General features: G+C 48.3%; 3 protein-coding genes and 1 non-coding gene across 7 annotated transcripts; all 4 read right to left on the bottom strand.

The window, feature by feature from the left end:
- Positions 1-17190: 17190 nt before the first annotated feature.
- Positions 17191-28403, bottom strand: SEC11C (SEC11 homolog C, signal peptidase complex subunit). Its single transcript, NM_001075175.2, is given in 6 exon segments — positions 17191-17387; positions 18042-18099; positions 20245-20364; positions 22281-22430; positions 25239-25348; positions 28240-28403. Coding segments are annotated over 6 exon segments (579 nt in total). The 5' UTR covers positions 28327-28403; the 3' UTR covers positions 17191-17333.
- Positions 28404-58082: 29679 nt separating this feature from the next.
- OACYL (O-acyltransferase like) lies at positions 58083-126193 on the bottom strand. Its single transcript, XM_010819015.4, has 15 exons — positions 126110-126193; positions 108431-108570; positions 107157-107241; positions 99128-99269; positions 97602-97825; positions 90622-90801; positions 89764-89866; positions 83373-83474; positions 78018-78183; positions 75929-76008; positions 71036-71149; positions 69201-69333; positions 64731-64917; positions 59101-59243; positions 58083-58793 (listed from the first exon to the last, which is right to left on the bottom strand). Exons 1-15 carry the CDS (start codon positions 126174-126176, stop codon positions 58638-58640), a joined length of 2022 nt encoding a protein of 673 aa, XP_010817317.3. The 5' UTR covers positions 126177-126193; the 3' UTR covers positions 58083-58637.
- TRNAE-UUC (transfer RNA glutamic acid (anticodon UUC)) lies at positions 83914-83986 on the bottom strand. The gene has a single exon. It is a non-coding gene; the product is annotated as a tRNA-Glu (tRNA).
- An 8465-nt stretch (positions 126194-134658) lies between the features above and the next one.
- ZNF532 (zinc finger protein 532) lies at positions 134659-247535 on the bottom strand. 4 transcript variants are annotated; one of them, XM_024984572.2, is made up of 11 exons: positions 245253-245584; positions 244849-244930; positions 244655-244764; positions 193229-195591; positions 181509-181690; positions 176259-176435; positions 169861-170023; positions 166274-166555; positions 141186-141298; positions 138626-138773; positions 134659-136731 (listed from the first exon to the last, which is right to left on the bottom strand). In XM_024984572.2, exons 4-11 carry the CDS (start codon positions 195572-195574, stop codon positions 136237-136239), a joined length of 3906 nt encoding a protein of 1301 aa, XP_024840340.1. In that variant the 5' UTR covers positions 195575-195591; positions 244655-244764; positions 244849-244930; positions 245253-245584; the 3' UTR covers positions 134659-136236. The 4 variants fall into 4 exon arrangements, with proteins under 4 accessions (XP_024840340.1, XP_024840338.2, XP_059737085.1 ...); XM_024984570.2 differs by lacking the exons at positions 244655-244764; positions 244849-244930; positions 245253-245584 and adding an exon at positions 247253-247530 and having other exon boundaries at positions 181509-181687; XM_059881102.1 differs by lacking the exons at positions 244655-244764; positions 244849-244930; positions 245253-245584 and adding an exon at positions 247253-247528.
- Positions 247536-288358: the final 40823 nt, after the last annotated feature.

Below are 288358 nucleotides of genomic sequence, written 5' to 3'. Positions count from 1 at the left end.
GCTCGAATGCCTTTCTGGCACATACAAAGGGTAGGTGAGAGGCACAGATAAGCTAAAATATTCGAAAGGCTCTATTACAAGTCATGACACCGTGTCCTCAGTAGCACATCCCAGGATGCCTGCCTGAGTGGAAGGCAGGGTGGGCTGCAGGGTCCCCCGAGGACCACACATCTCACAGATAGCCTAGAGAAACATCCCATGGGCTTAGGCAAATTTGCCTAGCTTCGCTGACTTATTAATCTTAGGGTTTCAGGCTGCGTTACTTTAATTCCCTGAGCCTCAGTTTCCCTGTCTGCAATGTGAACGATCACAGGGAATTTGAAGATTATCCCGCCTTTCATCTAAAGCACTTGGCATATGCAATAGATATTCAAGAATTGCTGGGAGCTTCCCTTTCTGAAGGCACCGGGGATGTGTTACAAAGAGGAGAGAATTCTGAAGAGGCACTAGACTGCTGTTTTCCAACATCTGGAGGGCTGTCATGAGGAAGTGAGTAAACTTTTGATGTGTTGCTTGCAAAACTAGAAGCAGTGGGGAGTCCCAGGGACTTCTGTTCCATAGGAGGTGAGCCATTTCGGTGTTGTTCCACAGAACACACTGCTCCATGACGTTAGAAAAGAGCTCCCTGATGTGGGAGACAGAATGGACTGGAGTTCCCTTTCCACTCCAGAATGCTGTGATCTGTAACATATGTTCCTTTAATTCCCTAATGTCTGTTTTCACGCAGAGATAAGATGTGTGAAGGCGATCCCATAGACGCTTATGACAGCTACTCCAGTGTACATAAGTCTTCAGCAAATAAACTCTCTCAGCTCTACTTCAGGAGCAGTCATTTAGGAAATTCTTCTGCCACCTTGTCTGTAGCGCAACCTTGATGTCTTTGCTGAAAAGCTAAAGCCCAGGCAAGTCAGGTTAAAGATGGTCAAAATCCGACTCTGCCCCTGGGCATTTGGAGGAAGCTAAGCTTGGCACATTGCTATCTAGGCAAATTCCAACCTGCTCATCCCCTGTATTGTCATTTATTTTTTCAATTATATAGAAAAGCGCAGAATAATGTATACCCAATGTATACACCAGGCAGGTTTAAGAACTCTTCACTGTGTCTTGTTTGCTTTAGGTCTCTAAAAAAGCTTCTCTACTGTTTCTTTGCTTTTCTATTTTATTAATTTTTCTCCTGAGTTTATGATTTTCTTCTCTGTTCTTTTTGGTTTTCTCTGCTGTCCTTTAAGAATCTTCCATCTTAAAATTCCTTTCTTTTTACATCTTTAAAAAAAAAAAAAACTTTATTCTTTTTTAAAATTTTATTTATTGACATGTACACACTGTTACCTCAGTGGCTCACATGGTAAAGAATCTGCTTGCAATGTGGGAGACCTGGGTTTGATCGTTGGGTCAGGAAGATCCCCTGGAGAAGGGCATGGCAACCCACTCCAGTCTTCTTGCCTGGAGAATCCCATGGACAGAGGAGCCTGGCGGGCTGCAGTCCATGGGGTCGCAGAGAGTCGGACCCAACTGAGCGACTGACACTGTGCGCTCCCCACCGCTGCGTTTACTCACGCGTGTGTTTATTTCTGGCACTGCTGCGCTTACTTACGCCTGTTTATTCTGGCCGCTCCGGGTCTTCGCGGCTGCAGGCGGGCTCTCTCCAGGCTCCGAGAGCTGGACCTGCTCTCCACCGGGGTGCGCGCGCGGGCTTCTCATTGCGGTGGCTCCTCTTGCTGCAGAGCACAGGCTCCGGGAGCACGGACTTCAGTAGTTGCAGCTCTCAGGCTGAGCCGTTTCAACTTGCTGGCTTCAGTAGTTGTATCCTACGGGCACAGTTGCTCCGAGACATGTGGAATCTTCCTGGACCGGGGATCGAACCCGAGTCTCCTGCATTAGCAAGTAGATTCCCATCCACTGCGCCACCAGGGAAGTCCTATCTTTATTTTCTTAATGTGACTATAAGGCTATAGATTCACTTCAGCTATCACAATGTGTGGTTCTATTATTTAGATCTAACTATTGTGTCACTTCCATTGTGGTATTATCTTTAACCCATGCGTTCTTTAGGAGTGCCTGTTTTAATGTCCGAGTACGTTAAAATTTTCAACTGATTTTTCATTTAGTTGTTTTAATAATAGAAGCATAGATGGGGAAACAGTGGCTGACCTTATTTTTCTGGGCTCCAAAATCACTGCAAATGGTGATTGCAGCCATGAAATTAAAAGACACTTACTCCTTGGAAGGAAAATTATGACCAACCTAGACAGCATATTAAAAAGCAGAGACATTACTTTGTCAACAAAGGTCTGTCTAGTCAAGGCTATGGTTTTTCAGTGGTCATGTATGGATGTGAGAGTTGAACTATAAAGAAAGCTGAGCGCTGAATAATTAATGCTTTTGAACTGTGGTGTTGGAGAAGACCCTTGAGAGTCCCTTTGACTGCAAGGAGATCCAACCAGTCCATCCTAAAGGAAATCAGTCCTGAATATTCATTGGAAGGACTGATGTTGAGGCTGAACCGGATGTGAAAAGCTGACTCATTGGAAAAGACCCTGATGCTGGGAAAGATTGAGGGCAGGAGAGAAGGGGACCACAGAGGATAAGATAGTTGGATGGCATCACCGACTCAATGGACATGGGTTTGGGTGGACTCTGGGAGTTGGTGATGGACAGGGAGGCCTGGCATGCTGCGGTTCATGGGGTCGCAAAGAGTCAGACATGACTGATCGACTGAGCTGAACTGAATAATAGCAGCTTTTGAAAATCATGTCTTTATATGTGATCCTTTTCTTAATTCTTCATGTGTCCTTTTTTAAAAACTTTATTTATTTTTAACTTCATGTGTTCTTTAAAGGATGCTGCTGTGCTGCGTAGTCACTTCAGTCACGTCTGACTCTCTGCGACCCCATGGACTATAGCCCACCATGCTCCTCTGTGCCTGGAATTCTTCAGGCAAGAGTACTGGAGTGGGTTGCCATGCCCTCATCCAGAGGATCTGCCCAACCCAGGGATTGAACCCAGGTGTCCAACATTGCAGGCAGTTTCTTTACTACTGAAGCACCAGGGATCCTCTTTAAAGGATACGTGCTATCTATTTTTACTGGAAGCAGACCTCTGCATCTGTGTTTCTTAAATTAAAAAAAATTTTTTTTATCATGTCGAACAAATCTTCGGTAGATTATCTGATCATCGCTTACTTGACCTGGCCCTTTCTAATAAAGATGTGTTAAAAACCTTCCTCACTGTGTTTTAGATACTTTCTGATTCTTTGAGCTTTTATTTTGTGTAGTTCAGGGTTTTATGTTAAGTGTATAAAAGATTATGGTTACTGTACCTTGTGGATTATGTTTTAGCATGATGCAATACCTTTCTTTATCCTGACTAACTTAAAAAAAATCCTATTTGTCATTAATACTATAAAGCTTCATTTGATTAATATATGCCTTGACTATCATTTCCTAGACTTTTCTTTTTAACCTTTCAATGTTCTAGAAAAATTTCTGGATTTGATTTGTTGTTCATGCAGTTTAATCCAATTGGATGGTCTCTGTCCTTTAATAGGCAGGTTGATTCAATTTCTATTTATTGTGATGACTGCTATTACATTTAAAACTCATTTCCACTTTCTGGTTCCTCTTTATCAGCTTTTACTTTTCCTCTCTCTCTTCTTCTCTGCCTTCTGCTGAGCTAACACAGTTTTCTACGTTCTCTTTATCTCCTCCTTTTCTTTCTGATTCTCTTGAGTTTTCTACGTTCTCTTTATCTCCTCCTTTTCTTTCTGATTCTCTTGATGGCGTTTCTTTTCTGTACGTAAACTTTTATTTATTTTTGGCCGTGCTGGATCTTTGTTGCTGTGGAGGGTTTTTTCCTAGTTGTGGCAAGAGGGGGCTGCCCTGTGGTTGTGGAGCACAGGCTTCTCACTGTAGTGACTTCTCGTTGCGGAGCCTGGTCCCAGGGTGTGGGGGCTCAGCAGCTGTGCCAGGGGCCTTCAGAGGTTGCAGCTCCTCTAGAACGCAGGCTCAGGGGTTGTGTTGCCTGGGCGTAGTTGCTCTGGGGCATGTGGGATCTTCCTGGACCAGGGATCGAAGAGCCCACGTCTCCTGCAGTGGCAGGCAGATTCTTGACCCTGAGCCACCAGGGAAGCCCCTCTTGATGGTATTTCTGTTCTTTTAGCCTTCATGTTATTTTTCAGGGCTAAAGATTTTGTTTATCTTTGATGTTCCTCAGTTTCGCAAAGATATGTCTATGTGTGGATTGAATTTTATTTTTCTCGGTACATAGAGAATATCTTTAATATGCAGTGAAAGTCGCTTAGTCATGTCCAACTCTTTGCGACCTTAGTCATGTCCGACTCTTTGCATGGACTATACAGTCCATGGAATTCTCCAGGCCAGAATACTGGAGTGGGTAGCCTTTCCCTTCTCCAGGGGATCTTCCCAACCCAGGGATCAAACCCAGGTCTCCTGTATTGCAGACAGATTCTTTGCCAGCTGAGCCACAGGGAAGCCCAAAGATACTGGAGTAGATAGGCTATCCCTTCTCCAGAGCATCTTCCCAACCCAGGAATCAAGCTAGGGTCTCCTGCATTGCAGGAGGATTCTTTGCCAGCTAAGCTCTCAGGGAAGCCCAAGACTGTGGCTTTATTCAGTTCTGGAGTTTCTCGTGGGTTTCTCCTCTCTCGTACTGTCTCGGGTCTCTACCGGTGCGTGTGAGAGTCTCTCCATCACTTCTGTCTGCTTCTGTCTCAGTCTCTATTTCTCTGTCCTTCTTTATGGTATTACCTTCACTTACTCTTTGCCTGTTTCTTCTTTTTCTGCTGTGCCGGGTCTTAGCTGTGGCATGTGGGATCTAGTTCCCCAGTCAGGAGTCACACTTGGGCCCCTGCCCTAGAAGCGTGGAGTCTGAGCCACTGGACCACCAGGGAAGTCCCTCTTTGCCTGTTTCTAGTCTAGACTTTATCCTATTCATCGAGTCTTTAATTTTAATCACCATATATTTTTTATTTTTCAGATTTCCAACTGCTTATTTTTCATATACTCCTGTTCTTTATTCACTGATGCTTGGTTATTGTTTTATCATATTGTTAATGCCCATGAATGATTTTCTTCATTGGCCTTTAAGGAGCCTAAGCATAATGAGTTTAAAAATCCTTTTTATTTAGTTATATTGTTTTAATTTCTAATTGAATGAATGAATGAAATTGATCTTCCTGATATTGATTTTTCCACTTAGAGTTCAAGTTCCTAATTTTGTTTCCTAGGCTCCTGTTTTGTGGGCAGTTTCTCTCTCCCTCTGGTAGTTCTGCTACTGTCTCCTTTCTCCCACCCTCCGCATCCCCATAGCAAGCAATGCAGAGCCAGATCCAACAGAAACCCCGAGGCCATCTCAGAATCAGGCAGCAGCTGCGCTCAGGTCCTCTTCAAAGGGTGCGTCTGGGTCTCCCACCTTCCTCTCTGGATGTCAGCTATGAAAAAACAGAAACCTTGTCAACTGTTGCGGCAGCTCTTCCCAAGGGGAAGCCCCACTCGAGCTCTGCCTTTAGGTGGAGATCCCATTTCTGTTTCCCTACCATATTTGTTGTTGTTCAGTCGCTAAGTCATGTTAAACTCTTTGCAACCCTGTGGACTGTAGCATGCCAGGCTTCTCTGTCCTTCACCGTCCCCTGGAGTTTGCTCAAACTCAGGTCCATGACGTCAGTGATGCCATCCAACCATCTCGTCCTCTGTCGCCCCCTTTCCCTCCTGCCCTCAGTCTTTGCCAGCATCAGGGTCTTTTCCAGTGAATTGGCTCTTCGCATCAGTTGGCCAAAGTACTGGAGCTTCAGTTTCAGCATCAGTTCTTTGTACTTGACACTAATTTAAAATACTAATATTTAGATTCCACATGTAAATGATATCATACAGCCTTGGTCTTTCTTTCTCTGACTTAGTTCACACAGCTTAATGCCCTCCAAGTCCGTCCACGTTGCTGCAGATGGAAATTTCATTCTTCTTTATGGCTGAGTAGTATTCCCTGATATATACCACATCTTCTTCTCAGTTCATCTGTGGATAGACACTTAGGGTGCTACCATATTTTGACAACTGCAGGTAATGTTGCTATGAACATCGAGGTGTGTGTATCTTTTTTAATACAACAAACCAGCGAATATGATGAAAAAGAAACTGAGTCACAGAGAACAGACTAGAGTTTGCCAGTGGGGAGAAAGAGGAGAGGAGAGGAAATATAGGGGTAGGGGTCTCAGAAGTACAAACTATTTGGTATAAAATGAACTACAGAGATATATTGTACAACTTGGGGGATATAGCCAATACTTTATAATAACTGTAAATGGAATTTATAACTTTTAAAGATTGTTCATCAGTAATCAAATCAGTCAATCCTAACTGAAATCAATCCTGAATATTCATTGGAAAGACTGATGCTGAAACTGAAGCTCCAAAACTTTGTCCACCTGATGTGAAAAGCTGACTCATTAGAAAAGACCCTGATGCTGAGAAAGATTGAAGACAGGAGGAGAAGGGAATGACAGAGGATGAGATGGTTGGATGGCATCACCAACTCAGTGGACATGAGTTTGAGCTAACTTGGAGAAGATGGTGAAGGACAGGGAAGCCTGGCACGCTGAAGTCCGAGGAATCAGAAAGAGTCGGACACAACTGACTGACTGAACAAGAACAAATATGTATAACTGGTTTACTTTGGGACTGATTTACTCTGAAAGTATCACGACATTGTAAATCAACTATACTCCACTAAAAATTTTCTAAAAAATAAAAAAATTAAAATTGTGAATCACTATATTGTATACCTTTAACTTAAATAATATTGTATAGCAATTCCAACTTCAATAAAAGTGCAAACAAACCCATAGTATTTATTACTGTTGTGCTCTGTGACGTCTTCAGCTATAACATATTCACATCAAGTTTGCATGTCACAGACGTCACCCGATCACGGGTGCAGGAGAAGGCTTGTCCACCATGCATAACCTGGACGCCTTGAGCTGGCGAGCATCAGGCAGGAACATCAGTGTTCTTTGCCACCCACATTTTTCCCACCAGAACTTTTAATAAATACAAAATACATTGACTTGCATTTCATCTCCCTTCATTTTTCTTCATTTGCATATTTCAACCAGAAGCAGGCAGCAGGAAAATTGAAATGTTTGGGCCATTTAGAGACTGGATAATCAGTTCTTAAATGTGCAACCTACTTGCTTTTCACAGAATTTTTAAGTGGTGATGGAGCTGGTGTTTCCGAGGGAAAATAATATAAGGAAATTAGAAGTGTAATATATTGATCTATTATAGTCAAAGAATTCTGAACCAGCCAATTGGAACCTAGAGCACTTTGGCAAATTCCAAGGGACAAAGGCAAACAGCTTTCATGTGGACTTTCAATAGGGTTTTGCAATCTACAATGTATTGCTGTGCTCTGGCTTTTAATACTTTTTTTTATTAATGTTCCATTTTTCTCCTGGTACAGGAGCTTCACTCATCATTCTTAATGTTTCTGCATTGCTTGGAACTGTCAGAAGTCATTTCCTTGTGGTTAGAGGCACAAATAGCTTCAGCCTTCCTCAGGGGGTCGCCAGGTCCTACCTCAGCCCTCTGCCGGGGAAAGGGCCAAGTGAAGAACCACTGGGGAGATGGCGAGAGGCTGAGCGCCCAGCAGCAGCTAAGAATGGCAGCGTTTGGGGAAGAAACGAGCTCAAAGCCATCCAAGTGGTAGCTATCACTGAGATGTTTGCAGCCTGGGCCCTGGCTGACTGTTTCTGGTTAAATGACTCCACTGCCTTCAGATGCTGCTGCTTTGGAAATATTGAGCAGAATATTCAAGCAATTTATTTTTATTCACATTTACCCAACAAATGTATTTATTGAGCACCCACTCTCGGCTGGAGACTTTTATGTTCACGACTTCCTATGATCTCTCCTGGAGACTGTAAGGAAACGGGCAGGGTCGGAACTGGCACGTGGAGAGACAGGGTGAGGAGCAGGGGCCGACGGGATGAGAGCGGATGAGGCCTGTAAAGTCAGCCTGAGCGCGGGCAGCGCCTTGAACGGGCAGTCACAGAGCGCATGCGTGGTTGGGGGGCGTATCCTGCGTTACCTTGAGGTCAAGGCTGATTTTCGGTGGATGAGGTCACAGCTCTGTCAGCTGTCCAGGAGAAGACACAGCTCACACAGGCTCTAGAGGAGCCTCAGGCCCGCAAATCTGAGCCAAATCATTCTTGTCTCATCCTCCCCAGAAGGATCCCAGGCACCCCCCTCATTCCTATTCTCCAAACCTATGAAACCGCCTAATCCAGCTGGTCCAAATTTAAACCCCTAAACTTCAAGCAAGGGATGGAGGGGAGCAGCGGCCTACGGCCAAGCGGGCCCAGCGCCTGGCAGCGAAAGCAGCTCCGAGGAGCTTGTTCGAGAGAATGTCAGCACCCACCGCGGGGCTTCTGCATCAGAATCTGCATTCTAACAAACTCCCCAGTGAGTCCTGTGCACAGTCAAGGATTCAGAAGCGCTGACTTGGGGCACCTCTGTGAATGGGGAGGGCTTCCCCGCTGGCTCAGCAGGAAAGAATCTGGCTGCCACGCAGGAGATGCAGCTTCAGTCTCTGGGTCAGGCAGATCCCATGGAGGAGGAAATGGCAACCACTCCAGTATTCATGCCTGGAGATTCCCCATGGACAGAGGAGCCTGGTGGGCTACAGTCCATGGGGCCGCAAAGAATCAGACACGACTGAAGTGATTGCACAGGCACGCATGTGGGTGGGGAACAAAGTGCCCATCTTCCCCCCAGCTCCACCCTACCCCGCCCCAGGCTTCTCCGCACACCTCCCCAAGCACTCTTCCCTAATACAGACTGCCATAGGCAAGGAGGGATGTTGCGGAATCGCTCCAAGGAGGAGGTGGGTGAAGAAGGCCCTTCTCCAGGAAAGGCGTTTGGCCCACGTTAAAGCCCAGGTGGGAAGGTCGGGTTCTTGGCATTCTGGCAGCTGAGAGGGCTGGGGTGAAGGGATCTTTTGCCCGAGAAATATCCCTCCTAAGAGGAATTCCTGACCTACCTCATGGACACCCTTTGTCCCGAAGGAGGCAGCCATTCTTAAGTCACCGAGGCCCGGCTGCCCACTGGGGTCACCTGGGCGCTTTCAAAGTGCACCATCAAGTCCCACCTGCAAGGGCTCGCTTTCAAATGGTGGGGGACGGGACCCGTGTTATTAACGGAAACCCTGAGTATTCAAAGTGCCCATATTGTCCTCATGGGTGGCTAGGGCTGAAACCCACTGGGGAAGGCAAACTTAGAAAGTTAAATATAGAAACTGAAGTTAGGAATGCAGGGGCTTTCCTGGGGGTCCAGTAGCTGAGACTCCACGCTCGCCACACAGGGGCCTGGGTTCGATGCTTGGTCAGGGAGCCAATCCCACACACGACAGTGAAGGTCCCAAGTGCCGCCACTGAGACCCAGCGCAGCCAAGTAAATAAATACTTAAAAAGCAAAGTTAGAAACGCAAAACCCTAACTGCTCTAACTGCTTCCCACCACTGCGGGCCTCTCCCTCCTCCTCCCCTAACTCCCCATTTGGCCAAAGCTGGAGACAGTGATGGAGGGGCAGAGAGGGAGGCGCCAAACGTGACGGAGGCTCCCAGGGTTCAGGTCCTGCGGGCAGATATCCTGTCACACCTGCCGTGGCCGGAGAGCTGGGTGCAAGTGGCAGGCCTTTGTGATGGAAAACCAACCGGCCTGGAGGGAACCCGGTGTGGCTCACCCAGCCCCCGGCCCAGGGCGCCCCACTCGGAGAGAGCCAGGGAGAGCTCCGCAGCTGTGTGGCACCCCACGCCCATGGCTCTTTTTAATCTTCGGCTATTTGTTTTTCAAATTTCCTCTTAAACCCCTTAATCTCCCTTCTACATCTTAGCTGTCAAGAGTCTCCTCTGGGATTCTCATTTTCCAAGTTATCATCCCCTGCCTGAATGATACAAATTTGTTTTTTTGACTTTTTTTTTTTTTAACCGATTTCACACTGAAATTTTGAACTAGCTAAGACCATCCCCATGGAAAAGAAATGCAAAAAAGCAAAATGGCTGTCTGGGGAGGCCTTACAAATAGCTGTGAAAAGAAGAGCCACAAAAAGCAAAGGAGAAAAGGAAAGATATAAGCATCTGAATGCAGAGTTCCAAAGAATAGCAAGGAGAGATAAGAAAGCCTTCCTCAGTGATCAATGCAAAGAAATAGAGGAAAACAACAGAATGGGAAAGACTAGAGATCTCTTCAAGAAAATTAGAGATTCCAAGGGAACATTTCATGCAAAGATGGGCTCGATAAAGGACAGAAATGGTATGGAGCTAACAGAAACAGAAGATATTAAGAAGAGATGGCAAGAATACACAGAAGAGCTTCACGACCAAAATAATCATGATGGGGTGATCACTCACCCAGAGCCAGACATCCTGGAATGTGAAGTCAAGTGGGCCTTAGAAAGCATCACTACGAACAAAGCTAGTGGAGGTGATGGAATTCCAGTTGAGCTATTTCAAATCCTGAAAGATGATGCTGTGAAAGTGCTGCACTCGATATGCCAGCAAATTTGGAAAACTCAGCAGTGGCCACAGGACTGGAAAAGGTCAGTTTTCATTCCAGTCCCAAAGAAAGGCAATGCCAAAGAATGTTCAAACTACCACACGATTGCCCTCATCTCACATGCTAGTAAAGTCATGCTCAAAATTCTCCAACCCAGGCTTCAGCAGTACGTGAACCATGAAATTCCAGATGTTCAAGCTGGTTTTAGAAAAGGCAGAGGAACCAGAGATCAAATTGCCAACATCTGCTGGATCATGGAAAAAGCAAGAGAGTTCCAGAGAAACATCTATTTCTGCTTTCTTGACTATGCCAAAGCCTTTGACTGTGTGGATCACAATAAACTGTGGAAAATTCTTCAAGAGATGGGAATACCAGACCACCTGACCTGCCTCTTGAGAAACCTATATACAGGTCAGGAAGCAACAGTTAGAACTGGACATGGAACAACAGACTGGTTCCAAATAGGAAAAGGAGTACGTCAAGGCTGTATATTGTCACCCTGCTTATTTAACTTCTATGCAGAGTACATCATGAGAACTGCTGGGCTGGAAGAAGCACAAGCTGGAATCAAGATTGCCGGTAGAAATATCAATAACCTCGGATATGCAGATGACACCCCTTTATGGCAGAAAGTGAAGAGGAACTAAAAAGCCTCTTGATGAAAGTGAAAGTGGAGAGTGAAAAAGTCGGCTTAAAGCTCAACATTCAGAAAACGAAGATCATGGCATCCGGTCCCACCACTTCATGGGAAATAGATGGGGAAACAGTGGAAACAGTGGTTGACTTTATTTTTTGGGCTCCAAAATCACTGCAGATGGTGATTGCAGCCATGAAATTAAAAGACGCTTACTCCTTGAAAGGAAAGTTATGACCAACCTAGATAGCATATTGAAAAGCAGAGACATTACTTTGTCAACAAAGGTCTGGCTAGTCAAGGCTATGGTTTTTCCAGTGGTCATGTATGGGTGGGAGAGTTGGACTGTGAAGAAAGCTGAGTGCCGAAGAATTGATGCTTTTGAACTGTGGTGTTGGAGAAGGCTCTTGAGAGTCCCTTGCACTGCAATGGAGACCCAGTCCATCCTAAGGGAGATCAGTCCTGGGTGTTCATTGGAAGGACTGATGCTAAAGCTGAAACTCCAATACTTTGGCCACTTCATGCGAATAATTGACTCATTGGAAAAGACTCTGATGCTGGGAGGGATTGGGGGCAGGAGGAGAAGGGGAAGACAGAGGATGAGATGCCTGAATGACATCACCGACTCGATAGATGTGAGTCTGAGTGAACTCCGGGAGTTAATGATGGACAGGGATGCCTGGCGTGCTGTGATTCATGGGGTCGCAAAGAGTCAGACACGACTGAGCGACTGAACTGAACTGAACTGAATCCATCAGAAACCACTTACCTGGACACACATGGGTGTGTGCGTGGCAATAGGGTGGGTGGCTGGCGTCCTGAATACGTTTGTTTTCCAGTGGGCTGTGGGAAGAGGCTGTGGGCATGCCCAGCTGTGCCAGGCCCTGAGTCAGCCCAGACTGATTCCTGCCGTGTAACCAAAGCAGATGTGGGAACCCAAACTGCTGATTCTTCAACCTCAGCTATCAGGGCATCTGGAATGTCCCCAGTTGTAAGGCCTTGAGCTTTTCTACAAATTCACCTATCTACAAAGTGTAAATACCCCTGAGAAAAGAGCTGGTAAGCCCCTGAGAGTTACTGGGTTTGCATATTTGCCTACGAGCTATGTCCTCAAGGCAGGAGACCCCAGAAAGACCACCTGGGCCCCAGGAAACCTGGGAGACCGTCCACGTAAGAGCACTGAGGAGTGGCAGAGAGGGTGCCCAGAGCGTTTTCTTTTTGTTTTGTTTTGTTCGCTCGTTTCACATTCTGTAAAATGCAGAACGTCCTAGACAGGACCAAGATCGATTGTTGCTAGAGGAAGGGGAAGTGATGGATAAATAGGGAGAGGATTTTTAGAGCAGTAAAACTATTCTGTATGATACTACCATGGTCAATACACGTCATTACACATTTATCAAAACTCATACGTACAACGCCGAGTGAACCCTGCTGTAAACGTGGACTTCGGGCGATAACTTTGCGTAATGTAGATTCATAAACTGTGACAGTTATACAGCTATGTGGGCTTCCCTGGTGGCTCAGATGGTAAAGAATCTGCCTGCAATTCAGGAGATCTGGGTTTGATCCCTGGATTGGAAAGATCCCCTGGATGGCAACCCACTCCAGCATTCCTTCCTGGAGAATCCCCATGGACAGAGGAGCCTGGTGGGCTGCAGTCCATGGGGTCACAAAGAGTCGGACACGACTGAGTGACTAAGCAGACCTCACAACATACGACTCTGCAGGAGATGCGGGTGGTGCAGGGGTCAAGAATCCACCTGCCAATGCAGGAGACATGGGTTTGATCCCTGGTTTGGAAAGATCCTCTGGAGAAGGAAGTGGCAAAACACTCCAGTATTCTTGCCAGAGTAATTCCACGGGTAGAGGGGCCTGTTGTGCTAAGTCCATGGGGTCGAGTCGGACAGAACTCAGTGACTAAACAACAACAAAATGCTGCTATGCTCAGGGAGGCGGGGGCTTTGATAACAGGGGAGGTTGTGTGTTTGTGAGGGCAGGGAGAAATGTCCAGCACTCTCTGCTCGATCTCGCTGTGAAGCGAAAACCAGCTTCAGTTTGGTGTGGCCAATGGAGGGGAGAGGGGGCACATCGATAGGGTGCATTTCTGGTGTGTTTGCCCCCCCCACCACCACCACCATGCAATGAGTAAATGACTTCATGAAGATGAAATGGAAGATGTGAACATCGAGCATCCTAATCGCATTTCCGCCCGACTAATCCATGCGTGTGTTTCTCAGTGGTCCTCCACTCTGGCCACAGGAGCTTTCAACAGCACAGCTGCCTGGGCTTGCTGCCGTTTATTTAGAGATTCTTCTACCCGACTTACTTAAAATGGTCAGACTTCCTCCACTTCGCAAGACAGCTTCATCTGCCCAGCCTTGCTTGCTGGAGACAGTGGCAGGTTTAAAATTTTTAGAGTTTAGAGCCCAGTCTGGTTGTTGGGGTGTGTGTGTTTCTAGCGTCTGCATAGAAGTGACACATTCATTGTCAAAGGGGAAAAGGCAAGACCTGTGGGTTGGGAAATCAGAGGTTCTACTGTTTTACCTTTTTAAAAACTTGAAGCTTACCTCCATAGTAGAAAATTTCCAGTTTTTGACGGAAACCTAAATCAAACTTAAAACATAGTATTGCAAACACCATTTAGCTTCTGTATAAGTGTCCCTGTGTATCACTGGGACATGGGCTGTCTGTCCCTCCACTGGGTGGCGTCTTGAAATCCTTCCACTGTTGTTATACTCAGTCTTCTCCCCTCATGGGGCTTAACTGGTGGTTCAGTTGGTAAAGAATCTGGCTGCGATGCAGGAGACCCAGGTTTGATCCCTGGATTGGGAAGATCCCCTGGAGAAGGGAATGGCAACCCACTCCAGTGTTCTTGCCCAGAGAATTCCATGGACAGAGGAGCCTGGAGGGCTACAGTCCATGGGGAGGTGGGGACAGTTGGACATGACTGAGCAACTCACACACGCTCCGCTCTTAGTAGGTATGGCTTGCTTGGCCAGTACCCACCAGACACCTTCACCTTGAGCCTTCCAGGCTGACATCAAGTGTGAAAGCAGTTGCCCAACCACTTGAGAAATGTGTGTCCCCGAAGCATACGGAAGCTCCCAGCACGGGGTTCTACCCGGCGAACCCACTGCCGGGTTGCAGAGCTGGTTTGTCTCTCCAGGTACAGGCCTGGCTCTCATTCTAGACACTGGGGCTGCAGCTGAGGCCATCCAGAATGAACCCCCATCACTTCTATTTGATAAAGACCAATAACCTCTAAGGGGCTTCCTAGGTGGCGCTAGTGGTCAAGAATCCGCCTGCCAGTGCAGGACACCCAAGAGACACAGATTCGATCCCTGGGTCAGGAAGATCCCCTGGAGAAGAAAATGACAACCGACTCCAGTATTCTTGCCTGGAGAATCCCACGGACAGAGGAACCCGGTGGGCTACATTCCATGGGGCTGCCAAGAGTCAGACACGACTGAGCGACTGAACACACACAACACAATAGCCTCAAAAAGGCCAAACAAGATTAGGCTTTCTAATGAGCCACAGCAGTGCTTTTAGCACTGGCTGAGCCACATTTGAGTCTTAGATGTCTTGGCGAAGTTTATTTCAGAATATCACCATGTTCAAAGGACTGCCAAAAATCTTAGCCACATTAAGAGCTTTTTATTTTTAAAAATATTTATTTGGCTGCCCCGAGTCTTACTTGCAGCATGTGGGATCTAATTCCCTGACCAGGGACTGAACCTGGCCCCCTGCCCTGGGAGCGTGCGGTCTTAGCTACGGGCCCACCAGGGAAGTCCCTGAAGAGCTTCTTAAAGTTTGTATTAACCAACTATAGAACCTCTGGAAGACGCTAAAATAATAAAGTTCTGACCTAACATTTAAAAATTCTTTTAGTTCGGGGTGGGGGGGGGGAATCTATTTTTCTTTAAAAACAGTTTACTAAAGGGCACAAGAGAAAATTTTTCTTAGGAAGTATCCTGTAAATTTTTTTCTATCACTTTGCTGATTTCAACAGGAGGAGTCCATCACTGTCTCAATAACCGATTTTAGTGAAGATGAAAGGCTAAAGTGCAGGCTGCCCCGCCCCCACAGACCGCTCCCGCTGGTCGTCACCAACTCGGAGCTCAGTCACGGCACGGTTACAGCACAGAGGAAGACATGGGTGACCGCGGGTGCCGTTTAGAGTGCAAGCGGATACTCGGGCAGCATCAGGCTGAGGAGTCATCTGCCGATTTCTGGGACACACGGGGTGCTGAGGGCTGTTCGCATCCTCCGCTGGAGGCTGAGGGAGGGTGCGCGCAAGCCCCCGGTGCTTACGTGACCCGGTGCGGGTGGGGGTTAGTGCCGTCGTGTCCGACTCTTGCAGCCCCGAGGACTGTCACCTGCCAGGCTCCTCTGTCCATGCAACGTCCAGGCGAGAATACTGAAGCGGGTTGCCATTTCCATCTCCATAAGTGACCTGTAGGGATTCCAAATCCTTAGATCCGAGCTGGACAAACCTGCAAGAATGAGGCAGATTTGTAAGTTCTGACTGAGTAGGATGTCAACATCGTATCATTCGGCAAAAAGGGAACATTTTGGCAAAACTGAAGAGTACCTGGAACCCCCACTAGCATCCTTGTCCTTTCCAGTCCCTTGACGCTTGGCTGTGGTCCAGGCACCAGCAACACCCGTGTCCCTGGGAGTGCTGTCTCAGTGCCCCTTCCCCGGACCTCCCAAATCAGAGTCCTCGTCTACCGGGGCCAGGCTCTTCCCCAGGACGTCCGTGCCTCAGTGCCTCGCCTTTCTTTAAAGTCTGCTCACCGTGCCCCCCTCGGAGGTCTTCCCTGACCATGTGGAAATCACCGTCTACCCACACCCCTGCTTCACCTTCTCACAGAAGCTGCCCCTCCCAAAGTCAATTTATCACCTGTTCCTCCCACTGGACTGTAACCTTCTTCCAGGCCGGCTCTGAGCAGCCCCAGGACCTAAGGCAGCGGCCGGGATATTGGGTCTGATCAATACTTTAATGAAGGACTATTGTATACGCAGGACTAAACTATAACCCTGGGAAACGGAAAAGGGAGGCTGAAGGGAAGAGGAACACGGCCCTTCTACACATCTGTGCTTTCTGGCCCTTCTACACATCTGTGCTTTCTGCAGTTTATCAGAGGAGTACACATTGTTGCAAACTCTTATTAAATAATTTATCCAACGATCTCAAGATACACCAAACCACAAGAACAAAGCAGATTACATCTTTCCTTCCAAAGAGATTTTATAGGCTTTATTCATTTATCAGACTACACTTCTATAAATAAGAAATTATTTCCTTTTAAGGGCCTGTTTTCTCCAGAAAAAGTAAGTGAAGAATTTTATTAAAAAAAAATTTTTTTTAATGATTTTTATTGCAGTATAATTGCTTTACAATGTTGTGTTAGCTTCTAGTGTAAACAAAATGAATCAGCTATACACACACATGCATCCCCTCCCTTTTGGGTTTCTCTCCCATTAGGACACTACACGGAGAAGGCAATGGCACCCCACTCCAGTACTCTTGCCTGGAAAATCCCATGGACGGAGGAGCCTAGTGGGCTGCAGTCCATGGGGTCGCTAAGAGTCAGACACAACTGAGCGACTTCCCTTTCACTTTTCACTTTCATGCATTGGAGAAGGAAATGGCAACCCACTCCAGTGTTCTTGCCTGGAGAATCCCAGGGATGGCGGAGCCTGGTGGGCTGCCGTCTATGGGGTCGCACAGAGTCGGACATGACTGAAGCGATTTAGCAGCAGCAGGAGCAGGACGCTACAGTAAAGGAGAATTGTCTTTTTAAAACCCAGATGTGACCACTGTACCGCGTTTGGACTATGCTCTGTCCTCCCAGCCAGCCAGGCCCAGAGACGGCCTGCCCGGTTCCTGAAGCGCTGCAGACCCTCAAGCTCGGTTCAGCCCGATTATCGTGAGTGGCAGAGAGGTTGAACACACGTGAATCAGAGTCCACAAAAGAAAGCAATCTTTACTGATGAATCATTTATTTGAACAAGACAAGACGTCTCCACGCCGTTTCCTTTTATACAGAAAGTGGAACATTTCAAATATATTAACTTTTCTCTTCAACAAAATTTCTTTCAGTCTGGTCCCAGGAACTGCCTTTCACTTCAGGATTCACGTTTCAGTAACACATATGCACCCATTACAGCCAAAAGAGCATACTGTAGGGAAAACACAGTGGAAAATGTGTGAACACAGGTCTACAAATGAACCTGGTCTGTGAGTGTGTTCAGATCCAGTCTGGTCAGTGCTGGGCCAGGCAGAGCCAAAGGATGGCCTCTTCCCTGAGCTTGGTCTCCTAGTGCGCTGCCGGCAACACACGGCAATGCACACCCCAGCACACTGACAGCCCAAGGACCACACGCCCAGCAAACACCGCAATGCGCTACCCATTCCTGCATAGGCTTCCACACGCCCAAAACACAGCAATGCGCTGCCCATTCCTGCATGGGCTTCCTACTGTGTTTCAAGAGATTAAAAAAACCAAATATGGATACTATTCTTGTTGAAGTTGGGAAATAAGCATTACTAGGCTTATTGTACTACTTTTTCCCTATGTTTAAAGATGTGCATAATAAAAAGCAAAAAATATATAGCTGCCATTTTAGAAAACACTATACAAACATAAAAGGTAGAAGTAGCCGCTTTCAATAATTTAAAATTTACAATTTAAATGATTACTTGTAGTTAACAGCACATACTCTGCAGACGAATTAGCCAGCAAAACATTTTAAACAGACCGCATCTCTACAGTTGCACATGTAAAAGCGCCAATATTTTTTTTTAAAAATACAGACATACAAATAAATTCCTACCTTAAATTTGGGATAGTCGTTCATTATTATGGTGACCATACCGACATATGGTAAAAACCTAAATTGTGGGATAAACAGCCAGAAATGTAAACAGTGTTTGTAATATGATAGTAATACTTAAAGACACTATGAATCAGCATTAGGGCAAAGCCTTCCTTGGGAACACCACTGACTGGGGCCATAAAAGCAACATGCACCGCTGTCTCAAAAGGCTTTATTAGTAAAAAGCAGCAGAGCTAACAGCCAGGACGATTTTTTAAGAAGGCAAGTCAGCAGGAGGAGATGCTACGTGTCTTGTCTTGCTGCACTCCGCTGTAACAGCATGAAAATAGGTGAGCCCCTTGTACAACAGAACTGGCAACTTTCACAAAGCAAGTTCTTGATTTTTCTTAGTAGAGAAGTGGGCAAACTCCAGGAGTTGGTGATGGACAGGGAGGCCTGGTGTGCTACAGTCCATGGGGTCGCAAAGAGTCGGACACGACTGAGCGACTGGACTGAACTGAAGATTCAGACAACCTATATGTAAACTGCTGAGAGAGAGACCTTTGACAGCACAAGAATAAGTGGTTTGTAACTGAAGGAATCCTCATCATTTTCATTGTGCTTATTTGCTCAGTCGTGTCCGACTGTGCGACCCCATGGACTGTAGCCCGCCAGGCTCCTTTGTCCTCGGGGATTCTCCAGGCCAGAATACTGGAGTGGGTAGCCTTTCTCTTCTCCAAGGGATCTTCCCAACCCAGGGATTGGACCCAGCTCTCCCACACTGCAGGCGGTTTCTTTACCACCTGAGCCAGCAGGGAAGCCCCATCATTTTCATTGCACAGCACTTTTCAGATGCAACAAACAAGCTGGTTGGGCAGTGAATGCAAATGTGGATTACATCATTTATACCCAAACATGACTATGATCCCAGAGATAATAAGCCAGCAGAAACCAGCCAATGAATGACATCGCTGACAAAATCCAGAGGAGGCAATGGCACCCCACTCCAGTACTCTTGCCTGGAGAATCCCAGGGACGGGGGAACCTGGTGGGCTGCTGTCTATGGGGTCGCACAGAGTCGAACACGACTGAAGTGACTTAGCAGCAGCTGACAAAATCAATGTCAATACAGAATCAGTTTGACCCAAGACTCCATCATGTCACTGATGATAAACATAACACCTCCTGGTACCCTCCAGCCTGCTTAATGCAACAGCTCCAACCTCTCACTTCTACAGTCTCTCACCGGAGTGTCTAAAAACACAGGGCTGGCCAGCCGCAGGCCCCCCTCACCTTCCTGCACATGTTCAGGAGGAAACGCGGCAGAGTGAAAGCGATTAGAACGTGAGCAGAGGGGGAGAAGGGGCTGGAGGAGGCCTCCAACCATACGCTGATGAGTGAAGCTGCATCTTAGAAAACGGTCACCCGTGTTCTCCAGCCTTACACAGCAGGCGGGGTTTTGATGAAAGGGGTATTTCTAGCAAGGGTTAATCAGAAAAAGGGCCACCGAGAGAGGGGAAGAATCACCTTTTTGGGTATTTAATAAGAGGAGAGGCTCTGCTGTGTCAATCAGAAGCAGAACTCATGGCTAGAACAATGATGCAAAGATGGGTATGAAAAAAAAATATGATCACAGAACTTTTCTTAGTAGTGAAAACTCAGGGGAACAATCTAAATATCCATCAGAAGAGGACTAGTGAGACAAGTTACAATTCTCAGAGGAACAGCATGCAGCTGTTTAAAAGGACATAGGGATAGATTTGGCACAGAAAGTGATTTCCAACTTCCTGCTGGGTGAAAAAATAAAACTCCTTACGTAAAATTATATATTATGTATGCACACACACATCTATATAGGTACAAGGAATACCTAGAACATTCGCCACAGTGTTAAACAGTGGTTATTTCTGAAAGGATTACTTCTAATTACTTAAAATGTATAAGTAACTAATCTCCAGGTGAGGATTTATTTCCAAAATAGAATTGAATCCATGATATAGATAGAATACTGGCATTCAGCTTTAGATTTCAGGTCCTCGGGCAGTTCTGAGCTTCGTTTACTCCTCACAAGATAAAGTAGAACTGCTTACAACTCTCCTGACATATCATCTTTGGAATGAACGATTCCATTTACCTCTACATTTGACTTCTTTGTTTCTAAATATTTTTCTGGTTTCTGCATATTCTATGGAACTTAAAAGAAAAGTTAATCCTCACTCACCCTCGGGCTCGCCCTACCACATCCTTCTTTTCGAGCCAGTTCTGGCCTTCTTTGTACAAGCCTCTATCATCAACTTCATTATTATCTCCTTTAGTCAGAAATTTGATGTCTCCATTGTCTCTGGAAAGCAAAACAAGGTCCTTTCAAAGATTATTTTCAGTGCAGTATCATCAGAACAATGTCAGTTTGGCCTACCCTTTACAGGCAAGGGTGGGCATGGAGAAAAGCAGTCAAACATGACTTGGTCTTTTTCGCCTTAAGATGCCTGCTGGCAGACAACCATTCAACTCAAGCACAGATCTAATGACAATTTTGTAGACTTAAATTCAAAAACACTGAAGTTCCCCTGTTGACCAAAATGCATGGCATAGCACAGGGTGCCAGGAAGGCCCTGATTAGCTCCGGAGTCTATTTCCATCCATTCTTTGTCCTCAGGGACCAACAGGTTAACATGGATTATATTCCTCTTGACTCTAGATGTGAATAGAGTACTAGATTACACAGATCTGAACATAAGGGAATTCAAACACAAGTGTTCTCTTAGCTCTTCTCAAACTTTCTTTTCCTTACCAAACGTGGGATGTGTGAATGCCTTATTTCCTTCACCACTGAGCAGAGTGGCATACAATCCAGTTTGCAAACAAACAGGAATTATGAACGGCACAAAACTGCTGTGTTAGAGACAGGTGGGAATTGTTTTAAACATTGTAAACTGGGGCTTACATAGCCCTGACACCAGAAACACAATATTACAGCCTTATAGAACTATTTTTCAATAAGACAAATGACAAAATGTGTTAAGTAATTTGATAAAATACTAAAAGCCTACAAAGATTTGAAACCATGCCAAAGGGAGCTAGCTTATTTGCAGCCATGGTTATACAAGAAATTAAGAGGGGAAAAAAATCTGGGCTGTTGCTCACAATTCATGTAAATTATAGAAAAATATCATTATTTCTCAGTTTTGAGCAACTTCTCATCTTTGGATATTGTTTTAAAATTAGGTGCAAGTTCTGTCACAATCATGACAGAGCCTATTTCTCCACCTGTAAGTTATCAAGTACTATGAACAAGGTAATGCTAGTTGTAGTCCCAGTGTATTAACACAAACTGAAACAGGGTCATGCTAACGTTTAGAGTCAAATGAAGTGGATATCTTAAGTATCAAATATCTCTGGGGAACACCTGGAACTACTGAATGGAATGAGAATCTCTTATCAGAAACAGACTCACACACACACACACACACACAATAACGGAGCAATGCTCCATTGTTTAAAATATACTAATACACATACCTAATTTTAATTCTACAATGCATGCAAGTAAAAGGCTGCACTAAGATGCATAAAGGTAAATGAATAACCAAATAAATAAAATGTAACATTTCCACTAATCACCTGACTGTACTCTTTCAGGGAAACAATACATTTGAGCTAGAAACAATTGCTTCTGGTCCCCAAGAAGTGTCCCATTAAGTCATCACTGACGTCTGAGGGAAAGGCACAGCTGTCCTGAGGGGAGGGGTGGAGTTAACGCAGAATATGCAGTAATCAAATCATGGGGCCGGCTGGGGAAAGGAATTTGTATTCATCCAAGGCTAATATTACTGCTGAGAACGCCAGTTAGTCCATAGTGACAAAGAGAAACAGGTAGCTTTCTGCATTTCAGGAGATAATTCTCTTATCAAAATGATCCTCAGTGACCATGAGATTTGATTTTGTTTTGAGATTCCTTCAAATAAGTAATATTATGCAAGAATACATTCCACCTTACCTTGTACAGCAAGTTCGTCAAGTGCTTTAGTAAATATCAGTTCGTTTCACTCTCACACTCGCCCTGGGGGTTACTGTGGGTAAAATACTGACATTCACATCTCACCGCCTGAGTTAAGTCACAGGTCCAAAGTCACCCCAATCACTAAATGGCAAAACTAGGAATGTAATCCAGTGGTTTTGCTACTTTCTAATCAACCACTAAAGCTGTCCACAGTCTTGTCTACAAAATAAAATCAAAGAGAAGTAAAGGCTCTTTACTTTTCGTGAACTTTGATTACTCTGTGAACTATTGGGATGTCACGTCCTTCGACTTTGAAAACAACGATTTCTCCAGCTCTAATGGGGTCTTCCCGGAAATTCGTTAGGAACAGAAGGTCGCCCCTGTGAAAGGCTGGCTCCATGCTGCCGCTGGAAAGAAACACAAAGTCACGTCAGAAGTGCCCTGGGCTCACCAGCCAAACGTTTCAAATCACAAAGGATATTAACAAACATACTACTTGGAATGTCAACTTTTACCAACCGTCAAGCAGAATCTATGAGCAATAAAACAAGCTTCAGAGATTCCCATCTGACTGCTCAAGGTGACAGCGGTGGAAAAGGGAGCGATTTCTTCTCGGATTTGAGCATGAAAAGGGCATTAGTGGCCCCTCGATGATTTGTTTAGGTGGAAAAAGAACTAAGAATAAGCTGGACCCCTTGAAGTAAATAATCCATTTTTAGCCTTATAAGGGTTTTACATCTATCAATACAAATACTATGGTTAATACTCTAGGGTCATTCTTGCATTCTGTCGTGTGTATGTAATTTAGTGGAAGCTGAAATCATCGAAACAGAACTCATTTCACATGTGCTTCTGCTTTGTTTTAATGCATGAGAAAATAAATAATACCTAAATACAGGGGTCTGACAGCCAATGATGAGTTAGTTTGCTGAGGGCAGGAAGGGGGAGAAAGAACCAGCCTAATGAAGAGATGGGGAGCTTTACAGGAAGACGTGGGTTCACAACAGGAGCCATTCCAGATGCTGGTCCTCCTGTCCCACCAGGGCTGCTGACCTCCCACTTGTCAGCACCCGAGGCAGGTAGCCAGGGGCAGGCAGCCGAGCCTGGCCTGCAGCTACTAAGAGGTGTATGTTACTGCCTTGCCATGAGGCCTGCAGGACCTTAGTTTCCCGGTCAGGGACTGAACCCGCACCCCTGGCAATGAAAGCTTGCAGTCCCAACCACTGAACCACCAGGGGACTGCCAAGAGGTTTATTTTTAAGTGAAACCATTGCCACTAGGTCTGGTAATAGAGTCAGCAATCAAAAATAGAAAACGTGAATTAAAAAGGTACAAACAGCTAGAAATAGAAAAGACTAAGAGGAAAAGAAAAAGCAGATATCTAAGTAAAAACAATTTTTTTCTTCCCCCAACATAGACCACTGGATGGACATGAGTTTGAGCAAGCTCCGGGAGTTGGTGCTGGGGAGGCCTGGAGTGCTGCGGTCCATGGCGTCGCAGAGAGTCAGACACAACTGAGCGACTGACTAATGGCCTGACTGACAACAAAGAAAGTTATTTGTCCCCCCAACACAGAAATTCATCTCGTCATCTTCTGAAAATACTACATAATTGCTTCAGGGTTTCATTTTCTTTTAAAGAATGACAGTTAAAATGTTAGGATAATTTCTTAATCTACTGCTTAATCTTTACTTCATCAAAATCCCTGAAGACACGCAGTGGGAAGAGAACCATCTCCGTCTGTGATAACAAGGACCTCGTTGTTTTGTTTGTTTAAAAAACAACTCCCCGAACAAGTCTGAGAGGTAGGAAGTGTGCACTGCAGTTTGGCATAGAGTCATTATGGTGCCCCGTTAGGACCGCAGTTCTTTGAAATGTTTAAATTACATTTAAACGACTAGTAACTACTTACACTTGCTTTCCTTAAGGGCCCAGGGAGTTCCCCAAGGTCACACATCCCTTGTGATGTCAACAGCTTATGCTGACCAACCAAACTGCTTTAGAGTTTATAAAGGATGTTTTAAAAGAAGAAGAAGTCCCCACAAGCTGCGATTTCACAACAATCTCTGCATGCACGTCTGCGGACTGAAGAAGAGCCAGAGCACCTCGGACAGAGCCCTGGCTCTGCAGAAGTAACTGTGAGATGGAAGCAGCATGCCACACTGGACCTCAGCTACCTTACTTGTGGAATGACAGGGCCATCTGAATTTGAGGGGTTTAATTTCTTCTTTTTTTTCCCAAAAGCCTTAAAATCCTTCTTTCAAATGAAATCTTACCAGGTAAAGTATAATCACATAAAATGCATAGAAGTGGAGCTGTCACAACTGAAGCAAGGCTAAGGGGGCCCAAGAGCTTGGTCCCCTTCTCTCTCCTAACGCATCCACCTGGCCCTTCGGCAGTCCTGGAGCACGGTGTGAACACCAGTGAGTTAGAGCCCGCCTCAGCTCTGTGTGTGAGTTATGCCATCCTCAGGCTCCTAAGTTTATGAAATGCTGTATCTCTAGAAGTGGGTCCCTTGGCCAGTCACAGAAGGGCGGCCCAGTGAAGCCAGGGCCGGGGCTGTCCCCATCACGTGGCTGCAGGACCCAGAGGAGGGACAGGAAGCCAGGGGCCCTGCTGCTTCTCCTGCCCTGGTCGGCTCTGACCTTGCCCACAGCACTGCCACAGCCTGCCTCTCCCCTAGAGAGCAAAGGGGCTCCATGCCCACCTCAGGGAGACTCAACTATCTCAGGCATATTAGCATCTTCAGGCACTTGAAAGTGAAGCTGATAGCCGCTCAGTCACATCTGACTCTTCACAAGTCCACGGGCTGTAGTCCGCCAGGCTCCTCTGTCCATGGAATTCTCCAGGCAAGAATACTGGAGTGGGTTTGCCATTCCCCTCTCCTAGGGGTCTTCCCGACCCAGAGATCCAACTTGGGTCTCCACATTGCAGGCAGGTTCTTTACCCTCTGAGCCACCAGGGAAGCACAAAACATTAAAAGATAGAAGTAAACCATATTACTCTGGAGCATGAGGTCAACATGATGAAATGCCTCAATGTCTATTGATAAAGAAGAGTTTTCAACAAAAGCCAGAAAAAAAAAAAAAAGAAACCTTTTCAAAACAAGTACCAATAAAGAACACTCTAAAGCTTATCCAACTAAGACACTGAGCTTGGGTTGTCCATGCTGCTCCTGGGTCGCCGACAGCAGCTGGACGGCCAGCGGGACCCACCTCAGCACCACCACGATGGGGCTCTCACTGCCGGTGAGGACAATCAGGCCTTTCCAGATCATGAGCGCAGAGGACACGATCATGGCGAAGTTTAAGACCTGGTAGTAGAGCTGGAAGAAAACAGGGCAAACCAGAAGTGAGGACCACGGCAGAACACCCACTTGCCCTAAGTCGGAGAGGTGCTCGTTTAAATCAAAACAAAAAAAGCTTTAGGACTTTTTTTTTTTCCCCTAAAGTGACTTTAGGAATTGAAACGCATTCACACAAACTACAAGATTAGGAAGAATTTCAATTTTTGACCATGGAAAGTGAAAGTGTGTACTTTGAGGTGACTGTGAAGGTTACAAAAGTGGGGACAAAGGTGAATTAAAATAACTAAGGCATTCTGATGTAGTCAGTGAAAACAGGAGAACAAAATTAAAGGTACATACCATTTTTTAAAGCTCTTTGGCAAAAGTGTCAATAGCACATCATGAAACTAAATTCCCAGGTGACCAAAAAAGGAAACTGGAGTGCTGAATGGATATTAAGTGTTGGGCTATAAGATATTAAACCATTGCTTCTAAAGTAAAATCAACTTTTTGAGTCACGTCAGTCTAAAGCAGAAGTTATTCACTGGAGCTCACATTCAAAAACTTGGCCACCTGCTCCACGTGACTTACTGGATTTAATAAACAACCATTGTTTCATTATGAATTGCCACTCTGATTAGGAAAGGCCCAAGTCATGGTTTTCTACAGAGATCTCCAATTTTATACAGTTTTTCAGACTACTGAGCTCCACTCTAACAAAACAAATTATACAATCTTGCCACTTACCTAATAAAGACTATGTACTAAGAATGTATTTTCCAGTATGACTGTCTATGCTTGAAAAATTCATTGAGGGAAAGTAAAACCAATTCCTCAAAAAAAAAAAAAATTTCCTTTGAGCAAAACATCTCTTTGCTAAAAATAGTCAATTATATAGAAGTCTAACAAACTAATTAATCTAATCAAGTTAGCTTCAAAACCACAGATCACCTTTCTAACAACCTACCTTTAAGTGATCTACTATCTAAGCCTAGAATTGAAATCCTGGCGTCTAGAAACAAGTCATTTCGATGGAACTACTGACAAGCTGATTGGAAATACACACCCCACATTACACTGGCGCCTTTTCTTGTTCATCTTTGCCTACCAACTCTGTATGCTTGGCACTTAATCCCCCCAGCAGAGTTTAGAAGCAAGCCCAGCCCACACTCAGTCTTTGGCAAGCAAGGATGAAATAACCAACGTCTCAGCGTTTTAAACAAACATTTCAGACCAGATATTGTGACTGGCGGGGCAGCAGAAATGCCAATGGCTGTTTTTCTTCCTCTCTTCCTCACTGCAGAAACAAAGAGTCCTTGTTTTTGCATGTGGCTCTTTCCTTAATTAACAGTAAGCAAGGGCAGCAGAAAAAGGAGGTCCCGCCTCCAAGACTGGTGGAGCGAGCATGCCTGAAAGAGTGTCATAGGATGCTATTTTGGAGGGAAAAAGAAAAAAGACAAAACTTAAAAAAAAAGTACAAGGAGGCATCAGATTTGAGCTTTTGAATCTTAATTAGAACACTAGCAAAATGTAGGCAATTGCAAACTAATGGGGCTTATCACTGAGAGTGGGAACACACAGAACTTTTCAAAGGCAAACCGACTTAGGGTTTGACACACTCCTCAGAAGACCTTCACTGACAGTGTGCAGTTGATAATTGGTACCAGTTTTAGAGACATTTAAAAGGCCTACCCAATTAAATTTAGATTCTTAATTAAGTCTCTGCTTGGGGTTGGGCGTTGGGGGGGAGGTGAGCTGGCTTCCCTGGTGGCTCAGGGGTAAAGAATCCACCTGCCAGTGCAGGGGATGCAGGTTCGATCCCTGGGTCGGGAAGATTCCCTGGAGAAGAAACTGGCAACCCACTGCAGTATTCTTGCTGGGGCAGTTCCATGGAACCTGGCGGGTGGCAGCCCATGGGGTACCAAAGAGTCGGACCAGACTGAGCGACTCAACAACAACTGCTTCCTGGAGGATTTTCTTGTAACAGCATCAACGCTCAGGGCATTAGCTGTTGGCTTTTCAAGCTAGTGATAATCTCTTGCAGCAACCCATCTTCATCACAAAAGCTCCCAGGAATTCATCTGACACGCACCCCTAGAGACAACCAGGTTTCTCAGCCCCGTTCACAGGATGCAAGTCCCCGAACCCCGCAACACTACTGCGCTCGTCTGAAATTCTACTTGGAAGAAAGAGAGAGAGAGGGAGACGGAGGCTGGCTAAGGGGAGGGCAAGCAGGAAGTCTTCCTCGGAGGTCCTCTCAGGAGGGGTGAGAGATGAAGCCCAGGTGCCCGAAGACCCCGTAGCGGGCCGTCTCCGAGATTCAAGGCGCTGCCAGAGCAGGGAGTCTGAAGGAGACTAGGGAGGACCCCTGGAAGCCCTTCCGGAACACGGGTTCGGTCCACAGTGACGGAGAAGGACCGGCGCGCTCTCCCGCACGAGGCGCCTCATTTGGTCCTGAGTCCCCGGGAAGGGGAGACGCTGTGCTGGGGTGGGGAGGAATCAGGGGACGGCTCCCCTCTCTCGGAAGCGCTCCCCCCGAGCCTGCCGCTCCCACCCGCGGGCAGCCTACCCCACGCCCGGCCTCGAGAGCCCCGCAGAGACGCCCGGCCCCGGGCCCACCGGGCGGCCCCTCGGGGTCCCTCGCGGGACAGCCCGCTCCCCCAGCCCCGCTTCCTCAACCACATCTGACGTCCACAGGTCAGGGCTCCCCTTCCCTCCCCTCCCGCCCCCCGCTCCGCTAACCGCGCCACCGTCAGGGCGAGAGCGCGCACTCGGGGTCCCCTTCGCTCCCCTCCCGGCCACCCCCGCTCCGCTAACCGCGCCCTCCTCGGGGCGAGAGCGCGCCGGCTCGCGGCTCTGTGAGGAGGTCCTCCTCCCGGGCCTCCGGGACCCCGGCTCCGCGGCGCGACCCCCACGCGGGCCGTCCTCACCTGGCGCTTGTTCATCTTCCTCAGGTCCCCGAAGATGTCCAAGCCGGACGCGGGGAGATGCGCCCCCACGGTGCTGGCGCGCACCATGCTGGGGTCTCCGGTGGGGTCGGGGAGGCACACCGAGGCAGCAGGCGGGCTCCGGGAGTCGCTGACAGCTGCGGAGCGCCGGCCCGGCCCCGCCCACCGGCCTCGCCGGCCGCCCGAGCGGAGGCGCCCTTGGGCGTCTGGGAGTTGTAGTCCGGCGAGTCTCGGCCGCCTATACAGCCAGAGGGAGCCAGCAGGACGAGAACTACCACTCCCAGAGTCCCGCGCGGCGAGCGCCGCGTCCGGGGTCGACCCGGGACTCCGCGGGCGGGGGGCGAGCGGGCTCAGAGGCCTCGTCTGCCCCTTGCGAGGAAACTGCGGGGGGAGCTTGCGTGTCGCTCGGGCAGCTCGGGGACGGGACTCCTTAAGAGCAACCGAGTTCCCCAAGACTCTGGTCAGGCGCCAGGCGGACACCTAAAGCCTGGGCATTCACCGAGCCGTGTATCTAGGCCATTGGATGACTGCTACCACGGAAGGCGGGGCTTTTACCCCGCGGCTGGCAGGGAAGGGGTGGGGCCTGGTGGTGGGCGGGGCCTGGGAGAGGCGGGTCTTTTGAAGCTCTCAGTCCCGCGCTCTGCGTGACTTGTTCAGTTGAGTTCAGTAGCTCAGTTGTGTCCGACTCTTTGGGACCCTATGGACTGCAGCACACCAGGCCTCCCTGTCCATCACCAACTTCTGGAGTTTACCCAAACTCATGTCCATCAAGTCGATGATGCTATCCAACCATTTCATCCTCTGTCATCCCCTTCTCCCACCTTCAATCTTGCCCAGCATCAGGGTCTTTTCAAATGAGTCAGTTCTTTGCATCAGGTGGCCAAAGTATTGGAGCTTCAGCATCCGTACTTGCAATGAATATTCAGGACTAATTTCCTTTAGGTTGGACTGGTTGGATCTCCTTGCAGTCCAGGGGACTCTCAAGAGTCTTCTCCAACACTACAGTTCAAAAGCATCAGTTCTTTGGCGCTCAGCTTTCTTTGTAGTCCAACTCTCATGGATTAATGTAAACTAAATCAAGTGGTGACTCCAACTGTAGCTGCTATTCCAGGTCTTTACCTGAGCAAATCAACAGAGCCCCTGGCACTTGGCACGTAGCTATTGACCGAATAAGTCTTTTTTCCGTACCAATTTGTAAGGACCACCAGAAGCAATTTGCTTTTACCTGGAAAAGCCATCAGTATACCCTCACAGTCTTGCCTTGGAATTATGTCAGTTTGGGGGCTTCCCTGGTGGCTCACATGGTAAAGAATCTGCCTGCAATGCAGGAGACCTGGATTCAGTCCCTGGGTTGGGAAGATCCCCTGGAGAAGGGCATGGCAACCCACTCCAGTATTCTTGCCTGGAGAATCCCATGGGCAGAAGAGCCTGGCAGGCTACAGTCCACGGGGTCAAGAAGAGTCAGACAGACTGAGTGACTCACTCGTACACACATCCTACAGTCTGCCATAATGTTGTTTCCAGAGATCTTGATCGTTAGGACACTCTGAAAAAATATCACGTTGTTAAAATTATACTGGCTGGAGCTGATGAATATGGAGAAGTAAATACTTTTTTTTTTTTTGGCTGCACCACACAGCTTATGGGAACACCATTCCCTGACCAGGGATTGAACCTGGGCCCCAGGTCACTGCAGTGAAAGCCCAGAATCTTAACCCCTAGGCCACCAGGGAACTCCCGGGAAGTAGTAAGTAGTTTTGATGCTTCAGTCAGAAATGTACAAACTAGAGGGAGTGAGAAAAAAGCAAAAATTTCACTGTTGCCATCTTAGTCGTGTTTCTGAAAGTTCAGTAGTCTGGACCATGTGGAGCGATTCCTTTCCAGGTGAAAGACCACTTGTGGCACCTCTAAACAACCACCTTGAATAAAGAGAACAACACTTGAGTACTTTCAGAATTTGGAGGCCACTTTGAGTGTGTTACACCAACCCACCTACGAAGTGACAGTAAGCCTGCCAGTTTTAAAGGGAACCATAACAAGGGAAGATTCCGCAGCCAATCCAGATCCAGTGTAAGCTGCCCTACCACTTAGATTGTGTGAGCCAACAGATACAATAATAACGTGGAATAATACAACTTCAGAGTGTTGACGGCGAATAAGAATGTTTTTGCAAACTCTAGCAAGCACCAAAAGAGCATCACCGGGCAGGCCTTTAGGATTTCGGAGTTAATGTGTACCCTCCTCGGCAGACACCTACTCTCCTTGTTTTTTTTTTTTTTTGCCATGACATGTGGCGTGCATGTTCTCCAACCAGGGCTTGAAGCCATGCCTGCACGGTAAAAGTGCCAAGTCCTAACTGATGGACTGCCAGGGATCTCCCATGGATACCTACTCTCCTTTTGAGAAACAACTTCTGTACTGGTCCTCAGAAAATCCTTAAATCACAACTGTGGTACATTAGTCAACCATGCAGCCCAAATTTTCCATCAGGTAACAGGCATTTTAGGACCCATCTGGCTATGAGGACAGGTACATGCAGGCACAACAGATCCTCCAGTGGAATGGAAACTAACAAGACCAGAGACCTTTTCCAACCCGGAGCTTGGTGTGAGGCCTTCCCCCAGTCTCTTCTCTCTTGCTAATTTGTTTCCAATGTATGCTGCAATGAGTGTGTGTGTATGTGTGTGTCTTGGTAGTTCTATAAGATAAAATGCCAAGAAATTGAATTATTGAGCCAAAGAAGCATGAACCCTTAAACTTTTAAATTCACAGACACTGTTGTCACAGTTCTACCTTTCAAACACAATACTCTGTGTGCTTCAGGTCTGGGTGATTTCAGAGCCTGAATCACCCGCTATTGACCAGTTGCTCCATTTAGAATCACAATCTCTAATACTTGAAAGGGACTGAGAATCCATCTGGGTCAACTTTCAACCCCCAGCAGGCAGCCCCTCTGAAACGCTGGACAACCATCGAGCCTCTAGTGAAGCATTGTGCTCAGTCCCTCAGTCGTGTCTGGCTCTCTGCGACCTCATAGACTGTAGCCCACCAGGCTCATTTGTCTGTGGAATTCTCCCGGCAAGGATCCTGGAGCAGGTTGCCATTTCCTCCTCTAGTGGATCTTCCCGACCCAGGGACTGAACGCTTGTCTCCTGCCTCTCCTGCACTGCAGGTGGATTCGCTACCACTGAGCCACCTGGGAAGCCCCCTATATACTCTTAAGTTTTCCAAATCCAAGCACATGCCCTGGGTGGTGCAGCCTCTCCTCTGCTCTTGTCTGTCCTCTGAAACCGCTCGCCCCCAACCTGGGACTGCAGGAGCAGACATGGTTCCAGGTGGGAGTTCAACTCTCAGTTTCTAAGTTCAAGTTGCCTCCTACAGACTGATGGTGTTGCAAACCAACATCATCCCTGCTTCACCTGGGCTTCGTGGAGAGAGAGAGGACTGATGCTTAAATGAGCGCAAACAGGAAGCCTTGGAATCTGCTCAGCCCTGGCAGGAACGCTGGAGGCTGGCCGGATAGGAATGAGTCCCGCCGTCTCAGACCTGGGTTAGGGTTGGGGTTAGGGTTAGGGTTAGTGCAGTTAGGTCAGCTGCACCGAGCGCATGTACCAGACATCAGCTTTCTGAGTCGCTCCCTGCCTTCTCTGGCTTCTTCATCTGTGGAAGGATGTGTCTCAGAAGGACTGCACTGTGGTCCAGGGGTGTTATCATCAGAAGGTGGAAGTTTGGGCTGCCTCTCTGTCCTCCTCAGTCTCTCTCCCACTCTGATGCCCAAGCGCGCTTGTCACAACAAGCCACTTCTCAAACTGCCATGCTCTTCTCTCCGAGCTCACTCTTCTGAGTGCCTCCCTGTGCCTTCCAATTGTTACAACGAGCCGTGAGGAATGTGTGCTAAGAAATGTGTCAGGAATAGTAAGGGGAGGAGGGTGGGGAGGAGGAGAGAGAGAAAGAGAGGAACGAGAAAGGAAGGAGGCAGGCGGGGAGGAAAATGACATTCATTAACCAAAGGTGCTGTTTCAATTTGTGTCCCCTGTCATTTGACTGTTGTGAGAAAGTGCAATTTGGCTTCTAAGTTTAAGTGTGTATGTATGCGTGCTCAGTCGCTTCAGTCGTGTCAGACTCTTTGCAACTCTGTGGACTGTAGCCCACCAGGCTCCTCTGTCCATGGGGCTCTCCAGGCAGGAATACTGGAGTGGGTTGCCATGCCCTCTTCCAGGGGATCTTCCCGACTCAGGGATCAAACCTGTGCCTTCTGCCTCTCCTGCACTGCAGGTAGATTCTTTATCCACTGACCCACTGAGGAAGCCCAAGTTGACCTGTATACTCTACTTTATTAAAAAAGCTGTGAAGCTCAATACGTTCTGTGAGAGTTCGATAGACGTGGGAAGCAAGCCGCTGTGATGCTGGGGACCCTGGAACAAGACTTGGGACTTCTGGGCTGCCCTCCGGCTGTGCCCGCACTTAGCAGTGTCACCATGAACCACCTATCTTTCTCCTTGGGATGCAGTATCCTCATCTATACAAACATCGTTGTGACCTCTGAGGTCCTATGGCAAGTATAAGCCTCACAGTCATGGCCACCAGGGAACAAACGCAAAAATCTACTTTCCCATAACTTAGAAAAGTTTTACTAAAGCCCCTTCCTGCCTGCTTTGCAGAAACTGAATGTAATGACTTTCGGTTTTAAAACTGGGTCAACTTTTGAGATTTTTGAGAAACTCTCGCACCCCTCCCTTTCCTCTCCAGATGGCAGCTGAGGTTTGGGCGGTGCACCCTGAGTCTCAGGGGCTGCTGTCTGCCTCTGCCTCTCTCTCCTGATCTCTCACGCCTGTTCTAGCATCTTCGGGAACACCCTCTGTCTCATCGCATCCTTAGACACGGCCTCTTCCACTGCTGAGTCGTCGGTTTCTGTCTTCCCCGCCCCGACTGAAGCGCCCGAGGTCCCGTCACGGCCTCCGGCCTTCAGATGCAGCGTGGATCACCTCAGGCCCCAGACGTTGGGGCTTTGGGTCCACCAGCCCTCTGTCTTTTGGTCTTTCTTGACCAACTTCCCAAGTGCTTCTGACTCCCACGTGGGTTTTGGTGGTGTTGTTACTCAGTGTCGTCTGGCCCTAAAGCCCCACCTCGTCTCTGTGTCATTATCCCTACACCACGGTGGCCTGGGGACGCCAGCACGCCCTCAGAGGTCCAGGCAACGCACTTCTGCTGTGGAACTCTCCATCTTAGAAGAGCCTGCCTCTCACCTTGCTCCGCCTTCAGGACTCGCCTGGAAGGGACACGAAGAGGGCCCTTGGTAATCCCTCCTGATTCCCCTCTGCACTTTCCTCCCGTTCCCTCCCGCAGGACTCTGAAGAGGAGGCAAGGAAAGAAATGAGTCCTGCACAACTTTTTGGTTTCATACCTGAATGGTAACTTTGATCTTAGGAGTCAAGAATTCACCACCTGAATCTTACGTTTTGAAATGACCTCTAATCCCTCAAAGTGGGAACTCAATCTTGACCATCTATGATGCAACAAGTAACCTTGGAGAACAAAGGAGGAGATGAAAAAGCAGGACATGGAGAGGAGAGCAAAGCTATTCACAGTACCTAGGACAGTTCTGTGACTTGACTTTCTAAGGATGATGTATCGGTTTAAATTTAAGGATTTGTCGTTCTTAAAGAAACTCGTTAAAATGCATATATTTAGTGAATACTTACCACTTGAGTTGTTCTGGAACTTGGGAATTCAACAGTGCCTGAAGCAGATATGGTTCTTGCTTGCATGGCATTTTTGCCTAGTGGAGAGAGAGAACGAGCAAGTAAAAAAAAAATGAAGAATTAAGATAATTTAGATTTTAATTTTTAAAATGTATTTTACTAAAGTATGGTTGAATTACAATGTTGTGTTAATTTCTGCTATACAGAGAAGTAATTCAGTCATACTTTCATATTCTTTTCCATTATGTTTATAACAGGATATTGAATATAGCTCCCTGTGCTATAGCATAGGAGCTTGTTGTTAGGATAATTTTAGACTTTTATAATGTCATGGGTGATGAGGAGCCAGCCGTGCCATCTAAATCTTGGGAACGTTTGGAATCTGAGTTCATGGCGACCCTTCGGGGCAGGAGAGCCCTGGGGTCTTCAGAGCTCGCAGCAGGACCTGGGAGACAGGACCGGGCAGTGTCCACATGGCCCCCGCATGGCGGGAGAGACCGCTGTCACACGTCAGCCCTCAGGCCGGGGACATGCAGGACCGGGGATGGACCAGGTAGGAGAGCGGAGCAGAGCCAGGCCCGGCCGGCTGGCCACCTGCAGGGGCAGCCTGTGTTCCAGCGGGACCCTGACCGCAGCTCCAGGGCCCGGTGCAGCTGCCACCGACAGTGGCCGCCCCCATGACCACCCACCCCGGGCTAGGGGTGGACCCCGACAGAGCCCCCGCAGTGAGTTTCTGCCTGCACTTCCGGCTTTGGGCGTCCTTCCCTCAATGCCTGCAGTGGCGTGCAGCCATGTCTCTTCCCTGAGCCAGTAAAGAAGAGACCTTGTGTTTCTAGAAAGAGGGAAGGAGAGCCTGGGGTGATGTGCAGGGCAGACAGAGATGAGGGACGGAGTGGGAGCCCTCACCCCATTTGAGCTCCGTCTTCCAGAAGTTCCAGGCATGGCTCGTTTCTGTCCTGGGTTCCCTGAGACCCCTGGTATCTTTATAATAAAGTCCCCTTTGGGGTTATTTTCGGTTTCAACTGGATAAAACTTCCTAGGTGGTGACTCCATGGTTCAAAAAAAAGCAAAAACCTGCCTGCCAATGCCAGAGACTCTGGTTCAATCCTTGAATCAGGAAGATTCCCCTGGAGAAGGAAATGGCAACCCACTCCAGTATTCTTGCCTGGGAAATCCCATGGGCAGAGGAGCCTGGTGGGCTACAGTCCACGGGGTCCCAAAGAGTTAGACACGACTGAGTGCACAGGGAAAGGATAAAACTAGGTTTCCTTCACTGGCTTAATCAATTGTAAAGTCTTAACCAATAGACAACTTGTCAAATTATACAGGTGGACTTGGACGGAAGACCATGCTGGAAAGGAGGGGCTGGCTTCGGCGATCCAGCCCTGGTGGATCCAGGGAATTCGAAGGGGGGATGGCTTCGGCGATCAGGATACGATAGCTTTAATTAAATATTAATTAGAGGTATAAAGAGTAATAGAATGAGGACAGCTCAGTAGGAAAATTCAGTGGAGAAAAGAGGCTGAATAACTTGGTTTACGTGGAAAGCTAATAAAATTCCAGGGCAAGGAATTTGCGTCACCTACGTAGGCCGCAGGCGTCCTCCTGTTCTCCTGAAGGAGAGGAGACACTAAGGCCTCCCCGGTCAGATCTTAGAAGCCCAGGCATAATTAGTAGGCTTGACCAGCCTCCACGTTCCAGATGGGGATTCAGCCAGAAGGTGAGAGAAAGAACGACATGGGGAGATCAGTCTTTCGAGGAACTGATCCCATTTTTTATTTGTCCAGGGTCTGTTTTTATACACTGAGATGTTATACAAAAGTCACGTGGGGTCAGCAGTCCTGACTTTTATTAAAGTCAGGTGCTTCATACAAATGTATACAGAGGTCTTAGGGGTGTTACATCATCTTCTGGCCAGGGGGGCCTGCTGACAATTTATGACCCTCTCCTTGTGACAGCGGTCAGTCAACCAGAACACTTATTTCTCCAGGGCTGATTATTCTTAAAACAGACGCCACCTTCCGAAGGTACCAGATAAAGTTACATTCCTATAGGGTGGGGATGTAGTGGGTTTTAATTAAGGAAAGAATTTACTTAGCCTAAGGTCTAACGTGATTAATATCAAAGGTTAATACTTATTTCTTCTATATATTCATTAACGTGTGTAAGGGCAGGGGATGTGGAGACTTAGCAGTAAACATTGGCTCAACAAATGAAAAACCCTTCACCAATACAATTTCTAATCAGCCCACTATACTTATACTAATAGTGTTTTAACTTCTCTAAAGAACCTGTTTTTAGAAGGTTTAAAGCATCTCATGCCTCTCACGGTTGGGAGGCTGTAAGCAATCACATGTGGCCGGACAGGCCTGTCAGGCAGGCTAGAGAACCTTCAGAGGAGTTTGTAAATTTGGAACACTCCTGTCACGCCCAGGAATTATTATTAACTGGAGCTCTAAGTTAACTCCTTCTCCGAAAGAGGTGGTGGGGGACAGCCCCCTGTAAAGTCAGAGGTGTAGGTGAGAGCACAAAGTAGTAAAGTAGGCAGGCTCTGGTTATGGGGGTAGATGCTCGAGGATTTCCAGGGGGACTCCTGAGGCTCGATCCCGCCTTTGCGTATGTCGAGCCTCCTTCCTCATGACCTTTGCCTTGGGCAGAGCACCTCACGCTGGCCCCCAGCAGGGAACATTCTTCCTTTCCTATCTACAGACCCCTCCTCCCCCAGGGTCTCTCTGCAGCCCCTCTAAGGAGAAGCACCGCAGTCTGCTGCCTGAGGATATGCCCAGGAGCCGATCTACGCACAAGCTGCTACACTGGTCAGGGAACAGATGGTACGTGGGGAGTTACTTGATTTCATTAGCGATTTTGCATTTGCCAAAATATGTTTTTGCCAGAAGTGCCCACATCAGCGTTGCTTGTTTGTTAAAACTGAATGAGATCCCAGGGAGCTCTGGAGCGGGTTGCAGCCATCCGGCAGATGGTCCCCCAGTCCCTGCAGCAGGAAGGGAACACGGGGGCCCCACAAAGCCAGGGCTCCCTGCCCACCCCACCCCACACTGGGTTGGCCATCCCGCAGGCTCAGTCAGCCTCCCCAACACCCCACTTTCAGACCCCATGCAGCCCCCTCGCACCCCTCCTGGGGGGAAGGCAGAGGCACACTTTTATTTGCTTTTATTCAGTTCTCTGATGATCCTGTCTTTCTTTCTTCACGACACTTTCAATGGTACTTTGGCCACCACTCTCTCCCCTTAAACATGTGGCAGAAACTAATACTCATTCCATGAGGTTTGAGTTAACTTCTAAGGGCTCTTTGAAGGAATTTCACTTCTTCAGGAAACATTGTTGTATATAATAATGGGTTTAAATTTGCCAAAAGGAACCTCTCAGTGATGCAGAAAATGCATTTGAGGCAGAACTCCATCTCCATCGTCAGCTTCACTCACCAAGAGGAGCTGCATCCTGAGTTCAGGGCGGGGTCCTCCAGCCAGGGCCTGGCACGGTCAGGCAGCCGTTTTCTTGCCGATGCGGTTTTTTATCCATGAACAGATTCAGCCACACTGAAGTTCCAAGTGTCACTCTGGGGAGGTGGAGCCCGTTCCAAGGTCACAGGTGTAAAGCCTTGTACCAAGGCCACAGATAACGGAGTCCTATACCACGATCATCTCTGGAACCGACTGAGCTCGTTAGCAACTGTTGCTATGAGCCTCCCCGACTTAAACGGGCCAGCTTCCTGACTCCGAATTAGGTGCAATACCCACCCTACAGCACCCTAACCAATCACCTAATGCCACCCTTCCCACAGGAATTTTCTGTCTTGAGGCTATGTAAATTGGCTACAAGCCCATGAAAAGGGTGGGCTCTCCTTGAGCCTTCCTGCTGTTCTAACAGCATCTCCCACTCTAATAAACTCTATTCTCCTCTCATCCTGCCTTGTGTCTGGAAATTCTTTTCCAGCCTGCACACCGACCGCCACAGGGCAGACCTTGATGTGGGTATGAAGACCCTGCCTCCTGCGGCTCCTCCCTCCTTCCTTGGTGTCCGCCCCCACTGGCAAGCTAGAATTCAGCCACTGGGCTGCCCTGTGGCTGCCCAAACTCGCCTCCTCCCTGCCCCAGCCCCACTCCCATCCACTGGGGCCCTAGGTAAACTATCAGCATGGATGATGGAAACGCACAGAGGTGCTTTCCTCCAACAGGAAGGCCCAGCTGGCAAAAATATAGTGAGCATCTCAGTGCTTAAAAAGTCAATTGGATGGACTTCCATTTTGATCAAGATGACAGACTAGAGATTCAGAGAGACCTCTTTCTACACAGCACACTGAACTTTTTTTTTTTTTTTTTGAGATTTAATGCACAGCTGAACTGTCAGGAAAGTAAAGGAACCCCTCAGAGAGCAGAAACGATAATAAAGCTTGAACTCAGAGGAGCACCAACACTGTTGCTGATGATTTTGGTCCCTGGTGGCCGAGGGTTTGGATGTTAGGGGATCGCGGTCCCTGGTGGCCGAGGGTTTGGATGTTAGGGGATCGCGGTCCCTGGTGGCCGAGGGCTTGGATGTTAGGGGATCGCGGTCCCTGGCGGCCGAGGGCTTGGGTGTTAGGGGGTCGCGTGCACTGAAGACAGGAATGTCCAAGTATACGTTCCAAAATGTTTAAAAAATACAGTCTCATTCAAATACATAGTAAGTGCATGTCAAAGTTTCTGTAACTCGTTAATGACAGAACCAGCCGACTGACAGAGCCACTTTAAGAGAAGATACAAGAAATTTGGGTAAGTAAACGGATAGATAGGTAATAGAAAGAATGTTGGGTTGTGATTGCTAATTTGTATATATTTTTAAACATTTATTTATGGCCACGTGGGGTGCCATGCCAGACCTCCGCTTTGCTGGGGCATGAGGGATTTTTTGCTGCGGGCAGGCTTCTCTCTGCTTGTGGCACAAGGGCTTAGCTGCCTGTAGGATCTTAGCCCCCTGACCAGGGATCGAACCCAGGTCGCCTGCGTTCATTGGAAGGCAGATTCTTAACCACTGGACCACCAGGGAAGTCCCTAAGTTATATTTTTTAAATGTCTTAATATCCTATAGGACACAAAAAACTCATAACTTTTGGATTTATGTCCTTTACCAACAAAAATCATTTGCATCTCATCAGCAATTATTTTCTACAGACTACCATCTAACTTTCCTCTCTTCATTTTTAAAATCAGAGTATAAGTGTTTTACAATGTTGTGCTGGTTTCTGCTGTACGACAGCACGAATCAGCTGTGAGTGCACATATAATCCCTCCCTCTTGAGCCTCCCAACATCTAACTTTACAGATTGAAGGTTCTGGGCCCTGATCAATGGAAAATAGTAATAGGGACAAAGTTGCATTCTCCTATCTAGAGCATCAGACAATCTTTGGGAAGCTTGTAAGACAGTTCCCCAAAATGACAATGAAATTAGGCCTTTCACTGTTGGGCTTGTGAAAAGAGATTGATTCTCAAATATGACATTCCTCTGCTAAGTTGCTTCGGTCCTTTCTGACTCTTTGCAATGCTATGGACTGTAAGCCACCAGGCTCGTCTGTCCATGGGATTTTCCAGGTAAGAATTTTGGACAAGGTTGCCATTTCCTGCTCCAAGGTGATCTTCCCAACCCAGGGATTGAACCCCTGTCTCTTAACGTCTTGTGCATTGGCAGGCGATTCTTCACCACTAGCGCCACCTGGGAAGCATCTTAGGTTGTGCATCCTCCCAATGACAGAGATGGGGCAGAAGTCGTTAGGAAACTCTTTCCTTCTCTTCGAACACAGTAACCTGGCCTGAGATTCTCCCTGCATCTTCTGACTGTCTTAGGGCGTCTTCCTCTGAATGATTAAAGATGATCTGCCCTTGGAATGGGCTTCCCAGGTGGCGCTAGTGGTAAAGAACCCACCTGCCAACACAGGAGACATCAGAGATGCGGGTTTGATCCCTGGGTCAGGAAGATCCCCTGGAGGAGGGCATGGCAACCCACTCCAGTACTCTTGCCTGGAGAATCCCCATGGACAGAGGAGCCTGGCGGGCTACAGTCCATAGGGTCACACAGAGTCAGACACGACTGAAGCAACTTAGTGCACACTCGGAATAAGCATCTCTACACACACATGCTCCCAGTATTTGGTGAGCAGACCTTCCTCAGCTCCTCCAATCAGTTGAACTGACTTTCAATTTGCAAAACAATGTATTTCCCATCACTTTGTTTGCCTTGCTGGTTAGAGGCCTTTGTACTAATACAGGATTCCGGTTATTCAGCTGGCGGAGAAAGCAACAATATTCTAAGGTTGTTAGTCTCCACGAAGTCAGCTGAAGTGCTATTAGCCTGAAGCGTGTTCCTGAATTGAAGCATGGCGGTTAAGAAAGACCAACCTCTGCAAACGGCAAACAAGGTGCAGGCGGTGAAAATCAGGGACGAAGCTGTGTTGCGATCACCTGTTTGTCTGGAGACCAGGTGGCTGTGTCTGGGGAGCCCTTTACCCTCCCCTAAGCCTGCTGCACTTGGCACGGATCACCGAGCTTGGCAGCAGCTGGTCTTCACCCTGCCTCTTCTCATCCCCTGTGCCAGGAACGCAGAAGGTGCAGAAAACAGAGTCTTGGGGTCAGTTCGCCCACTGCCACCTCCGCGTTCCCAGCGGGTCTTCTGTTGAAGAACAGGATTGTTTAACGTGTCGTTCCGGACTCGTTCTTTCCCGCCCAGCCGGCTGCCTTGGCCTCACAGTCTGCAGCAGGGACACCAGAGTCTGGTGTGGATTTGCTGCCCTTGCTCTGTCCCAGGACAGGTGTATTCATTCTAGGGCTGGCGCACCAAGGGCTTCCCAGGGGGTGCTAGGGGTAGGGAACCCGCCTGCCAACACAGGAGATTGAAGAGCTGAGGGTTCCATCCCTGGGTCGGGAAGCTCCCCTGGAGGAGGGCATGGCAACCCACTCCAGTACTCTTGCCTGGAGAATCCCACGGACAGAGGAGCCTGGTGGGCTACGGTCCATAGGGCTGGAAAGAGTTGGACATGACTGAAGCGATTTAGCATGCAGTGAGGACCAAAGTGAGTCAGGACCTGCGAGAGCCTTGGGAGAAAGAAGCTGAGGCAGATCAGTCTTCAGGTGCTCGCTGAATGGTCTGGAATGAGGCGCTTGTTTGTACCAGAGGTCAGCAGGCTGACCAGAAGCCTTTTCTTTGGCTATTCCGCGTCTTAGTTGCAACACAAGGCATCTTTAATCTTCGTTGAGAACTCTCAATTGCGACATCAGGGGTCTCGTTCCCTTAGGAACGAGATGATACCACATTAGGCCTTCCGAATCCACCCAACTTCAGCAGCTGTCCCTCCTCATTTTATCCAGATTCAACACACGTGCTTTCTCACTTGCATCCACACCAGCCCCAGCTGGCTCCTGGCTGGGGTTTTTCTCAGGCTGAGGATTTTGCTCGTTTTTTTTAGCACAGGTTTTTTGCACTGACTCTTGACATTTCCTTCCGAACCAAGGACCTTCCACACCCAAGCTTGACTCTCTCCTTCAACCACTCTATACGTCTGACCCCAGCAAGGGTGCCAGTCCCTGGTTTGATACCCCTGTTCAGTCTACAGATTCTAGAAAGACTCTTTAATGAGCAATGGGATGCTAGAAATCAGACTAACACCCAGGAATCCATGAGAAAGAAGGGGGTTGAGGCAAGCAAGGCAGAAAGTTAAGACAGAGCCTGAGAAGAACAGGGGCTTTGGGGAGGAAGGCAGGACAGTCAGGGGCTGAAAGACAAGAGGAATCCTGGCCAAGCTGGGGGTCTGGGAGAGGCAAGTCAGGAACCCAGGGACAAGCCTGGCTACTGTCCCAGCACCATATTGGGGGCGCTGCTGTGGAACAGACAAAAGTCCCCGGAAGTGAAAAACAAGAAGGCCGTGATCCTAAGGAAACATTTAGCCCATCAGAGGAACTTCTCAAGAACTCTTCTTGCGGACTTCCCTGATGGCCTAGTGGTTAAGAATCCAACTTGCCATGCAGGGGCTGTGGGTTTGATCCCCGGTCAGGGAACCAAGATACCACATGCCTTGGAACATCTAAGCCTGCGAGCTGTAACTAGATAGAAAGTCCTTGAGCCACACCAAAGATCCCTGTGCTGCAGCTAAGACCCAACACAGCGAAAAAGATGAAGAACCCTTTCTCAAGGAAGGGCCAAGGCTATGGAGAGGGGAGGTGGGCAAAGGCACCTGCCTGGGCGTGGAGAAAGGGCAGAGTCTGGGATGAAGGCAGCGCATGGGCACCAGTCTCCCCTTGGTTCCCTCCCCGCCTTAGCCCTCAGCCAGGCCACGCAGGGGTGTTGGGAGCAGTCCCGTGTGCCCGAGTGAGCCACCAGCCTTATTCCAAATCAGGCCCCAGTCCCGGTGAGGGGGTGTCCCTGTGGCCAAGGGGCAGGAATTAGGGGGAACGTGGCTTTCTAATGGGCCACAGCCTCCATCTGCATATGACCAGCTTTGTTCTCAGGGCCTGAAATCTACCGGGCTAAGGACTGCCTTCTATACTTTGTTTGAATTCAGATTAGGAGCAAAGGCCCCAGGAATCAGCTAACCCTGGTTCAAACCTGTCTCTGTCAGTTACTAGCTGTGTAATCTGGAGCAAGTTACTTCTGCTCTCTGAGTCTCAGTTTCTTCATCGGAATTATGGAAATTATAGCAGTGATTCTGGGTTGAGTTTTAAATCAAAGAGTCCATCTTAAAAGGATTAGCATGTCTTCAGGTGGACAGCGGGCCTTCCATCCTTGTGACCACCTTGATGGGCTCACCTCCACGCCTGATAAAGATATCACCCTCCTCCGCTCCCCTCTGGAAAGCAGCCCTCATCTTGCCTACCAAGCCCACTCTCTTGCTCCCAGCAACCAGTGAAAGTTCTATCCCTGTGGCGGTGGAGCAATGCAGACCCCATTAGACACTGGTTGTGAGATGCTGGTGAGACTCATTTCTGTGGGTGGATGAAAGGAGACCGCATTGCCCCCTCCCCTGATCTCAGGTACCTCAGCAGCTCCCTGCCCATCCACGGGCCAGAGAATTAAGCAGCTTGTTCTGTGTCCTTTTATGGTTTAATAGGACACGGCATAGAACCACTGTAATGCAAGTAAGCTGGTTGACCAAAGAAACACTGGGAATTGCATCCTCTCAGAGCTGATCTGCCTCTGAATTCAAGAGGAGCAGGTAACCACGAGCAGATGAAATGGCTACTCACAACACCAGCCGCCAGGCAGACTCTGCCTGGATTACATGGAGCAAACATGTCTGTCTCTAACTGTTGAGTCAGGAAGTGCTAAGTACTTGTATTGGCACGTGTGTTAAAGAAATAGATATGGTTTCTGGTAAGCTACATTAAAGGATTTTTTAAAATTATTTTATTGAAATATAGTTGATTTACAATGTGCTAATATCTGTTGTACAGCAAAGTGATTCAGTTGTACATATATACATTCTTCTTCATATTCTTTTCCATTATGGTTTATCACCAGATATTGAATATAGTTCGCTGTGGTACCAGGCAGAGAAGGCAATGGCACCCCACTCCAGTACTCTTGCCTGGAAAATCCCATGGATGGAGGAGCCTGGTGGGCTATAGTCCATGGGGTCGCTGAGAGTCGGACACGACTGAGCGACTTCACTTTCACTTTTCACCAGGAGGACCTGCTGTTTATCTATTCCCTATATAACAGTTTGCATCTGCTTCCCTCAAAACTGATGCTTATCGCTTTATTTTTGGCTGGGTGCGGTCTTCGTTGCTGTGCGGTCTTTCCTCTTTGGCGAGCGGGGGCTACTCTCTGGTTGCGGTGTGTGGCTTCTCACTGCAGTGCCCTCTAAGTTCTAGGGCACGTGGGCTTCACATGCCCCGTGGGCTCACTAGCTGTGGCTCCGGGCTCTAGCGCACAGGCTCAACAGTCGTGGGGCACGGGCTTAGCTGCTCTGCAGCATGTGGGATCTTCCCAGATCGGGGATCGAACCTGTGTTTCTGGCATTGACAGGCAGGTTCTTTACCACTGAGCCACCAGGGAAGCCCCTGGAGAAGACTCTTGAGAGTCCCTTGGATTACAAGGAGATCCAACCACTCCATCCTAAAGGAAATCAACCCTGAATATTCATTAGAAAGATTGATGCTGAAGCTGAAACTCCAATACTTTGGCCACCTGATGCAAAGAGCTGACTCATTGGAAAAAAACCCTGATGCTGGGAAAGATTGAAGGCAGGAGGAGAAGGGGACGACAGAGGATGAGATGGTTGGATGGCATCACCAACTCAGTGGACATGAGTTTGAGCAAGCTGCAGGAGACAGTGATGGACAGGGAGACCTGGTGCCTGGTGTACTGCGGTTCACGGGGTCCCAGAGAGTCGAACACGACTGAGCGACTGAACACCAACAACCCTCCCAATCCATCCCTTCCCCACCACCTCCTCCTGGTTGGCAGTTACAAGTCTGTTAAAGAACTTTTTAAGATAACAACTTTACTTTTCTTATATGCCTGCTATTATTGAGGGGTTTTTCCTCTTTGGTGGAGCCACAGACACTTTCTTTTAAATACCAAAGAGTTTTCCTGCCACGCGCTGTCAGAGCTAGCGTTCGTTTTGCAGCATCAAGATCAACGACTAAAACGTGAGTATAGGACACGCAGTGATGAAACTGCTCTGGAAGCAACTTTAAACACATTTAAATTTGTTTAGGGGGGAAATGAATATCTATATAGAAAAAAGTCCTAGAAGTACACACACCAAAATGTTAAAGTCATCTCTCCACCACTTTGGGGAATAAAATTGTGAGTGACTTTATTTCCTTTGGTTTCATCAATCTTTCCAAGTTTTCTAAATTGAGAATGCATGTTCCTTCTTCTTAAGGACTCTGGGAGGAGTTTTAGATTCACAGCAATCTTAAGCCAAGATACATGGATTCCCCGTATATTCTCTGCCCCCAACACAAGCATAGCCTCCCCCATTACTAACATCCCCACCTTGATATTAAGTATCTGCTATTATGCGTCTGTTATTATGAACGAAAGAGAACAAGGATGTTGGTGGATGAATAGCAGGCTTTCTCACAAAGAGGGAAAAGGTGAGCAGAGGGAGGCGGGAATTAGAGAGAAAGACAAGAAGAGGGCAGAAGAGGGAGTTTCGAGTGGAAGTAAAAGAGCCCCCCTTTCTGAGGGGAGCCTGGGGCTGTCCCCCAGTCCCTGCAGCCTCGCAGCTGGCTCTGCTGTTTTTCAGGGTGCAGGGGCCGGGTGGTCTGGGACTGCAGCGGGGAAGGAGGGCCTCTTTCATCGCTCTGTCCGTACCTGCCTGCACGCAGGTTCGTCTGGCAGCTTCTGAGTCTGAGCTTCAGCCTCTAAACATGGCCTCCTCTTGACCCCTCTGATCTGACCGGACCACTCCGAGAGGAGCAGTACCGGGACAGGGGTGGAGAAGGGCGGGGCGGGGGTGGAGAAGGGTGGGGCAGGGGTCTGGCTGGCTGGGAGAGGTCCAGCGCACTTCCCTCCCTTCAGCTGGGGCTTTAACTTCAAGTTTCCTACACCTGCTGTTTCATCTCCTTCTTGCAGCTTGACTTCAAGTACCAAGAGCGGGGGTGTCGAGGGCGTAGCCCCTGGGGGCAGCGGAGTGGCCCAAATCCCAGCTCCGCCACTGACCAGCTATGTGATCTTGGGGAACTCACGCAACTCCTCTGAACTTCACTTCCCTCCATATACACTGGGGATGTTAACAGCATCCACTTTGAATGTTGCTCAGTACCTATTTGGAAAGATTAGAAGAGGTGGTCCCATCTGGTACATGGTAACTTTACCAATGGTGGGTCACTCCACAACCAAGCTCTTCCAGCTTCCCATTCTACTCATTCTCACCGCCGACTTTCTCTGGGGCTCAAACAAGACAGGGAAGTGTCTCTCTGGATGAAATGAAAATTAAGATTACACAACAGCACTGAATGTGTGGATCTGAGAGAGAAATTCGAGGCGCAGACAGCGCTGTTGAACACGAAAGAGCCAGCAGAGTAATGAGAGGAGAAGAGGAATAGAAATGAACAGGAGGGCACAGCGAGTGTCCGAGGTACGCACGCCCTTCAGTTACCCCTTTCCAGAAAGCCAAACTGAGGCCCGAGACGGCCACACGCCGCTCCGGCCGCGAGAGCTCCGGACACCCAGAAGCGGCGATCACCCGTCGCCCTGGGAACGCTCTCGTTTCCAGGGGAGCCGCTGATCAGCCGTCCGCGTCAGCTGCAGCCTCCCGGGCTCCGGGCGACATTTTCGGGAAGGACTTCAGAATCGTCCCCTGGGCTCCGCAGCGGCGGTCAGCCAGGCGTAGCCAGCGGACGGAGGAAAGCACACGGCACGCACCAGTGTGTTCGCCTCGCTTTCGCTGTGTTTTAATTCCTCTGCGAACAGGAAACAGATAACCTTTCCATAATCTGAAATCCCAATAAAGAGAAACTCACTTGGAAAAGTACACAGTGTTGGGGAAGGCTTTGGTGTTTGGTAGACTTTAAAGATTTTCATCCGTTCTCCAATTTCTCTACGTGCTTTGGAGGCCTTGAGAGGAGTGATATTAGCTGAACAAAATGTCACTACCCCAGGAGCTGTTTTTCGCCAAATAAATTTGCCACGCATGCGTGCTAAGTCACTTCAGTCGTCCGATTCTTTGCAACCCTTTGACTGTGGCCCTCTGTCCCTGGGATTCTCCAGGCAAGAACACCGGAGTGGGTTGCCATGGCCTGCTCCAGGGGATCTTCCCAGCCTGGGGATCGAACACGTGTCTCTTCTGTCTCCTCCGTTGGCAGGCGGGTTCTTTACCACCCGAGCCACCTGGGAAGCCCGAATGGGCCCTCAGTTGTCTAATACTCTAGAGCAGGTGCAGTTTACCGTTTCTCACACTCCCCGGCCGAGAGGGGAGGCTCTATGCTTGCTTGACTTTTTTTCTCCTCTCTGTTTTTACTCTCTGTTTTTATATCCTCACTCTCATTTTCCCTGTCATTTTCTTCCAGCCTCATCTGGCTTTGCAACCACAAACATTCCCACGTAAATATCCCTTTGCTAGGTCTTAAACTTGAGCGTGCGTGAGAATTATGCGGAGGGCCTGTGCAAACACTGATTGCTGGGCTCCAGCCCCAGAGTTTCTGAAGCAGCTGGTCTGGATGGAAACTGAGAATTTACATTTCTGACACGTTCCTGGGTGGAGGCACTGCTTCAGGGACCAGGCTGGAGAGACGGACCTGCTCAGACAGGCTCTGCCTTAGCCAGTGCCCCAGGTCACGCTGCAGTTTTGTCTCCCTGTGGTACCAAGGACAGCTTCATCGTCAAGGTTGCAGGACTCCATTCGAGACCCAAAGAGGCACCAGCGAAGCTTTCAAGAGAGACTGTGGAAGTCAGTCTGAGGGCTGGTCCGTGCCCGAGGGCACCAAGTCTTGAGCGTCTGATCCCAAATGGTCCCAGAGACACTTGAACCTTTTCTCCCTCCCCTAGGTGGGTGCGGGTCTCATGTTTCCCTGGCTCTGTGATATCCCTGGGCTGGTCCCCACAGTCAGCTTTGATCAGAGGTCCTAGAGCTCCCAGATGAGCCTGGATCTGAGTGGTTCCCCTAGCCATCCTCAAACCGGGAACACCAGCGCCCTCCACGAGGTCTCCATCACCAAGGATGGAGGTCCAGCCTCTTCCCTCAGCTTGAGTGAGGGGGGAAGCAGGGAGGAGGGCACATCCAGGCAGTTTCTGATGCAATTAGTATTAAAAGATGCAAGGACAGTGAGGTCAAACTTGACAGGCAGTGCTCATATCAATGCCCGAAAAAAAGTGAAACATTAGCTTCATTTCAACTTTCTCAGGAAGAAGGCAGTGGAGATCAGTTGTTTACAGTTGAAAAATATGAGCTATATTAGATTAGTAATAATAGATACATCTCCAAAAGGATTAAGTGGAAACCTTAATTTGGTCCTCTGCTACTGCTGCTAAGTCGCTTCAGTCGTGTCCGACTCTGTGTGACCCCAGAGACGGCAGCCCACCAGGCTCCCCTGTCCCTGGGATTCTCCAGGCAAGAACCCATCATGCAAAGATGGGCTCGATAAAGGACAGAAATGGTATGGACCTAACAGAAGCAGAAGATATTAAGAAGAGGTGACAAGAATACACAGAAGAATTGTACAAAAAAGATCTTCACGTCCAAGATAATCACGATGGTGTGATCACTCACCTAGAGGCTGACATCCTGGAATGTGAAGTCAAGTAGGCCTTAGAAAGCATCACTATGAACAGAGCTAATGGAGGTGATGGAATTCCAGTTGAACTATTTCAAATCCTGGAAGATGATGCTGTGAAAGTGCTGCACTCAATATGCCAGCAAATTTGGAAAACTTAGCAGTGGCCACAGGACTGGAAAAGGTCAGTTTTCATTCCAGTCCCAAAGAAAGGCAATGCCAAAGAATGTTCAAACTACCGCACAATTGCACTCATCTCACATGCTAGTAAAGTAATGCTCAAAATTCTCCAAGCCAGGCTTCAGCAATATGTGAACCATGAACTTCCAGATGTTCAAGCTGGGTTTAGAAAAGGCAGAGGAACCAGAGATCAAATTGCCAACATCCGCTGGATCATGTAAAAAGGAAGACAGTTCCAGAGAAACATCTACTTCTGCTTTATTGACTATGCCAAAGCCTTTGACTGTGTGGATCACAATCAACTCTGGAAAATTCTTCAAGAGATGGGAATACCAGACCACCTGACCTGCCTCTTGAGAAACCTGTATGCAGGTCAGGAAGCAACAGTTAGAACTGGACATGGAACAGACTGGTTCCAAATAGGAAAAGGAGTACGTCAAGGCTGTATATTGTCACCCTACTTATTTAACTTCTATGCAGAGTACATCATGAGAAATGCTGGGCTGGAAGAAGCACAAGCTGGAATCAAGATTGCTGGGAGAAATATCAATCACCTCAGATATGCAGATGACACCACCCTTATGGCAGAAAGTGAAGAGGAACTCAAAAGCCTCTTGATGAAAGTGAAAGAGGAGAGTGAAAAAGTTGGCTTAAAGCTCAACATTCAGAAAATGAAGATCATGGCATTTGGTCCCATCACTTCATGGGAAATAGATGGGGAAACAGTGGAAACAGTGTCAGACTCTATTTTTCGGGGCTCCAAAACCACTGCAGATGGTGATTGCAGCCATGAAATTAAAAGATGCTTACTCCTTGGAAGGAAAGTTATGACCAACCTAGACAGCATATTAAAAAGCAGAGATATAACTTTGCCAACAAAGGTCCATCTAGTCAAGGCTATGGTTTTTCCAGTGGTCATGTATGGGTGGGAGAGTTGGACTGTGAAGAAAGCTGAGTGCTGAAAAATTGATGCTTTTGAACTGTGGTGTTGGAAAAGACTCTAGAGCCCCTTGGACTGCAAGGAGATCCAACCAGTCCATTCTAAAGGAGATCAGCCCTGGGTGTTCATTGGAAGGACTGATGCTAAAGCTGAAACTCCAGTACTTTGGCCACCTCACGCGAAGAGTTGACTCATTGGAAAAGACTGATGCTGGGAGGGATTGGGGGCAGGAGGAGAAGGGGACGACAGAGGATGAGATGGCTGGATGGCATCAACGTCTGGATGGACATGAGTTTGAGTGAACTCCGGGAGTCAGTGATGGACAGGGAGGCCTGGCGTGCTGCAGTTCTTGGGGTTGCAGAGTCGGACACGACTGAGCAGGTACGTATGGGATCTGGAGAGATGGTACTGATGAGCCTATTCGCAGGGCAGCCGTGGGGACACAGACATGGGACAGACTTGTGGACACGGGAAGCAGAGGGTGGGACCGCCTGAGAGAGAAGCAGTGAGACATATACATCACTTATGTAAACCAGCCCGTGGGAGTTTGGTGTATGGGACCCATAGAGCTCAAACCAGTGTCCTTGACATCCTGGAGGAGTGGGATGGGGTGGGAGGTGGGAGGGAGGTTCCAGAAGGAGGGGGACATATATTTACTTATTCTGATTCATGCTCGTGTATGGCAGAAACCAAGGCAATATTGTAAAGTAATTATCCCCCAATTAAAAACAAATTGTGCCACAGAAAGTTAAAAATAAAACGCAAGGGGGCCCTGCCCTGGTCTCAGGTGCTGCCCTCTTGTGGCCACTTGAATACTTGCAACTAAAACTTGCTCTGAATTCTGCACAACTATTTATTTAAATCAAAGGAAGCAGACAGAGCCCAGGAATGGACTTCTCCCCCAAAACGGTGGAAAGATGATGAAAGTCTGCCATGACATGGGTGCACAGGGATGACGCTGCCGCTGTGGTGGTTGTTTCATAATGTTTTGTGAACAGAGGAAGTAAGAGAAAGCATCAAAGCAGGTAACAGTGATCTTTCTGGACTTAAGAGAAAATTTGGAAAGAAAGAAAACATGTTTCATATATGAATATATATGTCTGTTGTGTCATGTATATACATATATATGATTGCATATGTATACTGCTGTATGTATATGATTATATACACGTGTCTTACCATGTCCTTCATTTTTGCAAATTATAAATTCCTGCTCGGTAGGTGTTGTGTTAGGCTTTATCACAGAGATCCTCTGTTAAGCAGGATATATTTGTCTCAGACAGTAAAGAATCCCCCTTCTATGTAGGAGACCTGGGTTCAATCTCTGGGTTGGGAAGATCCCCTGGAGGAGGGCATGGCAACCCACTCCAGTATTCTTGCCTGGAGAATCCCATGGACAGAGGAGCCTGGCGGGCTACAGTCCATGGGGTTGCAGAGAGTAGGATATGACTGAGTGAGTAAGCACATTTATGACCAGTCATTTATGGCTTTAATTTGCATATTATTTTGGAGCAGTATTTCTCAAAATATGACCTTGGTGCCCACCTGTCCCCCCACAACCTGGAGTCCCTAACAGCCTTCCAGGGGATCCACAAGATCAAAACTTTTTGCATAATAACACTAGGATATTATTTCCTTTTTTATCACCCCATTCCCTCATGAGTATACACTGGAATTTTCCAGAATCTACACTATGTGTGATATTGCAACTGAAAGCAGTAGAAGCAGATGTGTCTTCTGTTAAACTGGAAATTACAGAGATTTGTAAAACTGACACAGTGGCATTCTCATTAATTCTGGTCTTGAAAATACAGGTACCTTTTCATAAAAACATGTTAGCATGTAATAAATTTTTCGTTGTATTTAAATCAATACTATTTCTTTTTCAGTTTCAGCCTCTAAAGCAATAATATCAGTACGTGTAGCCCTCATCATAAACAAAGACTCTATGGGTCCCAGATAATTTTGAAGGTGTTAAGAGATCATGAGACCAGAAGTTTAAGGATCACTGACATGGAGGCGCCATGGGAGTACAGGGTTATTCTCGAAGCTCGGTGTAGACACGTGTCCTGGGCACGGATTTGATATTCGAGGAGAGATTTGGAAGGCAGAGGTGAGGTAAACACAAAAATTCTGCTGGGAGACTTCCCTGGGGGTCGGGGGCTGGGACTCTGCACTCCCAGCGCAGGTGGCCTGGGTTCAGGCCCTGGTCGGGGAACTGGGTCCCACAGCAAAGACTGAAGATCCCACGTGCCGCCACCAAGACCCAGCACGCCAAATAAATACATATCTTTTAAAAATTCCGCTGCTCCTCTTGTATTTGCCGGAAAAATCCCTTGGACCTGCTTGGTTCTCCATGGCAGCTTCGCAACCATGGCTGTTCACAGGTGCTGCCCTGGGACCAGAGGACTAAGAAGGACAGGATGATCCTGAAAGCAGGCAGAGGACCGATACGGTACGATGGCCCCACGCAGGACGCAGAGGACTGATAGGTGCGATGGCCCCACGAAGGACAGAGAAATCCTTGCAGTGAGCGGAACTGTGCGTTCCTGAAAGGAGAGATCCTCAGGGACTGGGTTCTTCGGTAATCCCTACGCAGCAACTAACCATTTGGCTGGATGATTGACCACTCGGAAGGAGCGAGAGTGCCGGAAGAGTTGACGCGGTCTGGGGCAAGGTTACCGGTAAAATACTCTGGAAGGGAGCCCCAAGCGCGACAATGACTGTACCCCCTGTGACTGTCACCGAAGACCACCACTGTGTACGAGGCCCTTACCAACCAGGTGAGCAAGATGGCTGGTACTCTGCATGTCAGCCGGTCTCCCCCTCTGCAGCCAACGGGTCACCTTGTTGATGACCTTGCTATGCGCGTGCACTGAGTTTCTGGAGAAAGAAGTGGAAGCAAGGCAGGCCTCTAGCTTTGGCTCCTGTTGCTATGGTAACGGGCACCGTTGGCAGAGGCACCGTGGGTGGCAGCCTCCTCCTCACCCCTCTCCCTGTGGTGAGCATTCCTCTAACGTCCTGGACTCCTGGTAGCGTTTTTTGGAACATCCTCCTGCTCCGTGTCAATATCAGTGTTTCTTCAAGTGCGGTCATCGGAATCACCTGCTTCTGTTGTGAACAAGCAGGAATCAGGAACCTGACTTTTATCAAAACGGCCAGGTAACTCTTACCTTCACTAAACTTTGTGACAATACAGCCTTGAGCAAGGGAGAGTATTCGAGGTCTCTCTCAACTATACGCTCACCTCTTGGTTCGATTCTCCAGTCTTCGGACTTCCTCTTCCCTAGTACCTGGCCCCAAGGATAACCTCTTCTGAGGAGCAGAAGCCCTCCAGCAACAAGGTAGAGCTTTACACTTCAGGAGACCCATCTGCCAGGTTAGCACAGCCCCAACGTTCCAGTGGGCAAAAATCCCATCCAAGAACAGCGTGGGTTGAGCCCTAAGGCACCCTCTTTGCCATCCCGGGAGACAGCATCATGACAGAGGACGAGAGGGTTGCATGGTCTCACCCACTCAATGGACACAAGTCTGAGCAAACTCAGGGAGGTGGTGAAGGACAGGAAGCCTGGCGCTCGGCAGTCCATGGGGTCGCAGAGGCTCGGACAGTACTGAGCCACTGGACGACAAGAGTTGATTTACAAGGTTGTGTTAGTTTCTGCTGTACAGCAAAGTGATTCAGTTATATATTTATATACATCCTTTTAAAATTATTTTCCTTTATGGTTTATTGCAGAATGTTGAATATGGTTCCTTATGCTACACAGTAGGACCTTGTTCTTTAACCATCACATATATAAGTACAATAGTTCGCATCTGCTAATCCCAAACTCCCAATCCACCCCTCCCCCAGCCCCCTGCTTGGCAGCATCCCATGCCTTCTGCCCACTAAAAAACAACAAAAATGTCTGCAGACGTTACCAAATCTTTTCCTGGAGAGGCAAAATCACCCCCTCCCCTGCTCTAACCTTACAAATGCAGCTTACAAAGAACTCAAAGGATTCACAGCATGAGGTTAGAAACTTACATGGGAGCTTTTCTCCCCCCATGGAGACAATGCAAAAGAACGTTGCTATGGATTTTATGAACAAGAGGCAAAAAGGGCAACCCAAAAGGAAAGGACTGATAATGTTGTCTGTGTTAAAAGTAAAGCATTCACATCATAGATGAAGTTTCCACAGCCTGGAGCAGGACACAGAAACCCACACCAGTGTTCTTGTCTGGAGAACCCCACGGACAGAGGAGCCTGGAGGGCCACGGTCCATAGGGTTGCAAAGAGTTGGATGCAACTGAAGCGACGTAGCACGGGAGAACATATTTGCAACACAGTTGAAAAGGATTAGTCTTCAGATTACATAAAGGACACCTTAGAAGCAATAATAAAAAGACACACATCCCATAGAAGAATGAGCAGATGACAGGCAATCAGCCCAGAAAAGAGAAACTCTCAATGGCCAAAGCACACGCTGAGAATACTCACCCCCCTTGGTACACAGGGATACGCAAAGTGAATTGATGAGATGCTACCGTACTCTCGTCCAGGATTTAACAGTCAATGATTAATAGCAAGTCAATAGTGCCAAGGGGAGGATCTGGAATAATAGTATCTATCCCCTGTTACCCCTAGTGGAGGTGTATATTTGGAAAATCACTTTAGGAAATTGTGTTTCATTATCAAGAAAGGTTGAATATTAAAGTGAAAGTGTTACTTGCTCAGTCATGTCTGATTCTTTGCAACCCCACAGACTGTAGCCCGCCAGGCTCCTCTGTCCATGGAGATTCTCCAGGCCAGACTACTAGAGTGGGTTGCCATTCCCTTCTGCAGGGGATCTTCCCAACCCAGAGACTGAACCCGTGTCTCCTGCGTTGCAGGTGGATTCTTTGCCATGTGAGCCACCAGGGAAGCTCAGGTTGAATATACATACACCCTGTAACCCTGCGACGCCTCTCCTGACTATACACTCTGGAGACGGCACGCATTCCCGTGAGGAAGCACGCACAAGGAGTTGGTTACAGCCATGTGTGCCACAAGGGAAAGCGGAAAACAAGCCAAATACCTGCCCACCAGCTGGCGGGGAGAGACGTTCGAGGCGCAGATGCACACGGCAGAGCAGCGCTAGCCGAAAGGAACGAGCTGGCCGGGGGACGACGTCTAAAGCGTGAAGTCCGTCCAGAACCTTTGGACCAACCATCAGCACACAGTGGATGAAACCGTCTTATACACGTCTTTCCCTCTGTCCGGGCACATTGATACCGGAAAAACTCAGAGTTTGTTTAGCAAAAGAGGAAGGGACACAAGTGTTGGGTGGTTTCTCAAAAGTGGGTGCTTCTCAGCCTATATCGGCACAGGGTTGATTTAAATTCCCCTTGGGGGTGAGGGATTAAAGTTCTAAAGGCTTCTGGACCCTTCAGATGCCCTGGGGCTTCTCAACTTTGAGCTTCACTGGAAGGGGTCTGGTTCGGTCATTTGAGGGGAGGATTCTTAGAAAATTCAACATATCTGAAACCTAGCTGACAAAGAAAGCCTGGCTCTCTGTACCAGAAGCCTCCTGAGAAACAGAACACAACCTCACCTAAACGAGAAAGGGTTGATTCCATCCGTGTATTAACTGATATTTATTTACCACCAACTGTGTGGCGGTCACGGTGGTGAGGAGGGACGCACCAGTGAACAAGACAGATGGGGAGAGGAAGCGATGCCACGCAGGGCGCCCCGCACCAGCACCCCTGCACTCAGGGCATCCACGGGAGACAGACTTCTCTTAGAAAGAGGAAAACCCACAAGAGAGGTTTCCATGAACGCACGACGAGCGCCCGGCGTTGACGGCTGAGGGAGAAAGCACGGGTGGCCCGAGTAGGGGTGAGGGGGTCAGGGGGCACCGTTCGTGCTCGGAATGGACCCAGCAGCCAGAGCCCTGAGCCCGCCCTGCGCGCACGCTGTGCAGATGAGCCACAGGGAAGGCGGGCTGCTGGGGGCGGAGGCGTGGGCATCGGCGGGCACGGGAGGCCAGGCCCTGGCGAGCTGCCCTCAGGAGCACTGACCACGGTGGGTGGCGGGGGCACAGGAGAGCCACCTCGTTAGCAAAGGCACCTGGAGCCCCAGCTTTCTCCAGACGCTCCTGGACTGAAGCCGGCCGGGAGGCACTTAGGGCAGAATTCCTATAGAGTCATTGGCGGGGACCCTAGATTGCTGATGTGACCTATTTTTTTAAAGATGAGTACTGTTGTGATTTTACTAAGCATTCCTATTCCTCACCTAAATGGCTTTCTCCTTGGCTGCATACAACTTAGAGATTATCAACGATACAGCACAGCAGGTGTAAGGGGAAACGGAAATATAACCCACAGGCATTTTCAGGAGTAGAAATGTTTTGACTGTGGCATCTTCAGGAATAATGTGGGAGTTTTTTTTTTTTTTTAACAAAATTGTATTATATTGGTGTACAGCTGATTAATCAACCCTGAATATTCATTGGAAGGACTGATGGTGAAGCTAAAGCTCCAGTACTTTGGCCACCTGATGCGAAGAGCTGACTCATTGGAAAAGACCCTGATGCTGGGAAAGACCAAAGGCTAAAGAAGGGGGCGACAGGCAGGTATGTGGGGATGAAACGCGGATTCCAGGAACTAGAGGAGATGCCTATCAATCGACACTTTACTGATCCTTCTGCCTCTGTAAATGTGTTTGTTATTACACACACTTCAGACATACACAAAAATAGTATAATGAGGTCCCACATACCTGTCACCAGCTTCAAAAACTGTTACTAAATGGCCAATCTTGTTTCATCTTTCCCGCTTCCTCATGATATTATTTTGAGATAAATACTACCTTTATATCATTTTGTCCATAAATATTTCAGTTCGCTCCAACAGATAAGAACTCTAAAAATGCATAACCACTATACCATTATCAGATTAAAATATTAATAAGTCCTTGTTATCGTCAAATACCCAGACAGGGCTCGAGTTTCCGATGGTCTCATAAACGTTATATGCTTTTCTACAATTTATTTTGTTGTTGTTGTTCAGTCGCCCTCCCAAGGACATAAAGGACAGAATCCAAATAATGTCCACGCATTCCATAAATCGTAAAATTCTAGGGAATTGTGGGTTGGAACAATAGCCAGAACAGAATTGGACTTCTTTATCCCTACTTTATGTTGCGTGAAATTGCGATTGTAGGGAGAGTAATTTTTTCTTATTTAAAAAAAAAAATTCGAAGTCTCTGTTGGTAATTGAAAAGCTGTTTCCAAGGGCCTCTGGTTTTCGGCCTCATAAAGAAGCACTTGGCGATCAGACTGCCAAACAGTCGTCCCCACTGGGGTCCGCGGGGGGACGGCCGTGTTCCTTCCGTCTTTACGGCCGCCCCTCGCAGGATCTCCCGCGAGGCCCAATTAAGTCAGGGCGCAGGTGCCGAGCCGGCCACCAGGGGGCACCCGAGGAACCCGATGAACTTTGCAGACAGCCAGGAAGCCACCTGGGGGCCTGTTTCAGGCCAGACCGAACAGACCCGGGTGGGTCAGGCTCCTCTCTCGGGTCAGACCCTGCCAGCAGAGCAGACCTCCGGAGCCGGGGCTGGGAGGGCCTCCTGGGGACGAACAAGGCCAGCCGTCGGTTGTCACAGGACGCCGGGTTTGCAGCCCGCCCCACGCCGCGGTGCTCTTCCTTGCAGACCTGCTTGAAGGACAGGTAAGGGCATGCTGTGCCAAGAAGCTCCTGGTCACCCCGTGGGTGTTAATGAATCCTTCAATTGTTAAGTACACAGAAGGCGCTGTTACAAGTAATGTTAGACACATGTAAGTAGGGATGAAAGTGAAAAAAGCGTCAGTCCCTCGGTCTGTCCGACTCTGTGCCACCCTCGGTCTGTCCGACTCTGTGCCGCCCTGTGGACTGCAGCCCGCTAGGCTCCTCTGTCCACGGGCTTTGTGGCAGCTCGTGACTCTCAGTTACAGGAGCCCTAGCCAACAGACACCGTCCCCCAACACAACGTCTAACATAGAAGGAGGAGACCCCGCATGTGGCTTCTATCCCCACCCCCTCGGTTCAGAACGACAGGCATCATCCCATTGTCCTGGAGGCGGGACGTCCGGAGTCAAGGTGTGGGCAGGGCCCTGCTCCCTCTGAGGCGCCAGGGAGAGGCCTTCCTGCCTCGCCCAGTCTCTGCGTTGCCGGCAGCCCCTGGTGTTCCTGGGCTTGCCGTCGGCCATCGCCCCCTTGTGTCTTCACATCGTCTGTCTCTGTGACCAGACTTCCCCTTTGCATAAGGACTCCAGTCACACTGGGTGAAGGCCAGCCACTCCCCGACCCCCGTGATCTCAGTTTTTACAATGATGTATTTAAGGTGCCTGTGTGCCTGCTAAGTCGCTTCAGTCGTGTCCAGTTCTTTGCAAACCTATGGACTGTAGCCCGCCAGGCTCCACTGTAAAGGGGATTCTCCAGGCATGAATACTAGGATGGGTTGCCATGCCCTCCTCCAGGGGATCTTCCCGACCTAGGGATCAAACCCGTGTCTCCTGCATTGGCAGGTGGATTAACACTGGAGCCACCTGGGAAGTGTCACCTGGGAAGTCTCATACTTAAGGTAGTTAATTTTATTTTATTATTATTATTTTTAAAATTTTGGCCATACCCTGCAGCATGTGGGACCGTTGTTCCCAAGCAGGGCTGGAACCTGCACCCCCTGCATTGGAAGGTGGGGTCTTACCCACTGGACCACCGGGGAAGTCCCTCTCATGATCTCACTTTAACTCGATTACCGGATCCGCAAATAAGGTCACTTGCTAAGGCACGGGGGTATTGGGACTTCCTTTATCTTTTCCAGGGGCCACAATTCAACTCATAGCATATGCCCTCTTATAAAATGAATCAGGCTTCAAACGCCTATAATGACAAACCCATGAATTGTGTACACAGTGGATCATAGCATCCAGAATAAACTTACGAGTCTATGAAGGCATCATAGTAACACAAAAACAATTATGATGTGCAGAGGACGAACTGTGATTTTACCAAGAAAAGCAAGCATTTTAACCTAAAGGTATATTCAATTCACTACATTTGATGCTTTTTAATGATCAGTGATAAAGAAAATACATGTAGACCCAAAAAAAACAAAAAAAAAATCTAGATTTTTTTTTTTTTTTTTTTGCTAAAAAGTTGCATTGGGGCCAGTTATCATGCTATAAATACTAAACAGATTATCACAGAACACTTTTATATAATAAATACAGAGAACTTGTCTACCATAGATATTCACAAAATCTGATTCACATCCTGTTTAAGAAACACAAGCGTTTGTGACGTAAACGGAGTCACCCTTGGCTTTGCTCGTTGCCTCCCACAAAGGGTCATCCAGTCTCCAGGGTTGCTCCGGAAGCTCTTGGCCCTGCGGGCACTGCTCTCAGCAGGCACCACTTCAGGTTCTGACACGGCTTCTCAACGCACAGCGTCAGGACCAGCCCGGCGATGAAGGTCAGCAAGCAGTGTCCCGAGAAGAGATAGAACTAGAGAGAGAGAGGGACGGGGTGGACACAGTCTTACTACGAGATTCCGGTTGTGTTTGGACCCTAAAGGGCCCCATCCTGGCTGTATGAAATAGATCTGTAAGACAAACAGCCGCAAACATTAAAAATAAAGAGAAGGAAAGAACGATACTACCCTGTACTGAAGTCCCCCCTCCAATAAAACAGAGGACAATAGGCTTTTGAGAAATAAACAGAGCAGAAGCTTCTAGTGAAGCCAATAGTCTGCACTGTTCCAGGAGAGAACAGAGGGTGACGCGGCGTCCAGCTGGGGGCGGGGCAGCCTCACCATGTTGACGTCCGTGTAGTGAATCAGCGTCTCCTGAAGCCCGTTGTAGAGGATGATGAGGGTGGGATGTACCAGGTAGCAAGCGTAGCTGATGCTGGCCAGGCGAGTCCAGACGCCGCAGGAGAGCAGCCGGTTCACCAGACCTGGGGGGGGACAGACACCAATCCTGGAGCGGTGAGCCCCTCCTGCGCCTGGGAATGCGGGGGGTCACTGCAACTCCCTCTGGGTCCCGCCCCTGAGTCTGTGAACCTTCTTCTAAGAAGGTCTTTATTCATTATATATTTTCTGGGTTTTTTTTTTTTTTTGGCTGTGCCATGCAGCCTATAGGATCTTAGTTCCTTGACGATGTATCAGACTCTCACCACCTGCATTGGAAGGGCTGAGTCTTAACCCTCAGACCACCAAGGAAGTCCATATTCTTTTTTTTTTTTTTTCATATTCTTTTTAAGTGTGTGCTAATGGCACCCCGCTCCAGTACTCTTGCCTGGAAAATCCCATGGATGCAGGAGCCTGGTAGGCTACAGTCCATGGGGTCGCTAAGAGTTGGGCACGACTGAGCGACTTCACTTTCACTTTTCACTTTCATGCATTGGAGAAGGAAATGGCAACCCACTCCAGTGTTCTTGCCTGGAGAATCCCAGGGACAGAGGAGCCTAGTGGGCTGCCGTCTATGGGGTCACACAGAGTCGGACACGACTGAAGTGACTTAGCAGTAACAATAATTTGCCTCATTCATGTCTGACTCTTTGAGACCCCATGGGCTGTAGCCCACCAGGCTCCTCTGTCCATGGAATTCTCCAGGCAAGAACACTGGAGTGGGTTGCCATTTCCTTCTCCAGGGGATCTTCCCGACCCAGGGATTGAACTCTTGCATCTCCTGCATGGGCAGGGAGTTTCTTTACCACTATGGCCACCTGGAGAATGTACTAAAACAGATAAACCAAAGCCAAAAACAAAACGAACTTCAACTCCCCATTGTAGACATATAATAAGAGACGCTCAATATTGAGTGCACAGCCAGCTCATTTCCTTAGTGTGGTTTCAACCTCTGAGCACGAAACCTTCCACGTATAGAGCAAGGTGCAGAGTCCCTTGGCTGGCCTGGGTTCTGATTCAAGGCGCGCACACGCTGCTGGACTGTAGGACAAGGGCGGTAACACCGTGTGGCCCAGAGCCTTCACCTTCTGCAACCTGGTGTATCCTCTACAACTGGACCGTCCCATATGATAGTTATGACCCCTTGTGGCTACTGAATTTAAAGGAATTAAAATAGAAACAAAGAGAAATTCCCTCGCTGAATAAGACCAATGGCTCTCTGCAGTGGGGTAAATGGTGATGTTCCCCCCAAAGCTGTGTCCACCTGGAACCTCAGAATTGGGAATTGGGCTTCCTTGGTGGCTCAAACGGTAAAGAATCTGCCTGCAATGCAGGAGACCTGGGTTTGATCCCTGGGTTGGGAAGATGCCCTGGAGAAGGAAATGATGTAATTAAGGTAAGGAATGAGAGGCGAGGTCATCTTAGATCAGGGTGGGCCCTGCATCCAGACTGTCCTTGAAACAGAAAAGGAGGCACAGATACAGAGGAGACGCGGGGAGACGACCACGTGAAGATGGGACAGCGATGCGCCGAGGCTGTCGAGGACCCAGGAGAGGATGGGACGGGTTCCCCTCAGAGCTCCCGGAAGGACCTTGCCCACGCCTTGCTCTTGAATTTCTAGCCTCCAGAACTGAGTGCTCAAGCTCAGCCGCTCGTCGAGTCCGACTTTGTGACCCCATGACCTGCAGCCCGCAAGGCTCCTATGTCCATGGGATTCTCCAGACAAGAATACTGAAGTGGATTGCCCTGCCCTCCTCCAGGGGATCTTCCCAACCCAGGATAGAACCCGAGTCTCCTGTGTCTCATGTATCGCAGGCAGATTTTTCACTTACTGAGCCATCTCCAAAACCAGAAAATCAATTTCTGTTGTTTCAAGCCACACACACACACACACACAGAAAAGAAAACATCTAGACTAATCTGTTAAAATCACAAACCAGATCATGTCACGTGGCATTTAGAATAAAATCCAAGTTCTTCCCGAGGCCCTGATGGTCCGGCATGACCCGAGCCCTGCCTGCTTCTCTGTCCTCACTCCTGTCTCTCTCCTGCCTGGATCCTTGACCCCTGACTCACTGGTCTTCTTGCTGTTCTCCTCACCCACTCAGCATGTTCCAGACTGGAGAACTCTGCCTTAGGGTTCCATCTGCCTGGAGTGCTTTGGTTCCACGTATTTGCAAACGCACCCCTAATCCAGTTACCCTCCCGCCCCTGGTTTTGTTTTTTTAATTTTTGGTCTTGATGCAAGGCTTGCAGGATCTTAGTTCCCTGAGCAGGGATTAAACCCGTATCCTTGGCAGTGAAAGCATGGAGTCCTAACTGGGCGGCCAGGGAACTCCCCTGGCTTGTGTTTACTCACCATATTTATCTGCATCTGAAATAAACTACGAGTATATTTGCTTCATGTGGCTCTGGGCTCATTTCCTATGGCTGCTGTAACACCCTACACCAACATGGTGGCTTAAAACAACAGAAGTTTGTTCTCCCATCATTCTGGGGACCAGAGGCCCAAAATCAACATCACCGGCCAAGATCAGGGTGTTGATAGGATCACATTCCCTTGGAGGCTCTGCAGGAGAATCCATGCCTTGTCTCTTCCAGCTCTGGTGCCTGGACATTCCGTGGCTTCCGGTCACAGCACTCCGATCAACACCAGCGTTTTCAAGTCTCTCTCTGCCAGATCTTCATGTCACCAGCTCCTCTGTGTGTGCGTGAAACCTCCCTCTGCTCCCTCTATAGGGAAACGTGTGATTGCTTTCAGGACCCACCCAAATAATCCAAAATAATCTCCCCTTCTCAAGATCCTTGACCACAGCTGCAAGTTGCCAAGGAATTCGGACCTAATGATGGAGACCATTATTCAGGCTGCTAGAGTCTCCTGGTCTCTCGCTTCCCCTACCCCATAGCAATCTCCTACAGAGAGGGGGTTTTCTTATTTATTGTGATATCCTCAGCGTCTAGAGCAGTGGTTGGCATAAAGTGAGCTTTCAATTAAGTATTTTATGCAATCAAGTGAATAAGTAGAAACCATAGTCAAAAGGGGCATTTGCCCCCACGTGAGTCCCAAATGATGAACCAAGCTATTCCTGTGAACAAACAAAATAGTTATAGAATTAAGTCAGTAAAAAAAAAAAAATCCATGCCAAGATATGAAAGTAATGTCAGTGCCTATCAACAGATAAATGGAGGGAATTCCCTGGCGGTCCCAGTGGTTAGGACTCTGTGCCAAAGGTGTAGGTTTGATTCCTGGGCAGGGAACTAAGATCTCACAAGCAAACAAACAAAAATAGATGAATGGATAAGAAGATGTAGCTTCTATATACACACACACACACACACACACACACACATATATATACAACAAAACACTTGTTATTTAGTCGCTAAGTAGTTCCCAACTCTTAGCGACCCCTTGCACTGTAGCCCGCCAGGCTCCTCCGTCCATGGGGTGACCCGGGCAAGAACACTGGAGTGAATTTCCTTCTCCCAGGGATTTTCCTGACCCAGGCACTGAACCTGCGTCTCTTACATCCTCTGCATTGGCAGGTGGATTCTTCTTTACCAGCAAGCCACCTGAGAAATCTAGCCAATTATTCTTGACCCACAGGGCTGTCACATTAGACAGGAATCCTGGATGTTTTCCAGCACATCAGAGCTGGCCTGGGCCAGGCCAAGGGGAGTAGCTGTTTATCTTCTGAAACTCTGCCAACAGTTCATTGTCGACAGGTCATTGTCATCAATAGAGGTCATGCGATCCAAACCCGTAAATGCAAATACATCAGTCAGAACACAGCCTGATTCCCCTGTAACATCGTTCTCCATAGAAGGGAAAGCTTTTAACACTGAAATATTAAAGGACAGATGTCTCGGCATTCTGCATGCATGAAAGTGCAGGAACAATTTGAACAAACACCTTGGGTGGGGAGAGGGGCTGGCATGCAGAAATGAAGAGGGGGCTTCTGGCTGCGTGCTGGGCCCAGACTCGCTTTCCAGCTGTGTGACCTCCACAGCCGGCTTCATCTCCAGGTTCCATTTTCCTCACTGAGACAGGGCTGTTTATAGCCCTACCTGTAGCCGTGTGGCCAGTGCCGCCCGGGGCCACGGGTGAACTTCTCCGCAAAGCCTGACACAAGCTTGCCTTCAGTAAGCAGGACTCATGTTCACTTCATCAGGTTGTTCCAACCACATTGGAGGCTAACGGGTTTGGGTTCACGGGCCAAATTTTAAACTCATCCTGATATTTCCCAGGGGGCCCAGATGTGTGGTGTCTCCACGTGGCTCTAATTCCATCATCTCAGGGTGTCCAGGCAGCTGGGGAGCTCAGAGCCTCGGCTGGGGGATCCCTGCCAGCCTTTCTTGGTCATTTGCTGACACCTCAAGCACCTTGTGGGCTTCCCTGGAGGCTCACAGTAAAGAATCTGCCTGCAATGCCAGAGATCCGGGTTTGATCCCAGGGTCGGGAAGATCCCCCGGAGAGGGGAACAGAAACCCACTCCAGTCTTCTGGCCTAGAGAATTCCAGGGACAGAGGAGCCTAGCGGGCCACAGTCCATGGGGTCGCAGAGTCGGACACGGCTGAGCGACTAACAGTAGCTCACTAGCAAGTACCTTGTGCCCAACAGAAAGGAAAGGAGGAAAAAGTCAGGTGACCTGAACAGACATTTCTAATCTAGAGAAGATCCTTTCTTTCCATTTAAGCTCTCTTTCTGTTCTACGCTGAAAGGCTGGCTCAACAGAAAGAGTGTCCCCGTTATCAAAGGGCTGAGGGGGTGTTGGTAACTCTTTAGTTCACATGATCAGAAAAGAGACGAGGGTTGGGGTAGCCAGTACTCTCGTCCCAGCACTGGGATTTTCTTCCTCATGACATTACCTTACCTGCTCACTTTCAATTTCTTTCTTCTTCTTTTTTTTTTTTTTAAACAAAGCATTTTCTTTTTTAAAAAAAATGTATTTATTTAATTTTCTGCACTAAGTCTTACTTGCAGCACTCAGGATCTTTCAGTTGTGGCATATGAGCTCACAGTTTCAGCACGTGGGATCTAGTTCCCCAACCAGGGGTCGAATCCCCGAACTGTGAGTGTGGAGTCTTATCCACAGGACCACCGGGAAGTCCCTGTTTTAATTTCTAAACTAGCTTCATGGGAGAGGCTGCCGATTTTTCTTCTAGAACCTGCATGTAATGTACAAACCGGTATAAACATCTTAAACAGAAAATACGGGTAAGTAAGTAAGTGTTAGTCGCTCAGTCGTGTCCGACTCTTTGCAACCCCACGGACTACAGCCCACCAGGCTCCTCCTGGGATTTGAGGATGGAAAATCGTCCATGGGGTTTTCTAGGCAAGAATACTGGAACGGGTTGCCACCTCCCTCTCCAGAATATACAGGTGGGTTTCCCCAGATATGTAGACAAATGGCGTTTCTGAGTCCCTGTCAGTCACTCATCGGTCAGCACTCGTCCGTGTACACATGTTCTCACACCGTCGCCCTTAACAGACCAGCGTGCGAGCCCCGTGCAAGCACCACGCCACATCCTACCTCCGTAGCCTTCATGGCACGCGAACAGGACCCAGCCCACGGCCGCCGCCCACAGGGTCCGGTGGAGGCCTTGGTAGACGGCCGCGGCGCCGGATGAAGTCGGGGAGACGTCATCCACCATGTAGGCCAGGGCGACCACTAGCAGGAGGGTCAACAGGGCGCACCCCCAGCCCAGCAGAGCCTGCCCCTGGGGGAGAGGAGAGGCACGGCTCACAGCCCACCCTGGCCCCGCTGCGTGTCGTCCCTGCTACCCTGACATTCTGTGTCATCAGTCACTTCCAGGCTCTATTGGTAAACCTCCATCAGGGCCCAGACTGGCCTGAACAGAAAGTTCAGCTCAGTGGCTACGAAGGGTTAGGGTGGGGACAGGGTGGGGGCCAGTGGGGTGCGTGACCACGTACACGAGGGTGACCTTTGTGGTGGCAGGGAGCTCTGCGCCTTGATGGTGGTGGTGGTGGTTACACAAACCTACAGACATGATAACTGGTGGGTCTGCAGCTGATGGATTGTATCAGCATCAGTGTCTTAGTTGGGATCATACTGACAGAGAAACAAGGGTTGAGGATTCACAAGGTCTCTACTACTTTTGCAACTTATAGTGAATTTTGAATCATTTTTACAGTTAAAAAGAAAAGGTAATGTTCTAGTTGCGCCCCCCACCACTCCGAACTTCCCACTCTGTTCCTCAACCAAATAGGGCTCCTCGATTGGTTCTGCCCCCATAAATGTGAGAGCCCCCCACACACAGCCCATCCCTGGGCCACGCCCATCCCTGGGGACACAGCATGGCGGAAGGAATGGGAGAATTCCAGCTCACAGAACAGCCCTGTGAGTTAAATTCTATCAGTATTACTGGGCTCAGTTCAAGACCTTTGATTTCACCTTACCTGACCTTTTCAGGGGTTTAAGACTCTTGATAGTCCCTTGGACAGAAAGGAGATCCAACCAGTCCATCCTAAAGGAAATCAGTCCTGAATATTCATTGGAAGGACTGATGCTGAAGCTGAAACTCCAATACTTTGGCCACCTGATGTGAAGAACTGACTCATTGGAAAAGACCCTGATGCTGGGAAAGGTTGAAGGCAGGAGGAGAAGGAGACGTCAGAGGATGAGATGGTTGGATGGCATCACCGAGTGGATGGATATGAGTTTGAGTGAGCTGTGGGAGTTGGTGATGGACAGGGAGGCCTCGTGTGCTGCCGTCCACGGGGTCGCAGAGAGTTGGACACGACTGAGAGACTGAACTGAACTGATCTTTTTAGACTCAGACCTGTCTTCCAAGGGTCTCTCTTGCTTCTCTGTTCCCGTTCTCTAGGTGCTATGGTGACATCTACATCGACCTGAGCCAGCTTCTTATTACTTTACTGTTTTGTCTCTAAAGAGAAGCTCTCCCTCGGGTCTCAGGCTCCTGCCCTAGGTTCTGGCGACAGGAAACGAAGTAACTTCCTCGAGAGCTCTCCTCGAGCCTCTTCTTTGAGCCTAGGGTCCCTTTCACTCTTGGAATGCACACTGCCTTACCTCACCCCTACTACATGGAACACGCCTCAGCAGCCTCGGGCGGGGACTCTGTGTTCTTTTCTGGCTGACAGTTTGCCCTTGACCTACTCATTCTTCTAAGCCACTCCTCCAGCTGAGCCTGACTTGTGCTCCAATGCTATACTCCCTGGTCCTGACCTGGTCCTTGCAGCGGCTCCCAAATGCCCGTCTCATCGTAGGGTTTCCCTTCTGTCCACACCCATTTCCTCCTTGGGCGTATGAACCTGGACTACACTAAGGCACCTTGTGGGTGTGTGTCTGTGTGTGTGCACGCACACGCACGTGTGTTGGATCTTCATTCTTGCACGAGGGCTTTCTCTGGTTGCGTTGAGCAGGAGCTGCTCCTGTGTGTGGGCTTCTCCTTGCGGGGACTTCTCCTGTGGAGCCCATGCTCAAGGCACAGCGGCTTCGGTAGTCTTGGTGCCTGGGCTTAGTTGCTCTGAGACACGTGGAATCTTCCCGCAAGGGATCGAACCCATGTCCCCTGCATCACAAGGTGGATGCTGGACCACCGGACCACAGAGAAGTCCCAAAGCACCCCTGATGGCCTTCTCTTAGAATGTACAACCTGATCGTGCATTTTCAAGGGAGCGTCGTAACTCCAGCCTATAGGAAAAGTCACGTAGCCCCTGTGGATCCATTGCTTCCCATGATGCCCTAGCTCCTGTTACTGCTATGAGTAACACACGGCGTTCCAAGGCCCAGGGCCTCATCTCTAGAACATTTAGATGAGGCATCCACAAGACCTCCACAAACCAAAGGAGGGCCTAGCAGAGGGGATCTGGGGTCAGCACGGCCCCCAAATAGTGCAAGGGAATTCTTGACCCTTCTTTCACTGAGAAGCAAATAATCCTCCATTCATTTATTGAGTGACTGCAGAACCAGATGCTAGAAATTCAGAGGTGCATAGGAACATGTTCTGCCCTCAAGGTCTTGTGGATCAACAAAAATCATACCAATAGGTTTTTCACGAGGCAATGCCAAAGAATGCTCAAACTACTGCACAATTGCACTCATCTCACACACTAGTAAAGTAATGCTCAAAATTCTCCAAGCTAGGCTTCAGAAATACATGAACCATGAACTTCCAGATGTTCAAGCTGGGTTTAGAAAAGGCAGAGGAACCAGAGATCAAATTGCAAACATCCGTTGGATCATCGAAAAAGCAATAGAGTTCTAGAAAAACATCTACTTCTGCTTTATTGACTATGCCAAAGCCTTTGACTGTGTGGATCACCACAAACTGTGGAAAATTCTGAAAGAGACGGGAATACCAGACTACCTGACCTGCCTCTTGAGAAACATGTATGCAGGTCAGGAAGCAACAGTTAGAACTGGACATGGAACAACAGACTGGTTCCAAATAGGAAAAGGACTACACCAAGGCTGTATATTGTCACCCTGCTTATTTAACTTCTATGCAGAGTACATCATGAGAAATGCTGAGCTGGATGAAGCACAAGCTGGAATCAAGATTGCTGGGAGAAATATGAAGAACTTCAGATATGCAGATGACACCACCCTTATGCAGAAAGTGAAGAAGAACTAAAGAGCCTCTTGATGAAAGTGAAAGAGGAGAGTGAAAAAGTTGGCTTAAAGCTCAACATTCAGAAAACTAAGATCATGGCATCCAGCCCCATCACTTTATGGCAAATAGATAGGGAAACAGTGGAAACAGTGTCAGACTTTATTTTGGGGGGCTCCAAAATCACTGCAGATGGTGACTGCAGCCATGAAATTACTTACTTACTCCTTGGAAGAAAAGTTATGACCAACCTAGATAGCATATTAAAAAGCAGAGACATCACTTTGCCAACAAAGGTCCATCTAGTCAAAGCTATGGTTTTTCCAGTAGTCATGTACGGATGTGAGAGCTGGATTATAAAGAAAGCTGAGTGCCGAAGAATTGATGCTTTTGAACTGTGGTGTTGGAGAAGATTCTTGAGAGTCCCTTGGACTGTAAGGAAATACAACCAGTTCATCCTAAAGGAAATCAGTCCTGAATATTCATTGGAAGGACTGATGTTGAAGCTGAAACTCCAATACTTTGGCCACCTGATGTGAAGAACTGACTCATGTGAAAAGACCCTGATGCTGGGAAAGGTTGAAGGCAGGAGGAGAAGGGGACGACAGAGGATGAGATGGTTGGATGGCATCACTGACTCGATGGACATGAGTTTAGGTAAACTCTGAGAGTTGGTGATGGACAGGGAGGCCTGGCGTTCTGCGGTATATGGGGTCATAAAGAGTCAGACACGACTGAGTGGCTGAACTGAACTGAGGCTAAGGTAGTACTTTAGATAGATTGCCCTGAGGGTGGATTTGAGATCAGACTGAGGCAAGAAAACTAGTGAAGAAGTCCAGCTAAGAGATGAGACGGGCTTGAACAAGGTGAGGGGCAAAGGCCACGAGAGGACAGTAGGAGAAACAGCCCCGGGGTGGGTGATCGGCCGGGGAGGGCAGGTGGCAGGCAGGAGGCATCCAAGAGGAACCAGGTTTCTGGCTTGACCTCTGACCTTTGATGGTGAACCAGAATGATTACCCACAGGGAAGTAACCCCATCTGGAAGGTAAAGCAACAGCTTTCTAAGTACCGCACAACCTGATTTGCAGACGGAACCATCAAATCTGACCAAGAATCTTATTTCTAGAAGCCAAAGAGCTTTTGCTATTAAAGAAAATCCAGCCTACGTCACCATGACCTTCCAGAAGAGGGGCTTGCCATTGCCACGTCACCGGGTGTGTTTTCCCACGTCAGAGGCTTCTCTGGGCCTGTACCAAGGCTCCAAGGGGTGGCACCCGGCTGAGTGCTGGGTCGGAGCTTTCTGAGGGGAGCTCAGTGAGGAAAGCGGAGAATCAGGGAAGAAGACAAGGCTCTTCCTATTCTCTGGCATCAAGAGCCGTTCCTGCAGCGCAGCGCGGGGAAGCCACGTACCTTGGTTCTGAGAACGTTTGCCTGGTGGTTTGGGTGCAGGAAAACGCTCAATAAGAGGCCCACGAGGAACGGCCCATATCGGCAGTAGGGCTTCGTGTAGTACTCCAGGAAATACAGTCCGGCTGCCTCTTCACTGAAAAACACAAGGACATGAGGCCAAAGGTTACATTTGATCTGGACATGGATAAAGGAATCTCTCAGACGTTCACTGGGGCAATCAGCAAAGCCAAAAACACCGGGAGTACAGGAGTTCACTTCTTCGGTGATGGTCCGCAGAGAGTACCCTCACGATCCTGCCTTGGGCCACGGCTGGTTTCTGAAATTCCAAACTCCCTTGGGCCCCTCCAACCTGGGACCCAAGGAAATGTGATGACAGCGTTCTTTTAAAATAGCTGTTTCCAGTGGCTGGCATGTCAGGATAGCTCTAAAAACGTGGTTCCCAGAAGTGAACCTCTTCTGAAAGACGTGAACCTCTTCACAGAAGCTCTCACAAAATTGGGTGGCTTGGGCCCCAGCCCTGGAGATTCGCATTCAGTTGGCCCAGGGCGGTGCTTGCTGGAAGCATTGGTGAGATGTCAATGCCCACCCCCACCCCACCGCCCCCAACCCACAGGTGACTCTCATTTGTGTCTGGGGTTGAGAACCACAGGCAAAGCAGGAGCCAGCCTCCTTCTCGGCCACCCGGCTGTGCGCACAGAAGCTGATCGGAAGGGCGTGGCGCCTCTCTGGTCTAAATGCCTGGGGTGTGCTCAGTCACTCATCCACTCATCTGTTCCACTAACAATGTATTTTGGGCACTTTTTTTTTTTTCTTTTTGGCCATGCTGTGTGGCACGTGGGCTCTGAGTTCCCCGACCAGGGATCGAACCCTTGTCCCCTGCAATGGAAGCATGGAGTCCCAACCACTGGACTGCCAGGGAAGTCAGTCCCTTGAGCACTTCTGTGCCATGCACAGTTCTGGGCTAGTTCACCCTGGGAGGTCAGTGAAGGCTGCTCTGAGAAGGTGACATATGTACTGACACCTGTAGGGAGTGAAGGAGCTCGCCTTGCCCAGATCTGGATTCTAGAGGAACAGCGTTTTCGTGTGAGGGAACAGTAAGGGCTCGGGTCCTGAGGAGGGAGCCTGTTGGGTGTGTGGAGGGAAGGAGGCTGCTGAGACCTGTCCAGAGTCAGCGGGTGGGGGAGAGACAGATGACGCCAGGCAGGGATTCTGCCCTGAGAACAATGGAAGGGTTGAGTGGATGACTGCCAGCATCCGGTTTCCATCTGCATCCGCCTGACTGCTGCACGGAGAACAAATGAGCAGGAAATCTCACTGGTTTTTCCTGCAGAACACTCAACTGGTACCGAGAAAGAACTGCTACACATACTCCATTGGAAAGGCAAACTCGCGCAGTGGGTAAGGTCCTAGGTTCAGCTCACACCTGTGCCACTCACTAGGCGTGTGACCTTGAAGGGGCAACCCCAACTTCGTTAAAATTCTGTCTCTCCATCCCACAATAGAGCTTCCAAGCAGCAGTTCGCCACTGGAGGAGAAACGCCATACAGCCACGTGGGGGCACCCCTTTCCTCCCAGAAGCGTTTCAGTGGGCGAGAGAGAGCTCCCTGTGTTCAGAGCAGATCCCCAGTGCCAGCTCAAAGAGTCAGAGGTTTGGAAACAAACACGCAATGAACTTTCCTATCCAGGCCGAACAGTTCCCGCCCACATTTCCGCAGGAGCCAACGTGCACAGGGCTAAGAGCCTGGCATCTGTTCAGCAGCCCTGCCTGGGAGGTCCTGGCCATCCTGAGGGGAGGCGAGGGACAGAGCCAGCGGGCTGGGAAGTGCGGCGGTTACCTGGCTTCTGACGGAGCTACCACGGGAAGGTTGTAAGCCAGTGTGAGCAGAGCAGAGGCGGTGCAAGATGCCAGGAGCAGCATGGCCCCGAGCAGGACAAGGGCACGCTGACTTCTGCAAAGAAGAGAGCACGTTCATGTTCCTTCTCACTCTGGGGCTACTGAGGGCTGGCAGACTTGGCAACCAGAGGTGCTTCCTGCCAGCCTGCCTTTGAGAGAGGCTGGCTTGGGGCCAAGTGTGTCCAGAGCTGGGCTGGAGTTAAAAAACATGAGTTAGACTTCAGTCTTGAGCACTTATTAGCAGCCCAATACTGGGCAGTGAAATCCTTGCCTTAGAATAGCTTCATCTTCCTGCTGAAATTTACTGTGACGAGACCGTGCTTGGGAAAGTCCCTTGCCACCCATGAAGCACTAAAGGGACTGAAGAGGAGGGACTTCCCTGGGGGTCCACTGGTTAAGACTCCATGCTTCCACTGCAGCGGGCACAGGTTCCATCCCTGGTCGGGGAAGTAAGATCCCACATGCCGCTAGGTGCGACAAAAAGAAAACTAAAAAATAATAATAATAATAAAAATTAAGAAGTGGTGATTGATTCAGGAGCGAGATGATTGGCATGCACAGGTGAGACACAGCAGAGGGGGACAGAGTAACAGGGGGACCCGGGGATCCTCCCCCCAACCCAAATGCAAATCTGACCAGTGTCAGGGTTCAGGTGGTTCATGCGGAGGCAAGAATGAGGGCAGGGGTGGAACAGGGGAACAAGGAAGGCCAATGCAAGGCACTATCACGGTGGTCAATGCTCAGTTCTTCCAGAACATTCTGTGGAGCCTTCTGAAATGCACCTCAAAACTGTCCTAAGGGGTGAAAGAAAGAAGCATTTTCCTACCGTCTTCTAGCCCCCTTGGGTCAAAGGTGGCCCCACAAAAATTAATTCCTCCAAAATTTGGGAGTCTGTATGTAGGCCGAGAGGGTTCGGTTCTGAGGCAGGAAATGAGGTGTAGGGACAGAGGCTCAGAGTGAGACAGTATCTGGTTTCATCTACTGGGAATCAGGAGGGTTAGGACCAGGAGGGTCTGCAGTGGAAGAAATGCTCAACACGGATGCCAGACCACCCGGGCACAACCCTGCCTTTGCAGTCCTAGTCCAGTGCTGAAGTTGCCATGGTTCTTCATGAGGAAGAGAGGAGATGCCACTGGCTTCACACCATAGTGATTTAGGGAGTAAATCATCGTTTAGAGTGCCAGTTCTAGTTCAGTTTGTGCTCAGGAGTAGAAGAGGCATCTTAGCTCAGTGGTGCAGTAATTGACTAGTAATGCCTGCCATGCATGGGTCAGGGCAGTGCAGGTATGGTAACCAGGCTATATATTTACCACGTCTTATCTTTTTTGCTGAACCATGGCTCGGTGGTAAAGAACCCGTCTGCCAATGCAGGAGATGTGAGTTTGATCTCTGAGAGGGAAGATCCCCTGGAGAAGGAAATGGCAACCCACACCAGTACTCTTGCCTGGGAAATCCCATGGACAGAGGAGCCTGGTGGGGCTACAGTCTATGGGGTCACCAAAGGACACGACTTTGCGACTAAACAACCACCACCACCCCCAGGAAGCATGCGGGATCTCAGTTCCCTGACTGGGGATCGAACCCACACTACCTGCAGTGAACGGGCAGGTTCTTAACCACTGGCCACCAGGAAGTCCCAATTCATTGTGCCTTTTGCAGACCCTCCAGTTCCATCCTCCTTGAATTACTAGAATTCTACACGAGTGTGTTCCCCAAGGGGAAAAAGCCCTACCTTTTATACCTCCTTCCATTTAGAGGCTAAACGAAGTAGCACAGTCACAGGCTTGGGCGCCGCCGGTTTCCAGGTGAGGAACTGAGACCCTCCTCCCGTGACGGCCCCTCAGAAAGATGCTGACCCTGGGGCAAGGCTGTCTCGGTCACAGGGACACTCAAGCAGGTTCCCAGCAGGCCTAGAGGGCAGAGGTGCTGAGAACTCATCGTCTTCGGTGGGTGGGCGGCTGGCAAACCATCCGGTCAGGCCATCCAATAAAAACCCACATGCACTCGAGTAAATATTGTCTCACTCCCTGGGGAACTGGAGCCCAAGCCGTGCCGCCTCTACTCAGGAGTCAGACACATCCCCGCTGGCCATCACAGCTGCAAAGACTACTAAAAGCTTCCTAGGACAGACTGCTGTGGGCTGGATCGTGTCCCCCAGCCCTGCCAATTCTAACCTCCACGACCTCAGAGTGTGGCTCCGTTTGGAGATGGAGTCATTAGAGAGATAATTAAGGTGAAATGAGGTCAGTCATTGGGGTGCATCTTAATCCAGTGGGACTCGTGTCTTTATAAGAAGAAGAGATTAGGACACAGAGAGCCCAGAGGGAAGACCACGTGAGGAGGCACGGCCGTCTATAAGCCAAGGAGAGAGGCCTTGGAAGAAACCAGCGCTTCCTTCACTAAACACCCTAAATGCCAGCAGTCAGGGCATCCTACTGCCAGGGCGCCTCCGAGGGAGCCGGTAGAGGCTTGCCGGTCCTCCTTGGCCAAGGCTCCAGGGCTGGCGAGCTGCCCACCTGCCCTCCAGGTGCCTGCAGCAGCCCTTCAAGGAGGGCAGGTGCTGGTTCCCATGGGTACGATCTCGCTGTCTCTTCCAACCCTGAGGTGAAGTGTGTCATCTCCATCTCACAGATGTGAAAAATGACGAGAGTCCAGCGACTTACGCTGAGTCCCCCAGCTTTGAACCCACATCTTCTGACTCAAACTCTATACCAGCAATCCACCTCTGTGCCTAGCGGAAGGGTGGGACATATTTTTAAAAGTAGTCAGCCAAAATCTCTTACATTTGCAGTTAGAAAACTTAATGTGCTTCAGATATGCATGTAAAAAAATAGATCTGCCTTTAAAAAAATTTTTCCATTCTTAGATTAAATTAAAATTAGGATGCATTTTCCTTGCCTAAGATGCTTGACTGTTTGCATAGCACTGGAGTAGGCAACACCACAGGTCAGCCTGTGATTTACATGTCCCCTTGCAAAGAGCATTAACAGGTAACCACAAAACAGAGCTGCTGCTGCTGCTGCTGCTAAGTCGCTTCAGTCGTGTCCAACTCTGTGCTGTCCCATAGATAGCAGCCCACCAGGCCGCCCCTGGGATTCTCCAGGCAAGAACACTGGAGTGGATTGCCATTTCCTCCTCCAATGCATGAAAGTGAAAAGTGAAAGTGAAGTCGCTCAGTCATGTCTGACTCTTAGCAGAGCTAGTCAACACATATTTGGAGTTCAGCTCCATGCCCAGTAATCAAAGACTTACAAATTAGATGTGAAAAATCAATGTTTTCTTATATATCTTAAAATAATAATTTTTAAAAAGCAAGATATAGATCTCGTTAACAGTCCATATTGGCAATAGTATAATTAGATGACTAGAGGACTGAATACTGCTACAACCTTTAAGGCAAGCCTTCTGTCATTATACTTCAAGATCTCCAAAGACACTCATGCCCTTTGACTCTGAAACTCTTCTTAAGAACCTGCATTCTAGAAATATCAGAGTTGGAGACAAATGGTAACTACAAAGATGTTCCTGAGACTGTTATTGATAAAAGCACAAAATTGGAAATAATCTATTTAACACTAGAGGAAGGTATAGGTAAACTACAGTTCATTCACAAATATGAAATATTATACAGACATTGAAAGTCTGTTTACTTAAGGGACTTCCCTGGTGATCCAGGGGTTAAGAATCCGCCTGCCAATGCAGGGGCATGGATTCGATCCTTGGTCCAAGAAGATCCCACATGCCTCGGGACAGCTAAGTCTGCCAGCCACAGCTGCTTGGCCTGTGTGGGCAACTACTGACGTTTGTGCCTAGAGCCCTTGCTCTGAGACAAGAGAAGTCACCAAAATGAGAAGCCTGAGCTCTGCAACTAGAGAAAGCGCAGGAAGCAACAAATACCCAGAACAGCCAAAAATAAACAAAAATAATTTTTTTAAAGTATATTCACTTGAAAAATAAAATAATATAGGAAAATGATTATGTCATTAAACTATTAGAACAAATGTCTAAAGTATATATGCAGAATTCTTTCATGTATAAAAACACTGTGCACAATAAAAGAAGCGAAGAATAAACATCAAAATACGGACAGTGAAATCACTCTCCTTAAGTGAGGAAACAGGCCTAAGGTGATTGTTTTTTTTTCCCCTTTCTTTAGCATAATGTTTTTCAGTGTTTCTTAAATAGAACATGTATTTGAGCAAAAAAGAATAAAAAATCTTTTAAAATAGGCGTGGATAATCCACAACTTTTAAGGTTTCCTGCGAATTATTGAGGCCTTAGAGCTTTTCCAAAACTAACAAAACTAAGGTGATAAGCACCCAAGGTGGAGAAGCAGGCACACTGATGTCTTACTTGGGACGCTGTAAACTATCTCACTCTTTCTGAAGAGTCATTTCACGATATGTAACAAGCACTGCAAAATTGTTCGTAGCCTTTGACATAATAATTCCACCAGGAAACAGGTCCCCAAGGAAATAAATACAGAAGAGGAAAAAGGGGCGTGTTCCAAGACATGTGCTGAGGAGCCATTTATAATCATGAAACACTGGAAGCAATCTAAGCGCCCACCACAGAAGACGGCATATAGATCCTAAACCTGACAAGCAGCAGGCCACACCCTCAGGAGGAAATGTGTATGAGAACAGTGAAGTGAAAAAAAACAAAGACTGGAGAAGAACGTGGAAGAAGTAAACAGCGGTGGAGTCAGGGTCCACACGATTCTGAAAAGTGAGTATCTCAGTCCTAAATTGTAAGAGCTGCTTTGACCAGAACTGGGGGCTCCCTAAGAGTTTTAAGAAAGGTGAGGAGAAACACTTGTTTCAGTTAGACTCACTTTCCGTGGATGAAGACGATCACCGGGGTGGTGAGATGGAATTGAAAGTCATTGGCAAGATACCACGTCCAGCCGTTGCACTGGAAAGAGACGGCAAAGGTCACTCCCCTCCTCCATGTGGCCAGCGGCTCGCCTCCCCGGACCAAGAGGAGGAACTCGGGGCGGGTAAGGCGATTTCCACAGGAAGAGAAAGGACTTGAGTTAAAGATATTTCACAAACCTCATCTCAGCTCTGGAGAAGGAAATGGCAACCCACTCCAGTATTCTTGCCTAGAGAATCCTGTGGACAGAGGAGCCTGGTGGGCTGCTGTCCGTAGGGTCGCACAGAGCCAGACACGACTGAAGCGACTTAGCATGCATGCATGCATTGGAGAAGGAAATGGCAACCCACTCCAGTATTCTTGCCTGGAGAATCCCAGGGACAGAGGAGTCCACTGGGCTGCCGTCTATGGGGTCGCACAGAGTTGGACACGACTGAAGCGACTTAGCAGCCGCAGCAGCGTCTCAACTCACCCCCCTAACAATCCCAGGGGAGTAGGTATTCTTATTGCCATTTTACACCCTGGAAATTCAGACACGCTTTCTCTCTTGTTTAAGACAACAATCACAGCTAATCTCCAGGGCAGCGGTGGGGACTGAATTCCACCACCGTGTCACGGGTGTGAGGAGTAATCACCCTCACAGCGGGTTGGGGTCGGAGGGCCCCTGTTGTCTCTTCCTTGCCCTCCCCCCAACTCCAGGTGGAGAGAATGTGTTCATTTATTTTATTCTGTTTTTGATTTGATAGACCGTGCTCATTGAGAACGGAGGTCTGGCTGCAGACGAGCATTAGCGGGAAACCCCGGAGTTCCCACGCGTGACTGAAGTGAGAGCAGCTGGCCAGAGCGACCTCATCCCGGGCTGTCTGTGCCTGTGGGGCACGAGGTGGCCCCTGTGTCTCTAATTAAGGGTGAGACGACTTCTGGGGGCAAGTCTCCCAAGGGCTTCAGAGATGAGAGGTGCCTCGGTCTCCCCTCCCACCCCGTCACTCCTGAGGGGACCAGGCTAATCAGAAGTGACAGCTTCGCTCATCCCACCTGTGACCCCAGCCAGTCTGCCCCCAGGAAGGTGGCCGGGCCTCTGCTCCAGGGCCCCCTGTCACGGAGGGTGATGGAGGGGTCCGTCTGAAGACAGTTAAGACAGTGACGGAAGCCCTGTCGAAGCTGCCGGGCCCTTGTGAACCAAAGGCAGCCATCTGGTTGGTCAGCGGTCCTGCAGTCACAGTTTCGTGATTCTCCTTTCAGCAGTGCTTTCTGCTGCTGCTGCTAAGTTGCTTCAGTCGTGTCTGACTCTGTGCGAACCCATAGACGGCAGCCCACCAGGCTCTGCCGTCCCTGGGATTCTCCAGGCAAGAATACTGGAGTCGGTTGTCATTTCCTTCTCCAACGGATGCATGCATGCTAAGCCGCTTCAGTTGTCTCCGACTCTGTGTGACGCTATGGACAGCAGCCCACCAGGCTCCTCTGTCCACGGGATTCTCTAGGCAAGAATGCTGGAGTGGGTTGCCATTTCCTTCTCCGCAGTGCTTTCGAGGCAGGTGCAAAATCATTGACGCGGTTTAATTACAACTAGTTCACTTCCATTTGCTCCAAGCTTATCAGGAGGAAGCTAGGGCTTCGGAAAGGAAGCATGACCCATATACACAGACGTTGTGAGATCTGGCTGGACATGGGGTAGAATTCATTACGGGGAGGGTGTGGTGACTCCTTCCGTCCCAATCCCGGTTCTCTGGGTGGAGGTGAAGAAGGCGTCCTTCCTGCTGGGGTGGCGTGGCCCCAGACTGCACAGTGATGGGGCGGGGGCAGCTGCGTCCAGGACAGGCAGCGCGCTGGCCCGGCCCCGGGCCCCCACCCCGTTCCGTCTCTGCTTTCCCAGCGCCCACCCCGCCAGAGCTGGTGCAGCAACCCCCGCCTCACACCCGAGGCGAGCCTCCCTCCCACAGCCCACCTTCCTACAGCATCGCCAGAAGAAACGGGATCAGACTCGGGCTGGCCCGGGAACGCGCGCCGAATCGCGCCCCTCCGCCCCTTCGCGGAAGACTTGAACGCACCGCATCCTGGACCGACAGGAAGTTATTTAGCAACAGCAAGTTCGTCCACCAGGCACGCCGGCAGTTCTCCAGGTGAAGCTTGGACACCTCCCAGACGGGCCCCCAGGGCGCAAGTGAGAACAATCCAACCAGCAAGCACACGGAGTACAGGTGAAGAGGCTGCAACCTAGCGGGAGAGAGCCCGGAGCGAATGATTCTCCATGGGGGTTCCATTCGGTCCCCTGGGGTGGGGGTCACATAGTGATGGTGGATAAGATGCTCAAAAATAGACTGTCCTGGGGGAGGGACCACGTCCTCACTCACCCCTCAAACCTTCCATTCATTCGTGGGTTCAAAGCGGCCTAGGAGCTACTGATGCAAAAATACTGTTCTTCATGGAGTAAGTCCTATGTGTAAGCCACTCTGCTAGAACTTTCTAAACCTGTCCAGTAACTATGATGTCAATTTTACTGATGAGCAAATTAGAGCTCAGAGACGTTTGAGTCCCTTACCCAAGATGGTCCAACCATATGTCAGTACTGAGATCTGTCACTGTTACCTGTTCCTTTCAGGGGCCTCCCTAGATGAACATAGCTCTCCATACCCCCTCTTATCCTCCCTTCCTGCCTCACTTCATTTCCTCCTTCCTTCCCTCACACACCACCTCCTTCCAAGCAGGGTCTGCGGCAGCTACAAGCTGATGAAGAGGACACTTGGTGTCTAGACTGGGGCTGTTCAATAAAATGTAATAATTCCAGCCACATCAGCTGTTCCGTTAGCACATTTCAGCGGCCGCATTTTAAAAAGTCAACAGTACAATTAGTTTTAATAGTATACTTCATTTGGTCAATACATTCAAAATATTGTCATTTCAACAGATAGCCAATATGAAAAACTATTGAGCTATTTTGCACTCTTTTCTTTCAGAAGCCTGTGTATTGGAGATTTGCAGCCTGTCTCACTGGTCTGCCCGTCTCTGGGGCGGGGCGGGGGATGGCTTATGGACAACACGGAAGGCACATGCAATGCGGGCGTGGCTTCTGGGTGGCCCCCAGCAGAGCCCTCTTTTTTTAAAGAATATATTTGAAAATCCAGGTCAGTACAAGGGCAGAGAGCCTATGGCCCAGAAGCATCTCTAAACATCTCGGAGGGGGCTTCAGGGCCTGCGGTGTGGGGTGACAGATGGGGGAGGGCAGGGCAGCTAGAGGAGCAGCCCCAGCAGAGGTGTGGGTCAGCACCCTGCCTCTGGTCTGCATCCCACAAAGATGACCTCCTTCCTAGAGAGCATCAGGAGGGCAGGAGGGTGGTGGGTATCTGGGAGCAGGCCTGAGGTTGCTGATCAGAGTCTGAGGGCATGGGCGCCAACTCTGCCAGGATGCACCTTCCTGGACCAGCTCAGGCTGCAGCCGCAGAGCCCTGGCCAGGTCCTGGGTCCTGCCCAGTCAGCCGTCTGACCGCGCTGCTGTGCGGATGTGGGACCGTGCTGCTGTGTGGATGCTCCCTCGGGCTTGGGCTCGCACCCCTGCCCGGCCTCCCCCCACCATCTGTCACCTCCATCTCCCTGGGAGAACCAGTCAGCCCCAGCTCCCCTCTGAACCGGAGTCCGGGTCAGACACCCTCCAGAGGGACTTGGGTAGAGGTGGCATTCCGCCTCAGGCAGGCTCGTGGCCGGGCCGGCAGGGGGAGCGGAGGCCACTGGGGGGCCACGCCTGAGGGGTTACAGGGGAAAGAACACAGAGACGTGAGTTCTAGTTTTGTCTAAATTTTTCACACTGAGAAAATCGGGTCACTCCTTCCTTTCCTCTCCTGCGGAAAAGGGGGCTGACAGTTCCTTAGCTTCCTCTAAGGAGAAGGAGGACTCCCGCCTCCTCAGATTTTCTGAGAATCAAGAGATCACTAAGAAAACTGGAGTCGGAGAATGGAGTTATGGTTGCCGGGGGGAAGGGAGAGTAAGGGAGTTTGAGAAGGACAGGTACACAAGGCTATATTTAAAATGGATAACCAGCACTTCTCTGGTGACCCAGAGGTAAGGAATCCACCTTGCAGTGCAGGGGATGTGGGCTCGATCCCTGGTCTGGGAAGATTCCACGTGCCTCAGGACAACTAAGCCCGCGGACCTCACTGTGGGATTAAGACTTGATGCAGCCAAATAAATAAATATATAAAAAAAAATCTTAAAGTGGATCACCAACAAGGACCCCCTGCAGAGCACAGGGAACTCCGCTCACTGTTACGTGGCAGCCTGGATGGGGGAGTCGGGGAGAGTGGACACATGGACATGCATGGCTGAGTCCCTGTGCTGTCCACTGGAAACTGTCCCAGCACTGTTAATCAGCCATACCCCAATACAAAATAAAAAGTTAAAAAAAAAAAAAAACTGTTTGAAACGTGGGGCGTGTCATATAAATATACATGCCCTTCAAGTGTCTGTCCAAACTTGAAGATTCAGTCAAAGTGGGTTTGCAAAGATTAAAACCTGTGACACTAGCCACTGCCGAGGGGTGTGAGAAGCGGCCTCCTCATAGCTGGCTGGGTGGGAAGGTCAATTGGAAAACGTCCATCAGCACATTCAAGGCACCAAATGTGGAATTTTGGTGGAATTTACCTCGTAGGAATTTACCCTGCAAACGTGCCCAGACAGCTGCACAAAAATGTACAGACTTCGTGTCACTGTCTAAAAAGACTGCAAAAAACTTGGAAATCACCTTCATGCCCATTCATGGAGAGCAGTTAAATACATGATGATGGTCCACCCACACGGCGCCATCCCAGCAACCTTAAAATCAGTGAGGTGAGTCCTTCCAAAAGGAAGTTAGAGAAAGATGCCAAATCATTATGTTTAAAAAGCTATGTGCAAAATAATGCAGTATTAAGTATAGGTCTATTCGTGGGTGGGGAAAAGAATATATAAATACATGGAAAGTCCCTGCAAGAATTAATTCATAAGAAGCTGTTACCAAAGCCGTCCTGTGGGAGATGAGACTGGAAGGGGTGCCTTTATTTTTAGTATATAACCTTCTGCTACAGTTAGACATTAGTATCAATAATTTTTTTTAACTTAAACCAATGGGTGGGGGCTTCCCAGGTGGTGCAGAGGTAAAGAATCCACTTGCCAATGCAGGAGATGCAGGAGACTTGGGTTCAATCCCTGGTTGGGAAGATCCCCTGGAGGAGGAAATGGCAACCCATTCCAGTGTTCTTGCCTGGAAGTCGATGGACAGAGGAGCTTGGTGGGCTACAGTCCATGGGGTTGCAAAGAGCTGGACATGACAGAGTGCACACATCCATGAACTAATTTTTTTTTTAATTTCTTTTGTTTACTTTTTTTAAATTTTATTTAATTTTTGAACTTTACATAATTGTATTAGTTTTGCCAAATATCAAAATAAATCCACCACAAGCCCCAAGGCTTGTAGGGTCTTAGTTCCTCGACCAAGGGTCGAACCCGGGCCCCCTGTATTTGGAAGGCGGATTCTTAACCACTGGACCAACGGGGAAGTCCTACTAGTAAGCTAATTTTTAACTAGTGGCTCCAACTTGGAACAATCCCACAGTTTTAGGGGTCTGGAGCCTCTTCTCTCCTTGTTTCCTGTGAGATACCTGTAAGGTTTCACCCCTAGAAGCTGGGCTTTCACATTTTCTGAAACTTGCAGAAGGCCCCACTTGGTCTGCCTCTCCTGCCCTTGCCCCCATACCACAGCGAAGTTCTGTCCCAGCTTGGACTCATTTGTTCTCTTCCTGGCTCCCAGCTGGCACTCTCCCAGAGCTCCCCATCTCAAGAATGTCCTCCTCATCCTCCACGTCACTTGAGCTGGAAAGTCTGCCTGTCCACGGTTGGCACCCTCTCCATATCCTCACTGCCCATGGCCAGGGCACATCCCACAACACGTCACCCCTGGGACCCTCGCCAGCATCTTGCCCCATGAGGCTTCACCACTGCACATTCCTCCACTCTGGGCTCTCGGCCCCAACGACTGCTTTATCTGTCCAGGAAAACACGTCTGAGTCTTCACCCCCCAGCTCTGGGGCTGTTCTTCTGAAGGGTTTCCCAGGCAGCACCCACCAGGCCACTGGATCCCACACCCCAACCCCTAACAACCCGCCTGAGCACTTATCACTGAGAACGCTGGGCCTGAATGCCAGGCCCTTTCCTCCAGAAGAACACAGGGCAAGACTGGCTGCTTCACCCAGTGCTCGTCCCCAAAAGATATTGCAAGAAAAAGTATTCTGTCAAGCCTTCAGGGCGAGGACTAGATTTAATGGAGCTTGGAAGAAACCACAAAGGCAATAAAGTTCTATTTCTTAGCTTAGACTCATTCTTAAACTATTAACCACAGAAGTTAAAAAGTAAAAATAACAACAGTAATAATGATAGCTTATATTTACTGAGGGCATACTACCTGTCACATTGTTCTAAATTCTTTGCCTGCGTTATCTGTTTTGATTCTCTCAAGAGTCCAACAAAGTGAGAGCCATGATTCTGCTCATTTTTAAGATGAATAAACTCAAGCACAGAAACACTGAGACGCTTACTCAAGGCCACACAGCTATAAATGACTGAATCAGAAGGCACGCCCAGGCAGACTGGAGTCAGATCTTACGCAGTCCGTTTGACGGGCCCAGAAGATTGTTTCAACACTCCCCTGCTATTTTGTGATGGTGCAGTGTAACAACAGAGCCATGGACCCTAAGTAACGGGAACTGGGCTCCAGCTTAGCCACAAACCATGATTTTAAAAGTGTATACATTTTTAAATGGTGGGTTACATAGGTAGACGTTTCTTTTTCTCCCTACACGTCTACTGTCTCATTACATCACTGCCACTCTGCTATCGCACTGGCTCCATATTCTGTCCCAGTATTGTATTCCATTCTGATCCAACCAACCAGGCATTCATAAAGAATACTACCATCCTTTCTGCCTTCTTATCAGAACAACCATCATCCCAAGCTTCCACCAGCCCCTTTCCTGATTGTATCTTATTCTTTGTTTATTATTACCATTAATCCTTATTACAGGCTCCAATTACTACTAATTTACAGGAGCCATACAAATTCTGTTGAACATAGATTTCATGGGACTCTGACTGTATATGCATTGAAACCTGCTGTCCATTAGCTTTAGAAATGAGGTTTTTGTTGGTTTAATACAGTTCAAGTTTTATTAGGAAAAATACCATGAGTACTGATATCTTCCACTGTCAAAGCCATTAAACCAGAAAGAGCAACCACATTTAAACATGGTTTAAATGAAAGAAAACTATTTTTCTTTCAGTTTATTTTTTCTTTGAAAATTCTTTCAAAGGAGGGTTAAAGACTAAAAATAATAAGTGATTACACAGCAATACAGAATTGAAAGATTATATGAATAACCTACCTTATAAGGCGACTGAAAAAGTATCTGAGTATGACGCTAGGGGTTATTCCTTTGTCTGAATTCTGACGCATCTTTAAAAATGATCTTGCACTTAACCAGCCACTGAGAGGAAGAGAAGAGTAGATCACAGGAATGACTGATCAGTGATGCAGTTCACAGGTTGATCAATTTGGTTGTCTCTATCAGGACAGACTAAGTGATGCTGCAGTAACAAAACATCTTTAAGACTAAAAACAGTAATAGCTTTCTCCTTGCTCGTGGTATGTGTCCACGGCCAGGCACCTTGAGCTCAGCATCTTCCTCACTACGGGAGCCAGGCCGACGGAGCAGCCTGTGACAAGAACTCTTAGGATTTACTCTCTTAAGCACTTTCTTACCTAACAAACATCAGCGTTATATTTATCATGTGGTACATTCCATTCCTAGTACATACTGGTTTTATAACTGGAAGTTTGTACCTTTTGAGTTTCCCATGCTTTTGACGCTTATTCTATTTTTTTTTTTCTTTTCTTTTTTTTTTCAGGTGTGCATGCAATCTGAGTTCCCAGGCCAGGGATTGAACCCAGGCTCTCAGCAGTGAAAGTGCAGAGTCCTAACCACTGAACCACCAGGGAATTTCTGCCTTTTAACATTTATAGCGATGAGCCTCTAGGTTTCCTTTAGGATGGACTATTGATCTCTATGCAGTCCAAGGAACTCTCAGGAGTCTTCTCCAACACCAAGAAAATCAACCCTGAATATTCTTTGGAAGGACTGATGCTGAAGCTGAAGCTGCAATACTTTGGCGAAGAGCCAACTCATTGGAAAATACCCTGATCCTGGGAAAGATGGACAGCAAAAGGAGAAGGGGACGAGAGAGGATGAGATGATTGGATGGCATCACTGACTCAATGGACGTGAATTTGAGCAAGCTCTGGGAGATGGTGAAAGACAGGGAAGCCTGGTGTGCTGTAGTCCATGGGATCGCAAAGAGTTGGACATGACTTAGTAACAACATGTGCATCATAGTTGCTCAGTCATGCTTGACTCTTTGCAACCCCATGGACTGTAGCCCACCAGGTTCCTCTGTCCATGGAATTCTCCAGGCAAGAATACTGGAGTGGGCTGCCATTTCCTTCTCCAGGGGATCTTCCTGACCCAGGGATCCTGTATTGCAGGAGAGTCTTTACCATCTGAACCACCAGGGAAGCCTACTATTAAGAGACATTTCTAAGTATAAAGACAGGTCAACTTAAAAAGTATCAGCAGATACATGTTTTATCTTATAATCTATAGACAATACATTAGAATATGTAATGAATCCATACACCTTTTCCAAAGGAATACCTAAGACAGATTGCAGCCATGAAATTAAAAGATGCTTACTCCTTGGAAGGAAAGTTATGACCAACCTAGATAACATATTCAAAAGCAGAGACATTACTTTGCCAACAAAAGTCCACCTAGTCAAGGCTATGGTTTTTCCAGTAGTCAGGTATGGATGTGAGAATTGGACTGTGAAGAAAGCTGAGTGCCGAAGAATTGATGCTTTTGAACTGTGGTGTTGGAGAAGACTCTTGAGAGTCCCTTGGACTGCAAGGAGATCCAACCAGTCCATCCTAAAGGAGATCAGTCCTGGGTGTTCATTGGAAGGACTGATGCTGAAACTCCAATACTTCAGCCACCTCATGTGAAGAGGTGACTCATTGGAAAAGACTCTGATGCTGGGAGGGATTGAGGGCAGGAGGAGAAGGGGATGACAGAGGATGAGATGGCTGGATGGTATCACCGAATTGATGGACATGAGTTTGGGTAAACTCTGGGAGCTGGTAATGGACAGGGAGGCCTGGCGTGCTGCGATTCATGGCGTCGCAAAGAGTCGGACACAACTGAGCATCTGAACTGAACTGAACTGAACCCAAGACAGAAGTAGCAGTAAAGTTATAAATGACAGTCATCAATTAGATGAAATAATTTAGATAAAGCTTTTCTCTGTCAAAGAGATGGGGACTGGGCAAGTGGTCAGGAAGGAAATACAATGTGCTTTTAATTTTGCGTGAAAAATAATGTTCAGTTCCACGTTGCTGAACATAGCTCTGTTTTTGCCAAATAAATCCTCTACTTCAAATTACTGTCCAAAAGCTTTATTAAAACTCTGCTTCTGGCCTTTGTTTTGGAATCTGTTACTTTTGCTGCCGCCTCCTGACTGCTGTCCTCTGAAGCTCCTACTTCTTTCCCACTGTCCCCTGACACCTCGGTTGCCCTCGTGCTGTCCTGAGGCCTCAACTGTCTTCCCGCTGTCCTCGGAAGTTGCGATATCCTTCCCATGGACGTTCTCGCTCTGGTTGCTCCATGGCCACAGAATGCAGCCCGTGCCGCGCATCACGCCTCTCTTCTGTACCGCTGCCACTGACGCAGTAGGGATGTCCAAGCAAACACCCGACCTTCCTTCGAGAAAGACCATTCCCTTCACTTTGGAATCAATATCCTCACCCAGCTGCTCTTTAGGTTCTTTCCAAGCATAGCTAATGTTTGGCATTTCAATCGAGCACTGCAAGATCATGGTCACAAAGCCTGCTTCCGAACTGATCAAGAAGCGCTAGTCTACCGACGTGGCACCGGAAATGTAACAACATATAACAACCTACAACTTAGTAGCAGCAATAGCTCATGACCCTTGTCAGTGTTTCTCTAAAGAACAAGTGTGTTTCCTATTGCAAAAGAAGGCTGTGTGTGTGTGTGTGTGTGTATTGGGCAGGACTTGGAAGGGATCAGTGAGGGTTAGAGACTGTCTACTCTCTGCCAGCAAGAGTTTCTTTTGAAATGCAGCAAGCTGGATTCACTATAATAGGGACAAAATTTATAGAGACAAGTGAAAGAGAGCACTGAGTTGAGGAAGTAGCATGGCCAATTCTGGTTCCGGCTGCCTCTTAGTTTCCAGAAAGAATGAATCAGGGTCTCCCTCTGTGTGTGGGCAAGCACCGTCTCAAGTTCACAAAGACAGGAAAAGAGAAAGGCTGGCAGGAAAACAGGCTCCGAGCAAGACAAGAGGTTCCAAGAGGCTAAGAAGACCCAGGAAACCCAAACAGACTGGGAAAGAATAAAATCCTGCAGGAGAGATATATGAAATCAGCCCAATCTGAGAGATAGAAGAAGGATTCCAAAACCGTCACCAGTGACAGAAGTCTTAGGTCCTACTATGTAATATATTGCTTCCCAGGTGGCTCAGTGGTCAAGAATCTGCCTGCTGATGTGGGAGCCACAGGCAGATTCAATCCCTGGGTCAGGAAGAGCCCCTGGAGAAGGCGACGGCAACCCACTCCAGTATTCTTGCCTGGAGAATTCCATGGACAGAGGAGCCTGGCAGGCTATAGTCCATGGGGGTCTCAAGAGTCAGAGATGAGTGAGCGACTGAGCACACACTCACACATGTTAAATATATTAGTGACACAGCTGTTAAGACATGGTTTTGGCATAAAGCATACATTATATTTCAGTTCTGATTGTACTGAAATGTACTCTAGCTGAGGAGGGGTTGGGGGGCTTAGATTATTTTATCTCCAACATCAACTTTCTCAGCTATAAAAATGGGCCTGATAGAGGTTGATCATCAGAACTGTATGGGATCAAAGTGTTTCTTAGCACAGCGGCAATGACATGTTTTCACTATTAGTAATATTTCCGATGTTGGAAAGAAAATGAACAGACCACGTGCACTTCCTAAAGTGATAAAATGAAAACTGGGAGAGAAAACGACAACAGGCACTGAGACAGGCCAGGAGAAACAGAAGCAAACAGGAGTAAAGAAAAAAGAAACACACGTCTTGGTCTCTTGATTGTGACGGGACCTGCTGGGTCTCACTCTGCCGTCCTCACCCTGCAAGCTGGGGCTGGCACAGGGGTTCTCAGATGGGAGCTGAGGGCAGCATCGCCTGGAGGGCTTGTTACAGTCAGAGCGCCTGGTCAGGGGGCCTGAGTGGGGCCTGGGAATCTGCATTTCTCCCAAGCTTCCGGACGATGCTGAGACTCTATTCTGAGAAGCACTGGGGAAGGCCCAGCACTCCCCGGGCCCCAGACCAAGCCCAGTCAGGTATGCTGTCTTCACCGTAAGGGCAAGTGTCAGTTGCCCCGCCACCTCCGACTATTTGCTGCCCCATGGACTGTAGCCCGCCAGGCTCCTCTGTCCATGGGATCCTCCAGGCAAGAAGACTGGAGTGTGTAACCATTCCCTTCTCCAGGAGGAATATTCCCAGCCCAGAGATCGAACCCGGGTCTCCTGTACTGCAGGCGGATTCTTTACCGTCTGAGCCACCAGGGAAGTTTTCGGGGCCATCTGGAATCTCAGGAGCGTTGGCCTGTGCTGTGGGCCTCTCGGGACTAACCCAATGGCTCTGGGCTGTCTCTTGATTCCCACTGATGGCCCGGGATGACCAGCGGCCTTTCTTGCCCTTCATGCTTCCCTCCTGGTGGCAGGTCTCCAGCTTGAGTTTGCTTTGGTTCCAGCCGTCCTGATCTGTCCTTGCCAGCTCCCCTCCCGGGCTTGGAGCCCTGCCGACCAGCCCCAGCCAGCATATGGCATCTTTTGTTGCCGTGTTCTTACTAGCTTCCTTGCAGGAAACAGAGCTCTGGTGTTTGAACTGCTATCCCCTGGGCGGACCTCCCCGCCCTGCAGAGGCTCCCACTCTGTTCTTGGATTTTGACTGCCTGGTTAGACCCAGGTAAGCTCTCTCGGAACGTCTGGTGCCCAGTAGCCCGGATATCATAGTCTTGTTCGCTGCAGATGGTGGACTCTATCCCTCGCCTGTCTGGGCTGCTCTCTATTGGATAGAGCATGGTTGGACAGATGAACGTGCGTGCATGCTCAGTCACTAAGTCCTGTGCGACTCTTTTGCGACCCTATGGACTGTAGCCCACCAGGCTCCTCTGTCTGTGGGATTTCCCAGACAAGAATACTGGAGTGGATTGCCATTTCCTCCTCCAGGGGATCTTCCCAACCTAGGGACCAAACGCACGTCTCCTTCATCTCTTGTATTGGCTGGTGGATTCTTTACCTGCCGAGCCATCAGGAAGCCCCCGGATGGATTAATGCTTAGCAGTTAATGATGCCATCTACCATCACCATCTCCCTCTAAAGGAAGGGATACATAACTCCAAACAGGCAGAGACAGGCCAGCACAGAGGCTGGAGCTCGGACTCTGGGACCAGGCTGCCAGGACCACGCCCTTCACGCTCAGCTCCCTTATCTTTAAAGCGGCGATTTCGGTGGTCTGCCATACAAGGGACAATATTCAGCCATAAAAAGAAATGAAGTACTGATAAGTGCTTCAACATAGATGAACTTCATAAACGTCATGCTAGCTGAGAGAAGTCGGGCACAAAAGCACTCTGTGTGAGCCGCTTGTATGAAGTATCTAGAGCAGGTAAATCCACACTGGAGAAAGCAGGTTTCTAAGAACTGGAGGTAGGAGGGGCTGGGGAAAACTACTTAATGGGTGTGAGGTTTCCCTGAGGGCGATGAAAACGTTTTGGAACCGGATAGAAGGGGGAGCTGTGCCACAAAGCGAATGCACCAAGTGCCACTGCATCATTCGCTGCTGCTGAGTCGCTTCAGTCGTGTCCGACTCTGTGTGACCCCATAGACTGCAGCCCACCAGGCTCCCCCGTCCCTGGGAGTCTCCAGGCAAGAACACTGGAGTGGGTTGCCATTTCCTTCTCCAATGCATGACAGTGAAAAGTGAAAGTGAAGTTGCTCAGTCGTGTCCGACCCTCAGCGACCCCATGGAGCCTCCAGGCTCCTCCGTCCATGGGATTTTCCAGGCAAGAGTACTGGAGTGGGCTGCCACTGCCTTCTCCGAATCATTCATGGGAGTGGTTAATTTTATGTGATGCAAATTTCACCCCAACCCCCAAAGAACAGAACAAAAAAACTGAGGATTTTAACAGTTGTCCCTACTGTATAGGAACACCATGAGGATTGCATGATATAATGCTGCAAAGGACTTTACGCAGAGGCTGACACTGATCAAACATCTAAGAAAATTTGCCTCTTGTTAGTTAATTTAAGTAAACACCACTTTATATAACCTCACACCATTTTCTTATTTTTTCCCACATTTCACTGTGGTGAGAACTGGCAACTTGATCATGGATTTGCACCATACCAGGAGCCAGAATTTGAGAAGTGCTGAAATAAACAAGTTTGATCAATAAAATCACCTTTTATAAAAGGTCTTTTTAGAGAGCCATCCAGAATCATTTAAAGAGAGGAACTGGCGGCCTTGGTACCGTCCAGGGACGCCCAGAGGCAGAGGCCAGGGAGAGTCAGTGTGAGCCCTTCGGTGTTTCAACAGGCACATCCACACTTCCCCAAAGAGCCACGAGCACAACTCCAGCCACGAGAGCACCACATTACCTGATCAGGAAAAACGTGTCCACTCCGAGATAGAAGGGGCCACTCCGAGAATAAAGGTACAGTGGGTTTCTAGGCACCCTGGCCTTCCATTCAAGCACATTATCTGTAAAAAGGTAGGACACAGTGTCTTTTTATTGAACGGAAGAAAATCTTGTGATTTATCTTTTCAAAAACACACCTTTAGCTTTCAGCTGTACTGAGAGGGTTTTGTGCATCCGTGCGATTCACTTAAGAGGAGAACGTGGAATGGAAGTAAGAGAGGGTGGCTCGGTAGCTGCCTGCAGCCTGGGTTCTCGCCTGGGGCCCTCTGCGGGGCCCGAGGCCCCCCTGGAGCTACAGCAGCATCGCCTGTTCAGATCCCCTGGGGGTCCGCAAACCGCCCTGGGCTGGCCCCGCCCTCAATTCTGACATGTGTTTGTAGGTCCCACTTGGAGAGTTCCACTCTGTCGATGGGAGCTCTTCTGGAGTGTACCAACAGAAAGAAGATCCACAAATACTGATTTTATACTAGTGCACAGTGTTTATCTATATTCGCCTATTTTTCCAGGAGAGGGGAAAAAGAAGTTTCTGGATTCATTAATCATGACAAGAGGGAACCCAGCTCTTTGAAAGGTAAAAATAAAATACTCAGCTATCCCTGTTCACCAGGGAATCGCGTGTCTGGTTTACACCTAAGGGAAGGTAAAGCAACCACGGGACACTGGCCCAGAACACTCATTTATGGAGGCCACAGCCACGTCTCGAGAAGGAAGGCCACTCGAGAAGGCTGCAGGCTCCCCTCCTAGGGCCTGACGTGACCTTCTACACGAAAGGCCCTCCCTTCCTTGACTACTCCAGAGATCCCTCAGTCTTCCGCACCCAGAGACAGCCATGCAGTCATCTGACTGGTGTGCCCGGACACGATCCAGAGGAGGCTCAACACTCGGAGGCCGTTCAAGGCGGGGCACGTGCTTCCCAGCGTCTTTGTGGTCCAGAGGGCTGGCACATTCTTCTGCCAAGAAAAGCATTTCAGAGCACGGTCCACGGCTCCTAGGAAACCTGGGCAGGAGCAAAGGCATTACTGCCCACACTGAAAGCCAGAGCAGGCCACACGCTGCCCCCCAAACAAGAGGCAAACCTGCAAGCCAGTGATCCTGGCCGCCCCCCAGATGCTGCCTCCCTTTGACCGTGGAAAGCTCAGCCCAGTTCTCCTTGTCCCCTCTTGAGCTATCTGTGGCTCTCTGGACTTGGTCTCCCTCCTCTAGGAGCCTCGACTTTCCCTAACAGTCTTGATCTGAGATTGGTGCCCACACCATCTCATAACAGAATAGGCTTCCCGTCTCAGGCCCCAGGAATGCCAAGGCCTGCCCGCCTCCATCATGTTTCACAGAGGGTTAGGCGAAGGGAAACTTAGACATCATTGAGAAGTCACACACTCCCTAAAGCCAGCGTGGGGCTTGAAATGGCATCCCTGGGGCTCGCCCAAGAACGAATCGCTTGCAACAACATCCCTAAGAACGCAGAGCAGCAGAGGCAGCAGCAGCGAAGGGTGCCGGCCTTAGAGTTAGTCGGACACTCCTGGCTCTGAATCTGCCACGTATTAGCTCTGGGACCTCTGTCAAGTGAATTAACTTCTCTGTGCCCAAATCTCCACAACTGCAGAATGGGAATCAAGGTCGATCTTAGAATCGTGGGCTGATCACAGGAATCAAATGAGACAGAGTCACAGCTGCTACCACTCACCAGTTTAAACTCCATTTCTTAAAGAACGGTGAATGCCTTCTACTTAATTTATTCCCTTTCGTTTAAAACAAATTTAATTTGGCTCATCCCGAGAGCCCACGAAGTGTCTGGAATTGCCAAACAGGAGCCTCTGAAACTCAAGCTGGCTCCGGGAGATTCATTGTTTTCTCCAGGACACCGCTGGGTGCCTCAAACGTGAGCACAAGAATTCCTCGCAGAACTGAAACTCATTCACAATCAAGATCAGGCTTATAAACAAGCTCTGGAAATTTAAGTCAATTTCTTAAATGGAAGAACGTAATTAGCATTGTGAGGTTCCAGGGGTTAGGGGGAGTTTTTCCCCTGGGGTCGCTCTCAGAGGTGTCTGCCTGGACGGGAAGCTCACCCTCCTGCTTAGAGGGATTTTCGCTCAGCAGGAGCGGGCATGGGCCTACTCCTCTGGGTTCCCCAGCTCTAAAGGGGAGTCATGAGAGCTGGGCTTTGTCCAGCTCTGCCAGTTCCTTTACCTCTGAACCTGTTTCCTCACTTTTTTTTTCCTAATCAGAATTTTTTTAATTTTATATTTTCTGGCTGGCTGGGTCTGCGGTGCATCGCGGGCTTTTCTCTAGCTGCAGTGGGTGGGGCTCCTCTCCGCTGTGCTGCTCCGGCTTCTCAGGGCAGGAGCCTCTGTTGTTGCCGAGGGAGGGCTTTGGGGCTCCCGGCTTCAGCAGCTGCAGCTCATGAGCTCGGGAGTCTTGGCCTCGGACTCTAGAGCACAGGCCCAGTATAATTGTGGCACACAGGCCCGCTTGCTAGTCGACATGTGGGATCTTCCCAGACCAGGGACTGAAACTGTGTCTCACATCGGCAGGCAGATTCTTTACCACTGAGCCATCAGGGAAACCCTTTCTTCACTTTCAAACTGAGCACACTTTTTGGCAGGGCTGTTGTGAGGTTTCAAGAGCAATATTTGTCAAATATCTGGCCCCAGGCCTAATTTGGCAAGCAAGCACAGAATACATTTGGCTATCATTATTTTTTTTCCCATCTAAATTCCACTTGCGAGTGAACTTAACTAACAGTAGCTACCAGACTGTCTGAAAATAACTGGTCCAGAGAGAAGGCAGACTCTGAGCCCCGTTTCGCTCATTTGTAAATGAAAAGTATCTTAAACCACAGGAGCAGAGGGAGGATCGGGTTAAACAATGCATGCGGTTACCTAAGTGGGATCCCTGGACCAGTAGCTTCAGCATCACCTGGGAACCATCAGAAAGGCGCAGTCCAGCTCCACCCTAGACCGGCGGAATCAGAATCCTAGACAGCTGCGCCCAGGGATCCGACTGTGACAAGCCCTCAGTGATTCTGCTGCTCACCGGGTGTGACAGTGCTTTGAATTTCTGGATCTTCCCAGTGATTATTACTATGAGCCCACTCTCAGTAACTGAGAGCCCAGTATTACTACAAGCCAACTACCAGGACCTACCTGGCAGCTCAGACAGTAAAGAAAATCCGCCTATATAATGCAGGAGACCTAGGTTCGATTCTTGGGTCGGGAAAATCTCCTGGAGAAGGGAATGGCTACCCACTCCAGTATTCTTGCCTGGAGAAGTCCATGGACAGAGGAGCCTGACTGGCTACAGTCCATGGGGTCCCAAAGAGTCAGACACGACTGAGCGACTAACTCTTTCTTTCTACTTTTAGTAACAGACCGTAGAAGAAGAGCCCCCGGGCTGAAGTCCATAGCCATTAACTTCAAGAAAATGTCCTCAAATATTTGTTCCTATCCTTCTCATCTAAATAGTGAAGAACAGGGACTTCCCTGGCAGTCCAGTGGCTAAGGCTCGGCACTCCCAATGTGGGGGCCTGTGTTTAATCCCTGGTTAGGGAACTAGATCCCACACACCCAAGAGTCTGCATCCCACACCTGAAAGATCACACTGCTGCAAGGAAAGTCAAAGACACAGAGTGTTATGCTGATTTAACTTCCTAGAGAGTGTAAAAATAGAGAAAAATGTTGAACCTAAGGGTCTCTCCATCTCGATTATTTCCAAACATTCAGGAATGTGACATTTCACTCTGATAGTCAGTCAGTCAGTTCAGTCCCTCAGTCGTGTCCAACTCTTTGAGACCCCATGAATCGCAGCACGCCAGGCCTCCCTGTCCATCACCAACTCCTGGAGTTCACCCAAACTCACGTCCATTGAGTCAGTGATGCCATCCAGCCATCTCATCCTCTGTCGTCCCCTTCTCCTCCTGCCCCCAATCCCTCCCAGCATCAGAGTCTTTTCCAGTGAGTCAACTCTTCGCATGAGGTGGCCAAAGTACTGGAGTTTCAGCTTTAGCATCATTCCTTCCAAAGAACACCCAGGGCTGATCTCCTTTAGAATGGACTGGTTGGATCTCCTTGCAGTCCAAGGGACTCTCAAGAGTCTTCTCCAACACCACAGTTCAAAAGCATCAATTCTTCAGCGCTCAGCCTTCTTCACAGTCCAACTCTCACATCCATACATGACCAGTGGAAAAACCATAGCCTTGACTAGATGGACCTTTGTAGGCAATGTAATGTCTCTGCTTTTCAATATGCTATCTAGGTTGGTCATAACTTTCCTTCCAAGGAGTAAGCGTCTTTTAATTTCATGGCTGCAGTCACCATCTGTAGTGATTTTGGAGCCCCCCAAAATAAAGTCTGACATTGTTTCCACTGTTTCCCCATCTATTTCCCATGAAGTGATGGGACCAGATGCCATGATCTTCATTTTCTGAATGTTGAGCTTTAAGCCAACTTTTTCACTTTCCTCTTTTACTTTCATCAAGAGGCTTTTTAGTTCTTCACTTTCTGCCATAAAGGTGGTGTCATCTGCATATCTGAGGTGATTGATATTTCTCCCGGCAATCTTGATTCCAGTTTGTGCTTCTTCCAGCCCAGCATTTCTCATGATGTACTCTGCATAGAAGTTAAATAAGCAGGCTGACAGTATACAGCCTTGACGTACTCCTTTTCCTATTTGGAACCAGTCTGTTGTTCCATGTTCAGTTCTAACTGTTGCTTCCTGACCTGCATACATGTTTCTCAAGAGGCAGGTCAGGTGGTCTGGTATTCCCATCTCTTGAAGAATTTTCCACAGTTTATGGTAATCCACACAGTCAAAGGCTTTGGCATAGTCAAGAAATCAGAAATAGATGTTTTTCTGGAACTCTCTTGCTTTTTCCATGATCCAGCAGATGTTGGCAATTTGATCTCTGGTTCCTCTGCCTTTTCTAAAACCAGCTTGAACATCTGGAAGTTCACGGTTCACGTATTGCTGAAGCCTGGCTTGGAGAATTTTGAGCATTACTTTACTAGTGTGTGAGATGAGTGCAATTGTGCAGTAGTTTGAGCATTCTTTGGCATTGCCTTTCTTTGGGATTGGAATGAAAACTGACCTTAAATATAAAAAAAAAATTGCTCCAGCCACAGAACACAGAAATGTCCCATTCTGTGACCACAGGTAAAGGTAGCGGCTGAGAAAGCCAAGGTAACCTTAGTGTCCCCATCAGAGAGGGTCTTACTTTGGGTGAAGAACCTAAAGCTTCAGGGGTGATTCCTGGTACCATCCCTGGTGTGTCTGCCTATGGTCTGGCCTTAAACACAGGCTTGTGGGTTAGCCCTTTTTAAAAATAATTTTACTCATCTATGTATTCACTTTTGGCTGCGCTGGGTCCTCATTGCTGTGTGGGTCTTCTCCAGTTGCGGTGAGTGGTGGAGGGGAGGGTGGCTACTCTCCAGCTGTGGTGCGAGGGCTTCTCGTTGCGTCGGCTCCTCTTGATGCACAGCACAGGCTCCAGGGTGCTTGGGCTCAGTAGTTGCAGCCCCAGACTCGAGAGCACAGGCTGAGCACTACTTGGGCTTCGTTGCTCCGAGGCATGCGTGCTCTACCTGGACGGGGGTTCCAACCCACGCCTTTCTCATTGGCAGGTGGATTCTTTACCACTGAGCCACCAGGGAAGCCCCTGTGCGGCAGCCTCTCAAGCGATGACAAGCAACGATGAGTTCTGATGACTGACTGTAAACTCGCCCTCAAGCTCACACCCTGCACGTAGCAGGCCCCTGGGGCCCAGCTGACCTCCGCGAGGCCCGTGCAGCAAGAGGTCTTGGCCAGTTAAAGCCCCTACCCTTCCCTCCTGCTTCTGGTCTCACTGAGAGAACAAGGGAAAGAACAGCGAGTTAGGAGGAGGGGAGGACACATTATCTCACTGAATTCCTTCAACAAACCCCGTTTTATGTCCCCATTTTACACACGTGGAGACTGAGGCTCCTAGAAGTCGAACAACCTGACCAAGGGCAGAGTCAGAAACTAAAGCAGGTTTGAGAAGAGACTGCTAAGCATGTGTCTTCCTGCCACGTCCACCCTGGAATCTTCTACACTGGCAGCCGGGGAGCAGAGAGAGTTCTTGCATCGTGTCAGGTGAGAAATAACAGAGGGGTCTGAGGCTGAGAAAGATGAAGGCAGGAGGAGAAGGGGACGACAGAGGATGAGATGCTTGGATGGCATCAGCGACTCCATGGACTTGAGTTTGAGCAAGCTCCGGGAGTTGGTGATGGACAGGGAGACCTGGCGTGCTGCAGTCCATGGGGTCGCAAAGAATCGGACACAACTGAGTGACTGAACTGAACTGAGGCTCAAGGCGAGGCCATCAAAACTGTCCTCAACATGTGATGGGGTCATAAGAGAAACGAGAGTAAGCAGATTTATTTTCTGAGGCCTCAGAGGACAAACCAGGGCCCAGAAATGGAAAGAACAGGGCAGCAGGGCTTGATGCTGTGCGGAAGGCTGGCAGTGAACATTTCCGAGGCCTCCCGATTTGGGGAGGAAGTCATACAGCGACTGCTAGGTCTTCTCAGCACTTACATCACCCTGGTACAAACATGCTTTTCCCGTTTTTCTCATTGTTGGGGTATTTTTGCTGGTGCTGCTGCTGTGCTTGTTTTAGCCTGAGGATCCGAGCAGGATCTGATAAAGTCATCACTATGCTTCCACACGGGCCATGTTCCCTGCACCTACTTGAGCACGTGTTCCTATTCTTCTGGTCCGGTCACTGTGATGTTGTTTTGTTTTTTTCCCCTCTCATTGGAGTGAAGGAAGGACAATTATGTGGACCTAAGGGGCTCTGCCAAAAATTATTCCACATCTTCTACTTGGGAAAGCGTTAGCTGCTCTCAGTCATGTCCGACTCTTTGCGACCCCATGGACTATAGTCCGCCAGGCTCCTCTGCCCTTGGAATTCTCCAGGCAGGAATACTGGAGAGGGTAGCTTTTCCCTTCTCCAGGGGAATCTTCCCAACCCAGGGATCAAACCCAGGTCTCCCGCATTGTAGGCAGATTCTTTACCAGCTGAGCCACCAGGGAAGCCCAAGAATACTGGAGTGGGTAGCCTATGCCTTCTCCGGTGGATCTTCCCGACCCAGGAATTGAACCAGGGTCTCCCAGGGTCTCCCGCACTGCAGGTAGATTCTTTACCAACTGAGCTATCAGGGAAACCCAAAAGTAGCGTTGTTTCCACTCTACTTGTGAGGCTATTCTTATTTCAAAATGTGTGTGTGTGTGCATTTGCCCTGCCATATGGGCAGGTGGACAGGAAGGTAAACTCTTGATTTTTAACTAGAACACAACCCCCTGTGAGTTGTGCCCACCCAGCCTCTCGCTGCTCTGCACTGGGCGGTCTGTTCTGCTCCTGGCCCCTCAGGTTGCACACTCACGGCCCCGGTGCCAGCTTGTATGTAAACCGCTTCCATCGGTGCTGCCGGGAAGGTCCTGTGAGTCACCTGCGTAGCTGTGACACTGAAAATGGACGCTGTGCTCACGGGAAGGTCCCTGGAGAAGGACTACAGCGAAACCCAATCGCTGTTCTGACCTAGACTTTCCGTCGTGCAAAGACACACTTGGTAACTGTACCCAAGAAAGAAAGTGGCATTTTCAGCGACCTCGCCTGCGAACACACGGATAGGAGACAAACACCGAACGGTGGAGAGCAGAGACCCACCCTCCCAGCCGGCTTTCGGATGCTGGCAGGCATCACCAGACCCTAGCCCTGCAGGGACTGTTTCCTAACAGCGCCGTCCTCTAAGTCACCTCTCGTGAGTTTGTTAACAGGCCTACTTTTTCCTCCGCTCGGGGTTCCTGATGGTGAGACGGGCGCACAGCCCACCGGCTGGTCTCTGCTTCCTGGCCTGCTCCCCACCGGCGCTCTCAGAGGCAGGCTCCCGTAGGCGGCCGGAGGCTCCTCGGGTTCCGGTGACACCTGGCGGTCTGACCCCCACCCGGTGGCAGCCACGTAGACGGTTCCCGCCAGAGGGAGGGCGAGTCCCAGGAAGCTGAGGACCCTGCAGGAAGATGACACAGGTGTGACTGCGCCTGGAGCACGCCGGCACCGCGGTGAGATGCGGAGAAAGCAGCGCAGGAGAAAACCCGCTCCCACCACTCCTAAACGTGGGCAAGCGGAGACACTTCTAAGGGTTAGGAGTGGCTTCCTAAGAAAAAATAATGAAAGACATTACAAAGTCAAAGATGAACGGATTTCACTAAACTCCTTATGATAACTGTAAATTTTAAAAAACAAAACACCATAACAAACAAAAAGCAATCAAGACACTGAGGAAGATATTTGCAGGTGATACGACTAAGGAGTCATATCCTTCATCCATAGAATGAACTTTAAAAATCAGTTAAGAACCCAGCTCACACAGACATAGAAAGGGGATGAAGAGAATGAATAGCAGCGAACCTGAGAAAGGAAAGCCCTTATCACCAACTTTTTAGTGTAAATTAGGTCCATGTATGTATCTATCAGATTGGCACTGGTTATTATAAAGGGAGCTTGGGTGGCTGGGTGATGATACAGACACGGGCGTCTCTCACTGGAGCAGCAGAATGAGGTTTGCAGGAAAGCTCTTTACCAGAAGACCTGAGCGCTGGGCCAGCAAGTCTGCTGCCCTTAGTATGTCCTAAGGAACCACGTCAGGTGCAACTAAGACTTCACAGGCAAGTCTGCCGAGGTGTCTGGGTGAGAAGCAATGCCTCAAATAAAAGAAATTCAGGGGCTTCTCTGGTGGCTCAGTGGTAATGAACCTACCTGCCAATGGAGGAGACACGGCTTCAATCCCTGATCCAGGAGGATCCCACCTGCCGGGGAGCAGCCAAACCCGTGCACCTCAGTACCGAGCCTGTGCTCTAGAGTCCAGGAGCCACAGCTACCGGCCCGAGCACCCCAGAGCGTGTTTCTGCACCAAGATGAGTCACGGCCACAAGAAGCCTGAGCTCTGCAACCAGAGAGTAGCCCCCACTTGCTGAAACTAGAGGAAAGCCCTCGCAGGAACAAAGACACAGCACAGCCAGATATATACATATACACACATATAAGAAATTCATCGTCAGGGTCACGCGATAGAAACAGAAGTAACTCGGGACAGGACACTTTTCTCAGTGATCCCCAAAGCCCATCACACTTGGGTGTGGCCAGCTTCCTCTGGAACACATTCGAATTTTCTTGTTAAGGTAACAGAGAGCACTGGACAGACGTCACTCAATGAACGACAGTGAAACGGCCGAGTGCAGCTGGTGAGCAGCGGTTGATGAAACAGCCCAGCACACACATCGCAGCCCGGGACTGGGCAGTCTGTACTCACAGACACAGAGCCACAAACGTGTCCAGGGGGAACAGTCCAGTGGCACACCTGGCCACACCCCCGCCAGCCGAGGAGGAAGAGTTCACTGCAAAGAGAGCGAGGGAAGGAGCCCAGAACGAAGACTTTCTGAATCTTAAAATATCTACCAAGAGAAAGGAGAAAAAAAAATAAGATTGCGTTAGTAATACTTTGCTTGGCAATAAAAACATGACACTTTTCCAAGAGCTTTCATATTTATAATTTCAAAATCAAATCTTGACATTACAAAGGGCATCTGGCTTTAATATATCTGATTTACAGGTGGGAAAATTAGAGCTCAAAGATGCTGAAACTCAGAGACCTGGGTACCATAGGCCCAGATGGAGGTGGACTGTGGGTCCTCTGTGTCCTCAGCCTGCCCAGGCTCTGCATCTTTTCCCAGCCCCTGGACAGGGAAAGACAGTCCATGGAAACCCCGTTGCTGCCTCAAATCTTGCTGTGAGCAGGTCCCCACAAGAGAGAAAACTGCAACACGAGGTGTAAAAATAGGGTGCTACGAGCTAGGGGAAGGTGCTGTCTGAGTCTGAACATAAGAGGCACCAGCCGAGGACACAGCTAATCGATCACCGATGGCTCAGGGTGCAGCAGACTCGGGGTTGATCCCTGGCTCGGGAAGATCCCCTGGAGAAGGGAATGGCAACCCACTGCAGTCTTCTTGCCTGGAGAATCCCGGGGACAGAGGAGCCTGGTGGGCTGCAGTCCATGGGGTCGCAGACAGTTGGACACCGAGTGACTGTGCATGAGCATGAATTAGTCGCCACGAGAAATAGTTTGTAAAAATATTACTGGCAACACTGGGGAACAGAGGCCTCAAATGTTAGCGTGCCTCAGAATTACCTGGAGGGCCCAGGAAATAGACTGCTCCCTGCCTCCCCTCACTGCCTAAGAATTTACATTTCTAACATTCCCAGGAGCTCCTGCTGCTAACTGGAATGCATACTTTCAGAATCCCGGTTGGGAAGATCCCCTGGAGGAGGAGGACATGGCAACCCACTCCTGTATTCTTACCTGAAAAATCCCATGGACAGGGGAGCCTGGCGGGCTAATGCCCATGGGTCGCAAAGATTCGGATATGACTGAGTGACTAAGCACAGCAGTTTGAGAACACCAGACCAGGGGACTTGCAAAATCTCAGCAAAGGATGGAGGACACAGTGTGGTCTAATAAAGAACAACACTAAGGACTTCTCTGGTGGTCCAGCGGTTAAGCATCTGCCTTGCCGTGCAGGGCACGCAGGTTCAATCCCTGGTCAGGGAACTAAGATCCCACGTGATGCAGAGTGACTAAGCCCCCACGCCACAAAGAGAGGTCTCACGTGATGCAACGAACATCCTGCATGCCACAACTAAGACCCAAGGCAGCCAACCAAATAACATTTTTAAATAAACATAATAAAATAGCAACACTGTTATAAACAAGAAAAAAACCACTGCCATCAAGTGCCCACTCGCTCTGAGACATGCCTTGGTCATTGTTTTTAATCTGTCAACATCCCTAGAAAGAGCCGTCGTTCACCTTCTTTTACAGACAAGGAAGGTTCTCCATAAATAACTTCATGAGCCCGAGCGCAGCAGTTAAGAACACAGGGTCTGCAGTGTGGGAGTCCACATCCACCCTTGACTATGACCTTGGGCGAGTTAGCCGAATCTCTCTGTGTCTCGGTTTCCCTCTTGGTGAAATGGAGGTAATAGCACCGACTTCACACGGTTGTTGTGAAGATTACATGTAGCCCCAATTCTAAAGCACTTAGTGCCCGCCATTGAGTCAGAGCTCGTCTTTATGACGATTGCCGCCGAGCGGCAGGGCCAGAACTCACCCCAGGTCTGTGGGAACTTGAAGGATGTGGTCTTTTCGTTCCCTCAGACCACCCCAGCTCGCCACACTACCAGACTTGTGTTCAGAAGTGTGGGGTTCGCGCCACCTTGCTGTGTGACTCTGGGCGAGTCCCTTCACTTCTCTGGCTCTCACTCTCTCACATGTGTAACGAGAAAGCGTGGGTCGAACAAAATGTACTCTCGTGCGCCTGCCACCTCCCGGATCCACTGTTCCCATGAGAGTGACCAGAGGCTTTCTGGAATGTTCAAACAGGCCACTTAGATTAATAACGTGTGAGTCCTTGTGAGTCTTCCCGTCACCTGTTAGAGGTGGAGATGGGAAGCAAGAGCTGCCCGTGGATGCTCAGCACCGGCCAAGCACGGGGGGGCTCAGTCAGAGGTCCCCAAGGGCCAGGGCAGCAGATTCCTCATCGTCCAAGTCCAGGTGCTCCCAAGCTACGTCCTGGTGGTACTTTAATTTCCCCAATAAACCCTGACACTGAAAAGAGTGTTCTGACCCGCCGATGCAGCTATTCCCCTCGGAAGTTCTACTCTAACTTCAGTATTTATCTTTGGCTGTGCTGGGTCTTCATTGCTGCTCTGGCTTTGCCTCCTGCGTCTAAATCATGGAGAAGGTGCAACAGACGTCACCTCCCCGGCGCCAGGGGAACCCCTAACCACAGGGTCAGCAGTCTGTCTGTGGATGAAATCTGACACGTTGGGCAGCAGAGTCCAAATTCTGAAGGACATGGGAGACCTAGGTCCTCACTGCTGAGCGGTCAGACCTACAAGATGATAACCTCTTTGTCCACAAGGTGACCACTGTCCCCCCCAGACCCAAACACATTCCAGGCCTTGGCTACTACTGACTATGACGCTCCTAGATCAGCTCTGCGCCATCACCACACCACTCCGTAGTTCGGCAGGGAGTTTTTGACCTCTAAAAAGCTCTGTGTGTGTGTCAGTCACTCAGTCATGTCCGACTTTTTGGGACCTCATGGACTATAGCCCACCAGGCTCCTCTCTCCATGGGATTCTCCAGGCCAGAATACTGGAGTGGGTTGCCATTCCCTTCTCCAGAGGATCTTCCTGACCCAGGGATTGAACCCAAGTCTCCTGCATTGCGGGCAGATCCTTTACCGTCTGGGCCACCAGGGAAGACTTAAATAGCTCTGGCCCAACCCCCAAACCCAAAGAGTGTTGGAAATGTGCGTGTGTGTGCGTGCGTGTGCATGCTGGGGGAGATCTCAGCAAGGCCTGAGCTTGGTCACATTGGAGGTGTCATCAGCTCAGGCCACCAGACTCCAGCCCACCCCTTCTGTGTGGGGCCTGAGTTAAGAGCACACAGGGGCTTCTGCAGGACCCCAGCCCCCCGGCTTCAGCCCCACCCCTTTTCCTCTCCCATGCTCTGTTCCTGGCCCACCAACTGCCTTACGGGCAGATTAGCAAGCTAAATGGGGAACTAGGTATCAGGTAGTGTTCTGGATTAAATTGCGTCCACTCCAGAAAGGTTCAAACCCTAATACCTCTCCCTCTCCCCCAGGAACTGTTGAGTTTGGTAACACTGTGAACATGACCTTATTTGGAAACAGAGTCTTTGCAGAGGAAATCACCTTAAGATGAGGCCACACTAGGCTGGGCTTCCCAGGCGGTGCTAGCGGTGAAGAACCCACCTGCCCAGGCAGGAGACAGACACAGGTTCGATCCCTGGGTCAGAAAGATCCCCTGGAGGAGAGCAACCCACTCCAGGATTCTTACCTGAAGAATCCCATGGGTAGAGGAGCCTGGCAAGCTACAGTCCATGGGGTTTGAAAAGAGTTGGACACGACTGAAGCGACTTAGCATGCATGCATGCATACTAGGTTAGAGTAAGTTCCAAACCCAGTGTCTCTGGTGTGTTTATACAAAGGAGGAAACTCAGACACAGAGAGGTACAGGGAACAGCACTCCACGGTGACGGAGGCAGGGATGCAGGCGACGCCTCGTAAGCCTCCCAGCTGGTGGTGCTTTGCTACCTGTGCCCGTGGAAACGGAACACAGTAAGTGGTACCGAGACACACAGAAGTGAACAGTTAGGGAACTAGCCTAAATCTAGGTTTGTGATGATCACACCTGGATTTCATCTACACTTTCTGGTGCTCCACATTTTCATTCTCAGGAACTCACATGAAGTCTGTTGGTTAAAATTTTATAACATCTTGAGAGTTCCCTGGACAGCAAGGAGGTCAAACCAGTTAATCCTAAAGGAAATCAACCCTGAATATTCATTAGAAGGACTGATGCTGACGCTGAAGCTCCAATACTTTGACCACCTGATTCGAAGAACGGACTCATTGCGGAAGACAATGAGGCTGGGAAAGATTGAGGGCAGGAGAAAGGGGCAACAGAAGAAGAGACCGTTGGATGGCATCACTGACTCAATAGACATGAGTTTGGGCAAACTCCGGGACACAGTGAAGGACAGAGAGCCTGGCGTGCTGCAGTTGCAAAGAGCTGGACATGACTTAGTGACTAAGAATCAACAAATGGCAGCCACACTATGCAGATTTTTGCCCCAAAACGATACATTCTGATCTGCCCAGGATATTTTCCCCTTGCTCTGTTGTGCTACAGACTCATTTCGTCTTGGTTTGCCTGCCAGGGTCTTCCCTTGGGTTGCCTCCCTGCCCTCCTGCTCTACATGAATAAAGAGCCAGCCACTGCTGAGCTGCTTTCCTCCACGTCTGTAGCGGAAATATTGGCAACTCCATCAAAAAGCTTTAAGGAATAGCTGGTAAATCCTTTCCAGATGGGGACCTTTTCCCCTGGGCCCAGGTGCCCCCATTTATACCTGCTGCCTCTGCTCAGAAGCCAGATAAACAGCCTGGCAGAGAGTTCCACTAACACGTTCACCAAGCCAGCAGTGCTCATCCTAAGCAGGGCCCTTCCTTTCTCCAGGTCTTCAAAGAGAATCATCAAGACGTCTTCGTATTGATAACAATTTCTAACCTTCCATTCTATTTTTATATCATCTCTGGCTAAAAAGCTTAACATTAGGCAGAAAAACTAGACTAATCGATGAATTTCTGAATAATAATGACCATTAACTCATTAGAGAGTATTCACTAGATATGCTAATAACAATCTTGAAAATCTATCTTGGCCTCTAGGATATTTACGGCTTATCCAACAAGAATTGAAATTTAAGTTTGATATATAACAACTAGTTTTCTTAAAAAAAAAAAAGTAAATAATGCTTTAAAATCTCTTTTTGCAGATAACATGACCTTGTACATAACAAATCTTAAGGAATACACTAAAAAAACCCTAGAAATAATAAATGAATTCAGCAAGGTTATGGACATGGGACCAAAATACAAAAATCACTTGTATTTCTATACACTAGCAGTGATCAAATCAAAAACAAACCTAAGAAAATGATCCCAGCAGATGCAAACTGTTACATACAGAATGGATAAGCAACAAGGTCCTACTGAATAGCACAAGGACCCATACAGTGATCATGGTTTTCTTTTTAACTCCACCTGAAATATTTGGTTTAGATAGAGAGGTAACATACCTGAAGTTGTTGGGATAATCACAAATTCAGAGGACAGTTTAAAATTATCAAAAGCTGACTGCAATATCAACACTTAAAAGAGGGCCTTTAGGAACTTCCCGGTGGCACAGTGGATAAGAACCCACCTGCCAATGCAGGGACTCAGGTTCAGGCCCTGGTCTGGGAAGATTCCACATGCCTTGGAGCAGCTAAGCCCGTGGGTCGCAGCTACTCAGCCCGAGCGTCACAATTACGGAAGCCCGCGAGTCTAGAGCCTGAGCTCCGCAAGAGAAGCCGCTGCGCTGCGAAAAGGGGTGGCCCCTGCTCGCCACAGCTAGAGAAAGCCCGTGCAAAGTAACGGAGACTCAGAGCAACCGAAAATACAGATGAACTCATTATTTTTTAAAAAGAGGGTTTGCGGGACTTCTCCCGGCTCCAGTGGCTAAGACTCCGAGCTCCCAGTGCAGGGGGCTCGGGTCCAATCCCTGGTCAGGGAGCCGGATCCCACGTGCTGCAGCTGAGCCCTCAAACGGTGCAAGCATCGATGCTCCTGCGCGCCTCCACCAAGAACCGGCACAGCCGAATAAACACTTTTCTAAAAGAGGCTTTTAATAATGTGTGTGACACTGTAATACGATAAGAGAGATATATGCAGTCTTCATCCCCTGTTCCTGCTACGGAGCTCCTGAAGCCCGTGGAACTTCCTGAGTGGTGGGCAGGAAGAGCATCTGTTGTTATTCATTATCAGCCCCTTTGAACCACACTTGAGTTCAGGCTACTACAGTGACTGTGGCAGGAGAGGAGCCGGCTGTCAGAAACCAACCATGCGCTAGGCTTGGGGTTCCAGCCCTGTCCCCATCCTCCAGGAAGCAAAGAGGGGGCTGGGGGCTGAGTCATCGCCAATGGCCAGTGATGGAATCGATCACGCCTACATGATGGACCGTCCGCACAAACTCTAAACAAAGGGGGTCAGAGAGCTTCCAGGCTGCTGAACTCCCCGAGGGCCTGGGAGGGCGGGCACCCTGAGAGGGTGCATACTGTCTGCGCCCCTTCCCCTGTGCCCTGCCCTCTGCATCTCTCCCATTCAGCTCTTCCTGGGTTTTGTCCGTTATAACAGCAGTCCCCAACCTTTCTGTCACCAGAAACTGGTTTCCTGAAGGACAACTTTTCCTTGGAGTGCGGGGGGGACAGGTTCAGGTGGGGAGCGATGGGACAAGGCAGGTAAGGCTTCACCCCCTCGCTCTCTGCTCCCCTCCTGCTGTGTGGCCTGGTTCCTAATGGGGAACAGGGTCCTGCACTTTATAATAAGTCGGTAATAACAAGTCATGTGTTCCCCTGAGTTCTGTGAGCCGTTAGAGCAAATGATCAAATGTGGGGAGGGTTTGACCAGGGGAACCAATCAGAGGAACCACCCAGAGAGGAAGTGTGCATGCTAAGCCTGCTTCGGTCGTGTCTAACTCTTTGTGACCCTAAGGACCGTAGCCCACCAGACTTCTCTGTCCATGGGATTCTCCAGGCAAGAACACTGGAGAGGGTTGCCATGCCCTCCTCCAGGGGATCTTCCCCACCCAGGGGTCGCACCTGCATCTCTCATGTCTTCTGCATTGCAGGTGGGTTTTTTACTACTAGCACCGCCTGGGAAGCCCTGGAGAGGATGTAGGGAACAAATCGGAGCCCTGGGATCCCCTGATTTGCAGGCAAGTTGCGCAGAAGTAATGGGGGGCCTTAGGACCCACTCCTTACAACTGGCATCTGAAGCGGGTGGCCGCCTTGCAGAACTGAGCCCTTAATCTGTGGGGTCAGCACCACCTTCAGATACTCAGCGTCACACCGCATAGTGTGATGAGGAAGCCCACACATTTGGTGGTGGAAGTTTCTGGGTGTAGAGAAAGAGTGTTCTCCTTTTAAAGTGTCACATTAGTTCTTATTCAGATAACCACCTTAAGTACAAAAGACACTAGTAGAAAAAAAATAAATTGTAGGTTTTAAAGCTCTTCCTTTGAAAAATTTGAAAGAGTTCAAGGAAGCCAAGTCGGTTTCCACATGGACTAAAATATTTTCATTCTGGTGGCTAAGGGCAGAGAGTCAGGGCCAGACTCAACGCCAGGATCCACCCCTCTCTGCACAGAGGAAGAGACTGGAGCCGGGGCAGATTAAGTGATTTGCCCAGGATCACACAGCTGGGAGGTGACAACCAGGACCAAATGCCGGCCTCTTAACGCTAATCCATCACAACACATTGGCTTCTCACAGTCCCAGTCCAGAATGGCCTGCTGGCCTTGGCACCTGACCTACTTCTGCAGGTGGGCCACAGCAAAGAGCACACACAATATGGAAACCAGACACCACCCAGTGCCTTTCTTCAGACCTAGCCTGGCAGCTGAGGGTGAGGGAAGAGTAGGCTTAAAATGTTATTATTAATACATAAAGATTCAGCTCCTACCTTCTCTTTAATGTCTTTTTCCTTCTTATCCACTCCCTTCCTATCCTCCACCAGCACTCCCAAAGTCCCTAAACTCCATTAGTCTCGGTTTATTGAATTTATTAGGATGAAAGCTTGGTTCAATCCCAAGAGAATGGCCAGGCGGCTCCAAGAGGCTGGGGGTCTTCAGATCTGACGCGTGTCCCTGGCACTTACCCATCCGAGACATGGCGGTCACGTCCTCTTCACTGCAGGAGTCGGGCACACACACCCCCACGCTGTAGTCAGCTCCATCTTGCCTCTAAGGGTCAATGCAGCCGATTATTAAAAAAGCAGCCACCAGTGTGGGATAGTCTGCCCCAGTGCCGCTCTCTCCTGTATGACAGGTCATTGAGTTAATTCATACAATTTCCGACAAACTTGCCAACTTGCCATTTCTTCGCAGCAGGACATCGTGTTATCAAGTAAAGATTGTGTTAATACATCAAGCCAATAATTAGAATGCCGGTCCCAATAAAGGAAAGATCAAATTATAAATAAAAATTGCTGGGATGCTTCTTCTAAGCATGCATCTTACAGGATTGTATAGGTCTGACCTTTTGTTCTGATATCAAAGCCATTAATCTGCTTTGAAAATAGGGTATGACTTTTGTACTCCCTGATTAAACCCTCAAGCCATCATTGTCAAATCCTCAGCGCAACCAGTAGAGCTGGGTGCTACTCTGCATGTCTCCAAAGGTTAACCGTTGTGAGACCATTTTACAGCATTAACATCAGAGAGCTTGGATTTCGTGTCATTATTTTATATTGTTGTCATTAGCCAAACAGTAATGCATTTTCTTTCAGTGTTGTATGCATACATGAAGTATATCTTTGTATTTAATAAGAGGTTGTGCTGTTCCTAGTTTTTTCTCCCCCCAGAAGTCAAAGAATTAACGTGCTTCGAAGACGGTCGGCCCTGTGACCCTACTCCGTGATGCATTCATAAAGGGCTTGGGCATTTGCTGAGACAGCTTCAGATTCCTGTCTCGGAGCTCAGTTTCTGGGAAAGGGCTATGGGTAATGGGGAGCCCACTTCCTTTCGGTATTCCAAACACTGCCGGTGAGTAAGGAGTTAACGCTCGGGAACACTGGCTGAGACTGGACCTTGGGTTCCCCACAAAGATCATCCAGGGGTCTTGTCCCTGCAGTGTGGTGGGAGGAGCATATGAAGCCCTGTTTGGCCTGCGGACAACTATCTCCTATACCTCCACACTCAGGACGTGCAAGAAAGTTTCTGCCAACTGTTTAAAATTTAAACTTTTTGCAAAACACCTTAATAGCTTTTTTTTTTTTTTTTGAATGAAGATAAGCAATCAGTCCATGGGGTCGGAAAGAGTCGGACACGGACTGAGCAAACACGGACACACACACACAGGCATGTACCGGGTTTCCATCACGAGCTCGGGTCCGCGCGTCCTTGAAGCGCGCACGCGCAGACGCCCGCTCACCTGCGCCACGTGGAGCTTGCAGTAGCGGCCCCGGAAGCGCCCGGCGGGCGCGCGGCTGGAGAGACACTCGCTGTAAGAGCCCAGCCTGTCCACGTTTCCGTCCAGAACGTTGCTGCCCAGCTTCCCGACCGAGTCATACACTGCGTTTCAAACAGAAGAAGTGGGCAGCGTTAGCGTCCTTGCTTCAGATGAATTCATCAGCACTCAGCTCCCCCTTCCAAACCTCTAAAACTTAAAGGAACCGAGAAAGAACAGAGTATTTCGGTAACACTCTCGAGCCTGCGTTCTTCGTCCGGAGCCCCTCTCTTCACCGCAGAGAACCACGATGTATGTTGTCGCGCGCGATTTGTTGCTAAAAAAGATGAAGACTCTGCATTCACGCTCTGGGGAGTAAGAAAGACGTAAGTAAAATTGGTGGCTTTCCTCTCTCCTCTATACACCCAGGAGAAAATACTCTTAAAATTTTTTTTATATACAATTTCGTAGGACCTTATTTTGGAGAGAGGTTTTTGTATGTTTGTTCGTTCGGTTTTTAATCTTGGGAGCAAAAAAGTGCAGTAATCAAGTCCCATAGTTCATGGCTCTCTTAGCCGTGGTCCTATAAAATTCTTAGTTGGTTTGTTTGTGCTCGTATATTTCCTTTCCCCCTTCATTTTAAATAATTCATTTCCTTTCCTCTTTCTTCAACTTTCCCTTTCTCTTTTCCCTCCCCCAATTCCTCCAATGCTTATGTTTGATATGCACCATCTCATTTGTCGTGTTCTTGTCTTCTGTAAGTCTATTTGTCATTTATGTTAAAGGCTTTCTGCTTCAGATCTCCTGTTTCCACGGTTTGGTACTATTTATGGTGTTACTGCAGTGATTTTGGAGCTCCCCAAAATAAAGTCTGACACTGTTTCCACTGTTTCCCCATCTATTTCCCATGAAGTTATGGGACCAGATGCCAAAATTAAAAGACGCTTACTCCTTGGAAGGAAAGTTATGACCAACCTAGACAGCATATTCAAAAGCAGAGACATTACTTTGCCAACAAAGGTCGGTCTAGTCAAGGCTATGGTTTTTCCAGTGGTCATGTATGGATGGGAGAGTTGGACTGTGAAGAAAGCTAAGCGCCGAAGAATTGATGGCTTTTGAACTGTGGTGTTGGAGAAGACTCTTGAGAGTCCCTTGGACTGCAAGGAGATCCAACCAGTCCATTCTAAAGGAGATCAGTCCTGGGTGTTCTTTGGAAGGATTGATGCTAAAGCTGAAACTCCAGTACTTTGGCCACCTCATGCAAAGAGTTGACTCATTGGAAAAGACTCTGATGCTGGGAGGGATTGGGGGCAGGAGGAGAAGGGGACGACAGAGGATGAGATGGCTGGATGGCATCACCGACTCAATGGACGTGAGTTTGAGTCAACTCCGGGAGTTGGTGATGGACAGGGAGGCCTGGCGTGCTGCAGTCTATGGGGTTGCAAAGAGTCAGATACGACTGAGCGACTGAACTGAACTGAACTGGACTGATGGTGTTATTGTGTCCAGAGCTTCTAACTACTGTATAATAATTCATCACCGTTTTACACTTTGCTGTTCTCTGAGTGGTGGACACATAGATGGTCTGTAACCCACAAAAACATGGGGACAAATTCCTCAACTTACATGAGGCTTTAGTTCAGATTTACACCCTGTGGGGGCTTCCCAGCTGACCCTAGTAGTAAAGAACCCACTTGCCAATGCAGGAGACCAGGAGACGGAAGAGATTCGTGTTCCCTCCCTGGGTCAGAAAGATCCCCTGGAGAAGGGAATGGCAACCCACTGTAGTATTCTTGCCTAGAGAATCCCCATGCACAGAGGAGCCTGGTGGGCTATGGTCCATAGGGTCACAATGAGTCGGACACAAGGTACACAAATACCGTGTAAATCCCACCAGATTGTTCCAGAGTGACTGCCCAGACTATATCCTCAGGAATGCTGGTTCCTCTCTGCATGGTCCAGCTTTCCCATTTGTGGTGGTTGATTGATATAAAATGATACCCAGTTACTTAGATTTTTGTTTCTATAATTAAAAATAAGTCAGGATATTTTTGTTCAAAATACCTAAGCCATGTCAGTTTTCTCTTCTGTAAAGTACCTGTTTATATCCTTTGCCCATTTCTTGATGAATTTTCTTTTTTGATTTGCAAGAGCTCCTGATTATTGTGTATATTGGTACTTGTCTACCTGAGTCATCAAAAATACCCTCAGTTATCTGGGAGGGTTTTGGTTTTTTTTTTTAATCTATAATGTCCTTTATTTGATAGAAATCCATTCTTTTGAGACTGTAATTTTTGTTCTATTCTTGAACAGCCTTTGTTCTAGCCAATACTGATGACATAATTTGCAGGACTAATACAAAATGAAAATACAGGGCCTCTTGTTTAAGAATTAATTACGCATTTCAAGATGGTGACAGAAAATCACATTAAAGAAAGCATGGGGCCCCTTTAAATGCGCGGCCCTGTGTGACTGCAAAGGTCTCATGTCTATGAAGCCAGTCCTGGTTCTAATACCAGAACCGTATGGTTTTTATTATTTCGGATTTGAAGTATATTGAGTATTAAGCCTTTAGTCATCTTTGCAAAGTTGAGCCAGTTAATGTTTGTGAACTGCTAGCCATTCATACAAATTTCAGAAAATTCATATTCAGAAAAATTCAGGAAATTTTTAGAAATTGCAAAAAATTTCAGAAAAAAAATTACTGAGCTCTTCAAAATATCCAACTAGAATACTGATTGAAACTGCTTCACACTTACAGGTTATTTGGGGGAAACAGACGTCATTTTTGTATCAAGCCATCACTGGATGTCACACAAGTTACTGAAATCATCTTCTGTGTCCTTATTTATCATTTTGTATTTTTCCATGATAATCTTAAAACAGATTACAGGGACTTTCCCCGGTGGTCCAGGGTTAAGACTCCATGCTTTCACTGCAGGGCCACGGGTTCAATCCCTGGTAGAGGAACTGAGATCCCGCAGGCCGAGCTGCACGGCCCAAAAAAAAAGTTTACATAAACATTCCTAGATAGTGTGTCGTTTGCTATTTTCCTTGGTGTTTTAATTTCAATAGTTTCCAACTGATTGTTGCTTGTGTGGAAAATTGCTATCAATTTTTGTAATTTGTTCTGGAATCTGGAGATTTTGTTGGACTTTCTCAATAGTTCTATGGCCTTATTTATTTCTCTCTAATCATTGGACCACTTTCTCCCCCGCTTTTTTAGTTTTGGAATCAAAGTTATAGTCAAATTTATAAAGTGAGTTGGGCAGCTTTCACACTTTTCATTTTCTGGAACAGCGGTAACGTCCCAGGTGGCCTAGTGGTAAAGAGCCCGCCTGCCAACGCAGGAGACATAAAAGACGCGGGTGCAGCCCCTGGGTCGGGAAGATGCCCTGGAGGAGGGCACGGCAGCCCGCTCCAGTGTTCTTGCCTGGAGAATCCCAGGAGCAGAGAAGGCTGGTTGTCTACAGCCCACAGGGTCACAAAGAGTCAGACACTGCCGAATCGACTTGACGCACAACACACATAATTACAACTGGTTGCTAAGGGTTATGACGCTGGTGATGGTGGAGGGAGGGCGTTGCGCATGTCTACAAAGTGGTTGCAAGAGGTAGGTTTGTGGTGATGAATCCCTGTGTCTTGATTGTGGTATGAGTTACACAGATCTACACGTGTGCTTAAATGATACAGAACTATACACACACATTGCACCAATGTCAGTTTCTGAGGCACAGGGAGCTCAGGTCACTCGCCCAGGGCCACATCGTTGTTAAGTGACAGGACAGTGAGAAATCTGAAGCACAGAGGTGATAAGTACTATACACTTCAATGCAAATCTACTTCTGTTGAATTGCTAGCAAGATTCAGAGCTGAGTATTCAAACTAGCAAATGAGAATCAGAGCTGTGTGTTCAAATTCATTTTAATCTTAACCTCTAACTTTTTGCCCCCTAAAATACACAAAAAGACCCTGTTTTGGTTGTCAGTTCTTATCTGCAGCTAAAGATATTGATCTTCCTTAGAATGAGTGGGGAGAAAACCCAAATACAGCTGGCAAATCACACAGCAGTTCTGCCTCTGTTTCGACTAATGACTGGGCTCCTGAGATATAATGCAGAATCAGGTTGAAGCAATTGCATTTGGCTTACGTGAGTGCTCTTTAAGAAAGTAGTTTGTTATTTTGAAGGCTTCCCGGCCATAACTGGGAAGATGGTCCCTGCTGAGCTGCCGAAGGGAACCTGACCTTCGCTGTGAACCCTGTCCTCTTCTGTTCTGCTGCGCTGGCCGCTTGGGCTTAACAGTGGGTGTCTGATATCACTGGCCTCTATTTTATGGTTCTGGGTTATTGCCAGAATGAGTATAACTGACTCTTCCCTTTTCCCTCCCGTGGGAGTGACTCCCCTCAGCTCTGACCACACTCAAAACCTTAGAGCTGGTGTCCACGGTCACTTACAGCCAGTGATCATCTTTTAAGCTAAACAGCCTGAATCACAAGATTGACCAAGTCCCTCCCCTTCTTACAACACCCCCAAGGCACCATGAACAGAAGTTAAAAGGTAGCTGTCAAGGGAGAGGATGTATCTACTGTATTAATAACTTGGATAAAGAATTGTATTCAGAAAAGAAAAATTGTATTCAGGACCTCCATGGTGGTTCAGTGGGCGAAAAATCCGCCTGTCAGTGCAGGGGACACAGGCTCAACCCCTGGTTTGAGAAGACCACACATGGCATGGAGCAGCTAGGCCCGTGTGCCAGTACCGAGCCCACACGCCTTAGAGCCGTGCTCCCGCCAGGAGAAGCCGTCGCACCGCAGCTAGAGAAAGCCAGCTCGCGGCAACAGAGGCCGCCTGGCTCAGCCAACAACAAATAAATCAATACAATTATAGTTTTAGAAAAGAATTGTATTCAGATCATATAAAGAACCTTAGAAATCAGAAATGTTTTAAAAGTCAAAGTAACTGATTGAAAATCTGCTAAGGATATGAACGGGCAACTCTTGGAGAAGGAAGTCCAAGTAACTGATGATTATGAGACTCACATATTATTTAGCAAATAGAGTGTATATACGATAAAATATGAACAGAAATTTTAAAATCAGTATTTTAAAAATTTCTTCTCAGGTATTGCATAATCTCAAGCAGGAGTTGGTGAACCGGGCCTGCCTGTTTTTATACGTGATTTTCTTGCAGTACAGCCATCTCATCTGTTTACCTATTACCAACGCTGCTTCGGTAATGCAGACAAAACTGAGTAGTTGCAACGGAGACTGTAAGGCCCACAGAGCCGAAAATATTTACCGTCTGTTTCTTTAGAGAAAAACCTGGCAGATCTCTTATCTAGAGCCAGGATTCTCAATCCTGGGCAGACATTAGAATCACCTGGAGCAACTTTTTAAAATATGCTAAGGCCCAGGCTTCCTCCTCACAGAGTGACTTAATCGGCCAGGGGAGAGGCGAGGGCATTAATTGTTTTTTCAAAAGTTTCCAGGATATAATTTTTTTTGCATCTTATTTGACATTGTTCCATTTAGTTAATAGCTTCCCCCCCTTTTTTTCCTGTTTTTTTTTAATTATCAAAGATTGGAATTGTACAGTATTGAGAAGTGTAGGACAAAATACAATTAGTGGAGGGCAATTGTATCTGCAAATTATGTTGTATTAACCTGGTCATTGTTGGGAAATAAAAGTCATAACAGACCTTAAAAAAAAAAACTCCCAGGAGATGCTCTGTGCAGTCAGGCTTGATTGCAATGCTCTTTCAGATCATTTCCAGACTTGAGCTCAGTTTAAAAGGCCTTTCGTGACCAGACCTGTTTCTCCAGGCTCATCGTCCCACACCCACACCCGTTTCCTCTGCTCCATTATACAGGAGGCACCAGGCCCGCACTTGCCTGTCTTTCTGCCTGGAATGTCCCTCCTTCCTGTCTGCCCCTCCGACGCTGAATCACCCTGGGAGTCTGGGGCGGGGGATGGTCCGCTCCAGGAAGCCGCCCAGACTCTCGCCTAGTCCAACACGCTGGAAGGCCTGTCACCGCTGGCCGTCTCCCCTGTGACGGAGGGGCTGTGCCTTCATCCAAGCACGTTTCAGACCAAGAGGTCAATAAACATTCACTGAATTAATTGCCTTAAATTTTGAAAAATGTAAGTTCGAATGCCCCAAATCCAGCTCCACAAATGTAAGTTCTTCTCTGTGTCAAGAACAAAACTGGATGTACTTATTGGAAACACATGTGCGTGCTCAGTCATGTCGGACTCTTTGCAACCCCATGGACTGTAGCCCACCAGGCTCCTCTGTCCATTGGGTTTTCCAAGCAAGAACACTGCAGTGGGTTGCCATTTCCTTCCCTAGGGATCTTCCCGACCCAGCGATCAAATCTCCGTCTCCTGTGTCTCCTGCATTGCAGGCGGATTCCTTACCGCTTGAGCCATCTGGGAAGACCCTTATTAGAAATAGACTGCATAATTTCCAAATTCCCTTCTTCATCACTAAGTATCCCAAACCTGGTAGCCTAAAGTTTAAGGATCTGGAGCTGTAAGAGCCTGTCTTGACCCTTGGATGAGTCCCTGCAGGACAAACAGAGAGAGATACCTAATTCTTCATTTGAGAAGATTAAACTCTACTTTTCTTTCCAGTTGGTGTTTTGTTTCATAAATGGATTGGATTTATGGTTTTCTAGCTGAGGTTATTTTGCATGCTGTGGACATTTCCAATTAGATTTACTTCCTTTCTGATTATGAATTCGAATGGACAGGTTGTCCTTTTCCTGCCTTACCCTTGATTAGTTTCTGTCAACATCCTGAGATGCCAGCCAGGGGCCCCCATCCCGATCTAAATACACTGTGATTTTCATGGGAGGGAGGGATAGAATAAACTAAAGATTAATTCCACCTGCTACTTCAAATCACACGCCGGTTGTTCCAAGTTTTCATTTCCAAAAGATTAAAAACAGTTCTGCTGAGCTAATTGGCAGACACGTTTTCTGTCTTGGTGATGATATGTGGATATTAAAATGCAGAAGTGATCAATTTGTGGCTTTAAATGGAGGAAAAAAAGACCTTGGTCAGCGATCTTAAATTTTAAAATATGAATGCACCTATCTATATCAGGAAGGTGAAGGCAGCAGAAGCTTCTAGAATGCTCAGCCACAAACAAATCCTGAAAGCATAAGTCATCTTGAGCATCTACTGCTGCTGCTACTGCTAAGTCGCTTCAGTCGTGTCCGACTCTGTGACCACCAGGCTCCCGAGTCCCTGGGATTCTCCAGGCAAGAACACTGGAGTGGGTTGCCATTTCCTTCTCCAATTCGAGAAAGTGAAGTCGCTCAGTCGTGTCCGACTCTCTGTGACCCCATGGACTGCAGCCTACCAGGCTCCTCCATCCACGGGATTTTCCAGGCAAGAGTACTGGAGTGGGGTGCCATTGCCTTCTCCGTCAGCATCTACAGAAAATATTTATTAAGCACCTACCAGATGGCTGTGTTACACCGGAGATTTTTTAAAACTAGAATTGAATAGTCCTTGCTCTGCGGCTGATGCACATAAATGCTAAGCATCAGTTGTCAGGGATCTCCTTGTGGATAAAAGATAAGAATGTGCTATTGATCTGATATCCAAGTTCCTGAATCAGGCTCTTTGCAAACGTCTCCTGGCAGTCCACCTTGCATCTGGCCAACTATTAAACTTGGACTATAACGAGAATAGTATGTATATTAGTTTCCTGTGATTGCTGTTACAAATTATCACAAACTTGGTGGCTTAAAACCACAGAAATTTGGACTTCCCTGGTGGTCTAATGGTTAAGAATCTGCCTGGTGCAATGCAGGAGACCTGGGTTCGATCCTTGGTTTGGGAAGATCCCCTGGAGAAGGGAATGGCTACCCACTCCAGTATTCTTGCCGGGAGAATGCCATGGGCAGAGGAGCCTGGTGGGCTACAGTCTGCCGTCGCGAAGAGTCAGACACGACTAAGCCACTAACACTTTTCACAATGTTAGTAGAGGGTGCTGGTTTGATCCCTGGTTGGGGAATTAAGATCCCACATTCTCAGGAGCAACTAAGCCCACACATGACAACTGCTGAGCCCCAGGGCCACCACTAGAGAGTCCTGCCCTGTAATGAAACATCTTGCATGATGCAACAAAGATCCTGTGTCCCCAACTAAGACCCAGGACAGCCAAACAAATGATAAATAAGTGAATATTTTTTAAAAGACACAGAAATTTATTCTCTCACAGTTTTGGAGGCCAGAGGTCCAAAATCAGTATCACTGAGCCAAAATCAATGTGTCAGTACAGCTGTGCTCCTTCTGGACGCCTCCGGGGAGAATCCATCATCCTTTGCCTCTTCCAGCCTCTTGTGGCTGCCAGCGTCCCTTGGCTTGCGGTCATGTCACTCTGATCTGTCTCTGTGGTTGCATCTTCTCCTCTGTGTCAAACCTCCCTCCTCCTCGTCCCTCCCTCTTCTAAGGATCCTTGTGATTGCATTTCGGGTCCACCTGGGTAAGCCAGGGTAACCTTCTCATCTCAGAATCTTTAATATAAACATATCTGCAGATCCCTTGGACAGAAAGGAAATCCAACCAGTCCATCCTAAAGGAAATCAACCCTGAATATTCATTGGAAGGACTGATGCTGAAGTTGAAGCTCCAATACTTTGACCACCTGATGCAAAGAACTGACTCATTGGGAAAAGACCCTGATGCTGGGAAAAACTGAAGGCAGGAGGAGAAGGGGATGACAGAGGATAAGATGGTGGGATGGCATCACCAACTCAATGAACATAAGTTTGAGCAAACTCCAGGAGATGGTGAAGGACAGGGAAGCCTGGTGTGCTGCAGTCCATGGGGTCACAAAGAGTCAGACATGACTGAGCCACTGAGCAACAACAGCTTGTTTCCATATAAGGTAATATTCACAGGTCCCAGGGGTTAGAATGAGAGGTCTTTGGGGATCTAGGTTTCAGCCTACAACAACATGGATATTTGAAATCCAGTTAACCCAGAAATTTCAGTGAAGCCCACGCTGTCGCCCTTTCTGTATTATGAGCTTTTCTTGGTTTCAGCATCTTTTCTGACCCTAGCTTCAGCACCAGTGGAGGGGGTGGCCTTGAATAAAATGCCCTCCAGACTGACAGCCAGATGGGAAAAGAGGCAATGTTCTGAGAATTTAAATCAAGCAGATGGTCAGTCTTCCACTGAGGACCAGAGATCAGAGGCAGGGCTGGGGCCTTGACTGGCTAGCCAAGTGAGTGGCCCTGTGGCCCGCCCCCTATACTAAGCCTCGGTTTTCAGAAGAGAGGATGAGACAGGAAATAATCACTCCAAGAGATAAATGATGAAGCCAAAGGGAGGGGGTGATCAGTCAGAGTAGGAAGATGAGCAACACAGCCATTAGAGTGGGCTGAGGGCCGAGGGCCGGGAGAAGGGACTCGAAGGGTTAGGAGAGTTTTACAGCAAAGGCAGCTGCTTGGGGAAGATTTCAAGGATGTGAGGAGCTTGGAGAAAACAGGAAATGAAAAACCCTGCCAGCTGCCCGGGAACCAAACCTCCCTCCATCCGTCTCCTTGTTTCCCTGAGGAGCAAAGTGCAGGAAAATGCAGACTTGATGTGAAACCATTGGGGCCTCAATATGCTGAGCGGTTTTAATTCCGTATAAATCGACTCCCCCTGAGAGGCCTCCCCTGCAGAGAGGGCTGCAAATGGGTCTGCTTGGACTCGATGGAGTGGCCGTGGGTGGGCCTGGGACATCACAAGGAAAATGAGTTCCAAGACCTACCTGAGACCGCTTGCTTTGCTTTTTTATTTTCATCTCAGATAATAAACACATGATTTTTTATTCTGGAGGGTGGTTGGTTTCGAGAGGCCATAACTCTCTGTATTTGTTTCCTGCAGCTGTGTTAACAAACACCACTAACTGGGTGGCCGGACACAACAGAAGTTTTTTGTCCCATGGTTCTGGAGACTAGAAGTCCGAAATCAAGGGGTCAGGAGGGTTGGTTCCGTCTAGAGGCTCCGGAGGAGAATCTGCCGGCAGTCCTTGGAGATCCTTGGCTCTTAAACACACCCACTCCTTCTCTGCCCTGGTTGTTAGGCAGCATTTCTCCCTGGGTGTCTGTCTGTGTGTCTGTTTCCTTTTTTTCATTTTGTGGCCACACCACACGGCATGTGGGATCTTAGTTCCCCAACCAGGGGTCAAATCTGTGCTCCCTGCAACGGAAGCATGGAACCCTAAGCACTGCACCACCGGGGAATTCCTGTATTTCCCTCTTATAAGGACATGAGTCATTGGATTTGGACTGTCCCTAATGTGAAGAGCCGACTCATTGGGAAAGATCCTGATGCTGGGAAAGATTGAGGGCAGGAGGAGAAGGGGGTGACAAAGGATGAAATGGTTGGGTGGCATAGCTGACTCAATTGGACATGAGTTTGAGCAAACTCTGGGAGATGGTGAAGGACAGGGAAGCCTGGTGTGCTGCAGTCCATGGGGTTTCAAAGAGTTGGACATGACTGAGCAACTGAATAACAGTCTGGCACTGACCTAGAGCCAGACATCCTGGAATATGAAGTCAAGTGGGCCTTAGAAAGCATCACTATGAACAAAGCTAGTGGAGGTGATGGAATTTCAGTTGAGCTATTTCAAATCCTGAAAGATGATGCTGTGAAAGTGCTGCACTCAAGATGCCAGCAAATTTGGAAAACTCAGCAGTGGCCACAGGACTGGAAAAGGTCAGTTTTCATTCCAATCCCAAAGAAAGGCAATGCCAAAGAATGTTCAAACCACCACACAATTGCACTCATCTCACATGCTAGTAAAATCATGCTCAAAATTCTCCAAGCCAGGCTTCAGCAATACATGAACCATGAACTTTCTGATGTTCAAGCTGGTTTTAGAAAAGGCAGAGGAACCAGAGATCAAATTGCCAACATCTGCTGGATCATGGAAAAAGCAAGAGAGTTCCAGAAAAACATCTATTTCTGATTTCTTGACTATGCCAAAGCCTTTGTGTGGATCACAATAAACTGTGGAAAATTCTTCAACAGATGGGAATACCAGACCACCTGACCTGCCTCTTGAGAAATCTGTATGCAGGTCAGGAAGCAACAGTTAGAACTGGACATGGAACAACAGACTGGTTCCAAATCAGAAAAGGAGTACGTCAAGGCTGTATATTGTCACCCTGCTTATTTAACTTCTATGCAGAGTACATCATGAGAAACGCTGGACTGGAAGAAACACAAGCTGGAATCAAGATTGCTGGGAGAAATAGCAATCACCTCAGATATGCAGATGACACCACCCTTATGGCAGAAACTGAAGAGGAACTAAAAAGCCTCTTGATGAAAGTGAAAGTGGAGAGTGAAAAAGTTGGCTTAAAGCTCAACGTTCAGAAAATGAAGATCAAGGCATCTGGTCCCATCACTTCCTGGTAAATAGATGGAGAAACAGTGAAAACAGTGTCAGACTTTATTTTTGGGGGCTCCAAAATCACTGCAGATGGTGACTGCAGCCATGAAATTAAAAGACGCTTACTCCTTGGAAGGAAAGTTATGACCAACCTAGATAGCATATTCAAAAGCAGAGACATTACTTTGCCAACAAAGGTTCGTCTAGTCAAGGTTATGGTTTTTCCTGTGGTCATGTATGGATGTGAGAGTTGGACGGTGAGGAAGGCTGAGTGCCGAAGAATTGATGCTTTTGAACTGTGGTGTTGGAGAAGACTCTTGAGAGTCCCTTGGACTGCGAGGAGATCCAACCAGTCCATTCTAAAGGAGATCAGCCCTGGGATTTCTTTGGAAGGAAAGATGCTAAAGCTGAAACTCTAGTACTTTGGCCACCGCATGCAAAGAGTTGACTCATTGGAAAAGACTCTGATGCTGGGAGGGATTGGGGGCAGGAGGAAAAGGGGCTGACAGAGGATGAGATGGCTGGATGATATCACCGACTCGTTGGACATGAGTCTGATGGAACTCTGAGAGTGGTGATGGACAGGGAGGCCTGGCGTGCTGCGATTCATGGGGTCACAAAGAGTCGGACATGACTGAGCGACTGAACTGATAGCCCCACCATAACTTGATCACATCTGTAAAGATCCTGTTTCCAAACAGGATCATGGACCACAGTGCCAGGACTTGGGGTTTCAACATATCTTTTTGGAGGACACCGTTCAACCTGTAACATTCTCCAAGTGGGGATTCTAATCCAAGCCAAGGGTACCACCAAGTAGCTTGTGAGCCGTGGTGGAAGAAGCTGCGGGCCTGGAGAGAAGCAGCAGCCACGTGCTCGGGGAAAGTACAACAAGATTACGGAGAGATGGGACCCTAGGAGGGTGGAAACTGGAGAACACCGTGAGCCATGGAGAGACCTGCAGGAATAACTGATCAGCTGCCTGGTAGGACGGAAGACACATAACACGGCTTCAGAGTCTCCTTTCAATGGTGTTTCTATTGTGTGTTCTGGTCATCTGCTCATTATCTGCTCTTTAAATTATGTGTTAAAACATTTATACCAAGTGCCAACACAGAAGAGCATAAACCCTTCTTAGTTTCCAGGTGAAAAGAGGAAAGATGGAATAAGCTAAGATATTCAGACGGGAGACATGAAATCATTATTCTAGAACATACATAATAAAGCCAAAGGCAGGAAGTCCCCAGATTAGAATGAAAGGGTATATGGATATATAGATATACCTCTATCTCCATATGTATTTAATAAGGATCACATATTCACTAAGGGCTTCCTAGGTGGCTCAGTGGTAAAGAATCTGCCTGCCAATGCAGGAGAAGCAGTGTTTGATCCCTGCATCAGGAAGATCCCCTGGAGAAGAAATGGCAACCCACTCCAGTACTCTTGACTGGGAGATCCCATGGACAGAGGAGCCTGGCGGGCTACAGTCTATGCAGTCGCAAAAGAGCCAGACACGGCTTAGAGACTAAACACATTCACTAAACGAATTCACCATTTTGTATTAAAATCTAATATTAGAAACACAGCAAGGAAAACAAGTAGGTGTGGGGGTGGAAAACCAAAGCGAAGATAGAACAAAAGGGAAGGAAAAACAGGAAGAAATGTGGTCCCGGGGCTGAGACCCTGAGCTCCCAATGCCACAGACCCACGTTTGATCCCTGATCAGGGAACGAGATCCCACAGGCCACAGCTAAGATTTGGCACAGCCAAATAAATATTAAAAACAAAATAAGCTATGTCTCATTAAAAATGTAAATATCATTTTAAAAATAATAATACTCCTGTTATAAATTCCATACATAGCCAATTGATGCTCACAGAATGCTTTCATTAATTTTTGCCAAATTCTCATTTTCTGTCGCCAACCTATGATTATGCCTATGACACCAATGAGTGTCATCCCCACATAAATGGTGGGTGATATTTTTGTCCATCCTCATGAGTAATGCGGATGTGAAGCCAGGAAGATATGCCAGAGCTTCACCCATTCGTCCAGGATGTGAGCCATGTTTTTGCTGAATGACAGTTGTGGGTGCTATTTATAATGTGAAGGCTATAGACATAACACACAGTTTAAGTTTTCATTTGTAGCATTTTCTCCATCAACTTCTGAAGTCTGGACAGTCAACAACACAAGTCCTGACCTGCAGGGATTGCTGACTTGCACGGTGAATAAACTTCTGCCGCTAACTTCAAGCCCCTAGCCTGCCGTCCCCGAGCTTGAGCTCGGAGGTTCATGGCCAGTAGCCCAGCAGTACATCTCCACCGCACAGGCTCGTTTGGGAGTACAGATGACGGGGACTTCCCTGAGGGTCCAGTGGCTAAGACTCCACACTCCCAGTGTGGGAGGCCTGGGTTTGACCCCTGGTCAGGGAACTAAATCCCACAAGCCGCAACTAAAGGTCCCACATGCCATCTTCAGTGAATGACTGAAGATCCCTCGTGCTGTGGCTGAGACCTGGCGCAGCCAAATAAAGAATATAAATTAAAAATTAAAAAAATTTAAAGAGTACAGATGATGGCCAGATGCAATACAACCATTAGGAAGTGATGACTTTTGAGTATTCATTCCTTTTGTTCTTAACATACTCTGCTGCTGCTCAGTTGCTTCAGTTGCGTCCGACTCTGTGCGACCCCATAGACTGCAGCCCACCAGGTTCCTCCGTTCCTGGGATTCTCCAGGCAAGAACACTGGAGTGGGTTGCCATTCCCTTCTCCCTAACATACTCTACCCAATTGTTAATTTATGTGATTTAACCCTTAAAAGTCCCTGCGTTGGACATTCACCTTAAACACTTGACCCCGGCTAGAGCAGACTGCTGAGCGGAGAAATTAGAACATTTTTAAGCTGCTGCAGACCCTCACACTCTGAGAAGTACAAGCTCTCTACTTCATGGGTGGGAAAACTTGTTGAGCAAAGTGAACGGCTTGGCTGGGGCCAAGCACATGGCTGGTTCTCGGCCTAAACAGGACGAGAGCCCAGGTGCCAGGCCTGCTGGCCCAGCAGTGTCTGTGGGGCAATGCCTTGTTCCTGAGACGGGGTTCTGTTTACAAGGGAGGGACAGTGAGGAAAGGAGCCGTGGGAAGGCGCAGGCAGAAAGAGGTGGAGAGAGAAGACAAACCCCCGTAAGGAAGGACGATCCTTGAGTTAGAAAGAGGTGAGTGTTAAGAAGGAAGATAGTTGACACCACCACGGTCAAGGAGAAAGAAAATGGAGAAAGAAATGACCAGTCGGCAAAGAAGCTGCCAGAGATCTTTGCGGCTGCAATTTTCATGTAAGTGATTGAATGTAGATTGTTGAGGATTGTGGAGTATAAAAGCAAAACAAGAGGTTCCCTGGTGGTCCAGTGGTTAAGAATATCCACCTTGCAATGCAAGAGATACCCGTTCAGTCTCTGGCCTGGGAGGATCCCACGTTGCCTTGGATCAGCTAACCCTGGGGGCCGCAGCTACTAAGGGATCTCTCTAAAGCCCACGGGCCACAGCTAATGAGGCTGCCACGGAAACTGCTGCAGCCCGCAGCCTGGGCCTGCGCCCCACGACAGAAGGAGCCCCACAGCGAGAGGCAACCAGAGAAAGCCCGAGCGCAGCAACAAAAACCCAGGGCGGCCAGAAATAGACAAAGGAAAAACAAAAAATCAGAAGCAGAGGGGCCAGAACGCTGGCCTGAGAATGCCGGCAGAGGTGGGGGATAGAATCAGACAGGGGCCCAGAGGGTGGCAAAAGGAAAGCCTTCAAATAGCGATGGTTGGAGTCTGTTCTCTTTAATGGAGAAGGATGGAGGGAAGGACGCACGGAAACCTCATCTTAGAGTCGTGCTCCTGGACTCGTCCCTTCCATAAGCTCCACCCTCTCCAACCCAGCCTCCTCCTCCAGACTGAGCGTCTGTCTTAGGCTCTAACACCAAGCTCTCCCCTGTTCCACAGCAGCAAAGGCACCAATTCCCTTCTGCAAAAACAAACACGTCTGCCTGAATTTCAAGCACCCTCTCCCTCCACTTAATTCCTCAGACCCCACCCATTATCAGAGGTTCTGCTGGTGTCATCTCTGTGCTTTGGATTGGGGATGGAGTTTTAAAACATTACTATGCAACATTTAATATCTTAAAAAGGCACAAAGGAAAAAAAAAAAAACACCTGTGTTGCAGTCGCCCAGCTTAAAAAACACAACTTGACCCTGATGGATCCCCAGTGACATCCCTACTCTCAGCACCCCCACTGCAGGGCCACCTCTAACCGAATGTGGAGGTTATCGTTCTCATGCATTTCTTTCCTTTTGTACCAGGTACGTATGTCCCCCAAAGCAATAGAGCACCTTAACTTGAATTTTTGAAACTTTACCTACTATATATATATTCTTCCACGACTTTTTTCCCTTGATGTTATTTTTGCATATTCCCTTCATATTGATACATGTGTTTCTGCTTCATTCTTTTTTTTTTTTTTTTTTTTGCTGATGACTATTTTTGGTCTTGTTTCTCTGGTTGCTGTTTATTTGGGGCAGTAATTGAAAATGCAGGCTTGGGAATCAGATGACCTGGTTCCAAATCCTACCTGCATCACTTATTTTGGCAAGATGCTTTGCATCTTTGTGGCTCACTTATAAAACAGAGGCGAAAATAATGTCCTCCCCATGGGTGGGGAAGGGCGTTAGGACTGAACGAGAGACAACTCTTGCTCTGGGCCGGGAGCAGCACTCGCCATGTACACATACTCTCTAAATACTGACTTTCATTATTTTTCCATCCACATGACTGTCAGGAAAACCACGCTGAGAACAAAGGTCAGAACCGCGTTCTACGCTCGAAATCTCAGACACCCCGTCAAAGCAACGACGCCAAGGGCGTTGGGGATGCGCTAGAACGAAACTCAGTCACACCGCCAGATAGTAGTATTCACCCACCCACTGATGGTCTTCTGCCCCATTTATTCACATCAGTCAGCTCTTTCTTGGACCATTCGACTTTGGGACACTTCTACAACTAAAAAAAGAAATAAATAAATAAGGTGTCAATGTCCATGTGCCTACAGATGGAACACCGTAGGTGCACGACCAGAGTAACGTACGAGACAGATAAAGCACTAACAAGACTGTGACTAACGATGACAATGCCTCCCACCGTCACATCACCAGGACTCACCGAACCCTGATGGATTTTCTTGGCCAGCTTATTGGGCCTGTGTTTGTCAGAATGTTCTCTGTCAATATTACCAAGTATTACAGAAAAACATATTCAATTCCAAAATAAAACTTGAAGATGGCTATTGAATCCATTGGATACGTATCACCCTATCATTTCATTAACTACAAGAACATATAATTTGAAGTAATTGCTTCAAGTCATGTGCCATTTTGAATTACTCAATATTAGATCAAAACTTTTGTTTATCTTTAATATGTATATTATGTTCCTAATTGGGTTTCCCAATACAAAGTAAATTATTCATGTGTTAAATGGAAATGAAAATTGCTGTAAGAATGTTTCTGGCTTTGGAAAAAGTGAGTTTTTACATTTTTCCTCCTTAGCGGTTTACATCAGCATCAAGAAGGAATCATTCTCCTGGAGAGGTTATCCCACTGAAAATGAATCTGATTTCTTGCCACTTTCTGACAGGAATGTATATGTCCCTTTAGCTGTGAAAATAATTCTGGAAAACTAACAAAAAATAAAATTACTGCAGCCTGCTGTCCATCCATATCGCATGCAAAGAGGTCTGGCTACAATCAAATTTATTATACACAATCCGAGCCAATATGTTCACCAAAATACTCCTCAGAATTTACCATCAAACATACAATGGGCAGACCTGTTTCCTAAACAGTGAAGCAATTCTTTTTCAAATGCAGACTAAATGTCTAGAGAAAGAAATAAACCAAGCTATCTCATACAGTGGTGAAATGTTATCAACTTCAAAAATAGTAAACAGCATCGTACAATTTACAAATAATCGTCATCTCATTGAGAAACTGGTCCTCATGAAATTCCTTCTGGCTGGAATTAATACCACTCTCTCTAGTGCCTTCTGAAGTTAAAATTCCTTCTTCCTTCTTGATTCCTGGTGCAAATTGTAAATTGAGCATCTCTTGTCTTTCCTATTTGGTCCGGGGTTTTTAATTCTCAAGAGCTTTTCTAGAACATCCCAAGTCCAAACCTGTCTGCCCCATGTTCAGCTACCCAACGGGCCAGGAAAAACCTACTTACTTCTTAGAGCATATTCTTTGGGCTCCACTGAATTCAGATCAGAAAGGAATTCTTCAAAGTCCTGCATGCACTTGAGAGAAACATTTCTTGCAGGAAAAACAAAAGGCAACTGAAATTGAAAAGAGAGGAGACAAAGCAGCAAAGTCAGGGCCATCTTCGGTGAAGACCTTCGTCTGGCAGGGCAAAATTTCCCTCCTAGACAAGACCTTGCATTTATAAAACACCAGACCACAACGTGTTGGGGGGAAATGTGACATTCTCGCGCTTTAACGTGCAGAGACAAGCTGTGTCTCCTCCGCCACCTGCAAAGCGGCCGCGTTGAACAAACCATGGAAACCGATTTGTGTACGACTTGTTATTGTTGAGTAAAATCGCCCTGTGGATGTGGGGGCCGCTGACCACCTGGCTTCCTTTAGTTATGCGGATTAACATTTCCAGTTAATGGGGACTAGCCTAGACTTTCTCGCGTTAGATGCCTTGTGTACATCTCTGGGTTTAACAAATAAGCGAATGGAGGAAGTGAGGTGGCAGGGTTGGGTTTTTATCCAAGAATGAGTGTGAATCCAATCTATAGAACGTTCAGGAAATGCTAAGCAAAGAAGGGCTTCTGCGTCATCATCTGGGCATTTTCTGCCTCTGTTAATATGTTTGCTGGATTTGAAAGCCACAAGTGGGAGTGATGAGCCTCCCCACGGAAACACCGGGTATTGTGGTAGGACAAATAAACACCCACTTCATCCCAGGGGGCTTAGGATGCACGTCCGACGAAGCAAACGATGCTGGAAAAGACCAGGGTGACTGTGTTCATTTACCTTAAAAAAGTATGAACTGTGTGGATCCGGATTTCTCATGGTATAGATACTTTCTTTCTAGGAAGTCTGTCCTTAAATAATAACCTCTCTAAGTGAAAGTCAGTCAGTCGTGTCCAGCTCTTGGTGACCCCCTGGACTGTAGCCCGCCAGGCTCCTCTGTCCATGGGATCCTCCAGGCAACAATATTGGAGTGGGTAGGAATTCCTTTCTCCAGGGGATCTTCCCAACCCAGTGATCGAACCTGCGTCTCAAGTCTCCTGCGTTGTCAGACAGGCTCTTTACCACTAGCGCCACATGGGAAGCCGTCTGACCTATAAAGACCCTTAATAAATAGTGGCTATTGTGATTTATTATTATTCTGTTATGGTTATTATATAAAGAGAAAAGATTCAGGCGCAGAAGCAGTTAAAGTGATACAGGGTGAATAGTTCTTGAAAAAAATAGATCATTAGCTCCAAGTTACAAAAGGACAGTTCTGAAACAGTGAAGAGTTTTCTAGTCAAAACTACCCAAAGATGAACTGGGCTGTTTCCAATGGTAGAGCAGTCTCTGCCCTTCAGTTCAGTTTAGTTCAGTTCAGTCGCTCAGTCGTGTCCGACTCTTTGCGACCCCGTGAATCGCAGCACACCAGGCCCCCCTGTCCATCACCAACTCCCGGAGTTCACTCAGACTCATGTCCATCGAGTCAGTGATGCCATCCAGCCATCTCATCCTCTGTCGTCCCCTTCTCCGCCTGCCCCCAATCCCACCCAGCATCAGAGTCTTTTCCAACGAGGCTCTGCCCTTGGTAGTATCCAAAGATTGACTGAGCACTAGATGAGAGCGTTACCGATGAGATTCAGTCATCAAATAGTCTTTTTAAAAATCACCTTTAAGGTCTCCTCTGACCTTGAAACCCTCTGAGTCTACCTTCAAAATTCTTTTCTGCTGTGAATACATCGATTGTTACTATGCACCCGGAGACTGTTCTGAAATTGAAGTAGAAGCTGAAATGTCAGTGCAAAACATGGAGGAGAACACCCAGTCTGGAACTACACGGAGGAAGCAGCAACTTGTGTAAAGCATGGAGGAGAACACCCAGTCTGGAACTACACGGAGGAAGCAGCAAGTTGGACTGAAAAATGGACCTAACTTGGCACCAGAAACCAGAGTAGAAGCTGTTCCCTTTCCCCATCTGTAAATGCATAGAAGCGTACAATCAGCCCACCTCAGCTGTTTCCTCGAATTACATCAGCGTTCTTGAGTGATAAACATTTGTGCTAAAGGTCTCAATTCCATGTGTGTCTCCTGTGCTTAACACTTTCAATGTTAAAAAATAAATAAATAAAAGGCAAAGAACGGGAAGGTTGAAAATACTGGAGATTTAGGTAATTTGGATATTTAAGAATGATTAAGCAGAAAAATCTCTCAAGCCTGGATTTATTTCCACATCAGTTGTTGACATTGTATAGTCCTTGAAAATATGAAATTACCTTTTAGAATTCAGTGTGAAGTGTTCCATCTTTTGTCAATAGAGGGAAAAATCTAATGAGCAGAATACATATCCACATTTTAATCAGCAATAAAAACCACCTAAATGATCTTTTAAAATTCCACATACATAAAAAAAGAGAGAATCTCACTTTTCAAGACCTTTATAACGTTTTTCCCAACTCTTAAGAAATAAAATTTTAAGTAATCAAGCTTCAAGGAGTCAGCTGTTCTTTGAAGACGTCTTAAGCACCTGTTTTCCACATGGCAGCGTGCTGGGTGTAAAAATAGGACATGAAAATAAAGAACTTCCTGAAAGCACACCTCTTTCATTTCCCGAGGGTGCGGCTGTCACTGGCTGTTGCTGTTGTTAATGTCGCCGCCATTGGATTCAAGAAGCTGGCTCAATGGACATGAGTCTGAGTGAACTCTGGGAGTTGGTGATGGACAGGGAGGCCTGGCGTGCTGTGGTTCATGGGGTCGCAAAGAGTCGGACACGACTGAGCGACTGAGCTGAACTGTATACTGGAGTGGACAGCCGTTCCCTTCTCCAGGGGATCTTCCTGATTTCGGGATTGAACCTGTGTCTCCTACATCCTCTGGGAAGGCCAAATCAACTATACTTCTGTAGGATATTAAAATGAAATAACTGACTTTGTCGTCTTGCTGGGATAGTGTCTTATTAAGAGGGTAGGAAAAACTTAAGCTTCAACATGTCCCACCAGGAGCGGACCCTTGGGGCCAAGATTATCGGTGGTTCCTGGAAGGCAGACTGGTTCCCAGCTGGGCAGAGATGCTGAGCAGTGTCCATGTTCTTTTCTCCCGGATCTCGGTTCTCCCCTCTTCCTGACCAACGAGTGCAGTGCCGTGTGACTCTCCGTCTGCAATCACCACGACCGTTGCCGCCGTGCCACAATGCGTGCATTTAAACTGTCCCCGGTTTGTTGTATCACCGACTCCAGTCAAAGCAAGAGCACCATTTGACCAAGGGCTGGTCATCCCATGCCTGAGGTTAGGCTGCTGGGGGTCAGGGAGGATGACCTTCTGGTTTCGGGAGTAGGAGGCAAGATCCATCTCTCAGAGATTCCCAGATTCCCAGAAAGGAATCAGACACTGAACTGATGGAATCAAGATAAATTTCCATTACCCCTGCTTAGAGATCTATCTTCTACCCTTTCCAGATGGAGTCGTTTCCTCTGACACAGGCAACTCTGCTTTCTCCTGACTCACGTCAACTTCACACCATCCTCTCCAATCGGGGGCTCTATGCCTTCCTTGTTCTTTTAAAAAACATTTATATAGATGTTTCTTCTCCAGAAATAACCAATCCAATTAAACTTGACTTGAGGATCAGACAATTGCTCTTGTGCTAAATCCTCCCTTTCTGGAACCTAGTTGGAAGTGTGATAGGGTGGACTCTAATTTTAGAGTTCCCCTAGGTAAAAATATCATCTTGCAAAGGATTGTGTTTAGAAACAAACTTGCCATGGTAGTGTAATTTACAATTATAACTAAGGAAAGCCCAAGGATAGCAGCTTACAATCAAATAGAAAAGCACATTAAATAATCAGTTCCTTTAAATACTGTGAAACAGAAATAGCGTTTCTTTAGGAGTCAAAACTAACCTCATAAGTTTAATTTGGAAACATGTTTTCTGGGGAAAGCACTTCTGTTTCCTTAAGTAAAAATAACCACTAGGGCAAGGGTATAATTCCAGGGCAAACCTGGAGAGGAAATTGGTACAAAAAGGTAGATGCGGGATCCACAGCCCCGGTTCTAGCTGCCAGCTGCCCTGTAGGGGGTAAAACGTGCGTGGAGCAGAGCACGTGCTTCTGATCTGTGCTCCTAATCTTGTCTCCCGCCCCAGCGCCCATCCACCAAGCATCCTTCTGCGTTCCGCTCCGTGCCCAGTACACTGACGTTGCAGAATGTGACTGGTCTTCTTGTTTTCTGGCTTTTATTCAGTTTTCACCAGCGGCAGGAGCAGGCCGGAAATTGTTGGGTGTGAAGCGGAAGCTTCTCTGTAATTTCTTTCCCACTGCTCTTGCTTGGCTGTGACTATGGCTCTACTTCTCTGTGACCCTCGACATTCTTTGTTCCAACCCAGTATATAGTCCCTTCCTTAATTACGATAAAATCAAAGCTTTTCTAGTGTGGCATTTGTGTTCTGCTAGGACCCTAATTCATACAGGACCCAAATGCTGGACACCCCCAGGTCTCCCTTTCTAATAAAGGCAGCAAACATAAACGAACAGACTTCCAGCACAACACAGGCCAAGGTGATGGAACTTTTATCACGCAGTGTTGAGTCTTTCTAAAATGTTCACCCAGGGGGGGCAGCGCGCAGGCGCGGCGCATGGCTGCCCGTCGACCTCCCGGCCTGCCCCGCGCTAGCTGACGTCGCGCCGCCTGGAAAAATAAAAATAATAAAAATAAAAATAAAATGTTCACCCAAAGCTACAGGGACTGTGGGGAGGGGAAATGGGTGTCAAAAGAGAATGCTCTCTGTTACAGCAAGACTGACAGTAGCAAGTCTCAGATTCGACCTTACACACAGACCATGTGGATCGAGGCCAGGCTGTTCAGAATCAGTGCTTTGGGAGTCAGCTAGTCCAGAAGCTTCTAGCACCAGGAAGAGAGGCCCTTTGCAGAGAAATAAGCTCACGTTTCATATCCCAAAGGTTTAAGATTAACTCTGTAGGAGTGTGAGGTTCCCCACTGCAAAAAGAAACTCAAACAAGAAAGTTTCAAGAATCCATTTAAGGACTTCCTTGGTGGTGCAGTGGATAAGAATCCACCTGCCAACGCGGGGGACATGGGTTTTATCCCTGGTCCAGGAAGATTCCGCACGCCGCCGACAAAGCCCTTGTGCCACAACTACTGAGTCCTCGCTCTGGAGCCCGAGCCGAAATGACTGAGCGCAGGTGCTGAGCGTGGCTGCAGCAACGGAGGCCCACACGCCTAGAGCCTGGGCTCCACCACAAGAGAAGCTCCCACGATGAGAAGTCCATGCGCGGCAACCAAGAAAATAAGTAAATTTTAAAAAAGAAAGTGACTCTATAATGATTCTTTAAAAAAAAAAAAATCCATTTAAGCAAAGACTGAACAGTGCAGGAGCAGAAGCCAAGTTTTTAAGCTAACTAACTCCAGGTTCCTTATTTGGAAGATGTACGCTTAAAAGAAAGAGCTACAATCTGGTATCCTTACAGCATCTCATTGGCTGTGTGTGTGTGTGTGTGTGTGTGTAACTAAATGGCATAAATAACACCCACATTTGGTACACCCCTCTTTATTTTCAGACCCATTCTTTGGGATAAATAAATGGTTTCTTTAAGGCATATTTTATTTTATGAAGTTCTTTAAACACATTTTTCACCTTCCAAGAAGGCATTAAAAAAAGTGCTCATGGCATGATGGTTATGAAATATATAAACTTTTTCAGCCAAACTTTTCCATAGGAAATTTCCATTGGTCAAAGATCCTGGGGTGGAACTCACTAGGTCACTGACCCTGAAGAGAGGTGCCCATCAGCGCTTCGGGGTAGACCAGTTGTTCTTTGGAGGCTGTACTGCGGTAGGAGTCAGGAATTTGAAGAAAATGTGGCAGGAAGCAGTTGTCTGTGCCACGGACGCTAAGCCTACATCACCCTTCGCTTCATTTTATGTTTTACCACCTTGCTGGCACTCTTCATGCATTACTGCTACTCAATTATTGATAAAAATCACTCAATCACACACATTCATTCAAACAAAACCTAACCTTGAATGGACATCTAACGCTCAAGTTCACCTTCCTTATAAACAGCTCTTCATTTTTACTTATACATTTCTATTTAAGTAGTCCACACCTTGAAATAAATCTGTTTTCTGTTCATTAAAAAATCGCTTAGGTTTGAACTTTCACACGTCTCTTCTCTGTACCCTGCAGCACGGCATTTATTTTCATCCTCCTGAAATGCTACCTACGACTGCAGCCTCTTTCTAAGCCTCCTGCCTGTCCCCTGAGCTGAGCCTCAAGTCCACGTGGCCCACTGTGTTAGCACCGTAGCTGCATCGATTTAAACTCTATTCCCGGGACGCTCATTTAGGCTGTGCCAGTATTTCGTTTTCTGCCTTCTGTGCACGAGGTGGGGCCGCATTTCTCTGCCTCCTCGTTGTTAGTTAGCCGGGACCGTGTGACTGGCTTTGGTCAGTGAGTTGTGGAGACGGGCGTCTGTCACTTCTGGGCTCGAGCATCCAACCACACTTGCCACAACACCCAGCAGCTTTTGTTCAAAGTGGAGCCTTGGAGCAACATCTGGGCAAGAAATGTCTTGCTGTAAGTCATTAAGATCAAAGGTTATAACCACAGCACAGCCTAATACTGCTCAATACACTCTCCTGCAATCCATCCTACGCACTGCCACCAGTTCATCTGGTTATCACTCCCCTGTCCAAATAATTCATCTTGATCAGAGTACAAACCCCCTGGATTGTCATTCAAAGTTTTTTACAACTTGGACCCAGCCTGCTCTTGCCAGCCCCACCCCCTTTCCCCACCAACAGAGGAAGTGGGATTCCTAAAAATTCATGGAATGTGCCCCAGTTACAACTAATAAAAATGGGCAAAATTCATAAGCCCCAATGTGGATTTTTTGCTCAGCATCCAGCATGTTAATCCATATACTCATGTCTTTCGTTAATAGCTAGAAATTTTCCACAGGATACGGAAATGGCAACCCACTCCAGTATTCTTGCCTGGAGAATTCCGTGGACAGAGGAGCCTGGCAGGCTACAGTCCATGGGGTCAAAGGAGTTGGGAACAACTTAGCAAGTAAACAAGAATTTTCTGTACTAGCTCTCCCCAATTCTATTTCCCCTTTCTGGAACTATTAAACTCATTGTAGTCAATCATGTCATCTCTGACTATCTGTGACCCCAGGGACTGTAGCCCACCAGGCTCCTCTGTCCATGGGATTTCCCAGGCAAGAATACCCGACTGAGTTGCCATTTCCTTCTCCAGGAGATCTTTTCAACCCAGGGATGGAACCCATGTCTCCTGCACTGGCAGGGAGATTCTTTACTGCTGAGCCATCAAGGAAGCCCATCAAACTTGCTTCTTTATCTTTCCAGACGCCTAGCCTCTTTCATGTATTTCATCTCCTTATCTCCGTGCTGCGTTCTAGGGGGTTTCTTCACAATCCATCTTCCAGCTCATCAGTTCCCTCTCCAGTCGAACCATCCAGGGCTAGAGCACTGGGTGCTGTTTCTTTTTTTAATAATAATTTACCTTTGGCTGTCCTCGCTGCGGCACGGGCTTTTCTCTAGTTGCAGTGTGTGGGCTTCTCACTACAGTGGCTTCTCTTGGTGCAGAGCATGGGCTCTAGGGCACCCGGGCTTCAGCGGTCGTGGCACAAAGGCTCAGGAGTCGGCTCATGGACTCCAGAGCACAGGCTCAGCAGATGTGGCACACGGGTTTGGTTGCTTCACAGCACGTGGGGTCTTCCCGGACCAGGGATCGAACCCAAGTCTCCTACATTGGCAGGTGTTCTTTATCACAGAGCCACCAGGGAAGACCCTGGGTGCTGCTTCTTCATTGTGGGACCTCTGAACATTTAAAAAAAACTTTCTTCAATGCTCAACTAGGCATTTAGTAGATGCCAATTTCATATTACCAAGCATGTTTGGGTATGTGAGTAGACAAGACTCCCAGGTTACCCAAAGCCATAGTGCCACAAACAAAAATTCTAGTATCGTGTTTTGCAAATACTTTTTATTTGTTGAATAAAGGAGTATCTGTCGATATGTACATAAACACAGAGAGCGAGCACTAGATTTAGAGCAAGAATATCTGGGTTCTAATATGCAAAGCCGCTTACCAGCTACGAGGGCTCAGGCCAAGAACTTCAATCTGAGCTCAGCTTCCTCGACTGTAAAACTAGGCTATTAGGACCCGTGCAGCCCACCACACAGGTTTATTGCAAGGTTCAAATGCAGGAACAAATGAAAAGTGCTATGACTACAACTTAAGAGCAATACAAGTATAAATATAACAACAGCAATGAATTTCAAGTTGAGGAATACTGAACCACACCCTTGGGTATACCCACGTATTGATGGGAGTCGCTACGAAAGGGACAAAGATAGCTGATTGCCAATGAGAACGAACACGCTGCCCTTATTAGCGGCAAGAATGCTGCAACAGCCCACAGCCCATCCCTGCCGTGAATCACTCCCTAAACTCCACGAAGATGTCAGAGACCCCCCATCAAGAACGCTCTCACAAAAGCACGGGGGCCAAACGTCCCAGGTTTATTTACATACGTGAAGTGTGTTTAATACAGTTAGGGTGGGTGCGGTTAGTGCGTGACGCCTGACAGCAGCAAGACCTCTCGAGGGACCGAACATTGACTACAGTATATCATGCAAGTATATCTATATATACACAAAATAACTTTTCTTTAAAAAAAAAAAAAGTACAAAACATGTTTAGGGATAAATACAAGATATAAAATGCAAAAGAAAACACGAAAACACAGAACCAAAAAAATATAACTCTCCCAGAGAACTATAAACATTTGGAAGGGACAGAGGAGTACCTTGGCTGCGTTAAGAAAGCTGAACTACCCAACAGTAAAGGTACTTATTGAAATGGCTGAACTCAACCCACGTGGCTCAGTGCTGAAGGGAGTGGCCGATGGCCACACGCCAGCTGCTGCGTCGGGAAGGTGGAAATTGTGCATCCCAAGTCTAAGTACCGGGACCTTTGGCAGTAGCACCCAGAACAGGAAACGCCAACTCTTTAGACAGCAAAGGGTTAAGTCAACTGTGATTTTTTTTTTTCCTTTTCCTGTCAAGAGCCAGAGAAATACTTGATATTTTCAGTTGTGTCGTTTATAGTTACTAAATTACATGACAAAAACGTTGACTATATAAATCTCCTGGTCTGACGACGTGTTTGTAACGTGTACAGTAGTCCAGCCCTTTCTTCGCTTTAGTTCCTTGTGCTCTTTCAGAAGCCAGCCTTGCAAACCGGCCCAGGAAACTACCCGCTCGCTTTTCCCCTTTGGGAGAGAGAGCTTTCCTCCCCACTCTGAGATGGAACCCATCCCGTCTTTGCTTCCTGGGTGTCTGGCCCCTGCGGCCACCCCCTCGCTGGGAGGGGAGCGCCCTGCAAGGCGGCTCCCGACACACCGGGCCGGGAGGAGGGGCCGCGCGCCGGGCGGCGGCCCCCGCGGAGCAGGCACGTTGAGGATAGAGTGCTAAGACACTTAAAAGTCCCTAGTGTTTGTGAGACCTACAGTCACCTACGATTTATGTAGTGAATTCTAAAAATTAAAAACACTAAAAAAGGCCCTGTCGGAGCCTGTAATTAGTTAACCCATTCAAAACCGTGACGTACAAAATGGTTTATTGGAATTCAGGAACTGCCCCTGTTGCTAAGAACTCTGTTTTTAAAGAAACCGTACAAACAAGAAAAATTCTAACCCAAAACAAAAACAAAAATATATATATATAAAAAAAAGACAACCCAAGAACAAAACAAACAAAAATCTTCAAAACATTGTCCACTAAATACTGATACAAACATGTAACAAAGAGTATAAAAAGTTATTCGTTTAAATATATACAAACTCTTTTCAACTCAAATACTGTTTTTAATACTTAATGGAGGAAGGGGAGGAGGGCAGACGGGAGGAGGCAGAGAAGGGGAGGAGGGAGATATATTGCAACAGCCTGGACAGTACTGTTAACTCTGTGATACCGCCAACTTTGCGTAACAAAAACGTCTCTTTGCTTCCAATGTGGACCGGTGTGCGGGGTGGGGGGTGCTTCGCTGCTCGCGGGGGCGCGGAGGGTGGGGCGGCTATTTCTCCGCCGAGCTCACTCTTTTGGATTTGATGAAGGCCATGCCGTGGGTCCGCATGTGAGCGTTTAAGGCAGCTTCCGTCTCGAACGTCTTTGCACACACTTTGCACGTTCGGTCCGACACGGGGCCGTCGGCCGGCGCGTCCTCGGGCCCCGGCTGGTTCTCCGGCTGGTTCTCCTCGCCCGCCCCGTTCTGCTTGGCCGCCGGCTGCGGCTCCTTCAGTTTGTGGACGATGAAGAGGTGCCGCGACAGCGACACGTGCGACGTGTAGCACAGGCCGCACTCGCGGCACTGGTGGGAGGAGCCGTCCGACTTGTGCTGCGGGATGTGCTCGTGGAACTGCAGCAGGTTCTCCGTGGTGAAGCCGCACACGGCGCACTTGTGCACCTTGAACACGTTGATCTTCAGCTTCTTCAGGGGCTGCGTGATGGCCCCTCGGGGAGGGCGGAACTCTAACACGGGCTCCTCCAGCTTCCGCTTGGGACTGGGAGCCTGGGAGAGGAAGACAGAACCGGTGATACACTGACAACCGCTGTGGGCTCCGGGAGCTGGGGTGTGGGCCCCTTACGGCCTGTGGGCCCCGCCCCGCCCAAGGGTCACCCTTTCCCTCTGCCCCGCCAAGGCGAGCTCCGCGCCAGGCTGACCCCGCGTCCTGCAGGGGCTCAGCAGAACAAACAGGCCCCTGCCCTCGAGGGACGCAGCTACAAACAGCGATGAGGGAGCCCGCCGAGCGTCACAGGGATAGCCTGGGCTGGGAGGTCACACCAGGAAAGGGGTCCCGCTGGGAGCCGGCCGGGGTAGCTGGGGGACAGGAGGGAGGCAATGCAGCTGCAGCTGGGGATGGGGGAGGACTGGGATGCGGCCAGGGAGAGGTGGGGCAGGCGGGCTGAGCGTCTCCTGGCAGTGTCCAGACCTGCTCCCTTCCTGAGGGTCAGATGGTGGGCCACCTGCGCCTCACTGGAGCCAGTGAGGGCCCTTTCCTGCCCACTCAGCCTCCTCAGACTCCTCCTCTGGCCCCTCAAATCCCTCCCCTCCAGCTCTCTAAAATCCCAAGCCAATGGACACCTTCTCCACGGCCATCCGGCCTTTCCACCTTGACCTAAAGCTGCCCCCTGCATGTGCATGCTTTAATTCCACCCCCACCCCATCACTTGAGGGGAAGGATCACAATTAATGCAACTCTAGTCTGACTTGTATTTTAATTTCAATGACTAACTCCTTGAAAGCACACACAGGCTTTTTTCCCCAGGAACACTCCAGACGCAGCACAGTGCCAAAGACAGCACGGGTCTCTGAAATGTCTGCTGAACCACTGCCGCACTCCAACAGCACTCGGCACACATGCGCTTACACGCAGGCTAACAGCTGTGCTGTCGCCGCTTCACGTTCACCACGCACTGACAAGAGCACGGACTCTTGACCTTAACGCCCTCATCGTTACAAACAGGAGCCACACGGGATCGATTTTGATCAGGTACCTCCCACAACATCAGCAATGCAAGGAATCCAGATTAAAATAATCCTCTGGCTAAGACAACTTCCATGGGTCAACATAAAACTTTAATTTTCATATGTAAGTAGACTGATCCCTAACTTCCCTGGTAGCTCAACTGGTAAAGAATACGCCTGCAATGCAGGAGACCCTGGTTCGATTCCTGGGTCGGGAAAATCTGCTGGAGAAGGGATAGGCTACCCACGCCAGTATTCTTGGGCTTCCCTGGTGGCTCAGCTGGTAAAGAATCCGCATGCAATGCAGGAGACTGGGTTCAGTCCCTGGGTTGCAAAGACCCCCTCGAGAAGGGAAAGGCTACCCACTCCAGTATTCTGGCCTGGAGAATGCCATGAACTATATAGTCTGTGGGGTCACAAAGAGTCAGACACAACTGAATGATTTTGACTTTTCACTTTTCACTTTCAGACTGATCCCTAAAGCTATATCTGGAAGGATATAGAAGAAATTTAATAAAGGTTTGTGTGTGAAGTCACTTCGGTCATGTCCGACTCTTTGTGACCCTATGGACAGTAGCCCACAGGCTCCTCTGTCCACGGGATTCTCTAAGCAAGAACGCTGGAGTGGGTTGCCACGCCCTCCTCCAGGGGATCTTCCCGACCCAGGGGTCAAATCCGCATCTCCTGGGTCTCCTGCGTTGGCAGGCGGGTTCTTTATCACTGGTGCCATCAAGTTACCTCACACACACACAAAGTTACCTTTAAGAGCAAGACGAAACTCAGGCTGAGTGCAGAGAGAGTGTTCCTATTACTTGACAGCTTTGTGCACAGGCTGAATTTTTTAAATCGTATAACCGTAGAAAAATTTTCATGCAAAAAAAAGGAGAAAGCAAGTCAGCATAACATCACTGTAAGGAGAACGCCTGCAGTGTCTAACCTTGGTGTCTTCTTTTGTCTCTGTTTCCTCCTCGTTGGTGGCTTCCGTCATCTCTTTCAAGTCAGGATCCTTAATGCCGTGCATGAGCTGTATGTGTTTCTCCAGCATCAACCGTTTCGTGAAGGTGCGCCTGGAGTCTGGACAGTGCCTGTGGGGGAAAGACAAGGAAATAACCTACTTGCTCTAAAAGGGCTCAGTGAGGAACGTGCTCACTACCGAAGCCCTCAGTCGGCCCAGAGGGGCCAAGGTGGTCCTGCAGATACGTGGTCCAAAGTGCAAGAGCGGTGTTGCTATGAATCATCATTTCCAGTGTGAATTAAAAAAATAAAATAAAATAAAAAGTGCGGCAGCTTTTGTTAAAAATTTTCTATCATAAATGAACTTACGGTTGCGGGGAAGGGGAGGGTGGAAAGGGACAGTTGGGGCCTGGGGAAGGTCATGTGAACACGGCTATGTTTAAAGTGGATAACCAGCAAGGATGCCCTGTCCAGCACAGGGGACTCTGCACAGCGTTGGACGGCAGCCTGGACGGGAGGGAGTGTGGGGGAGGATGGAGCCCTGAGTCCCTTTGCTGCTCACCTCAAACAGCCTTAACACTCTTAAGCGGTTATACCCAAATACAAATTGGTTTTGGTGTTTAAAAAAAAAAAAACAGAAGGAAAAGGGTTTTTTCCTATCAGTTTTTGGGTTCTTACAGCACCAGCCCAATTTGGTTCAGACAGGGCATTTATTTTCTGAGTTTGGTTAAGTATGACTTAATTTGTAATTCTAGATGGCTGTGATTTTAACATGGAGAACACTAAATCTCAGAAGTTTTCTTTCCAGTGACTCAGAGTGTTCCCTCAGAATTTACATCACAAGACGCTTTAACAGGAAGCAAGTCCCTGCCTGACTTCTTCACGCCGGTGCTACCAAGATTCCCGCTCACTCTGCGTGACACAGACAAGAAAGACTTGTCTCCTGACAATTTTCTCATCGAAGCACAAATGCAGTAATATGCATGGTTAGGACCACAGCGTGCAAATATGTGTGCTCAGTTGGTTGATTAAAAGGCAGAAAACTGAACAAATACCCAAAATAGGTCAATGATTTCAGTTTTCATTTCAGCTTTTACAATTACCCCCTATAAATTACGATTACAGCTTTTCTTTGGGAAGATATGAATTTATCATTTTCTTCAAGGCCATGGTTTTTCCAGTGGTCACGTATGGATGTGACAGTTAGACTGTGAAGAAAGCTGAGCGCCAAAGAATTGATGCTTTTGAACTGTGGTGTTGGAGAAGACTCTTGAGAGTCCCTTGGACTGCAAGGAGATCCAACCAGTCCATTCTAAAGGAGATCAGCCTTGGGATTTCTTTGGAAGGAATGAGGCTAAAGCTGAAACTCCAGTACTTTGGCCACCTCATGTGAAGAGTTGACTCACTGGAAAAGACTCTGATGCTGGGAGGGATTCGGGGCAGGAGGAGAAGGGGACGACAGAGGATGAGATGGCTGGATGGCATCACTGTCTCGATGGATGTGAGTCTGGGTGAACTCCGGGAGTTGGTGATGGACAGGGAGGCCTGGCGTGCTGCGATTCACGGGGTCGCAAAGAGTCAGACACGACTGAGCGACTGAACTGAACTGAAACAGGCCCAAACTGGTAAACAGAAATTCACGACCATGGCAATTGCAATTATGGTCACTCTTCAGGCAGATATCATGAATAACCACTGCAGTGAAGGGAGATGGAAAGATCCTCACGGCTTATGTAGAACCAAGTTCGCTGTCTTCAGAAAAGTTTCTGAAAATCTTACAAGAAAGAGTGGCTCCCCGAGCTGATGATTTCACGTTAGAGACCCTCTATAGGACAGCACCGGGAGCCAGCACCCATACCAGAGAACAAAGGAAACGAGCTGGGCGACCAGGGCGCCTTCCAGGGACTCCCCGGGAGCAGGAGCCAGCCTTAGGGAGGGAGGACTCTGCCATCCACACCCACTTCCTTCCCGTTCTCTCAGTGCAGCGTTTCCTCCTAGAATCACTGGCTCCGTCACCACAGTCTCGGCACACAGGCTGGTCTGCTGATGCCGGCAACTCAACTGTGTGTAGGGAACCAAAGAGCATCTCCTTCAGCTGAGTCCCTACCTGCCTGCGAGTCACTGTGCCAAAACTCTCAGTAATGAAACCACAAATCTCTGCTTAACAGAGAGCACAGCTGGGACTTTTTGGGCGGTCCAGGGCTTAGGGCTCTGTGCTCTCACTGACGGAGCCTGGGTTCAATCCCTGCTCAGGGAACCAAGACCCTGGCCACAAGCTGCTCCGCATACACACACACAAACACAGGGAACAGGTGAGAACATACAAGGCCCGGGCAAGGAGCTGCTCTTTCTAATTTTCATCTTGTCCGAGTGCTACAAACCAGGCAAGAACGGCCTGCCAGAACAAAACATGATTCAAGAAAAGAAACCCACACACCAGGGGGCGGAAGACGGGGAAGTGGGAGGCTGACAGGGAAACGGGGAAGCGGGCACTTCCCGCCTGACCCGCGCGCGGCGCCGCCCCGTGAGAAGCCAGGACTTACGAGCAGGTGTAAACTTTCCTGATGCCTTTGTGCTTGATCCGGTTGTGGCGGCAGAGACTGTGGGACGAGCTGAAGGACTTGTCGCACTGGCGGCACGGGTGCTTCTTCATTTGCTTTATCAGGAGAAAAGAGGGACAAAGTCACCGGAGACAGCAAAGCAGAAACGCTTGACGAGCTAAAGACTCTTTCGTTAATGGCTGTGTACCACTATCGTTTAGCGATACATTAATAAGACTAAAAGATTTTTTTCAAGTTTTTTATCGAAATATAGTTGCTCTACGATGTTATGTTAAGTTCTGCTGCACGGCACAGTGAGTCAGCTGAACGATTCTCTTAAAGACGCAACAGAAGGGGCTGCCAGGGCCGGGGTTATCATGGGGGAATTTGGTTATAGCCATTTAGAAATATAAGCTAAACTCAGAAAATAAATACCCCGTCTACACTAAATCTCTCACTTCTAGAGAACAGGACATACTTTATTATAAGGCTATGTTTTTTTCCTCAAAAAACACTTATGATGGAAAAAGAAAAAAAAACCATGATTCTGATTCAACACAAACACCCAGATAGCTGAAGTGAAGACATGACGTCGATTTTCTTTGCCTAAGAGGTGTTATTTTTAGAAGGCAGATAACCTAGAAAAACACAATTCTTTAGTAGATACCAAATAAAGCCATTATTTCATTTACTATATCCAGAAAGAACCCGTTTCCTTCTCCAATGTGCCATTTAAAATCTCTGGCTAATTTTAAACACCTTTAGCTTTCCCCCCCAATAACTCATTATTCTGTATATAAGCAAAGAGTTTTCCAAGAAAAATTTTTTAATGATATCATTTGATTATCTCAAGAGCACAAGCGTGATACCACTCTGGGGAGCGTGCCTGAGGGTGTATGTGGAATGAGTCTGTGTGCGGGCGTGCATTTGTGTCCTGGGGGCTGGGGGCACACTGAACGACCGAGAGAGAGCCATCAAGAGAGATCTCAACATCAAAGTGAAAACTTTCCCACTTCGGCTAAGACATCATTATGTTAATTCAACAGATTCCCATGTGTAACCTTTGAAATAAAATCAGTAATATCTTTAAAAACAAATTCTTTGGGCATGATATGCACTGCAGTCTGGAATTAACATCACATCCCAAGGAAATGAAATCAAGAAAGAATGGTCGGCCTTGTGAATGGAACAAAATTTGGCTCAGCCCTCATTAAAACTAAGGATGGAGCAGGAATTAAGTTCTCACGAGAAACTCTGTTACTATCTTTGGCCATCAGAAGAGATAAACAAGCAGTTGCGACCCATTTGATAAAGAAATGATCCGTTTTTTAAAAAATATTTTTACGTTAATCACCTGGCAAACACGTCCTCACTCCAACTGGTGAGGAAATGAATTCGAGGCAGCTGAGAGCCTGGCTCTGGAGGCCCAGGTGGGCCGGCACCTTTGCCCACTGCTTGTGAACCATGTGACGGGGCATTTCCCGCCCTCCGAGCGGTTGGGGGGACACAGCGGTGACGTCCTCGGAGAGGGTGCTGGGGTCGGGGGGGGCGCTGAGGGGCTAGCGCAGTGCCTGGGATGCAGACAGAGCCTCAACGTGCTATTTTATTAACAAGCTGGTGAGGTTATTATTAACAAGCAGCTGGTTATTTTATCATCCAAGTTTCATTTGTTAAAAAGCATCTTTTATTATTTAAAAGCAAATTCCCTGGTGGTAGCAGTGCTTAGGACTCCACACTTTGGCTGCTGAGGGCCTGAGTGCGGAAGCAACATCCGTCAAGACTCGAGGCATAGCCAGAAAAACAGCAAAGCGCTGTGACGGACACGATGGACGTGGCCCAGACAAGGCCGAGGAGGAGGTTCCTTCTCCGGGTTAAAGACGAAAGTTGTACCATGTGCCCCAGGCGGGCCTAGGGTTCAAGAACCTTCCTGCCAGGGCAGGAGGCGAGAGAGACATGGGTTCAGTCCCTGGGTTGGGAAGATCCTCTGGAGAAGGAAATGGCAACCTGCTCCGGTATTCAAGGCCTGGAAAATTCCATGGATGGAGGAACCTGGCAGGCTACAGTCCACGGGGCCTCAAAGAGTCGGACACGACTGACCACACCCACTTACATACTTTGTATTGTTTTCCTAAGCACATCCAGGGTCACATGCATATGTATCATACCTCCCAGAACGCAAGAATGATCTCTGGGGGAAAAGAGAGAGACAGAGGGAACAAAGCCAGCAACCAGCTAGCACCTGAGACACCCTGCCCCTTCGACTTCATAAAAATGTTGATCACATTAAATAGACCATCCCCAGTCTCTTGGGGAGAAGGCAATGGAACCCCACTCCAGTACTCTTGCCTGGAAAATCCCATGGGCGGAGGAGCCTGGTGGGCTGCATGCAGTCCATGGGGTTGTGAAGAGTCGGACACGACTGAGTGACTTCACTGTCACGCACTGGAGAAGGAAATGGCAACCCTCTCCAGTGTTCTTGCCTGGAGAATCCCAGGGACGAAAGATCCTGGTGGGCTGCCGTCTATGGGGTTGTACAGAGTCGGACACGACTGAAGCGACTTAGCAGCAGCAGCAACAGCAGTCTCTTGGACTAGCACATGGACCCAGAGAAGGAAGAAGAAGCTTCCTTTAGAATAAAACCAGGAACAGTTGGTCATGAATAATTGTATGTTTCAAAAAGGTTTTTTAAAAAAATCTAATTTCTGTAGAATTTTTGTACATGTAAGATGGACAATGTTAAGATCACCTGGGAGAGTCAAAACACAAGACATCTTTCCAAAATCAAGACAGGGGCTTTCCTGGTGGCTCAGTGGCAAAGAATCACCCTGCCAATGCAAGAGACTCAGGTCCGACCCCTGATCCACAAGATCCCACGCACCGCAGAGCAGCTAAGCCCCTGCAGCACAAGGACTGAGCCTGCGCTCGAGAGCCCGGGAGCCGCACGGACTGAGCCTGCGCTCGAGAGCCCGGGAGCCGCATGGACTGAGCCTGTGATCGAGAGCCGGGGAGCCACAAGGACTGAGCCTGGGCTCCAGAGGCAGGAGCTGCAGAGACTGAGCTTGCGCTCAAGAGCCCGGAAGCCACAAGGACTGAGCCTGGGCTCCAGAGGCGGGAGCTGCAGAGACTGAGCTTGCGCTCAAGAGCCCGGAAGCCACAAGGACTGAGCCTGGACTCCAGAGGCGGGAGCTGCACGGATTGAGCCCCCTGCAGCAACCACTGAGCTCTGGAGCCGGCTCTGCAACCAGAGAGGCCACTGCAGGGAGAAGCCTGAGCGCCACGGTGAAGGGGAGCCCTGCTCCCCGCAACCAGAGAAAGGCCCTTGCAGCACCTAAGAGCCCAGCACAACCAAAAATAAACTAAAAAGTAAAAGCAAGACAGTCACAGCAAATAATCATAAAGAAGGGAGCCAACTGAAGTGATTCTTTCTAGGCATTCAACAGTGCATAGGCCTCAGACACATGCAGACTGGATCTCTATTATGGTGGAGATTTTAACATGCTACTTCTTGTTATGGCATATTTGTATTAACATAAAATTGAAATTGTAATAGAGAAGTATCAGTAAAGAAAGTCTCAGTAGATGATAAAATAAATGAAGAACAGCTCAGCTGAATCAATAATTACTATTTTCCAAAAAAGAGTTGACAATGTATGAGGTATTCTTTTTCAACATCTTCATGGGGAAAAAAAAAAAAACCCTGCAGAAATGAACTGTAAAATCCAAAAACAATAGGGCAAGGTTTCCTAAATGCCTGGTGACAAGAAAATTACAAGTTTAAACCCCAGTTTCCAGATCAAACCTGCCAGGTTTGATCACCTAACAAAACAAATGACTTTTTTCTTTGTTAAATTTTAAATACTAACTTGTTTGAAGGTGCTTTGCCTATTTTCATAATTTGTATCTTCAATATTCTAATAGTTCCTACTGTTACTTTATGACACCGAAAGCAATTTTTGATCAAAAGTGGGGAAAAAATAGCATTAAAAAAGTATAAATGTCTATCATCATTCTATTTTCAAGACTTTTAAGGTCCTTTACTCCTTCCGGCTGCTATAGCAGCATAAAGCTGATATTAACAGAACCAGGGCCTTAAGTGGAAACTGTATACTTAAATCAGAAAACAAATTGTGAATTGTAAATTATTTTGTCTTTAAATAGAACTATTCAAAGAAACAGGTGGCAGCGTCTGAAAATTTTGATAAGACTTTAGAATATCGAACCACCACTTGGGTGAACTTGCTAGATTTTCTCCCTCATCTCCAATTGCTGACTCGTATCTTCACGTCCTGTAGGAAAGAAAGCGTAATCACTAATTCCTCTGCTCTCAATGCCCTGGCCTTGGGCTCAGGTTTGAGCTCTGGGATTTAAAATGCCTCTAAAAGCCCTTCTTTCTGGATGGCACTTGGTGGACATTCTGATAACCGGTCCCTTCCCATGACTTGGCTTGAAGGCCTCTTTCGGGTTCGGGGGACAGTGGAAAAGCTGGAGAAAAGGCACAGCCCCACACACCCACCCAGCCTGAGCTCCCCTTCTCCCAGCTCTTCTGAGCGCCCTTCCTCCCCAAGGCTTCGGACTCACAGCCGCATGCAAAGAGCCCCCCCTGACGACCATCACACATCCAGACAGAGATCTGAGATGAGGGGGGGACTGGACTCATTCCCAAATCACAGTGACACACACCCTTCACCTCGATCACAGCACTTTTTATGAAAACGGAAAAGCCAAACTGCTTATATAATTTTCAGCCTATCACAACAGCAGTCTCTCAGAATTTAACTCCTAAAACTCTGAACCCTTTCACTTGGGAATCGATTCTGGACATAGTGGTTGGTGCTGCTGTGAGATAACATACACAGGACACAGGTTCTAGATCGCAGAGCTAGGCAGAGTCAGGCGGACGCCCACAGGGTTCCAGCCACAGTCAGTAAGGAGCCTGACGCTCAAAACCTGCCAGCGACTCGCTCAATGAAGAGCGTCGTGCATCGACACACGGTAGAAACATTTCTTAACAGCTGGTTAAGAAACACACAGGTGCTGCAGAAAGTACGGCACCTCACCTTGAAAAAGGTCTGCACTTTGCTGGTGGAAGTGAGCGCCAGGGGGCTTACCTGAAAACAGAGGGCAGTTGTGGCCCCTTCCTGTGGACCTGTGTGACCCCCCCAGCGGGAAACGAGGGCGCTGGCGGGGCTGGGAGGTGTGTGCACAAGTGTGTCGCGTGTATTCCTGCACGACTCCGTTTCATGGTTTTCTGGAACTAGTGTTTCTCAGGAAGGGAATCACACATGAGCAAACTGAGAAGTCACCTTATGCTTCAATCGCTCCCTGATGAGTTATCAACTGCACTGGAACAAACCTGCGTTCTCAACACAGACCTCATATTCAATAGCAGAAAGGATTTGTACATACAGAGATTATTCACTGCAGCACTGTGTCTAATGCGAAAAGATGGGAAAAAAAAAATCTGGGTCCATCCAAGGAGGACTAGTTAAATAAATGACATGCACTTAACGATACTCGTCATAAAGCTGTAGAAAGAAGGGAAGATCTCAAACCGCTGATATGAGAAGAACTGTAACATAAATGACGTGGAGACAGAACCAGGACACAAAATTGCATTAATAAGCTGTGTTCTGTGAAAGAAAGCTGCGTTCTAGAAAGAGAACACAGATGTACAGAGGCTGACACGGCGCAGAGCAACGTCAAGGCCCGGCAAGGGTAGGAAGGAGGACTTTAACTGTACTCCTTCATATCATTTGGATTTTTGAACCATGTGAATGTAACTCTTAAATTTTTTTTTGGTTGCCTCAAAATTATACACCATATTCACTGAGCTATTAATTTAAAAAATGTAAAACTCCCTTTTTAATGAGTTTTGAGAAATGGATAGTTAGAGACAGAACAGTTTTAGGGGCTTCTCTGGAGGGACAGTGGTTAAGACTCTGTCCTTCCAATGCAGCGGCACAGCTTCGATTTCTGGTCAGGAAACCAAGATCTCACATGGTGTACAGTGCAGCAGCAGCAAAAAAAAAAAAAAAAAAATATATATATATATATACACACACACACACACACACACACACAGAACATTTCCATCACCCCCCAAATTCCCACATGCCCCTTTAGATCAACACCTCCTTCCCACACCCAGCTCTTGAAAACCCTGATCTGTCTTCCACCCGACGGTTTTACTTTTTCCGTTTGTCGTGTAAATGGACCACGCAGTCTAACGTGTGTGCCTCTCACCTGGCATCACACGAGTGCATCACCCGAGTGTATGCCCTGCTTCTCGCTGTGGACGAATACTCCATTGCATGAATAGATCTCTGTTTGTTTATTCATTTATCAGGGGAAGGATTTCTGGGTTGTTTCCAGTTTGGGGAAATTACTAAAGTATACAGTATAAATACTTAAAACTATAAACAGTCATGGACAGGAAATATGATCTGATTTCTCTTGGGTAAATACCGAGGAGTGGGATTACTGGGTCATATGGTAAATTATGTAAGAAACTGCCAGTGTTTTCCAGATGGCTGCACTCTGTTTTTCCCAGCGATGGATGCGAGCTCTAATGGCTCAGCAGCCCTCCCAGCATTTCATAATGCCATTTTACTTTACCACAGCCATTACAAAGGGCGGCTAGTGGCGTTTCATCGTCGTTTAATTTGCATTCCTCTAATGACGAATGGTATTAAGGTAAAAAATTTTCAGTTAAGAGATTAAAACACCTTTTTATATGGTGTGCCTTTGTCTCAAAAAAACAAAAGTTTTTTGGTTTTTAATTTTTATTTCAGGAGGAATCATACTATCCTGTAAGCTCCTTGAAAACAGAAGCTGTGGGTCATTCATCTTTATATCCCTGGCTTTCAGCTTATGAAAACACTCGGTAAACATTCACTGTGTAAATGAATTAAAAAAAACACACACAATTTTCTACTGGAAAAATATGAGCATGTTCTACAAAGCGATCACGGAATAACAAGGATAAAAGTAGGATAAAACACTGGATAGAGAGCAAGCACTGGTTGTTTCCAGAAGGTGGGTGAGACACGGGCATGTCTGAATCTTGGTAAGAGCCTCGGAAAGACACGGGGACAGAGGCGGGGAGGCGGGGAGGGGCTCACAGGGAAGGAGGAGCCTGCAGAAGGGGCGCCCCCCGGAATCAGGTGCTAAACAGGTGTGCTGTGTACACAGCAGGGGCGGGGGGTGAGGAGGGGACGGGAAACTGCGGGAACTCCTGCCTGGAAGCTGCCACATCACAGTAAATGCAACGCCTCCAGATGCCATCGCCTTCCCCTTCTTTCCCTTACTGTCACAGACTACAAAAATACCCAAGACCTACTGCAAAATAAAAGAGTAAGATCGCTTCTAATCTCACCAGTTGAGGTGTGTTGTGCGTGTGTGTGTGGTCAGTCATGTCTGACTCTTTGTGACTCCCTGGACTGCTGCCCGCCAGGCTCCTCTGTCCATGGGATTCTCCAGGTAACGATACTGGAATGGGTTACCATTTCCTTCTCCAGGGGATCTTTCTGACCCAGGGAACGAACCCACATCTCTTAAGTCTCCTGCACTGGCAGGCAGGTTCTTTACCCACTGAGCCACCTGGGAAGCCGCAGAACTGAAGTAACCATTATCAATTTCTAGCTGTATATCCTGCCCATGTCTTTTCTGGATACATGTATCCATGCGTGTTTATAAGAATGAGTCCATATTACACATATTGACTTGTAACCTGATTTCCTCAATTGTAAGCAAACACAGCTACACATACTTTGCTGATTCCACAGTATTCTACTGTATGTGTGAGCCATAATTCATTGAACTATCCTGTTAATGATTTAGCTTGTTTCCACTTTTCAACTTTTACAGATACAATTTTCTGCCGTCAACCAATTACTCCTTTGGATAGAGTTTGGAAAAAACCAAGACTGTCTAGTTTAGAAGTTGTAAAAACGTTCCGGCTCTTTGACCCTTCTGGCCTGACTGTCCTCAGAAAGGATACCACCGATCTGCATCGCTGTCCCTTCATCAGGAGAGCTCAACGTCAGGACACGCGCATCAACTCCACCGAGGGGTGGGCAAACACGCTATGGCATTTTTGCTTCTCCTGAGAGCCCACTGAGGCTGGGCACCTAGGCACATGCTCCTGAACCTCCCTGCTTCCCTGGGGAGCTGCCCCATCACGTCCTTTCCGCCTTTCTACGGAGTGGGGGGTGGCGGGGCGCACGGGCGCAGACTCCAGGGTCTCGGGCACCACTCCGCAGGCTCTGGGCCAGCCACTGGGGTGACAGAGGGGCACCGATGGGTGTGAGCGGGGGACCAACATGACCGGCAGAGTTCAGACGGGTCGGGTGTGGAGCAGCAAGCCAGGCAGAGGCTTCGGGGGAGAGATGACGCGCCCTGCGCTTGGGAAGACGGGGGATGCCGAGTGGCTAGATTCAGCAGGTACGCCTCCAGGGTAGATCTGAGGATGGGCGGAATGCAGGACGCAGAGGAAATAAAGAGAGGGATCAAGCATCACCCCAAGCTCTGTGGCCTGGGCCCTGGTCGGGGCAGAGCTACCAGCTCCCCGCTGGGGAAAACGGGGAGGAGCGGGCTCAGGGAAGGAGAGGAAGCAAAATGGTTCAGTCACACTCTGGGTACATTAAGTGTGAGAAGCCCGCTGGACATCCAAGCGGAGAGGCTCAAGAGGTGGTTAGAGGCACGTGTGGAAAGCAGGGAAGGAGTCAGGCCAGAGATTTAAACAGACCTGTGAGTCAGGAGGACACGGACGTCGCCTGAAGTCTTGGGCCTGGATGAGAACTGTCTGAGTCGAAGGACCCAGCCCGTTCACAAGACGAGGGAGACCGGGGACAGTGGCGGATGAGGCCGATGCGAACCGAGAGAGGGCGGCGCTCCCGGGGCCTAGAGGAGCAAGCGCTCTAACGGGACCATGCAGATGAGAGCTTCGCCAGGTCAGCGAGGACACCGGCCGGGAAGGCCAGGCCGGGCCCTGGGCTCGGCGATGCAGCAGCGCTGGAGAGCGTGGCAGGGGTGGCTCTGCTGGTGGGGCCCTCCCCGGCGAGCCTAGCGGCTAAGGGTCCGGCTGCCGGTGCAGGGGGCGCGGGTTCAACCCCTGGTCAGGGAACTAAGATCCCACAGGCTGCCTGATGCATCCAAAAAAAACAGAGTGGCTCTGGCGGAGCAGTGGGCTTAAAGTCTACATGGGGGAAGGAGCCAGGCAAAAAGATACGAAATGATTCCAGGCAGATTTAGTGCAAAGGAAGGCAGAGAGCAGGGAAGTGCAGGGGGGTTGTGGTGAAGAAAGCTGCTTTGTTAGGGTAAGGGTACCAGGGCAGGCTTTACGATGCTGAGAAAAACGCAGGCGCAAATGGACAAGCGCGACCAGTCACCCCTCAAGGGGTGAGTCTGGATGGAGCACTCAGACAGGCTGTCCTTACAGGGGCTGGGGACCCACAGGGTCACCCTTTGTGATGGGAGATGGCAGAGCATCCCACATCAGGTACAATAGGGCCTTTTCACTACACCATCTCCTTGCTGCTGCTGCTGCTAAGTCACTTCAGTCGTGTCCGACTCTGTGTGACCCCATGGATGGCAGCCTACCAGGCTCCCCCGTCCCTGGGATTCTCCAGGCAAGAACACTGGAGTGGGTTGCCATTTACTGTAAGGCAAAACCCCAGCTTCTGGGCTTTTGAGACACTCCACAATCTAATCCTCAATCTGTCATTTTGACTTCATCTCCTGGGACTTCATCAACCTTCTGTTCAGAGCCTCTCAAACCCACGCCTTCCAGACCAGGACCCCTTCCGCCCTGCCCCCGGGGCACCCAGCGGACCCGCCTCCTCCGGCCGGCCCAGCTCTCAGCTCCCTGGATGGCCTCCCCCTCTCTCCAGCCAGCTGCCTCTTCTCTCACCCAGGGCACCCCAGCTACAAGTGAACCGCCGGAAACGCGCATCTCAACGTGCCCCTCCTCTCCCCACGCCCACCTGGCATTTCCTGTAGCTTCTGGGGATGAAGCCAGCCCACCTGCCTACCCCCCACCCCACCCCAGCCTCCTGCCACTCCCTTCCCGGGATGTCACGGTCCAGAACTACTTCTGGCAGCCCCTTAGCTGTGCCAGCCCGTATTACCACATCCGTTCTCTGCCTGCTCCTCTGTACACAGGGCAAATTCCTCAGGCGCATGCTCCAAACACCTCTTTGGATAGCTGAGAGAAATACCTCTCTGGATAGCTGAGACAGTATTTCTTATCTTCAGCCTTCCCTGGCGATCTCCCAACTCCTGCTGATTCCCTACCAAACAGTGATGCTCAAATCTGCTTCCTTGTACCTTAGATTTAAGTCTAATTCTTCTCTTGAACGTATCACACCCAATTTTAACTTTTAATTTCACTCTACCCTCCTCTGACTTCTTGTAAGGCTGGACTGCATTTTATTGCTCACTTTAACCAGAGCCTCAACAGGTACCGAGTGGAAACCTGAAGAGAAAGCATCTTTCCCTTTAGCATTAAATTATATCCCACCTTGTGATGCTCCGAAGACTCTTGTTTCACACGCAAGTCAAACTAGTTTTAGCTTCAAAAATATTTATCCTTTCTTCTTCTACCCAACTGTAAGCATCTGCTGGGCAAGGTTTATGTTTCACACTGTGTCTGTGCTCCCTCGTAGCAAATGCTATGCAATTCGATAAATATTTATAGAATAAAAGAAAGATACGGATGGAAGAACAAACACAGCATAAAGCTAAACATTCCCAAACTGGGAATGAATGAATGGCCTCTTCTAAACAGTTTCAGAATTGCACATAATTCCTGTAATATGCAAGTATGGAGAGGAACCGAAGACTTTTAAAAAACAAACAGTATAGACTGATAACCTGAGCAGGTTGAAAATCTACAGCCTGATACGCCTTTTTTACAAAATCAATTAGCTCTGCTACAGGATTAAAGTGTCCTAAGGTTACACACGTGTTTGCCAGGCGGTGCTAGGGGTAAAGAGCCTGCCTGATAACGCAGGAGATGCAGGAGGCAAGGGTTCATTCAATCCCTGGGTCGGGAAGATCCCCTGGAGAAGGAAATGGCAATCCGCTCCAGTATTTCTTGCCTGGAAAATCCCACGGACAGAGGAGCCTGGCGGGCTAGTCCTCGGGGTCACAGAGTCGGACACGACCGAGCAACTAAGTGTGTGCGTGCGTGTGCACACACATGCAAACACACACACAAATTCCATGTAAATTATAACTCAGTAAGTTGATTATAAGAAATTCACTAAAGAAATGTGTCACATCACTAGCATATTATTAAAAGGTATAATTTGCATTGTAAGGTTCTTGGAACTTTTCACCAGGATAAATTAACGCTTCTTTGTTTAATTCACCGATCTATGAGTAGATAAAACGTAAAGAAGTAAACCTGCTCACCCACACCAGCCACACTCTTTTAGAGAACAGTCCTGTAGGCACACGAGTAGCCTACCTCCGTAACAGGGAATACTATGGGTCGTAAATAGGTATTTAGAGGAACACAGCATAGGAAACTCAAATTTCATACATGTGAAAGCATTAAGAAAAATAATTTTTGAGTACTAAACCATCCAAATTTCTACAAATTCAAATTGAATGGTTTGGTGGAAATATACACAGAGTATAAATTGAGACCAGAGGCTTGCAAACCTTTTCCTAAACGGCCAGATTATAAATATTTTAGGTTTTGCAAACCATAAGGTCTGTTGCTACTCAATTCTGCCTCGTGGCTGAAAAGCAGCCACAGACGATGGCACACAAATGAATGGGCGTGGCTGTTTCAATAAATTATTTACAAAAGCAGGTGGCTGGCCTGTGAAATCAGTTTGCTACGCCCGATTCAGACCCCTATCTTGCATGCTATAGAAAACAGAGCAACTCTCAATCATTCAGAACCAAATCTATTTAAGAGAGATAAGTAATCAATCCAGGCTTAAAGAAAGTCAGGACTATAAAGTGAGGAGAACGGTTTCTGTTCACATAAAGTGCTCAGAGCACGTCCTGCGGGCCACCAGGATCTAGATCACTGAAGCAACAGCTCTGAAATGAAGCGAGTTTACAGGCAGGCGCTTCAGCTTGCTGCTACGCCTGTTTAAAACAACACACAAACTAAGTCTCCAATCTGGCTGTAAGGCAAGCCAGTTTGCTGATGACACGGTACGATTTACACAGTAAGACAGGGAGCTGTAATAAACACAGAACAATGAAAGGCCAAATGCAGCACAGATGGGAAAGAAGCGTGTCCCACCACGGCGTCTGTGCTCGGAATCACAGCAGATACGAGGGCATACGTTTGGAAAAACAGAAGTGCTGCAAGAAGAACTGCTGTCCTAACAGAGCTGCGAGAACCGCGGCGATGAAACTCAGAGATGCCTGCCGGGCCGCCGAGGGCTGACCCTGTGCACGCGCCTTCCTAGGGCGTCTGCGTCCACCCTGCTGACCAGCGGTGACGGCACAGGGCTGTGGGGGTTACAGATCCTGGCACGCCCCGGGCCTCCACTCTCCTGCGTCAACTCCACCAGAGGCCCTGCCCCGTAACTCCTGACCCACCACGCTTCTCTCCCCTTCAGGTTTTCACAAAGAGAAAACCGGAACTGACAGGCGCCATGGGCTGGGTGCTGCTGTATTTTGCTAAGACATTCAGGGATCAAAGATCACAGCAGAGCAGAATAATTCTGCGCTGCCCATTTCTTCCAGGTCTGGTTTGGTTTCCTGCCCATCCTTCTATTTTTAAGGGTTTGTCCTCTGTCTTCTGAGCCTCCCTGACTCTTGAAATGTATGCCCCCGGATGGGGGACACAATTATTCCTCTATTACTTTTGCTGTCAGAGAATCCAGTCTTTAAGGAGGGGACCACGGGGAAGGAAACACACACGGAGTGTTTCCCTTTTAAAATGTGTTTCTGGCCGTTGTGTCTTTGCCCTGGTGCCCGGGCTTTCTCCAGCTGTGGTGAGCGGGGGCTACTCTTCCCTGCGCTGTGTGGGCTTCTCACTGCGGCCATTTCTCTTGCTGCAGAGCACAGGCCCCGGGGCCCTCGGGCAGCGAGAGGGTGCGGTTGTTGCGTTTCCTGGGCTCTCAAGCATGGGCTCAGTACTTGTGGTCCATGGACTCAGTTGCTCCACGGCACATGGGAATCTTCCCGGGTCAGGGATCGAACCCGCGTCCCCTGCCCTGGGAGGCAGGTTCTTATCCACTGTACCACTGGGAAAGTCCTTAATGTAATTTTTAAAACAGCTTTTCTTCCCTTTTAAATTCAAAAGCAACCTAAATAGAAAAGAGGTCATCGTGAAAATTTATTTTTCCCCCTCTGACAATCACTGTGTCATGAAAGAAACAAATACTACTATAGAATAAAAAATTAAAATAATTAAAACATACCCCCTGAAGGCCTAAGTACAATCTTTCGAAATAAGTAAATATTTATTTCCACAAATCAAAAGAGAAAAGAAACTAGCTATTCCTTTTAAAGATGATCACTGTTTTCATCAGATGATCTGTCAGTACTTTGAAAGTAATTTCAGAAAGTAAACAAGCCCAGACATCAAAACCATGGACGTTAAAGCCAATGATGGTGGCTTTCTTCTTAATCCCAGTCCTACGTCTTGTATTAATCTCTGCAGCCCTCTTGATAAACCACATTAAAGAGGCAAGCGGGCAGGTGTTCTCAACTCCCAAACCGGAAGGTACGAGAGCACACGCGAGCCGCGGTGCGGCCCGCACGGGGTGGGAACGAACCCTCAGCTGCTGTGGGCCGTCCTGGGTGTGGCTGGGTGGCGGTGTGGTGTGTGGTGACTCTGGTGGGCGTGGACGTGAACAAGTGACTTCAGGGATTCCCACCTTCTTCCGCCGACAAACCCTTCCAACTCCACCGGCAATGCGTGGGGAGCCCCGGGCGGACACTGATGTGGTCCAGGACCTCCCTCCGCTCCAGCCCTGCCCCGGGCTTCAGCTCACCTCCTGCCCCACAACAGGAATGTGTTCTCACAACGTGGGGGACTGCTTCAAAGCCACATCCGACCTTGAGGCGGAGGGAAGGGCTACTGGTCCTTGGGCAGCCTTGTGGGTCTGAAGTCTTCCCAGCTATAAACTAAACCCCCCCGGGAACCTGTGACCTCTGAGCCACATTCCAGAGCCATCTATTTTTGATTCTTGCCAAGACAACCGAAGCCAGGACAGCCTTGTTATTTCCTTTGATGCCCCCACTTTGGGATGTAAAATTATTTTCTGGTTGTTTTGGGCTTCAATATAGTATCAGCTTACAGAAGAGGGTGCTACATTCTTAAAACTTAAAAATCTGGTCTGCCAGCTGGACTTAGAAACACATTTTCCTAAGGAGGTAACAAATGGATGTTGCATTCTTGGAGAAGCACATACAAGCCTTCTCACATTGTACAGCAACACTGAACCAATATTCTGAAGCCTCACCACCACTTTCCGCTCTGGTTCAATGAAGAAAACTAAATTCCACAGCCGTGTCACTTTGCTGACCAAGGTCCGTCTGGTCAAGGCTACGGTTTTTCCAGGAGTCGTGTACAGATGTGAGAGCTGGACCATAAAGAAGACTGAGCGCTGAAGAATTGATGCTTTTGAACTGTGGTGTTGGAGAAGACTCTTGAGAGTCCCTTGGGCTGCAAGGAAATCAAACCAGTCAACCCTAAAGGAAATCAACCCTGAGTATTCATTGGAAGGACTGATGGTGAAGCTGAAGCTCCAATACTTTGGCCACCTGATGCGAAGAGCTGACTCATTGGAAAAGACAGTGATGCTGGGAAAGATTGAAGGCAGGAGAAGGGTCGACAGAGGATGAGATGGTTGGATGGCATCACCAACTCGATGGACGTGAGTTTGAGCAATCTCCAGAAAGCCTGGTGTCCTGCAAGGGGTCGCAAAGAGCTGGACACAAAAACAAACAAAACTCCTGGAGCAAATGTGGGCATTTTAGGTCATGAAAGCAACTGCTGTCCACCCCCAGTCCATGGCCCATCGGGCCTATACCTCCAACTGCCTCCAGGGGGCTCCAGGGGCAGGGAGGGAGCCCAGGGGCACAGGAAGGGGCTGAGGTTTGAGAAAACACAGGGTGTGGGGGCGGGGGCAGGGGGCACCGGTCTGGGTCCCGGGCAGTGGAGGCCAAGAGAGGAGGAGAACCGCTCCTGGGTGACAGCGAGGGAAGGCAGTCCCTGGCTGTGGGTGGTGGTTTTAGTAAGAAACGTTCTGAAGCCAGCAAGTCTCAGGACCTTCATCCAGAACAGACGGAAACGTTATTTCTCCCACGTGGTTGCAGGACCAGCCTGGCATCCAGGGAGCCTCCACACCCCCTGAACCCCGAGCAATAAACAGGAGGTGCCCAGGGAAGAAGCCTCGTCCCCGGTCTCCGAGATCACAGCACCCTGCTGGGTCCCTGCAGGGGTGGGGACAGCCCGCGCTGCCACACGCCCTGGGACAGAGGACCACCCAGCTGCGCTCCAAGTGCAAGGATTCTCAGTGCTGACCGGCGCTGTAAGTGACCTTCTAACACCCGTTCAGTGAGCCCCTTCTGGCCGGACGGCTTGCACCTGCCAGGTGGAAAGGTACAACGACAGGCGCCATCCACGCTTACCGAAGCAGCCAGAGGAACCTGCCGCAGGCTGGGCCTGGCCACAGCGCGGGCCGGGGCAGCCTGGCTCCCCGGGGCCCTGACCCGCTGCTCGGGGCAACTGGGGCCCTGCTTCCACCCGCCAGGATCGCCCTGCTGCCGACGAAGACAGAGAATAAGGAGAGGACGCACTGTCGCGACTGAGGCGGTCACAGGCGAGCAGACAAGCACAGAGGAGCCCCGCGGGGACAGCTGCTGGCAGGACTAGCTGAATTCACTGGGGAGTGACCCGGATATGAGGCGAGCACAGGGATTCCCAGGCAAAGGGAACTGCAAACGGCAAAGCCAAGGAGGAGGCGTGGTGTGCGGGAAGGGCCGGAAGCAGCTGGGGTTTTTTTGCTGGAACCACAGGAAAGGGCTTGGTCGGGCAGGTGTGGGAATGCCCAGGTGAGATGGCCAAGGGCTCAGGACCCCACCACGAACACACCCATGAGGGCTGGTCCACTCGTGACAGACAGACGGCAGTCCCAACAGGTGCTCTGGCAGTTTTGTGGAGACCTACCACACACCTGTCACCTAACCGCTGGGTCTGAGTTCTGATCGGAGGTCGACTGGTTCTATCGCAGACCCTCTACTGGGACCACTGGCTGCCCCAGCTCTGGCTCCTCCAGCCCCTAAAATCCTACAAGACTTTCACAGACACATCTGCTGACCTGAGAACTGGGACTGAACACATCTGCCTACTACTTTGTGTTATTAGATTATTGTACGTCTTTAAAATTGGGCTTCCCTAGTGGCTCAGACAGTATAGAATCCGCCCGCAATACAGGAGATCCAGGTTCGATCCCTGGATCAGGAAAATCTCCTGAAGGAGGGCACAGCATCCCATTCCAATGTTCTTGCCTGGAGAATCTCAGGTACGGAGGAGCCTGGCGGGCTTCAGTCCATGAGGTCACACAGAGTTGGACACAACTGAAGCGACTTAGCACGCACAAACACGCATCCCTAAATTTGAGGATTTTATACTTAATATTCAGTGGAATGTACACTGATAAGCCTTGTCTGATTTCAGTGATTTCATAGTGGCCACGTCTTTCCCTTTAGACCATATGACTGGGCATGTATAAAAATAAATTTAAAGCCCTTCAACTTTGTTTGCAGAAACCTCTGGTGAGTTTCCAGAAAAATGTCTCCTAAAATAGCTGCAATGAACATCTGAGCAGACATAAATGTTTTACATCTAAGAGCAAATTTTCTGAAACATCTGAAGAAAAAAATCCCTTCCGGCTATAAACAAAATTGGGAATAATATTTTACAATCTTATTTAAGTCACATTTTCAAAAGAATCTATTAATCTTTCTTGAAGGTTTTATTTTTCTTCATTTTCTGTCGCTCATGAAACAGTAAACTTCAAAAGTGGAAACTGGTCACCCAGCTTGTCCTTTTACCTTCTTTGAAAGGAGTCAGTCAGTTCAGTTGCTCAGTTGTGTCTGACTCTGCGACTCCATGGACTGCAGCATGCCAGGCTTCCCTGTCCATCCCCAACTCCCCAAGCTTGCTCAAACTCATGCCCATTAAGCCCGTGATGCCATCCAATCATCTCATCCTCTGCTGTCCCCTTCTCTTCCCATCCTCAATCTTTCCCAGCATCAGGGTCTCTTTCCAGTGAGTCAGCCCTGCCCCAACCACGGCAGTCATTCCAGGGAAGTCCTGAGTCCCAGCTAAGGAATCTAAGACTGTTACACTCAACGTTCTCCCCAAACCACAGGCACACGCTCGTTTAATGATGGTATAACCAACTTTAGGCAAGGCCAACCGCCTAAATTAAACTGACAGTGAGGAAAGGCACATATTAGCTGTTCCATATTAACACTGAAGAGCCAACGAGACGAGAACTGAGCACTTGTATCAAGCTTCTCTGCTCTGCAAAGAGTGGCTGCTTATTAGCAGTGTATTGAGGAGGCAGGACTGGAATCTTACCTCTGCCACTTACAAGCTGTAGAGCCTGGGGTAATAAAATCAGCCTTCCCTACGGTTCCTTTCCTCGTCTGTAAAATAGCATTAGTAACAACGTCCTTCTCGGGGCCTGCTTCGAGGATAAGTGCCCTGTTTATTAAAACGGTGCACACCACGCGGGCAGGGAGCCCTCGCCCGTCATTTCATCAGCCCACCTTCCAACTCAGCGCAAGTCACCAACACCATCAGCAACGACATGCAGTTTAATATGCTTTGAACCAAAACATTTGACACTTTTATATTAAAAGTTTTTCACTGAATCACCAAGAAGACTTATACAATCATGTATAGTAAACTATACTAATAAACTATGAAACATAAAGTATAGTAAAATTATAATAAATGTATAATTTCAATTATAAATAAAATATTCAAATACTAAAATACAGTCTAAAATTTTAAACATGTTAAGATTATAATAAAAGACTAAATATATTAATAAAAATATCAACTTCAGTGGCCAAAATTACAGATGTGTACGTGTGTGTGTCGAGTTGCGTCTGACTCTTTGTGACCTGATGGACTGCAGCAAACCAGGCTCCTCTGTCCATGGGATTCTCCAGGCAAGAACACTGGAGTGGGTTGCCAGGCCCTCCTCCAGGGGATCTTCCTCACCTAGGGACTGACCTGCATCTCCTGCAGTGCAGGCAGATTCTTGACTGCTGAGCCATCAGGGAAACCCCAAATTAGAGCTAAGTCTCCTAAAAGCAGCAATGCTGTATGTTTCTTACACAAAGCATTAATACACAAACTCTAGCTTACGTGACCTTCAACTCCTGGTTCACAATTAAGTGCTCCTGGTCACAGAATATGCAACTCACTTAAATACATTTCTCCTGAGACCCTAAGCAACCACAATTAAATTCTAGGCCAAAGAACAGGAGAAACTGATTTTTTTTCGCCTCTCATTAGGATGGTATAGTTTTGGCAGACAGTTAATGTCACCAGAGCTGGAAGATGAGTTTCAGGATAAAAATCTATTCCTCTTCTTACAGTCAGATTAATTAAATAAAAGGCCTTTTCGTATCCCTAAGTAACGAGAGCCTAATGGCAACAGGAATGCCTCTGCTGCTGCTGCTACTGCTAAGTCGCTTCAGTCATGTCCAAATCTGTGCGACCCCATAGACGGCAGCCCACCAGGCTCCTCTGTCCCTGGGATTTTCCAGCAAGAGTAGTGGAGTGGGGTGCCACTGCCTTCTCTGAGGAATACCTCTAAGTAAGGCTAAAAGAACGAAAGCGGAACTGCATGACAACCAACTCCAAAAGTTAACTGCAAACAGTCTGTTCATATTCCTAACTAGTGGCCAATAAATACCACAATAAAACAGGAAGACAAACAAAAAGCTGAGGTAACACTTTATAATCCTAAAAATGTTTCAGAAAGATTAGGGGAAAAAACTTCGCCCTAACACATATTTCAGAAGCGTAACTAGGATCCAGGCTGGATGGGTGCTTTTAAAAAACACATGCACACAAACACACAGGAAACACACCACGATTTAACAAGCACATGACCGCACACTCGGCAAGAGCCCCGCTCAGCTTCCAGATACCCCCATCCTTCCGCGCGCCCTCCTCCTTTCCCACCACTTTCCCTGGTGGCTCAGAGGTTAAAATGTCTGCCGGCAATGTGGGAGACCCGGGTTCGATTCCTGGGTCGGGAAGATCCCCTGGAGGAGGAAACAGCAACCCACTCCAGTATCCTTGCCTGAAGAATCCCATGGACAGAGGAACCTGGTGGGCTACAGTCCACGGGGTCGCAAAGAGTCGGGCACAACTGAGCGACTTCACCTTCACTTTCTTTCTTTCTCTCCACCTACGTCTCAGAGTATGCCGGAAGCGTATTTCACAACAGGAAAGATAAGATGCTGTACCAAGTATTCCAGGGAACCTGCCACCGAGGCCAAAAAAGGAGGCGCTAAGATCTGGGAGGCTTTTCCTAACGGACTGACCAACTCACTGGAAACAAAAACATTAAGACATCCGGGGGCCTCCCCGGCGGCGCAGTGGGCAGGACCCCGCCTGCCAATGAAGGGGACACGGGCTCGATCCCTGGTCTGGCAAGGGTCCACGTGCTGCAGAACAGCCAAGCCCGTAAGCCACAGCTCCTGGAGCCTCTGTGGGCCGGGTCCGCCCCCAGCGTCGCGGCCAGGAAAGCTGTCCTGGGGACATGTGTGTGCTGATTTGCGCTCTCCAGGTGATTCCAACGTGCAGCCAGTCTGCCAGAGACTAGGCGCCACTGGCGGTCACAAGAACTCTGCAAGTTCCGTTTCAATCTACAAACTGGATCAATGGAAGAGGACGTGCTTTTTGCCAGTGGACAGCTGGTGTGAGAAATGCGTTTTAGACCGTGACCACATATGCACGCCTGCCTCCTGGGAGCCATGGCACCACTGCACTCATCACTACGGGCGCTGTCACTTGGTCCCGGACTGAGTCCAAAGGGCATCCTTCCCATCCCCGTGTGGGTGGTCACCTGGCATCTGCCCGAATCTGCCTGCCCATGACAAGTAGGTACATATTTCACCCACAGGGCCCCAGAGTCCCTGTAACTTAATGGTTCGCCTATGGAGGATACAGGTATCAAAAAACAGCTATTAAAGCTCCCTCGGACTCCAACTTCTCTTTCCCTCCTGAGACTGTTTCCAGACCCTCCCCCTTCCGGTTGCCTTCCTGAGTGAAGGTGCATCACTCCCCGCCTCCAGTCAGGGCCACGAGAACCCGGGTGGCACCATTTCCAATGCTGCAGAGACGGCACTGGGTGGTTAACAGAACCTGTCCCCCACCCCCCACCAGGGCACAGTGACGACTACGCTGCCCGTGTGTCTGGCCACGTGACTTGTTCTGGCCAGTGGTATGTGTTGCACGTCACATCCAGAGTATAAGGGCATGTGATCCTTCAGTTTCTTTTTCCCCCTCCCCTACTGCAGCGGCACCCATGCTGAGATGACAGGGATGAAAGAAACTGTCTTGGTCACTGAGTCACCGAGGGACAGATGCCCCGGAGAACTGTTCACACTGGTGACAAACTGCACGGGCAAGAAATACACCTTTACTTTTGTATAAATCAATGGGCTTCAGGGAGCTTTACTGCTACCTAGGGTGCACCATCAGAGAAGGCAATGGCACCCCACTCCAGTACTCTTGCCTGGAAAATCCCATGGACGGAGGAGCCTGGTGGGCTGCAGTCCATGAAGTCACTAAGAGTCGGACATGACTGAGCAACTTCACTTTCACTTTTCACTTTCCTGCATTGGAGAAGCAAATGGCAACCCACTCCAGTGTTCTTGCCTGGAGAATCCCAGGGACAGCGGAGCCTGGTGGGCTGTCGTCTATGGGGTTGCAGAGTTGGACACGACTGAAGCGACTTAGCAGCAGCAGAAGCAGGGTACACCATTGGTTCTCAAAGTGTAGATTTATGAGAAATGCAAACTTTATCAGACTCCATCCCAGACCTACTGCATCAGAAACTGTGGGGGTCTTGGGGCCCAGAGCTGAGTGCTTATTAAGATCCCCCTCTCCCAGGGGGATTCAGAGGCACAGTCAAGGTTTGAGAACCAGTAGCTGGATTTCAATGCCACATCAAAGGCATTTAACGTCTCTGCAGCCACAGAGGACGGGTGGACTTAAGACAGGCAGACAAAGCTGGAATGTTTTTCATGCAAGATAACTGAACCCTATCTGCCCCACATCACATCCATGTGCTTGATTTTTTTAAAACCTAGATGAAAAGTCCGTGTTTACTCATTCAGTTTTATCTTGTAAACTCCTTCCCAGCTTCTTTCCCTACAGTCAAAAGTCATTGGTAGAAATGCTGGGTAAAATCTGATCTGAAATGGCAGATTTCTCTCCAGAGAGAAACGAAATCCTGAATCAGCTATAAATTCAACATCCCATCTCGACCCTTCTGCGCAATCCTACAAAGAACAGTCCTGGGATGGAGACGGAAAGAGTCTCCATCTGTGCTGTTACCTAGCCACCTACTACCAAGTACCCTGTAAACAAAAGAAAATTAAGATTTACCTAGGGCCACCCACTGTTAGAAGTCAGCACGTTCTCATTCCTGGTGCTCAGAACCAAGCTATTCAGCAACGTTCTCTGAAATGGTCAGGCTCAGAAAGGCCAGAGAAAGGAGTCACACTCAAGTGTGCCAGCCCCGAAACCCCATGCTCCTAATTTCTAGAAACAGAACTGGACCATCTACACCCCCAGAGAACCCCAGCGAGCCCCAGGAAGTCTCACAAGGTCCATTGTGACGGCATCTAAGTTCCACAGGTCAGTGATGCAACTCTGCCTCAGGATCCAAGTGGAAGCTCGGCAATGGTCCCTTGATGGGCCGGGGCACCGGGCAGCAAACGAGAAAATGGCTCCAACAATCACAGATCACTGAACAGCTCTCAGAGCCGAACAAGTACAGACAACTTTTACCTTTTCATTTACCATCAGGTTCCTGAAATTCTAGATTTAAGAGATCTGTGAGAATGACCTCAGATACTATCTCACTGAGGGGATACTGATCTGAGGTCCCCGGGACACTCCTAGAGCAAACAAGAAAGAATGTCCGGTGGTACATGAGCCCCAAAACTGTATATAAAACTGCATATTTGTACATTTATCTGGGAGAAGGCTCACCCCTTGAATGCGACTGCTGGATGAATAATACTGACAACAAGCTCATCTTTCTGATTTTTTAATTTGAGAATAGTTTAAGCTCCTTGTTGAGCAGGCTTAAAGCTCCTGTAAGTTATACAAGAAGGTGAAACACTTGACAGATGGCTGGATTTCGGGGGGACTGGAATGCAGGGAAGAAACCACAGCTGTAGACAGAGATTTGGAAGTTACACACACACACAAACATACATACACATATATACATGGGTACATACATACATACACACAGTATATACATATATGTGTATACATATGTATATATACGATGTATATATGTGTATATACACAATATATATATATATACGAGAAGTGAAGCTGTGAGGGTAACTGAAACTTCCCAGAGAGAGAGTTAAATGTTTCCAGGACAGAAATGTTTTCTCCTGCTTGCCAGAACACCGAGGCGAGTGTATCGTTGCACGCTTAGGGTAGACAGAGCTTTCCAGGAAGAACCGCCAATCTGGAAAGATACCGGCATGGCTCAGGGAGGTGAAGACAGAGGGGTGACCACCTGCTCGAGCGGGAGCCCCGGTGAGGCGGGTCTGGGGGGCCCAGCTGAGAGCAGGGGTGGAGGGTGGGCACCTGCAGGGCTCTCTGAAGGCAGGAGGGAGACTGGGGGTGCGGGAGACTTGAAGCTGGGGGGCGGGAGTGGGTGGGGGGGAGACTGGGAACATTCATAAGGATGCCTGCAGGTGGAGTGTGGACAAAAAGCGGGGTCCCCGCATCTTCAAAGTGAACCCTGAAACCCTGGAAAGCCAAACATCCCCTCTGCGAGGGGCGGTGGTCCCGCAGCAAAGGTTCCCAGGTTACCTCCTCATCCCATCAGCTTCCTCTGAGCCTTCTCTTCATCTTACATTCTAGACACAGTAACTGTCACACGTGCAAGAGTATTTAGAAGAAAAAAATTCTGAAATGTTCCAAGTTGTTTACAGAAATCTCCAACGTGTAAGAAACGAAGGGTTTGGACTCCCGGATAATTGTTACAGTCTGCTCTTCTTTTAACGTTTATTAAACCCAGCTCAGGTGCCAAGAAGACTTTTCTTAGAATCTCCACATCAGGCTCTGAAAGAGCTACCGTTCATGCATTTACATAATTGCTTTATCAAGTACTGCTCATAAGAACTGCCCAGTATTTAGCAGGAATATTCTAAGACGCTTTGGCCCATTAGGGGCATCTAAGGTTGAGACAAGTGAGCCACGCGATACTAAAGCCATTCATATTTTGTAAGTCACCAGTTTTTATACGAGGAGATTCTGAATCAAGTGTAGTCAACCAAAGAAAACAAAACACATCTTTCTGCCATTTGTGATCGCTGTGATCAGTGCTCAAGGGCACGTGTACGTGAATGTGAACTCAGGTTCACGTGTGAATGGCAGGAAGGTCGAGCGAGACGGCTTCAGGAGCGCCTCCAACAGCATAAATGAGATTACAAGGTAATGCTTTTACCTGACTTGTAAACGCTATACAAACAATCTTTTCAAGGATCTGCTGCTGCTAAGTTGCTTCAGTCTTGTCCAACTCTCTGCAACCCCAGAGACGGAAGCCTACCAGGCTCCCCCGTCCCTGGGATTCTCCAGGCAAGAACATTGGAATGGGTTGCCATCTCCTTCTCCAATGCATGAAAGTGAAAAGTGAAAGGGAAGTCGCTCAGTCGTGTCCGACTCTTAGCGACCCCATGGACTGCAGCCCACCAGGCTCCTCCATCCATGGGATTTTCCAGGCAAGATGCTGGAGTGGGGTGCCATTGCCTTCTCCTTCAAGGATCTGGTATATACTAATTACAATCCCTATGCACTTTTTACACAGTTTCCCCAAGAATAACTATGTGTTTCTTTTTAATATAACTATGGCTTTATTGGCTTAAATTAAAGCAAAAGATGGTTGCTTTAAAAGTATAGAGTATCTGAACTGAAAGTGGGACAAGCCGGCATTAGGTGCCTCAGGACGTGAAATAAAAATATAGCACCCATGATGTATTCCCGTCTAAAAATTCACCCTGAGTCGAATCCAACTCCTAGGTACCACGGGACAAAAAGAAACAAATTAAACAATGTCAAAAGGAAGCAACTACCGGAATCCAGAAACGCGGGGGTACAGTCTACAAGACACATAACCTAGCGTTTCCAACAAGTCAACTTTCAAGACTACAATACAGCAGAAGGAAGGCTGAGAGACTAGCAGAGATTTAAGTAACACAGCGACCGAATGCAAGCAGACGCTAGAGATCCTAACTGCAACAAACCGACATCTCGGCTGCTTTTATGAAGTCTAGTAATGTGCGTTTAAAAAATCCTTATCAGTTAGAGATGCGAATTTAACTATTTTAAAAAGAATAAAAAATACACACACTGAGATTTTTGGAGATTTTGAGTTATAGGAGCTTCTCCTAGACAGTTTAAAGATGAGGTCTCTCTTCTACCACCATATTCAGAGAGAATCACAGAAGTCATTACAAATGTTACTGATCATTTTCAAAACACCCACGTTCTTTCTCTCCTCCTTTTTCCTTTATCTGCTGCAGAGCTCACCAGGAAATTCAAACGCTTCTGTCAGTTCGGTTCATCGTGGTTCTCAGTTTTCGTGGCTATAAACACAACGGCAGTAGATAACTCCCCGCTGGCCTTGGGGTCATCAGCAAAAATCACAGAAGGAGATCAGAAGGACTTGGAAAGCCCATTTTATAGACTAAGAAACTGAGGCACAGAGACCATTGAGTGATTTTCGAGGTTACTCCCCTCATTCCCAGCAAAACCAAGCAAGCACCCGCAGCTTGGAACGTCTTCCTTCCACCGACAGAGGCTTTCAGGGGCCACTTACCTTCCCGTGCTCCTTCCTCACGTGGGAAATGTAAACATCTCTCTGCGTGAACAGCCGGCCACACTCCCAGCACGTCCACCCGGGACTGGCCACTTTCTTGGGCTCCAGCGACTTTTTCACAGGTGACGGGGATTTCTTTTCCAACTTCTCTTTCCCGTTCAGGGATCGGGTGTCCTCTTTGTTCTGGTTTGCGGAGTTTTGGGTTGTAGGCTTGATGCTCAAAGGCAAGTTTATACCCAAGTTGGGAGGCCCTTCGATACTTTTCAACGTTCCATGCATAGACTAGGTTATAAAAAGAGAAGAAAGATCTTTCACAAGCCACACCACTAAAAGAGAGCACAAAGACCATCTTACTACATTACAGACGTTTCAATACGATCTCATATTCATTCAGAGATAGTCCTTAATACAGCAAGAAGAAAACCAAAATACACACTTGAAGAGAAATAAAGGAGCATTCACCTTTTACAGCTGCTGTTAACTAATTAATGTGTTTCTAGTTTCAAATAATTATTAAGGGCTCGTTTGCTTGTGCCATTTTAAAACTCGAAAAGAAAGACCAGTACTGAGGCCAAATCGTCCCTGGCACGGTGTGTCCGCCAGCGTACCAGAGTGAGTCCCCTCTACCCGAGACCACTTCTGAGGCAGAGCGTTTTCCTTCCACGCCTACCCGGAAACGTTCAAACAGGCAGCGATACTCAGGAGCTCAAGCCCCTTCGCTGGCCAACCAGAACAAACACCTGAGGCCAGTGGTTAACAGCAAATCTTTCCCCCACCGAACGCCTTTCACATTCTTGAAACACTTCTTAACAGTCTGGGTTTCTGCTGGGGAGAGTTCTGGTAATTCTAATCTCGCTCCCATCCCAATCCATTCCTTTTTACCGACAATATGCAGCACCCAGACTTGTGAACGATCCACAGCAGCTGCTCAAAAAGCCTGTCCAAACAGCTCGTTTAAGATGATTAACACAAGGGCCTCAACAGCCTCAACGTAAACTCTCAGGATTTCAAATTCCTCTGGGGTAAAACTAGTGCAATGTGATCCTGAAGACCAGCTCACTTAGGCTTTTGTTTTGAGCTCTAGAAGCCCAGAGTCCACAAAAATAAAGGCAGCAAACCAGTCTGTGCCTCAGTTTATCTTTGGATGGGGCTTCTCTTCTCATCAGCAGCCTCTGAGCTCTCGAATCTTCAGGAGGACAAGCCCACCCAGCGCACTGGGTCCCAGAGACTCGCACCCCACAGACCTCAGCGCCCCAGTGCTCGGCGTCAGCAGAGGCACCTGTGTTTAAATGGCCCTTTGCAAGACAGAAGCCAAGTTTTTATATTTTTAACCATTTAAAACCCAGAGAAAACCACCCCCGAATCTTCTGATAAAACTTATGAAATAATTTTCTAGGCAAATACATTTCCACTAACTAAAAAGCTGAAGTGAGAGTAAAGTAACAAAGTATTTATTCTAAAGGAGCTTTATTTTGCTTATAGAAACACCAAAAAAGTGGCAAAGAGTTCTGCTGTGACCACACAGCAACTGAACGTGTGCAAAAATGAGAATTTCTGATTTGCTTGTTTTTACATTTTAAGTAAAAAATAAGATTATTTATTAAAGACGAATGTCTTTTTTTAAATAAAGGAAATACAACTGAATTCTCCTGGAAATGATGATTCCTTAGCTCCTGTACCAATAAATAACCTGAATGCCTGTAACTTCAAAGTTTACTTTAAAGGCAGACGCCGGCATGGAGCACAAGGGCCCCACAAAGTGAACAAATCCACTGTGGCAGAGCAAAGAAATGATACAAACTGGATTAAACTGGGCCAATGGAAATCCACCTCTAAATAAATATGTCTGTAGAAAAACACTGTTTCTGGTCTCCTTTCTCTTAATTCCTTCCACATGAAAACCTGACCAGCACAGACATCAGACAATGTAACTTCACAAGCTCAGATACATAAACGTAAAAACAGGGCGCCCCGACACTTGTTCTGACCTGGCTCTGAATACACAGAGGCAGGACGGTGCTCTAGAATGTACAGAACATACGTGAAGTAAGAACGTGAGTGAGCATCCCACTGCTTCTGTGCCATGGAGTCTCGTAAAGGTTGAAACGACTAAAAACCATTCTTTCCTCCTGGTGGGCACAGGTTTAATCCCGCTTCTTCAGTCTCTTGTTTCCTGGAACCCTGTATTCCTCCAGATTTGCTATTAACACAGGAAGACCCTAACCATGCCACTTGCAGACATAACGATGAATTCCAGAAAGCAGATAAAAGCCTCTTAAGAAGCACCTTTTCTTTCTCTTCTTTGCACCCCACCCAGCCCTCCTATTGAACATTTAAAATATTTGAATCTAATTCCCAAGTCCCTGTGTTTTTATTTAAGCAGTCTGTAGTTTTTCCTGATCATTCGTTAAATATTTATTGTCAAGGTGATTTTGTAATTTTAGAAAAAACCTTTAAAACCTCTTAAGAGGATCTTACTGTACTTAAAGTGAGAATGACGAAACCCGTCTCCCATGCATTTTATCCTCCCTAGTTCCACCACGCTGTCACTGCCTGCGCCAGGCCTCTGGCGAGTGGCCTCTCGGAGGCTTTGAGTCTGTTTTAACAGGCAGTTACGCTCCGTGAGCTCATACACATTCAACACAGGAACTTTCAAGGATTAACACTGCCATCATTTAACTGACCCGAGGTCAGAATAATTTAGAGATTTGATGTGCTCTTTCAAATGACCTTTTCTGTATAATACATTTAAGAGAAAAACTAAGAGGCTGAGTTCATGGTAATACTGGGTCTGCTGTTTCTCTTTTTAAAAAGGACGTCACTTTAATCTCTGAGAGCTGATGGATATTATCTCCTAATGACACAGGAATAAAATTGCTTAACCTTCTCCCAGTGGACAGCTAAGAGGCTGGTAACTAAGCTGTCCTTAGTGAGCTTAAAAGGCTATCGAGAGATTCAGGTGCCCCTTTGGGGAGAGAGTGGGTCGTCCAGACTGGACACTTATTCACTTCACAGACTGAGCACCCATCAGGCGCCAGATACTGTGCCGTATCCTGGACACCGTCAGTTTACATGGAAACTTGCTTTAAAAAGAAAAAAGACTATGAGATTCAGGGGTGTTAATTATAATGCGAACAGAACTGCTCAAGTAATTTCAAGGGGAAAATCTTTATTTTTCCAAACATATCAATATTTATATGAATTAACATAAATCATCAGAGTCCCTATTTCTAAATCCTACCTAACACCAAGTTCTCAAAAAAGTAAACTTCACAGCCATCATTTTCATAGAAGAGGGAAAATAAAAAGTCTATGACTGTATTATTCTTCGTACAGTCAGGGCATGCATTTGTTACTTGGCTCTGATTTTTTTGTGATATGCAGGCCAGGACTCGGGATTAAAAAGCATCTCTCAGTCAAGAGAGCTCGATGGCTGCACGCTGTCAACTGCTCACTAGCAAGGACCAGCGTCCACCCCTTCCCTCAACAGCGCCGCTCGTGCTGTCCCGTAGTCTACGGCTCAGCCCTGACTTACGACCGACGTTTGCATCTACAGCTCCCTGAAAGGACAGAGGAGAGGCACGCACCTTGATATGGTCCATCATGAGCTGCTTCTGTGCATATAAAAGAGAACAGTCTGGACACTTGAAGACAGACACCTTCTGGTTTTCGATGTGTTGGTCAAAGTGGCGATACAGCAGGGTTTGCAGGGTAAATACGGTGTCGCACATGGAACACTTATATATTATTCTAAAACAGAAGAAAGAGGTGCGGGGAATGTCAGTCAGCCCTCATCGCTCAGGCCAAAGGAACCGCCACTTCACATCCAAGAATTCAGGAGGTGAACGCACACAAACGCAGTGAAGAGAACAGAACGGTTTAGCTTTGAGACAAATCTTCCAGAGCAACATTTCGGTACAGACACACTCCGACACATCTTCACTTGTGAGCTACTTTAACAAGAGCAAAAGCATCCTTTCGCTTTTTTTTTGAAACAGTTTTAAAGATCAGACGAGGGGATGGTGCTACCCTAACCTGAAAGAGAAACTGACTGATGAACTAAGCAGGCCCACACATCTCGGGATGCCTGAACATGCTGCTACTTGCTGCAGGTTTTCTTTCAGAGTTAGTAGAATTTTACATTTGAATCTCACTATTTCTTTGCCTTTCCTTAACACTGAAAGCCCTGCACCAGGGAACAATTATACATGAAATACAGACCCATAAAAGAAAATCCACAAATCAAACGTTGCTTCAATGCTTGAATACCTACTGTCTCTACCTGGTTTAAAATAATCACTGTCCGCCACAAACCACTTCCCTACCTAGTACGTGACTGCTAGGCAGCCCCCTTATGTGAATTCAGCGGCTCTGAGCCTTCTGGACACTCCCTTCACCCATCAACACTTTCCGCTGGATCCTGAGCGGGGCGGGGGGTGGGGGGTGTCTGGGAGAATCCAAGGACCCAGACTCCTCACTCCCAGCCTTCACCTCCAGGGGTTCGCCAGGACACTCAGGGGGTCCCCATTTTCCAACACAGCCGTCCTGGCCCTGAGAGGAGACCCTGGGGGTGCCAGTGTCTCCTCTGAAGAGCCAGGAGCACCTGCACAGAAAACTCCAAAGAGTAGCGAGGGGAACGGCAGAGAGAGCCTGGCCCGAGTCGGCAGTCCAACAAGAAAGAACACCCAAGGCATCCTCGCCATTTCTGCAGGATGGCGGAAAGGAGGGACGCCGTCCCTGGGAACCACCTGTCTGTCCTCACAGGGTCTTTGTATTTCTCTGCCCCAGAACTACAGATTTTCCCCCTCTTTTTCCACATGAGTTTTATAAATGTAACGAGCATGAGCAGCATATGATTTTAGAAGATCCTGACATGTCAGCTACCCTGGCATAGAGCACAAGCACCCGTGACTGGGAGAAGGGGGTATTTTTTTAATATCAGACGTGGTTTACAGGATTTTATCATTCAGCTCAAAGGTGGTACATTAACATCTACCAGAGATGAGCACTTCCCCACTGTCTGAAATAGCTAACAGCTGGAAAGAACCCAAACATCCAGTATAAGTAAACAAGAGCAATAATGTATGAACATGCAGACATATACCAATGACATGGAATGATCTTCATGCAAATGTTAAAGAAAACAGGTAAGAAGACAGGATGGAGGATGGGCTCACATTTTGAAAAAGCAGCACAGAAAAGAAACAGCATGTAACTGTTGTCCTCTCAGCTGGGTGCTAATACCCCTATTTATTTACTTATTTAACCTATTCCTGTAACTGTTTTGCCTGCTTATACTTCCTGATCTTTCTTAAATTAGCACCTAGCAATAAGAAAAAAAAAAGAATAGTCTCAAGAAAAGAACTAGAATTGCATTAGAAAACTAGGATTGCATTCTTAGAAAAGAACTAAGATTTACTAGCTAGGTTAAAAATTTTTCTCAGGACTCCTCCTAGTTTCAGAAGTAACTGCTTCACGAAAATCGGCATGGCTTGCGCTTACGTGTGCTACATTCCTTCCGTTTTGTTTTGCTCGGTTACCTTCTACTGAGCTGCAAAGAAAGTAGAAAACAGGACATAATCTATTCACCTCAGACATAATCTACTATTCTGAGGAACAGGTTGCTGGAATGCGCCTCACAAACCACTATCAAATATCCAGGGGAAACAGTGACCACACAGGGCAGTTATCTGGGTACCGCCAAGTGGACCAGAGGATGGAGGCGAGCATCCCCAGAGGGACAGGCGTGCAGGGAGCATCCCCGAAGGTGCAAGGAGATTCCTGCCAGAGGACGCACCCTGAGTCCAGCTGTGAGAGCGCGGGACAGGGCGGGAAGGAGGGTCATCTTCAGGACACAGGCCGGGGCCTTCCCTGGCTGTCCAGGGGTTCAGACTCCACACTTCCAATGCAGGGGGCTCGGGTTCAATCCCTGGTCGGGGAACTAAGACCCCACAAGCCACACTGCGTGGCCAAAAAGTAGGGAAAAAAGAAAAAAAAAACAACACGAGGCTGAAATCCCCTGCAGGATGTGAGCAGCAAAGACTGAGCACTGCTCCAGATGGAAGCGCACTGGACGACTAGATGCGCAATGGGCTCCTAGATGAGATTCTGTACCAGGAAGAGAAAAAAGGAGAAAAAAAAAAAGAAAACAAAGTATCTCACAGTTGGAGAAATTTTCATGGGATCTATCAACTGGATGGCAAAATATAAACCCATGCTGGGAGACTGCTGCTGCTGCTAAGTTACTTCAGTCGTGTCTGACTCTGTGTGACCCCACAGACGGCAGCCCACCAGGCTCCCCCATCCCTGGGATTCTCCAGGCAAGACTACTCCTGTGGGTTGCCATTTCCTTCTCCAATGCATGAAAGTGAAAAGTGAAAGAGAAGTCGCTCAGTCGTGTCTGACTCTTCTTGACCCCATGGACTGCAGCCCAACAGGCTCCTCCGTCCCTGGGAGTTTCCAGGCAAGACTACTGGAGTGGGGTGCCATTGCCTTCATGCTGGGAGACTAGATGGTGGTAATAACGCACATGAGTGTTCTTGGGAGGAGAGGCGGAACACACCCAAACATTTCTGCCCTGAGGCCCCATTATTCCTAAGTGGGAGGAAGAGAGGGAAAGATACAGAGAGAAAAGATCAAAGGATGAACCAGGTGTTGGGAAGGCTAACAGCTGGGGCATGTGGGTAGAGGGGACACACGAGTTCTCCACAGTGCTCTTCCAACTCTTGTGTCGGAGATGATCACAAAATTAAAAAAACAGGTGCTAATATCAGAAAAGCCCAAATAAGGGTGCCACGACCCTCGCCAACACAGAGCTAGACCGTGAGCACAGAAGACTGGCAGGGAGGAACCACGGGGGGACCTGCAGGTGGGGAGCCGCGAGGGCACTCGGGACGGGGTGACCAGTCGGCACAAAGGCAGCGTCCACACGGGCACAGCCCCGGGGCATGCGACTGAAAGCTGAACCTGCAAATGTGACTTGACCCCAAATGTGAGCCTGAGTGAACATCAGGAGAACTGGACTGGAACAGTGCAGGGGGGCAAGGCGCTGAAAAGGAACTGCAGGGGAGCGGAGAGGAAAGTAGCAGGTGGGACGGAAAGAATAAGTCTAAATACCCACCCTCGGGTCAGGACAGAGCGCAACACCTGAATGTAAAAAAGCGCGTGAATGATAGAGGATTCTAAGCTCAAAACCGCAGCCAAGTGCCTCCACGGCCACTAGGGCTCCAGCCAGCTACAAGGCACGACACGTGCCCACGCCTGTCCTGGGGGATCTGCACCACGGCCCCCTCACAGGTGGCTCAGAGACCAGAGAATCTGCGTGCTGCCTCATAAATCCCAGGTCAGCTCTTCAAATTTGTCTTCGTGTGAAGCAAAGCCCTCCACCATGCCATGATGACATTGTGCGTGGCTTTATGTCCTGGCAACCTGTTTCCAAGCTCTGTTTCTTACCCAGTTCTTCACTCTAAAGTCCTCGTTTCTCGACTTGCATGCAGTTAGAAGCAGCAAAGAGAAGGACAGTGCAGCCCAAAATACTGCTGGTTATTCAGCCGTCAAGGAAGACATTAAAAAAAAGTCACTCAATGTATCGCTGTAAAATTTTAGCAGCGGACATTCACAATGATCTCAAGATTACCCAGAAAAGATGAAAGGGCATTCAAAGTTCCCTTGACAAGGCAGGGAAAAGTGCCTGACTACACACGGGAAAATAAGAAATGAAGCATTGGGATGGTTCCTGGACATAATGGGCACTACATGTATGTTTGAAATAAAAATCCTATGTCACGCCTTTCAAGCTGAGGTTCATTCTCAGACTTGCATATATTCTCTAAAGGAAACATGGGGTGGGGATTTTTATATTGATCTTTAAAAATTAACATAAGCTGTTTGCATAATGTTGGATCTTCCACATAAAACCACCTGTTAACCAAACACCACTGTGAGGTTTCACACGTGAGGTCTACTCACTTAATGTGCGGCTGACTTAACAGTGGCTCAGCACTCAAGAACACACCTGCCAAGGCAGGAGACTTGGGTTCGCTCCCTGGGTCAGGAAGATCCCCTTGAGGAGGAAATGGCAACCCGCTCCAGTGTTCCTGCCTGGAGAATCCCATGGACAGAGGAGCCTGGTGGGCTACAGTCCATGGGGTCACACAGAGTCGGACATGACTTCGTGACTAAACGATGACAACAAATTGAACAGAACAGGGATCTAACATTGAAAGAAAGTTTCCTGGTCAAACACGAGCCAACCGGTTTCCGGGGCGGCACAGTGAGGCGGGCTTGATGGGAGTCTGTTTGGGGAAAGGGGTGCCTTCAGCCCCGGAGGGCGGGAGACGGACCACAGGGCCCCAGGAGCCGCAGGGCTGCCGGGGCGCAGGCCTGAGTCACTGCTGCAAACTGAGCCCACTGGTCTGTGGGTTCAGCCGTCTTTCGCTTGTAAATTTGTTCTATAGTTTAAAACTCAGTCGTTAATGCCTATATTTGGGCGTGGACTTGTTAAAGGCTATGGTAGTAGAAAAAAATTTTTTTCTAAGAAAATATTGGAATAACTTTTTCCCTATACATTACTCAAATTTGAGGAGTATTGTTTTAGCTTATTTTAATGATGTGCTGTGCTGCATTCCCAGGTAGCAACTACTGTTCCAGGTTTCATACCCATTCCAGTGAATAAAGTTTTATTTGTTTGAATAAAAAAACCAAGTCAAAAACTGTATTTATGGAGTGGGGGGTGGAGGGAGACTATGTTAGTGCCCAAAAGCCTCATGACCATGACCACGCCCATGGCCTCATGACCCACTGAAGGCTGTTTAACTAAAAATCACTAATGTCTGTCTTCACAGCCATGACCTCAAGTTGTATGTGGATCCCCTAATTTGTAATGTGCTTCATTTTTAAGACCTACAAAGATCACAGCTGAAGGTCCCACTAGAATAAAACTCCATTTTCTCATAGCTTTTTAGCGAACAGGGTCATTTCTATCACGTTGAGCCACAAACACTTCCCCCAGACTAAACGCTTCATGAAAAACCAAACACATACAATATGGCATGTACACGTATCTCCCCCAATACTTCCTTGATTATAGGTTCAGAGAAAAACACAGCAACAGGTTTGAGGCAGCAGCTCTAGCCACACGTAATTATCGAATTATGCACGGCCACGAGCCACACAGGAAGACACTGCCGTCAGCCTGGCCATCGGACCCGGGGCCGGGTGAGCAAGGAGCGGGAGTGGAGGCTGTGGGCCCCCACGCGCCAGGCAGGGGGCCCCGTGGAGGCATTCCAAATGCTTCACTCTGCTTCACCTCCAGCAAAATCTGGGACAGGCGTGTGGCCCTCACTTTGCCAGGGTCGGGGTGGGGCCAAGGTCACCGCTCTGGTGGGTGATGGCCGGATTCTGACCCCAGGGCCCCCACTCTCTCCTCTCTGCCAGGCTGCCGCCACGGCAGGCCACCAGCTATAACTAATCCACTGCGGGATTTAAGACTCCATGAGGAAAATCCTGACACAAGTAAGATGGAAATTAAGGCAAAAAATGAAATTTACTTTTACTAGTCCAAGACTTATACTGGCTATGAAGTTAAGTTCAGGAACCAGGGTCTTCAGTTGACTTCATCTTCTGAATGGTACTGCGAAAAGTGTATCAGATGAAAAAAGAAACTATGAAAATTGAAAAGTTGACAGTTTTTTTTTTTTTTTTGGCTTCCGAGAACCTAGGAAAAATCATCTTAAAAGAACAAAATCCGTCAATGTTCATTTAGCAAAAACTGATGACAAGAGCATAAACAGTGACATTTTTGGACAAAGACCTCACCCTGGACAGTACTGAAGGCTTCAGGAAGTTATACGCTGTCTTTCACGAGCATCACAGTTTGCACAGCGGCGAAATCCTTCACGTCTTGAAATTTTACCCCACCGAACTACCACCTCCTCTAAATTCCTGAGAAAGGAGTGGACAAGAGCTGAAAGGCAGCGCGACTTACTTTGGTTCTCCTATCTTGATGCCAGGATGCTGCGTGTAGGCATGAGAGTGTGTACTTGGGGCAGACTTAAACGCCATTGGACAGATAGGACACTTGTAGAAGACTTCACAGTGAGAACCTTGAATGTGAGACTTCAGTGCGGCCACATCTGAGTACACGACATTGCAGTGCACACATCTGTTAGAAAACAAACACACGAGCGTCAGCACGAGACCGTCAGACCTGTGTGGCGTGACTGTGCAAGACTGGCTCACGTGAACATACTGAAAATGGCCCTTCTGGGTTTTTTGTAGTTTTTTTTTTTAAACATGTGGGGTTTCTTCCATTTACAACAGATCAAATTATCTTCATATAGTTGAGAAGGAAGATTAGGAAAAAGAAAAATGAAACTCCGAGAGACTATTTTTTTGAGCATCTTTTATAAAGTGCCTAGGCATGAACATCCAGATTCCAGACTGCGGTGGGTCCGATGGAGCGTGAGGCCATGTCAAGGCCAGGAGCACAGCAAGACCCTATGGCTTCCGGCTTTGAGAGGATGACCACAGCTAGATGCTGAGGGTCTCACCCATCCCCAAGACCCGCTGGAAGAATTCTGCTGATACTACATGCCAGTGACAGAGGGACCCAGAGGGACAAATGAGGACTGGCTCAAAGCCGAGGCAGCGTCCTGTCCACCCCGAGGCGGCAAACGTACCTGGGGCTACTGTAGAGAAGGCCAAGCACCTAGTGCATTGGTCTCCTGGAAATTCCATTTAAGCACATGACATCTGTTTGAGAATGACGTGAATGATAAACTGCTAAAGGACAAACCTCCCCCAATAAATGGCCTCTCGAGCTCACCTCTTCTTGAATTAATACTAATTTGATGGTTAGCCCACTCCTCACTCAGATCTAGCCCTACAGAAACAAACTTCACAAGTATGGAGACACGTCCCCCAGCCGCATCTTTCTCACGGAGGGACTCCCAGCACCACTGAGAGTCCACCCATTTATCGCTTAGGTGTCCTTGTCGGCCCACCCCTGAAGATTAGTCAAGGGTGGTCTCTCTGCTGACCCGCAAGGACAGGCCTTTCAACACCTGGCAGCCGTGTCCTGGCCGTGAACGTGAGAGGCTGACCTGGAGGGGGGCTGCAGACAGGGCTGAACCTAAGATGCTTCTGTCTTAGAAGCTCCCTCCCAATTCAGGGAGCGGCTGCCAAAGTCACACCGAGCGGCACACTCTGAATTACGCGTGTTCCATCGAGTGTGCCGTGTTAAGTAAGCTTTGCGAGCATTTTATAACAACGGTAATTAATGCCTTAGCATTTCAAGTGACTGAAGGCATCCTGTTCAGCAGTATATATAATAAATAAATATGTATATAATATATATTATATATATAAAGCAGTAAATAACAATAGGAAAATAAGGAAACCTCCTCTGTCTGATCTACCTGAACTACTATTTCAGGCAAAAAAGCCACCCAACCACCCTGAAACGATCCTGAGTTAATATGAACTTGGGTTGCCTGAACAGGTTCCGATCCTCTCTGGGCCAGTGTCTCACTTGTAAATGAGAAGAGCTGGACTAGATAAATTAGTCCTTCCCAACCCTAGAAGCCTGTGACTCCTATGAAAGAAGAAGATCATCTAAAATGAAAATAGCTGGGTTGCTAACTATTAAACTGAAGCACACGGTACATCACGAATCATAAACAAAACGTTTTTCCCGGCAAGAGTACAGGTGATCGGTGCAAGGGCAAAACACCCAGGAAGGGCGAATCCTCCCGAGTCTCCTGGAGTCAGAGGAAGACTTAACCCCTGAGAAATCCAGCAAGAGGTTAGAGAATCAACAGCTGACAAAGAAAGTGGCTGAGGCTTGGCCCGAAGAGCTTCATGGAAGCAAGGGAAAGCCTGCCTTAATATGAGGAGAAAGTAAAAAAATTTAAAAGAACTTAAGAGACAGTTGTAAAATATCTGCTTGCAAGTGGGAAGAAAGATTCATGGGCAACAGGGGCCAATGAGGACTGTAAATAAGGTTGAAAAGTAGGAGGAGAACTGGAAGGGTTCCTACGGCATTCTAATGCTTCTAAACATCTAGCCTGCTAACAAATATTTAATAGAGCCGAAGCCCTTTGTGTTCTGGATACCAATCAAGTTTCTCTTCATTTTTTAAATTAAAAACATAATAAAATGCTTATAGTATACAATCCTCTAATTCCCTCTTCCAAATGCAGATTCAGTGGATTAAGAAGAGGGAAAATTCAGAGAAATACTATATTTGACTTCTATCAAATTGACTAGAAGCTAGAGACTCCTGTAATATCTGGGAGATAGCAGTATGATCAGGAAGAGAGCCCACGGAAGACACAAACTCAGGCTGGAAGCTGCGCTGGAGACATTCCTCTGGCTAAAAATAATTTAAAAAAAAAAAGAAAAAATGGGGAAACTAAAAAGCCAAAAAGGAGAAGAAATCATACAAGGTCAAGGGGCTGCTAAATCCCAGCCAAATGGTAGACCGAGCTGTTACTTGAAACAAGAGGAAAACAACTAAAGTCAGATTTTGTTCTATCACCTAAAGAGGTGTAAACATGAACGAAATTTCAGACACGCACACATAGGTCAGGAAGCAACAGTTAGAACTGGACACGGAACAACAGACTGGTTCCAAACAGGAAAAGGAGTACGTCAAGGCTGTATATTGTCACCCTGCTTATTTAACTTATATGCAGAGTACATCATGAGAAATGCTGGACTGGAAGAAACACAAGCTGGAATCAAGATTGCTGGGAGAAATAGCAATCACCTCAGATATGCAGATGACACCACCCTTATGGCAGAAAGTGAAGAGGAACTCAAAAGCCTCTTGATGAAAGTGAAAGAGGACAGTGAAAAAGTTGGCTTAAAGCACAACATTCAGAAAACTAACATCATGGCATCTGGTCCCATTACTTCATGGGAAATAGATGGGGAAACAGTGGAAACAGTGTCAGACTTTATTTTTCTGGGCTCCAAAATCACTGCAGATGGTGACTGCAGCCATGAAATTAATAGATGCTTACTCCTTGGAAGGAAAGTTATGACCAACCTAGACAGCATATTCAAAAGCAGAGACATTACTTTGCCAACAAAGGTTCGTCTAGTCAAGGCTATGGTTTTCCCTGTGGTCATGTATGGATGTGAGAGTTGGACTGTGAAGAAGGCTGAGTGCCGAAGAATTGATGCTTTTGAACTGTGGTGTTGGAGAAGACTCTTGAGAGTCCCTTGGACTGCAAGGAGATCCAACCAGTCCATTCTGAAGGAGATCAGCCCTGGGATTTCTTTGGAAGGAATGATGCTGAAGCTGAAACTCCACCTATGAGTACTTTGGCCACCTCATGTGAAGAGTTGACTCATTGGAAAGGACTCTGATGCTGGGAGGGATTGGGGGCAGGAGGAGAAGGGGACAACAGAGGATGAGATGGCTGGATGGCATCACTGACTCGATGGACGTGAGTCTGAGTGAACTCCGGGAGTTGGTGATGGACAGGGAGGCCTGGCGTGCTGCGATTCATGGGGTCGCGAAGAGTCGGACACAACTGAGCAACTGAACTGAACTGAAATGAATCCTCAAGTGCGAGGAAAAAAAAAAAAAAACATACTAAATAGAAATTTTAGTAAAAATTTAAAGCGCCAAATTTAGGCAACGCCGTGAACAAGGGGGAAAAAAAGAAAAGGGATGGGCCTTTCCAACTGTGTTAATTACTGTGAGCCTGCCAGCAGAGCTTTTGTTTTAATTTAGGAAAGATACCAGGAATAGCTAGAATTATAGGAGTCTCTACTTCTTTTATTCATTCCAATTTAAATTTACTTTCATTATATTGGAAATATCAACTCTAAATGTCTGAGGAAATTGGCATCCATTGAAGGAACTGCCTTCTATATTAAACAAAGAATCCAGTAATAAGAGTTTCCAAATACGGAATAAGAACCAAAGTGTTATTGTGTGGGAATTCTGCGGCATCAACATGGAACGTCCCTCTTAAGCACTGAGTATGCTTCTGGATCACCCTCTCTTACTCTGGAACATAACCGTGGAGACCGAGGTAAATAAACGTAACGCCAGTTTAGACAGGGCACCGAGGCACAGGATCACGTGCATTACCACACAGTGAGCAGCAGAACAGGCACAAAAAAACTCTGGTTTTTACACTTCCAAACCAAAGGCTATCTATTAGATGGTTCTCAATCCACGAAACGCCTGCACATCACAGGTTTGGAGGCATGAGTTAAAAACGTGAAATCAGTCTCGTTATTAGAGAAATGGACAGAACCACCAAGAAACTAGTGACACCATAAGCTAAACTTAACTGAAATAAAACTGCTAAATCAATACCAACTGGCCTTCATTTTGATAAAACATCAGAACTGTGCTACACCTTTTTAAAAAATGTGTGTATTAACAGTCTAACGTTAACGATACCCGGTAACCAAAGTCTCAAAATAAGCCCACAATACAGTAACACCTCTATTAACAGAGACATGTGCACCAAGGACATGTTTTCTTGGTGGACCTCCATTTAATCAAAACATAGAAGGTTCAGGAATATATTTTAGAAGGTCACAAAGCGGAGGGTCAAGTTCAAACGCATCATCACACATTATTAGGCTAATGTTTGGATTTGTCAGATGTTGTAAAAGACATCTGAAAATTTTAGGGGGCAGTGAGAGGATCACAGTGAAGATGAGCAGAGACGCGGGAGAAGCCCAGGCCCAAGGAACAGAGAAGGAGGAATAAAGGAAGATGATCTGGGTGGAGGGCTCCTCCACAGTGAGCGATGGTAGGAAAGGACGTGTTGACACGACCCAGCCTTCAACACGACAAGAGAAAAGTGGGGGACCACCTCACCCTTTTGTTTTGATGAGAGAAGAACTCAGAGGTGCAGAAATGCACTGTGTTCTTACAGGGGTTAAAATGTAAGCAGCATGACAACAAAAGTCTGCTAGAAAGGGGGCATAAAGTACAAAGGCTCCTAACACTCGATCAAAGCCAAGCTTTGCCACATGCCTGCTTTTGCCTGGCAGGAGGGGCCCCCTTTACCCCGGGCTTGGTGTGGACCAGCGTCAACCCCACATGAAAGGATTCAAACAGAAACACCCCCCTTATGAATGAGCGAGGTTCCCAGAGGATCTGTTGATCAAGGTTTCACTTGTAAGAAAATGAAAATGCTGAGCACGGACCACTCGGAACCCTGCGCAAGCTTCACGCGCCCGGAATGAAGGCCATACTGACCGGAAACCCACTCTCCGCGTGTAGTGCAGGCAGTTCTTGGTGACGTGGGTCTGGAAGTGCACGGACCGGCAGATGGCGCCGCACTCGGGGCAGGTGTAGGGAGACTTGTGCTGATGGATCCGCTGGTGGGAGGCATAACTGCACTGGTTGGGGAGCAGCATCTGGCAGACAGTGCAAGTCTTCTAGACAAACCAGAGGGGAGACACGATTGGTCCTGCGAAGTACTTTCTAACACGCAGAGAAGCTTGGTTAGACCTCAAAGTAAGTATACGTCGGTCATTGCAAGCAGTAATTATAAGCCCACAGAAAAGGCAAACTTAAAAAAGTTAAATGGTCAAGATAAAATACCTTACTCCATAAAACACAAACAGTATGTTCATAAAGTCAGGCTCATCCCCAAAAGTCAGGCTCATCCCCACAGTGTGATGTAAAGAGAAGGTTAGCTGCTGGTAGAGTTCCAATTTTGTTACTTTTACACATTTTTTTTTAGTGCGAAGAAGAGGTATTCTTATAAAGTAAGTTAGCAAATCTAATGAGTAATTAAAGTACAAGTTTATGGGCATCTATCTTGACAGTAGTCAGAGTTCCCAGAACTCAGTAACTTTCTTCAAAATAATAAAAAGTAATTAGTGGCTAACCCGGTTTTCTTTTTTGGCCACTTCAGTTATCAGTATTTGAGATGTGAGATACAGGAATACAGAAGAATGGCCACAGCAATCGCTTCTTCTTTTCTGCACATGATCTGGTCTTTAAATGGATGAACTGGCCATTATACGATTTACGATTAAAACCAACAAATCACGTTCAGATACATAAATTCAGATTTTAAATGGAAACTTCCAGAGCTTAAAATCTAATCACATATAAACTAAAACTGAGACCGAAATCCTCTTTGGGAAGGCCTCTACACCATTAACTAACAAGGAAAAACTGAAACACATTACATGTTACATCCCTTTAGATATAAGCACTGAACACAGCAGGCTTTTAAAACACAAAAAAACTTACAGTAAATATAAATGGAGGACTTAGTATCATTCCAAAGTTAAAAGGTGTTTGAATACTATTTGGACATTCATGCAACAGGTATCTACTATCTTCCAAAATGTATAATTTTTATTAAAGTCAGTTAAAGAAAAGCCTCAAAACATACTGTAGTTAAAAGTGAACCAATCTTTTATACTGACAACAGAATTAAGACATTTTCAAAACAGACTTTTTATTCTTTTAGCTTCTGAATCAAGCAAATTAAGGTTTCAGCTTCTAAGGAAAACTAAGGAAAATCAGAAACTCACTTGAAAATTCTTTCTTGGTTCTCTCCTGAAAGGACTAAAGTACAAATTTGATCCCATAAAATGTTTATTGCAGTCACAAAATAAGAACATTACAGGCAGCTTTGATGAGGTTAAGCATCACTTTAAAATAGCATTCCTTTTCTAATAATACATATTCCAAAGATTAAAACAAGCCACAGCCAATGAAAACCAATCCACAGATGCATTAAGTATCAAATCCTGATGACCTCTTCTTTATCACAGGTAATCCACTGTTTCTTTGAACTAAAGGTTTCTATTCACTTCACCACACAGTTACTCATCCCAGGCAGTGAACTGTAGTGTCTGCATTTCAACAGGCATCTCAGAATGTCTTGCACTTACTAGGAATAAAACCCGTGTTTTCTACACTCAAGTCAAAGCATTTTCTTTTTATCCTATGCATTGAGCCCATTCCACTGTGAGCCAAGTGAACTGGATCCTTTAAATAGATGGACTTAGATACATCATCTCATTTGATTCTCATAAAAATCTATGAAGTCGATGGCATTATCTCCACTTTACAGGTGAGGAAAGGACGTGTGGCGGAGTTAAGAAACCTGCCAGGGGCCCACAGCTCGCAGGTGGAGGAACCAGGATTTGAACTGGGCTCTGACCCATTCCAAGGCTGACAGCGGGGCGGGGGGACAGCCGTGGTCACGATTACAGGCAAGCCCCCAGCCCACTCCATGGCGTGGCTTCCATCTATGGTGACGCAGCTTTATTATAGGGAAAGACAGCAACAAAATTAAGAGAAAACCTAAAAAGGAGACAGAGCATGTGTTTCCTTAAAGCCGAAACGAATTTTAACATTATCTCCCATCAAGATGTTACCAGGTACCCTTCATAGTACTCATAAAATTCACAACGAGTTACTTAAACATGCTCCCCTGTCAGATGCTTGTATGCGGTCATAATATGTAACTATATAAATAGTCATGGACGCATTGGTGGATGAAAGAGCTTTTGTACTAGTAAGGCGAACTAAAGTAAGTATCAACATTATTCGAGAAGAGGCTTTATGAATTAAAGTGCTCTTTATGACAGAAATCTCTGACTGCAGAGACTAGGGAAAATGTTTTAGAGTGGCGAGGTCACATACACAGCCATGTTTCCATAGCGACCTGTCTCACACGTCGGTCCCTGGGAGGGAGGAAGTGTTCCCTTCATACTGCACTGTGGCCCCGGAGGCTCCGCGAGAGCAGGTGGTGGTCTCTGCCCGCCCCCCTCCCCAGACCACTGACCAGCCACAGGAACCTGCCTTTGGCCCTTTCCACTGACTAAGGCTCCTCGCCAACTCCAGGCAGACAAGCGAGACCAGGAGCAGTGGATCGCACACCCGAATCACGACGCTTCCCTGTTCTCCGATCACTGCAGTGGAGGAATCCAGCTGCCGGGGAGCCCTCGGCCAGAGTGTGCATGCACAGATGCGTCTGCGTTAGCGCACACACGCTCCGAGCAGACTCCCACGCTTCTCTGCTTACTGGCTCCCACTCCACCCACTCTGTGTGCAGAACCAACCAGCCGTCTGGGCTGCAGATGTTCTCTCCCGGACACATAGGTGAGAGCCACAGTTTTCAACTCACATGACAGCATCTGCCCAACCGTTCCCCTCTGATTTTTAAAAAATTAATTTCTTTTTTTAGGGTTGGCTATGCTGGGTCGTTGCTGCTTGCTGCGCGGGCGTTGCTCTCGCTGCAGGGTGCGGGTGTCTCCCTGCGGTGGCCTTTCTTGCTGCTGCTCCCGGGCTCCAAGCTCAGGCTCAATCGACGCAGCGCACGGGTGCAGCTGCTCCTCGGCAGGTGGGAACCTCCCGGATCGGGCATCGAAGCCCGTCTCCTGCCCTGGTGGGTGGATTCTTGCCCACTGAGTTGCCACGGAAGCTCCTCCCTCCAGTTTCATCCACTGCCCTTGTGTTAGGTAACAGGTCCCCTCCGCCTCCTGAAACGGTGGTGCTGGATCTCACAGTGCAGAGGAAGCGGAGCCAATGCCACTTGCTTCTCTGGGCTGCTGGGGACTCTTGGCAATGACACTCTCTCTGGACTGGGTGATGCGTGCGGGCATCCGGCCAGGCCAGGATCTCTTTGTGGTCTCTGATGATCTGACTGTCCTTGTTTTGTTGGTTTAAACCAAAGAAAACAAAAATGTCTCTCAAAACTCTCTCTTCTATACAAGTTGAGAACACTTACTAGGGGATAAAGCAGGTTGATGTGACAAAGTTGGCCTCTGGAACAGAAAACAGCTAAAAAAATGCACTCACACAGTTTCAGGTGTCTTCTGACAGTTTTACTGATGTCATCTGAAACACGGAAAACATTTGCGATACTCAGGTAATAGGCGGCTAATTTTCAGTCTGGGGCAGATTCATTTGCTCAGAGAACCGCTACCTTTAGAAAGTGAAATGCTACTTTTCAGTAGTCAGGTAATAGGAGAAAGCAGAAATTAAAAGCTGAAAGGTAATCGCAATCATATGTGACGACTACCCATACTGCACCCTCTGTGCCCAATCCTGGCACAGAAATCAATGGCTGGTGGGGGCACGGGGACACACAGGGGCCCTGGTGAGGATGCAGACAGCCTTAGGGCTTGGCATCCTCTTCGCATCATGAGGAATTATTTGAGCAGATTATTAAAAATATTTAAAGTAAAATCTTTGAGTAAAAGTATACTGAGCACAAAGCTGGCAAAACTATGAATTCTCTGCGTTTCAATTCATATTTTAGGGGGAAAAAGGTAGCCTGGGAAATCTACAAGAGGAAGATGAGGAAGGCTAAGGAAATGTGAGTAAGCAGCAGCTACTTATGCTTCCACTTCAGAGAGACCAAAACCGTGTGACCGCGTGAGACACAGGTCAGAACGCTGTCAGCTTAACAGTCAGCCCAGACGCTAAGTACACTGCTTCTGCCTCATTAACAGCAGTTTTGCAATCTTCCATGTACAATATAATTATCAAACAATAATAATAATAAGCAACACCAGTCTGCTTTCCCGCTCTCCCTCTCAGCCGATCTCACGATGGGAGAACAAACAAAGCATTTCATTTCCGACCCCACTGAGATAGAAGGAACACGGAGCATCACAGCAGAAACAACGGCATACACCATTGTGCACAACGCTAGCTGCTGGGGGTGCTTTTGTCCTCAAATCATTCTGCATTAAAAAAAAGGCCTAATAAGAGCTGACAGTGAAATGAGCCAATTTTCAGAGACCAGTGTGGTCAACTTACATAATCTACTCGGATGACAATCAGTCAAGAAGACAGATGAATTAACAGTTGATGACCTTAAAATATAAACTGGGTCAGAACTAGCCTGACCAAAATTAAAATTAAACATTTAGGAGAGCAAGACCCAAAACCAAGCTAATAATGATACTTTGGGTGGCTGAGGGAACTGAGGTGGGCTCCGTGGTTTCCTGAAGAAGCCACTTGAGCAGACACGGCTCCAACGAACTGGTGGGGGCTGCTGGAGCTCGTTTAACACGCCTGGTACGTTGTGCTCACGACGCCCATAACCTCCCTGAACCTAAACTGAATCAGCAAGCCCGAAAAATAAGGACCTCTGCAGGTAAGTCTCCTTAATATGCATCCTTGAAGCTGTCATGGATATGTGGCAGGTAAGATCTACTTTTGCCTGTGTCCAGTCAAGTCCAACTCTTTGCAACCCCATGGACCATAGCCCACCAGCCTCCTCTGTCCACGGGATTTCCCAGGCAGGAATACTGGAGTGGGTTGCCATTTCTTCCTCCAGGGGATCTTCCCGACCCAGGGGTTGAACCATCAGCTCCTGCGGCTCCTGCATTGGCAGGTGGTTACTTTTTACTACTGAGCCACTTGGGAAGCCCCAGTGTGGACATGAAAGTGTTAGTCGCTCAGTCGCATCCAACTCTCCAAGATGCCACGGACTATAGCTCGGCAGGCTCCTCTGTCCATGGGATTCTCCAGGCAAGAGTTCTGGAGTGGGGCGCCATTCCCTTCTCCAGGGGATCTTCCAGACCCAGGGACTGAACCAGGGTCTCCTGCATTGCAGATTCTTTACCAGTGAGCCACCAGGGAGGCCCTCAGTGTGGATATAAACCCCAGAGTTTATTCTCGTAAGACTCCTACGGTGCCTGCGACGGTAAAGTTCTGTGCTTCTGTGTCACCATGAGAAACCAGAAAGGACAAGTAGCAATAAAGAAACCCTGCCTTGAGTCCTGAGCTGGCCACTAACTGGGTGTACGTTCCCTCAACTGCAAAACAGAAGGGAAAGGACACGACACCCTCTGACCACGGCTGATGCAGAGTCTGCAGGAAGAAAACCCGTCTCACCAACTCAGAGGCCGTAATATGTACTTCCGATCTGTACTGGGCTAAATTTAATTGTGGTTTCACCAAGAGGAGAAGCAATGACATTCCAGGACACTTAATTTTCAACGACTGAAACTACAGCTGTGGCCTCTTAACTACTTCACGGAGCAGAGGGAAGCTTCTCCAGCCTCTCTCTCACTCCTTTCCTTCTCCTGCCCTGAGGCAGGTTATATCCCTGGGTCTGGAAGACCCCTGAGCAGGAAATGGCAACCCACTCCAGTATTCTTGCCTGGAGAATCCCATGGACAGAGGAGTCTGGCAGGCTACTGTCCATGGGGTCGCAGAGTTGGACACAACGGAGCGACCAGGCACACACCCAGGGCAGATTCGCCAGTGTTAAAAGTGCCCGGCACCCCCGTTCTACTGCTCCACGGGGTTCAGGGTGACTGGGAAGGGGATGGTCCATCCAGACTCTCCATCTCACACCCCGGCCTGGGGGCTTGCCCTCCTCAGAAGGGCCAACAGCTGCACGCAGGGCCTCAGGTGCCCTGGGGTCGTGGCTGGGATCCAGGCTGGGGGAAGCAGGACGCGGGGTGAAGAGGGCCTGGAGCTCAGCCACGGACGCCCACCCAGCTCTCGGCAGGGCCTGCCGGGGCTTCGTGGAGCACAGGGCAGGTTAGCGGCGAAGCAGCACTCAGGGCCGTCACTGCCGTGGAGACGCCATCCACACGGCACGCGCGAGAGGAGGAGCGACTGGCAAGGCAGGTTCAGCGAACGCCACCAAACCTTCCTTTACCCCACGACACACGGGCCAAGCCTCCAGGGCCGGAGCGTGTAACATGCAGGGTGAGAGGGGGCGTCACACGGACAGCCCCAGCCCGTGTCAACAGAAAGAGAGATCCTTGACCGGGTTCTGACAAGCACCCACAAACACGCCCGAATGACATCTGACAAAGCACAAAAAAGGCAACTCAGTGGGAGACAGCCTTTCAGACAAATGTGTGCTAAGTTGCTTCAGTTCAGTTCAGTCACTCAGTCATGTCCGACTCTTTGCAACCCCATGAACCGCAGCACGCCAGGCATCCCTGTCCATCACCAACTCCCAGAGTCCACCCAAACTCATGTCCATTGAGTCGGTGATGCCATCCAACCATCTCATCTTCTGTCATCCCCTTCTCCTCCTGCCTTCAATCTTTCCCAACATCAGTGTCTTTTCAAATGAGTCAGCTCTTCCCATCAGATGGCCAAAGTATTGGAGTTTCAGCTTCAACATCAGTCGTTCCAATGCACACCCAGGACTGATCTCCTTTAGGATGGACTGGTTGGGTTTCCTCTGTGCAACCCTATGAACGCAGCCCACCAGGCACCTGCCTCCAGTATTCTTGCCTGGAGAATCCCATGGACAGGGGAGCCGGACGGGCTACATACAGTCCACGGGGTCGCAAGAGTCGGACACAACTTAGTGACTAACCTCTGTCCGTGTTCTCCAGGCAGGCATACTGGAGTGGGCTGCCAGGCCCTCCTCCAGGGGATCTTCCTGACCCAGGGATGGAGCCGTCTCTTCAGTCTCCTGCATCAGCAGGCGGCTTCTTTATCACTAGCACCACCTTACCAGAGAAAAAGGACACGCACGGGGGAAAAGAAATCTCAACCTAAGTCTCACAAATAATACAAAAAGTAACCCAAAATAGATCACAGACTTAAGCGTAAATCATAAAAACATCTTTAGAAAAAAAACATAAAAGAAGGTTTTCAGGATCTAGAGCAAAGAGCTCTTAGACGTGATGCCAAAAGCACAAGCCATAAAAGAGAAAACTGATAAATGGGACTTCGTCAAAATTAAAAGCATTTACTCTGTCAAAGACCTAACAAGATGAAGAATGAAGTCGCAGACTGGGGGAAAAGACAGGCAACCACATACCGGCAAAGGACCAGCGTCTAAAATATATCAACAACTCTTAACACGCAACAGTAAAAACAAACAAAAAAACTAATCAGAAAATGGACAAAAGACAGGAAGAGACATTTCACCAAAAAGGATATGCAGGTGGCAAATAAATGTAAAAAGATGCTCAACATTATTCGCTATGGAAAAAACACAAATTAAAACCACATCACTACACACCTGTCGGGATGGTGAAAATGATGCCGCCACCAAATGCTGGTGAGGGGTAGAGAAAAGAGGTCATTCACACACTGCTCTTGAGGATTAAAACTGTACAGCCACTGTGGAAAAGAGTTTCTTAAGAACATACATATGCAACCACCACACAGCCCAGCACACAAAGGAGTTTCATCCCTGAGAGATGACAGCTTATGTTCAGATAAAAGCCCGCAGACAAATGTTTGCAGCAGCTTTATTCATAACAGCCCCAAACTGGGAACAATGCAGACGTCTTCGGTGACTAGATAGGGTGAGCACCTTGTGGCAGGAACATATGATAGAAAAACACCCAGCAATAAAAAGGGATATCTCCAACCGCTTGGATGAATCTCCAGGGAATTATGCGGAGTGAAAAAAGCCAATCTCAAAGGCTACATATGGTAGGGCTCTGTTTTTATAACATTCCCGAAATGACAAAATTATAGAAATGGAGAAGAAATCAGTGGTTCCTAAGGGTTAAGAATGAGGTAGGCGTGGGAGGAACTGGCTGTGGCTCTAAAAAGCCAGTATGGAGACTTCCCTGGCTGTCCAGGGATTAAGAATCTGCCTTCCAATGCAGGAACACCCGTTCGATCCCTGGGCAGGGAACTAAGATCCCAAAGGCCTCAGTGCAACAAAAGCCAGGTGCCAGACTACTGAGCCCAAGCACTCTAGAGCCCATGTTCCGCAACAAGAGGAGCCCACGCGCTGCCACGAACGCCCAGCGCGGCCAAACAAAAAAACAGTGATCACGATAAATCAAAAGGCAGCAGGAATGATCCTCATGGTCACGGCAAGGTTCTACGTGTTGACAGCACGCGAGCCAGCAGCCTGGATAGGACACTGTTGAACAGTTCCCCTGCACGATGCAGCCACTGGGGAGAACTGGGTAAAGGAAACACAGGATCCCTCTGTGCTGCTTCTTACCTGAATCCGCAATTATCTCAAAATGAAAAGCTTAATTTAAAAACGAAATGACTGGAGAAGACTGAAGCCACGAGCACAGGGCACGTTCAGCAGTTTCAGCTAAGCTGTTTAAAGTACCATGGCAAGAAGGTGGGCAGGAGAAAGCAAGAACAGGAGGCAGGCAGGAAAGGAACGGTCCCGCCCAGGGACCCTGCACCCCTCTCTCCAGGTCTGCTGAACGCACACGCAGAAAGGAGAGAGCCAGGGCCCTGAGGCCACGCCCTTTAACCTCCTGAATCCAGGCAATTCAGGGTCAGTGTAGGAGTCAGTTGTATGACTCAGCGGAAGTCTGTTGTATGACTCAGCGGTCCCTGATCTTTTGGGCACGAGGGACCAGTTTCGTGGAAGACAAGTGTTTCACCGGCCAGGGTCGGGGGGATGGTTTCAGGATGATTCGAGTGTATCACGTTTATTGTGCACTTTCTTCATATTGTTCTTACATCAGCCCCACTTCAGATCATCAGGCATTAGATCCCAGAGGCTGGGGATCCCTGGGACACACGTGAATCTCTGAGGCTGCTGTGCAGACCTAGGGAGGCGGCCTGGGCAGGACCCTGCACCGGTCCGGTCCGGCCCTTAGGGAGGGACGCAGCCTCCTCTGCCTCTGTTCACCCACAAGTTACCAAGAAACAGAGAGGCCAATGGAGAGACAGGAGGGAGTGTGGATAGAGGCACTCGGAAAGACTGGACTTGAGCTTCGCCTTTGGATCTTCTTGCAAAATTCAGCAGCTGAGCAGAGTGTTGTGACTGCCCTTCTCCCGGGGGCCAACAGTTTATCCAGGTGGACTTTTGCTCTCACTCAAGTTTAAATTCACCAACTGTAAACCACGGCCAGTGGTCGTGGGAACAGCAAACTGAAGACGATGGAACAGGAACTTTTCTCCTTCCTGCCTCGCCCTTGGGGTCTTCAGCCCTGCCTGCCACTGCTGGAGCCCCCGCCGAGCTGAGGCTGGTTTAGAAGGAGCCGCGGGGCCGCCTCGGGCTTCGGGGGCCTCGGGGGACTCGGAGGAGCGGGAGGACTGATGGAACTCACAGAGGGGAGCCGCTCCCCTAGGCTAGCGAGAATGCTTAAGAGACCAGCCTGCCCCTGGGTGTGCAGACACCGGGCCGTGGTGGAGGCGCTGCTGCTGGGAGGGCAGGAGCTCGGGGCGAGGTGCGTCCGTGGGCGGCCCTCAACAGGAGGCTCTGCTCGGTGTGGGGGTGTAGAGGGCACTCTGGCTCGGCAAGAGTCCGAGGAAGGAGCCAGGATGGGGCGGCCTGGCCCGGAAGCTGAGGCAGGTCCTGCCCTGAGCCCGCTCGGGGCCCAGGGGCCGCCGGGCATCATGCCACACCCCGCCGCCACCCCCTCCATGCGCACACAGCCTGCCGAGGGACCCCGCCCACCCCCTCCCCGAGGGTTGGCTTCCCCCAACCCCGGGCTGGCTCCTGAGCTTACGTGGTTACACAGAGACTAAAAACAGCGGAAAACAGGGAAGGAAAATCCCGACCTTCCGCTGGCGGCCTCCTCCCGCCTCGGAAAGGGAGCGGACCGCCCTGAGCCAGCCCCGCCGGCTGACAGTGCCCGGCGCCGGAGCCAGGACGTACTCCACCATCCACAACACGCGGAACCGAGGAAACGGCTCTTTTTTTAAAACTGCATCCTCTTAAGATGCAGAGAGAAGACTGCCTCTTTGATGAAATGGTAACTAGAAAAGAGGGACCCAGATGGGACCTAGGCCCTGTCTCCAGGATGCGCTGGGCGTCCTGCCCCCCATCACTCCTTCCTGAACCAGCGTCACTCTGACGGCGTGCATCACTGTCAGACAAGCAAGCACGCAGCGTCCAGCGTCCTCGCTGCGAGAATGTTCTCGAATCTCTTTATCATCTCCTTCCACTCAACTGACCGTCCAGAGGGAAAAAAAATCATTGAGGCATGCTTCATCTTTTGTTCCCCAAACTCAAATCCTATTAATACAAAGAACTTAGCTCAGTCGTTGACCTCAGGGAACTGATCGTGGTTGACAGGACCAGAAGTCTGAACCACAGCATGAACCTCGTCAATGAGATAGTGGAGACAAATAGAGGAAAAGGTCAGTTTTCCACCAGGGCTTCAAAAACAAGAGTTTATCACCTCAAACGGGGGCTCCTCCCAAATTTACAAGTTTCCCGTTTGGACAATGAATCTTGTGCTTGCTCTCTCTAGCTTGAGTGAGTTTCATACAACAAGCTTGGTGACTTCCAGATGACAGCTGTCAAATATTTATAGTGAAACACATTTAATGACTGCCCAGAAGCTGCCTCGTGGACAGAAGCAAAACGACAGAAGTCAAATCGCTAGCCGATGTCCAGTGGGAAATGCATCTCACCAACACCAACCTACACCTCACCACAAAAACACAAAGCAAAAACGCCACAAACAAACGTAGAGGTATTCTATTTAAACAGAGGTGCGTTTTCCATTTGTAGCTTGAATTCGCTGCGCTGGAGAATGTTACTGAACATACTAGACCAACATTAAGCAGAAATGCCTTAGAAGTGGGTACCGACCGGGTGTGTTTAACTATAGAAGACAGTAATTATAAACGACGACAGGAATTTTTTAAATCCCCAGATGGTCGCTAATAAAGGAGTCAGTGGGGATCAGCCTGACTTCAACACTTAATACAACGTCACGACACTATCACTGGTCAGAGCTCAGACTTCCGATGTAAATGCCAGTGACCCAACAATTAAGACCACCTCTACCTGCCCTGAATCTAAGATGCCTTAGCTCAACTAGTACACAGAGTCTCTATCTGTCTAAAAGAATCCTCTTCCCCCCAAACGGACTTCTACGTAAGATTTACATTTGAACACTGCTCCATGAAAACAATCCTCTCTCTCACTTGTGTGTGTACATGTACACACGTGCACTCACACCCAGCCCCCCATCTAGCTGAGCTTCCACCCCTGAAATCAGCGGCATCGGATAGAGAGCTCAAGGCTACTACAGATTCATCACCGAAACACCGAAATGTAAATGATACTCTACTTGTCCGCTCGTATCTGCAGCCTGCTGGAAATGGGTGGCCAGCGACGTCTCGTCCTGGAAGACTTCGTTACACTCCAAACACTTGAGGCTGTGCCTGCAGAGCTTGGAGGGGTCTTCATCCAGGGGCATGGCGGGGGTGATGGGCGTGCTGGAAGGGGCCGATATGACCGTCCCGGTGATGCCAGGCTGGATTTTGGTGACCGTGTGCGCGCCGGCTCCCGCGGAGCTCGAGAGGCTGGACGACGAGGGGGCGGTATTGCTTGATGGGGAGACGATCATCTGATCCGCCGGCACTGGCTTCAGGATCAGGTGCGAGCACTGCATCACCACGCCCTTCTCCTTGTGCCCGCGGGCGTGCGACAGCAGGCTGCACTTGTTGTAGAACACCAGGTTCTTGGTGCAGTGGTTGCAGGTCACTTCGATGCGCACGCTGCGCCTGTCGTAGTGCTGGCTCAGGCTCTTCTCCAGGGCGAAGGAGTCCCCGCACTCCAAGCACTTGTAGCCGCGGGTCGGCAAGGTGATGCCCGCGCTGGCAGGGGGGCTGAGGTTGGGGATGTAAACCGGGACGGGGTTGACGCTGCTCAGCACCTTGTTGAAGGCCTCCACCACGGAGCTCTGCAGGGACGACACCACCTGCACCCGCGACACCTTCTTGGGCGGCTGCGAGGCCGCGGCGCTGAGGATCGCCTGCTTGATCTGCTGCTGAGGCTTGGTGAGCACGTGGCGGAGCTCGGAGGCGGCCTGGGCGCCCTGAGGCAAGAGGTTAAGGTTGGCGAGGTGCACGGTCTTTGGCACGAGTTTGGCACTGGCCAGGCTGGAGGCCGGCACCACCACGGTCTGCTGCTGGATGGCGCTGGCGGCTTTGATGATGGCGCTGCTGGCACTCTGCACGGAGGCGGCGGAGATGACCGTGGCCTTGACCGTCGTGTTGTTGGCCAGCTTCAGGTTGATGACTTGCGAGCCGGCCGTCTTCACGGCCGACACGGGGAGGAAGGCGGTCGCCACAGGCTTGATGGTGACCTGCTTGGGGGTCAGCTCGGCGGGCGCCACGGCGTTGGCGACCACCGCGGACTGCAGGGGTGCCCGGGGCGGGGAGGCGAGCACGGCGGCCGGGGTGGGGGACGACAGGAGCGAGGTCACCGAGGCCACCACAGGCCCCGCCTGCTCCGAGGGCTTCCTGCCCGCCTCGAGGTCCACCTCGGGCAGCACGCGTGTCACGGTCCTCTTGATCTCCCCGGAAGACGTCTTGATGGTCTTGATGCGGACTTTGGGGATTGCTGGTGTCGACCCCGCGGGGGATGCTGGCGACCCCTTGCTACTATTTTCGCTGGAAACGCTCCGGGGACTGTCTGGCTGCTTAAGGGACGCTTTCTTCGTCCCGTCGATGAGGTTCTGGGGTTCGGGAGACTTCTCGGTGGCTCGAGGGCTGTCGTTGACGTCCTTTGGTAATGGAGAGGACTCCCGGGAGTTGGTCGCCAGCTCTTTAGAGGAGTCGGAGGCGGCCTTTTTCGCACTGAGTGCCGCGATCGCGGCGATGCAGGATGAGAGCTTGGAGGACGGCTTGGTCCGCGACGGCACCGGGCCAGCGAGGCCAGCGTCGTTCTTCTCGGAGCCCAGCTTCCCCTCGTGGACCCTGTTCTCCAGCACCTTTTCAGAGCTCTCCTTCAGCTTGTCCTCCATCTTTCTGACTTTAAAAGGTTCGTAAACACCCAGATTTAGAGAATTTGTCTCCGTCTCCCTCTTGACGACTTTGCTTTTCTCCAGGCCGCCGGGGGCCGGGACGCCAGCCTTGCTCACGCCGTCTCCCCCAAGCGCCTTCAGCTTGTCGTAGTCCTGCTGGGGGCCCGAGCCCGCCAGCACGTTCGCTCTGAAGCCCGTGCGCGGGTCCTCCTTGTCCGGGGGGTCGTCCACCTCTATCTTCTCGTCGTCGTCAAACTCCTCCGCGCTGGAGATGGGGCTGAACTGGCTGAAGGCCGAGTCCTTTAAGGTCGCCTCTGAGGCCGGCACGTCTCCCTTCAGGGCCTTCGACCCTTCCTTGCCGTACGTGTCGAGAGAGGACGCCGTCAGGAAGCCATTGTGCAGGCCGTTGCCGGGGGGGTTGTGGCTGTCCTTCTCTGCGCCGTCCGAGGAGTCGATGCTGCGGACGTTCTTCACGATGACACTGACACCCACGTCTGAGGAGGACGGCGCGTGTGAGTCGTCGTCCGCCTGGGCGCCCTGCTTGATGTGGCTCTCCTGGTCGTCGTGCGCAGACTCGATGGCTGCCTTGGGGTCGACCATGTCGGGGATGTCAAATGCTGCCAGCAGGTCGTCAAAGTCGGGGGTCTTCATATCCCCCATGGTCATGAATTGGATCAGATGTTCTGTGAAACGAACAGAAAAACAATTCCGTCAGCAACGCCCCGCTCAGACAAACGTCCCTGTAGGATTCACACCCAGGCGGGGATGACCATCAGTGAAATGGCAAGTCGCCATGTGCCCTTACTATAAAGTCGGGACGCTGAGCCAAAGTGGACAAACACCCCGAGAACAAGTATAAACTGATCATTACAACTCTGAAGCAATTCCTCCAAAATGCTGTGCGGCACAGCCAATGTGGAGCCTCTCTAACAAGCAGAACTATTAAACCACAGAGAACAGGTTCTGGGCTAACAACCAGAAAATACTGTTCATCGCTGGATTCGTCTCCTTGTCTTCACAAAAAGCTGCTTTCAAGTATATTTTGACCTTGACAGCATTTCATGCTATAGGCAAAATTATCCCTAATATAGTCACTGTCAGATCTGGGGTATCACATTAAAAGAAATACAGGCCAAAAAACCCAATTACAGATTTCAATTCGTCCACAGAAGTGAGCATCCCAAGCCAGCATAGGCCTTCTGCTGCTGCTGCTGCTGCTAAGTCGCTTTAGTCATGTCCGACTCTGTGCGACACCATAGACGACAGCCCACCAGGCTCCCCTGTCCCTGGAATTCTCCAGGCAAGAACACTGGAGTGGGTTGCCATTTCCTTCTCCAATGCATGAAAGTGAAAAGTGAAAGTGAAGTCGCTCAGTCATGTCCAACTCTTAGCGACCCCACGGACTGCAGCCTACCAGGCCCCTCCATCCATGGGATTTTCCAGGCAAAAGTACTAGAGTGGGGTGCCATTGCCTTCTCCGGCATAGGCCTTCTACTGCTAATCAAGTTCCATCTGAGATTTTTAAAAATCCCCAAGGAGCTCATTCTATCAATTTTTATTTAATCCTAATTCTCCCCATGATGGTAGGGGAAAAAGAATACTCTCCCACTGGAAAAGTATAGCGTCCCTTCCACCTTACTCCCTAGTCCGGCGGTTTTACTGGTTAAGGGAACACACATCTGTCTCCTAATCACCACTCAGTCAACACAGTCACGCAAGTGACCATGGCAGTTGAGAAAGGTCCTCCAAGGAATCAATTCCCAGCAGGGGGCAACAAGGACCCAAGGGCGGGACAGAGACCAGGCGAGGAAGGCCTTCTCTTCCGCAGCCAGGCTAGGTCAGGGTGGACAACAGGCTGTAAAGAAGTGCTTCCATTACTCCCAGAGCCCTGGATGATGCGGCTTCAGGGAAGGTGCAGGGTTTCAGCCGTAACTACAAGAGGCGCAAGTGTGCTCGGTCGTGCCCAACTCTACAACCCCATGGACTGGGGCCTGCCAGGCTCCTCTGTCCGTGGAACTTCCCAGCCAAGAATACTGGGGTGGGTTGCCATGCCCTCCTCCAGGGGGATCTTCCCGACCCAGGGATTGAACCCAAATCTCTTATATCTCGTGCATTAGCAGGCGGGTTCTTTACCACTAGCGCCACCCAGGAAGCCCCCGACTAGAGAGGAAGGATATTTAAATACACAAACTGCTTGGGGTCTTGATAAGGAGACCTTATACTATCGGGGGGGGGCTGCTCGTCCTCCTCTCTGAACCCCTGGAACAGCCCATCTTCTGAAGCTCTATTTTCTGGACTACACCGTGTGGGTACTGGTCTCTTCCTACCTACTGGCCTGCCAGCTGCCTCGAGACGGGCAACGTCTCACTCGCCTTTGCACCATAAACGCCAGAGAACCAAGAGGACACACAGCTCAGAACACAGGAGGTACAACAGGAGCGGGCCTCGACCCCAGCGCTGGGGCCCTCAGGCAGTGAGGGCGCCTCCGAGGTGGCTCCTTCAGTCGGGGCAACGGGGCGGAGGTCAGCCGCCAGGAAGACAAGGCAAGGCGGGAAGCAGGGTGGAGAACGAGAAACTGGAGAGAAGCAGCAGAGGGAGAAAGAAACGGGCAAGAGGAGGAGGAGGAGAAAGCGGGCTCAAGCGACAACCAGCGTCAGAGGAGGCGAGGGCCAGGGCTGGCTCCAGGCAACTGTTTTAAGACTTTTCTGATGTGGACCATTTTTCAAGGTTTTACTAACTTCATTACAATATTATCTCTGTTTTACTTTTTGGCCAGGAGGCATGTGGGATCTTAGCACCTCGACCAGGGATCGAACCTGTAATCCCCTGCACTAGAAGGCTAAGACTTAACCACTGGACCACCCGAGACGACCTCCTGGCAACTTTCAACATAGAATCAGCCTCAGCCATTTGTAGACACCTAGACTCTCCTGGTGGAGAAGGAAAGGGCACGCCACTCCAGTGTTCTTGCCTGGAGAATCCCATGGACGGAGGAGCCTGGTGGGCTGCCGTCTATGGGGTCGCACAGAGTCAGACACGACTGAAGCGACTTCGAAGCAGCAGCAGCAGCAGACTCTCCTGGGGCTTCCAGGTGGAGCTAGTGGTAAAGAATCCACCTGCCGATGCAGGAGATGCAAGAGACTCAGGTTCGATCTCTAGGATCAGGAAGATCCCCTGGAGGAGGGCATGGCAATGCACTCCAGTGTTCATGCCTGGAGAATCCCATGGACAGAGGAGCCCGGTGGGCTACCATCCATAGGGTCGAAAAGAGTCAGACATGACTGAAGCGACTTAGCACAGCAAAACACCGAGAGAGGAGCCCATGAAAGAGAACAGATGAAAGACGTTAAAGAAAAAGAAAAAGAATGGCTATTTCCCTGTCAATATTTATTATGTCATTTCTCTTTTATATTTGCTTTATATCAGTGAGACCCTGTCTTACATTTTTTACTGAAGTATTTAATGATTTTTTTCTTATATAATCTATAAAAAAAAATCATGCATTCCTAATAAAAAATAACTATACAAGGATCACAGCAGAATCTTTACTCAGGCAACAATACACATACCTGTGAAAATTCACATTAACCATAAATCCATCATCAGGCGCTAAGACACCCTCAGCAATATTCACTCAGTCTGGGACCCATCCTAACACTTCACAGAGAATTTCACTGGAAAAACTACTGCTGAAGATGAAATAAGCACTTAGGGTTCAACAGGACCCGAAGAATAAACCTCTATCCGCTCACTTAGGTCTCAGAAGCCGCACATACTTCTCTCTAGATGGTCTTGCTCAGCCCAGAGAGAACACTCTTGAGCCTCTTCTCTCACAGATGGACAGATGGGCGCCTGCAGAACCAGACAGGGAACAATGAACCCCACCCGCCACCCCCCCACCCCCCCGCACCGATCAGAGTACAACACTTCCAGGCAGATGATGACATGAAAACATCTACAAGTCAGCTCTAACGAGGACGTCTGATGTTATGATTTTCTTTTTCAAATGAACTTGAACTGCAAAATATGGGGAGTGAAAACCCCATCTGTCAGACAATAAATCCACTTAAGAGTCCACCCACTTAGGAATAATCCCTGAATGTCACTACTTGTACTTTTAAGCATTATTTTGCCTTTACAAAATTTAACAATCACAATGAGACCACCATTAATGAAGCATCCCCATGGTCTGTCTTCACCAGCCATGACGATCCGTGTTTGCACATCAGTTTCGAGAGAATTCAAGACACAGACTCATGGACCACCCCCAAGTCCCGACTGGAGCTGAATGGGGCTAAAGGGGGGCTTTTCCATGCCACCGTTTACCTGGGGCTGGGACCCAGGCTCTGGAAGGCCCCGGTGGTGGCTCGGCTCCACCCAAGGCCTTCCAGCCTTCCTTTACAGCTACACAGCTTCCTGTCATTTGCCTTCTCTTTATGGCTATGGTGAATGAAATCGTCATCAGGTTTCACACTGTTCTTCCCAGAGGGCAGTCAGTTCAGGAACAAAAAGAAGAAAAGAACAAATACTCCTCAGTGGGTGGGTGGCCCAGAACACACAAGCACAAGAAATGAAAAAGAGGTCACCACGTGAAACAAGACGTGCCAGGTGCCAGCAGGTCGAGTGGGCAGCGCAGCCCGCAGGCAGGCGGCGGGCACCTGGAGGAGTGACGCACCTCCGTGGCCCCTCCTGTTCACACGGCCGAGCCCCGAGCACGGGCACATGGGGGCCACACGCGGCAGCCGCACCAGCAGCAAGCCTCGCCGTCGGGCAGGATGTCGCCCGCCGCACGGCCGGCTATCTTTCCTATCTGCACCACTAAAGGAGTGAGACGTTACAAAAGCAGAGACATTCCTTTGCCAACAAAGGTCCGTCCAGTCAAGGCTATGGTTTTCCCAGTGGTCATGTATGGATGGGAGAGCTGGACTGTGAAGAAGGCTGAGCACCGAAGAGTTGATGCTTTTGAACTGTGTTGCTGGAGAAGACTCTTGAGAGTCCCTTGGACTGCAAGGAGATCCAACCAGTCCATTCTAAAGGAGATCAAATATTCACTGGAAGGACTGATGTTGAAGCTGAAACTCCCAATACTCTGGCCACCTGATGCGAAGAACTGACTCATTTGAAAAGACCCTGATGCTGGGACAGATTGAAGGCAGGAGGAGAAGGGGGTGACAGAGGATGAGATGGTTGGATGGTATCACCGACTCAATGGACATGAGTTTGAGTAAACTCTGGGAGTTGGTGATGGACAGGGAGGCCTGGCATGCTGCAGTCCATGGGATCTTGAAGAGTCTACACGAATGAGCAACTGAACTGAACTGACTGCAAAGAGTGAAGACCTGGAAAACCCCAGAGAGGAACCTTCATGTCTACAAATACCCCAAAGGGTCCAGGAGACATTCCCAAAGCAGAAAGAACTAACTTTCTCTGTGGACATCTAGCCACACCTGCCCTCCTCCCCGTTCTTCTGAACACCTGAGGTGTACGTATGTTCTCTCTAAGGAAGAAGATGAACCTTGGGGGATGGAACTCTTTGGAGATGAAGTACTGGGACAGTGGAGAGCTAAGAGTGAATTAGCAGCAGTTTAAAACCATAGGAGTCAGCTCTCCTGGGTCCCCGCAAAGAATCCAGGCTGTCAGGTGAAAATGCAGGGCGGACGCTGGAAGTGCATCGTCCCGTCTGAAACCTGAGCCCTGGGTGGCGGGGAGCTCAGCTCTCTCGGGTTGTATCATCAGCGTCACAAACACGGCTCTCTGTAACGTCACACGTCTCTTCTGGTTCACAGAAATGTTTTTCATGCCCACAATCATACTGTCCTCTTACCCTCCCCATCCCACATTCTGGAAGGCAAGAGCCAATTTTCCATGGGGGTTGGGGGGGAGGCACGAAGAAGGCTTAAATTCTTGTCTCATTTCTCAGTTCTATGAAGTACAAAGAGACATGTTTATGTTTGAAAGTTTCCTTCCTGCAATTCCTAAGTACTGTTTTAAAAATAGATTCTTTTGCTTAAAAAACATTTGCAAAAATTAATCTCAGTCATCTTTTTTAAAAGATAAAAAGATCTCATTTGCTCTTCCCAACACCTCAACAGCTTGACTTTCAAACAGAATTAAGTTCAGTTATTGCAACAAAAGTCTTTCATTTCATTTATACCCTGTGAAATATAGCTTCCTTCAAAGGCACTAACTGTCTTTTAATTTAGAACTAAACCCCACATAAATAACACAGAATTCACTAACTGCATTTGTGCTTAATGGAGAATGTCCTTTCACCTTGAAAATGTCTGGTGGAAAGATGCTGGGCCTGTTTCTAAAAAAGGAAAATGAAAGAGCTCAAGTCTGTCACGTGGTCACTCTATTTCCTCCTATGACACAGACAACACACTTCCTTTCCTACCAAAGTCGCTTAAAATTATAGTAAGCTATTTTATCTGTGTTGGCAAAAAGTCAAAAGTTTATCAAAAGAAAAACTTAAAAGAAAAACCTGTTCACCCCTTACTCATACCTCTTATGCTTTGCAATAAAAAAATGCATGGAGCCATTTGCCAGTTTCCAACTAGAGGGTGATGGCTTAGAAGGTTCAGGCGTCATGTAACCACTGAACCCAACTTCAAACAATCCCCAGATACATACACCTGCAAAATGAACATGCAGAAGTCAACCTGGTGGACAGCAGGTCGGCTTCCCCATGTAAATGCAGAAACTAAGCTTCTTTCGTGAAAATCAATAAAATGCTAAGTCATAATAATCCTAAAGAAAACCAAAGTCGGCAGCCCACCTCGACCATATTCCACAAACTTTTCAAAGAACAGCTACAGTAATACAAGCCTGCTATCCTTTGGGGAACTCTGCTTGTCACTATTTCCTGGCATTTCTCTGGCCATCGAAGTGCTTTTCAAAGAAATAATTCAACAGATTAATGGATCTCTCATTTCTAACCTTCTGATCTTTCCTTCAAATATACGAAGTTCTTATAATGCACATTATACAATGCGTGACGTCTAATTTGTTCTTCGGGGAACATGATCTAGGCAGGTTTCCTGTGTTTTCAAAGAAATAAGCAGGGGTTGGTTTCTCCTGACCTTCTGCCTCCCAAGCCCTCCCTGCCTTCCCCCTCACACAAGCACTCACCCTGGGCTCCTCCTCCATCCCCAGCCCTTTTCCATCTTCGGCATTTTCAAGGCCAAAGTTATCATGATAATTCTTCAACCACAAATGAGGGGAAAAAATCACATTTCTTGTCCCCCAAGTGACCATTTTCCTTGTATCTCACTTCAATCTGAACTGCTTATCAGGGGGAAAGTATTTTCTCATTGCAACTCCACCACAAACATTAAGCAGGTTCAGTTTCACAAATCTGCCTCGTGTTTTTTCACTTGCTTTCCCTAAACCAGCTGGAAACAGACGCAGTCTGTGGAGCTGAAAATAAACAACAACAAAAAAACACCCAATCAGCTACACCTCTGCCTCAGTGCTTCTCTCGAGGAAAGGATGAGGGGCGGACAAGGAGACGGGACCCCAAAACCTGGCAGACACTCCTCTCTCTCTCTCTCTCTCACACACACACACACATGCACGCACGCACACGGGCTTCGCACACACACACACACACACAGCGCTTCCCAGGTGATGCGCACGCATGTGCACGCGCACACACACACACCCCCAGGTGGCACTCGTGGTAAAGCACCTGCCTGCCAATGCAGGAGACAACAGATGCAGGTTCGATCCCTGGGCCGCGACTCCAGGAAAGACAAGAGTAAGCCCAGCCCACCCTGGCCCGAGGTGGTCCTTCACTTCGCCCCCCAGGCTCCCCCCACGAGGAGCCTGGTGGGCTACAGTCCATGGGGTCACAAAGAGTCGGACACGACTCAAGTGACTTAAAGACACACACACACAGATGGCTACGTGTGCATAGCTTAGAGTGGGAAAAAATAAGCAACAATAAATGGAGCTACTGAATCTTTTAAGTGCATGCCATTTGGAGGCCCCACCCAAGCACCAGAAAGTCCCAGAGAAGAGCTCCCTTTATCTCCATCACTCCACCCTCGTCAGGTCCTGGGTGGTCTGAACAGTTAGTCAGGGCACCACGCAGCTCTAAGGCTTCCCTCCAGCCACTGGGAGGAAGTGCGACCCCAGACCACTGGGCACCCAGCCCCTCACCTTCCAGTGGGGGCGGTCCACCCTCAACCCCGCACGCCACCACCAGGAGAACTTCACTTTCTAAACAGCCTCCATCAGGGTAGCTCCCCACATGTCAATCAAAAGTTCACACACAAGGTGAAAAGAACAGGATATGTTTTAATTCTGTATGAGCTAATAGGAAACTACCTAAGGAGCTGCAGTTATCCAAAAGAGGCGTCTTCTTGTTTCACTGAACCCTAAAGCCATCCATGTTGCTGTCTGGTCTCTAAGTCGTGTCCGACGCTTCTGGGACCCCGTGGACTGCAGGGTGCCAGCCGCCTCTGTCCACGGGATGTCCCAGGCAAGAACACTGGCATGCGTAGCTATTTCCTTCCCCAGGGGATCTTCCCGAACCAGGGATGGAACCTGCCTCTCCTAAATTGGCAGGCGACTTCTTTACCGCTGGGCCACGTGGGAAGCCGAAACGGTATCAATACTGACATATGGATACTCTGGCCAAGGCAGCTTTTTCTTCTTCACTTAACACTGTACCTAATATTCCTGATTGAAAAACAGCCGATGTGAAAGTTCAAACTGCTTCTGGAAACACAAACAGAGGCACTTGATAGCGCCGAGACTCCAGGAAAGACAAGAGTAAGCCCAGCCCACCCTGGCCCGAGGTGGTCCTTCACTTCGCCCTCCAGGCTCCCCCCAGGAGGCCCTTCCCTGCCCTCCTCCCGGCACCTGCCTCCCCAGCCCCTCGGGAACAGAAGGGAACGGTCCCCACCAACCTCAGCCTTTGCCAGAAGCTCCTCTCGCCAACTCCTGGCCTAATTCTGGCATCGCTCCCCTCAACGCTAAGCACTCAAGGGTCAAATGGGGGCTCTGCAGGAAGAAGCCGCTCTGCGTCTGCACTTGGTTCTGCAGCTGCCAGGGGACCTGCCAGGGGACCTCGGGGGAGGCCCGCGCCCGCTCCCGGGAGGCCCGCACTCACTTCAGGAAGGCCCGCGCCACCTCCTGCAAGGCCCGCGCCCACTCCCGGGAGGCCCGCACTCACTTCGGGGAGGCCCGCGCCCACTCCTGGGAGGCCCGCGCTCACTTAGGGGAGGACCGCGCTTGCTCCCGTGAGGACCACACCCACTCCCGGGAGGCCCGCGCTCACTTCAGGGAGGACAGCGCCCACTCCCGGGAGGCCCACGCTCACTTCGGGGAGGATCACGCTTGCTCCCATGAGGACTGTGCCCGCTCCCGGGAGGACCACCCTCGCTCCCGGGAGGACCTCGCTCCCAGGAGGACCTCGCTCCCAGGAGGACCGCGCTCGCTCCGGGGAGGACTCAGCTTGCTCGCGTGAGGACCGCGCCCGCTCCCGGGAGGACGGCGCCCACTCAGGGGAGGACCACCCTCGCTCCAGGGAGGACTGTGCTCGCTCTGCGGAGGACTGCACCTGCCCGGGAGGGGAGGCCCGCGCCCGCTACCGCGAGGACCGCGCCCACTCCCAGGAGTCCCATGCTCACTTCAGGGAGGACCGCCCTTGCTCCCATGAGGACCGCGCTCGCTTCGGGGAGGACCGCGCTCGCTTCGGGGAGGACCGCGCTCGCTTCCGGGAGGACCGCGCTCGCTCCCGGGAGGATCGCGCCCGCTCCCGCTCCCGGAAGGACCGTGCTCACTCCGGGGAGGACTGCACCCGCCCAGGGGAGGACCGCCCCCGCTCCCGGGAGGACCCCGCTCACCCCTGGGAGGACTGCGCTCGCTCCGGGGAAGACTATGCTTGCTCCGGGGAGGACTATGCTCGCTCCGGGGAGGACTAAGCATGCCCGGGGGAGGAACACTCCAGCTCCTGAGAGGCCCGAGCTCGCTCGGGGGAAGATCGCACTTGCTCAAGGGAGGACTATGCTCACTCCAGGAGGACTGTCGCAGACCCCTGCTCCTCTCCTCCCAGAGCGCTCCTTGGTGTCACTCCATAGCCCTCTCTCTCCCTCATCGTTAACTCCCACCCAGCCAGGGGACACAGGCCGCTTCTAACCTTCCCCGGCGGCCTACTCCATGCCTCCTTCTGTCCTCACAGTCAGCTTCACAGACAACAGGCAGGACCCCTCCCCAGGGCCCCCTACCTTCAGGTCCTGCCCTCTCCTGCACCACTGGCCTTTCCAAGCCAGTCCCCACCACCAGCTTGCTGCCCGGCTCCAGGACTTTTGACCACTTCTGTTCCCCTGCTGTTAACTGCTGCTATTGAATACTGGAGTGGGTTGCCATTTCCTTCTCCTGGGAATCTTCCCAGGCCAGGGGTGGAACCCGTGTCTCCTGCATTGGCAGGCGGATTCTTTACCACTGAGACAACAGGGAAGCCCTCTATTACTTCTACCTACCAGCTGGTGGCTCAGATGGTAAAGAATCCGCCTACAATGCGGGAGACCTGGGTTCTATCCCCGGTGTGGGCAGATTCCCTGGAGAAGGGAAGGGTGACCCACTCCAGTATTCCTGCCTGCAGAATCCCGTGGACGGAGGAGCCTGCCAGGCAACAGTCCATGGGGTTGCAAAGTCAGACACGACTGAGCGACTAACACAACACCAGCTGAATAAACCTCCCCCAACCTCGATCTGGCAACCCAACCCTCGTGCCCTGTCCATGGGCACGCTGCCTTCACAGCCAAGCTCTCCATTGTTGAGAAGGTCCAATTCCACCCAGCTCCTTCCCCAACCCTTTCCACTCACCTGAAACCACTATTAAAAATCCGGGCTGTGGGAGGAGACCCAAGAGGTGACAGAATGGCTCTGTATCTCAACTGGGGGGGTGGACACGCGCGTCTACACTTTTGTCAAACCCAGAGAATTTTACCACGTGTAAATAAAAATTAAAGGTACCAGGAATGATGAGAGGCCCAAAATAAGGAGACCAAGTGTGACCCAGAACTAGCCGTGTTACAGGTGGCTTATGGGTCGCACTTCATATGCTGTGGCACAGACCCCAGCTCTGAGGGACCTTGTCAGGCTTTTTACACACACACAATGCTGAAATACATGTTACAGGTGGTTTATGGGCCGCACTTCATATGCTGTGGCACAGACCCCAGCTCTGAGGGACCTTGTCAGGCTTTTTACACACACACAACGCTGAAATACATGTTACAGGTGGTTTATGGGCCGCACTTCATATGCTGTGGCACAGACCCCAGCTCTGAGGGACCTTGTCAGGCTTTTTACACACACACAACGCTGAAATACACTAACTCTGATACATGTATGACTAACTCACTTTGCTGTACAGCAAAAAACACAACACCATAACACAACTATCCTCCCTAACACAACACCGTAACACAACTATCCTCCCTAACACAACACCGTAACACAACTATCCTCCAAGAAAAATTTTTTTTAAAAGAGCTGGATTTTTCTACGGTGAACAGATTTCTTTCTACAGGGCAGCCTCTATTCTGCTAGTAAATACTGTAACTCTCCAAAAAGAGGGATGTTACAGCTCCCAAATTCTGATCTAACCACAGGTCATTTTTTCCAATCCGCGAACAGAAACGCCTGAATGATTTCCCAAATGGCTCCACCAATTCTGTAGCTGCCATCACGCATTAGAGTTACATTAAGGCCCCCTGCCCCTTCCAGCTTTATAAATATTTACGAGCCAATGTCTAGTCGACAAAAAAGATGACTTTTAATACAACGTCTACGTTATTAGAAAGTTCTTTTCCTCATACAGCTTGCTTACTGGCTGTGAAAGAAGTATTTGTTCTGTGAGTGATGAATGCATGCACCAGAGCGGGATGACAAATTTCCTCTTTACTTCTCTCTACAGCTCCAGGAGATCTACTTACTGACCCACATCCTTGTCATGTCACTAATAAGCAAGAGCATACAAAACTCACCCACACTGTTCCCTAAAATGAACCGGTTTCTGGGGATGGAAACCCTCATGAAGAGAATGAGCTGGAATGTCTCAGCACCGACATTCCCTATGCTCTCTGACATCTTTGGGTTGGACGGTCTTCCACCTAACAGTGGAGATGACAGCATACCCCGGGCCCAGGGCTGTGGGGAGGGCCGACTGCTATTTGGGTGTCTAGAGGGAACCTTGTCACGACCATACGTGGTTGCTGTTACTGTGTTGCTCGGTCGTGTCCGACTCTTTGCGACCCCACGGATTGCATACAGCAGGCTTCTCTGTCCTTCACCATCTCCTGGAGTTTACTCAAACGCATGTCCATTGAGTCAGTGATGGCATCCAACCATCTCATCCTCTGCCGTCCCCTTCTCCTTCTGCCTTCAATCTTACACCAGACAAAAAGCGTAATATTCAAACATGGGGGATGGGCTCGGAGATTTGCAACAAAGGTTCCTCCTCCTTTCATCCCACGACTGGCCCAGAGACCTGCAGGCACAGTCAGAAGACTTGTGCAGCTGAGGGTTACTTGTCACAGAGCACCTGGTCTGAGCAGGAGAAGAAGGGGGCAAAGTGGGCAGCCCTCTCAGCAGGGGGACTGGTACCGCGGGGTTCGTGGTCAGAAATCAGAGCTTGCTGCGTTCAGCACAGAACCCACGGGTGGAGGTGTGAGCCGCAGCTGGGTTTGGAATTACGAGGCCGAGGCACCAATGGCCCGGCCGCTCAGAGCCAGGGAGGGGGACAAAGAGATGCCCAGAGCATCAGGCGGGCGCCGCCCTCGCCTCAGCCTGCCCAAGTCCTGCAGCCCCGAACCTCAGCCACACTCTGGACGGGTGCTCCCCAGGGGCGAAGCTCCCCCCGTACCTCAGCCACACTCTGGACTGGCGCTCCCCCAGGGCAAAGCTCTCCCCGAGCAGCAGCAAGCCTGGCAGTCACACCTGAAACAACCCACAGCTCTGTGCCCTGCGGAAGGCAGGCGTGGGGCTGGGGTAACACCTGCCTTCTCCAGACCCTTGGGACCCCCGAAAGGAAGGCACCCCACGGGAGACCCAAGGATTTTACCAAGCTACGTTTTGAGTCTCAAGTCAGTAGAGCAAAATAAAATAGTGACTAACAATTCATGCGGTGCGGGGAACAGAAGACAATGACCGTCTCCAGCTGCTCTGAGACAGGAGTGAAGAGGAGTCTTCGTTTCGGGGTGTGGTCCCTGCACGCTTCAAAGACATGGGCTCAGACAGGTTCTCCGACAGGGTTTCCCACAAAGGACAAATATGGAGAAGAAATCACATCCAGAAGATACAAATTTTATATTGTTCTATTTGCCTACAGTTTAATTAATCTCTTTCACTAAGTATCTGCTACCCCTGGCATTCTCCACCCTCTAAGCTGCAACTTAAATTGGGAATGATAAATGCAAACCTCAAGCTCCTGGGTCCATTTTATTTCATCTGCTTATTTTGCCTTGATAAAACCAAATGCTCAAATTTTAACTTTAATAGGTTTTTAAATATCTCCCTAAGGTTCATGAATCTGTAAAATCCTTTTAAACACTGTAATAAAAGACACAAATCACAGATCAACTGTATCACCAACCAAATTCAGTCCAAATTTGTAGCCAGATTCCTATGCAGTGTTGATACTAGAAAAGAAAACACACTGAAAAAATAAATATATAAGAGCAGCTTGATTGCTCATCCAAGGAGCAATTTCCTCCTCATGCAGTCTAAAAACCTGACAGCTATAAAAACCGGGTCTGGGCAAGGGTATGAAAGGTTTGATAAAAAAGAAGACGTGTGGCCTGTGAAGTGAACCCAGCCCTGGGGCGGACGTCTGGGGAAGACCAAAGTGAGGGCGAGCAGCCCCGAGACCAGGGTTCCTGACGCTGGGCTCCACTGGAAGGGACCAGCGCTCCTGGGACAAAGGCCGATCCCGGCGCTGGGCAGGAAACACGCAAGATGAGCCCGGAGCCTTCTGCAGTGCCAGGAAATAAGGAAGTGCTCCCAAACGAGACAGAAAGAAAGCAAAGAAACTGCACTGAGAGGGAACAGAGGTGAACGGAAAGCACTCCCAATGGCCCAAGCTGGTACAATTTGAGCATCAAATGAAGCAATACTGGATTATAACCTGAAATACAAAACAAACTGACCAGTGGCATAAGTGACGCGAATAACTGAATAAATGGAGAAGAGCAGACAGACCTCCTGTGCAGAAGAAATGCAAATAATTTACGTAGATGCCCTCCCCTGACGGAGGTTGAGTAATATCCCAGTCATTTCAACGACGCTCCTCCAAAAAGGACAGTATGCAAAGAAGAGAGAAAAAGAACTCCTCAGTGCAAAAGCCTCACAAACACTCTGGGCCAGGTGACCGAGGTCAGTATCAACAGTGATAAGTCATATGGAAAGCGCGTTCCCTTGCCGCCTGGATGGCAGCAGGGTTTGGGGAGAACAGATCCATGTGTACGTACGGCTGAGTCCCTTGTTCACCCGAAACTACCACAACACTGCCTGTTAACTGGCCGTGAATGAACGAAGGAAAGCCGCTCAGTCGTGTCCGACTCTTTGCGACCCCATGGACTATACAGTCCCTGGAATTCTCCAGGCCAGAATACTGGAGTGGGTAGCCTTTCTCTCCTCCAGGGGATCTTCCCAACCCAGGGATTGAACCCAGGTCTCCTGCACTGCAGGCAGATTCTTTACCAGCTATACCCCAATACAAAATAAAAAGCTTCTCTGAGAAAAGAAAAGTACCCTTGATGTGACAGAACCCCAGGTTATCCCAGAAACACGTGACCCCAGCCTAACTACAGGAAATGCATCCGACAAATCCCATCTGAGGGACCTTCTAGAAAATACCTAGGCAGCTCTGCTCCGAACTCTCAAGGTCATAAAACAGAAGGGAAGTCACTGTAAGAGGCGTCTAAGGAGGCAGAATGACGAAATGCAACGTGGCCCCTGGATGGGCTCCTGGGACAGAAGAAAAAGACACCGGGTAAAAACTGAGGCAATCTAAACAAAGCATGGACTTGAGTTTTTTGGGGTTTTTTTTAAGACAGAAATAATGAATAGATAGTGGCAAGAGTGGGGGAGTATTAAAATGCAGAGAGGGGAGCTGAGACAAGAAGATGGTACTTCTATCCTTTTACTTCCAGAAGAACGCCGTCAAATGGCATTACAAACAAGAAATCATCCCTAAAGTGTTTAAATAACAGCTCTGCATATGCAGAGATTAGTTTTCCACTTTATCCTCTTACTGATAAGCTGCCTCAAGGTCGGCCACTGAGTAATCAAGACGGCTTAGTGACTTTTAAACCTAAGTTTATTAGAAACAGAATTTCCACAAGTTTGCATTCTCCATGCTTTCCTTGCACACAAAACCGAGGAGACGATCATTTGCTACCACAGACAGCACCAGGCTGCGGCCAGAGATAATCAGCGATTTATTTACCTGGTTTCTCTTTATGCCCAAGGTGCGCGTCAGAACTACTGAAAGGTTACCGGATAAAACAGCAGCCTATATGGGGAATTCCCTCGCAATCCAGTGGTTAAGACTCTGCATTTCCACTGTAGGGGGTGTAGGCTGGATCCCTGGTCAGGGAACTAAAGTCCAGTGGTACAGCCAAAAAAAAACAAAAAAAATCGATAGAAATAAGCTCCTCCTAGCGATCTGGCTGTATAGGGTCACATGGAAAGAAAGCAATCGTTCACCCGTTTTGCCTTCCTTCGGGTATCTTCTAATAAGGCTGGCCTTTCATTCTTTTCTGCAATAACAATGTAACTGGGTTTTGCCATTCCAAAAGTTAACAGCTAGAATGGGAACTACTGTTTCCCTTTAAATGTTATATGCTGTATAATTTCCTAACCAAATACTAAAATCCATACATATCACCAAGCCAACATAAATAACAAGCCACAGACAGGAAAACAAAGCAAGGTACACACTTCGTTTTTTTTTAAATTCTTGTAAAACACACTTATCATAAAATTTACCATCTCAAACATATGTGCTTCATCTTTACATGAAATCCTTCTCTCTCACCAAGTCCTGTGCCTTCCCCTCGGCAACGTTACACCCGTCACGATCTCTGTCACTCCCCTCTCTGGGCCACCCTATCTTACACCCAGAAAAACATAACATGCTGCTCTCCAAGCTCTGGTTAAGAACTGTCAGATTAATCTTTCTAAAATGACATTCCATGGTGGCTCAGTTGGTAAAGAATCTGCCTGCAATGCAGGTGATCCCCTCCTGACCCGGGGATCAAACCCCCGACTCTCCCACAGAATCATATGCATCGCTTCCCTCTATTAAAAATCCTCATGTCACCTTCCTCATGAAGTCCACATTCCTCGGTCTGACACCAAAGAGCTCAGCCAGCCAAAGCCCAGCCACTCTCCTCCTGCAGGTCTGCGAGGACTGGGGACACACACAGCTTCCCTCCTAGGGTCATGCTGGTCCTTAACCCAGACTCTCTCTCCCTCTCACACACACACACCCCTTAATTAGCCAAAGGTGAAGAACCCATTTCTCAGGTTCTTCTGAAAGAAGAGCCTCAATTTCATCTTTAAAATGAGAAGTAATAATAATTGCCAAATCGTAAGACTACTGTAGTAAACAATATGTATGAAAAAAGTACCAAACACACAGGAATTAATGTTATTTTCTTCCTTTCTTTCTCTATTTGTTAGAATAAAAAAACAAAGTAAGGAGGAAAAAAAGGAAAAATGTAGAAACGTTCTTGAGAGAAGAAAGTGAAGTAGTTTTCAGGTGATGATGGTTTGGAGAAAAAGGAGGAAGAGGGACATTCCTGGGTACCGTTCAGAGCAAAGGCCCTGGCTCCTTACTGTATCTTATTTCATTTCAAAATGTTGGCCGCTTTCCTGGCATACACGTGCCTTTGAGTCCTGCTCTAGGGATCAGCCGTTGGTGGGTCACCTGGAGTTCATACACTGCAAGAAATGCACAGTTTCCTCTTAAAGGGCAGCAAACTTTCAGCTCACCCAGTAAAACACCTCAGTATATCTCTGACTCTCCTAGGACTCCTTCTCTTAATTTTGAAGCTCTGGCCTCCCAGTCAAGGATAACCACGGACCAGCTGCGATCTCCAGGGGCTCAGCAGTAAGGAATTCACTTGCAATGCAAGAGACCAGGGTTCGGTCCCTGGGTCCGATCCCTGGGTCAGGAAGATCCCCTGGAGAAGGGTAAGGCAACCCACCCCAGTATCCTTGCCTGGAGAATCCCATGGACAGAGGAGCCTGGCGGGCTGCAGTCCGTGGGGTCAGAGAGTCGGGCACGGCTGCGTGCCTGAACAACAACAGGCTTCGACCTCACCCCTCCCGCCCGCCCCTGGCCCAGCCACAGCTCTGGAGCGTGTTCACGCGCCCACTGACAGTTCGCAGGGCCCCCGCTCAGCAGGCCCCAGAGGGCTGAGGACGGACCCGGCAGACGAGAGCCACTTGGGGAGGCCGGCACCATCCCCCGCGCCGGGAGCCCCCGTCCTTGAGGAGGGTCTGAGTCCTAAACCCATACCCACCAGTCAGGACCCTGCAGAAACTAGGGAGAAGCAGGGAGAGAGACTGGGCTTGGAGAAAGGCCAAAGCAAGAGTGAGCTGCATGTCCCCCACGCGGCAGGCAGCCACCTGTAGGCACCTCGTGCTCTGGAGAGCGCAGTTCCCTTTCTTTGGGCAGAGACGGAGGGAGGCGCAGAGCCTTTGGAAGGTATCTCGGAGTCCAGGAGAAAGGGGGACGGGCTCCCCGGCAGCAGCTCCACTGTCAACCCCGAAGGTGCGCGCCCGTGACCACTTACAGAGGTCGGTGGGCCAGTCTCCACCCCAGCGGCTCAGAGTCCACGAGCCCACTTTCCACACCGCCTAAGATCAAGTGCGGACTGACCAGTGAACGCAGGAGAGTGAGCGCTGCTCGGGGACTGACAGGGACACCCATTTCCACAAGCTCAGCGCCTCTACCGGCATCCGGGCGCCTGGACTTGGAGGCCGCCCTTCCAGCTCCACGTCAACGACCCCACACAGCTGCTCTTCAGACACGTGGGGGCCCCCGAAGCCAAGAGAACACGGAGGCCGCTCATCTGGGCTCGGCAACTGCGTCTTCCAAGAGACCCGAGGTTTGGGTCAAGAGAGGGATTAAAAAATAAAAAAGTTAGGGGAAAAGACAGAAAATACGAAGCAAATTCCCACGTCTGTCAAACAGCACTTCAGTCAATCCTCAGGACGCAGAAGTAGAGAAACAGCAGCACGTTTTTGTATTTTAATGTTTTATACACGGCAAGAACTTCCCGAGGAAGAATGTTGACTGAATTCATGGGTTTCTTTCCCTTTGCCTCCTGAAACCCTACAAAGATGACATTAAAAGTATTTTTTAAAAGATAAAAATAGCAAATGTATGAAGACAAAAACTGGATTTCTGGCGGCTTAGGGCCGGGGAATTGCGAGAACTAGGGACTGACAGATAAAAGGCGCCTTTTTCCCTACTCCATTTTATTTTGCGCAGTTACCTTACAGTATTGTGCTAGTTAACAATTGTAACAGTTGTGTCACTAGTATAACAGTCGTGTTAGTTAACAGTGTAATACTAGTTGTTCATTTACAATGTCGTGGTACTTCCTGCTCTCCAGCAAAGTGATTCAGTCTACATACACGCGTATATTCTTTTTCACTACAGGCTGTTATAAGACACTGGATATAGTTCTCTGCGTTATGCAGTAGGACCCTGCTGTTCGTTTCTTCTTATACAGCAGTTTGCATCTGCTAATCCCAAAGGCTTACTTTATTCCTCCCCTTGCCTCGGCTTCTGATGACCACAAGCTTGTTTTCCACGTCTGTGAGTCTGTTTCTGTTCCGTAAATAAGTTCACTTGCAGCGTACTTTAGATGCCACATGTGGGGGTGTCAGAGGGTATTTGTCTTTCTGTCTGACTTGCTTCACTCAGTGTGATAACCTCCAGGTCCGTCCATGCTGCTGTAATGGCATTACTCCATTTTTTATGCATGAGTAATATGTCAAAAGCAGGGACATTACTTTGCCAACAAAGGTCTGTCTAGTCAAGGCTATGGTTTTTCCAGGGTCATGTATAGATGTGAAAGTTGGACTGTGAAGAAAGCTGAGCACCGAAGATTTGATGCTTTTGAACTGTGGTGTTGGAGAAGACTCTTGAGAGTTCCTTGGACTGCAAAGAGATTCAACCAGTCCATTCTAAAGGAGGATCAGTCCTGGGTGTTCTCTGGAAGGACTGATGCTGAAGCTGAAACTCCAATACTTTGGCCACCTCATGTGAAGAGTTGACTCATTGGAAAAGACTCTGATGCTGGGAGGGATTGAGGGCAGGAGGAGAAGGGGACGAGAGAGGATGAGATGGCTGGATGGCATCATTGACTCAATGGACATGAGTTTGGGTGGACTCCAGGAATTGGTGATGGACAGGGAGGCCTGGCGTGCTGCGGTTCATGGGGTCGCAAAGAGTCGGACACGACTGAGCGACTGAACTGAATATGCTTTTGAACTGTGGTGTTGGAGAAGACTCTTGAGAGTCCCTTGGACTGCAAGGAGATCCAACCAGTCCATTCTGAAGGAGATCCGTCCTGGGTATTCATTGGAAGGATTGATGTTGAAGCTGAAACTCTAATACTTTGGCCACCTGATGCGAAGAGCTGACTCATTTGAAAAGACCCTGATGCTTGGAAAGATTGAGGCCAGGAGGAGAAGGGGACGACAGAGGATGAGATGGTTGGATGGCATTACCAACTCGATGGACATGGGTTTGGGTGGCCTCCGGGAGTTGGTGATGTACAGGGAGGCCTGGCGTGCTGCAGTTCATGGGGCTGCAGAGTCAGACACGCCTGAGTGACTGAGCTGAACAGTTATCCTCATCTATTCACCTGTCAGTGGACATTTGGGTTGCTTCCGTGTCCTCACTATCATAAATAATGCTGCTAGGAACACTGGGCTGGGTATGTTTTTGAATCAGTTTTCTGCAGATACATGCCCAGGAGCGGGACTGTTGGGGATCTGGTAAGCCCATCTTTAGTTTTTTAAGGAACCACCATGCTGTCTTCCACAGCAGCGGCACCAATTTACATTCCCACCAACAGACAGGGCTTCCTTTGCAGGTGATGGAAAGGTCCCACAACTGACTGTGGAGATGGTTACACAGGTCTTGTGAAAAGACCAAAAACCCCTGAACGTATGCTGCTAATGGGTGAACTGTAGAGCATGTGAACTGTATCTCAATCAAGTTGTTACCACAGACATGTGTTAGACACCCACAGGACAGGGCCACGAAAACGGAGTGGAGGTCAGCATAAGACACAAGCGGTCCGAGAGAAGGGAGAGGGCAGTGGTCAGGCAGCTACACCCCAAGGCCTTGCAGGATGGGGCCGTGGAGAAGGCGGCCAGTCAGCCCTAGGGGACGTCAAAGCTCAGGCCTGGAATCAGAGGAGACACCAGCCATGGAAGGAAGGCGGAGGCTGAAAACAACCAGGGGCTGAAGTCCACACGCAGTGCCCTTGCTGAAGCCCTGACGCTCTGCCCGCTGGGGCAGCAGGGGAGCACAGGAGGAGCACACTCCGGGTTAACCAGAGCCATGGGGACTCAAGATTCAGCATCTCCACCGTGGTGAGGGCTTCCCTGGTGGTTTGGATGGTAAAGAATCCAAAGGAGGAGTCCTGGGTTCCATCCCTGGGTTGGGAAGATTCCCCTGGAAGAGGGCATGACAACCTTCTCCAGTCTTCTTGCCTGGAGAATCCCATGGACAGGGGAGCCTGGTGGGCTATAGTCCATGGGGTCCCAAAGAGTTGGATATGACTTGTGAGACCGTGAAGTCCAGCTCCAGAACTGACCACAGAGAAGCCAAGGACGAGGACAGGTCTGTGTGGGCACAGCCTCCAATCAGCTGGCCACACGCCTCATCCTGAACCATCAACAGACCTGTGGAAGAGCCTCCCACCCAAGAAAGACCACGCTAAACAAACAGAAAAGCAAGATGAGGACAGAAAGGCCCCAGAGGGTGGAAGAACACACCTATGGGCACAGACACCATCTCGAGGAGAAAAACCGGAAGTCACGGAGACGCAGCCCCAAGGACAGGAAGAAATGTTTGAAAGAAGAGACATAGCCCCCAAAGGACAAGAAGAAATGTTTGAAAGAAGAAATATTATAACGGAAATAAAAGATGAAACAGGTTAAAAAAAAAGTCCGAGAAATCAGAAAGCAGAACTAGAAAAGAGATCTGGACAACAGGAGGAAAAAAGGCACTAAAATTCAAAGTTCACTCCACTTGGTCCAACATCTCATAAGAGTGTTTCAGAAAGAGAAAATGCAGAGACATTATTATTGAAGAAAAAATACAGGAATGACTCCCAAGACTGAAGGAGCCAAATCTCAGACTGAAAGGGTCCTCACAGAGCTGCCAAATAAATCTCAATTTCAAATAAATGATGACTACTCTTCTCCTAGAAGTCTGTTCCATTGTTTATACGGGCTATTTTTTTTTTTCTTTTGCTAAATCGGGCAAGCCTCTACCATGACAGCACCTCCTAGGAAAAAAACGCCCGCACCCCAGCCATGACAGAATGCTCGAAATTTAAGATCAACCACAGCGTGGAAGTCCCTGGGCCCCAGGCGGTAGTGGGTGCTTTGGCCCCTGGATCCCCACACCCGCCGGTGGGGCGCCGGGCACTCCGCCTCTGGACCAGAGGAGGCAGGCACTGCCCAGGACCCCACACTTTACACGACGCATGTATCTCAACATAGGGAGCTGCTTTTTTTTTTTCCTTTTCAGTCTCATAGGAAAGTTTTGTTTCTGTGGTGGTTTGTTTTTTAACTTTTTGCAAACTGGCTGAAAGGAGCGGGAATTACAGTAGGGAGACAGATGGGGGCGGGTGTGGGGCGGGTGAGCCTGTCCCTGCCCCGGGGGGGCAACACCCCTGCCACCCCCCACGCCCCCCACCCCAGCACAGAAGGTGCAGGTTTGGAGCTTACAACTGCCTGGAAAGGCTTAAGCAAAAAAAATAAAGCTCCCAACAACGACCCCATTAGGGGAGTCCACCCACAAGCCGGCTGGTCCCTGGGAGGAGGCCCGGCCACAGCTGGTGAGTGGCCCGGGACTGGCATCCAGGCGGGTGGCCCTCGCCCTCCTGCTGTCACTCGGTTCAGGGGGCCGGTCCGAGGGTGAGGATGTCTCCAGACTCCCAGTCTTGAGGGGGAGACCGGAGGAACGGGCTTCCAGGCCCTGGGTGAATCAGGGGCCAAGCCTGAGCTGCGGCCTGACTTAAAACCTTTTAAATATTTAGGCATATGGTATATACCTTTTAAATATTTAAATCTCTCTCCTGAATATTTCATTACGCCTTTTAAATATTTAGCCGTCTGGGCTCCATTTGCGGTCTCTGCCTCAGGCCCTGCAACATTAAGGGCAGGCCTGTGGGGCATTATTATTATTATTATTACTACTATTCCTGTTTCATGTATGGGACAGAGAAAGCTTAAGTACGCTGCTCAAGGACAAGACGGCCAGAGACGGGTCGAGGGCGGACGACAACCCCGACCTTCTGCCTCCGCAGCCCAGGCTCACAATCCCTACCAGAACAGACAGCCAGAAGGTAATTTCTAAACTGAAGAACTCCAAATTTAGCAGCGTTTAAGTGTATTATTCGGCAATGAGACAGTTAACAACAGAAGAACACATCAAAGAGTTGAAATTAACTGCCTACAGGGATGAGGACTGAAAATACCGTTTCTTTTTTTAATCTGTGTATACATGTATTACTTCCACAAAAAATTTAAATTGTTAAGAATCGTTAACCATCTTAACTTCACATCTCCTTCCTCAATGTAAACAACTCAAAGATCACTCTGCTCCCCAAGGCTCATTCCTCCAAAAACGCATCACACATGCTCCAGGTTTTGCCTAAACGGAAAGGCCAATCTATCATAATACAAAAACAGTTCATTGACTGTAACCCTTAGAGTGTTACTGCACTCAGTGTGGTCTCCAAATTGTTTACAGTGAAACACAACAAATCCTATTATTTGTCCCAAAATGTCACAGAGCTTAAAACCCCAAAATAGTCGTCTCCTTTTTTTTCTCTGTCATTGTTGGTCACACCACTCGGCATGCGAGATCTTAGTTCCCTGACCAGGGACCGAACTTGAGCCCTGCGTTGAAAGCACGGAGTCTTAACCACTGGACTGATGGGGAAGTCCCCAAAGAGTCATTTCTGATTGCAAAATTAGGGGCCATGAATATTCAGAAAGAATTTTTAATGTATTTTTCTCTCCCAACCTCAATTTAGAGAGCCCTTACTCAGTGAGAGCTGAAAATAAAGGGAAGGAAAAAAAAAAGGGAGAGAAGAAAAGCTTTCAGCATTCAACTTCTTATAGATGATCTATATGCTAAAAAAACACCTATTTACAATATTGCTTAATTCAGAAATGGCTGAAGTGTTCCATCCAACTTAGCAATCTAGGAGCACAAATAATGAAATGTGAGTAATGATTCCCCCTTAGACCAGAACCAGTATCAAAGAGAGATTCCAACCCAGAGAATTTTTTGTGTTTCCGTCCAAGTCCTGGGGTGGGGTTAGGGGAGAGATGACAGAAAGAGAAAAGAAAAAGGCTTACAACCTAAGACTTGACCCCGGAGCAAAACCATGGCCCTTTGAAGAATGCAGTCTGTGTAGCCTTTCATGTCTCCAGCTAACCAGGCTGCCCGTTTAAAGCGGAAGGTCACACAGGCCTGAGCCCTCGCCTCCCAGCTTGCTCTTTTGCTGGTTCACCTTCGTATGTTCTATTCTTCAGCCGACTCTAGCTTCTTCCTGTTCAAAGCCTCCTGAAGACACCTCTGACTGACTGATCCCAGCCTACTCCCATCTGTCCAGTTTATCGGTCTCTTCGACATTTACGCACACCACTGCTGTTTTACTTGAGATGGTCAGATGGTATCACCAACTCAACTGTTCAAACATGAGTTTGAGCAAGCTCTGGGAGATGGTGAAGGACAGGGAAGCTTGGCATGCTGCAGCCCACAAGGTCACAAAGAGTTGGACACAGACAGCGATTGAACAACAACGACGACAAAAAAAACAGATTTAAGGTGTTTTAGAGCAAGAGATTCATATGTAAGACCAACAGCTGTGCAGGGGGGAGGAACATCAAGATGCACATGACCCAGGATGTCCCAGGCATGAGCCACAACTCTGCTTCCCACCCAGACGCCAGGAGTGGTTCCACTGGGTCACCATAGACGCGCCAGGAAAAAAAACTGTTATCCTTTCTTTCCACCGATCTCAGGGGCCTAGAATAGGTAGATTCAAAGATAGAAGAAAGAACAGAGGTTACCCCCGGCTGGAGAAAGAGGGGAAGGAGCGTTATTGTTTACTTGATCCAGAGTTTTTGTGGGGGTGATGCGCTCTTATGTTACATATGGGCTTCCCTGGTGGTTCAGGCGGTAAAGAATATGCCTGCAATGTGGGAGACCCAGATTCGATCTCTGGGTCGGGAAGATCCCCTGGAGAAGGGAATGGCAACCCACTCCAGTACTCTTGTCTGGGGAATTCAACAGAGGAGCCTGGCGGGCTACAGTCCATTGGGTCACAAAGAGTCAGACACAACTGAGCAACTAACACTTTCACTTCTTTTCATGTTGTGTATATTTCACAATTAAAAAAAAAAAACACACACGCTGCTGCCCTGAACAGGGAGGACACGTTACAATAAATATTCTAATGTCTGGTTCTCTTTTGCAGCATCTTTGGGGAAACTAGCTGGTATCAGCAAAGCCCTTGTAACCTCTCACAACCAGCAGTCTGAGACGTGCGGAGTCCTGATTTTTAGCGTTTATCCATTTCTGTGATATAAACGCTTAAAATTCTCCAAGCCAGGCTTCAGCAATATGTGAACCGTGAACTTCCTGATGTTCAAGCTGGTTTTAGAAAAGGCAGAGGAACCAGAGATCAAACTGCCAACATCTGCTGGATCATGGAAAAAGCAAGAGAGTTCCAGAAAAACATCTATTTCTGCTTTACTGACTATGCCAAAGTCTTTGACTGTATGGATCACAATAAACTGTGGAAAATTCTGAAAGAGATGGGAATAGCAGACCACCTGATCTGCCTCTTGAGAAATTTGTATGCAGGTCAGGAAGCAACAGTTAGAACTGGACGTGAACAACAGACTGATTCCAAATAGGAAAAGGAGTACGTCAAGGCTGTATATTGTCACCCTGCTTATTTAACTTCTATGCAGAGTACATCATGAGAAAAGCTGGGCTGGAAGAAACACAAACTGGAATCAAGGTTGCCGGGAGAAATATCAATGACCTCAGATATGCAGATGACACCACCCTTATGGCAGAAACTGAAGAGGAACTCAAAAGCCTCTTGATGAAGGTGAAAGTCAAGAGTGAAAAAGTTGGCTTAAAGCTCAACATTCAGAAAATGAAGATCATGGCATCCGGTCCCATTACTTCATGGGAAATAGATGGGGAAACAGTGGAAACAGTGTCAGACTTTATTTTTCTGGGCTCCAAAATCACTGCAGTTGGTGACTGCAGCCATGAAATTAAAAGACGCTTACTCCTTGGAAGGAAAGTTATGACCAACCTAGATAGCATATTCAAAAGCAGAGACATTACTTTGTCAACAAATGTTCGTCTAGTCAAGGCTATGGTTTTTCCTGTGGTCATGTATGGATGTGAGAGTTGGACTGTGAAGAAGGCTGAGTGCCGAAGAATTGATGCTTTTGAACTGTGGTGTTGGAGAAGACTCTTGAGAGTCCCTTGGACTGCAAGGAGATCCAATCAGTCCATTTTGAAGGAGATCAGCCCTGGGCTTTCTTTGGAAGAAATGACACTAAAGCTGAAACTCCAGTACTTTGGCCACCTCATGCGAAGAGTTGACTCATTGGAAAAAGACTCTGATGCTGGGAGGGATTGGGGGCAAGAGGAGAAGGGGACAACAGAGGATGAGATGGCTGGATGGCATCATTGATTCGATGGACATGAGTCTGAATGAACTCCGGGAGTTGGTGACGGACAGGGAGGCCTGGCGTGCTGCGGTTCATGGGGTCGCAAAGAGTCGGACACGACTGAGCGACTGATCTGATCTGATCTGATCTGACCATGGTACAATTCCTGGTACTGACATGACGTCCCTGGCTGGAGGGAAAGGGAGGGTGTTGAGAAGAGCCACCCCCGACGAGCTGTTGAGCTGGTCAGAGGCAGCCCCAACATCACTGATGCCCAAAATGTGTTCTCCTTACAGACACTAGGAGGGAAGGAAGAGTCTAGAGTCCAATGGTTAAATGAAGCTTAAAGTGGTTTCTTTACCACAAAACATCCCTGAATCTTCATTCCTACCTCCTTTGAGATCTTTTAGCAGAGTGACATGCATTCTCAGTCACCAAGAAGGGCTGGTGTGTGACATGTTTACCTGCCCCACCTGACCTCCGGACCCTTTTCTCCCTGAAGAACACCTTGGCGTTGCTCCTTGCCTTCTGGGACGAAATTAAAGTGTTAGTCGTTCAGCTGTGTCTGATGCTTTGCAACTCCATGGACTGCAGCCTGCCAGGTTCCTCTGCCCATGGAATTCTCCAGGCAAGAATACTGGAGTGGGTTGTCATTGCCTTCTCCAAGGGACCTTCCCCATCCAGGGATGCAACCCAGGAATCCTGCATTGCAGGCGGATTCTTTACCGTCTGAGCCACCAGGGAAGCCCCATCTTCTGGGAAATACCAGGTTAAAGAAATGAGTCTATTCGCTTGCAGGCAACAAGCAGAACCCCCCCACACACACACACAAAGCAGAGACAGCCAGGCATCCAGAAGACACCTACTCTGTGTCGACTCTATGCCAGCGGTGACTGGCATACCCTGTCTGACAATCCAAGAGTGACAAGCTAACCTGGGTCAAAATTTTGTGGCAATTTACGCAGAAGAGCCCAGTTAGAGCCTCTGCTCACTGGGTCCCAAGCCACAGGGATGTTAGACAAGAAGAAGAAAATCCAGGTACCATTTCTCTTGGCCTTTCTCGTGGGACACTGTCTTCTCCAAGTCCCGCAACGCACCTCCTTCTGATTCCAAAACTTCCTCCACCCAAACTTTAATGTACGTTAACATCTAAAATATTCCAGGTGGGACCACAACATTAACCTATATAAAACTGCCAAAATATCTAGAAAAATATCGATAGGCTAGTTCTGATCGTGACGTGTCAAGAAGTGCCTGACAACGCAGTACGTCAAGGGCGGATCCAAACTGCAGGAGAGGAAAATGAGTAACTAACTCCTTTGGGAAGAGCAAGGAGGTCAGCAGTCTCAAAGCCCCACAAATTAATACCCAGCACGAGCCATGGTTTATGGGATTTGATTAATGAGAATATTATTTTCATTTATCTTATTGTTTAAGCACTTCCTGAACAGAAGGCTTTCCACAATGAAAAAGATCACGTATTTATGCTTCTTTGCAAGAAGCACCGACAGAGAGAAGACAATGCTGGAGAGAGAGCAAGAAGAGGACGGGGACCCATTACAAGGTACAGGCAAGGCAGCGGAGGGCCCTGACCACCTCCTCCTCCTCCAAGCGGCCTGAATCTGGAGCCAGAGGAAATGGATCTCCTATCGTACCACCGTGGCCCATAAACGCAGGACAAGGACGGAGCCACAGCAAATCCCATCAACGTTCTGACGGCTTTCCCGAAGGTTGAGGGCGTTCCGCAGCCTTTCGCAGCTGACCCACGGTCCCGCGGAGACGGTGCCACCGTTCCGCCCCACACAGTCACTGCCCTCTCTGCCTTCCCTCCATGCAGGAGACCACAGGCCAAGCCCCTTCAACAGAAACCACCACTTCACAGGCCAGCTGGGTCTGCAAGCAGTTCTGACACGTGAGTCCCACGTGCTTCGGTCCATGTATAAGATGTATACATGTATACATATGTAAAAAGGAATGTATGTGGAAAAATGTATACAGCTTCCTAATTCCTTGGTTTCTGAAAGCTGTTAGCTTACTCCACAGTGGGAAAAGAAGCACTGATGTCTAAGAGTAATGAGAAATTTCTAATTACTTTTTTTTTTTCCTTTGAAGTACAGAATCAGAAATTGCTGATTCAATAGCCTAGAATAACCCATTTGCTCTCAGTTTACTGACAAGCATTCCTTAAGACTTTCTATGTAATGAACACTACAGAGACGATAGGGCAAGAACCCCATCATTTCATCCAGCAGCAGCAGAACCTTGAGTCCCTCTGCGTGACTTCTGCTGCAGAAACAGCATCTGAGGGCTTCCCTGGGGGCTCAGACAGTAAAGAATCCGCCTGCAATGCAGGAGACCTGGGTTCAACCCCTGGGTCAGGAAGATCCCTTGGAAGAGGGCGTGGCAACCCACTCCAGTGTTCTTGCCCGGAGAATCCCATGGACAGAGGAGCCCGGCGGGCTACAGTCCACGGGGTCACCGAGTCGGACACAACTGACCGACTAACACACACACAAATAGCACCCTACTTCCTGTCTCTTTACCCCCAACTCAGAGACCCTCCAGCCAACACAACTTCTTAGGTTCACAATCTCTATGTGAACATCATTACAGCTCCGTAAGAATCACTCTTAACTAGAATGCTCAGGTAGCATCTTTCAAAGAGCTTTATTCATCCAACAGGCTGCCGTTTACTTAAAATGCCTCTCTTTCTTTCCTGGGGTTTTAAAACATTTTTCTTATCAGAGTAGTATATGCTGATACTCATTAAAAGAAAAAAGTATAAGCAAGTGAAAGTAAAAGTCTCCAGGAGACCCACTGGATCACTAATAACATTTGAGATACAGACTTCTAAATGCATACATAACCATAAATATATAAATACACATATATAATTTTAACAAAATACACATTTTTTTTTTTTACATTCGACAACGTATCAGACATCTCCCCATGTCTATACATGTTTCCTTCATGTCACAGACATACGTCCATGCTAATTCTATGCATACATCTGTTCAGGGGTACCCTGTTAAATATAGACTTTGATCTATTCCAAAAAGACTTTGCCAAAGCAAGGAACTGCAAAAGAAACCTTTCTTCAAGAATTCTTGCCAAAATAAGAACACTTCAAAAAATAACCTTTAAGATATACAGTGCTGAGTTTCACCCATTTGCTTTAAAATTCTAAAGATAATATTTTTAACTCATGTGAGAAAGTAAAAGATAAGGGAGATAGAGACATTAAAATAATCTACTCATGCTCTTAAACCATAATCCTTAAGTTCACCATGTCTCAAAGAACAATTTTTGTCATTCCATCCATCAGGAGACTACCCTTGACTTCATGGTAACCTAGGCTTGCCTACGGATAGTTTAGTCATTAAGCTCAGTCATGTTCCACTCTTTGCGACCCCATGAACTGTAGCCCGCAAGGCTCCTCTGTCTGTGGGATTCTCCAGGCAAGAATACTGGAGTGGGTTGCCATGCCCATCTCCAGGGGATCTGCCTGATCCAGGGATAAGCACCCATATTTAGGCATGTGCCTGATATTTTAGTAATCTTTTACTTTCACTTTCCTAAAGGATCTTAGCCTGAAGGAAATCTCCAAGGAGTCAACTCCTTTTCCCAAAACCAGGAAAGTAGGAACCAAGGAGTTCACCGAGCCTCAGGAGAGAGGGCAAGCTGGTACAGGCTGGCACTTAAAATCCTATCATGCCGGCATGAGACAGAAGATGGTATAGTGAACAATAAAAAGGGCTGGTCACAAAGACAGAATGAGGCAGCTGGTCAACTTCCTAAGGTACCTTTAGTCAGACTTGGTATAGACAAATTCATATTTTAAATAAAAAGTCTTAAAGACGTATGCAAAACATAGACCAAAATCAAACTGTAAGAGAACTTTAAAACCCCACTTATAAAGCAGAATCCCGTTTTATCTGGTGATTTTTAAAATATCCATTAAGTACAGAGGTCCCAGGTCCCTCTAAAAAGAAAAGGAGCTGTTTACCTATGAGGAAGGAGAGGTCCCAGGAAAAAGGAGGAAAGAGGAGGAGGAGAAAAAAAGGGCTGAACCGAGAAACAGACGCAGAGCGAGGGAACAGGACATGTGCACGAACACAGTCAGGATGGGGGCTGGCAGGAATATTTAGAGTACACTTTAAAGTACGAAGGACATGTTAAAGTTCTCAAAAGAGACAAGGAGAGGGAGAGACGAATTCCTCTATGTTAATTCAGAGTCCTGGAGATTTTAGCAAGCAGATTACCAGGTACAGTTAAAGGTCAAAAAAAATAACTAGAAGTCCTTAAAAAGAGGTAATAACCACTCCTGTGGTGAAAAATCGCAGGGAAGAATGTGGAAGCCCGAGGCACAGGACCGTCCGGATGAGCTCTGACAACTGCACAGCACTGAGGAGGGCTGGGAGTTGCTCTCCTGCAGCGCCCACCCCAGTCTGCAGAAAGGCTCTTTCAGGTTAAACGTGCAGGTTCATGAGATGTTGTTCTCAATCACTGTATTTTATAGAAAAAATTAAAAAACAGGTATGAAAATAAAAGCAATATGGAGAAAAGGGAAAAGAAAGACACAGCTTGCTGGATGGAAGGTCCACCCTGACGGGCAACCCTTCTTTCTACAAGACACTGGCCTAGACACAGGGAGCCCAGGAGTTGATCCACCTCCGCCTCCATTCACAGCTTTCAGCTCTAAGTGCCGTCTAAGTGCTTGGGAAGAAGGAAGCAAACATCAAGGAAAGCAAATACGGTTCGCAACAGGCTAAAGACGAAGAGAGGAGGGAAGAGTCTGAATCAGATAACCATTGAAAAAGGAAAAAAACTCAAGATGAAGATATTCTATTTCATATACACAAAATTAGAAAGTAAGTGATATTAAGCCATGACAGGATACATTACAACTGGTTCTTTCCTTTCAAAGGAGTCAACTGATTCAATATTTGACTTCATTTGCAGTTTGCTAAAATGGCCCAAAAGGCCCTCATTTTCCACATCTTCCTTTATTAATGAGTCCCCAGGAATTTTATCCTGGGTCTGCCTGGAGAAAATTAAATAGCCTATGAAGACGGTGTTTTTATTATTCAAGCGACTATATTCCTTTAAAATGCTCATCACTCAGAGCCTCAGTCCTGAAAACCCTCTGTGGAAGTCAGGGTCCACCTCTCGCCGTGTTCTGTTTAGCCGGGGACAGGACATCCACAGAAAGGCAACCAGAAGGGCAGAGTAGTTAGGAAATAATTTCTGAAAGCGAAGCATGAGAAGATCAAAGGAAATGGACAAAAAGGTCGACCACGGAGGGCTCCTTTCCTTTCAAAGCCTCTACTCCCTCAGAGGATGGCCAATTTGCATGTCCTGTCCCTTCTCCCGGGGGGACTCCTGGAGAAAGCAGCCTTCACCAGGGCCCTCGGTCACTTCCTCAGGAAGTGGGAGGAACCACCGCTCACCCTGGCTCCGCGTGGTCCTGGGATCTGGGAATGGACAGTCTCCCCACGACTGGCACGTCCCCGGGGCCGAGGCTGCTGCGTGCTCGGGCCTGGGGCCCTGCAGAGCCTCGTGGGCTTGGCTGACCGCCGGAGGGGAGGGGACAGGGGGGACCAGTCCACGTCCCTCTTTGGCACCAGCTCACCTCCTGGACACACAGCGAGGGAGACTTTGTGTCGGGGAGGGTGCTGGGACTCCCCGTGACTGAACCTGCCGCAGACTGTACCCAAATTAAGCAACTCCCGTCAATCCACATGACCGATGTTTTCTTTCCCTTGCTTGAGAGTCAAAAATAGAACTGTGCTGACTTGCCGTGAGTGCTAATAAGGTTCTTGAAGGGTGGGAATATCTACTTACTGAATATACAAAGCTTCCAAAAATACCTGCCCCCGTGTTTTTCTTTAGAAAGCAGAATGCAAATTTAAAGGGTAGGGCTGCTTCGGGTTAGCATTTCAAAATGATGGCTCTCCGGGGAAAAACCTGAAGGCAGAAGTCAGGGCTGACCAGATACCAAGTGCTGGTTCAGAAGAGCCAGCTCAGGTCTGCCCAGACCACGGTGCGCAGGAGTAAGCCGCCTAACCGGCTGACCAAACCCGCTTATCAGAAGTCGGTCATCTGGTCTTTCTGAGGCCTGGCCTTCGTTTCTCCTCCAGGAATGCCTCTGGGCACCAGGTCATCTCCCAGGCTGACCATCTTTACAGCTATCTGGTGCAAAGTAAACAGGCACTCAGGGCAAGTGCTTGCCTGGACACCCCCAAAATTGAATGAAAGAAAACCTTCTGCTAAGAAGATTACGCACCATGAGATTCTCTCCAACAGCACTCTCACAAACCAAGAAATTTTTTAAAGTCCAGAGGAAAAACCTGCTCTTTCCTTAGTTACTCCCAAGGAAAAAACGGGCAAGAATCCTAGTTGCAATACCTGGAAGACAAGTCACTGATTTCAAGGCACAGGCACAAGGTTTTAAACCAAAGGAATAAATCTTCCCAAGTGAGAAGCATCTGCATGAAAATGTCTGGGGCAGAGATGTTTGTAAATATAGCGAAACACTGGAAAACATGGAAACGTCCATCAGCAGGAAAACGATCATATCAATTGTGGTACCTCTTTTTAATTGCGGTGAGAAAATCCCATGGACGGAGGAGCCTGGTGGGCTGCAGTCCACTCGGTCCTGAAGAGTCAGACACGACTGAGCGACTTCACTTTCACTTTTCACTTTCATGCACTGGAGAAGGAAATGGCAACCCACTCCAGTGTTCTTGCCTGGAGAATCCCAGGGGCGAGGGAGCCTGGTGGGCTGCCGTCTATGGGGTTGCACAGACTCGGACACGACTGAAGCGACTTAACAGCAGCAACACACACATAATGTGAAGTCTAACACCTTAGACATTTTGACATGTATAGCTGAAAAGTGTTCAGTAGTGCTTCTCTGGGGGTCCAGTGGTTAAGAATCCGTCTTCAATGCAGAAGACACTGGTTCAATACCTGGTCTGGGAAGATCCCACTGTCACAGGGCAACTAAGTCCACGAGCCACAGTCACTAAGCCCTCCCTCACTCACCGCAGAGCCCAGACTCTGCAACAAAAGCCAACGAAAGCAGAAGCGCGCTCTCCGCAACTAGAGAAAGACTACGTGCAGGAATAAAGACCCGGCGCAGCCATAAATAAATCAAACTTTCTTAAAAATAGTGTGAAGTATATTCACACTGTTGACAGCACGCTGTTTTTAATGGAGGGGGAAATCGGGTCCTAAAACAATATATAAACTACATTAAAACTAAAAAGAAAAAAATAAGCCTATTGCATTTTACATGATATGTAAAATAAGCATACTGCATTTTATACATTTATACATAAATATGTAAAATTTATAGATAGGGAAAATTCACAGAAAGGCTTAGGACTCACACTAAACATCTTGACACATGAATGCAGAAAGGGCAGGGGATAGAAGGTACGGACACAGGTTTTTCAAAGTTCATCCACCTAAGCACTTTCAAGATCACCTATCTACGGGGAAGTAGATGAAAGTTTAAATTTCCTATGAACTCAAGGGCAGTCAGCATCACCAGCCTTGGCAATTCTGTCAAAGGTCCTCTGGCAAGAGCTCTGTTTCCCACCGGGTGCACCACATTCTTTTAACTACAAGCCCCCTGTGCCAGCAGTTCACTAATATGTCAATGAGTTTATAAAAATACTAAAAGGGTCTGGGCTAAATCTGTCACCCTTAATAAACTTCAGGAAAACTCATTACAGCCTCTGCTCGGAGTGAGTTATTCAAAGAGCTTCAATGATGAGAAAGCAAGGGGGAAAAAGGCCTAAATTTCTTTGCTATTAGTTGGATATAAAATATTCAAGTTTGGTGGATTTCAGTATTTCAAAACTAAGAAATCACGTACAAACCCATGTCTAAAACCAAAGGATCCCCGTTTAAGAGAAAAACTCACGAAGGCTTTCGAAGCATTCATTTGGCATTTTATAAATGCCACACTTTTCAGTAACATCTCTATAATTCCACCTTGAAGCAAAGTATAGATTTTCTACATCAGACGTGATACTTTGACTACAGACAGGAGAACCTCAAAGCACGTTTCCTTTGTCACCTGAATAAACCTTCTAGATTTTTGTACAAAAATCCAAGTTTGCCCCTGAAATGCCCCCATCAAACCAGCCACTTTGCTTTTTGCTGTTTTGTATTCATTTTAACCAGAAACTTTTTCAAATACTAAACTTAAAACTATTGGCAAAGATTTTTGAGAATCACAGCCTCAGAAAACAGGAAGGCGAGCGCTGGGAGCTGACAGAACCTCGCTCTTTTCTGGGAAGTTACAGTCCAGCCACACGTGCTAGAAATCTTTCTTTCGGAATCTTTACAACCCAAGTTTCAAAGCATTGTCCTCGCAACAAGGTTGTGAGTCGGTGGTTCTCAAAGGGAGTGATTTTGCTCCTCCTCCATGGCTACAGAAATTTAGCAATGTCCAGAGACATTTCTGGCTGGCACAACCTCAAGTGCGGTGAGGGGTGCTCCTGGCATTCAGCGGGGTAGGAAGTAAGCAGCCAGAGACGCTAAGCATCCTATTCCGCAAGGGACAGCCCCCAGCGAAGCACGGCCCGGCCCTTAAGCTCACTAGTGCTGAGGCTGAAAAGCCCTGCTCTCCGGGAACGGACTTTCCCCTTGTTACCTGTTCTCCCACCAGGACCTAACCCCCCTAAGATCACAATAAAGCGGCTGGGGACCCCCCGGTTGGCCGGTGGCTGACGCTTGCAGTGCAGGCGGCCTGGGCTGACCCCTGGTCAGGGAACCAGCTCCCACATGCTGCAGTGAAGCCTGAAGACCCTGTGTGCCACGGCTAGGACTTGGCGGAGCCAAACAAACAAAATGCAAAGAGACAAACCCGTGAGCCCGCTCCCCTGGGCGCCCCCCAGCCTGGAGAGGGGCGGCCCCTCCAGCGCCCCGCGCCTTCCTCCCCCACCACCTGAGGAAGCCTGCAGACCAAGGGCTGCCCATGGGCTGATCACAGCTGGTCCAGAATTCCAAAATGAGCACTGCCTTGTCTCGCTGGACACCAAACTCACCTGCGGCAGTTTTAGATTTCTGAAATGTAGGGCTTTCATCTATAAGACATGACTAAGAGCATCCCCCAGGGTGATCGTTCACAACATGTCTACTGACTTTTAAAAGTAAACTCACTTAAAAGTTCTCTTCCTGGAGTAGAGAAAAACCAGAGAACACACACACGAGGAGAATGAAGAGTATCACGCTGTCCAACACTAGGTTACAGTATAAGGAGAGGAAGCTCTCAGTATTTCTCACGAGGTCCCCCTGAATTTGCACTAATTTCACCAGACAATCAAGAGCTTGGAATAATGGTCACACAGGAATGCTCCTGTTACACAATTTTCCACCAAATAGGGGAAAGCGGGGATTCTACAGTGTAGGGATTTGGGAAGTGCTGGATTAAACACATACACACACATCTTTCTTCTCCCAAGGCTTCTCTGAACTTTTAAGTGCTGATGTGAATTTCTAGGGTGAAACTTCATCATGGGGATACAATGTCCAAGCTGGAAGCATTGCCCAAGCTTATTGGATGCTGGACACTTTCAGAGTGAGACATCTCTGGGGCTTATTTAAAACAAAGTTTAATCAAATCTTGCAGTTGCAAGAGGTCAGTTACACTTCTGGAGCTTTCCTGATGGATCAAACGATAGGTTCGATCCCTGGACTGGCATGATCCCCTGGAGAAGGGCATGGCAACCCACTGCAGTATTCTTGCCTGGAGAATCCCATGCACAGCGAAGCCTGGTGGGCTACAGTCCATGGGGGTTACACAGAGTTAAACACGACTGACCGACTTGGCATGCACACACGTGATTTAATAATGAGCATCCTTCACTTAACTGCCCTCCTGCAGAAAAGCAGCCCAGCAAGGTCTTCTAGGCAGCACAACAGAGGCAGAACAGAAATTTCCCATCCTCAACGACCTGAAACCAAGGCAGAGTGTAACCAAAGAGGGGACAGCTAAATCTGAAACACCAACAGAGGCCAACGGTACCTACTGACCAAGATTAGCAGGAAAAGAATTGTTCTTAAAAAAGCTATGAGTCATCTAAATCAAAACCCGCCAAGCCTAATCAGTATTACTACTCAAGTGCTAAACTATGTGTTTCAGCTTTCCCCAAATTAACGCTAGACAGCCGAACCAGACTCGCATTTTGCCAAATGGACAGACATGCATGAGGGACCTGAAACGTTCACACACACACCTCACACAGACACACACACATACACCCCTCTACCTAGGAGCACCCTCAGACACACACACACACCCCCCTATGAGCACCCTCAAACACACACTCACCTCAGAAACACACAACCCCCTACCTATGAGCACCCTCAGACACACACACACACACCTCTCACACACACACATGCCTACCTATGAGCACCCTCACACAAACACACCTCTCACACACACACCCCCCTACCTATGAGCACCCTCAGACACACACACACACCTCTCTCACACACACACACACACACCTCTCACACACACACACGCCTACCTATGAGCACCCTCAGACACACACCACACACCTCTCACACACACACACACACACCCCTACCTATGAGCACCCTCAGACACACACACACCTACCTATGAGCACCCTCAAACACACACCACACACCTCTCTCACACACATACCCCCTATGAGCACCCTCAAACACACACACTCACTCACCTCACACACACAACACTCACCTCACACACCACCCCTCTCTCTCACACACACACCCCTACCTAGGAGCACCCTCACACACACACACTCACCTCACACACATACACACACACACCTCACACACACACACACCCTATGAATACCCTCAGACACACACACACACTCACCTCACACACACACCTCTCACACATACACCCCTACCTAGGAGCACCCTCAGACACACACACACACACTGACCTCACACACACACACACACACATATCCCTCTCTCTCACCTCACGCACACACACCTTTACCCATGAAGCACTCTCAGACACACACACACACACACTCACCTCACACACACACACTCACCTCACACACACACACACACCTCATACACACACCTCTCTCACAGACACACACCCCTACCTATGAGCACCCTCAGACACACACATACACGCTCATCTCACACACACACACACTCACCTCACACCCACTCACCTCACACACACACACCTCTCTCACAGACACACCCCTACCTATGAGCACCCTCAGACACATACACACCTCTCACAGATACACCCCTACCTATGAGCACCCTCAGACACACACACACACACACACACTCACCTCACACACACTCACACACACACACCTCTCTCTCACACACACACCCCTACCCATGAGCACCCGCGGACACGCAGCGACGCGCCCAGGGGAGGCCCTGCGCTAGCCCGGCCACCTCCCGCGGCCCTCCGGCCAGTCTTCACAGCAGGCGCTGTGGATTATGGAGCAAACACTGATAGCTAAACGTACTGTTTTCGTGACCTTTGGGTAAACAGAAAATGCAGATTGAATCTCCACCCTCAAGAGCTCCTACACCTTGGCTGCTAAGCGGAAGCGCGTGAGGCCACGGCCGTCAGGTCCAGAAGACCCGGATGTGAACGCAGCCCCGACGCCGGCCGCTAGGCTTCGCACGTCCGCTCCCTCTGGGGGCGAGGAGCGCCCCGGGCCTGGCGCGGGCGAAGGCACTGGCTTGTCAGTGCTGCTGCGAGTCCGAACGACTCAGAAATCCAAAGTGGCTAGAGACATCCTTTCCCAAAGTGACCGACTCACCCGTCAGCTGTCTTCCTCCCAACTCGGGTTGAGTCACTTCCTGCCTCAAACTCTGTCCCCGCCTGAAGACGCTTCCCCGAGTCCTCCGCATGGACTTCCTTCCCCAGCCAAGCCCTACCTTGGATCTCCTACCTTGGGTCTTCTCTCCCTTTCTGTAAAACGTCATCCCTCTATTTTTTTCAAAATTTCACCCAAAGTTTATCTTTATTGGAACCTCTACTTCCTCACAATGTTTCTTTATTTCCTCCTGTCTCTACCTTTAGAAGCCAAGTGAGTGTATCAGAAAATAATAGTGTCAAAACCTTTAGGACACAAATTCAGTTCGCTTACAGGTAAGCTATTTTCTGACGATAATGAATCACGGCAAAGCTCATCCAAAGGGCGCTCCCATGAGCACAGAGAGCCTGCATGTCTCCCAGGCCCTGCAGCCCTGTACTGTTTTACTTTCTGAAAAAATATTTGGCTGCACCCAATGGCAACCCACTCCTGTGTTCTTGCCTGGAGAATCCCAGGGACGGGGGAGCCTGGCGGGCTGCCGTCTGTGGGGTCACACAGAGTCGGACACAACTGAAGCGACTTAGCAGCAAGGAGGTATGTGGGACTCTAGGTCTTCCCTGACCGGGGACTAGACCTACGCCCCCTGCATTGGAAAGTGGATTCTTAACCACTGTACCCCCGGGAAGCCCCTCCTGCCCTCTCACACACCCATCGGTCTATGTGCCACGCTCTGCTGGTTCTAGCCACTCACTGGACGGGGGACCGGTCAAATGTGCGTTGCCGTCTGATGTTCTCTCTGCCCAGCTAGTCTTTGACCCTGACTCTTGGCAGGCTCCAGGATGACCTCTGACTTACCACCCCACTACACATCCTGAACTCATCCCCAGCTCAGGTTAACACCTGTGGTTCCAACCCTTTTCTCCAGCACAGGCCCCACACCAAGCCCACCCTGAATGCCCAGTCGTGTCCCTGCTCCCCTCACAGCAATGTGAGGCCACAGCTGACGCACCATGACACACACTCTCCCCACCCCAGACAGGGATTCAGCACAAAACCGGGAGCTGACAGATTTAACCAACAAGTAATAAACCGGATGCAATGTGCTGGATTCACGCGCTGTAGCACTCTCAGACTCCCAATGTCCAGTAAGATCGAAAACTCAACCAGAGTTTCTGTGCAATGGCAGGCTTTCTTGGTATCTCATGTGGCAGTGGAAGTCACTCAGTCATATCCGACTCTTTGCGACCCCATCAACTATAGAGTCCATGGAATTCTCCAGGCCAGAATACTGGAGTGGGTAACCTTTCCCTTCTCCAAGGGATCTTCCCAACCCAGGGATCAAACCCAGGTCTCCCACAATGCAGGCAGTTTCTTTACCAACTGAGCTATCAGGGATGCCCAGGAATCTCATGTAACAGACACCATTTTATCCTTACAACTAATTTAATCCATTTCCAAATTTTTAAACATGCCAACTACAGTTCTGTGGTCTCTTACAGTTCACACACGTAATTCACCAAATTCCTTACTGGAAGTCAATTTCTCCTTTGGCTCAGGCCTGGGATTGAGCTTCCCCAAGACATCTGGATCCAAGGCCTCCAGAGTGTGTGCCTTCGTGTGCACTAGACAAGCAGGTGGTGTTGATTAGCCATTCTTCATCACCACCCTGTGAGAAGGCTCATTAGGGCTCCCATTCTAAGGGAAAGTCACAAGTCACCCGACTCCCTGTCAGGCATGGAGGCAAAAACAGCGGCCGCTAACAGCTCTGAGTCCTCCCCTCCCATCAGATCCCAAGTCTCTGAACCAAACATGGCAGTTATTCCTGTCTATGGCTGCTACTTAGTCACTCAGTTGTGTCCAACTGTTTGCGACCCCATGGACGGTAGCCCACCAGGCTCCACCGTCCATGGGATTTCCCAGGCAGGAATGCTGCAGTGGGTTGCCACTTCCTGCTCCAGGGGATCTTCCAGACCCAGGGCTGGAACCTGCACTGGCAGGAGGCTTCTTTAGCACTGAGCCCCCAGGGAAGCCCTGTGGTTACTCTCACATGTTGACTTGCTGACACTGTTCATCACAGTGACTCCAAACAGGTACCCCTGCCATGGATCTCCCGGATCGCATTCTGATAGTAAAGCTCTCTCTGTCTCATCAGTCAAGGGATCAAGGTAGTAAAGCTTCAGTAACACAGATTATGTGGGAACAAGAATACACTGAGTATCCAGGCAGATCCTGCATACCCAGAAACCAGTGCTCATGCCAGGCTGGGCATCCATGACCCAACAATGAGGGCTGACCCCAAATGCCCTCACTGGCATCACATGCAAAGCGACATGAGTTCCCGCAGTCGGGCAAGGCTTGGAGCATCAGATGACTCGGAGCAGAGACAGAGGATCTGAAACCAGGGGCACACTACAGACCCCTGCTACTACTCCATGCAGTCCAAGGACCAGCAGACCACCATCACCTGGGAGCTGGTCAGAAATACAGGATCCCGGGCCCATACCAGCCCTAGTGAATCATTATCTGCATTTTAACAAGATTCCCGGGGCGATCTGTATGCCACTGGTCCTACCTGGATGATAAGGGCACCCAGGAGGGAGCACAGGACCGCAGCAGCGGGTGGGGAAAGGCAGGGAAGAGACGCAGAGCGAGCCGGACCTGCTCCAAGTCCGGGTCCACCTCTCACTCAGCGCCACCCTCCTCCGTCAGTCTCTTAACGTCTGTAAGGCTCACCGGGGATGTTAATTATACCTTTCGGGGGACAGTCAGTATAAAGCCTCCAGCACACAGCAAACTTGCAGTGGATTTCCTTTCCGTTCCCCATCAGACACCAGTGTGGCAAGGTTGTCTAAATCCTGCAATCTGGAGATGGATTAGGATATCTGGGAGAGAAAGGGAGCCCAAACCAGGGAAGAAAGAGTTTCTCTAACAAGGAGACCCTATCGTAGTTCTCACCCTATCTTCTCAACCGAAAGAAGGACTCAACATCAGTAAGCACGAACACTGCGGGGCACCAGGGAAGCTTCACTGGTAAACCTGGTCGTCCGTCCAACAATCCAGACCAGCACTCTCAGACAGAAACAGAATGAAAACCACATATACAGTGGCAAGTTTCCTATTTTTTTTTTTTTTTTGCACTTTTTTTATTTACTTGCCACTCGGCATGCGGGATCCTAGCTCCCCCATGAGGGATCAAGCCCACACCCCCTGCAGTGGAAACTCCTAATCTTAAACCACTGCACTGCCAGGGAAGGCCCTCTGTTTTTAAAAGAAAAGGGCTGGGGGGCGGGGGGAATAGTGTGAAATAAGTTTTAGTAATACGTTTTATTCAACCAAAATATTCTTTCAACATAAAGTCTATATTAAAAAGCTATTAGTGAGACATTTTACATTCCTTTTTGCTATCTAAGTCTTCAAAACCCTGTGTATATTTTATGCTTGCAGCCCATCTCAATTAGGACTGGTGGTGGTTTAGTCCCTAAGTCGTGTCCGACTCTTGCAACCCCATGGACTGTAGTCCGCCAGGCTCCTCTGTCCATGGGATTTTCCAGGCAAGAAGACTGGAGTGGGTTGCCATTTCCTTCTCCAGGGGATCTTCCTGACCCAGGGATTGAACCCCGGTCTCCTCCATGGCAGGCAGATTCTTTACCAACTTAGTCACCAGGGAAGCCCCCAAAACAGGACTGGCCACACAGCAAGCGCTCAGAAGCCGTATGTGGTAGGGGCCAGCCAAAGGGACAGGGCCATTCTAGACAGCGAGGTCCCAGGACCCCTGCTCCCCTCCATCTTCCATCCTCTCCAAGGTCCAGTGTGTAAGACATGACTATCTGGTCACTGCCAAGCAAACATGGGCAGCAAAGGGCTGGGGACACGGACGGAACAGAGGCCTGAGCTATCCGGCCACAGCTTCACGATCAACTTTTGTTTGCTCTGAAACTCTGGTTGATGAAAAGCACACCAACAGACAGACAACCCAGATGCTAGGCCCTCGCTGACTGGGCTGAATTTACTTGGGAACAAAGACAGTTGAAGTGTTAAGACTTTAACTACAAAATTCGTTCAAGATTTTCCAGCTATAAATGTTAAGCATGGCCAAGTAAGAAGAACAAGGACTCTTGCCGAGATGTCCCTCGCTTTTCATCAGATAAAGGGCAGCTGCAACTCCAAACCTACAGACCAGGCAGGAAACGCTGTGTGCGCCTTCATGGCCCACACCTCAAAACAGAAATCACCACCGATAAAGGAGGTAAAAGACTGAACAGCAGAAACACCACCAAGACAGAAAAGAGATGTCAGGGACGCGGTCCTTCCCCTAAAACAGGCAGCTCGGGAATACAGGACAGCTAAGATTCTAGGGAGGACTCACGGAGCACCAGGCACTCTGCTAGGCACTTCATGTGCACTTCATCTTCTGAACAACCCTCAAGAAAAGAATGGTTTCGAATTTTAAGTTAACTCGCTGAGGGGGCTTTCCCAGGAGGCGCTAGGGGTAACAAACCCGCCTGCCAGCACAGGAGATGTTAAGCGACACAGGTTTGATCCCTGGCTCAGGAAGATCCCCTGGAGGAGGGCGTGGCAACTCACTCCAGCATTCTGGCCTGGAGAATCCCGTGGACAGACGAGCCTGGCGGGCTACAGTCCATGCAGTCGCAAAGAGCCGGACACAGCTGAAACGATTTAGCAGACACACAGGCATAATCAAGTCTCAAGAGGGAGACCTCAACTACTTCCCAACTCTTGATGTATCAGCAAAACCGTGAAGGACCAGCTTATCAACGGGTACCTGTGTGAGGGCTTCATTTCAGTAAATAGGGCTTTAAGGTTCACATGATATAAGGACTATAAGTAAAAGCTGGCTTCTATACCATCAAAACCCAGACAACTAATTTTGGATTGCAGAAAGAAATACTGATGGCAACAGCCTTGGGCTAGAAGTCTGTAGGGCAGTGGGTTCTGGTTTCAGATGTGCTATTAACTACCTGCTGAACCCCACCTCCACCCCAGTTTGGGCTCACTGCGGAAAATGAAGATATAACTATAACTATAAGTGTTTAATGCATTTCCGGCTATGTAGTTGTTTATTTTTAACACAGAGCTGTGACTTTTCTAACCTGGAAGTCTTTGAAAAACTCTTACTGTTCAGATACCCAGAAAGAATCTGTTCCTCGCAGAAGAAAATGACCAAAATCACCGCCCATTACTAGACCGCATGAGCCAGCAGGAATTTGGTTCCCGAAAGGCAAGGCTGCCTTGAGAAGACACTCAAAAACTACACCACCTTGACTTCACCTCTGGGTCTCTATGAATCCTTTAGGACGCTCAGAATCTCTAATTACGGGGTAATACCTGACTGAGAACAGACCTGCATTCGGGGGCCCTCATGACCTCAACCAGAGGACACCTGGCGGGGAGTCCTGGGGATGGCTAAGAAGGCCACGCTGGTTTTGTCTAAAAACACGACTTATTTCAGCCTCCAGATTTAGATTAAGGAGAATTTGCTCATCCTCTCAACCTCAAACAGGCCAAACTGAGAACTTCCTGTCCATGGATGAGCATTCAAAGAATTCCTTAAATCGTGCTTATGTGCGAGGACAAAAGATTTTTCTCGACACCACTTTCAATTTACGCTTTCTTATCCTTTTCGAAGAATAAATAAAACAAAAACACCTCCTGTTCCTTCTCCCAATCCGTCCCTCACCCCAGCGCCCAGTAAAGGAAACGCTTGTGTCTTCCCGGCATGCAATTCTAGCACCGTGCGTCTCTGGGGTAGACACAGACTCTTCTCTCTCATCGTGATGACTGAAGTCAGGAAAACCCGGCTAATGGCAAAGGCCCTGAACTGTGCCTCCAACTTCTCCACGACACCTGCTCCCCTTCCCTGTCCCTAACAGGCCTTCCCAACCCTGAGCACCTTCCATGACTTCCCCTGGTCCCCCGATCCTGCTCGTCCCTCGACGAGGCAGAAGAGCCCAAGGATGAGAAGCAGGCTTCCAGTTCCGCCTGCAGCCCGTTTCTGAGCGGGCGGACCTTGGCCAGGATCTCTGCCTGAGTCTCCTGACCTGCACTATGGCGGGGGTGGGGGGCAACAGCGTTTAGCTCGCCTCAACCTTTCGGTCTTAAACCTATGGAAAGGCCACCGCGACAGACAGTGCTGCCTGCAGGTGTTAGGCTGCTGACGTCACGGTCTGCCCTCCGACTTTCAGAAGCACACGTCTTTAAGTTCTTCAGCCCCTGCCTCCCCTTCATTGATGCATTTTACTTTTTACTGTACAAATCATTATCTTCTGGCAACCCAAACTGACACCTTCTCCTATCTTTCCTCTATCAGCTCTGTTCTGTAGTAACTGCTCCCAATCTAGACCCCCAGCTCACACGACCTGGAAGGCAAAGGACACCCCATGGGCAACATAACCCAAACCTGAACTCATCCTACCAGCAGCTCCTCCTCCGCAGTCTTTTCCTGCCTCCTGAATTCAGAATCTCAGAGCCAGAAGTAGCCTCTGACAAGTAACTTCAGAGAGCATCCTCCTCGCCGCGCACACACACATACACACACACGCACACACAGGCATCCTCCCCCTCTATCAGGCCTCGCCTCCCACACACACACACACACACACACACACAGGCATCCTCCCCCTCTATCAGGCCTCGCCTCCCACACACACATACACACACACACACACGCACGCACGCACACACACACACACACACACACACACACACACACACAGGCATCCTCCCCCTCTATCAGGCCTCATATCTAACTGGAGACCAGCGCACGCGCACACACACACACACACACACACACACACAGAGGCATCCTCCCCCTCTATCAGGCCTCATATTTAACTGGAGACCAGCGCACGCACACACACACACACACATGCACGCACAGGCCCCCTGACGTGGTCACCACCTACCACTCCATCGCCATGGCAATGCCTTGGATGGAGCCCTCCTCCCCTCTCCTGGATGGCTGCCGTGGGGCCCCCACTGGACGCCGAAGAGCCTCCATTCCACACTCACGGGGCTGCCCTGGGTCCTCTATCATAAACAGTCTCTTCTCTGCCCCTCTGCCTCCACAGGGAAGCGCACCCTGGAGCGGACGGTGCAGGACGGCCTTCGGAAGCCCAGCCACTGCCCGCTTCTCGCCCTCTGCCCACCTGCCCGCCCGCTCCCCCAGCCAGGGCCTTCCCACACACAGTCCCTCGGGCTCTCTGCTCGCCCTCCGGGTCGCTGCCTCCCTGACATATTTTTACTGGCTTTTTCGGCTCAGAAGCCACCTCGTCCAGGGCTCCTCCCTCTAAACTTGGCACTTGGTGGCCCATTCGCATTCCTATCATAGCATCCGTGCGCTACTTCCCACTAGCCTTTCCTCTCTGGATGCCTTTGCCCTCGGTCCTCGCAGTGCCTAGCACAACGTCCGGGGCTTAGGAAACACGCTGCATCTGCCCCATGGATGAAACAACCCCCAAATTAATGCTGATCCCCACGTCTCAGGCTCCCTTCCCTTGTTGTTCATCACTAGGACCTCAGTCCACTTGTTCTTCCTGATCTCGAATGCTATTTTATCCGCTAAAAAAAAAAAAATATGCTTCCAAAATCTCCTTACTTCATGGCTTTGAGATTACTGACACATTTTCACCTCTTTAAAAGACATAAAAGCTGAAAAATAACTTCAAATACTAAAATAACGCCAATAATTTGAAACTCAAGAAATCAAATTATCATTAACGATATAAGTTCTTGACGCAGCTAAGATTTCGTACCCCTTTCCAAAATTTCAATCCTGTCACTGGCTGGTGTTTTATGGAAGCTGAAGACAAACGCAAAAATTAAACTGCCAAATGGTTCTGAAGAGATCAGGAGTAACTGCCGAGGGAGATAAAGGCTGCTTTACCACGTGCAGGTTCTTGTTTCCACTTTTGGCTAATTCCGATTCGTTCTGGGTTATAAAGCCTGTCATCCCGTTAGTGAGTGGTCTATTATCATGAACATCTCTCATGTGTCTTCGGATAGCATTTGCTACGAAAACGGTACTTGGAAAGTCTTAACTGCAGCTGACAACGCTAGATCTTTTTGTGAGCTACGACCAGCTGAATTTACTTTCATCCTAACTTTGAATTCTTACTTACTCACCATGACCCAGCCATCCCACTCCTCAGTCTATACCAAACAGACATAAAAACTTACGTTCAGACAAAAACCCCTATGCAGATTTTTACAGCCACTTTATTCTGGGAAGAGGATTACAAAAAAAAAAAAAACAACTGGAAACAACCCTCGTGTCTTTCAACGGAAGAACAGACAAACAAACCACGGTACATCCATAGAGAGGTCTACACAAGTCGGCAATAAAAGAAGAACCAAGTGTGGATACTCAAAACAATGCGGATGGCCCTTCAAATGCAGTTTGTAAGTGAAGGAAGCTATTTGCATGGCATTCTGGAAAAGACCAACATAAGGTCAGAACAAACTGGTGGCTGCCAGGGGGGTGGGAATGGAGAGGAGAGTCTGGCCACAAAGCGACAGCAGGTGGGAAGGTTTCAGGAGATTGAACAAGTCCCTGTAGGTAACGGTGGGGCAGACATGGCGCTAGGCACTTGTCAAAGCCCGTGAGACCGCACACTGAGGAGTCAGTTTTACTGTACGTAAAGAAAAGGTTAATTACTTAACCATACATACTTAAGAGATCATACACCAAACACAGGCATACCTCCTCTGACTGTGCTTGGCTTCATTGCCCTTCACAGATACCAGGCTTTTAAAAATATTGAAGCTTTGTGTATTATCAGATGATGGCTAACATTTTCTGCAACAGTAAAGTATTTTTGATATAGTGTTTCTAGACATAATGCTATTGCACACTTAATAGACTACAGTGTAAACATAACTTTTATATATACCAAGAAACCAAAATAATTCCAGCAACTTGCTTCATTGCCATGGTCTGGAACCTATTGCGGTGGTCTGGAACCCATACCCACAATATCCCTTGGGGTAATGCCTGCGTAATTAACACAAAGGTATGGATTTCCTTGGGGCTCCCCTGGTGGCTAAGTGGTAAAGCACTTGCCTGCCAGCGCAGGAGATGAGGGTTCGATCCCTGGGTCAGGAAGATTCCAGAGCAAGATAATGGCAGCCCACTCCAGTATTCTCGCCTGGGAGGGTCAGTGGGGCCACAGATTTCCTTCCCCTTAACCAGCTGTGTTTGTTATTATTGTGTTGCTACTGTAGTGCCCCGATGAGGAAGAGATGTTAAGGGAATAGGGGGGGAAACCAACCCCAAATCGTCCCCCAGATCTTCCTGCAGCCCCTGCGCTGGCAATTTCGGCTCCAGCTGCGAACAGCTAAATGGAGTCCCACCAAGAATATGGGAAAGGTCACTCAAACGCAACGCCCCCCAGCGGAGCCCAGGAACGCATTTCAAGGGGAGAAACAAGGCGGAAGGCCGGGGGTCTCCCCGAACAAATCCTCCTGTTCTAACTCATCCCCTGGAAGGTATCCGCAGAAAATTCCATCCACATGTCAGCCCCAGCCTTCCTCCTTCCTTTAAAAAGGAGTCAAGGCGGGAGGGGGGCGGGGGAATCTCCTTGCGAGAAGAGAGAGCAAAAACACAGAACACGAGTTCTCCGAAAGCAGGAGGCTGAGAGTTCTAGAAACCCCGGACCCCACACTCTTCAAGGTGGAAAAAAGTGACTCCAAGAGGCCAACAACAAGAACAAGCCAAGGTTTACCACCCAGTGACACTTTCTTTCCAGTGGACCCACCCCACCCAGCCAGATGCACACATGCCTCCCTGAAGGGAGGGGCTGGCCCGGGGCCCTGGGAGACCCCCGCAGGCAACCCCGCGGGGCGGGCTGGGGCCCAGGTGTGCGGCCCGCGTGGTGACGGGGACAGCGGGGCGCGGGCCAGCCCCCCCTGGCTCCTTCTGGGAAAGGGGACGCTCTGGCTTCTCCACGCTCACCGTCCAGAGCCCAGGAAACTCTGGTTCCCCTCCCGGGAGTCCCGGGCCTGTGACAGGCTCAGAGCCCTGCCCGATATTGCCACCTGAGACAAACCTCAGGCCGAGATGAGCTCCTGATTGCAACCCTGGAGAACCAGCTCTCCGACCTGCAACGGCCCTCTGCAGCCGGAAAGACAGGCCTTTGTACAAAACACTTGGTATTTTCCAGGAGCCTTTGCAGGGGCCGGGGTCAGGGGGGAGGGGTGGAGAGTAACAAAGCTAAAAACCACAGAGAGTAAACCAGAACATTCTGGGACACGCCAGGCCTTACGAAAAGGGCTTTTTAAAACATCCTTTTCAAGGATCCATCGCAGCAGGGGGTCAGTTGTCAGCGTTAAATAAAAATCACTGACTTTCTAAAGACAGGAGTGAAGGACTCAATTATTTAAAAAACAGCTTATTGTATTAAGCTAATTAAGGGCTATCATATTAGCCATCTGAGTTTTAGCTGGCACCCGAAAAGCAGGAACAGCGTAACATGCAACGTGGACTGGGATCTGCTTTGCAAGCAGATTTCGGCCACATTCAGACACAGAACCTCTGGCAGGCAAAAATGTAGAACTGAAAACCAATTTTCACACAGCGATTTGTAAAGAATTTTGTTCCATCGCATAAGCTATTTACTGGTCTATCAGCCCGAGATTACATTTATCTCTATTGAATCCCACAGCAAGCACTCTGAGCTAACCATGTGCTGTTGTTTCTCAGCTTCATCACACGCTGGATGCTCTGAAATCATGAGAAAAAAATTCAACAATAAAACCCTTGCATACTTGACACCCTGCACTGCAGAGACTCTGCCCACCAACCGCCAGCACACAACCTCTCCTAAGACCCTCGGCATTTCTGAAAAGACCACTCTACTGAATGCAAAAAGGAACAAAATACCCTCTACAAAGTAAGGGAGACAGTTGTTTTCCAACGTGCCTTCCATGGGCTCCCTTTGACTGTACTTCGACCAAACCAGAAGCCAGAACTCCTCTATCCGTAGCTGAGATCATCTTGGGTTGGATTCTGCTGCTGTTGGCTTCCTGTCTGGGGAAGTTGCAGTCCTTTTCACAAGGAACCCCAAAGCGAAATGCTTCATGTTCTCCTGTAAGCTCTCACTGCCTTTGTTCCTTACTTTGCCACCAGTCATTACTGCCTGCTTCTCTCTCCTCCTCAAAAACCTCTTGGTTTTGGAGGATGCATAAAAATACCAGCTGAAATCAAACTATCATCTTGTAAGGCACTGGACATTGTCTGCCATCCACTGCTGTAAAGCTTTGAGTTAACAAGCATCTTTGCACAGAGGAAGCCATACTACCCAGCCTCCTCCTGGCACCAGGTTAAGTATTCCACATTAAAATGTATGCCACAAATAATCCACTGACAAACTCACCATTCACAGCCCCCCAGATCAATAAAAGCCATTCCACCACTCGACTCGGAGTGAAAAGCCTTTCAGGTTAACATACAGAGCGAGGTAAAGAGAAAGGTGATGAATGAACAAAAGGCAAATCTACCTTCAGACTCCTCAAATCCCTAAAAGGTGGCCAGGTCGCCTGGATTTTTGGCAAAGTCCTCTTTTCTGTAATCATCGGGGAGAAAAAGCTACTCGTGTACTGCTTCAGTCTTATGTAAAACAGTACATTCTCCACAAGGCCCTGACGCCTACCATTCTCTCCAACTTGCTTCTTTTCAGGCCTGCCTCTTCTAAATGACCAGCCACATGCGATTTAATGAAGTCATTCTGATTTCACCCTGATAGCAACAACCTCATAAAAGTCCCTCTAATCCCATTAAACTTGGCTAACGTTATGAGTATTTCTTCTCCACTCTCCACCCAGTATTATCTCCAGGGTCCCAAGCCACTGTCAGTCTGTGTCTGAACGGAGCTTCAAATAAATACTTAAAATTCATGCTCAGAATATCGTTTCTCACCTTGTGAACCTTGACCTTTTGGAAAGACTTTGGACCAGTGTTCAGTTACTGTCACACGGTTGCATTCTCTGCAAATATGAAAGGGTTAAAGGCAGCCCCAGTCAACAGGCCTACAAGGAAAAAAAAGACAGCATGTATGCCTTGCAGCATCACTGGAATGCATTTATGCTCATTTCCTAGAACAATAGTGTTACCTTTTGGCCTTCATACCAGCCAGACGTATCCCCAACACCCTTTAGTAGCTTCTAAAACAAAAAGCACAAAACGGAACATACCCTGCAAGAGAAGAAAAGCATGCAAAGTAGCATTCTCCAGCAACAAACAAACTACCATTACAAATCCATCAGTTCGTTTGGGTTTGGTTTTGTTAAAAACACAGAGCAAGAGAGAGAGAAGAGAACTGCAGAAACCCAGTGTCCCCACCCTACCAAGGCACATTTTTTGTCTTTAGGAAGGGCCATAAATCTCAGCTCCTTGTCCATCCCTTAAGCAAAAGAAAAAGGCAGGAAAAGCCCAAGTCATCTCAAGCTTGCAAACCTGCACATTTTTCCCCCATCTTCTCTACACAGAATCTTCTAGGGCTCCGTTAGTCACGTACCCGTGCTGTGTGCTGTCTAAGTGTGCATTCACATAGTGTGTTGGGACGGTCCCTTCCTGCAAGCGCCTCGGCTTTTGGCTGCCATGAAGGGAGGAAGCTGCTATCCCACTGTAGTAGCTCAGGGACTGCATTGTGTTCAGGAGCTGATCTGCCTCAAACCAGTTTCAGCCGGTTCTGGTCACCCTACATAAAAAAGCTATGGCAACCCTCGCTGAGTTGCCAACAAGTCCTGAAAATCAGCAGCAGAGGGGGGTATCTCGCTGGGGCTGGCTGCCCCACTTCGGGTCCTGGGGAGGAGGGGAGGGTCCTCGAGTGTCCCCCCGCCGTCCCCATCACCCCACGCGAGCGCACAGCCTTGGAGAGGCTCACCTCTCCAGCACCCCAGAGCCCCTCGGACCCACCCCTCGCCTCCGCCCCAAGCCCACCGCGGAGCCCTGCGGCCCGCGCCTTGCTCCTTCCCGCACTTACCTCCCACAACCTGGCTCAGATCTTTGTGTACGTGTTGTGTCAAGTGTGTGCTCCCTGGCTTGGTGGCTGACCACGAGCCCCCCAAGAAAGAGCCATCTACGTGTGTGTCTGCTCCCCCTGCCCGCGCTGGCGGCGGGAGCCGGCCTGGGCCCCCTGGCAGGGTGGTGCTGGCTTGTTGACCAGGCTCCTCTCCGCCTGTCCCCCCCAGCCCCCTCCTCCCGTCCCTCTCCTCGCCCTCCCTGTCACCACCAGCACCAGCACCACCAGCGGGGCCCCCCCAGTCTCCTCCTCCTCCGACCTTCTCTCCTTTCAAGCACCTGGGGGTGGGGGGGGGGGGGAGCCCAAATCCCTTCACCTCGGGCCAAAAAAAAAACAACAACAAAAAGCCTAGGGATGTCTGGGTGGGGGGTGCGGGGGGCAGACCCGGGGACCTAGGGGGCAAAGAGGCCTTTTAAAAAAATGCGCTGCGCACCGCCGGCGCTGGAGCGGGGAGGAGGCGGCGCTCACGTGGCCCCCATCTCGGAACCGGCGGGGCCTAGCCAAACCGGCGGGGCCTCGGGTGCCCCCCTACCCCCCCCTCACAAGGAGGCCGGCGGGGCGCGAAGGCCGGCGGTCCCCGAGGCCGGCCGTGGGACAGGCCGCGGCGATCAGGCCCAGGGACCAGAGCCACACGCGCCGGCCGGCGATCGCCAAGGCCCCGGGCACGAGGGGCCCGCGCCCCAGCCTCGCCCCCCGGGGGGAGCCGCCCGCCCGCCCGCGCGCGCCCCGCTTCCTCCGCAGCCCTGCGCGCCGCGCGCCCCGGGGCGCACACCCACCCCCGGCCCGGGGTCGGCCCTCGCAGCGGTCAAGCCCGGGCGTCTGGGCCGCAGCTCGGATGACCTTTGTTCCGCGCGGCGCCGCCGGCGGCTGCTGCTGCTGCTGCTGCTTCCATGCCACGGGCGTGTCGTCGCATCCCCGCCGCCGCGGCCGGGCTGTGCGTGAGCGGCGGGGCGGCCTCGCCCGCCGGTGCCGCCGCTGATGCTGCCGGTGCCGCCGCCCCGCCGCCGCCGCCGCCGCGGCCTCGCCGTGCGCCCGGCCCGGGCCCCGCGCGCCTCCCCGGGCGCCGCGCTCTAGGCCGCGCGGCGGCGGCGGCGGCGGCGGCGGCGGGGCGGCCACGCCGGGGCCTACGACGGGGGTGCGGGCCCCGGGCGGCGGGGCGGCGGCGGAGGCTCGGCCCGAGCGGAGAGCGAACAAAAGGGAGCGCGGGCGAGGGGGAGGGGGCGGCCGGTGGGGGGGGCAGGGAGGCTCGGGGAGAAGGAGGCGACACGCGAAGCCCCGCAGCCCGCGGGCGCCCGGCCGGTGCCGGCTCAGCGCAGGGCAGCCGAGCCCCGCCGACCCGCCCGTCTGCGGCCGCCGCTCCTTCGCCCGGGGCCGAGGGCAGGGCCGGTGGTCGTGGTGCTGGAGGTGCGGGGCTGCTGACAGGGCCGCGGCTGCCTCCAACGACATCGCAGCCTCTCGCCCGGTCCTCTCCACGGTCCCAAGCCGCAACTTACTCGAGTGGAAGGAAGCAAGGCCTCGCCAAAGATGGTTGCAAAAAGATCTTGAAGCCAAGGCGCTGGTGTTTTGTGATCCTCGCAATGGTGGCAAAGAAGTCAGAAGAGAGCACGCTATCTTCAGATGCATTACATCTGAAATTCTCCCTGGAGGTGGAAGAAGGGGGCTCTCTCCTAGGTAGTTAGTGGTTTGGAGCCCTTTTCGCCTTAACTGAGCCACAAAAGGATGGAAGACACCCCCTGGGGTGGGGAGAAAGCCCTGGTGTAAAAGACACACGTTTTGCTTTTCAGAGAAAAAGCCACTGGGGCCAGATTGAAACATGGCATGTTCGGTTCATGTAGTCCTTTTTTTTTTTTTTAAATGGGGGAATGATATTGAGTAAACAAGATGTAATAGCTGGGTCTTTAAATTCAAGAAGGGAGATGTGTACAAATGTAACAAGCACAGAGTGTGCCTACAGCAGGTGGTCACAGCCTCCAGAACGCAAAAGGATAACATACATAAACCCCATGCAAAGACCACAGAGGTGTATAATCCTTAACACGCCCAGACGGAGACAATATATTACCACCAGATCAGGTATGCTGTTTATGCAGCCCTGGGTCCTGGTTCCTACATGGTTCACAGACATGCACTGGTTTGAAAGGTTTTGGGGGGTTTTTTTTTAATGTGAGGAAGCCCCAAATCAAGTGCACTGTGCTTACACGGAAAATAGGACAAAATGGAAGGATCTGAAAACTGCCATCATAACCTCTTAAAAAGGCTCACTCCTGTTTAATCTCATTCTGAAGATACTAGTAGCTCTCCAGGAGCCATGCAGACTCACAGCACAGGAAGCTTTTCTGTGCTTTATTTTAAATATTGGTTAATATTTGCAAAGTGTGCTGAAAAGTTTCCTTTGTTTTCTAAACCTCAGTGTGTCTCTCCTCTGCATTAACTTCCATCGGGGAAGCCATTGTTCTCTGTTATGGGGACATTGTCTGATGTAAATTGGAAGGAGCATTTTTGCTATTTAAGACTTTTCATGTAAATGAACCAAATGATTGTCTCACAGAAGAGTTGTTGGTCTTTAACTGCCAACTGCACCTTGTTTGGAGTTGCACAGAGATTGGGATACATATTTACACGTGTTTAGAAAGACCTATGTAATCTGCAAATTCTGCAAACCACTGGATCACATTTATCAATGTTACAAGACGATGAAATTGAAACTCATCTTCTTTTAGCCTGAAAAACACTGCCAGACCCTGTGGGTTGAGTTTCAACTTTACTTGGGCTTGATTTCATTTGAAAGGAGACCTTTTTTTCTTCTCTCAAAGGTGGGCCTTTATTAATATGCATGTGAAAACATGATGTGCATTGAAATAAATACAAGGCCTTGCTTATGAAATCTTGATACACTACACAAATTACAATGTATGGAATTTCATAACGTCCCTACCTGCTGTAGTAAATCCTAGCTTTCTTAAATTTAGAATCTTTGTGTACTTAAAATACTTTCTTGCCCCTCCCCCAATTCCCTTCTTCCAAGATTTGAAAGCACAGCATAAAGTGTTTGAATGGTTTGAAGAACTGTACTCCCCAAACTCAAATCTGGATTGCTTATGGTAAAGAGCCTTCGTTTGTAGAACTGCCTCACATGGCTTCATAGCGTCAAATACTTTTTGAACAGAGCTTTATTACAAAGCCCGACATTTTGGTCAAGCCTCGGCTGGAGGAAATTTGTTTGAAAGCACAATTCATCATTTGCACAAGCGGCAACAGTTAACATTGCATCTGCTTTTAAAAAACCCGAAACCAACCAAAAGTAAAAGATAATTTCTTGCAAATGATCTTTGTTCTATTTTTACAAAGAGGATTTCAGAGAAATCCCTTCTTCAGGTAGACCATTAGTGAAAAGCAAAGCACTCATTCATCTTAATTCTGTGAAATCACTGAATTTCACAACAGAAAAAACAAATTTTAGGGTAAGTTTTAAAAAATAAAATAAAAACACTACCCCTCTTCCAAAAAACCAATACAAAGGTCCATTCTATTATTGAGCTGTCTTGGGCACCACTCTGCTTTGGGCAACAATACTAGTAAAGAATGAAATAATCTATCATTTGACTGCTGTGGATAAGAAAGGGCAAAACAAAGAAATCATACTATTCTTCTGCCAAATAGAAACTAAAGGAATTCCAAATCCTTTGCGATTTTGTTGGTGCTCTTTTTATTGCTAACTCTTAATGTCTTCGTTTTTCCTCCAATCAGTGAATTGCAAAATCCCAGCTTTTTTTTTTTTAAAGCCTTTTGTAGTTTGAAGAGGCATTGCAGGCACATACAGATAGTCAATCTACATACATCATACTTTCCCTCTGATTTCTATGAAATTGGGAAATTCCTTTGTTGGGCAGAGCACACCAAAGGTGTGTTCCTTGTGGGAGAGAAGAAGGAAAACAAAAAGAAAAGCCTTTTCTTTATCTCACCATCAAAAGGCCTGACAAAACCACTCCTTAAACTGACAGTCCCCTGACTTGAGCTGACACATTTTTTTAGCTCAAAACTAAGCTAGGCCTAGGTGTTTATAGAGTTTCGTATGTTAAATCTGTTGGCTTGTTTTCAAAGGAGTTATTACACTATTTGACACTAGGATTATAATTCTAAGATCTGTAGCTGATCCATCTCAAGGGCTGAACAAAATATTGATAGAACCAGAATTTTTTTTTCAAGTTTTCAAAAACATACCCTTGAAAGAAATCATAACCAGATTTAAATTATTATCAACCTGCCAGAAAAAGACTGAGTGGAGGCCTAAAAGAGGATTCCTCTTTTTATTTGTTAGTGATTCCTAAACAGATCCCCTTTCCCGAACCTCGTTTGGAAATACCTGCAAAGCCTTCACTAGGAGACCTAAAGTGGGGTGGGGCTGTGTGCTATTAAAAGATAAGCTGAGATGCATTAAAAATTTTTTAAGTTGATTTGAGCAAAAATCTATTCCAAGAGGGCAGTGCCACACCGAAGTGACGGAGCTCCACCCACAGAGCTAGGGAGAGGTAGAGAGGAGGTGAGGATGCGCAGCGAGGAAATTACTTGATTGGCTCCGGCTTAACGTGTAGTTGGCTGTTTGTGATTGGTCATCCTTATCGGTTTTGATTTCCTAACCTTGAAGTATTTCTGGGCTTAGATTTTGATTTATTTACATAGGTGGCCAGGGCATTGGCGCCACCTGTTTAATGGACTCATCACTTAATGAATTGATTGATGCAAAGTTGGGCATTATTTTAGAGGCCCATGACCTCATAATTCCTGGCCCCTAGATGGATTCACTAATCTTCATCTCCTGCTGTCTCTTTAGGCCTAAGAAACCAGCCTTGCCCAAAGAAACAGAGGGATACAGTCGAGGAAAGGATTGTTGTATGAACTCTAGACAATCAAAAGAGCAAGAAATTTTTGGTTTGGGATACCAGCCAAGAGTCATCTTCAGAAACTATAGGCCAACGGACAAGACCTGTTGAGAACCCCATAAGGTTTCCTAACTCTTTGCAACTTTTACATTAAGTCTGGGCTTCTTTGAAAGGAACTGGTGTTTGGGCTTGTTTTCTACTAAGTTGGGAGAGGGGGAGAAAGAGGAGAACTAGAAAGGTATCTGAGCCAAGGAAAAGCAATCAGACTTAATCCTTTTTGGAAGAGAAGCTAAAGTGTGGGTCATTTCCACCCGAGAAGGGATCTCATTGGTCCCTATGCAAATCCTCATCTTTGCATCTTCCAACACCCCCACCAGTTAGCCCAATGCCTTGCACATCCCATACTTGAAATTAACTAGTTACCTGTGAACTAAGGATGGATAATAAACCCACTGCTGCTGCTAAGTCGCTTCAGTCGTGTCCAACTCTGTGCGACCCCATAGATGGCAGCCCGCCAGGCTCCCCCGTCCCTGGGATTCTCCAGGCAAGAACACTGGAGTGGGTTGCCATTTCCTTCTCCAGTGCATGAAAGTGAAAAGTGAAAGTGAAGTCACTCAGTCGTGTCCGACTCTTAGTGACCCCGTGGACTGCAGCCCACCAGGCTCCTCCGTCCATGGGATTTTCCAGGCGAGAGTACTGGAGTGGGGTGCCATTGCCATCTCCAATAAACCCACAAGTACCTAGAAATAGTACTTGGGCTTCCCTGGTGGCTCAGACGTAAAGCGTCTGCCTGCAGTGCCGGAGACCTGGGTTAGATCCCTGGGTTGGGAAGATTCCCTGGAGAAGGAAATGGCAACCCACTCCAGTACTCTTGCCTGGAAAATTCCATGGACTGAGGAGCCTGGTAGGCTACAGTCCATGGGGTCGCAAAGAGTCGGAGCAACTTCACTTTTCACCTAGAAATAAGCATGTCTCAAGCTAAACATAAGATCTTTTGCCACTGTAGTGGATACTGTAGTGCTTTGTCTAAAACCATCTTCAGAGTATAAACCCCCATCCCCTAGCTACTCAGACCATTGACATCTGACCACTCCCAACAGAGTCCCAGGCCTTGGCTTCCGTCTTGAGCCAGGTCCTGTGAACTGTCTCACCCAAGATTACACTCCTCCCCCGGGAGCAGCCAGTGTCTGGCTGATGTAGTGATAACAAAGGCTTGCCTCAATTTGGGCCATTTCTAAAGGGCCATCCTAGCTCCAGAATGCCCTGTAAAATGGCTCAGGCCTCAGTGTCCATAGCTTAATGGATCAGCTCCTTCTGCCTAATCCAGCCTTCCTCACTCCCTCACAAGTGGATCTCCAGAGATTATCCAGAGTCTGTTTCTAAGAAACTCAGCTGCAGACACCAACCAAAACAGATCCATTTCCCCCTTGAGTCCATCATCTAATGGCACTTACTCCCTCATCTACTCCATCCCTGTGTGCTGAGTGTTCCACCTGCAAGGAGCTGTTGATTCCAGTGCCTTCTATCCACATCCGTTCACCTGGCCTCACCCTCCCGCTCCTCCCGTCAGTTCAGAACTGCTCCCTAACTGACCCTCTTGCCTCCAACCTGGCCAACTTCCAATATTCTCCACACTGAGAGCTCTAGGAACGTGTCTAACGATGCCATCTTGTCACCCATCTGCTCAAACATTTCCGCATCTCTCCATCGTCCTTAGAATAAGATCCAGACTTAGAAGGCTCTCCCTGATTCAACCCATGTGCCAGCCCACATCCCTTGCCCCTCCCTCCTCACATTCTAGGATCCAGTCTGGCAGAACTTTTTGTTCTCTGAAAGAAACCTGATGGCTGTCACTGTCAGCCCTTCACATGATGTTCCCTCTTTCTGGAAGACTGTCTCCACGAAGGGTCCCTAACCTCCCGGCCGCAGACCAGTACCTCCTGTCAGATCAGCGGCAGCATAAGATTAAAGTGCACAACAGATGTCATGCACTTGGATCATCCCCAAACCATCCCCGCCACCCCGGTCTATGGAAAAATCATCTTCCATGGAACCCGTCCTTGGCGCCAACAAAGGCTGAGGACCACCGCTCACCACCACCCCCAGTCCCCTTTGTGTAACTCGCTTCCAAGCATCTTTAGATCTAAATTTATGTCACTCACCTGGAAAAGCCTTCCTCGACCTCTCTCAACACGTACAAACCAACCATGGGTAGCCCTGGCATGTCTCTAAGTTATCCTTTTCACACGACGCTTGAGTTGCTTTATTTTGTTTTCCGTTTGGCCACACCACGTGGCTTGTGAGATATCAGTTCCCCAACCAGGGACTGAACCTGGGCCCTGGCAGGGAAAGCGCCAAGTCCCAACCACTGGACCGCCAGGGAATTCCTGACACTGGAGTTTCTGGCTCTCACTCCAGGAGACAAGAAAGCTGTGAGGTCAGGGACAATGACACTTTGGCTTACTGAGGTCTCCCCAGTGCCAACATCACATACAGAAAGACATTGAAAAATTAGGTGTTTAGATCATCCAGATTGATTAAACACCTCTAGGGTTTTTCTTTCTCAATGACTTTTAGAGAGAAGAGACGATCAAATACTTAACCATTTTTCTTAAACTTGATGAGAAGTGTATTTAACGTTAAAAGACCCAAAGCCACACATCACTGGAGAAACATTGGTTATTTCTAGACTGTGAAGAAAGCTGAGTGCCGAAGAATTGATGCTTGTGAACTGTGGTGTTGGAGAAGACTCTTGAGCGTCCCTTGGACTGCAAGGAGATCCAACCAGTCCATTCTGAAGGAGATCAGTCCTGGGTGTTCTTTGGAAGGAATGATGCTAAAGCTGAAACTCCAGTACTTGGGCCACCTCATGCAAAGAGTTGACTCATTGGAAAAGACTGTGATGCTGGGAGGCATTGGGGGCAGGAGGAGAAGGGGACGACAGAGGATGAGATGGCTGGATGGCATCACTGACTCGATGGACAAGAGTTTGGGTGAGCTCCGGGAGTTGGTGATGGACAGGGAGGCCTGGCGTGCTGCGATTCATGGGGTCGCAAAGAGTCGGACATGACTGAGCGACTGAACTGAACTGCTGAGCAAGGTAGAAAATACAAATATAAACCAACAAATGTTAAAATAGGAAAATGATAACTAGAAACTATAACTGCAACATAAAATGCATTCATTTGTCAGCAAACAGTTGGAAAATGCTTAAGAAAATATTGCTGTAGATGTCAGCGAACACGTGTTAGAATAAATTACACGGTATGGGAAGATTACTCTACCATTGAAAGAGAAGAGCAGCTATTTCTAACATGCCACAGCTGAGGTTATATGCCTGATCCTGTTCCAGTGATGTCATACCTATAAAAGCTGATTTTTTTTTTTCATGAACCACTAAATAAGAAGTTTAGGGGAGAAGATATATTCTCAATAATAAAGGAGTTCTTTAATTGAAACACTATGATTTGGGGGTGGGGGTGGCCTACTGTGTGGCATCCATGGAGTCCTAGTTCCCCGTGTGTGTTTTGTGTGTGTGTGTGCGCGCTCAGTCGTGTCCAAGTTGCGACCCCATGCCTTGTAGCCCACCAGGCTCCTCTGTCTGTGGGATTCTCCAGGCAAGAATATTGCAGTGGGTTGCCATTTCCTCCTCCAGGGGATCTTCCTGACCCAGCGATCGAACCTGGGTCTCCCACATTGCAGGCAGATTCTTTACTATCTGAGCCAGCAGGGATCAAAGCCAGGCTCCCTGCACTGGAAGCATGGAGTCTTAACAGCTGGATCATCAGAGAAGTCCCAGTATATGATTAAAAAAAAAAAAACTATTAATCACAACTAAAGAAGCAGCTAACTCTCCAGGGGTGTTTAATTCTAGGATTAAATTACAAAAATTCCTTCACACAAAATTCGTCACTGAATCACTCACAGATAAGCAACTGCAGCCAAGAAACTGAAGCCAAAAGTTCAGAGATTGTTACAGGATATCACCATGAGGTTAATTTTATTTTTAAAGGCTGGGGGTTGCATAAGGAGTTTCCTGCAAGAGGGACTCAATAATTCTGAAAGATGAGGCGTGACTACTGAAATCTTTGCCTCTCAGTGTTTCGCTGGCTATGTTACAGCAAAGAATTTTACACAGATAGGTTATTCACTGTCCTCTTTAAAAGAGTAGTTTTAAGTCTCCTGTGTTTTCTGTGATTAAATGCTGTCCATAACACACTATCTGGCAGACAGAATAAAAATAAACACATGGAAATTCCCTGGTGGTCCAGTAGTTAGGACTCAGCACCTTCACTGCCAGAGCTTGGGTTCAATCCCTGCAGGGAACTAAGACCCCACAAGCTGCATGACTCAGCTGGAATTTTAAAAAAAAGCTTAATCTAGTCCTTAAAGATACTATTAAGCAGGAGTGAGAGAGAGAAATTGGGAGATTGTGATTGACATATAATGTACAGCACAGGGAACTCTGTTCAGTACTCTGTAATGACCCGTATGGGAATAGAGGCTAAAAAAGAGTGTATATACATATAACAGATTCATTTTGCTGTACACCGGAAACTAACAACGTTGTAAATTAACTATATTCCAATAACAATTATTAATTAAAAAAAAGAAAATACATTTGCTGCACTTTAAATGAAAATACTAATAATAGGAAAACAATGGATAATATTTTAACCAAGAAGAAGTGACTGCTTTTAGAAAGAATCTCTTGATACGGAGAGAGCATTTTAGAAACAGATGTTTGGCAATCACTTGTGATTTGGTGCTAAAAACTAGGTATGAGTATTACCTTTAACAGCTATCGGATATCTAATGTATATCATAAAGCAAATTTTCTAAACCGTTAAACAGAAAAAACTGGGCTTCCCTGGTGGTCCAGGAGTTTTGAATCTGCCTCTCAATGCAGGGGATACCAGTTCCATCCCTGGTACCAGACGACTCCCCCATGCCAAGAAGCAGCTGGGCCCGCGCGCCACAACCATTGAAGTCCACGCACCTAGAGTCTGTGGTCCGCAGCACAAGGAGCCATGGCAACAAGCAGCCCACGAACCGCAACGAGAGATCAGCCCCCACTTGCCACAACTAGAGAAAAGCCCTTGCACAGCCACCAAGATCCAGTGCAGTCAAAAAAAAAAAAAAAAAGGGTTGGTGGGTCTTTAGAGAAGTTCCTCTAAGAAACAACCGCGCCATTTTCTGGGGCAGATGAGCTCTGGAAGAATAAAGAAGTGCTGCTTAACACGACAGAACAGCAAAGTCACATGACCGTAGACGCCAAGCTACAGAGTAGGCGCTCAAAGTCCAGGCTGGGGTGGGCAGCAGTCAGTTCTGGTTCTCACTGCTTTTGCCCCTCCAGGGTTTCCCTAATCCAGCCTCATCTTCCATCTCAGCCCTCCTGTCTGAGAATCCAGCCTCATCTTCCATCTCAGCCCTCCTGTCTGAGACTGGAGTACCAGGGGATTGGAGAGGAAAGTGAAGAACAGACACAGAAGTATGACCAAACCTTTGTCTCTGGAACCTACCAAATAATAAAGTATTTGAGTAAATAAGAACAATCTCCATTAAAAAAAAAAAGGTCTGATTCCTTTATCCTTGAGCTTCCCTGATGGCTCAGACGGATAGTAATTTCCTGAAATTTGCCTGAATGCAGGAGACCTGGGTTTGATCCCTGGGTCAGGAAGATCCCCTGGAGAAGGGCATGGCAACCCACTCCAGGGTTCTTGCCTGGAGAATGCCATAGACAGAGGAGCCTGGTGGGCTACAGTCCACGGGGTCACAAAATCCAAAGAAACTTGACAAAAGCAGGGGAAAGCATTGCCATCTGTCAAATCAGGACCATCGAGGGCTCCTCCATGATCAGGTGGGCACACAGGACCCAGGGCGGATCTGAGAAAAGATCTGTGTTTCCTTTTTCCTTCTCTCAACCTATTTATTTTGTGTTAAAATATGTATATTGTTTCTGCTAGGAAGCTTGTCACAGAAGAAACAACTCCCCTTCTTGATTACTATCCTAGCTAAGAGACAAATGTGTGCATGCTAAGTCGCTTCAGTAGTGTTAACTCTCTGCGACCCCATGGACTGTAACCCTCCAGGCTCCTCAGTCCATGGGATTCTCCAGGCAAGAACACTAGAGTGGGTTGCCATTTCCTCCTCCAGGGGATCTTCCCAACCCAGGGAGCGAACCCAAGTCTCTTATGTCTCCTGCATTGGCAGATGGGTTCTTTACCACTGGCGCCCAAGTGGGAAGCCCCAAGATATGAATAAGCACTTAGAATATAATAGCCAAAGCCCTTGAACAAATATAAAGCCAAGGAGGGTTTCCCTTTTGCTTTAGAGCTTTGGCTCTTTAGGTAGCATTCGGTAAACCACTCTTGATCTATTATCCTGGCCACTTTCTGATAAGCAATGCTACAGTCTGAAGCGTCCCTGCAAGTAGAGAAATAATAGGGGTGTTCACCTCATACCAAACTATTCTGCCTGCAGGATGGGGTTTAAAGCAGCCCTCCCTCTGACAGCACCCGCAGTTGGAGAGCCCAGCAGTGCTCTCTAGCATGGAGCAAGGCAGTACCGTGAGATTCCCCAGGACCTCTCCCGGCCTGGTTGTGGAACTCTGAGGCTGAATTCCATTCTCGGTGCCAAGTGCAACCATTCCACATACCGTTCTTTGTCCTTTCCTCCCTCCGCCCCACCTTGCCCAACACCTTAGACTTTAGTAATATGCATATTGTAGAATTAGGGTGTGATATGAAGGCAATGGCACCCCACTCCAGTACTCTTGCCTGGAAAATCCCATGGATGGAGGAGCCTAGTAGGCTGCAGTCCATGGGGTCGCTAAGAATTGGACACGACTGAGTGACTTCACTTCACTTTATGAGGTCTTCTCTGGTGGCTCAGTGGTAAAGAACCCACCTGCCAATGCAGGAGACTTGGGTTTGATCCCCAGGTTGAGAAGATCCCCTGGAGGAGGAAATGGCAACCTGCTCCAGTCTTCTTGCCTGGAGAATCCCATGGACAGAGAAGCCTGGAGGGCTCCAGTCCATGGGGCCGCAAAAAAGAGCCGGACACAACTTAGCAACTAAACAACATGAGTGGCTAATAGAACCGTGGACTGACCCGGAGTCAGCTAACTTCAGTTATCAAGTACTTGCTGAGGCAGGGCTCAGCGTATGGCGATCCTAGTATTGACCCTCAGGGTCTCTGCGGTGCTGTGTACTCTCTCTTGGATAGCTTTCCATGGATGGTTTACCACCCTGGCCCCCTCCCTCACTTCCCCCATGTCTCTCTGCTCCATGTCACCTTGTCAGAGGGAACTTCCCTTCCCACCCTGACTAAAAGTGTCCCCTCCATCTCTAGCTAGCTCTATACTCTCCTAATTATTTGTCCCATAGCACTTATCTCTCCCTGGCATTATACTGAAGGTTGCCAGACAAAACACAGGCCATCTGTGGAACCTACTTATACGTGAAAATTCATTGTTCATCTGAAACTCAAGGTTAACTGGGTGTCTTTATTTTTATTTGCTAAATTTGGCAGCCGTAATTATATTACATCTTTCATTCCTTTCCCTCCCATTTGAATGTGAACTCCATGAAGCAAAGATGAGGCTTGCTGGAATCCCGGCTGAGCTCTAAGTCCGCAGTATCTAGTGCTCTGGAGTCTCATCAGGCAGGGCACACAGTAGGCGCTCATATGTGTTCAGAATGAAAGAAGGAAGCACAGAGCAACAGGGCTCCAGGCGGAGATTCAGAGCTAACAGGGCGGTGTGCGCCGCATTCCCATCTGGCTTCCACCGTCTCCTTGGAAAATGTCCGATTGTAACGGGGATTCCCAAGATGAAAACGTTTGCTTTCTGGTCCAGACACTGAATTAAGACCACCAGGACGTACCAAACTGCCAGACCCCAGTCAAAGGACAGCTTACAAATCCTACTGATACGAATCAGAATTGAGCCATAAAGTTGGCAGTAAAAACAAAATCCTTTCAAAACAAAACAAAACTGAAACCCCAGTCCATTCCTTGTCTTGCCAAGTATTCCCCTTCTACAATCACCGGATTTCCTTCCCCAACTGCATTCCCTCTGTTACTCCTCCATGGCACTCTTGTTCCCATAAGCGAGAAACAAAACTACATCCATCAAATATTGTCCTCAGCAGCGAGTCTTTAAAATACTTGGCCGTGTCTAGGGTGATAGCTTGGGCAGCTTCATGTGATGTTCTGACAACTGAGTATTGTTAGTTTTGACTCGGTTACTTAGAGAAGACTTTGTAATTCTCCCCCAATCACTCATGCGTATTTACTTAGCTAAGTAGCTCTTGTGACCCGTGGCATTCCACTTATGGGTCTTTTCCAGAGGCAAAAAGCCAGAAAGGGTGGTAGAAACGCAGAAAGCACACCTTTTCTACCCAGCAGAAGAAAATCAGTATTTCTTTCCATGGTTTGAATTTTAAGAGTTTTCACTCAAAAGGAAACCAAGGGAGAAAAAAAAAAAATCTACCTTTATACAAATAAATTGCCATGTATTTTTTTTTCTTGTTAGTTCCTTTAAGCTTTACTGTATCTTCATCCTAGAGTGTAATTATGAGTCATGTATATCTCAGGATGTCTTGAAGTAAATGATCAAATACCATCAATACAGTGGTACCATTCAGGAAGAAAGTGAGGTTAACTGGGACAGATTGCTACTGAAAACCCACCAGGAGAATTTCAAAGATCCAGGAAACAACCTCATTAAAGAAAAAGTCGAAACAGGTGCAAGACCTAAATGGCCAGGCAGCTTGGAGCTCAGGTTTATAGAAAGAGATGCTGCACACTGAGCTGTTTACCCTGGATCTCTTGTGAATCTACTGTGTTCTGTCCAACCTAACGTTACCTCTAAAGTTCATAAAACGTACTCCCACCTTCACGGGCGAGCCATATTTTGAACACAGTCTTTATGTTGTCGATAATTGTACTAGAATACAGAGGAGATTTTTGTGTGCTTTGTTTGTATAGGACTTTTACCGTCTACCCTCAAGGACCACAATTTGCCAGTTGGCTATAATTCTTGTGATTCTTGCATCTGTTCTCTGGGTACTTCGATTTTCCTTGAGCTGACAGGAGTTACTTCTGCCTTTCCTAGGGAACCTACTTCCGGCATCTCCTCCGTTTCTAATCAGCTACTGAAACCAAGTAACCAAGTCTGAAAGAACCGTGACTAAACGAAGAGGAGGAGCTCCAAGCTCCTGGAGTTTTCATCATCCGGCGGTTTGTAAAACTCCCCCTCCCTCTACATTCCTCAGACCCGCAGCTTCGGGGTGTGTGAGTCAGAATAACAGCCAACACTTCCCCAGCCTTGGCTCCAGGCCAGGCATTGCTCCCTGCGGTATTATCTCATTTAACCCACATTCTCACACACACCTCTGAGTGGAGCCCTGTGATTATCTCAGTTCACACAGGAGGCTGGGGAACTTTCTCCAGCTCGCAGCCTGGAGTGATGCAGTCAGCGTTCAATCCCAGCTAGTCAGGCGCCATGTTCTATTTGAAACCACACCTCAGAAGGGACTCGAACTCAGTCACACCTCAGATGGAACTCTGAAGTAATCTTCCAACCAAAACTGCACAACTCATTTCACAGCTTAATGAAACTCATACTTTACGGCTGGCGCAGGCGCACTCAGTGTCCGACTCCTTAAGACAGCATGGACTGTAGCCCGCCAGGCTCCTCTGTCCATGGGATTTCCCAGGCAAGAAGACTGGAGTGGCTTGCCATTTCCTCCTCCAGGGGATCTTCCTGACCCAGGGATTAAACCCATGTCTCCTGCATGGGCAGGCAGATGCTTTATCATTGAACCAACTGGGAAGCCCATCTTTATGTCCTGGCACAGAAGGAAGTCAGCAAGAGGCAAAGTGATAGGTAAGAAGCAAATTTATTAATATAAGACCCTTATGAACAATACAGGCCAGCAGGCAAAAGGGTTCTGCCCGGAGAACTGTGAGTTAATTTTTAATAATCAAAGGAAAAGTCAGGAGCACAGGAAGACCACCTGGTCTTGGTGAGTCCCTGGGATGGGCCACCAAGTGAGGGTCCTTGGCTTTGCACAGGAAAGAATTCAAGATCGAGCGTGGTGAAGGGAAAGCAGCTTTATTGAGAGAGATAGAACAGATAGAATGTTCAGGTCAGGTTCAGTTCAGGTTCAGCTCAGTCCTGTCTGACTCTTTGCAACCCCACGAACTGCAGCACCCCAGTCTTCCCTGTCCATCACCAACTCTCAAACTCATGCCCATCAAGTCAGGGATGCCATCCAACCATCTCATCCTCTGTCATCCCCTTCTCCCACTTTCAACCTTTCCCAGCATCAGGGTCTTTCCCATTGAGTCCAGTTCTTCACATCAGGTGGCCAAAGTATTGGAGTTTCAGCTTCAGCATCAGTTCTTCCAATGAATATTCAGAACTGCTCTCCTTTAGGATGGACTGGTTGGATCTCCTTGCTGTCCAAGGGACTCTCAAGAGTCTTCTCCAACACCACAAAATGTGGCCTGTCTCAAAAGGCGAGCTCAGCCTGAAATAGGGAGTCGTCAGTTGTTATAGACTGGGTAATTTCATAGCCTAAGGAGTGGGAGGATTATTCCAACTATTTATGGAGGAAGAGGTGGGGATTTCCTAGTTCCTGGCCGTTCATGGTCAGCCTCAGAACCATCATGGTACCTGTGAGTGTGTCATTTAGCATATGCTAATGTATTTAAGGAGATCAAACCAGTCAATCCTCAAGGAAATCAACCCTGAACATTCTTTGGAAGGACTGGTGCTGAAGCTCCAATACTTTGGCCACTTGATGAGGTGAGCAGGCTCACTGGAAAAGACCCTGATGCTAGGAAAATTGAAGACAAAAGGAGAAGGGGGTGACAGAGGATGAGATGGTTGGATGGCATCACCAACTCAATGGACATGAATCTGAGCAAACTCCAGGAGATAGTGAAGGACAGGAAAGCCTGGTGTGCTGCAGTGCATGGGGTTGCAAAGAATCAGACATGACTTATCGACTCAACAACATCTCCTGCTGCTAAGTTGTTTCAGTCGTGTCCGACTCTGTGCGACCCCATAGACGGCAGCCCACCAGGCTCTGCCGTCCCTGGGATTCTCCAGGCAAGAACACTGGAGTGGGTTGCCATTTCCTTTTCCAATGCAGGAAAGTGAAAAGTGAAAGTGAAGTCGCTCAGTAATGTCTGACTGTTCGTGACCCCATGGACTGCAGCCCACCAGGCTCTTCCATCCATGGTATTTTCCAGGCAAGAACACTGGAGTGGGGTGCCATTGCCTTCTCCGGAACAACATCAACTGGACGTCAAATTTTCTGCCATCTTGGGCCTAATCAGTTCTAATCAGTTTTTTCTCAAGGGCTGTATCTTTCCTTAAGGGTTTTGCCCTGCCCTTTTCCTTCCTGTCTCATATTGACCACTACTCCTCAGGGAGCCCAAGCTTGAAAACACTGAGTAAACTTTATTAAGATTGTTAACCTGTGTCTCCTGAACAGTCATGGCACCTATGATAAAATCCAACTCCCTTACACGGTCTACTGTGCTGTGCTCAGTCATGTCTGACTCTGTGGCCCCATGGACTGCAGCCCGCCAGGCTCCTCTGCCCATGGGATTCTCCAGGCAAGAGTACTGGAGTGGGTTGCCATTTTCTTCTCCAGGGGAATCTTCCCCACCCAGGGATCAAAGCCTGGTCTCTTGCATTACAGGAAGACTTTTTGCCATTTGAACCACTAGGGAAGTCCCAATAATCAAAGGTAATAGTCATTCACTCATTCAACACATTTATTGAGTGCCTACTATCCACCATGGGCGGTTTGATCCCTGGGTTGGGAAGATATTCTGGAGAAGGGCATGGCAACCCACTCCAGGATTCTTGCCTGGAGAACCCCATGGACAGAGGAGCCTGGCGGGCTACAGTTCATAGGGTGGCAAAGAGTCGCAAATGACTGAGGAACTTAGCACAGCACCACCATACACAGCAGGCTATGGTATTCAGGATTTTCTCATTTAATCCTTCTTCAAGAATAACTTCACTTATTCTTCTCAACAACTCACTGAACAACCCAGTTTATAGATTAGGAAAATGAGATGTATTTTCTACTATTAAAAAAAAAAAAAAAATCCCAAGGTCCCAGTAGGTATTGGGATGAATGGGGTCAGATCAGGTTTGGAGGTCACCAGACCAGGGTACCCCTGAAAGAACTCGGAAATAAGGTTAAAACTACTCCTCTGAGATAAACTAGTTAAACAGTCTAATACAAAAGACCTGAGATAGGCGAAGTCCCTGTTAGAGGCAAAGCTGACCCAGGCCAGACTAGCTATTAGCATATCTAAAGAAAGAATGTGTCCATCATAGGAGGGGGGTTGGTTCTCTCAGAACCCGGGAGTGCTCAGCCAGGGTCGGAAGGCTGCTTTGACGGCGCGCAGCCCAGGGCCTCCCCGGGCGGGAGGGGCCAGCGGAGGCGGCAGGGGTGGCCCCCCGGGAGGCGAGGCTGCACCCCTGAACCACGCGCTTACCTCCCCCGCCCCGGTTCCCGCCGAGCCGGCTCTCCGCGTGCAGTTCTGCTTCCGCCTGCAGGGACAGGCTAATAATAGCTCCCAAGTGTGGCTCTGCATTGCGTTCGGGCCTCGCACACAGCGTGCCTTCCAGCGGAGAAAGCCGAGCCGGGGGGCCTGCCCCGGGTCAGAATGCAACCATGCCGAAGCCAAGAGCTGAGATTTGGACGCAGGCTCGCTCAGCTCAGGACTCAGCTCCAGATCCCTTGCGTCTCGCTCGCACTTACCGCCCGCAGGAGCACGCCCGGCCGAGGGAGGGCTCGGTTTCTCTCGGTACAAAATAACCGAGTTGGCATTCTGGTTGATGCCCCTGCTTTATACGGGGCCGGTTCCATGTGTCTTTCCGAGAGGCGAGCCCATCTCGGTTGGGTGGAACCTTCTCCACGTGGTCGCAGCCCTCCTCCTCGCCCCCAGCTCCTCCCTGCCCAGCCGACAACTCGGGAACAAACGCACGCATCCATCCCGCTAAGCCTTTCCTGCCATCTGCCCCCTTGCGAGCTCTTCTTTCCAAACAATCGCTGTCATTTATGGGCATCCTGCTGGGGTCGGAAAGGTAAAAGAAATGGGTGCTTTCCTCAACCCAGTTAACAAAACAAACCGTTTAACATTCCAACGGTTATGTTTTGCTTATGAAAGGAGCCAATCTATTAACCATTACGGCAGGACAATACCAATAAACACCCAGCACCTACCCAGCGAAGGGGCGGCAGAGTCACCCTTACAAGCACGTGGGAGTGACACAGGAGGTGATCAGAAGTCTTGGCTCAGCCCTTCTCTACCTTTGTGGGCTTGGAAAAGTCACGCAACCGTCCACAAACTCAGTTTCACAAATCTGCGTGAGATACAGCTACGCTCCTCCCCTCCACTCCGCCCGGCTCAGGCTCAAAGTAGGTTTAGAAAAAAAAACAGCAAACCATTTTAACCTCTGCTCCGACAGGCACCCGCTGCAGATTTTAGACGTTTTCCCCCCTAGGTCTATATGGACACGACTGCAGGGAGAAGAGAGCAGGACAGTGAAAAAAATGCACGTGCAGAAGCCTGGTGATCTGTATTGTTCATCCCCCTCTCTCTGGCCCCCTCCCCTCCTCACCCCGCCCCCTCTGCAAACACGCGCCAATGCCTCATTGAAGACTGAAAACCGTCCCATTAGGTCCAAATGCATGAAACATATTCATGATTATTCAAATGATCCCCTCGTAATACAGTCAGCGTCGCCCTCATAAATATTCATCTGGCAGTGCTAATCATGGTGTAATCTCACCAGAGGGTGTGCCTGCCTAATCCTCTTCCCTCTGCCGTCCCCTCCCCCTCCTTTTGTCTCACATTCTTTTCTCCACTCTTAAGCCCCAGAAGGCCTTCCTAGGTCTTCTTCACTCTCTCCTTCAAGGTAAAGATATTTCTAGTTCTGATTTAGAGCTCTCTTTATTTGTCTCTGTCTGGAAGATTATTCTACAAGGTTATCCTCTTGCTATAGAGGATGTCTGACTTGAGTCCCAACAGCTCTAGTTCTCAGGCATGGGTTGATACTCCCTGTGATGGATAAGAAGAGATTCTGGTCACATTTATGAAAGCACATCCTGGGCGGAGCGGTGGACCGGGGCAGGAGGACCACTAAGAAGACCTACAGTTGGGTGCAGGATAAAGACAAAGGCGACTAGGCCATATAGTAACAGGCTGGACGAAATAGGCGCACAGAAGTGCAAGGGGAAAACCACCACCCTTGGGGTGGGGGCAGGCAGCCAGCACCCGGGGTGCCTGGAGATGAAAGGAGGCAGCTCAGGGCGAGTGTGGCCTTCGGAGCCTGTGTCCCAGCTCTGTACCTGGAGAGTGCTCCTCATGAACTTTCATCCTCATCCTGGTTATCGGTCTCTTTCCTATCTTGACCATCTGTCACTGATTGCGGCAACCAAGGTCAAAGTCTGGAAATCTGCCCTGAATTCAAGCAAGGCGGAGCATGAGAAGGATGTCTTTAAGACTGAGGAGTGGGTGGAAGTTAATCCTTTCAATGAAGCCCCCAAAGGAGCTTGTCACTAGGACTTGGCACAGTGGCAGGGAAGAGCGTCCGTTCAAAGAAAGGCAGACCCATACAGAAGCCCACAGGAGGGTCTCATCACAGCAGCCTTGGGGTAGTACCCAGAATAGGGCCCAGTATGGACTATTTGTGCATCTGATGGTAAGGAAATGTCTAAGCCATATATATCCTTTGGCAGAAAAAGACGCCAGAGAAGAGGACTGTTTTTACAGTTAAGGACTTTGGAAATTCTAAAATAGAAATAACAAAATTAAAGGGGTGGGGGAGGACACTAGGTAACACAACCCCTTGGCCCAGAAGTTGTTAAACGTGTAAGTATTCTATATGGTATACTGCTCTGTCATAGGGCAGGCTCTCTGTTGTCTAGTTTTACATGAGAACCATTTTACATTTCAAGCCTTTTAGAGTATAAGGAACACCCACTGTTGCTTATGCTTTGAATAAGAAACATTTTTCTTTTCAAATGAGAAGCAAATTGCTCCTAAGTACCAAAAATGTATGGGATGAAAATGAATTGAAAATAGTCTTCAATACTTTCAGTAATTTCATTTGTCTTCATAAAGGCATGAAAACAAGATAGCTTGTCAGAGAAAGCCTTCTGTTCTGGAAAAGAGAAGCACCAAGATCTCTACCACAGTAGAAAAAGGACGCCTGGTGACAAAAGCCATGGTCAATTTTTCATGGTGGATTTATTATTGGTTTCAGGGAGATAAATAATATTACTTTCCAATCCAAAGAGGTCTCACACCTGAGATTTGCAACATTATTTCTAAAATCAACATCGCTTTCTCTTCCTAGGATTTGCCGTAAAAAAACTGGGAGTCCCCGGTTTGATTTAATGAGATTTACACAAAGGGAGTTGTCAGTAACCACAGAAACAGGGCAGGGTTTTCCTAATGACTGTGCTTGAATTGTATTCCCGTCTGAAAAGGGCCTATTTAATGACAGGGTTTGGGGGCGACAGGGGGAGCAGGGTGAGGGAGAGTGGTGGAGGGGGATGGGCAGTTTGTCATGGGGGCAGACTGAAAAGTCTTTCATCTGTTTAAAAGGATAGCAGGTGGGCTCCACTAACAAGTTCTAACCCCAGGACTTGGCTTAACCCTGGAGGAAATGTTTTTCATTTTCAACTGCATGTGTTTGCTGCCTCTCCACGTCTTTGAGCAATTTTTTTATTGGATTGTAGTTGATTTATGATATTGTGTTAGTTTCAGGTATACAGCAGAGTGACTCAGTTCCATGCATACATTTTTTTCTCTTTTTTCATTCTTTTCCATTATAGGTTATTAAAGGATATTGGATATACTTCCCTGTGCTATACAGCAGGTCGTCATTGATTATTTTGTGTGTATCTGTTTAGTGTATATTTGTTAATCCCACACTCCTAACTTACCCTTCCCAGACTCCTCACTTCTTTAAATTGCAAGCTCTTCAAATAGAGCTTAGCAGACCTTGGGGAGTGGAGCAAAGTTCAGCTGAGGACAGTTCAGAAGGGTTGAGATACTTCTGCCTAGCCCACTTCCCAAAGATCTCAACTGAATTCTGCCGGCAGCCAGGTCAGGTCCAGAATCAGCAGTCCTGGGCAATGTGCCCTGCAGGGCTCTGAGGTCTGAGACCAAGTCTCTGGTTTAACAGAGGAGAGCTGAGGGTTTTGACAGTGTTAGGTCATCCCGGCCCATCTACATTTCTCTCGTTCAGTTTCTCCTCGCAAACCTGAATTCATTCTAGCACGTGGAACTATTCTAGCAAGAATCACCATTTAGTTAATAAATGTGGGGCGTAGGAGTGAATCCCCACGGGTCAGGACCCAGAAGCCCTGTCCACGTGGGAGCCACGCTTGGAGTTTCAGGTCAGCTGAGCAACCCTTTGGATCCCTGTCTTCTCGGAATCCACCTCTCCTGCACTATTCTTTTTATTTTTTTTAATCAGGTTTATTGAGGTATAATTTATGTTAATATACAATTCAACTCTCAAAACATATGGAACAGAATTGCAGTAGATTAGCAAAACTGAAATTTATTTCTCACTCTCATTGCAGCCTGTGCTGGTCAGATGGTTCCCTAAGCACTGACGACAGAATTCTGGCTGTTCCCATCTTGGGGTTTTTGCCATCTTCACAACAGCAACAAAAAAGATACCAAATGGCCAATAAACTCATGAAAAAGTGCTCACCACCACGAATCACCAGGGAAATGCAAATTTAAATCACCAGGGAAATGCAAATTTAAATCACAATAAGACACCGCTGCCCTCCAGATGACTAAATCTTAAAAGGCTTACAACCTTAAATACTGGTGAGGATCTGGAGCAACTGGAATGCTCATGCATTATTGAGGAAATGAATCATACACCTAATCTGTGACCCAACAATTCTGCTCCTTATTATCTCCCCAAGGGAAAGGAAAACATCTATCTGCAAAGGTTTTCCCAATAATGTTCATAACAGATTTGTTTATTAACAGTCAAAACCTAGACACAGCACAAACGTATATCCCCAGGAGAATAGATATCCGGTCACCATCAGAGGAAGGGCTCTGGCGATGCCTCCCTTTCATCAGAAAAGGAAAAGCTTTCCTAGAAACCTCCCAGCAGATTTCTCCTTACCGGTCACTGCCCTGAACTGCGTTAACAAGTCCAACCGTTCCTACAAAAGAGTTGGGAAAGCGATTAATTACGCGGGTACACCGTCAGGCTTCCTCCGCCATCATTTGGCTCATTAGCCAAGAGGGGAGGTTGGATACTGAAAGGCCCATTAAGGGTGTGTGTCACACGGATCATCGGCTGCGGCGTCACCTGGTGTCAGACGCTACTAGCATCGTCAGGTCCATGTCCATTTGTGTGACTTTCACGTTAGTTGCTTCCTCTGAACTTCTGTATTAGCTGGTCAGTGAAAAGACACCCGAAACACGCAATTCCAGAAGTGCGCGGCTGAAGACCTGACGCAGCTGTTCTGCCGAGTGTGCCATACGGCTCGAAGATCCTCGTGGTATCGTGAGTCACATTGCTGAGAGCAGAATTTAATCAGTCAAGGAATTCAGTAATAGCGCAGAAGCGAAATGCCTTGGGTTTCTTCTATTTTGAGCTGACCTTTAGGAAGCCCCATAAACAATCAGATCTAAGTATGCATTGTTGCCTTTGTCAACAATCGATCTGAAAACTTCAAAGGTACACTCGGGGTGTGTGTCACCTGCTACACACTGATGGGAATGACCTTGGTGGTGAGACACCACAGCTCCCTACAGGTCTGTTAACTCAGCACCAGCAGGTGCTTTATTAACTTGGTGTCATACGCGCTGTGAGACTCAACCCCTCTCCTCCAGCGAGGCTGATTTGTGACTGGACAAAATCCTATTTTCAGACCCCAAGTGAAACACATACCTAATGTTAATAGCAAGACAAAGATCATTATTCAATTTTTAACCATCACCAGTAGGTACTAACAAAAACTTGTTCTTCACGTCCTAAGCAAAGAAAATTATTGATACTACTTGATTATTGATATCACTGAATCTCTCAGCCTCTGTGACATCACAGAGTCCCAATCGTCTCTGTTGTAAGAGTTTCTATTTCTCCTGTTCCCGTAATCTTACCTTCTCCGAGTTAAAACCTCAAATTCACTTTCCATCTAAGCCACTTACTGGTGACTTTGGGCAACTGACTTCTCTGGACCTCAGGTTCCTTATTGTAGAAGAAAGAAACCAATGACATTCCTATCCTAGTCAGCGAACTCAGACATGTCTGACTCTCTGTGACCCCATGGACTGTAGCCCGCCAGGCTTCTCTGTCCATGGAATTCTCCAGGCAAGAGTACTGGAGTGGGTTGCCATTTCCTTCTCCAGGGGATCTTCCCAATCCAGGGATCGAACTCAAGTCTCCTGCACTGAGTCTCCTGTATTGTAGGTGGATTCTTTACCACTGAGTCACTGAGGAAGCCCGACATTCACATAGTTCAATTCAGTTCAGTCGCTCAGTTGTGTCCGACGCTTTTCGACCCAATGAATTGCAGCACACCAGGCCTGCCTGTCCATCACCAACTCCCAGAGTTCACCCAGACTCACGTCCATCGAGTCAGTGATGCCATCCAGCCATCTCATCCTCTGTCGTCCCCTTCTCCTCCTGCCCCCACTCCCTCCCAGTATCAGAGTCTTTTCCAATGAGTCAACTCTTCGCATGAGGTGGCCAAAGTACTGGAGTTTCAGCTTTAGCATCATTCCTTCCAAAGAAATCCCAGAGCTGATCTCCTTTAGAATGGACTGGTTGGATCTCCTTGCAGTCCAAGGGACTCTCAAGAGTCTTCTCTAACACCACAGTTCAAAAACATCAATTCTTCGGCGCTCAGCTTTCTTCACAGTCCAATTCTCACATCCATACATGACCTCTGGAAAAACCATAGCCTTGACTAGACAGACCTTTGTTGACAAAGTAATGTCTCTGCTTTTGATATGCTATCTAGGTTGGTCATAACTTTCCTTCCAAGCAGTAAGCGTCTTTTAATTTCATGGCTGCTGTCACCATCTGCAGTGATTTTGGAGCCCCCCAAAATAAAGTCTGACACTGTTTCCACAGTTTCCCCATCTATAACCCAGGAAGTGATGGGACCAGATGCCATGATCTTCGTTTTCTGAATGTTGAGCTTTAAGCCAACTTTTTCACTCTCCTCTTTCACTTTCATCAAGAGGCTTTTTCGTTCCTCTTCACTTTCTGCCATAAGGGTGGTGTCATCTGCATATCTGAGGTGATTGATATTTCTCCCGGCAATCTTGATTCCAGATTGTGCTTCTTCCAGTCCAGCGTTTCTCATGATGTACTCTGCATAGAAGTTAAATAAGCAGGGTGACAATATACAGCCTTGACATACTCCTTTTCCTATTTGGAACCAGTCTGTTGTTCCATGTCCAGTTCTAACTGTTGCTTTCTGACCAGCATACAGGTTTCTCAAGAGGCAGGTCAGGTGGTCTGGTATTCCCATCTCTTGAAGAATTTTCCACATTTTGTGGTGATCCACACAGTCAAAGGCTTTGGCATAGTCAATAAAGCAGAAATAGATGTTTTTCTGGAACTCTTTTGCTTTTTTGATGATCCAGCAGATGTTGGCAATTTGATCTCTGGTTCCTCTGCCTTTTCTAAAACCAGCTTGAACATCTGGAAGTTCACAGTTCACGTATTGCTGAAGCATGGCCTGGAGAATTTTGAGCATGACTTTACTAGCATGTGAGATGAGTGCAATCGTGCGGTAGTTTGAGCATTCTTTGGCATTGCCTTTCTTTGGGATTGGAATGAAAACTGACCTTTTCCAGTCCTGTGGCCACTGCTGAGTTTTCCAAATTTGCTGGCATCTTGAGTGCAGCACTTTCACAGCATCATCTTTCAGGATTTGGAATAGCTCAACTGGAATTCCATCACCTCCACTAGCTTTGTTCATAGTGATGCTTTCTAAGGCCCACTTGACTTCACATTCCAGGATGTCTGGCTCTAGGTCAGTGATCACACCATCGTAATTATCTGGGTCATGAAGATCTTTTTTGTACAGTTCTTCTGTGTATTCCTGCCACCTGTTCTTAATATCTTCTGCTTCTGTTAGGTCCATACCATTTCTGTCCTTTATTGAGCCCATCTTTGCATGAAATGTCTCCTTGGTATCTCTAATTTTCTTGAAGAGATCTCTAGTCTTTCCCATTCTGTTGTTTTCGTCTATTTCTTTGCATGGATCGCTGAAGAAGGCTTTCTTATCTCTTCTTGCTATTCTTTGGAACTCTGCATTCAGATGCTTATATCTTTCCTTTTCTCCTTTGCTTTTCGCTTCTCTTCTTTTCACAGCTATTTGTAAGGCCTCCCCAGACAGCCATTTTGCTTTTTTGCATTTCTTTTCTATGGGGATGGTCTTGATCCCTGTCTCCTGTACAATGTCACAAACCTCCGTCCATAGTTCTTCAGGCACTGTGTCTATCAGATCTAGTCCCTTAAATCTATTTCTCACTTCCACTGTATAAACATAAGGGATTTGATTTAGGTCATACCTGAATGGTCTAGTGGTTTTCCCTACTTTCTTCAATTTAAGTCTGAATTTGGCAATAAGGAGTTCATGATCTGAGCCACAGTCAGCTCCCAGTCTTGTTTTTGCTGACTGTATAGAGCTTCTCCATCTTTGGCTACAAATATAGTCAATCTGATTTCAGTGTTGACCATCTGGTGATGTCCATGTATAGAGTCTTGTCTTGTGTTGTTGGAAGAGGGTGTTTGCTATGACCAGTGCGTTCTCTTGGCAAAACTCTATTAGCCTTTGCCCTGCTTCATTCTGTATTCCAAGGCCAAATTTGCCTGTTACTCCAGGTGTTTCTTGGACATTCACATAGGATGAATGTAAAAAGCCAATGAAAAGAGCAGCATGGTTCAGTCCTGATTCATAGATATTACAACAGACATCATTTTCTTCCCATTTAAATCTTTTTTTTTTAATCAGTGTTTCCATTGTTTTAAAATATAGCATTAATAAGTATTCATATTAGTAAAGGCCAATAGTCAGGAAACAACTGTCTTTGAAAAGATTTTTTTTTACAGTTTACCCAGGAGGTGGGGGAACGCCACACCGAGGTTGTGGGAAAGGCAGGGAAGATGGGTCAGAATGCAGGGGTGGAGGTGTGGGCTGGCGCCATCACAGTGGTTTCTCTGGGAAAGAATAAGCAAGGCAGGGTCAACAGGCGTGAGACTGGCTGGGTTGAATAAGTCAATAGGTTCAGGAGTATTGGGGGTGTCCTTGCTTGTCTGGTACCTGGTACCTGCCCTGAGCTGGTTAGGGCAAGTCCACAGTGAACCAGAGCCAGAGAACCCAAGCAAAGAGGTAGTTGGGGTATAGGCTCTAGGATGGTTGGTTGTACTGGGAAAGTACACTCACCAATGAGTTGTTTTAGTCTAGAAATGGGTGGTCAGTCCCCAACCCAGACAAAAGTCTGTACCCATCATATCATAAGTGCCCATCCCCACTGCCCCCACCTTCAGCCCCCGGTAGCTTCTGTTTTCTGTCTTTATGAATTTGCCTCTTCTAGGCACCTGATATACACGGACTCATACGATATCCATCGTATTGTCCTCTGGTTCGTGGCATATTTTGTTGGAGGGAGGAAACCCATTCTGAGTCCATGTTGGAAACTGTTTCTTTGACTTGCTTTTATTATTATAATCATACCCGATGGCTTGCCTGGAGGGCCCTTCCCCTCTGTCTGACTGTAAACTAAAGGGCCTTTGTTCAGCTCAAGGGGAGGTAGCTTGTCCCTGCCCACCTGTGAATGGAAGAGATGAACACCCCCCTTCTGAAGGCTGGCCCTTCCCTCGGAGATGGCTCACCAGACTGAAGACCCTTGCGCTTGACTGCCCCACTGCCTCTTCCTCTCTATTCCCTTTTGATTTTAGTTTCTCATTGCTCTCTCTCTCTCCAATCTACAAAGAACCTGGCATTCAGCCCCCAATGAGACGGTTATTTTGGGGCGCTAGCCTGCCACCTCCTTGGTCTGCTGGCTCCCTGATTAAAGTCTCTTCCTTGCCTCAGCACTTCGTCTCTGGGATTCACTGGTCTGTCATGTAGTGAGCAGAGTGAGCTTGGACTCGGTGACAATCTCACTTAGCATAATTTTTATTGCAGCTTTGATCAGAATGTCATTTATTTTATTTTTTGGCTACATTGCATGGCATGTGGGATCTTCATTTCTGTACCAGGGATCACACCCCATACCCCTTGCATTGGAAGCTTGGATCTTAACCACTGGATAGCTGGGGAAGACCCTGAATGTCATTTCTTTTAAAGGCAGAATGATATGTATGTATGTATCACATTGTATTCATCCATTCATCTGCTGCTGGACAGATGTGTTGTTTCCATCATCTTTTGGCTACCATAAATAATGCTGTTATGACTATGGGTGTACAGTTTCAGTTTGAGTTCCTGATTTCAATTACTTTGGGTATGTACCTAACTGTGGGATTGCTGGGTCACAGGCCAGTTTTATGTTTAACTCTTTGAGGAAATGCCATACTGTCTTCCAGTTTCCTTTTTCTATTTCCACTAGCAGTGGACAAGGATGCCGCTTCTCCACATCCGTATCAACACCTGTTATTTTCTGTTTTTGTTTTTTTTAAATAATAGTCATTCTATTACCTGTGAAGTGGTATCTCATTGTGGTTTTGATTTGCATTTCCCTATTGTACACATATATATATATTACTCAAAATAATTCTGTGAGATGCTATTCCCATTTTGAAGGTGAAGTGTAAATGTACAGGGGTCACACTGTAAATTCAGGTTGTCTTTGTTTAACTCCAGTGCTACTATGCTGATTTCCCATGCGCATTATAAGGTAACAGGTACTTTGACTTTCAATAAACATGAATTAAATGATATTGAATCTAGCAATGTGACTGGGATTCAGAAAAGTAATGCTTTAACTCAGTCTATTGGAATATTTTGGGCTTCCCTGGTAGCTCAGCTGGTAAAGAATCTGCCTGCAATGCAGGAGACCCCAGTTCAATTCCTGGGTCAGAAAGATCCGCTGGAGAAGGGATAGGCTACCCACTCCAGTATTCTTGGGCTTCCCTGGTGGCTCAGACAGTAAAGAAGCTGCCTGCAGTGTGGGAGACCTGGGTTAGATCCTTGAGTTGGGAAGATCCCCTGGAGAAGGGAACGGCTACCCACTTTAGTATTCTTGTCTGAAGAATTCCATGGACAGAGGAGCCTGGCAGGCTACGGTCCATGAAGTCACAAAGAGTCATGACTGAGTGACTTTGACTTTCACTTCACTTTTCATTCGAATATTTTATAACCCGAAGCAGGTTCACTGTGTCATTCTTGCCCCTTCTAAATGTAGGGTGTTTGAGCCAAAGGCTGTGCTTGCTTTGAGAATGAATAAAACTTGGAAAACTTACTGCCAATTTGCTTTTTAATGAAAGGAAATGGAATCTTGGAACGTCCCAGAAGTCTTCAACAAGACAAAAGATTTTGAAACATCAGTGTTTCCTTCATATTAGTGGGTACACAGCTATTAGCCTCATAACTGGATCCTGTGGAAGTTTTTGACAAATGAGGGTGTTTTCTTGGGGTAAACACAACAGACAGGGCTTTCTCCTAGACAGAGAAATAATCTCTATTCAAAAAGAATCTCCACTGTGCATGCCTAAAATTCCGCCTCACAAACATTAAGCAAATTATCATGAAAGTCAAGTGCAGACATATTAAAGAAGGGTAAAAAATATCCTTCCTACTACACCCAGAGATAACCACTGTTTCTTGAAGTATCTCTCATGTAACTTCTATGCAAATCAAGTGTAAGTACAGGAGTGGGCACGCACCTACCCATCACACATACTTTTTTTTTTTGTATCACTTTATTTTTAATTTAATTTTTAATTGGAGGATAACTGCTTTACAATGTTTTGTTGGTTTCTGCTGTACAGTTGTAAGCGTATCCCCTCCTTCTTAAGCCCCCTCTCTCCCCCGATCCCGTGCTTCTGGGCCATCACAGAGCACCAAGCTGCACTCCCAGGCTTCCCACTAGCTGGCTGCTTCACACAGGGCAGCGCATCTGTCTACTTGCTCAATTCGTGCTTCCTTCTCCTTCCCCCACAGCGTCCACAGATCGCCCTCTACACGTGAATGGTTGAAGAAGATGTAGCGCGTATACACATGGAATATTATACACTCTGTGCAACCACATCACACACAGTGCTCTACAATCTGCTTTTCTATTTTAATTCTGTCAGTGACCTCTCTCTGTGCTCTGTCAAGAGTGTGGTGTATCCATAGCAGAAATACAGTAGAGTTTATTTAGCCATTCACAGGCTTATAGAATTTTAGGTTATCTCTAGCTTTTTCAAACAATACATACCCTTAAAGATATGTCTCTTTACTTGTGCTGATATATATCTGTACTTATCATAAATATTTTGTTAAACTTTGCCTCCCAGCACATTCCTTTTAAATCTTCTTTAGACTGGGTGTATCTTCAAATTCTGCAAGTATTGCTGAGCACTAGGGTGCCCTAAGTAGCACCTTAAGTACGCCCTGAGGTCAGTGTCAGGGAGCAATGGCAGGAAACGAGATAGAAAAGGGCATGGTACCATCATGGGGGAACAATGAAATGCAAAATAACTATGATGTTATGACTGTGATGAGTGTTAACAGGCTTCACTGAGCCAGAGAGTTGAGGGAGAACTTCTCTGACAAATTGTGACTGAACGGAGACATTCTGTGAGTTCAGTAGGTGAGAAAGCTGGGGGTTTAGGAAAAGCTTTCCAGAGGAGGGAAGAGTTTATGCAAAGGCACAGTGGCAGGAAGAAACACAGCATATTAAGGGAACAGAAAGCAGCACAACTGAGTATTGGAAGGCGCTTTCCTTGTGCTTGATAAGCTGGAGGGTAGATCAGGGCCAAACCCAGTTTGGTCCCTGTAAGGCACCCAAATAAATATGAACCTGAACTCCTTTAATGCTTCCCATGCAAAGAAAACTCAAAACTAGCTTTCCCTTGCCTTCTCATCCTACACAGAATTTCTTGAGTTGCCAATGTTAAGATCTGGCAAAAGCTTGCATGGTGAAGGGATGGGAAATTGGGGGAGGAAGAGGAGGCGAAGACGATCTCTAAGTTTTAGATTTGCAGGTTGGAAGGACAGCGGTGCCGTCCACTGAGCGGGGAATGCTGAGGAAGCTTCCGCCCAGGGTAAAGATTGTGAATGTGCTATGGTGCTTACAGAACCCAACACTGACACTTCTTCCGTCACTGAATGTTTACTGCTTGGTTAAGCTAACAGCCAGGAGTGGCTATGTAATCTGGAGGGCCCAGAGGAAGATGAAAATGCAGAACCTTGTTCAAAGGGGATTAAGAATGTCAAGATGGCAACTGCAGAGCCTTAAACCAAGCATGGGACCCTCTGAGAGCTGGGGCCCGATGCAGTTAACTATGCAGGTCACACAGTCGTGGAGCTAGGGCTCTGGGCAGACAACAAGGAAGAGGGTAAATTCTGGCTTTCATAAAGCTCATAAGCTGTGGGGGTCAGAGAGATGTAACCGGGTGGTTATAAAAATTATCCTTATCTTTAAGAGCTTCATGCTCAAATATTTGCAGATGGAATGATGTGATATCTGGGCTTTGCTCTAAAGTAATCCTGCAGAAGGGGGACGTTGTTGGAAGGTATAGTAAAAACACAGCTGCCATGAGTTAATTGTTGAGACTGACGATGGCTACATGGGGTTCAATATAATATCCTTTGTAGTTTGGTATGTGTTGTATATTTTCCATAATTAAAACAAATTTTAAAGAAAAAACAAGAAGTAACAATACCATGTGAAAAACACTGTTACAGAAGCTGGAATTTGGAGATTATTTACATACCATATCCGGTTCAGCCTTATTCCAAATCAAAAGTATTTTTGGAATTTATGTATCCCAACTTGGAATTTGTATGTTTATAAACACACTCAAAAGAGAGCAGAATGAGTTTTTTCTCCCTCTCTTTTGGAATATAATTAACATGTGTGCATCTGTGTGCTGTGCTTAGTCGCTCAGTCGTGTCTGACTCTTTGCGACCCCATGGACTGTAGCCCACCAGGCTCCTCTGTCCATGGGATTTTCCAGACAAGAATAACTGGAGTGGGTTGCCATACCCTCCTTCAGGGGATCTTCCTAATGCAGGGATTGAACCCACGTTTCCTGCAGATCCTGCATTGCAGGTGAATTCTTTACCTAGCGCCACTGGGGAAGCCCCATAATTAATATACACTATTGTGTAAGCTTTGCCTGGAAAATCCCATGGATGGAGGAGCCTGGTGGGCTGCAGTCCATGGGGTCGCTGAGGGTCGGACATGACTGGGCGACTTCACTTTCACTTTTCACTTTCGTGCATTGGAGAAGGAAATGGCAACCCACTCCAGTGTTCTTGCCTGGAGAATGACTGAAGTGACTCAGCAGCAGCAGCATTGTGTAAGCTCAAGGTTGCGCAATGTGATGATCTGATACACGTATATTTGGCAGTGATTACCACAAAATGGTTAGTTAACACTTCCATTACCTCACATAGTTACAGTTTTGCTGTGCTGGTGGTGGTGAGATTTAAGTTTCACTCTCCGAGCCACTTCAAGTGTATGGCACAGCACTGCTAGCTGTAGTCACCGAGCTGCACTTAGGTCTTCAGAACCCACCATCTGACCGTTGGGGGTTGGTCCCTTTTGGCCAGCCTCCCCGACAGGCTGCCCTCATCCACCCCCCATGACCACAACCCACTCTGTTTCTGTGGTTTCAGCTCGCAGATGAGTGTGATCTAGATAAATTTTTTAAAGAGACATTTTATATCAGTTACCTCTGCTGTGAAACAACCCCCAAATGCCATGGCTTTAAATAGCAATATTTTGCATCTTCTGAGTCTGAGGGTCACCTGGGGAGTCCGGCTGGTTGTGCCTGGCTCCCTGCCTCAGCTGTTGGGTCAGCAAGGCCTGGACCCCCTGCGATGGCGCCTGGGCTCCGTCTCTCTCTCTTTGGTCTTGGTGGCACCGCGTGGCTTGCAGGATCTTAGTTCCCCAGCTCCCAGGCTCCATCACTCACAGGGTGGCCTGCAGAGGTCTTGTGGCTGTGTGTGGCCTACGTGCTTGGATAGTGACATGGACATCCTGAAACACTGCTGTGCTCGGTCACGCCCAACTCTTTGTGACCCTATGGGCTGGGCTCCTCTGTCCACGGGATTGTTCCAGGCAAGAATACTGGAGTGGGTTGCCTTGTCCTCCTCCAGGGGATCTCCCTGACCCAGGGATCGAGCTCGAGTCTCCTGCGTCTCCTGCACCGGCAGGCGGGTTCTTTACCACCGAGCCCCCCACTCAGGCCTAAAATGACTCACAGGCCTCACACTCTGCACGTGACCAGCTGTGGGAAGCCACCGTGGCTCAGGCGGGGCTGTCCTGATATCACTGCCCAGCCATTTTCAGTCCAGAAGGTCATTCCAGAAAGACCCATGATGGATACAAGGTAGCAAATGTTCCAGTTGTCTGGTTTCCTTGTTTTCTTCGATGCTGATGACTGTGGACTGAACCTTTGTGTTCCTCAAAGCTTCCTCTGCTGAAGCCTAACCCCCAGTGTGAGGGTCTCGGGAGGTGGGGCCTTTGGAAGGTGGTTAGGTCATAAGAATGGAGCCCTCCTGGGTGGGATTAGTGCCTTAGAAGAAGAGGCTCAGGAGAGATGATCATTCTGTCGGCCTTGTGAGGACACAGGAGAAGGCGGCTGTCTGCCAGCCAGGAGGAGGGCTCTCACCAGACACTCAATGTGCTGGGACCTTGATCTTAGGCTTCTAGACTCCAGATCTGTGAGGAGTAGATGTTTGTTGGTTAGGCCACCTGGTCTATGGTGTCTGTTACAGCATCTCAGGCTGACTAAGACAATGATTTTTCTTTTTTTCTTAATCAATAGAACATTGTTACTCTTTTCTATTTATTAATTTATTTTTGGTCGCGCCGTGCAGCTGGCAGTTCCCCGACCAGGGATGGAATCCGCGCCCCTGCAGTGGAAATGCAGTGTCCTAACCACTGGGCCGCCAGGGAAGTCCCAGTGATCACTTTAATGGACTTTGAAGAACAAGTCTGTTGGCTGGATGCTTCTGTGTTTAGACTCTTGGATAAAAGAAGCCTTACTACGGTCAGTGAGGCCGGGGTGTAGGGTCTCTGTGAGGATCAGGTGGGCGGAGAATGAGCCTGGAGGAAGGTTTCTCTCCCCTTCCCCTCATGGTTCTGCTGGGGACTGCGTCTCAGTAGGCGTCATGAATGCCTGGCCTGCCTGGATTCCTCCAATAAGTGCTGAGGAGAGAGTCCCTTTCAGCCTGGGGAGGGGCTGGCTAGCTGGGAAATGGGAGACCCAGAACACGGAGCCCGCAGCTGAGGCCTCTGCTTCTCTCAGCATGTAGACATTCAGCTCTGAACTAGTTTACATGAGCAGCCCCCAGACACCCCCAGTTAAGGGCTCAGAACAAGGGCCCTCTAAATCAGCGGTCCGCAACCTTTTCAGCACCAGGGACCAGTTTCGTGAAAGATGAGTTTTCCATGGACGGGGCTGAGAGGGGAGATGGTTTCGGGATGATTCAAGCGCATGACATGCACTGCGCACTTTATTTCTGTTATGGTCACGTCAACGTTACCTCGATCATCAGGCCTGAGATCCCAGAGGCTGCGGACCACTGCTGTACATTGAAGAAGTTGGAGTCCAGCCCACAGGCTTCATAGGCACACTGTTGTGTGCAGAGTTAGTCTCTTTATGTAACGCAGTCTCCTGGAACTCCCTTCTCTCTCTGGCTTTTGCTGGCAGGAATCGCTGTTGGGGACGTCTGAGTCCTAGGAAGCCATTCAGCCCTGCTGACTGGTTCACGCCAGGAAGAGCTCTGTCTGCAGGGTCCTCACCCACACTGGGCCAGAGACAGCAGAGCCAGGCCCTGGGCCATGGAGACCACCCCGCAGAGAAGAAGCTTCTAGAAGCTGTTAACCGAGTCAAGGACACCACCAGCTACAGGGGAGCTGTGCCCTGGGATGCCAGCTTGCTGCCAAATTTGGGGGTCCTCCCAAGGCTGAGAGTCACATAGAAGTCAGGTTAACTCTCCAGAATCAAAGGCCATCAGAGCAGACAGCTATAAACAACCTGCTTCTGGGAAGTCACAGTCCTGGTGGACTACGCAGAGCGTCAGAGATGCACCATGGGTTGTGGCGTGGTGAGGCCCTGACTCAATCCCAGCCTATTGCTTCCTTTGTTTGTGAAATGTGCTGGATCATCTCCATCTTACAGGTTATCCTGAGCAGCCAGTGTGATCGTGTATATGCAAGTACTTTGTAAATAGCACTGCATTTTTTGCCATTTATCCACCCCCAAGAAATTGAGGCCGTCTAAAGGGCAAGGTCTCTGTTTCATTCTTTTCTTTTTTTTAAGTGTGGTTTAAAAAAGAAAAAAAAACTATAACGCAAACTTTACCATCATAACCATTTTTAAGAGTACACTTGAGTTGTGTTAAGTATATTCATGTTGCTGTGAAGTAGGTCTCCAGGCTTTTTCATTTTGCAAAACTGAAACCCTCTACTCATTAAACAGCAATTACCTTTCCCCTCTTCTCTCCCCAGCCCCTCGTAGCTACCGTTCCCCTTTCTGTTTCTATGAATTTGACTCTAGAAACCATCTAAGTGGATCATACCGGATTTTCAATGAGTTTTGAAGGACCAATATTTAGCAGAGCAGCCGAGCACTTGCAAAGCCCTCAGCAGGGCTTTTCCTGGCTGTCCAGTGGTTAAGCTTCGTCTTCCAGTGCCAGGGGCTGCAGCTTCAATCCTTGGTAGGGGAGCTCAGATCTCACATGCCTTGGGGCCAAAAAGCAAAAACATAAAACAGAAGCAGTGTCGTAACAAATTCAATAAAGATTGTAAAAATGGTCCACATTAAAAAAAAAAAATCTTAAGGAAAAAAAACCCTGAATAAATCTCCACTGGAGTGAATGGATGGAAGCTGCGATCCTTGATGAAGGTGAATGAACATCCCACCCTGTTTGCCTGAGGTGTTCCCCGATTCAGTGCTGAAGAGTCCGCATCCTGGCCACCGTACCTCAGAGAGCTGCTTCTGCCAGAGACAGCTCGATTCAGAGACCCAGGGACAAATGGAATTATGAGGCTTCCTGCCAAGCTCAATTCATTCTTCCCAAGGAAAGATGTTTCCTTGGTACTGGAGTTTATTTTTAGAGCCTTCTGGCCACAAGGGTCAGTCAGTCTTTGCTCAGAATCGAGTTCCCCTCCTCCGTGAGCCTCCTGAGAGATGCGAAAGCGGAGTAGCTGAAGCTGACTGGTCTCCAGCTCCGGCTCAGGTCCTTGGGGACCCTCCTAAGGGCAGGGCCAGGCTTCGTGGGGCCTGGAGCTTAAGCTGTTTGCAGACCTTCTCTAAGAAAAGAATAGAGAGCCTTGGGAATGCGTTACTGGGGTCCCGGGCAGGTTGTGGAGGAGTCCAGACAATCAAAGGCACTGAAGCTTGAGATTCAACAGCTTCATAGTAAACCTTCTCTCTTCTTCCCCATGCTTTTTTTGTTCTTGTTTAGCATTTTAAAAAACTGAGGTCAAATTTACATAAAATTAATCTTAAATTTTATTTATTTTTTATTTTTTCTTCTTTATTCATGTGAAAGTGAAAATGTTAGAAGCTCAGTCGTGTCTGACTCTTTAGGACCCCATGGCTGCAGCCCGCCAGGTCCCCCTGTCCCTGGGATTCTCCAGGTAAGAGTCCTGGAGTGGCTTGCCATTTCCTTCTCCATAATTTTAAAGCATACAATTCAGTGACATTTAGAGCATTTGTGATATTGTGCAACCACCACATTTATCAAGATTTTTCAAGTTTCAGGACATGTTTATCACGCCAGAGAAAAACCTTGTACCCATTAAGCGGTTGCTCCCCATCCCCCATGCCCTCTGGCCCCTGAAAACCGCCACTCTGCTCTCTTTCTGTGAGGATTAACCTACCCTGGATGCTACACATAAATGGAATCATGTCGCACACAAGCTTTCACGTCAGGCTTCTTTCACTTAGCAGACCTTGAAGTTTCATGCACACCGTAACAGGTATCAGCACTTCATTCCTTTTTATGGGCAAATTATATTCATTGTATGCGTATACCACAGTTTGTTTATCCAGTCAACACTGGAGGGACTGTAGGGTCATTTGGACCTTTAGGCTACTGTGAATAATGCCTCTATGAACCTTCACATGCCAGTATTTTACTGAGTCTCTTTCTGCAATTGTTTTGAGTATTTTTGAGGAGTAGAATTGCTAAGCAGTATGAAAATTCTATGTTTAACTTTTTAAGGAACAGCCACAGTATTTCCCACAATGGCTGCACTATTTTACATTCCCCCCGGAAAAATGTGAGGGCACAGTGTCTTCATATCCTCATCACCAACAATTCTATTTTCCATTAAAAAATTAAAGCTATCGTAGTGGTATAAAGTGATGTCTTGGGACTTCCCCTGAGGTCCAGTGCGTAAGACTCTGTGCTCCCAACGCAGGGCCCCCAGTTCGATTCCTGGTCAGGGATCTAAACATCCTGCATCCTGCAGTGAAGACTAAAGACCTCTTGTGCTGCAGCTAAGACCTGGCATGGCCAAATAAATAAATGTGCAAAAAAATAAAATAAAAATAAAGTGATGTCACATTGTGGATTCCCTCATTGTTTTCTTTTTTTACTTTCCATTCACTTTGCCATTTTTCTGACTTTTAAGAACATCTTGGACACAATCATTTTTATGTAAAAACCTTTTTTTTCCCTTTTTTCCTGATGAATAATAGTCAATAACAAAGCATTTACTTGGGCCCATGTCTAGTCAGAGCAATGCTATCAGCCACCAAACATCTCAATGATAGGATGTGAATTTGGGGAGGTGGAAGGTCTGTCTTCTCAGGGTAAACTAGGAGCTGGGAGTTGCACACTTTGAGGACATGGACGGACCGAACTGGAAATATTCTGCACTGGAAGCTGACTTGCTTGGGCATCCATCTTCTGTCTCAACTGAGAGAATTATTTACCCCTGTTTGCTAAGTTTGCCAAAATACCACTGAATGGGTGGCTTAAACAACAGAAATGAATTTTTTCTCAGTTCTGGAGGCTGGAAGTCTGAGATCAAGATGTTGGTACATTTGGTTTTCCCTGAGGCCAGCAGCGCAGATGGTAACAAAACAAAACCAGTCTGCAAAGCAGGAGACCCAGGTTCGATCCCTAGGTGGGGAAGATCCCCTGGAGGTGGGCATGACAACCCACTCCAGTATTCTTGCCTGGAGAATTCCATGGACAGAGGAGCCTGATGGGCTACAGTCCTTGGGCAGACTGGAGCCACTTAGCACGCACGCCTGAGGCCTCGCTCCTTAGTCTGCAGGGGTCACCTTCCCGCTGAGCCTGCGTGGCTGTCCTCTGTGAAGGCACTCCTGGTATATCCCACTCTTCTAGTAAGGACACCAGTCCCAGTGGGTAGGAGTCTCACCCACATGCCCTCATTTAGCCTTAATTACCTATTTGAAGTTCCTGTCTCTAAATACATCATATTGAGAGTTAAGGCTTCAACACAGGAATTTATGGGGGACACAATTCAGACCCTCTGAACTTTGTCCTTATCACTGTGGTAAAGAGAATTGAAATCAACTTGAAAAGTCTGAAAGTGAAGTCGCTCAGTCGTGTCCGACTCTTTGCGACCCCATGGACTGTAGCCTACCAGGCTCCTCCGTCCATGGGATTTTCCAGGCAAGAGTACTGGAGTGGGGTGCCATTGCCTTCTCCAGGCGATCTTCCCGACCCAGGGATTGAACCCGGGTCTCCCGCATTGTAGGCAGACACTTTACCATCTGAGCCACCAGGGACCTGGCCAAAGTGAAAAGTCTAAAGGAAACTAAAAAGGAAAATCTCCTCTGCCATTAATTGGATCAGGGAGTCAGACCGGATGGTGAGATAGGACAGAAAAAGCCGTGCCCTCAGGGCCAGGAGGGGTCCGCTTTCTGCTCAGAGGTTACCACCAAAGTCCTTTTATTTCACTGGCCCAGCAGTTTATTATGAGAATCAAAAGAGAAAATAGATTTGAAGGTGCTTTGAAATTATAAAGCACTAAAAAAAGGCAAGCCATTATTATTCCTCCTTTCTGATCCACAGGATGCACAGCTAAGCAGGTCTCAGTCTCATCACTAAATGCCGCCTCCCTCAGTGCTTCACTTAGAGCGTTTGCCGCTGACTTAGTCATGATTAGGCCTAGCTGTCTTTCTGTGACAGAAAATCCCCAATAACAGTTGCTTAACAAGCGAGACCAATTGAAGAAGTAAGCAGTCTGCTTCAGGACATGCTCAGGGACCAGCCCTTACGGCCCAGCATGCTGGCAATAGCATCCCAAACACCAGGATGCGGGAGGGGTGATGATGAAGAAAGGAGGGAGAGAGTGAGCCACACGGCCCGCATCTGCCCATCCTCAGTGGCCAGAACTGCATCACACAGCCACACCTGGCAGCAAGGGGGACCAGCCAACGGAATCTTTACTTTTCTGTGTGTGTATGGGGGTGGTGGTGGTCATGTCTTTTAATATACTTTTTATTACTAGGAGAGATGAGAAAAACAGATATTGCAGAAAACTAGAACTCTCTGCCTTATAATGGACTCCTCCAATCCTCTGTATTTCAGCAGTTACACAAGTCAATCAAAAAGAAGCTATTAAATGAACCAAGAAATAAAGTAGGAAATATTCTGATGCGTGTGGTTTCATACTAAAAAGCTGATTTTAATATCTTGCGTCAGGGTCCACAGTTTAGAGGTGAGCTGAAATAGATAGATGCGTGCATATAACTAGGAAAGTAGTACTATGACATAATAGAAAAAGGAGTTTTGGAAAACATCAACTCAGTTCTCCAGGGAACCTCCTAAATCAATTCCTCCCTGAATCAGGAAAGGGCACCAGTGTTTTAAAATCCATGCCTGCAGAACTTTAATTTATGGGGGTAACTGAGTGATGACAGGGAGAGGCCAATGCCACTGAAAGAAGAATTTTATTGCTTACATTTCCCAAGAGATGATGGCATGCCATGCCATGCAGGGCCACACAGAAAGCACCAGATTTTGGTCAGAATAAGAGGAAAGCTGAAGCCAGTGTCTTGATTGTGTTTTCTACGGAAAAGACACCACAGGGCAGAGTAAGCAGCTGAGGAATGGCTAGTCTGAAGAATTCCAACGGGCTTCGGCTATAAAGGAGGTTTTTAGTGGGCTGGTACTTGGCCCTGAGATGATTTAGGGCAGGGGAAATATTGACTTGATGCGTGAGAGTTAGATAAAAAGGTCACTGGGGCTATCGACTTGGGATTGTTTGGTTTGCACATGAGAAGTGCTCTCCTAGGTAGGTTGTCGGGCTTCCCAGGTGATAAAGAATCCACCTGCCAATGCAGGAGACACCAGAGACTGGGGTTCATTCCTTGGACTGGGGAGATCCCCTGGAAAAGGAAATGACAACCCACTCCAGTATTCTTGCTGGGAAAATCTCATGGACAGGGGAACCTGGCAGGCTACAGTCCATGGGGTTGAAAAGAGTCAGACACGATTGAGCAACTGAGCGTGCACACATGCACAGATGGGTTGTTATTATCTCTAGGACTTAGCTTGCCCTGAGAAGGACAGTCTCTCCCCGAATTTCTAAGGCCTTTCCAAGATGTCAAAACATCATAAGACACAGAAAATTAAAACAGGGTTAACACAGAGCTAGAACCAAGGAATTTCCATCACCGAGAACAATGCTTTGCCAGGGGCTGCTCTATCTACCACGGTGACTCCCAAGCTCTCTTCTAACTGGGAGACAGCATCGTATGACTTGAAGGAGCTGGTGTTGGAATCAGGCCCGGGTTTAGTTCTGCTTGTAGCCACGTGACTGGGAGGATTTGCAGTACCATCTCTAAAGTTCAACCTCCTTATGGACTGAATGCGTAGAGTAATATCTACACAGTGTCATAGTGAGAATTAAGGGAGGCAGTGTGTGTGAAGTCTTAGCTCAGTTCCTGGTTGATAATAAGTGGCCAATGTTCATTAGTTGGGTTAAAAGAGAATTGAGGCATATTACAATTTTTAAGAGTTTTTTTTAGCAAAAAAATCTATTCAAATAGGGCAATGCTGAATTGGAAGTGATTAGGACTGCACCAACAGGAGCTTGGGGAGACTTTTATGGAGAAAGTGTTAGTTGCTCAGTCTTGTCCAACTCTTTACAACCCCATGGACTGGAGCCCACCAGGCTCCTCTGTCCTTGGAATCCTTCAGGCAAGAATACTGGAGTGGGTAGCCATTCCCTTCTCCAGAGTATCTTCCTGACTCAAGGATTGAACCCAGATTTCCTGCACCACAGGCACATTCCTTACTGTCTGAGCCACCAGGGAAGCCCCATAGAGAAAATGTGGAAGCAAAGCAAAGAAATGATTGATTGGCTACAGCTCAAAGCCACGTTGGCTATTTGCGACTGGTCATCCTTAGGTTTCAGTTTCCTAACTTTGAGGCACTGACAGGCTTAGACTGCCATGGCCTTAAACCACATGGGCTTTGGTTTAACGAAGCAGTTGTTATTATTGATACTGTTATTAGCAACAGTTTGTTTACATAATAATTTAGCCGTCCACGAAAAAGAAGTCCTTTATTTATTCAGCGCCCACCCTGTGGTAGCCATTGTCCTAAACCCCGGAAATAGCTAAGTGACCAAACAGGTTCCTGCTGGCCTGGAGCTCATGTTCTAGTGGGGGACAGGCGATGACACGTGGATGAGTAAGATGCAAGCAGGAGACAGGAGAGTGGTCTTGGAAAAAGCTCTTATTTTCTTGCTGGGTGGCAGGCGCCGTGCTTCCATGCGTCATCCTGTTTAACTCTCAGAACAACCCTGTGAGGCTTGTTTTCACATCCCCATTTTACAAATGAGGAAACAGAGAATTTATGGTGCTGGGGAAGGCAGAACCGAGTCTCTAATGTTCGTGGCTATGCTTGCCGCCTGCCTTTTACTGCCCTGTGTGTGTTGTCTCTTTTGCCGTCATTTTAAAATACAGCCTCTAGTCAGATAGGGTAGTAAAATCATATAAATAAAGGAATCTTTAAAGCGCAGCTCTTTGTGGTAATTTAGTGTGCTCACTCTCTTAAAGAGTAGTCCTGAAAGTATACTGTATCTACACTGAGCCTCTTCCTGGGAAAGCTGCTTCATCAGCTTCTGTGTCCCTGCAGTGAAAAGTCAGCCCACGCTAATGACTGGTTTAATCAGAGGTCTGTTCAGTTTATATTTCTCCTGAGCCGAGGTTCTTTGGCAGAGGACTTGGGAAATCTCATACCTCACGGGATGGGAGCTTCTAAGCTAGGAGCTGGCAAATATTAGGGAGCATAATTAACCGTTGAGAGCTTAGGAGAATCCGTCCAGAGACTTGCGTAATGCTACAGATATGCACACTCCCACTCCAGCAAAACGTCTCCCCATGAAAGGAAGTTATGCATTGGATTGTGTGTCATTTAACAACATGGCAGACAGGGCCAGAGCCCCTGATTCTTCACTGAATTTTACTTTATGGAAAGGAGCATGTCAAGGCTGTATATTGTCACCTTGCTTATTTAACTTATATGCAGAGTACATCATGCGAAATGCTGGACTGGATGAAGCATAAGCTGAAATCAAGATTGCCAGGAGATATTAATAACTTCAAATATGCATATCAATAACCTCAGATATGCAGATGACACCACCCTTATGGCAGAAAGCAAAGAAGAACTAAAGAGCTTCTTGATGAAAGTAAAAGAGGAGAGTGAAAAAGTTGGCTTAAAACTCAACATTCAAAAAACTAAGATCATGACATCTGGTCCCATCACTTTATGGCAAATAGATGGGGAAACAGTGGAAACAGTGACAGACTTCATATTTTTGGGCTCCAAAATCACTGCAGATGGTGACTGCAGCCATGAAATTAAAAGACGCTTACTCCTTGGAAGGAAAGTTATGACCAACCTAGACAGCATCTTAAAAAGCAGAGACATTACTTTGCCAACAAAGGTCCATCTAGTCAAGGCTATGGTTTTTCCAGTAGTCACGTATGGATATAAGAGTTGGACCATAAAGAAAGCTGAGCATTGAAGAACTGATGCTTTTGAACTGCGGTGTTGGAGAAGACTCTTGAGAGTCCCTTGGACTGCAAGGAGATCCAACCAGTCCATCCTGAAGGAGATCAGTCCTGAATATTCATTGGAAGGACTGATGCTGAAGCTGAAGTTCCAATGCTTTTGCCACCTGATGCAAAGAACTGGCTCGTTTGAAAAGACCCTGATGCTGGGAAAGATTGAAGGCAGGAGGACAAGGGGACGACAGAGGATGAGACGATTGGATGGAATCACGGACTCTATGGACGTGAGTTTGAGTAAACTCCAGGAGTTGGTGATGGACAGGGAGGCCTGGCGTGCTGCAGGCCATGGGGTCGCAAAGAGTTGGACACAATTGAGCCAACTGAACTGAACTGAACTGAACCCCCCTCCTTTTTTCTCTAAGAATTATTACTTTCTTTTCTTTCTTTCCTTTTTTAAATATTGGTTTATTTAGCTGTGTTGGATCTCAGTTGCA

This window comes from Bos taurus, chromosome 24 (genome assembly GCF_002263795.3).
Source record: "Bos taurus isolate L1 Dominette 01449 registration number 42190680 breed Hereford chromosome 24, ARS-UCD2.0, whole genome shotgun sequence".
Lineage (NCBI taxonomy): Eukaryota > Metazoa > Chordata > Mammalia > Artiodactyla > Bovidae > Bos > Bos taurus.
Note: the sequence above shows the minus strand (reverse complement) of the source record. Positions and strands in the feature narration are given on the sequence as shown.

What these genes read in the sequence shown, in the direction of transcription:
- ZNF532 (XM_059881102.1), bottom strand. Translation starts at nt 247,382, where the DNA reads ATGCATCTGAAGATAGCGTGCTCTCTTCTGACTTCTTTGCCACCATTG. An exon ending in CCTTGCTTCCTTCCACTCGA is followed by an intron (nt 195,592 to 247,252) that starts GTAAGTTGCGGC and finishes TTCGTTTCACAG; the next exon opens with AACATCTGATCCAATTCATG. An exon ending in AGGAAAGTTTACACCTGCTC is followed by an intron (nt 138,774 to 141,185) that starts GTAAGTCCTGGC and finishes TTTCCCCCACAG; the next exon opens with GCACTGTCCAGACTCCAGGC.
- OACYL (XM_010819015.4), bottom strand. Translation starts at nt 126,176, where the DNA reads ATGCAGGACTTTGAAGAATTCCTTTCTGATCTGAATTCAGTGGAGCCC. An exon ending in ACGTTTGTGGCTCTGTGTCT is followed by an intron (nt 97,826 to 99,127) that starts GTGAGTACAGAC and finishes ATCTTCCTGCAG; the next exon opens with GGTCCTCAGCTTCCTGGGAC. An exon ending in ATCGTCTTCATCCACGGAAA is followed by an intron (nt 71,150 to 75,928) that starts GTGAGTCTAACT and finishes TCTTCTTTGCAG; the next exon opens with AAGTCAGCGTGCCCTTGTCC.